The sequence below is a fragment of the Perognathus longimembris genome, chromosome 15 (genome assembly GCF_023159225.1).
Source record: "Perognathus longimembris pacificus isolate PPM17 chromosome 15, ASM2315922v1, whole genome shotgun sequence".
Classification (NCBI taxonomy): Eukaryota; Metazoa; Chordata; class Mammalia; order Rodentia; family Heteromyidae; genus Perognathus; species Perognathus longimembris.
The window spans coordinates 50,418,916-50,707,273 of NC_063175.1; the positions used below are offsets into that span (position 1 = coordinate 50,418,916).

General features: G+C 44.5%; 4 protein-coding genes and 1 long non-coding RNA gene across 8 annotated transcripts; 2 read left to right on the plus strand and 3 right to left on the minus strand.

The window, feature by feature from the left end:
• Nucleotides 1-13,746: 13,746 nt before the first annotated feature.
• Bcl2 (BCL2 apoptosis regulator) lies at nt 13,747-171,700 on the minus strand. Of its 3 annotated transcripts, XR_007213382.1 has the most exons (3): nt 171,061-171,700; nt 155,724-155,783; nt 14,127-14,220 (listed from the first exon to the last, which is right to left on the minus strand). XR_007213382.1 is itself a non-coding variant. In XM_048363245.1 (2 exons), exons 1-2 carry the CDS (start codon nt 171,670-171,672, stop codon nt 14,086-14,088), a joined length of 747 nt encoding a protein of 248 aa, XP_048219202.1. In that variant the 5' UTR covers nt 171,673-171,700; the 3' UTR covers nt 13,747-14,085. The 3 variants fall into 3 exon arrangements, 2 of the variants coding, with proteins under 2 accessions (XP_048219202.1, XP_048219203.1); XM_048363245.1 differs by lacking the exon at nt 155,724-155,783 and having other exon boundaries at nt 13,747-14,220; XM_048363246.1 differs by lacking the exon at nt 14,127-14,220 and having other exon boundaries at nt 155,046-155,783.
• On the plus strand, nt 139,012-150,343 carry LOC125363907. The gene is made up of 3 exons (XR_007213383.1): nt 139,012-139,023; nt 141,236-141,243; nt 149,802-150,343. It is a non-coding gene; the product is annotated as an uncharacterized LOC125363907 (long non-coding RNA).
• A 12,406-nt stretch (nt 171,701-184,106) lies between the features above and the next one.
• On the minus strand, nt 184,107-209,087 carry Kdsr (3-ketodihydrosphingosine reductase). Of its 2 annotated transcripts, XM_048363010.1 has the most exons (10): nt 208,867-209,081; nt 204,813-204,902; nt 202,867-202,923; nt 200,263-200,328; nt 199,030-199,125; nt 197,154-197,345; nt 192,106-192,189; nt 190,305-190,388; nt 186,303-186,404; nt 184,107-184,678 (listed from the first exon to the last, which is right to left on the minus strand). In XM_048363010.1, the coding sequence occupies exons 1-10, from the start codon at nt 208,972-208,974 to the stop codon at nt 184,559-184,561; spliced, it is 999 nt and encodes a 332-aa protein (XP_048218967.1). In that variant the 5' UTR covers nt 208,975-209,081; the 3' UTR covers nt 184,107-184,558. The 2 variants fall into 2 exon arrangements, with proteins under 2 accessions (XP_048218967.1, XP_048218968.1); XM_048363011.1 differs by lacking the exons at nt 184,107-184,678; nt 186,303-186,404 and adding an exon at nt 189,808-189,882 and having other exon boundaries at nt 190,222-190,388; nt 208,867-209,087.
• A 4,565-nt stretch (nt 209,088-213,652) lies between these two features.
• On the minus strand, nt 213,653-241,814 carry Vps4b (vacuolar protein sorting 4 homolog B). Its single transcript, XM_048363009.1, has 11 exons — nt 241,509-241,814; nt 231,755-231,866; nt 230,196-230,352; nt 227,327-227,394; nt 224,282-224,401; nt 221,747-221,903; nt 221,259-221,407; nt 220,463-220,544; nt 218,587-218,806; nt 215,725-215,865; nt 213,653-213,966 (listed from the first exon to the last, which is right to left on the minus strand). Exons 1-11 carry the CDS (start codon nt 241,533-241,535, stop codon nt 213,865-213,867), a joined length of 1,335 nt encoding a protein of 444 aa, XP_048218966.1. The 5' UTR covers nt 241,536-241,814; the 3' UTR covers nt 213,653-213,864.
• A 23,420-nt stretch (nt 241,815-265,234) lies between these two features.
• On the plus strand, nt 265,235-283,952 carry Serpinb5 (serpin family B member 5). The gene is made up of 7 exons (XM_048363576.1): nt 265,235-265,333; nt 271,707-271,881; nt 273,755-273,892; nt 276,279-276,396; nt 276,956-277,098; nt 279,403-279,570; nt 282,810-283,952. The coding sequence occupies exons 2-7, from the start codon at nt 271,714-271,716 to the stop codon at nt 283,200-283,202; spliced, it is 1,128 nt and encodes a 375-aa protein (XP_048219533.1). The 5' UTR covers nt 265,235-265,333; nt 271,707-271,713; the 3' UTR covers nt 283,203-283,952.
• Nucleotides 283,953-288,358: the final 4,406 nt, after the last annotated feature.

Genomic DNA, 288,358 nt, shown 5'->3' on the forward strand with positions numbered 1-288,358 from the left:
AGTACGTGACCTCAGTTGTTATAGAACCGCGAGTCATATATGGATATGTACAATTAAATAAAACGGAGGAGGAAATTCCAACCATCTTTCCCACTCACACTAGCCCCTTTCAAAAGAAAGGCTCAATCAGCACACATGGTGGGTGGCCACTGTATCAGACAATGCAAATTCAGGGCAGCTCTGGGATCACAGAAAGCTCTGCTGGGCGGTGCCGTTTTGGGGAGTCACCAGCAATTCCTTGATTTGATTGGAAGTTTAAGAAACACAGGGGCTCGGGATATAGCCTAGTGGCAAGAGTGCCTGCCTCGGATACACGAGGCCCTAGGTTCGATTCCCCAGCACCACATATACAGAAAACGGCCAGAAGCGGCGCTGTGGCTCAAGTGGCAGAGTGCTAGCCTTGAGCGGGAAGAAGCCAGGGACAGTGCTCAGGCCCTGAGTTCAAGGCCCAGGACTGGCCAAAAAAAAAAAAAAAAAAAAAAAGAAACACAGACCCATACATGTTCCACAATGCTATCCAGGGACTTAGGAGAATACTTTTTTTTTCCCCCCTTGGCCATTTGGGAATCTTTTATTTCAACGTGGTTTTAAAATACTTTTGTCCTGTTATTATAAATGTGATGTGTAGAGGGATTACTGTTTCATTAGACAGGTAATGAGTACATTTCTTTTTGGACCATGATATCTTTTCCTTCTCTCTCCTAGTCAACTTTAGTGTTGTTTTGTTTTTTTTTTAAACAAATTTTTCATATCAAATGTAGACTTGATTTTTACAAGTAGCACAATGTACCATCATAATTATCTTGAAGGATAAAAACACTGGCTCCATTTTGGAGAGGCTCAACAGGGTACATTGTGTTCTATTTAAATTAGTTTCCTATTTCTAGTGACTTGAAAGAAGACTGGATTTGGTTTTGGAGACCAAGACCCATTGCTGGGAGCGTGTGAGGAGCGCACCGTGCTCGAAGGCCGTCTGTGGCACAGGGGTCAGCCATATAAGAAGGGCAGCAGGTCACTGTCTACGGGGGTGGAGGGGGTCAGAGGCCCCAGCGTGACAGCTTGCACGGACAGTGGTTTGACGAGCCAGATTCAGGACAGGATCATGTGCAGACTGTGCACATAATGTGTGTCTCAAACATGCTTCACAAACACGGACTCAGAGCCCGGACGGACAATGTATGCGTCCCTCTCATCGTACCCAGGGTGTGCAGGGCCTCATGGGAGATCTCATCCGGGACCAGAACTCATGACACCTTGCTCACACGCAAAAGTCTAACCCCAGTATTCAGAGAATGGTAGTGATGGGGAATTCACGACTTGGGGGCTCAGAAATCACCTCTGTGAGCCACTTGTCCCCAGGAAAGGAGATGAAAGGGGATTCTGGACGATTGTGTTTAGTTAGGACCTAACTGAAATCCATCTTTGATGACTATAGTAGGTAACAAAACTTTGGTCTAGGGAGACAGGAAAAGGAAGAAGCTGGGGTTGTCGTGGCCTTTATTCATTTCCCAAGCAGAGAAAGCCAAGTAAGTACCTGTTGAACAGATCACATGGGTAGTCCTGCTTGCAGCTAGCTTATCTCCAGCTTTCTCATGCTGTCCACCTCTGATTATGGTGTGCTCAAATCTTCTCCCCTTTTCCCCTTCTGTAAAGCTCTCTTGCCCCTCTACCTGCCTTGGAGTCTCTGTCGAAATGCCAGGGAAGGTGGACGGCCGAGTCCCATGCTGTAACTAGCAAACTGTACATCAGCAACCTTTGTGTGTCTCCTTTGATCACTCTTTCCTTCTTTCTATTCACCACACAAGCATGGTATCTTTGGGAGCTGGGGCTGAGTGTCATGAGATAAATAATAACTATGTTCTATGTAAACTTGAATCTCTATCGCACATCTGGGTGGAACATAAAGGAAATAATTAACGAAGCCAAGTGGGGAAAGTCCAAAATTGGAATTTTGCTTTTACGGAACACTTGGGAGGGAATGATTGAGGAAGAAAGAGAACGTATGTCCCGACTCCCCTGTGCCCAGACCTCATTTGAAAGAAAACAACAAGGAGGTAAGTTTTAAGTAGCATCCTAGGGAATGTTAGACGCGATTGTCACTAATCTAAAAGCTATTAGTGCACTGACATATCCAGGTGGTTACCAGGCAGAGATATTACGGGACCTCTCTGTGGACACCTCCAGTGTGGGTCTTGGAAAATCGGGTCCACTAGCAATGCTCTCAGCAGTGCCATTGTCAAGATTGCAACGGAGTTTATTGCTAGGTAATATCAAGATGCATTCCCGTGATGTGTAGTTGGCTCCAAGGACCAGAGTTGATTATTATCCTGGAGAGTCATCCATCTTTCTCCCCACCCCTTGGTCAATAAAAATGACAAGTCAAGGTTTGATCGTGGTTCTGAGCCCTGTTGACATTGCGGATAATTAGAGGAATTTGCTTCTTGGGTTCACTTCCTTAATTTGAATCCTTATAAAGTCTTCATAGTTATTGCGAGCTTATTGTTTGCTGTAGTTTGTACTTTTAATGGACTGGAATAATAAGTAATGTTCCTTTCCATTTTATGTGACATCCCAATGCCCTCGACATTCACCATTTTGATCTCGAAGTCCACTGTCCCATGAGGCTGGTAGGTAGGACATGGAAGGACAAATATGACACCCCTGTGAACTGATAGGAACATAGAAATTAACAGGGCAAATGCTTTGCCTAACGTCTTACATTTGGCAGGTCAGGATTCAGACCCTGAACCTCTGATCTTCAGAATTCACTGCGGACCAGTGAATTTGACATATTCCAGACCTAGTTTCCCCTTGAACTAACATCAAACGTTTCAAAAGTAAGAACTCAGCTGGGAGCAGGTGACTCACGCCTGTAATCCTAGCTACTTAGGATGCTGAGATCTGAGGATTATGATTCAAAGCCAGCCTGGGCAGGAAAGTCCAGAAGTGGAGCTGTGGCTCAAGTGGTAAAGCACTGGCCTTGATTGAGCACAAAACCCTTAGAAGAGGCCGTGCCAGGCCATGAAGTCAGGTCCCAGGACCAGCCCAACAAGAAAACAAACAAACAAACAAACAAATACTTGGGGGAACTTCTTTAGGGAAGCTTACAAAAGAGCTGTGGAGGGAGTTAAAAAGATGATTTCTTGCCTTAGCAACTTAATTAGCAAGCGCTGGGGCGGGGGGCTTGCAGAGAGGTGCATGTTGGGCCCACATTTGCCCACAAGGGCTGTGAATCTGTAAACCATCTACACCCAGAGCCCGAGCTATGCTCCCTCACAAGTCGGCCACCACGCACTGGAAATGCGGCTCCTGTGAAGTGAGGTGTGCAACCCAGGCCAGTTCCCCGCTAATCCATAGACACGAGAAAAGAATGTCCATGGTTTTCAGTGATTGTTAGATTTGCCCTGTGTTGCCATGATATAGTAGAGAACAAAATATCTCATGAATCATAATATCAGGGGATTTTTCTGAAATGTTGAATGTGGCTGCAAGAAGATTTTCAGAAAAAGGCACGTGTGGCTCATGTTTCATTTCCGCCGGGCGGTGCTGGCCAGCCCAGACCTGCTCCCTTAAGGATGCCACAGGCTCTATCTAGGTAGGTGAGGGGGTCCAGGGGCGACTGGGCTGGAGCAGACTCTTGCGGGAAGAGCTGAGGGAAGCTGGTGGCTCTCCTTCAGTCTGGGAATAGGACCCTTGTTATGCAAGAGCCCTGAAGAACCCCAGAGCGCCATGTGGCAATTTCAATGGAAACATTTCCACTTCTGAAACCTAGTTGCTTTTCTAAACTCCACCCAAGGCAAAATAGATGATTGCTTCCTGGAAATCAAACCCCGGGACTTTAAAGTGTTTCATATTAAAACCAGGGGGGAAAGAAAAGCCCAAGAAGGAGAAAATTATATTTCTAAAAGCTTGGAGAACAAATGCTTACTTGTGAGAAATAATTTTCCTATAAATATTTTATTCCATCGCTCGCCCTTTGTTATCCAGCTGGGAGATTTCACGTGGCTGAATGAGCTGATGGTCTCCTTGGGAGAGAAGATCAAAGGGCACTGTAGGCCCCTTGCTGCTAAACTTGACTCCAAGTCTTTACAGCTTCTACTCTGTTCTAGTCTACTGAGAATCTGGTGGGATTCTGAGACGGATAGGTCTGCCGGAAAGCCTGTGGAAAACAGAGGAAGAAATCAGAAAAAAAAAAAATATCCTTAAGCACATGGAGTTCAAATAATTGTTCTGAACACACATGTTCAAGGCTCAGGGGAAAAGACTACAAGTTACCTGTGCACAAGAGTCCATATCCAACCCATCTTGACAGACGCCATGTAGTGACACAGCTGCCAAGACCTCCCTGAGCTCATGAAATAGCTTGAGCCAAACAGCAAACATAAACAGAAAACCAGCCAAGACGCTCCAATGAAACTTCCTACGCCTAAGGTCTTAGTAATTCTTAATGCGGGCCTACCGGTGGAGTGGTAGAGTGCCTGCCTAGCATGCATGAAGCCCTGGGTTCGATTCCTCAGCACCACATAAACAGAAAAGGCCGGAAGTGGCGCTATGGCTTAAGAGTAGCTAGCCTTAAGCAAAAAGAAGCTCAGGGACAATGCTTAGGCTCTGAGTTCAAGCCCCAGGACTGGAAAAAGAATAATTCTTAATGCCTAGAGGTCAGGCCACTCACACTTGTCTTTACAAAAGGTGAAATGTATTTTTTCAAGCAATGACACCCACGTACCAACCCACACAATGAGCATTGGATGCGGTGTTTAAGCTGGAAAACGTAGGAAAGAATAGAAAAGCCTAACTAAGAAGGGATCATGTCTTGGGAGTGAATCCACAGCTGGTCAGTGAGATGCTACTGAATGCCTGGGTTTCAGCGAGCAGCAGGGGGCTGAACGGAGAAGGCCCAGCGCTGTCTGCGAGTATCAGCTGCTTGGAGGCAGCTCTCGTATGGTTTTCAAAAGAGGAAGCCATATTTGGCTTAAGAGATACCAATCCGTAGTATGTGTCCAAAGAGAGGAGCTAGGCTGAGGCAGAGCTGAGATCGTAGACCGGGCGTTAGGCCTGGGGGCAGCAAAGCCCATGGAGCTGTATTTTGCTGTCTTCACATTTGGGGGCCCCCAAATGCAGCCAACTTGTCACAGCATGGAGACAGGGTGGGCTTGGGTCTCTCACTTTTCTGTTCCTACTGCAAGCAAGGAATTGATTTTCCTCTGTTCCAGACTACTCAAGACTGCTTTTTTTTTTTTTTTTAATAGTGAGCAGCCTTGGAAGACAGGAATCATAACTCTTCACAGAGATTCAAGTTCCCTCAGTTCAGAGTTCCCATTGTGTATTTTAACCCTTCGTGTCTGCCGGTGTCATCTAGGTTTCTTTTTCATACTGCCTGCTGGGAATTGGGAAATGGAGATCTCATTTAAAAAGGCAAGTGGGTCTAGCAATGACAATCCCTATGGGCAATAAGCTGTTGTTTGTCTCTGACTCAGGTGTCTTCTGTTTTCAGCCAGCATCTGTGGATATTGGGCAGAGAGACTTGCCAGCTTTGAAGTAGGGAAAACTTAAGAACTTCAGTTTCTGACAGCCACCCTTAGAAATTCCTTTTCTGGAGTCTGTAGAGCAACCTGCAAGAAGTCTAAAGTCCAGTTAGACTTCTCTTTTAGTAAGTAAGGGAAGATAGAAGAGAAGACTCAGTGCTTTGGGGGTATGTCTTGCATGGTGTAGGGGGATGGGCTTAGCTATTTAAGGCCCATGCGTTAAGGATGGCATAAGTATATTCAGGACACAGAAAGATGATAGTAGGGCGAGATGGGCAATGAGCTGTTGTAGTCTTTTTTTTGTGAATGCCAAGCAACAAAATTTTAAAACATATTTACAACCAGATACAACGAGGCACAGAGTAATACTTAGGGAAGGTACGAAAAGAGAGAAATCTCAACTTTTGGGTTTACATATAGTAAAGGAGCAATCATAGTCTGCTTTCAATGGAGAGGTGTTAAGGAAACAGCAAGAGCTTCAAGTCTGGATGTGATCCGTTTTATCATTTTATCAAAGATGGAGACACCGTTATAGCAGCCTCTCTTACCAAGTCTGTGTGTGACATACACTTGGAGAGCTAGATAAAAGACAGAAATAAGAAGTAAGGCTCAGGATGTAAAGAAGTGTTGAAAAATCAAGTTTATCCAACGAAGTCAAGTAGAGCGCTAAAGGGCTGGTAGGTGGTCAAAAATCTAGCAGGAGGTATGTCCCCATCTTCAAAGCGGAAGGCCTGACACCCCCCGCCCCCAAGGGGAGGCTGTTGCTGCCTTTGGCTGTCAAAAGTCTTGAGTAGCTCCCAGGCCTCTGGCTCTCGGTGGTACCACAGGGAGAGGCCGGGTTTCCTGCTCACTGCTTGGGTGGGAGGTGTCCTCTGCACCTGTCACCAAGTTAGGTAGGCACTTTTGAGTGGCAAATTCCCATATGAACACATCCTCCAAGGGACCTGCATCATCGTCATCATTGTTATTTTAGCTAAGACCTTATGATAAGAAGCAGAGCATGCTCAGATACGTTTCTGTCCATGACTTTAACCTGGAGTGTTCCATGACCTTGAGCCAAAGATGTCGAAAAATGACCCTGCTGATTTCTACCTAGAACAAAATGGAGGCTTTATTTCAGACTTCTGATAAATAAATACAAACCGTGAAAAGAAATGAAGCAATTAAATGTATACAATGGGATCTTACTACTATATCTTAAACCAAAACAAAACAAAACAAAAAAAAAAACACCTGTAAATTGGCATGGCTGGTTTCAACTCCTACAATTTAGCCTTTTTCGGCTCCCATTTTCTGCTCTAAATGGTATTTTGAAAGTTCACATTTAAAGTGGGTTAGCTTCTGAGACTTTTCAGACAATATTTTGGCAATCATTTTTTTTTTTTTTTACTCTAGGCATCTAAGTGAGTTTTAGTGACTCTAAGTCTTTACTTTCTGGGTTTTTTTTTTGTTTTTTTGGCCAGTCCTGGGCCTTGGACTCAGGGCCTGAGCACTGTCCCTGGCTTCCTTTTGCTCAAGGCTAGCACTCTGCCACTTGAGCCACAGCGCCACTTCTGGCCGTTTTCTGTATATGTGGTGCTGGGGAATCGAACCCAGGGCCTCATGTATACGAGGCAAGCTCTCTTGCCACTAGGCCATATCCCCAGCCCCAGTCTTTACTTTCTTATTCCTAGACTGGGCAATGATTACAGCTATTGCTAGCCAATAACCTGTTTCTCCAGTGCAGGCAGAGCCACTTACATACAAAAGCTCAGTGAGGTTTCATCTGCCTCCACCCTGCACGCGTGCCCACGCTTCTAGTTCAGGGAGACTAGACCGAGGGACCTCCAGGGGAGGGGCGTTCCAAGCAGGTGGTCAGTGTGCCCCCTAAAAAGGTTTGAGAGGCAGATACCAGCTCTGCACATTTATGTCCAATTTTAAAAATTTAAATGTGAAGAGCTGCCAAGAAGATAATTCCCAATTCATTGTGAATAGTCCGAGAAAGTAACTGATCCTCACATTGTCTGTGGCAGAACTTTAGTATGATGTAGTATAAACTACACTGCAAGAAGTAAGCAGGAGGGCTGGGGATATGGCCTAGTGGCAAGAGAGCTTGCCTCATATACATGAGGCCCTGGGTTCAATTCCCCAGCACCACATATACAGAAAACGGCCAGAAGTGGCGCTGTGGCTCAAGTGGCAGAGTGCTAGCCTTGAGCAAAAGGAAGCCAGGGACAGTGCTCAGGCCCTGAGTCCAAGGCCCAGGACTGGCCAAAAAAAAAAAAAAAAAAAGAAGTAAGCAGGACTTGTGATAGTGTGTCCTGTCATTTCCATACAGACTTTAAAGGGATTAGGAGTGGCTGGGAAGTTTGGGTTCCTTCATCCTGAATACCTCCCATGGCCAGGGTCCCTTGGAAATGTGACTTTGTAACAGTAGTTGGGAGACCACAACTGGAAGAGCCATGGAATCAGCCAGAGGCAGGGCCCAGATCCTGATTTACAAGGACTGTGAAGTTGAGCATGTTTTCCCTTCCGTGTCTGTTTTCTCTTAGAGGAGAGACTGACACCTACCTACCTTCCAGGTGTGAGAACGAGCGCAGTGTGCCCACGGTAGCTACCTTCCAGGGAGCAGTGTGCATGCGGGTTTCTATCCCGCAAATGATGAGCAAGCAGATGTCACCACCATAGCCCTTTATACTGAATCCAAGGCAATATAGATTTGGAGGAATATGGCTCAGGATATCAAGGCCCAAACCTAAGTGGAAAATCTTGGATTTCCTTGCAACTTAGCATTTGCATGCTGCAAAGCAAGTGGCTGCTTTGGTTGCCTTCTATGGTTAACTTTAAAATGGAGCCTTCAGCTTGTTCCTCCTTCCTTCCCAACCCTGTGTCTTAAGGAACGGAGACGCAAGGACGTCAGGTCCTATGGAGGAATCCATCCTACAGCAGCAGTAGCTGTACCTCAGGGAACAGACTTCAAGCTCAGCCAGTCCATCCTAAACCTAACCTGGGGGGGGGGGGAAGTGATCAGGAACAAAAGGGTCTCCTTCTACTGCCAGCCCACTGCTCAGCCAATCTCTCCGGCGGTCTCTAAGGGCTTCGTTAGAGTGGGGTTCTGGATGGTTCTATCAACCTTTCAGAGGACTCTCCAAAATCTTGTTTAATAATGAAAAATCATGGGAACACATTATAAGCAATTCCAGGGCACAACCAATATCTCACACTGTACTTTATTTTTTCTTCACAAAATTAATTGGACAGACAGGGGAAGTTTAATGGCAATGTGACATTTTCCAACAACACAAACAAAGTGCCATTATGTTTAATGGTTGCTAACTGAAGTCTTACTTTACTTAACTATGTAAAGTATGCTTAGCATATATATGTATATATATGTATATACATATATATTTGTATGTACAGTGTTGTGGCTATCAGCCACTCCTAAAAAAAAAAAAAAGCATCAATCTTAAAAGCAGCCTGTGGAAGGAAAATTTATTAAAATCTCCATGACAAAAGCTTTCAATGCAAAATATTTATTGTATACTTATTTAAAACAAAAACACTTCCAATAACTCCAAACAAAAACAACAGTTGGTTGAAAACTTGATACTACTAGGGAAACAAACAGAAAGAACCTCACAACGACCGTAGGAAAGTCCCCCTTCTCCAAATTTAATCAGCCACCAATCCTTTAAAGGCTACCCTGGAGGGAGAAACTGAATGACAGGAGTGAGCTGGAGGGTCCACTGCAGATTCCCAAAGCGAGACAGGACATGTGCTGTTGTTGCTGGGTAGGGACACTGCTGTTGTGATGGCTAACAGAACCAGCGCTTGATAAGATGGCCTCTCCACCTTCCACAAGTGCTTTTTGTCTTCTGTACTTTTGTTTGGGTACACAAAAGACAATATTAGCTTTGTTATTTTTCTAGGGCAGTCATGATGAATTGGTGTGGTACCATTCAGACTCCGTCTGGTTTTCTTTTTCTTTGTGCCCAGTGAGACACGTATTTCATGGTTGTCCAAAGACGTGGGATGGGATGATTTGTTGGGTAAGGCTAAGGGACTCCTATGCTCATTTACCCAATACCACTTCACAATGCTTAATTTAAAATTTCTTTTGTGTGTGTATAATAAAAATTTAGAAGCAGATGTTCCTACCAACTAGAAGATTGTCATTAAATAGCCTTTTGGTTAAAATGGCAAATTTATTGTTTATACCCATTAAGACATATCCAGCTGAAACACAATATTGCCTGCTCCTACTAAGCTAGACTTTGAACTAGGCCAATAGCTCTGGAATCTCAATGTACCACAGAACTGAAAAATGATTTTCACTTGGTTTAGTGGACTTCCTGAGGATATCATGTTGACCCAATTAAAAGCTCTCATCCCCCAGAGTTCTGGGTTTTCTGAAAACACTACTTGGCCCAATCTTGATTCACTCATTTTCTTCTCCCTCCTACCTTCACAACAAATATCCTTTGTCTCCTAGTAATAATAATTCTAAAAACAATATCCTTGGGAGATCTAAACTGAGTTACAATACAGATCTGATTGGAACATTCATAAGCCTGACAATGCGGAATTGTATTTCTTAAAGTGTGTAACCACATTTGTTTGGGCTGCAACAGATACCACAGAATAAGATCAGAATAGAATTTCCACTGACTCCCTAATTTCCTTAGACTGGTTTGTATTTCAAGCCCTTTCCTATTTTTTTTTGTTTTGTTTTGTTTTCCTGATAGAGTAGGTATACGTTTCTAACTATAAGTGATAAGAAAAAGTATAAAAACAGCTACTGCCTTCAAAGTACAACTGGACTTAGAATTGAAGCTCACATTTATGAATTTAGTTTAATGACAAATATAGATTATTTGCAGTTCTGTCCATTTAATAGGTTCTTATGTGAGAGCTAGAAATGTATTGGGACTGCCCCAATAATGTACATTTAATCCTGATTATTACTATCAGGTTTATAAGGGTTCTTGGATTTCTCAGCACTCCCGGTCCCCGCCGCCCCCACACCAGAGCTAGGTCTTCAGGTGTAAGCAATGGGCATTTACCAGCAAGATAAAAGCCACCTGTGATGGCCATACTTGACCAGGCAAAGACAAGTGACCTGGGCAGACAATGTTAGGTTTTTGAGGCATGTTGTTAATTCTAAATGTTATCTTAATCCAAATATTAAACCTACAAACAAATGTCGGCTCTTGCAAATTCTTTGGGTGTGTGTGTGTTGTGTTGTGTTGTGCAGAACACGCCTCTTTTGGAGTGTCTAGGCAGTGCGGCTTTGGGAGCACAGGGAAGTGCTACAATGCTCTTCTTCTTGAGAGCTCTATTAAGAGCACCGGGTCCCATTTGGGAGGAGCATGTGTATTCTGTTCTCTTCTGACCTTGATCAACACGGAGAAGATTCCAAAGAGGAACTGACAATCAGGTGTGAATTCCTTCTCAACGTGAAATTCTCTGGGATGGTTTGCTGTGGCCTGGTGGCAAAATAATTAAGACAATACCAAAAAGAGAAGGAAAAAAATGGACTCATTGAGACTTATGTGTGTGTGTGTATATATATATATATATATGTATATATATATATACACACACACACATACACACACACATTCATTGCTTCTAACATGTTTAAGAAGAAAAATGCAATGTCTACTCTTAGAGCAAGTGCAGCCACAATACTGTACAGTCATGGGGGTCAGGTGGCTGGGTAGAGTTACCCTTAAAATCAGACAACAAAACTCCAGCCAAAGGAAACCAGCCAGAAGTTAGGCCCCATGACTTTTTTTTTTAATATATATATACATTTTTCAAATACTCTGCAAATCCCAGTTTGAACAATAACAACCAACAACAACAACAACAAAAGACAAAATGAGCTTTATCTTAAAAAAAAAAATAACCCCAAAGTCCGTGTTCTTCATTGTTACTCTAAAAGCAGCTTGGCGGATCTTGCCACTTGCCGTGTACTGCAACCCGACGCCACGAACGTGATCTTTGCAGGATAGCAGCACAAGGTTTGCGATTCTATGCTCATCACGGGGAGCATGTAAACCTTTCAGAAAATAATAATTTGCTTACAAAAATCAGAATCGTTCAAAGGTCTGCTCAACCTGTTCCCTGAGACCTGCCCGAGCTTCTGCTGCTCCACGGTGGGTTTTCGGTTTTCTCAGGGAATCCTTCCAATTCCAGGAAGGCCGCTGGGAATGGCACTATGGAAAGAGGGCTCCAGAGGCATCCAGGCTGACAGTAGCCACGTAAAGCCACTCCTGGCAGGTCCCACCGTGATGGCTGCGGTTTTTTTGTCCTTTGGCTGTTCCCTATCTGGATTTCCAATGGGATGAGCTCCAAGGGTTCAGCCAAACATGCATGTCATCCTAGGAAACACGAGTTCCACGCCGAATTGCCCAGGGACACGTAAACTGTCATGAAACAAGGTCAAAGGAACAACAGATGCATGACAATGAACTCGTGGGCGCAGAAGTGCACACACGGAGGGCAGCCCTGGTTGAAACAGAAGAGCTTCCGTGGGCAGAGACATCGAGGTTGCTCAGGTTGCTGAGACTCAAGGCCTGATCCCACCTTTAACAACATGCTTCTGAAGAATCAACACACAAACATCTCTGATGGAAAATTAACATTTTTTTTCTAACAAATAGGGTAGAGGCTATAACCAAATATACCTAAAAATAAAAAAAAACTGCTGAGATGCATGTATTCTGTGTTTTTTTTTTAAAGCAGCTTTTGAAATATCAACCACAGCCTTAAACATCAAACATAGTACATTCCAAAGTTAATACAGATAAATGGTATATAATGTGATAATGCCACAAAGTTCTTCCACAAATGTCTCCAGGCTGGTTCTAAACTTCAATTTTTTTTTCTAGTTCATTAGCCAGAGATTGCTACTTCTCTAGAACTTTCCACCATTATTATTATTACCTTTTTTTTCCTTAATGCCCCAGGATGAACATCTAACCCCCACGTTCCATACCTGGGGACTTTTGTTTCCCCCCCACCCCTTCCTCTATCAGCTTCTCAAATAAAACCAACTACAACGACAAGACAATGTTTCCCATGTAATTCCATAGACCTAAGTCACTTAATCCATGACACCTCATTTCAACGCTCCCTTTAGGATACCTGACCAACCCCCCCCCCCAAGGTCATCTAAGGCCTTTTCCCAGAAGCCACCGAGAGAGACCAAGGGCCACCAACAGGCATGCGCAGAGGCCTACGGGGCCCTGGCCATTTCCTTCCCTTACGCCTCATGCGGGCAGCAGCTTCTGGGTCTTCACCACGTCCCTCCGCTGGGCAAGGCAAGGTACGGAGCCAGCTTTCCTCCCTCCAGTGACGCGTGTCTTCAGAAGACGTGTGTTCCAGGCAAGCACACTTCCTGTGGGAGCAGGCTCACCTGGGGCGGGGGGGGGGGGGGGCACCGCAGGTGACAGGGCCCCGTGTCCCTATTGCTCTCGCTGGACAGTGGAAGTCTGACCTGGGCTCAGCTTCCAGCCATGTGGAGACCACACTGCTGGGTTTCACCTCTCCCCACAGGCCAGCGAGTACCAGGCTCCCAGCCAGGCCCGGCCCAGCCCTGCCGCCTGGTTCTGCACATGTGAGTCTCCTTCAAAGCAGGCACTTGTGGCCACCCGATGCTCTGGGTGACTCCAGTCTTCCTGATGGCGAAGAAGTCCCCAGAACACCCCACTTCCTCCAACCCAGAGGCTTCTGTTTCCTACTCGGACAGAGCAAGTATTGGAGGGGACAAGGGGACATATACAAAATAGAGGGCTATACACAATCAGGGGTTAAGGTACTGGATGATAGCGTATATAAACTGCTCAAATGCTTCTGGGCACAATTGGTAGCTTAAAAAAATACTTTCCTATGGTTTAAGGGCCTTTTTTTCCCCCCCTTCGCTGCCCTTCGGTTGGGAAGTCTCAGCGGGTACCACGTCCATCCGAAGTCCCCGGGGCGAGTCCGTTCATGGGGTGGGTAAGTACCGTGTGCAGCGTACAGTGCTCATTCTTCAGGGAAGAATGGCCGCCCCTCTGAGAACCCTTCCTGGCCCACCTCAGCGAAGGCCAACCAGGAGAACACCGTCTCCCCCACGGCCTCGCCTCTCCCCATTCTGGAGGAGCCGGGGCTGGGCTTCTTCGCAGTCAAGGCCTCCCCGTCCATGGCTCTGCTCTTGGGATGCGCGTGGGGACGGTGAGCAGGTGCATGGGCGCTCGGGGACGCCGGGCCCGCACCCGGTGGTGGCACCTGGATGGGGCTTCCAAGAGAATGGGAGTTTCAATGGGATTGTTTTAAATAAATAAACCTTTTTTTTTCTTCTTCGTCATGTAAAAAATAAATGTTATTTCCCTTTGGCAGTAAATAGCTGATTCAACGTGTTGCCTGAAAAGCTGTGTGTGTGTGTGTGTGTGTGTGTGTGTGTGTGTGTGTGTTGTTTTCTTTTTAAGGAGACCACAACTTCATTTCACGATACGTCACGGACAGTGCATATTCTTTCTACTGCTTTTGTGTGAACCTTTTGCATATGGGTTTGGGGAAGGCCCGGGAGACTTCACTTGTGCCCCAAGTAGGCACCCAGGGTGATGCAGGCTCCCACCAAGGCCAGGCTGAGCAGCGTCTTCAGAGACAGCCAGGAGAAGTCAAACAGAGGTCGCATGCTGGGGCCGTACAGCTCCACAAAGGCGTCCTGCAGGGGGAGAGAACAAGGAGGAGGGTCACAGAGGAGGTGGAGCTGGACGCGGCCCTGGCCGGCGGCCTGGGCAGGCTCAGCCACGAGACCGAGGGAAGGAAGCAGGCTCTTGGAGACAATGATTCAGGGTTCACTGTTTGCACCCATGTGGGGGCTAGTCACTGGAAAGCCATTTCCAGGCCAGGCACTTTAGAGATAAGGCAGTATATAAAACAGCCTAAAATCTAGTATAGGTGGACAGAGTCCCACGAAAACGAGCACCAGGAGTAGGGGATCGGAGAAGTAAGTGCTCAGAAGCAAAGTGTAAAACCGCAAAGGCAACTGGGGGGGAAAAATGGACATTTTGCAATGTTACCTAGCCTGGTCACTCATTAAAAATAGTAAACCATAGCGAAGACAGCGACGACCCTCCTTCTTTATTGAGCGCTTGCTGCATGCCAGACACAACCCCGAGAGGCCTAACGCACTGTTTTACTTGTCCTGCACAGGACTAATTGTACAAAGTCATTGAACTCGCTGTTGTTTGGAATATATACACGAAGAAGCAAATCTCCTTGCTTGGTGTAAAAGGCCTTGACCATCACAGCAGCTGGGAAGGAGTGAGGAGAGATTAGCCAAAGGCTTCAGGATTGCAAGGCTCCGCTCGGATGAACAGTCAGCTGAGTTCACTGCTAGGAAACATTGCACTTCATGTAGAAACAAGAGCTTGGTCTGGAGCCATGACTCGAGTGGTAGAGAGCCTGCCTACCATATGTAGGCCTCTGAGTTCAAACCCTAGCATTGTCCAAACAAACAAACAAACAGGTACGAATTTCTGCAGAAAGCACGCCTCAGGGCACTGCCTTCGTGCTGCGGGGAGCGGGTTGTTTGCGATGGTCAGTGTTTCTGTCCATCTGGGCTTGTATTAGGGGGAGCAGCCGTGTCTTTATCACTGGCCTGGCGTGGATATACGGTATCAGATTAGCAATGTTTGTTAATGCTTTTTGAATTCAGTCACTGGTTTGAATTGGGTCCAACACTTCACCTGAATGCCTATTAACCGATCTGAAATGGTTCTTTCTACAGCCCTTGGGACTCTAGAAGTGGGCTTAAAGTGAGGTTTAGGCATTGCTGGGGCAACTTCACACATTCAGTAATAACTTTTCATGAGTGTATAGTACATGTATATGTTTATAGATATTTATACTTTAACAAATGTCTTGTTTAGGGTGTTTCAAGCTTAGCAATTATACATGCTACTAGGATACTTCTTTATATATATAAATCGTTGGCTTGTTTGTTGATTTTGGAAATAAACTCCTGGAACTCAGTTGACCGTTAATTGACATCGCATCCCATAATCAGAAAGGGGGCTTGTGCCGAGCCAGTCACTCTCTCGTGGCCTCCCTGGGGCTGACACCAGCTTGTACAACGAGAGCAGGACTCTTCAGCAGCAAGTTTTCACAGAAGGTTATCTTGTTTCCTAGGGATATTTGACAATGTGCAGAAACACTGGTCCTTATGACCTGACCCTGGCGGGGGGGGGGGGTGGATGCTACCTGCATCTATCTAGTAGAGGCCAGAGATGCTGATCAACATCCTACAATGCACAAGGAATCTTCCAGTCCTTCACACTCTGAGGGTCATGGCTGAGCAGTCCTGGGGGTAAAAGAGACCCCAATGTGGACCACAGAAGAACCAATGATTTGCTCTGTGTGTCAGCAGTCTGCTCCTATCAACACTGGGCTGATGTATTGGCCCAGAGGAGCGACTGGTCACCAAGTGGGCGCTGGGTCTAGATAAACTTGTACCAGAAGAGGGCGCAAAGGATTTCCTTCTTCTTCTTCTTCTTCACATAACTTGTCAAAAGCACCTAGTGGCTCACGCCTGTCATCCTAGCTACTCAGGAGGCTGAGATCTGAGGATCAGGGTTCCAAAGCCAGCCGGGGCAGGAAAGTCGGTGAGGTTCCTACCTCCAATGGACCGCCTAAACATGGCAAGAGGAGCTGAGGCTCAAGTGGTGGAGCACTAGCCTTGAGCTTTGCCTAGGATCTGCGTTCAAGCCCAGCACTGGGGGTGGGGGTGGGGGTGGGGAGGGAATGAATGAAAATTCAAACACTGAGTTCTAGAAAACCCAGCCCATGAACATGAATGGAATACGCGCTTAGTGCTCTTCGGGCAGGGCTGAGGTCCATCCTGACTCGGCGTCCATCTGTCTCTACCACGAGGAGGCACCCCGGCAGCTTGGAGGAGAGGCTGCCTCCTGCGTCCGTCACCCAGACACAACTGCAGACATGGGGGGGGGGGTCCTCTGCTTGTGCAGGGAGAGGCGGACACAGGCATCTGCGGGGGGGGGGGGGGGGTCCTCTCCCAAAGGAGCTTACTGGGGCACAAATCTAAAATGAATGAAGTTCCAGACCATCTTGGGCTGACCGTCCTGGTCGTGGAGCCGCTGTGGGAAGTAGAAGGGGGGCAGGGAGAGGCTCCCGCTTCGCCTGACCGAGGGTTACAGCATGGAGGGGGACGAAAGACAATCTCCCCAAACATCCCTGCCGCTGCGGAGCCGGAGAGGTCCCTCTTGCTGCCTCAGTCCCGTACACTGACTACAGCGCTTCTAGCAGCTTCCACGAGCCACTTCCCATGAGCACTATGAAGAAAAATAGCACGAGCCTCTCTTGACCCCCAAAGTGGGCACCAGGTGCTTCTGCACCCCAAGGGGTGAAGAAGGGCACAGAGGGAGTTGATGAGTTTACAGCCGTGAGCAAAGTCCTCAGACCCAGCTACGGGTGCCTTACTTTACTTCTCCCATAAAGTCAGGGGTGGCAAACATCTCAAGCCATCTGTTTCAGCCTGGTCCAGAAGAGGAATGAATGAGGTCCTCACGGCTTGCTGCCCACCCCCCCTCCCGCCTGTCCTGGCCCAGACACACCTGTTCCCCTGCCTTTCCCTTCACAAGGCTCCGCCTGGGCTGTCCACCGGAAAAAGTGACTCCTCAGTCCCCGCAGAGGACAGTGCGGGGGGGGGGGGGGAAGGGACGGTCCCCATGGAAATGAGACTTCCAGGGTACATGTTCCCTGTCCCAGTTGAAGACAGGAAGTGACCGGAAAATGTCCCTGAGGGCTGGATGAATTAGTCAGGTTGTGGGCAGGGGAGGCGCTGAGTCACTGAGCCGCTGGAGATGGATTCTCGTCCCCACGCTCTGCGTTTCTGGGATCCAAAAGTGCAAAGAACGCCCCGTGCATTCAGAACTAGACATCTGAATAACCTCTTCTTCCACAGGGAATCTTCTTGCTTTTTCAAACATCCTGATTAGGGCGATTTCCGAAGTCTGTTTGAACAGCCTGTCACTATTTGTTTAAATTTGAAAGCTGTTTTAAATAAACACTTGCTCATTTTATGTATTAAAAGCAACGACGAGGGAGAAAGCAAACCTGGGCCTTCGTCACATGACCCTGACAAAAACCTCTGGCTGCATATGCAGCCGCTCCTTCGGCGGGGATGCGCCAGGCTCGGGGGTGGGGGGGTCCCCCCACCTCTGCGAGCCCCCACGCCAGCGGGAAGCAGGCTGGGCCCGGCTCTGCTGCACAGCGACACATGCGGAGGCATGGCACATTCTGAGGTCACCGATTGTCTCAGACTGTGGGTGGCCTCACAAAGCAAACTGGCAACCCCGGGTCCTCAGGGTGAAGTTGGAGGAAGTCAGAGAGGCTCTGCCATGAGCACCCAGAGCCAAGACTCTGGCAGCTTGGCAAGGGTCCGCATCTCTCCCGCATTACAGTGATGGAGGGATGGAGCGATCACGGGGCCACGGACACCCTCCCTGGGTCTTCCCCCGCGTCTCTCAGACCTCCCTGGGGGTCTTTTCTCCACTCAGAACCCTTCAAGACAGGCATTGATTCAAACTAATTTGATTCCAAGGGAAACAACACTCTAAAACCCAAACTGATGCAATAGAAAAAAAACCCAAAAAAAACAAAAGAGAGACTCTTAGGTCCTGAGAAGAAGGAGGTAGGTGTTTCAGAATGCTTTCGGGCAGTGTCCCACATAAAGGCAAAAGGAGAGATCTTTTCTGTTTGTTAATGTCTCACCCAAAGCCTTCTAATTATTATTCCTCTCCTTCGTAATTTATTCACGTTGGAAAAAAATAATCGAATGCACGCATTATATACGGTATCAAGAACTTGGAAGCAAGTGTCTGAAAACACGATCAGCCTACCCGTACAATACAATGCTAATACTCTTCGTGAATCCAATGCATAGTAATCACAATGTAAATAAATACTCTCCTCAACTTCATTCCATCCAAAGTGAGCCTCAGCTAGATGTCCGGATTTCACGGGAGAAAATAACTAAGCACTGATACTACTCTAAATTCATGGTTCCCAGACCACGCAGCAATTCCTTGCCCTTTACCAGATCATTTACATCTCTTGATTGTTCTAAACAGTCACTCTTTTTCCTTACACTTCTTTTTTTGGCCAGTCCTGGGCCTTGGACTCAGGGCCTGAGCACTTGTCCCTGGCTTCTTTCCGCTCAAGGCTAGCACTCTGCCACCTGAGCCACAGCGCCCCTTCTGGCCGTTTTCCATATATGTGGTGCTGGGGAATCGAACCGAGAGCTTCATGTGCAGGAGGCAAGCACTCTTGCCACTAGGCCATATTCCCAGCCCTCCTTACACTTCTCTTTTAGCAGCTAATGGCACCCTCTACCCCTCTGAGAAAATTGAGGCCAGTAAGCATGACCATTCAATGATCATCAACTCCCCTATCCTCCTCTGCTCCTCTCCACCCTTCACCCTGATTCCACTATCTTCCATTACTTCTGGAACCTTCTTCCACAAACTGTCCCTACCACCCACTACAATTTTGCGCCATCTTTTCTTCTGTTTCTTTGTCATGACATGTAAATATTCAGATTCCTGTCAAATGTTTGCTCTGATGTGTGGTGATCTACCCTAACCATCTGCTCTCTCTTTGGCAATATTCTTTCCTCACTTTATCTTAAATACTATTCCCATCATGGCTGCTGGAGTCTTTATGGCCTGCCCTACTCTCAATCTAGCCACCAGATTCCTGTTCTAGTTACTAAGATGACTCACAGAAGGCACAATCAACCTGCCTCAACCACCAAGGCCAGAATCACGCCCTCTCCCAAGCCTGCCTCTCTTCCTGACTTCATGGTGTTCTTTCCACTGAGTAAAGCTACACCCTGAGACCATCCTCCATGTTTCTCCTTCCCCTCCCAGACATCCAGTCATCAGTAACTCCCACTGTCCAGGCTGAGCTCCTCTGAAGCATACCTTAAATCGAAGATGAGGTAGAAGTGGTTCATTTGGGAGATCACGTCACAACACTTTCCGGGGGCAGTGGAGGAGAGGCAAGACAGAAAAGGAAGCAGCCATGGTCATTGTGGTACACGGAGACTGGAAGACTGTGCCTTCCCATGCTTGTTTTCCCACCCAGTTATGAGCACTGGGGACGTAAGATCTCTTCAGATTTATCTCTGGGGGCTGGGGATATGGCCTAGTGGCAAGAGTGCTTGCCTTGTATACATGAGGCCCTGGGTTCAATTCCCCAGCACCACATATGCAGAAAACGGCCAGAAGTGGCGCTGTGGCTCAAGTGGCAGAGTGCTAGCCTTGAGCAAAAAAAAAAGAAGCCAGGGACAGTGCTCAGGCCCTGAGTCCAAGCCCCAGGACTGGCCAAAAAAAAAAAAACAAAAAAAAACCAGATTTATCTCTGGATTCCTGGAGCAAGTGTCTGTCATGTGTTACTTTGGTAATTGGTAAATGTGTATGTATGTGTGTACATATATATGTATATATATATATGTTCATATATATACACATATATGATAATCACACATGTAATATATAATACAATCCATGTGTATATGGAGCTGAAATAAACTGATTTTTTTCTGATACAGGATAGGGCTTTCACACATAATCTAATGGATGACAGGTTGTTTTTTTTTTTTAAATAGGGGGAACAGAGAAATACCAAATCAATGGCCAACCTAAACAAAATCCAGCGTCTCTTTTTCGTAGCAGCGTCAAGTGCCCTCATCATTCATTTACGGGCAACGAGTCTCACAGTCAGCCTCTGTGCCTTTCTGGTTCCAAAACACTGTGCAACCTGTCCACAACTGAAAATCCGCACCACAGGGATAGACGGAGTAGCATCACTCAAATGCCCTTGCCTTCCTCCTCCCCACCCACCCCCCCAATTCCTCCATCAGGGAGATGGGCACTGGGTTTAATACACCAGGAAGACAAACCTTGAAGCCTGTTGCTTCGCGGTAAAAGCTCAATCATCGGAAGGGAGAGCACTCTGCCTGTTATACAAGACAGGGGACATGACCAAAGGGAAGGGCTGTTCATGAGCAAGATCCACAGCGGGTCCTGGCCATCCCTACGTACCAAAAAAAAAATGGGGGTGGGGGTGTGTTCTGACATTGTGGGTTCTGCTGAGCGGATATAAGCCTCATTCCTAACATCATCTCCTGCTGACAGGCAGGAGCGAGGATCCTAGGAGAAGGGGAAGGAAAGCAAGGCGGTGGAGGGGAGGGGAGAGCCGGGCACACACCGCAGCACAGCAGCTCCATAGGGACCAGGGAGCGGTAGGGTGGTTCTCTTGGCACAGGTGTGGCTCTGAGCAGAAAGGGAAGTGGAGCACACGCGAGGAAGTGAGGGCTTTTTTTATTTTCTACCTGAATAAAGCAGCTGGTGAGGAAGTGACTCCATTTCCCCCCTGCTCATTGGCTGGGCAGGATTTCCTCTGCTGAATGGGCCTGGAGGGTTCTGCCTGCAGAACCGGCTGCTGTGGCAGACCTAGGCTTGCTTCCCCCCCCCACCCCCGGGACTCTTCCTCCGGTCCCTTCCCTTTGCTCTGAAAATACTGACTCCAGGTTTGAAAGGGAAGGAAGAGAAAGAAAAAAAAAATAGCCCTTGAGCCTCTCACTGAAGGCCACACAGCTGCCTGGCTCAGAGAGACAATGCTGAGGCTGAGAAGCACTGCTCTCTTTCCTCCTACTGAATCCGGGCTGACCCTGGAGGAACTCTGGGCCCAGGGAGACGTTCTTGGAACCAACGGCAGGATATATATACAATGCAATCTCATCTAAGCACGGTTGCGATGTAACTAGAAACCCCGCTAGACAAAAGGCAAGAGGATGAAAAACAGGAACAAAACAAAAACAAACCTTGCCGCCCTGGCCCTGCCCTGCCTACCACACAGTTGGTTGTGGGCAGTGTTGGTATATTTTGTTATGCAAATTGAGCTGAAGATGCAAATAAGGCAGTGGTTGAGCTTGGACAAGTCCAAAAGGCTGCTTTCTTTCTTGAGCAGGGCACAGTTTGAAAACCATGTGCCAAAGTATCTTTGATGCTCTGGAGAATCTTCAGCCACAAGGCTGCTTGGCTGTGCCCGGCCACTAGCGGAGACCTGAGGTTTAGAGTCAGCCAGGACAGGGTCTCATAGGATCCTTTGGCCTATTCACCCTGCAGAGCGATAGAGTGATGCTATCTACCGGAAAGCAGAGACACAAACCCCACCCAACCTATCAGCTATGCAAATACTGCAAGGTGTGTGTGGGTGTGGGGGGAGGGTTAGCCAGCCACCTGCAGGTCCATCGTTCGTCCATTGAAGAGTGATTAGTCCAGCACTTCAAAAGGCAAACAAAGACATGGACAAAAAGAGGCTTTCACTAAGAAAGGTACTCAAATGTGTTGACACTTTTGGGGGGGTAATAAATCATAACAGAAGCGACTGTAGGCCTTTTCTCTAGCAGACTTGGAAGCCTCATCCTCAGTTTGCTTAGCTATTTAGTCACCGAACCTATTTTTGCAAGATGCTGGGGACTCCTCAAGATAAATAGGGTACAGATCTTCTTGTCCTATCCTAATTGCTTTGGAATATAATATTTCACAGTAGGTTTTTCCCATTCATGTTTTTATTTGTGTTTTGATTTACAAAACACTATAGGAATTAGTCATTATATTTTCATACATATAGCTAACAAATTTTTGAGTCATAATTCCCATCACCGATTACTATCCTTTCTTGTTCCTCTTCGTATTTGTGCTGGTTCCTTTCCTTTTCCTAAATAGTTCCCCTCCATACCATTAAAAAAAAACAACCCTAGGTTCTGCATATTAAAGAAAATATGTAGTATTTGCCTGAGCCTGGCTTATTTCAGATGAAAGTGGATCTACAGTTCCATCCATTTTCCTGCAAATGACATAATTTCCTTACCATTGAATAAAACTTCATTGCATGCATATACCACATTTTCTTTATCCTTTACTGTGACAGGATTAATTAACAGATTTAACTGACAGGCAACTGGTGTTATCAGACTGAAGGGTCCTCTAGCTGATCATCACTATCTTTTAGATACAGGATTATATTATCTGCAAATAGGAATGCTTTTTCTTTCATTCCCATCTCGGTCCCTTTTATTTCTTTTTCTTGCCGTATTACTATAGCTAAGAACAAAGGCCCTATTTATAATAAGAATGAAGAGAAACGGACTCCTTGACTCATGGCTGATTTGAAAGGAAAACTATTTTGCTTTTCCCCTAAAATGTTGCATAAAGGTTTGTTATATATATCCTTAATTATGTTGGGGTATGTTTTCTTCTGTTCCTAGTTTCCTTATGGCTTTATCATAAAAGGATGTTGAATTTTGCCAAAGGCCTTTTCTGCATGTATTGAAATGATCAAGGTTATTTTTACCCTTCAATGGATTTATGTGCTGTATAATTCTTACTGACTTACATCTGTTGAGCCTGCTTTGCATGCCTGGAATGAAACCAATTTGATGCTGGTGTATGATCTTTTAAATGTGCTGTTGACTTCAGTTTGCAAGGATCTTATTGAGAATTTTTGTGTCCATGTTCATCAAATAAATATGTCTATAATTTTCTGTTTTGTGTGTGTCCTATTTTGACTTTAGGGTAATACTGAATGAGTTTGGAAACATTTCTCCCTTTTCTATTTTACGAAATAGTCTGAGGAGCATGGGAGTTAGTTGTTTAAAAGTCTGGTAGAGTCAGCAGCAAATTCACCTGGTTCTGGCTTTTCTTTGTTGGAAGGTTCTGTAACTCTTTCAGTCTTGTTGCTCATTACAGGTCTGTGTAGGTTGTTATAGCCTGCTGGTTTATTTTTAGCAGGTCATGTCTAGAAACTTACCCATTTCTTTTAGATTTTTCCATTTCATTAGAATATGTTATAAAAAATATTCCCTAATGATCTCCTGTATTTCTTTGGTATCTGTCATGAACATACTCTTGTTCATCTCTAATTTTGTCTTTTCCCCCCTAGTACTAAGGCTTTAACTCAAGGCCTGGGGACTGTCCCTTCGAATTTTTGCTCAAGGCTACTACTCTACCACCACAGCTCCACTTCCATCTAATTTTATTAATATGGGTTCTCTCTTTTTTTTGTTGTTAATTCAAGGTTTATCTTGCAATTATTTTTTTCAAAGAATCAGATCTTTGCTTCATTTATCTTTATTCTTTTAGTCTCTAGTTCATTAATTTTTGCTCTAATCTATCATTTCTTCATGTCTACTGATTTGGGGTTTGACTTGTTCTTGTTTTTCTAACAGTATGAAGTATATCTTTAGGTCTTTTTGAGACACGTCTGTTTTTTTCTTTTTTTAATATAGTCACTCATAGTTCTAAATTCCTTCTTAGAAATACCTTTGTTGGTAGTTTACCTTTACTGCTATGCTATATTTTCATTTTAATTTGATTCTAGGAATTTTTTTCAGATAATTTTACTCCCTAATTTCTTTAGTGACTTATTGGTAATTCAAAAATGTATCCCCAGGTGTTTGTATATTTTCCCTTGCTACTGAGTTCTAACTTTCCTAACTCCATTACTATCCGATAAGAAATACTGCCACATTTTTGTATTTGTTAAGGTTTGCATTATATCCTAATTTTTAGAGACAGTTTTCTGAGCTGCTGGGAAGAATCTGTTGAGTGGAATATTTTGTGGTTACCAGATAAGCCTGGTTGATCTGTGGTTAGCTTAACTATGAACTTTCTTTTTTCTATTCTTTTTGGTCTGGATGATCTATTGATAAGAATGGAATATTGAAACTGCTCACTATTACTATATCTGGACCTATATACTCCTTATGTCATGTAGTCTCTGTTTAGGAAATTGGGTATACTGATGTTCAGTGCACATAAATTTAAAGTCATTGTATCTTTCTGATGGATTGTTTGCTATTAATATGTAGTGACCTTCTTTATGCTTTCTGAGTCATTCTGGCTTGAATCTACTTTGTCAGATATGAATATGGATATGTTTTCCATCCTTTCATTTTCAGTCCATGTGTGTACTTTTGCTATTGAGATGGAGTTTCTCACAGACAACAAACAGTTGGATCTGGTTTTTAAATCCATTTTTAACCACTCCTCATTTTTCAAGTGGAGACTGAAGACCATTTATATTTAGGGTTATTATTAAGAACATTTGGAGAAGGCATGTAGACTTGCTTTTGCCTATTTCTTGTGTTTATAAATAGAGATTTGGGCATCTCTGCTTATAAAAGGTAGATATCTCTTGTAGTTTTACGGAGGATTTGTTTTAGTAAGTAGCTTTCTCTTCAAGACTCAGTCTCCAGTACCACCGAGAGAGAGGAGAAAAGAATTGATCAGAACAGTAACACCACCAAAAAAATCCTGGGTACACAAATACAACTAAAACCAATTGCTATCCCATGACTAACCATAGAAAAGACAATGACAAAAATAATACAGAACAAAGTATAAAGCTATGAATTAAGATAAAGTAATAGTCATAAATGATTGAAATAAAGGAAGCATGGAAAAAGAAAAGAAAAAAGTAAGTTTAAATAAATAAAAGTAATTAAAATTAGATAAGGCAAAGAAAATGAATTAAAATAGAAGATAGGAAAGAAAAATGAAAGCTGGAAAATACAGTAAGAGGAAAAAAAAACCATGATGACAATGACAAAGCTAGAGATTTTTCTCCCTAGGTCCTTTCATTTGGAACTTGCTGGGAAGGGAGCTGGGGGATTGATTCATCTCTAGGTAGGTTTCTGCTATTCAATCGGGTGCTGTCACAGTGGCTTTAACAGGCAGGAGAGTTTTCCAAGTGTGTTCGATGTATAGGATGTGTCTAAGCACATTTACCCTGTAGAATAATAGAGGCCTGGTCAGGAGAGAAAAGCTCGCTGCTGTGGTCCTTTTCAGCACCTGACTTACAGAGGGCTTTTTTCAGGATCTCACATTCGCGAGCCTCAGTAACCTGCCTTCCAAGGCCTTGGCTTTAGAACAAAGTGTCTCCATTTTTCTTCTTTACGTTCCGCATTCCAAAGCCTTCTTTTTGGCTAGAGCTACATTTTTGGCACCTAGCCCTTTCTTGTTTGGGGCTCAGTGCATCTTATTATTTGTGGGAGAATGTTACTTTGTGATATTTTGTCGGGCATGGAAGTACGTCAAACACACACACACACAAAAACTCCACCTATCATACCCAACAATACAAAGATAACTAACCCAATTCTGAAACAAAAGGATTTAAACGGACATTTCACTAAATGGTACACCAACAGCCATGTTGTATTCGTGAAAGGATGCTGGAGATCACTAACCACAAGAGAAATGCAAATCAAAACCACAATACAATTATTATTTCAGACTATGAGCAAGGCTCTAATTTTACAAAATGGACAATAATAGGTGTTGGTGAGGGTGAAGATAAATTGGATACCTTGCACACTGGTGGGAAATGTTAAAGGTACAGCTAGCTGTGGAACACCGTTCAATGGTTCCTCAAAAAGTTAAGAGCTACCATGTGACCTAGCCACTTAACCCCTGGCATCGGTTCCCAGAGTAACTCCCAATATGTACATGAACATTCATAGCAGCATTATCTTAACAGCTGAAAAGTGGAAATGGCCCAAACAACCATTAACTGATAAAGAGACAACAAAATGTGACATGTCTACCAAAGGAGCGCTAGTATTCAGCCACAGCCATTCAAAGGAATTACACACGGATATGTTCTATGGCATGGGTGAAACTGGGAAATACCATGCTAGAGAAAAGAAACCAGATACAATAGGCCAGTGTATGATTCCACTGACATGACATGTCCCCAATAAGCAAGTCCGCAGAGACAGGAAGCATGTTGGTGGTTTCTGGGTGGGGGGGAGGGGGGAGGGTCCTGGGGAGGAAGAAGAGCAACTGTGAACGGGTTCAGGGTTATTATCGGAGTGATGATTGCATAATCCTGTAGATACGCTTAAAAAATAATGAATTGATCACTTGAAATGGAATTTCATAAAATGGGAACTGTACCTCAATTTACAGCCCTCCTAATTTCTTACACATCTAGGAAGAGGAGAAGAGATCAGTTGAATACTAATGTGGACTCTACAAAAGTATGATCTTGTTGTGTACAGGTATGTGGGACTCCTTTGGTTAAAAACGTAGTGCCACCGTCATCCTCAAAAACAAGCCAAGAACCCAGGTGGTGGCTGGGTGGGATTCAAGGGTTTATCTGGACAGGAAGTTACTTGGGCTAGGCGCCTTTCCTCTCGCACTTTCCCTACGGGTCTTAAGATTTTCTTCATCCCAAAGTGTTCCCACCCCTGGGATTGCACCGATAGTGCTTTTTCTTCTCCAGTCTTTCTTGAGCATCCTCGGGGATGTGATTGGGATGTGTTGGTCCATGTCAGAATCTGTGTTACCACAACCACTTCAGGTGACAATTCCCCTCAGAGTGGCCCATCTCTGCACACTCTGCTTCTACAGCTCCCCTTTCTCCCAAACCCGCACCTGGCCTCAGAACTTCCAGGGCTCGGGCGACTTCCTTGTGTCACGAGTCCCTCCTCTCCCCAGCTGAGTAGCCCTGTGGCCTCTGTGCTTCTCATCTCTTTGCCTATGTACATACAAGCCATGTGCTCTTCCTCAGCCTCCCCACAGTTTCCACACAGAGAGAGGTCTCGCGATGTTATCCTAGACTGGGTTGAATCTCCAGGGCTCACGGCGTAGCCTCTCCGGTAGTTGGGAGCTATGGCAAGGATCACCCTGAAGAGTCCTCACTGCTGATTCTAATGACATCTGGGGAGGCCACAGGCTCGCAACGGGAAGCATGAGGCTCATCCTCTGTCGTAAACAGGACGATCCCAATAGGGGAGTGGGGTTCCGTGCGCAGATGAGCACCAGGTTGGACCCTCCACCTGCCTTTCCTGGGGCCAAGAGCGACACCTGTGGTTATTCTCCTGGCCTCGCCCCAGTGCCCGTGCCTTCACACGAGCACGACTGCAATCGCTGTCGGCCTCACCGGGCACAGTGCGGCAGGTGACCCTGTTCCCCTTGGAGGTCACTGTTTGGACCAGACACGCAATGCCTCACTCTGCCTGCCATGTGGCCTGTGAACTTGGGGTATGGCCCAGGCTGCCGCTGCAAGAGTTAATTCATGAAAATATGCCAGAAATGGGAACTGAAAGCAGATGCTTGTTAAGTTCTGCAGCTTTGCCCTAATTGGTGTCATCAGGATGCACGGCTGGAGGCATGGGGGGCGGGAGGGGGTCTTCATTGATTAAACGCAGAGGACCAGAGTTGGGGGCCGAATATTTGATTCTCACTTGTTTAAATCAGCAAGTGTTGACTGAGGGAGGCGACAGGGGGTGGGTGGAGTAGAAGACCCTGCGCTTCCTAATGGGCACTTGCTGAAAGTGGGTTTAGCTCTGGAGGGGCTACATGCTGTCGTGAAAAGAACAAAGCAGAAGGCATTCCAGGGAGGGGTGCGTGGGATCCCTGTGGCTGGCTGGGCACTGGCAGCTTCCAGCCATGCCTTGTTTGACACCTGCTTTTCAGGAATGGTTAAGAAATAAGCCTGGAAACGTCACACTGCACCGGCTCCAGAGCTTTGGCCCTGATGATCGACCACAGACTCAGCCATCTGCGAGAGAATAGATTTGTCCCCGGTAGTGAGGGCCCCGTTGTTCCTGGTCTGGCGGAAGTAAGTCACATATCTTACTGCAATTGCATAGACTGCTAACATCCCACCCCCCAGAGCACCCCGAGAGAACACGTCCCACCCCAGTTCCAACTCCCCAGTTCTGCAGCTCTGCGTACCTGTTATTCCGTGAAGATCAGAATGACCCAGATGATCTTGGATCATCTTTTCCCACTGGGAAAAGCCTCACAGCCTCACCATGGACCCGCCGGCCATAAGAGAACAGCAATTACGTTCTCCGTGCTCTGAACTCAGTGTGCTCCACGTGGGCGTGCGGAGGGAATCTGCTTTCACTTTGTAGTTTATGATTTAGCTCGGATCACCTGGAAAGACTCAACATGAATAGAACCAGATGCCTTTTAAGACACACTGCCTGGCTCTTTGACAACCCTCTTCCTTCCTCATCAGACGGTCTTCCTGTGCCCAAAAAGGACACTCAACCACTCTATCACAAGGCAAATGTAAAATCTCTGACAATGGCAACAGCTGTGTAACTGGAACAAGGAATGCAGAGCAAGGTCAAGGATGTAGCTCTGGACACAGGCTCATTAACACACGGACAAGAAGATACGCCAGACTGGTCTTCCACCTGAGAGCAGCACATGGAGGGGGAATCTCTGGCAGTGTGTGGAACAATACGATCATATATTCAAAGAAAGAGAAAAGGAGAGTGGGAGGAGGGAGGGAGAGAAAATACTGAGTGAGAGAAAGGGGGAGATTGAGAGAGAAAGTGAAATAAGCAGAGTGGTAGAGAGTAAGAAAGGAGAGAAAGAGAGAGAGGGAGCAAGAAGAGAGAAAGGGAGGGAGAGAGAGGAAAAATCATGGATGAGCTTCAAATCAGACAAAGGGCTGAAAACCTGCCTTGAGCACACCCACCCTCCAGGATGACAATTGAGAGCTGGCTGACCTGACACACCCACACTTCCTCCACAAAGCAGGCCTGCGGTGGACATGAGCGAGGTCAGGAGAGTGGACATGTCTACCTCACAACCCCCTGGCTGTTCTCAGCAATGGGTTCTCTGGACAAGACAAGCCCTGCTCCTGGGAACGGGGCTTCCAAGGCCATGGTTGCTGCGTGTCCCTGGCTCACTGCGTGAGCCGCACACATCGGCAGCTCACGGCATAAAGCCTGTGGGATCCTGTCTCCAGGAGGCACTCATGCGCCCGGCTGGACTGGAAATGGACTTGAATCGTGCCAACGGGCCTTGGGTCTATTGACTGCTCCTCAAGCAAAGGAGGCAGGAATGAAACTTCCCGGGCTTGGGTGGGAAGTGGGCAGTGCCTCATGTCTTTGCCCTTGAAGGACCTGCCTCTGGTGAAACCGAGGTGCTGGGTTGTTCTACGCTGAATTCAATGAAACAACTGGTTACTGAACATCTACTCTGTGCATGGCATGGTGCCAGGTGCATGGCTCTGTATGCCAATGGGCCCTACCAAGATGTCACTCTCATCACCCAAAGCAGTTCCTCCATGGTTCAAAGCTATGGCAGCTGGATGACGCAGCTGCGTACCACGAAGGCCGTAAGAAGCTCCTGTTCTGGAGTGCAAAGGCTTCCTGAGGGACATTAGGTCTAGGAACTTGCTATCTCCACCCAGAGGACCCGTCAGCCAATCATGGATCCCATGTACAATGTGCCTGCCAGCTTCAGCCTGGATCACAGGCCTGGCTCATGTCAGACTTCCCTGGTCACATGATCCTGACACTGCCTCGATTACTCGCATTGGTACCAACTTTGGATGGCTCTTCCTAGCACCGGGCGGGACTTCTGTCACCTGGTATCATTGTTTCTCTCATTTTGGTTTCCAGTGAACACAGTTAGACTCAAACCAGAAGTAGTTCTGGCCATCTGCTAAATCTGAGCTGCAACACGATGGCGCTGACCACTGTGACGAATCCCATCAGGAAGCTCATTCGTGAGATAGTAGAGATTTGCCAGCAGAGAGGTCCTAAAACGTGTCCAAAGTCACACGACTCATGGCAGCAACGCCGCAGATTTGCATCTAAGGCTGTACAACTTCTAGACATGTCCTTTTTCAGTACCCCATGCTTCCAGTGGCGGCGGAGGGAGGTACAAGATACAATTCTTGAGGAGATAAGGCTTAAAAGGGAGACGTTACAGCGGAAGTGCCCATGAGAGACAGGAAAGACTGAACAGATCTGGGAAATGGAAGGTCAGACAGGAGCTGAGCCCTAAGCCACTGCAGTAGAGGAGGAAAGCCGAGGGTGGCATTTCAGGGCATGAAACTAACAGGAGGCTCGGAATTATGGAATTCTCCGAGGGCAGCAGCCAGGGTAAGCTGGTGTGTAGTCAGCGGCGAATCAGTCAACAAGGCTGAATTCCCAGGAAGACCTTGTGGCCATGAGAAACCACAGGTCACAGGACCACCCCAGTCTCCCGCCCGGGGCGGCGCTGTACAACCGGATCCCACGGGAACGTGCATGAACCCTGCCTTCCCTTCAGCCCGTGGTCTGCCCTGTTGGTGGTGGCTTGCTGCGTACCCCACCTCCAAAGTGTTGAAAAATCACGGTGTGAAAAAGCTTGCAGTCCCGAAGGAGAAATTCTTTCCAAGTACTTCAGGGAAAAGCTCATCTGTTTACAAGGATGCATTACGGGGAATTCTGGAATGTGAAGGAGAACACAGCGCCTCTGTGTACGAACAATTCCAACCTAAAGCCTTTTCAGAATGTGAAAATAGATGTCAAGGCGCCCTGGTGGCTCATGCCTGTAATTCTCCTTACTCAGGAGGCCGAGATAGGACGATCCCTGGGCGCGCTTCATCTTTTCACATTAGGTTTGTTTCTGGAAGGCCAGAAAGCGTATCACGGTTACAGTCAGATGTGACGAGTCAGACAGAGGTGCTTGCTCTAAGAATCCCAGCAGGTACCTGCCACAGAGAAAGTGTTCGGCGCAAGCGCACTGGCACATCTGAGGAAGGATGAACCAAGGGAAGCGGCCTTGGCAATCCATCACACACACACACGGAACCAACGACGGCCGGAGCTTGGCCCCTCTCCCCCCCCCCCCACCAGGCGTGGGGCACACAGAAAGGCTGAGCGTGGTTCAAGTCCCCCCAGACCCCTTGATGAATCCGCTTCTCCAGCCTCACCTCACTTCACAGGGCCATTCCATCCCCACCCAACTCCCCCAATACGAATTCCCTATCCTGGTGGTCGCCGTGACCTGTGTCTTTTCGGTTGTATTTTATCATTCTTTCCTGGCCTTGCATTTTTATCAGCTCAAGTTCACTCTCTAGTCTGGATTTTTTTCCCCCCTCCTCTGGTTCTCCAGTTGCCTGTCTTATTCCAGAATATGCCTGCCCTGAGTTTTCTGGGAGACGGAAACTCTCCAACTCCTCTGTCAAGGAAAACAGTGAGCAGGGGCTGAGCCGAACACTTGATCCCTGCTTCCTGGGACCCTCAGTCCCCACCCCCCCGTGGGGAAGAGGACCCTGTGATGATCAGGGATAGAGAATGCGGGCCCCGCCCGAGCCCCCCGGGAAGTGGGGTTCTGTAATGGGAGTAATCGAGGCAGCGTCGGGATCATGTGACCAGGGAAGTCTGACATGAGCCAGGCCTGCGATGCAGGCTGAAGTCAGGCAGACGCTTGTTCTACAAACTTCTTTAACCCTTGCAGGGTTAAAATACTGCTGCTGTCCTTATGGGACACCAAGTGAAGTGGGATTTGGGTTGGATAAAGGAATGTAATGAAAGTGTCTCAATCGCGTGTTTTCTTTAGTGCCAAATTCTTGAAATTCTTAAGTCTTGAGACTTTATGTGCCTTTCATTTCCGTCTGAGCCCCGGACATCATTTAAATGTCATTGGAAGTAATCTTTAATCTACTGAAACACCCTGGAGAACATGGGGGTGGGGGGAGGTTGGGGGTAGGAAAAGGTAGGTCACTCCACACTCAACACCTAGAGACTTTTAAGAGAGGTCTGCCTCCCAGGCATAAGTTAAGGGTTGATGGATTACAGATTCCATCATGAATGTTTTAGGAACTTGGTATATCACTCGGAAAAGGGAACTTTAGTAAGGGCTACTTTAAATATTTAGAACCATTTTTACAACGCTACTGCCATTGCGTCTGCGCTACCATTTGGTGGGAAAGCGAGGATGCCAAGATTGTAAAGTTTGGCAATGGCACACACTCATTTAAAGGCACAAGCGTGAGCGGTGCTGTGTGTCTGTCCAACGCAGCAGCTCATCACATTATCCCCGCCAACAACAGCCTAAGCAGACCTCCGGAGCCCCTTCTATCACGGGCGACACATCGACATGCCCGAGGGCCAACCAGGGCTTTTTCTCCGGTCTTCGACTCACTCTCCCGGGACTCACCGCTCTGGATTTTCAGAGCCTCAGTTTTTAAAGCGAAGACGATGGCTCCTGGCTCAGTCCAGCCCGTGGAGAGCCTGCCGTGCCGTCATGTCTACTCCGGTTCGTGTCTGAGCATCCCAAGCAGGGAGGATGAAAAGGGTTGTGCAAACTGGACACCGCCAAGCCCTTTGAGTCCTCATTAAATACCACAGAGGTGCCATCATGTCTAAGACAGCTGAGAACAGAGGTGTGGGACCTAGAGGTGTTTTTTTTTTTTTTACCAGGCACACCTGGGGTGACCAGCCAGGAAGGTGCTGGGTATCCCAGACAACAACAGAAACATGTGCCCAAACCTCCAAGGCACCAGAAATTTGGATCCCTGCAGGGTTTCTGGAGTCACAGCTATCGATTTCTGCTCAAGAAATAGCCACTGTTCAAGGGGAATGAAAGCTTATTTCTGTATTTCTTGACATGACTGTATGGCCATTAAGGAATGCCTTCATTAGATGTGTCCTACTTACTTGCCATAAGTAATACTCCCTGCCAATAACTTGGAGGATAAATTAATCCGTCAAGCAGAGAAGCTACGTAGCTTTCCTCCCTGATCCTTAGCATTCTTGTGGTATTCCTTCTATTTTATATTTTGTCTATCTAAGAAGTAGCTCTTATATTTCCTAGAGAACTCCACTAAACTAAAACTTTCCATCCTGAAGTCTTTTTTTTCCCCCTCCCCTCAGGATGTCTATTCTTTATGCCTATCTGTCCTGACCTTCAAAATTACAGAGAAAATCCATCAGGTTTTTAGGGAGGTTTTCAGACTGCGGAAGATTTGTTCTGCAAGCTTCAAAAGATTGGTGAGCAGCCTTTTCTTCCCTCCCCCTCCCCCCCAAGAAAACTCAAAACTAGTTTGAATCCACTACCCAACCTCAGCATGTTGGAGAATGATGAAAGGTGGGTTGTTTTTTTTCTTGTTTGGAACCAAGTAAGAGGAATTATCTGCCCCCCTCTCTATTAAGACAGTATTTTTCTTCTTTTCCTTTAGCTGGATGATGTATACTTTTTACATTCCAAGAAAAAAAAAGTGTCCGTGATGTGCAAGTCATAATAAAAGAAAATCAAAAACTGCAATTACCAGGGAGAGGAAATGGTATCATTTTGAGTGTGACATGCCCAGAGGGAAATCTAATTTAAAAAATTACCAGGACCATGGAATGAGTTGAGAATGTAAGAGAAGTTTGTTATTTTAAAAATTAGTTTAATTCTTAATCATCCTGGTTTTCAGATTTTTATCTTCTTTTTGATGATGTTGGGTTTTTTTCTTTTAAGATCAAAACTTGGGGGCTGGGGGTATGGCCTAGTGGCAAGAGTGCCTGCCTCATATACATGAGGCCCTGGGTTCGATTCCCCAGCACCACATATACAGAAAATGGCCAGAAGGGGCGCTGTGGCTCAAGTGGCAGAGTGCTAGCCTTGAGCAAAAAGAAGCCAGGGACAGCGCTCAGGCCCTGAGTCCAAGCCCAGGACTGGCCAAAAAACAAAAAACAAAAAAAAAAACTTGGCATTTGGTGTTAGATAAGGAGTAAACGTCCTAATGACATAGTGCAATGCTTACAATGCTCTAGGACCAAAATAAAAGGAATGCCAATATACCGAGAATGAATATTGATCACTATTAATTACTGATAACAATTATTTTGTGTGTGTGTGTGTGTGTGTGTGTGTGTGTGCGCGCGCCGGTACTGGGGCTTTAACTCAAGACCTGAGCACTGTCCTTTAAATTTTTCTCTCAAGGCTTGCACTCTATCACTTGAGCCACAACTCCACTTCTTGCATTTTTAGTGGTTAACTGGAAATAAGAGTCTCATGGACTTTCCTGCCTGGGCTGGCTTTGAACCTTAATCCTTGGATTTCAGTCTTCTGAGTAGCTAGGATTACAGGTGTGAGCCACTGGCACCCATCTTTTCCCACTATCATAGTGGTGTCCATTAGAATTAAAAAAATAAACCACCAGCAAAGACTCACACGGCGCCTTGCATTTGATAAAGTATTTTCATATATAAATTCACTAGTGTGATTCCATCACAGCCTACGAGCCAGTTATTCCATGTTTCATCTTCATTTTACAGATGACTAAGAATATATAATTTCTCCAAGGATACACGGTTCATGAATAGTGGAACCAAGATTCAAACTCAGGGCCTGACATAAACTCTTCTTACCTGTCTCCTTCCTCACACAGCCTCCCTGAACTCAGCTATGATTCCCAGGGCCATGACGCCATAGATTTATATGCAATGGTGACTTGCTTATTTAGAACAGGTTTCTTTTTATGACAAAGTCTAAATTATGAAGAAGTAAAACAAGCTCGTTTATATCATAACTGTTGGCTGACACTGTAGGGCTTACACGTTTCTGTCACTGTCATTGCTCTAGCCCAGGGAGAACTCATTCTGCCACCTCCAACCTTGGGACAAGATGTAGGAATCACACATATAATTATAGTAGGAGCTAAAATAACAATGCAGAAGCTTTGTCTTCTTTTCAAACCTTTTCTGGACGGAACCTCCAAGTTTCCTTTCAGCATGAGAAATCACAGTTATGATCGTGACCTGGCAGAGGCTGAGCAGTGACGAGAAGAAGAAATGTGACCAAGGGTGACTTCTAGCCTTTTCTCTAGTTTTGTTCAGAATCCAATGCAATGCTTAGCTGCATAGCTCTCCACAGAGAGGGTTCCCTTGACATCAGGATTTTACATTTAGGGAGAGAAGTTCCCTTTGTCCAGGTGCAACTGTTCCCAATTCTGCTTTAGGTCAGCCCGAAAGTGAGAAATGGAGACCTGGTAGAAAGATCACTGCGATTTCTCCCACTTCAAGTATGGTCTCAGGGGAAACACACACACACACACACACACACACACACACACACACACACACACACACACACTTTTTAAAAAGGAAGAAAAGAAATCACTGGGGGCCCTTTGGGCATTGCAATGTTTTTTCCTCTTTCATTTCAATGTAGATCTACTCTTTTTTTTTTCTTCCTACCCTTCTTAGTTAGTCCCCAGTTTTCCTGTGTTTTTCTTTGCTCCCATCAGGCATCTCTCGAGTTACATTCCCCTTACCCCATGAAAACCACCGCTGCGATGCCTTCCCAGTGCCCCTAAGCCTGCCACAAATTCTAGAACTTGACTCCCGCTCAACCTTCTAGTGACTTGCTTTAGTCTGACATATTGGCAGTCTCCATGCAGGGATCATAAAGCAAGCTTAAATATGAATTCCTTAACCCCCCCAAAAAATGATGCTTAGCGAACACATAGTTTAGTTTAGAGAGCCTCTGGCAGTGAAATCTCTAGGAATGTTGGACTGCAACTAAAAATCCGATGCTTCAGAAAGATTTATCCAGGCTGGTGGAAGGGAGGGGTGTGGGCTCACCAAGCCCCACTGGTGACTCCTGTCACATTTTCAGATTGACAGGGCAACGACACTCCGCCAAGATCACTAACCACATTGCCACTGAGAAAGCAAATGGCCTCTTTTCATCCTGACGACACCAAGCTTTTGTTGCAGCTTCAAGGAATGACTTCTTAAGTCGTCTTGGTTTTTGTCTTCGGTAACGCAATCGGGGGCATTCCCTGCTTTTCTTTTCATCTCTCTCATTGACAAGGTAGAATTTTCCCCTTGTACGTTTTTGTTAAATTAGCCATATAGACTAGTCAAATTAGTCTGCCAAGATTTCCCCCAAAACTCCCTTCCTTGTCCACACTGACAGTCACTGGCGAAGTCCTGAGCTACTGCTACTTTTGTCCATGGCCTTTCTACCTCCCCACAGTACCCATCCCCAACTGACTAACATCCATCTCTCTATAGCATTTAGTGGTACCAGATGTGCAAATGGCATGACCTCAACTCTGGGGTGGGCTCAAGGGAAAGATCGGATCATTCCTCTCCCCTGGTCAAGAAGCAATACCAGAAGGAAAGTCATTGTGGCTGCAAGTGTGGGCCAGACACACAAGCCATGAGGGTTCAGAGCAGGGCCGGTTCACTCAGGCAAGGGGCACAGGCTGGAGGGAATGGGGGGGGAATACGTGTGCACATGGAATGCTAACGGCCTGGCCTGACTTTGTGGATTTCAAAACAAAATTTCATGGAAAAGATAATTGAAATAAAAGTCAGAGCTTATTAAATTTCTGTAGGTCCACCCCAATTTCTCATAGTTCCAAGTCATGTGGATACATGCTAATTTCCTTGGCAGCCTGAGATAAAGCTCTTAATGTGATTTGAGTCCTTTGGAGATTAGCACTATTATAAATATAAATGTTCAAACACAAGCAAGTTGAAACCAAATGCCCTTCAAACACTGACTTTCTGGTAGATGAAGGTTTCCCGTGGCACACTGATGCTAGAAAACAGAGTTAAATGGGCCCATTGGCTAACTTCAAGGCCAGGATCCTCCAAAGAAAGGAGCAAACCTAGCTGTTGCTTATATACATGACTATGGTGCTTGGATGGCAGTCAAAAAAAATGCTACTTCAGAACTTCAGGGAGGGGTGTGAGTATGGAGTTTCTGGGCCCAGGATCAAAACAGACTGGCTTTTCCCAAAAGTCAACCTGCAAAACACTTCTTTCATATTCTGACTACTTTGTCCTGCTTACAAGAGACCCATCAGACAATGGTTATAAATAGATACCAACGGGTTTGTTTACCTAACATAAAGCAATGTATGAGGTCTTTTGAGATATACATTTGATACCACACAGTACGTCTGCTGTGCACCTAGCATCATGGGACACAGCACTAGGGTGGGTGTTTTGATGTGGTCATTACTGGCTCAGCCGAGTCACTTGACAACACCTTGTTTGCCCAGGTCTAAGTAAAATTTACAAATAATTCCCTTTGGAAATTCTAAAATAAAAGATTTGCTTATTAATTATAAGAAAAAAAAATCTACCTTGAAGTAAACTTAAAATGCCTGAAATGTTACCGGACCATTTCTAAGTGTAGTGAAGGCACAATAGACATTCCAAATGAGTAACTCTATTCTCTAATTTTCTAACATCTGCTCATAAAACCAACCAACTAATTTCCCTTCAGAGAACTACTCCTATTCTCTGCTCCTTAAACAAAACACAAAGTATTTCCAAGTTATGAATCACATGCCCATCCTCAGCACCTACCAGAGATTGGTTTCTTTCCACAAATGGAATTCCTTGGGTTTGGCAAAAATGGCAGGGTAAGCCATTATAACAGGATGGTAGGGTTAGGTGCATGGTATGGATGTACTATGTCTTCGATTTGAATACATCTTCCTATTTGGTGATAGTGTCTTCATCAGAGAACGCAGGAGACTACGAAACCCACATGGCTACCATTGGTTTGTGTCAGCACCAGTGCCTCCTGGCTCTTTCTCATGTCAGAAATGAGGGAACTTGGCCTTGGATTCTGCATCCCTATCGCCCCCTCTGTGGAGCGCCGAGTTCCCTGCCAGAAGGCAGCAGGATGGAGAGGAGAGAGCACAAATATTGGAATCAGATGGATCTCAGCTTGATCCTGGACTCTGCCCGTGACTGGCTGTGTCAATGAACTGGAGGATGAGTAACTGTCCTCCCTCCTTCCCTGGAATGTGATGCCTCGCTCATGGTTGATGAGTTATTTAGTCTCAATTCATAAAACAGGGCGCGTCTTCCCTGTCATGAGGATGGAGTGAAAGCCACTCCGGGCACAGCAACTGACCGTCAGTGATACTGGCTGACTCCCTCTACTTTGCTCTCCCTCTTTGCATAGAATGGTCTGAGATCACTGTTTCTCTTTCCTAGATACCTCCCAATTCCCAAAGGAAGTCACAGGAATCTGTATAGGAACAAAGTAGGGAGAGACTTTTAACATGAAGAAAGCTCCTCTTGCAGGCTTTGATGTTTTAAATGTCCTACCATCGTGGTCAAGGTAAGTTCTTAAAGAGAACAATTCACACCAGACTGGAAACCTGTGAGCTATTAGCTGTGAGCCTGAAAGGAGAGTTCTAGAAGGGGTGAGGTGACTCTTTGTGAGCCTTGGTGCAGAAGGCCAGGTGATGCTGAGTTTTGCCTTTCCGGAAGGCTTTCCAGCCCATCAGAGACAATGCGAGATCCTTTTGTTTGTACCCTATGAGTGTCTCCTGGAAAGCTCCATGCAGGAGACTTCTCTACAAAGCTGATGGCAGATTGAGAGTGAGACAGACAAGAATATTTAAAAGTTAGGTACGGCAGCTGGGAGCCCATGGCCCATACCTACAATCCTAGTTACTCAGGAGGCTGAGATCTAAGGATTATAGTTCAAAGCCAGACCAGGAAGAAAAGTTCTTGAGACTCTTATCTCCAATTAAGTACCAAAAAAAAAAAAAAGAGGTGGAGCTGTGGTTCAAAGTGGTAGAATTCTACCCTGAGAGAAAGAGCTCGAGGACAGTGCTCAGGCCATGACTTCAAGCCCCATGACCAACCAAAAACCAAGGTATGGCCCTAGAAAGGGGAAGCTCTGTGAGCCTACCAGAGATAGATACACAATGTGACAATATTCATGAAACCCTAAGGGAGACAGAGGATTCAAGTTATTTATTCATCACACACGAGAACCTTCTAATTTGGGGCCGTTTCTATCAACCTGGAGAGGGTGGTTTTAGGAATAAAGATAAAGAAACTGTCCACAGAAGAGTAGTTTTATGAAGGCTGATACCCCCAACAGCAGAGACCTCAAGTCTTTCCTTCACCCAAGCCTACAACCGTGTCATGGGACCTCTATGCTGACTGTTTACAAATCTCCATGAGCCCCAATCCCAAGTTTGCCACCAAACATGTCTGCATAGGTCTCAGGAGCCTCAACCCAAGTCATCCTGAAGGTAAGTCATTGTGCTTCACCCACAGCCACCTCTAAGAGTCCAACCACCCTTCCTTTGCAGATCACACAGCCTATAGAGGAACATGGAAGGAACCTTGAACTCTCTCCCTCTGCCCTCTCATACCCTGGAACTGTCACCCTGATTTCTTGGGGGGGGGCTCCTCTTTCAGTCCCGTTGGTGCCAGCTTCCTTCACCTCCTTACATTGCTTACCTAGTCAACATCAGGGAACTCCTAGCTGATCTTCCCCCATCTTGCTGCCATTCATCTGGTGGCAGAAAGAGGTCTTAGGGCACAGTTGTGTCCTTCTCTCTTATTAACCCCCCTCCCCCAAAGTGGCTCCCACTATCACAGGGACATCTGGCCCTTAGCCACACCTCCAGTTTCACTGTCCCCACGCCACCCACACATCTTCAGCTCCGTGTAGTTACCAACAGAATCCAGTTGGACCACACCCACACTTTCAGCCCTATCCTCCTGAGAGGTGCCATTCTGGCTTTTGTTCCCCCCTCAAGACTCAAATTCACCTCCTCTGGGAAGAAATCCTTTTTTTGAAAAAAAAAAAAAGAGTATTTATTCTATTCTTTTTCAATGATCTTTTTGGAACATGTTTATTATCTTCCATTGGTACAAAGGCGTTGCCATTCAACAAAGCTCTTTATGAATCCGGTGCCTCGTGATCAACGCCACCCCTTTCCACACGCTCACCCACCCCCCTCCCCAGCCCACTTCTCCCCTCACTTCTCTTTTAATGTTTAGGTTTGGGGTTCAGTTTCTTTTGCCATTGAACAAAGCAGCCTACGTCCACGACGCACGCTGATCTGTGTCACCCCTTCGGCATCTTCCGAAGCATCTTCTTCACCAAGCCCCTACTTCTTACCGCACCTTTTTCCTGTTCTGCCACTTGTAGGCACACACTCTGTCTGTCGAGATTTGGGCTGTTTTTCTCCGCCAAGGCACTGACTACAACTGTTTCCAGGTTCTAAGTAGCGTCTGTCACCTAGTAGAAAAGGCCCCCCACAAGCTCTGTGGCTCACACCTTGTCATCCCGTCTACTTGGGAGGCAAAAAAATCAGGAAAAGCAAAGTTCCAGGCCAGCGTGGTCACAGACGGGGTGGTGGCATGCACCCGCCGTCTCAGCCACTCAGGAACTCCATGTGGGATTGCTTGCAGTCATGGAAAGCCCCAGGTATACACATGAGACCCCCGAATAAATAAAGCAAAAAGGGCTGGGAATATGGCTCAAGTGGTAGAGCAACTACTTAGCAAACATGAGGTCTGGAGTCTGAATCCCAATACCCAGAAAAGAAAAGAATAATATTATGCTCGAGGAGATGGATGTGTTCCACATTTTCAAAGAATCTCCTGTCTGTCTGGGACCAGGCTGACATTATAGATAATGAGGCACCTGCAAAGTTGAGTTGGGGGGGGGCGCCCATTTTACCACTGCATAGGTTTCCTTGGGCTAAGATATCTAATGTCTCTGACCCTCGGCCTGTTCTATGAAAAACAAGGCAGTGATACAGACAGCCTCAGCCACCAGAGTGAGAATTACGTGAGCTGATGCACATCAAGTGTCCGGAAGACGCTGGCTGGGTCTGAACTCGAAGCAGGTGGTGGTAGAGTCCTCCACACTTGCCAGGAATTGAACAGAGACTCTGGGAGAGGTACTAGATCTTTCCTACCTCAGGGGACAGAGAGTCCACTTGAATCGGCCACACCGCCCACTTGAAAAGTTGAGAAGCCATGCAGCAGGTCCCTAACATCTCAGTGCATCCGTCTGCTGGTGTTGCCCGGGAGGTGATGGGTAAGCGTTGGTTTAAGTTCATCTCCTGCTCTCTGCTGCCCCCTCTTGGTGTGGAGGAGGGAGAAAGAAGGGTGGAGATGGAGGGATGGGAAGCAGGTAAGAACGAGGTTGACAAGGGAACCAAAAAAAAAAAATGCAGTTGCCGGGAATCGGTGGAAGTGAGGAGAGAGAGGAAGGGCGATTGCTGTCCCGCTGGACCTTTTCCTAAGCCCAGGATAGCCCTGAACCCTCACTTCCTTCCTTTTCCCCAAATGCTTGTCACATACACTCTCTCCTCCTGGCCTCCCCCTTCGGTTTCGGTAGCAGATCGAAGTCCAGCTCCTGTCTCCAAGGCCCCTTCCCAGGCCCGCAAGGACCATTCCTGTAACCTAAGGGAAGTGCGCTTGACTTTCTTGGGACTCTTAGTCTCTTTCCTGGTGGAGACTATTTCTCAAGGAAGGCCAGACGCGCCCGTGGCTGTTGATATCCGTGGTCTGCTGAGATGCAACCAGTGACAACCCGGCGGAGGAGGCACTGATCAGAAGGGACAAAGAGAAAAAGGGAGCGAGAGTCCCCGCCGCCAGCCCTTCGAGTGGAAGAGGGTCAGCAGACTGTCCCTCGGGGGAACAATTGCAAAAGACATTTTCCGTTCATCTCAGCCCAGGGCTGTCAACTTGTAAAATATTACAAGGCTTTAGGACTTAGATCAGTTGGTATTTTGGATCAGATAATCCTTTGCTAGGGAAGAGTGAGAGATGTTCTAAGGATTCACTGTTGGGTGTTTCTACCAAACAGAAACCAACCCTTGTTCAAGCCAAGAAAGCCCAAAAATGCCTTCAGCCTTTGCCAAATGTCCTCTGGAAGGAAAAGTCCCCTCCCACCCCATTGATAACCCCAGCCTTAGATCATTGTTAAGATGTATTCAAAGGCCCAACGCCTTAACGCTCCTTCAATCTCATGCCTACCGAAGGGCTACGAGAATGCTACGCATGCGCGTCTACCTACCCATCCACCGGTGCTCATGAAACAGAAGTCTCTTTCAGAAGCCTAGAATTCTCCTTCCCAGTCGTGGTGTGGGGCCATCTCCTGCTCTGCTCGGTAATCACGATGTAATGGCTTTTATACCCTCCACACCCAAAGCCCCGGCTTCCCGGAACTCCAGAGGCTCAGGCTTGCTAAGAAGGTGACAGGCGGGGGGGGGGGGGGGCGTGTGAACCCATCTTCTTCCTCCATTTTCGTCTCCCTGGAGCTCATGTGTGGTGACTTAAAAGCCCTGGCAACTATTCACGTGAACACGAGTCCCGGGCCACCCTCCTTCATGTTTAGTCACCTCGTCCTCCAGCGACATAAGCCAGCTTTTGCACAAATAAACAATTAAGCTAATTGTGGGTCTGACAAATATTTTTTTTTCCCCCTGAGGAATTAAGTACCGTGTGGGGTTAACTTCCAAGGCTAAGCTTCTATCGGAAAATAAAACAAAACCCAAACCACAGAATATGAGAGATACGGTCAAGGCGCTTCAATTTCAAATCAAAAGACACCTTGTCCGAAGAGGTAGGAGATGCCGGTCAGCACCGAAGCCAGGACCAAGCACCCCTCCTGTCCGGGCCAAGAGGAGGGGTACTTCTGCAGGGGGGAGCACCTCCGAGCATGCGTTCTCTACTCCAGAGATGGTTTTCACAAAAACCCCTTGCCTGCAGGCTGCTTTACGAAACCACGCAGGAGGCCATTCAAAAGATGTCCTCGCGGGGCACCTGGAACTTAGCACTAGCCGTTTACAGCTTGAGCGCCAGCTGGCTCGACCTTCTCTCCTGTGTTCCTACCTGCGTACACACCGTATGCCATGAAGAATGGCAGGAAATGGTATGAAATACCACTCTGTGGTCCCCATCAGGAGATCCAAAGAGATCGGAGAAGAGAGGCAGGCCATCACCCAGGCCTGCCAGCCTTTTCCTCAGCACTGGCCTAGGCCCAGGGCCGCAGCTGCCATTGAACTTGACTCCTAGGCCAAGTACACGCTGCTTATTGACAGAGAAACACATACGGCTCAGCACCTGTCCGGTCTCAGGGTGATTAGGGAGTTTCCAGTCTGGATATGAGAAAACGTTTACACTGTACCCAAACATTTTCTTTTTTTCTTTTTTTTTTTTTTCTTAAGCCAACATTAGAACAAAAACAAACATATACAGAGCTCAACTTAGCAGAAAAAAAAAAACCCCACTCAGAAATAATAAAGATGTTTGCTAAGAAAAGCTCACCTGGCGTGGCACCTTGGGATGCTCGGGCTGGGGAGGGAGACGCGAGTGTCCCAGGGGAGGCCACACCGCGCTTAGGGAAGCCCCCAGGTGGGTTTCCCACGCTCCGCCAAGGGTCCCGCGAGGACGGCGAAGCAGGCAAGTGACAGGGGCAACGCGCGCAGGGGTACTTTTCTCGTCTAACCCGGCGATGCCTCACGGGGCAATTAATAAGTAACTGCCAAGAGCAACTCACAGCGAAGGCATTTAGCACACCATCTCCTGCTGCCAACGCAGAGAGAACCTGATCCTGTTTACCTGGCTGCCCCAGGACCTCAACCAAGCACGGACTTGCTAATTAGCATAGTCCCTCACCGCCCTGGCTCGGGGCTGGCTGTCACATGCCCTTCTACATTCCAGCCATCGAGGGGTGGTGGCTGGGCCCTCAGAGACCACCCCCCCCCCACCCCGGGCAGCCAGCCAGCCAGTGAGCCTCTCCAGAGGCCCTTCCACGGGAGTGGCGGGGGGGGGGGGGGCGCTGGCTGGGCTGGCCTTGTTTACCTGTGAGTACCCCACGAGAACCAAGCCGAGCCCGGTATCAGGAGCGCAGCAGGCCCGTGTTCATCTTCAATAAGCTTCCCCTGGAACTGTATTTAAAAAAAATAAAATCAAACCCCAATAGGATCGGATGACAGCTTCAATGACGCCAAGCTGTTCTCCTGGAACGGACCACGTATATGTGCACCCAAAATATTAACAGAAACGTGCAGAGCTTGCCTGTCTGCCCCTCCACTGAGAACAAGGCGAGTCTTTAAGTGAGGGCAGAGTTATCGGCTCATGGAAGATGCTATACAAATGAGCTAACGGTTAGAAATCAAATGGGCATAGATTAACGTTTAGGTTAAAAATACACACACACACAAAAAGGATCCATGTTGGGCTGTTTTCTTCCAAGCAATTTGCCATCTTCTCCACCCCCCCCCCCCCCGCATAGGCTCATGGTCCCAAAGAGAAGACTACACTTGAGAAAATCAAACCCACTCCGCTGCTCACTCTTGTCATCCTAGCTATGCAGGGAGGTTGAGATCTGAGGAGCGTGGTTCAAAGCCAGCCCAGGCAGGCAAAGTCTGTGAGAGGCTTATCACCAAGTAACCTCCACAAGCCAGATTTGAGGCCATCCACTGTGGCTCAAAAGAACAGCACCTAGGTCTTCAATACTGCCTGCTCCCCGCACCCCCCCACTAAAGAGAGAAAATCAGACCCAAAGAGAGGTGGGGCTGCCACCATTGATAGTCACCAAATCATCAAAACACAACCGAAAGAGAACTATTCTTGAAGGCTCATGTACCATAAAAGGGGAATTCCAGAAGCTTCTGATATTAGCACTTTACCCCTCCATTCCCTTCCCCTCTAGTTTCAAGATGAGATCATGACAAAAATACGGAATTGTCATGGGTGTGTGTGTGGGGGGGGTGTGGTAGAGATACCAGCAAACAAACTGTGGAACCCCAGATCCAAACAACACACAAATGTGCAGATGTGCAAAGGGACAGGAACACTGTAGGAATATTCTCGCTTGTTCTTCTGAATTCTGAAGAGAGAGAGACAGAGAGAGAGAGAGAGAGAGAGAGAGAGAGAGAGAGAGAGAGAGAGAGAGAGAGAGAGAGAGCGGGGTGCCTTTGCCTTGATTTGCTGCCCCCACAGTCGTTAATTCTGTTTCCTTCATTTAAAATAAACACAGCTGCATATTGAGTATATACTTTATTTTCTAGTCAGGTAAAAAAAGTTTTTTCAAAGTAAAAAGTTCTGAAATGGATATTTTTTTTTCTTTTTAAAAGCAGAGATAGATGGGAACTTTCTCAAAACTACTGCCAAGTATGTGTGTTTCTTCTTTTGCTTTCCATTTTTACATATGCATTGAAGGCCAATATACAGTGGCTAGTTGTGATAAAAATTTTTCAGAGAGTGAGGAAGCATTCGATCCCAGTAGGAGAGTGGACGTTTACTGAGCACTTTTGACAAGTTTCAGAAATCAGTTCCTTGGGGGAATTGTATCAAGAAAACAGAAATCAAAATCCAACTGAAGGGCTGGGGATATGGCCTAGTGGCAAGAGTGCGTGCCTCATATACATGAGGCCCTGGGTTCGATTCCCCAGCACCACATATACAGAAAATGGCCAGAAGTGGTGCTGTGGCACAAGTGGCAGAGTGCTAGCCTTGAGCAAAAAGAAGCCAGGGACAGTGCTCAGGCCCTGAGTCCAAAGCCCAGGACTGGCCAAAAAAAAAAAAAAAATCCAACTGAATGGGGGAAAGGAGCCAAGTGAAAGTGGGTGTCCCAAGGTCAAAATCCCTCGGAAGCTACATGATAGATAGCACATCACCAACTGTTGTTTCCATGAGATACCTGAATCCTAGCACCTTGCAAAGATTTCCCACACAGGGAGACTGCCTGCCTTCCCTCCCTCCCTCCCTCCCTCCCTCCCTTCTTCTGTGCTAGTCCTGGGGCTTGAAATCAGGTCCTGGGTGCTGTCCCTGAGCTTTTTTGCTCAAAGCTAGTGCTCTACCACTTGAGCCACAGCTCCACTCTAGTTCCAAGGCTTTGTTGTTGTTGTTGTTAAATGGAGATAAGAGTCTCATAAACTGTCCTACCTAGGCTGCTTTTGAACTACACCCCTTAGCTCTCAGCATCCTGTCTAGATAGGATTATAGGCATGGGTCACTGGTTCTAGGCCATTCTTAATCTCTTGATGCCTCAACATTTCTTAATTTCTGCCTGCTGTTAGGTGTCGAAGTGTTTTTAGTCCAGCCATTTACATGACAGTTGCTTGTCATATTTTCCAAACTCAATCCATTATTATTACCTTAATTTTTTCATTGAGATATCAGATGCATACAGAAAAAAAATGAACCTATTGAATGTGCACAGTCTGATAAATATCAACAAATGCATTTCACCTCTGGAACCCACTCCTCTGTCCAGGCATGGCATGATTCTATCCTCCCAGAAAAGTTCCTCAAAGCCACTACTCTGTTTTAAAATCACCGCATCTCAATGGTGTTGAATGGCAAGTCTAAAAGTAAAATGTGCTAAGAGGGAAGCCCAATCTTTAATCATCTACTACAAACAGAAGTAGACAAATTGTCATGAAGAGGGCAAATCCACAGGGAATGGCCTGAGAAGCTTTCTTTGCTGGTTGAGAATCAGGATTTACAAGTTTAGAATGAGGGAAGTGGAGACTGAATAATCAGATCTGCCATGCTCTCAAAGGAGCCAATGTTTTTGGACTAGCAGAGTTCAACCACAGCCCAGGGTCCTCTTCCAAAATTCTGTTGCAACACTGTGTGAGTTCACATGACCAGGCAAATTACAAATTTTCTCAGCACTTCCTGTTTCCCAGAGAGGAAAACCATGGCCAAATGTGCTTCCTTTAGGGGGCAGGGGTTTGAGGATACCCCTGGCTTCAGTGGGCCAAACCCCTTCCTCCTAGTGCTCCTGCCAGAAGTAAAATTCTCACAGCGTAGAAGCCATGTTACCCCTCAACTAGTATCTCATAAATAGCTGAAATAATTCATGGATATCAGAATGGTATATCTTCAAAGCAAAACCCAAATGAGAACTGTCACCAAATGTTAGGAAGAGGGGTTTCTTTCTTTCTTTCTTGAATCGTCTTTCCCAAAATGGTACCCTGAGGTGATCCTTTAAAAAAAAAAAATCTTCCAGCAATCAAAACAATGTGGTTGAGAAGTTTACAACTTTCAACCCTGAAAAGGTCACCGCCCTGCCCCACCACTCTCTTGAGTTGAGAGCACAACGGATATTTTGAGTCACATGTATTATTCTTTGTTCATTTGCATTTGGTGAAATCCCTCCACTGGACTAATTTAGTAAGCAGTACCTTGGGCTACCTTGGTGATTGTCCTGTTGTAATAAATATGTACTGTTTTCTGTCAAAAATTTAGACCCCCAATAGATCAAATGAAGTCATCCCCTTTTGTCACTGAGGGGTTTTGTTTTTGTGTCTGGCTGGTCCTGAGGCTTGAACTCAGGGCCTGGGCTTTGTCGCTGAGCTCCTTTTGCTCAAGGCAAGTGCTCTACCACCTGAACTTCAGCACCTTTTTCAGCTTTTGCTGTGATTTAATTGGAGATAAGAGTCTCAAACTTTCCTGCCTGGGCTGGGTTAGAACCACAATCCTCAGATCTCAGCCTCCTGAGTAGCCAGGATTACAGATGTGAGCCACAAGCACCCGGGTTACTTAAGCTTCTTTAAATTGTTTATTGTTTGGATGGGTCTTCCCATCTCTCCTGGACTGGAACTCTTTCTCCTTTGCAAAGAACTGAGAGGTCCAGTGCTCAACGGAAGCCCATGTCTTCCGAGATGCTCTGAGAGTTGTCTGCCCTGGGCCTGCCCGCCTCACGGTCCTCCAGCTGAGCGGATGGGCTGTGCATGGCAGAAACAGAAGGTGTGGTCTCTGCCCCATGCACTGTGTGCTCCCAAGTGCTAATCACAAAGTGACACTGTGCGAACAAGACGGGCTAGATGGCAAATTTGTCCTAAGCAAGCACTGCTCTGGTACGGGGGTGCTACTGATGGTCCCCTCCAAACCAGCTGCACAGCCAAGAAGGCCCAGCTCTTAGGGGAACCCTTACCCCCCCCCCACACCCTATCACTGTACTCGCCTCTGTCATTGGAGGCCGGGTGCTTTAGAGAGCTGCTGAGCTCTGCTCACCCCCAGCTCTGAGTGTAAACCAAGCAACGGCGCTGCCTTTCGGAGCCGTGCTTCTTTCTTTCTCTATGAGTAATTTCAAAGTGACTCACACTCAGTTTCGGCAGCCGGTCCATGTGACCCCGCGGGGCAGTGCTGCCTGAGCGAATCTACACACGTGTAAACCACGGCGGTTCTTAGAACACAGATTCCTCCTCCCACGTGGCTCCTCTCCCTTCGCGCCACTGGAGGAGACATGACAGAAATGAGGTGTCTGGGGCTGCCCGCTGCGCGCTCACACGTGGAAGGTGGCCGGGAGAGGAAAGGAGGGACATCACCCGGTGACAGAAAATGAGCACGTCGAATACACTCATTTCCATATGAGCAGGCCACTGAAGGCACGGAGGAAAGCGCTTTAAAAAATCGAATAGAGGGGGCATGAGGGACGAGGTAACAAACAGTACAAGAAATGTATCCAATGCCTAACGTATGGAACGGTAACCTCTCTGTACATCAGTTTGATAATAAAAATTTGAAAAAAAATTTTAAAAAAATCGAATAGAGTAAGAATTGGGAGAACTTAAAAAAAAAAAAAAACCCAGCAAAATTCGGTGTTCTGCCTCCCTTCATCTTAGGAGAACATTTAGACCAAAGAAGAGCTGACTCCCAAACCCAAACCACCAGCATCCCTGCCGTGGTTCTTTGCTGTCAACTCAGAAGCCACTCCCGGGATGGTTTGACTTGGTGGTGCAAACATCTTCAAACGTTTCTATTTCTTCCATCTTGTTCTTATTTCTCTACCCCGGAGACGGGCGTCAGGCCCTGCCTGGAGAGACCCAGGCTGTGGGAAGGAAGACACGCAGGGACGCAGCTGCCCACCCTAGAGAGTGTTTCCTACCTCTTTCTCACTTCCTATTTTCTATTAAACCAGAGCTAGCCTCATTTGCCTTTCTTTCTTTTTTTTTTTGCGAGACCATCACAATGAGGCCGCTCTTATACTATTTTCTAACCCTGCTACAAATTGATCCCTGCCTACAACCAGGGCCTCATCTTCTTCACGGCCTCTCTAATAAGGGTATCAGAGCTCCCATTCCCACCCATTCTGTCCAAACTCACCTGCCCCCAACTCTTTGCTGTTCTTCATTGCTGCCTCGCCCTGGAGTCCTTAAACTTCAGTACCCAAATCTTCACCTTACTCCCTGAATGTAGTTCATCTCACCCGGAATCCTCCCATGAGGCCTTCCTTCGTGATCATTTAAGCTATCTGTAAGTCTCTTGTCAACACCTCAAACACCTCATGATCTCCCATCTCTAATTTTGGTGTTGCTGCTTGATGGGTGACAGTCATGTTGGATTACAAGTTTTGTTTTTTTCATGATGGGGATATCACATATATTTGCTCTAGTATAGACCTATTGCCTCTAGTTCCACAGAGATGAGCAAATTACACCCCAGATTAAAACAAATAATGTTTTTGTCAGCTGTCGGTGGCTCATACCTGTAATCTTGGCGATTCAGAAGAGATTTGAAGGATTAAAGTCTGGGGCCAGTCCTGTCAGAGAATTTTACTACATGTTCAAAATAACTAGCAAAAGACAGGGCTTCTGACATAACCCAAGCAGCAGAGAGCCAGCCCAGTAAGCACAAGATCCTGAGTTCAAAGACCAGTACCACTAAAAGCAATAATATTCTCCTTTTGCTGGGAAAATAGAAGGTGCAAAGTCTTGCCAGCAGATACTCTACCACTTGGGCCAAGCCTCCAGTCCCTTTCTGTTTGGGTTATTGTCAAAGTAGAGTCCTGCTTTGTGCCTGGGCTGTCCTGGGCTGGGATCCTTCTACTTGTGTTTCCCTGTGTTGCTGGGGATGACAGATGGTAATGTGTCATGCTTCTCCTGCAGGTGGGGTGACAGGTATGCACCAATACACTCAGCCATGGCTATGATGGAGTCCTGAGAACTTTATGGCCAAGCTGGCTTTGAACCTCAATCCCTGATCTCTACTATCCAAGCAGCTAGGGCTATAGGATTGTGCCATCGCACCTAGACTAAACCTTTTTTACCCATAGTAGGAAGTCCTAGGAAGAAGAATAAATCCACTGAAAACAGTCAACAAAATGACAAAATGGACATTTTAAGAGTCACTTAGGTAACACTGATCTATGCATTTAACAACTATCTATTCATCTAACCTTTATCCTGACCCAACGAAGTATTATTATTATGATTCTTCCTTCACACTGAGGAGAGTGAAGTACAGTAGGTTACTTGTCCGAAGTCACAAAGCAGAAAGTGACTGAGCTGAGTAAAATGCAAGTGCTCTGGTCCTGGCATCTGTGCTTCTAATGGGCGTGCTAGATTCCTGTTTGCAGGTGTGACTCAGAGGGCTTCATCCACGGTAGCAAATCTTGTACCTCATCTGAGTTATGAATGCCCAAACCTATCACCACACAAATCCAGAGCAAAGAACACTGGTGGTAAGGTATCATCTTGCAGGAATGCTACAGAACAAAGTATGGATGCCTGCGAGCTAAATGAACAGTTTACCTTGACACGTTTACCTGTGAAATATTAAAAAAAAAAAAAGAAAAAGAAAAAGAAATCTGCCAGTTCACCCCGGCAACCCTGCAAAATAGCACGACCCATCTACGCTCTACAGAAATCTCAGATTCTGGGCAATCTTTACTAATTCACTCCAGACAAACATGACTACACATTCAATAGAATCTTTCCAAATTCTGAATTTCTCAACACAGGGAAACTGAATGCAACCCACATTATAGCGGCTGTTAAGATTTGTTTACTATATTTTAAATCTGATCCCATAGAGCCAACCCATAGCATGCTCCGAGGGCTTCAGCTTCTGCACAAGAAGAAAAGCCTCACCCTGGTGGTCAAATCACAGCAGGAAATGATGCCACCAACAGTTTATTCATGTATTAGCAGTTGCTTAAGTTAACCATAAGGCTTTTAGGGGGAACGACTGGGAGGCAGTGGTTGGAAATGAAGCCCCATTATTAATGGAGTCAAACTATTCAGCTGGATTCAATAAAATAAAAAGCCCTGCCCAGAGCAGTGTCTGTAGCAGAAGATGCTAAGAGCTGTTTTTTTCCTTCTTTTTTTTTTTTTTCTAATCTGGTTTTATTAAATCCAGGCTTTATACACAGCATTCCTTCTTCCTGCGTAGCCCGAAAGTCATCCCATGCATTTGAAACTATTTGAGGAGAGGCAGACTTCAGCTATGTCAAGAAACAGTCGGGCTTAAGGGAGAGAAGTCTATAATGTCCAAGGTGACTGAACCTTTGCTAGGCCTTTAGATGGACTATCAAGAAAGACTGGTGGGGAATCTGTTACTGCTAATTGAGTTAGGATGAGAAACCATTATCAGGAGTCTACCCCAAGGCCAGTCCCCATGTGGTCCAACCCTGCAGGCCCTTGAGAACACAAGACGGACAAACCACAAGTCCCGCTCTGGAGGAATTTACAACCCGGGGCAAGGTTGACTACATCCGGAGAAGTGTTTCGGTCTGGCTGACCATCACTGGATGGCACGCTGTGTGTGTGTCGCTGGGTGTCTGTCCCTCTCTCTGGGCTTGCAGCTGACCCTTCTCAAGTCTCCGACTGTGCCTTCATTGTCCTCATTCTGCTGGGTCCCCATCTCCTGAGCCCCTCCCCCAGGCCTCCCGGCCCTGTAGGCATCTTCTGTGTTCATTCCTGCAGCCACATCCTCACACCCCCCCGCCCCCCATCTTCAGCAGTGCCTGCTCCCGTCTCCACCTTACACTCGGCACTCAATCCGCACACGTCAGTGATATTGGAGAGCCGGCGCTGATTCCGGATTCCTGATATCTGTCTCTCATGCTAGTTAGCAGCCCAGTCTGAGTAGGAGCCAGTGGGGGAAACTTACTCCTTTGGGCTAAGGCAACACACATGTACCGAATGCCAAGGGCTCAGATAGGGAGAGGGTGGGCAAAAAGCATTAAGCAAGACTGTCCTCAAGGATGTAAAGAAAGGACCAAAAAAAAAAAAAATCCTAATCCCAAGGGAACATCTAAGTAGCAAATAAGCTTTATGGCGATCTTAAAAAGAGACAACTCCTAGGGAGGGTCCAACGGAGACAGATCATTACTGCCAAAATCAATGCCTCAAACAGGGAGAGGTCTTGGGACCCTATGGATGAGCAATGCTGGAGCTGGGTGTGAGGAGCTCCTGTGCGTTATCCTCCTAGGAAGGGGGGTCGTGGGCAATGTCAGGTACTGCCCAGGACGAGGACCTAGAGAGAGATGGCGAATAGGGAAAATAAGGACACCAAGAGGTGCTAAGGAGAAAGAGGAGACAGCACCCAGGGAAGGAAAGGGAAAGGATGTGCTGTAGCTTTCAAAGAAGGGGGGATCTGAAACTGGGAACCCTTCAAGGTGAGATGAGCCACCAGGAGCTCTGGAGAGGCAGGAACAAATGCATGGTCTAACTGGCAAATGAGTGTTGGCTTAAGATACCTTATTGTCAATGGTTGAATAGGCATGCTGCTGTCTACCAGATTAGAGCCGTAATGTAGCACTCAGATCGCGGAAACGACATACATATTAATAATGAGCCTTAATGAAAGAAATTTTGGGGATTTTATCGGAAACCAATAGTGTTATAATGAATCGGTGTTACTTAGAATGGTGTCTAATGGGAGAATTCACAAATTTAGCTGATAGTATTGTATTGACTTTAAGTAGGACAGCCGACCCAGGGAAACAGCATATGTGAGTAGATTAGATGTGGTAGGAAATTATTAATGATTGCAGAATTACGAATGGCACTTATTATCCTCCTGTATGAATTTAGGGTACTGGCTGAGTCACCTCCTTCTTTCTTTCTTCAATTTTTCCTTCGTTTGATTTTCCCCTCCACAGAGTACGAACGTACCGGGGTGCTGGGTACTGGGTTAGGTGCTAATCCTTGCCTTTGGGACTCACACTCCTGCCAATAGCTACCAGATTCTCATGTTGGCAACATGATAAGGTGCTAGAGTAGAGGAATGTGGAAAATGCAAGGGGAGTCTGCGACAGTGTGGGTTGTAGAGGTTCCTCTGATCTATGATCCTATAATAAACATGTCTCACTGTGAGTTTAGCTGTTTTCGTAGTCCCCAGTTCTCTGCTTCCCTCTCTCCTCCATCTATTCTCTCTCTCTCTCTCTTTCTCTCTCCCCCCAACCATCTACCCCACCAACTGAAACATTTTAAAGATATCTTTTCTTTCTAAGACAGATTTCTCTTTTTGCTATAGGGGAAACCTAGCTACCAAGGGCCATTTTGCCAAGGTAAAAGTTAGCAAAGGGGGTTGGAGTTTCTTCCTTGTGGGTCCTTAAACACAGGATGTTTCTCTTGTTGCTGGGATGGCTGGGTGGTCCTGTCAGAAGACAAGAGGGGCCTAGCAGAAGACTTTTCAAGAGTTCCCACAATCCACTTTTGCTCTGAGAAAGAAGCCTAAAGTCCTCTGGGACCATGGGCAGGTGCTACCCTTCACACTGGGCCCGACTGTGGATGCCACAAGCTGAGAGGAGGAATGGAGGCCCTGGAGGGCACATTTCTGTGGTCACAGCAGGCCACTGTTGCCATCGACGACAGCTCTACTAAGGACTGCCAGTTCTGCAGGAAACCCATGCCTGGCTTATGATCTCTGCTTACCGACAAAAACCCACTGGATGCTTGAACTCAGACTTTTTAAAAATACACCTCACATTTTCTACTGCCCTCATGCTTCTGATCCATTTCCAATGGGAGGAAAATGTTGACTGCTCCACTGATTGGTAAAATTAATCCTTGTAGCATGAATTTCCAAAGGATTCCTTCCCAGTCTTCAATAACTGTTAAACTCTCATGAAAGGCCAGGGCTTTTCAGATAGGCTGTATGTCGGTGGGGGAAGAGGGTGCATGGAGAACATGACTGACTGATGGTTATTGTACTTTCTGTACTGGAATCCAAGCCACGGCCATTACTCACCCACAACAGCTGAGCTGAGCAGTAATCACCCAAGTCCAACATAGTTTAAGTTAGTCTCTTAACCATCTTGGGTGAAAGTTGTTTATTGGCCTAACAACACTGAATAAATAGGCCCAGCTCTGAAGCTCTTAATTCTCTCCTGGTGATTCTCCAACTTTTGATTCTTCCTCTAACAAGGTGGCTAGCTCCCAGGCCAACAGGCAAGGAGGCACCCGAAAATATCTAGTGACATCCAGTCTCTAACTGATTCATCCATGAAAGCTTCCTTTGGACAGTCAGAGCAGCTAGCTTTTCTTTCCTAAATTATCAACACAGATAACGTACTATTTTTTTTCCCCTTTCCATTTTCCTGAAGGGGCAGATACCAATGTCTACCATACAATCAATGTCCACCATTGAAATTTCTGTCTTTGGGGGAGAACAGAGATGGTCCACTTAGGTTCTTTTACATTTGTCAGTGTTTCATCTGAAACCCTAGCAACCGATGTCACATAATGTGCAAAGCGCATGATGGGTGCTCAAGAAAGAAGCCCAACAAAGGGAAGTAGAAGTGGAGACATGGGTTCAATCCTGGCTTGGCCATTACAACTGCATAATCTTGGGAAAGTTTCTCATTATGTCTGTGCCTTCATTTCCTAATATGGACAGCATATGCCTCATTGGGTCCTTGTGAGGATGAAATGAACTGCTGTAGTATCATGCTTAAAAAAGTGACTGGCACAAGGTAAGTGCTCTTTTGTCAATGAATGAAGAAATCATTATGCTAATCAACACCACGTAGATAAAGCAGCATCTAGAAACTTGGGTTATAAATGGGTTATAATAATATAGCAAAGACCTTGCGGCAGTTTCTGGTGTGTAACCGTATTTGATTTTAGCAGCTAGTTACTTGGGCACCTGGGCTCCATTATGACAATGAACTTTTTTATGTGACCTTGACTTCATCCTTTCAAAGCTCTGCAGGATTACATTATATTTTTATTTCTTTTTTTTAATCATCTCTGGTGTTCAAGGAGAAAAGACCCAGGGCAAATCCCAGGTCAGAGGGAGTCCCTCTCCCTCCCCCCCCCACCCCCCCACTGACACTGAGATGGTAAATGTTTCTGATAGATGGCCAGTACATTGAAATCCAATTTGGTGTTCTTATTCCAGTGAACAATCATTCTACAAGTCTTCCCCAGAATTTGATAATCAAGTCTTCAAACTGCAGGCCATTATTCAACCTTTAAAAACTTACATTCACTAGGACAGGTAAAGCATTCCTACTCTAAAAATCCAAAATATGAAATGAAATGCTCCAATATCCAAAACTTTCTGAGCACCCCCATGGCACCCTTTCCTTCCCGTGGTGGCTTGCTCAAAGCCCACGTGGTGCACTGAAAAGACTGCCTCTCTCTCGACTGCCTTCAGGCAGTGTATAACAACTGTGCATGAAACAGAACGGATTTCATGTGTAGACTAGGTCCTGCCCTGAAGATAATTTAATTATGAATACGCACTTATTCTAAAAATCTTTTTTTAAAAATATGAAATCTAAAACACTTTTGGTCCCAAGCATTTCAATAAGATAGTCTCCACACTGTACGTCTATTTTTCACACAAGGAGATGTGGGTATAAATAATAATGTGAATGTGGGTATGTTATTAATCAGACTATAGTCTGATTAATGGCCCCTGAGTTCACAAAGATGCCTGTTTTACACGTGTGCTATAGACAGTTGACTAAAAAAAATACAATATTGGAGCTGGGAATATGGCCTAGTGGCAAGAGTGCTTGCCTCATAGACAGTTGACTAGGCATTGGCACAAGATAATTATAACACTGGAGGGTTTTCTTCCAAACACTAGGAATCAAAGACAACACAATCTTTTCATTAAATATTCTTTATAAATTGACTTTTAATAAGATTGGAAGGAGATTCATTTGTTTCTGAAATAATTAATAGAGCATTATAAGTTGATTTTCAGTGGGAATTTCTCATGGCTGTAAATAACATTTCATTTATACTGAATGTAAAGTGAATGTTCTGGTATAAGCCTCAAATGTATGTTTTGCCTAACTATGTGTAAGTCATATGTGATGTGTATTTATCATCTCACAGTGGCCAGACTGCATTGTACACTTTTCAGGTTTCAGTCCCTGTGCCAACTTAATGGATTTAAAACCAACAAACCAAACCTTGACTTATACGATCTGGCCTTTTCACCTTCTAGGAAATGAAGGGTTTAAATAGCCTGCTGATATATTTCTCAGTGTCTCCCCTGCAATTCTCTTAACACTGTGTGAATGAGCCTAATTCACTTCTGGAGGTAGAGAGGTTAGGAGATCCTGATAAATACAGATAAAGTGTCATGAAAATGCTTAGCAGCTGAAGGCATGGGGGGGTTCAGAAAGCTTACAAGTGCAAAGCACTTATAAGCATAAGATGAGAAGGGAGGTTCATGACAATGACCAATGGACTGATAGCATTTATTCTTGTAAGAGTCTGGCTAAGTGCACTCACAAAATAGCTACCCAACACAATGGGTAAGATGACACTGGAAAAATCTTTTGAAAGTTAGCTAGCAAATTCTGCATGAGAGGCATATTTCGTGTCACAGGAACTAAATATAGTTAATATATTTGATAGGAGAGAAATTTCTATTCTGCTATACAGTTGGGTTAGACATGAATTATTCTAGCTGACTCCCATAATGCATAGAGTGTTAGGCTTGTTAATATTATGTTCTCAATGAAGAATTCCTAAATATGGATGAACCTCCCCACTAGTGAATTGCTTCACCTTTCCTTTACTCAGTCACTGAATATTATCTCCTCATTCCTGGGTATTATTCTTCAGTTACTGTCTATTGCACAAGAAAAATGCATACACTATAGATCCTAGGACTACTTGAGCCTGAAGAATTGGCGAGATAGAATTCACTTTTTAATCAAAATATAATTATTTTCCCATCACAGATATTTGGGAAGGCAAGGACTCACAATGAGAAGCAATGGGTTTTCAACTAGTTCTATTAGGAAAACTTTAATGTATCCTATGAGGTAATGAATATAGAAAAATAGAATATAGACATGTCTGTTTATGATACACTGAAGGAGCTCAACTTACCCTTCAATTCTTTTCTAGATTATCTTTTTCTTCCCATACACTACTATTCTCTGCATTTCCATTGATTCTATACAGGATGTCCATAAATAGTGATTAAAAACTGAAAAGAGGCATCATATTGCCTAGCAGGAAATAATCTCTCAAAACAAAAAGGTTAGTTCTAATATAAAAGTGTGATAAGCTAACCTCTTGGTTTTATTCCACATGGAAATTGGCAAATCTGAGATGGAGAAAAATTCTGTTTTCCAGTTATATTTTATTAGGCCAGCTATTAAAATACAGACATGCCAAAGACACCAACTCTACCTGAACATTTTGGATGTTTTTTGTTTAAACATGTTTGTTTTCTTAGTTGATCTAAAATGTTTTTTCCCCTGGTGTCTTTTGCAGGGACATTTAAAGTGAAATAAAAATAAATGACATGTTTAAAAAGTTCTAGCCGTCAAACCTAGAGCAGAGTCTATAGTAGGGACAAAGGAAGCTAATTTGGGGGCCTGTGCAGTAGTTTTCCTATTTTGGTTGGTCTAAATAGATGTGGAAAAACAAATCAAAAGAAAAAAGTATGTTTCTATCCCATGCAAGTAAGAACTGAAAAATTATGCCTAGCATTGAGTTATGTTTAGAAACAAGTTAATGTACAACCATAAGTCATTTTTCTTGTTATTATTAACCAAATTCTGTGAACATGAGCTACTATAATTGTATAAAACCTCTTACTTGCACACATTTTTTTTCTCATTTGGTATGTTTTTGACATAAATGAGCTAAGAAATCTTAGGGGATGGCGATCATAAAGAAATATTTACTGTAGAATATTGACTATAATTAAATTTGACTTGCAGTTTCCTTTCAAGTGAGAAAAACAAGAATTTTAGCAGCAGAATGGTTCCCTCCTTTGGATAAAAGAACCCTTTATTAAGCAGCCTATGGCTCTGGGTAATTCCTAAACTCCCTGAAATTTTAGACTAAGGTTCTTGTGGTTGTGCATTTTTCTGGAAGACAGTACATTGCTTTAACTTATTTTTCAAAAGATACATATACCTATCTTAAACACCACACATATATGAATATACATACATATGCACATTTACACATATACATATTTATATGGAACCATGTAGTTCTTTTTAAAACATTGTGAAATGAGTATCATTTTGACCTCCATCTCACAGATAATAAACTGAGACCTTGAAAAGGCAAATGAATCAAATGTCAATATATATGTAACACAGTCCATTTGAGAGCTCGGTTGATTTATTTCTGAGGTCACCATTGTTTTGCTTGGATTTAGCCAAGACCATAAACCTAAACCATTACTCACTGAGAAACAAGATTAGAACTTAGGAATTTCTGGTAGGAAATTTCTGGAACTTAGGAAATTCTGGATCAGAATGCATGGATAAGAATTTGCCCTGATGTTAGGAATGCCTTTTGTTTTATTTTTTATTGACTTGTTATTCTGATAAATGAATAGGTTTCTTAGCAATTTGTACTTTTGCCTAAAGCTGAACACCAAGTCCCGTGTCTTTTCTGAGGCTTCACTTTCCATCACACGCAGCCTAAAGAGTCCCATGGCTTCCCTTCCCTCAATACTACTGAATCTGTGTCATCTCCCCCTGGAACAAGGAACTACATGGAATTCCACTAAGAACCATAGCAGGCCCTTTCTAAAAAATGGTCTTCCATTTATGCCTACAATGCCACACTGAAACCACAAGGTTGAAGGTTGAAAGGTATGTATGTCGCTACAATAGGCATCTACCATATTTTGTGACAAATCGTCTTCTTTAAATATACTCTTCCATCATAAAATCATGCGATTCGTTCTTCAGTCATTTTCCAAGGCTCAGCCTTGCTTTATTCTCATGAAAAACAAGCACACAAAAAAAACAACTGGAAAAAAAGGAAAATTGAAGCCCAACTGTTGCTGACCTCAAAAGATAGAGGAAAAACTCAAGGACTTAATTTGTCAGCTGATAAAAAAAAAAAACAACAAACCATATAGGAAATACGAGTTTGAGCTGAAAGTGGCTGCTAACCAAATACCACGGCGAAAGGAGTAAACACTGTGCTGTTTTGCCTACCAATGCTCATCCATCTATTCTTTCTAAGAGAGTCATATTCCAAATACTGCACAAGCATCAACGTGTGCTCCAAGCCAGTCAGGCTCCACTTCAGCTGGCTGCAAAGAGCTGGCACCACTGGGATGGGGCATCTCAGGTGAATTCCAGCCCTGGTTAGTCCGTGTAGGGTCCTGATTAGTGCTAACCCTATTTACCCACGAGCATAAGAGTAAGTCCAGAAGATGGATGCCAGTGGCTCACACTTGTAATCCTAGTTACTCAGGAAGTGGAGATTTGAAGACTGTGGCTTGAAGCCAGCCCGAGCAGGAAAGTCAGTGAGACTCTTCTCTCCAAGTAACCACAAAAAGTAAAACACAGAAATGGAGCTGTCACTCAAGTGACTAGCAGAGCTCAGGGACATGGCTCAGGTGTTGACTTCAAGCCCCAGAACGGACACACACACACACCACCACCACCACCACCACCACCACCACCAGGAATTCAAAGGTTTGGACTCCCTGGGTCAGGGACTTTATGAGGTACACTGGACTAATAATAATTGGCTGGTAAAGGACAAATCTAGGAGACTCAATTTCAAATTCTATGGTCTCTGCTTCTCCATTCCACTAAAGTGATGTCCAGGGGCTGGGAATATGGCCTAGTGGTAAAGTGCTTGCCTCGTATACATGAAGCCCTGGGTTCGATTCCTCAGCACCACATATATAGAAAAAGCCAGAAGTGGTGCTGTGGCTCAAGAGGTAGAGTGCTAACCTTGAGCAAAAAAGAAGCCAGGGTCAGTGCTCAGGCCCTGAGTCCACGCCGCAGGACTGACAAAAACAAAACAAATAAACAAAAATAAAAGTGATGTCCAAAATGTTTTCAAGGAGTCTCTGAACCTCTAGCACATCAAGCAGCCAAGACAACAGGGCTATGCAGGAGACGATCTATTTCGAGTACCAGTCGCCCACAGGACTTGACTTCTCCTCCCTAGCTTTCCAGGGCACTCACACCTCTCAGAACGACTTCATTCCAGTGGCAGCTTGTGACACCGGAGGAATTCACACTAGAGATCTGGCTTCTGATGGTGGAATAAGATTTGACTGGAGATGACGGGAAGAATGCGAAAATTATGGATGGCATTTCCAAGCAGAGGTGAATCAAGAAATGACTTCAGCTAACGCTCCTGGCCAGTGCTATTTAGTTGTGTATTTTCCCAGAGGAGTCATTGACTATGCCCTGGTCAGCCTACTGCAGGGTCCAATGACAGGTTAGGATTTTATTAGTTTGGGGAGCAGTGCTAGGAAGGATCTGTGAACCCAGGAGACAAAATCATATACAAATTATTCAGAAATTGTATATTGAAGAGAACTGGCCTGAGAAATAGATATGGATTGAGTATTCCGCGCCCCCCCCCCACTTTTCTGACAGTAGAGTTGCACTGGGCAAGAGATTATAAAGTTCTAAAAGCGCAGTGTGTTCTATGCATCGTCGATGTTTGTTCAGAAAATGTTGATTGTTATTTGTTCTCACCGTTTTTGAGGTGGAAAGTCTAAAATGAGGTACTCTCTACAGCAAGGTCTCTGGTGACAGTCACAGAACAGATAACAATATCATGGTTGGGGACATATGCCAAAAGGTGAGATCAAGTGGTAAGAGAGGAAGCCGGAGACCAGAGAGAGGCCTTGGTCTTTTCATCACAACCAACTCTTATGAGAATTAATTCACTCCTTCAAGCCTTTCCAAGTACTGAGCCCCCAATGACTTAATTACCTTGCCCCTTACCTTCATTGCCAGGCCCCACCTTGTGAAGGTTCTTCCACCTTCTCAATGTCACTCTAGGACCAGGCTTTCTTCAGCACACGAACCCTTAAGAGACACACAGAAGCGACAGCACCTTCCCCTGGCATTTGCTGTGTGGTGCCTTAGACTATAGTCTGTTCACACTGAAAACAGAGTTTTTAAGCCAGGGCTTAGTGGCTTTTGCCTATACTCCTAGCTACTCAGGAGGCCGAGACAGGAAGGTTCATTGTTCAAAGTCAGCCCAGGCAAAAAGTCCTCACAACTCCATCTCTAAAATAATTAACAAAGAGGTGTTTCTCAAGTGGTAGAGTGGTAAGCAAATTAAGTCTTGAGCTTCAGCTCTGGTGTGCACACACACACACACACACACACACACACACACACACACACAGCAGTTGATTGCTACATTTCCAGTATATAGAAACCTCTCATAAGGCTTAACAGATTGATACTTGTTGGTGCATGACAAAAACATTTCGAAAATTAGAATTTTCCCTTCAAATATTCTCTGTGTGTGTATGTGTGTGTTCTTTAGGTAGTTGTACAAAGGACTCACCATTCAACAAATCAGTTTAGAAATACAATGTGTACTGATGTCATGTCTTTCATTATTCTCCCCTCTCTCTCCCCAAACTAACCCCTTCCCTCCATTTTCTTAATCTCACAGGATACACATTGATTATTATGATGGCATCCTCCATCCCTGTTGCTCTTTGCAGACTTTTATATTTTTAGTGAAAACCAGGAAACACAAATCTCGAGGTCTGGGGTAAGAAATAATGGACTGGGGACTTTTACAGGGGGTAGAGAGGTGGGACAATGTTCCAGATCTTCCTGATGCTTGTAAGCCATCTCTGTTTAAAGGTTGGTTCATTAACTAGGGAAGGGGTAGGTGTGTGCTCTGTGTAGTACAATGTCCCCATCTCCAGGGGGAAAGAGGGGTGGAGAATGAACTCATCCCTTCTTCTCTTATGAAGGTAGCACCACTAAGTTAGGCTTCATGAGCATGCAGTCCATGCCTATCTATGAAGAACAGTTGGTCACCAACTGTTTGCTTCAGCAAACACACCATCCTGTAGGGGCTTAGCAAGCAGAATCAGAGTGGGTGATCCCAAGAACAACAGCCCCGTGATAGATCAATCCGAGATCAGGGGCCACACAGCACTGGTCCTGGAGGAAACTCGTTACGATTCTCCTTTGCTTGAAAATGGCACTGAGTGTGGGATTCTTTCCTTCCTTGTTTCATCCTCAGATGATTACCCACCACCGGGGCGGGGGGGGGGGGGGGGGGTGGCCGGCTACCTAACAGGAAAACACTTCGAGATGCCAAGAGACTAAAAGGCCCATAACTGTTGTTTAGAAATGAAAATGGCCCTATACTATAACCAGATGGAAATGTGTCTGGGGCGGAGGCGGGGCTAGCTGGGGAGGGTAGAATGTTCTGCACTGAAGTCTCGGATGTACAAAAGGTTTGCAGAAGTGGGTGCGGGCTCTCACGGTGGACCATGGCCACTGCCATCAGATGAAAGCACAGTTTGGGAACACAATTACCTGCCTGAGATCCTGGGAAAGTAAAGCTTCCTGGTTTCTTTGCCAGGAAGAGCAACCGTAAAACAAGGACGGAGGATCTCCCAAACAAGATTTTTGGAGTTTTCTCCTCACAGCTGCAGTTCACCTTTGAGGGCCCCAGACTTTCTGGGTCTGATGGATGTTGCAATACCAAGTTCGAGGTCTCCCCAGCCTGGTGCCAAGAGTTGGCCCCAGGGGACAAAGAAAGAACAGTTGCTCTCTTAATCAGAGCAGAAAACAAAACTCCCTCTCCCCCCACGCCACCTCCCTGCTTTGTTGTGAAATTGTCACCGTGCCTTTGAGGAGCGATTAAAATCCCAGCCATGTCAAATTTAAAGGGCAGGTTCCCAGGCGGGGCAGGGAAAGGGGTTCAAGAGGAAGAAAAAAAGCCAATTGCAGAGAATTTATGGAGGATTTGGGGATCACAAAAGTCATGGGACTTGACTCAATTAAAATTAAAAGCACCAATACACAATTTAACATAATCATAAAGCGGCAAGGGTGTTCTTTCTGGCTTGTTCTCTGTTTGCATTTTTGAGCCTGCTTGGGAATCTGCAGAGACTTCCTGAAGCTCAGCATGGGTGCCAGGAGCTAATTTTGCCTATTTTCCTGCCCTTCACACACAAAGGTTCTGCTATGGAGAACGGGCGTGAATGGGGCCCCAGCGTTGAGCAATTCCTCAGCGTCAACCAGGGCCCAGCAAAGCTACATCGGCACAAAGACTTCATCTAGCCTACAAGAAGGCTGCAGAAGGTTCCCAGGCCCACAGAACACCCACGTACCCAGTGTAATTAGGTACAGTGGTCTTTGAGTGGGTTCTCGCACCCAAGAAATAGTTCTTACGTCAAGCAATTCTCATCAAGTCAGCGCCTTCTCATTTCTAAGGTGGCGACGATCCTAGCTCTTTATGAAGAGGAATAGCTTAGAATGCAACATGGCGCTTGGTGCTCAGTAGATAGGAGATCTCATGACTGTCGTGTCCTTAGTGCTCAGATTGGTCAATTCCTATGGCTTACTGCTTTCTCATTTGATGAGTGTTCTCTACTTTTTTCCATTTGGCAAATGACATAAGGTTCCCACTAAATAAACAAATGGCGATCTATGCTATCCTGTAAGCACAGGGCTTGACATCTCCCCTCCCCCCTTTTCACCCTTACTTGTTTGCAAAGTTCCCCCTTTTTTCTTTTCTCTTTTCTTGCTTCCAAATCCACTGACAAACACTAATAGGTAGATCCTTGAGTGAGTTAGGAAATTTGAGTTTTAGTAGGGTGAAGATAAATGTCATTCAGGAAAGTTGCTTTGTGAATCAAATACCACCCTGGTCAAATAGTGGAAAGCAGACAAGAGAGAGACTGAAATCCCATGATCAAATGAGGCCCTTGGTGTTGCTAGGAATTCTCCTTCTTAAGCAAAACTTGCAGCAGGAACACCCCTCTCCTTTTGTGAGGCAGAAAAGAAAGGGCTCAGCCCCCTAGCTCGACAGGGGCTTCTGGGGTAGACCCCCCCCCTGGAGAGGGGAGGGGGGGAGGGCTGTCTGCCCAGGGTACCCTGGGCTTAGTCTCCATGGTGTTTTCCACTTTCCCAGGCCCACCAGGGCAATAGAAATGATTCACTGCCAGCCAGAGGAGTGACTTCTCTTGGTGAGAACTCTGCTTGGAACAGTAGGGACCAAGGTCGTGGTGCAGGGCAGGGGGGCTCCCAGCGACACTTCTACATCTTTGCCAGGGATGGGATTCCATGACTCTCAGCTCCCAGGCCTTCAGAATACGCCCCTCCAGAGGTGGGCAGAGGCAGCCGATTTCCTACTATAGTTATCACACAAACAACAGGCAGTACAAAAACACCCGGGGGGCCTGTGCGCTCTTGTAGACCAACCTTCTCACCACGCCTGGTGGAAACATGTCTTTGGGGAGACCCTTTAACTCACTGCCATCCAGGGGACTTCTTAATGCCTTAAAAAAATCAATACGAAGGTGCTCACAAGGGCTAATGCTTTCGCCTTCCTGGGTGAGGTTACTCATTCGGAAGATGCCCGTTTTAGAGCTCATCTCCGTTTTGACTTGTAAATGAAAGGTGGAGCCTCACTAAAATTGCCCTGTTGGGTGGCTCCGGCCTTAGCCACCAACCACATAGACACCTTTTTGGCCATCCTCAGATGGGACGGGAGAGATGACCAAAGTCATTAGGAAGAGAAGTTAGGCGAAAAGCAACCTTTGGAAGGTGGTATCACAGGACTGCCCGCTTGGCTCTGTGGTCCCATGGTCCCAATGAGTTTCAGAGGTGAGGAGACTCCTAGAGTTACCTTGAGAGATTGAGAAAAGAACAGGAACTGAGCACTTTGAGATCCTAGGTGCCTCTTTGTTGTTTTTTGTAGCTGTTCTAAGTCAACATTTCAGAACCCCTGTCTTTCAGAACACGGAAGAGAAATGCCTGGTGAGAAGAATCAGTCAAATTTTTATTGAAATAGAAATGGAAATTTCTTGTAATTCTTCTTCTTCTCCTCAAGTTTCTAGTTGCAGAAAGCTTGGCATATGCTCACCTGCACTGAACTTCGGCCAAGTCCGAGTGACAACCCCGTTTCATTGATGAGGAAGGAGAAGCTCAGAAAGGCTCAAGAACTCTAGGTTCAGGAGCCTCTAGGTGGAAAATAGTTCATGAGGAAGACCAGATTCCACAATAGGAATCCATCTTTCCCTCCTAGCCTGAATGCCTCATGTTTAGGTCCAGGAAGAAGGGCTGGGCAAGCTAGGATATTTTCTGGAGAGCGCTGGGTGCTGGCTGGTGGCAATGACACATTCCTTTCTCCCTATGTGTCCCTCACTTTCTTCTTTCCGGCTGCTTTTCCCATTCCTTCCTTCCCACCTTGCTTTTCCTTGCCCCTATTCTCCTTCGGGTATAACAGTTAACATAGTGCAATCACTTGGGGAATTTTGCATCACATCATTGAAAAGAGTGGTTTGTGCTGTGGGTGGAGAATCATGGTCTTTCAGAACTCCAAGATGAATCCAGTGCATAGCCAAGGTCAGGAGCCACAAGTCACTGAGCTCTGCCAGCCCCAGCCCACAGAAGTAGGAGATTCATCTGAACATGATTAGGTAGACCAGATGACTGACCACCAACACAATGGTATAACTAGGATGTCACAAAGAAGCCCAGCATCAGCCCCTCCATGTAGCTACATGTGGAGAAAGAAAACACAGACACACACACACCTGGTTGACTGCAAGGAGCTGGGGCTCCTAAGTCCTGATGGCGATGTATGTTACCACAGAAGTCCCTCACACTGAACAGCCTCAAACAAGGAGCGACTGTGTGAATGCTGTTCTCCCAGTGAGATCCATGCTATAAACTAGACCATAAAACAGGCTTCATTGGCTCATTCTGCACCAGCAACCCAGTTTTATTGCACACATAACACTCATAGACTGACAAGGACAGCGAATTTTGCATAGGGCTCTGCTTCACACAATCTCCTTAAGGAAATATTGCAGCATGTAATAAAACCTCATGTCCTACCTGGGGCATTTGCCTGATGACAAGAACACCTTGTGGCAAAGAGATTCTTTGTGTAATACAGATCCTTGCTTAGTGGGAGAAGCAGGCTGACAAGAGTCTTACTAGGATATCTGAGGGCCTCTACAAATGGCTGAAGCGGTAAAATTGCCTAGAGTGCTCCACACAGCACCTGATGTGAACGGGTCACCTGTGAATTTCTGTTGCTACTCAAATGAGTTAACGCATGTCACGCTGTAGGTGAGGCTTGGACTCACTACTCACCCAGGGACAGAAATATTGAAGACGAAGCTGGGCACTGGTGGCTCACCCCTGTAATCCTAGTTACTCAAGAGGCTGGGATCTGAGGATCTCATGATTCAAAGCCAACCTGGGCACTCTTATCTTCAATTAATCATCAGAAAACCAGAAGTAGAGCTGTGTCTTAAAGTGGTAGGGTACTATCCTTGAGCAAAAGAAGCTCAGGGACAGTGCCCAGGCCCAAAGTTCAAGCCCCAGAACCACCACCGAGGGGGGAGGGGGGGAACGGAGATCGAGCAAGAGACAGACAGAGAACTTGGGGGCTGGGGAAATATAACAAACCTGAAGCTTCCCACAGGGAGTACAGTTGGCGGGCAGGTGAATGTGCAGAAGAGTAGGTGCCCCATTGGAGAAACCACCAGGGAGGTTAGGAAAAGACACCTCTGGACGGCCCTGTTGTCTGGGGGCCAGGATAAAGAAGAGACGAAAGGCAGCGGTGGTGTGTCTGTCTGTCCACTGTGCCCAGTGAGGAAAATCAGTTTCCGGTGGGAACTCTGAGTCCTGGGGCGTGACCTGACCCACACGGGACTTCCTGTTTGCTGGGTTCTTCCCTACAGGAGGGTGACAGGAACATGGAGCCGAGAAGGGACAAAGGCCTCGCTCTGTCACCGAGACGGAGACAGTAGCTCCTCCTGAGATGGAGTCCCACACTGGGCCACCAGCTTATGGCTGTGTCCGTGGGTCCCTCGAAGGGCCCAAGTGAGAGACGTCTCAAAGACACCAAAGAGCAAACCGCTCGTCTGGAAGAGGCGACCTAAGGCAAGTTGCAGGAGGATCCTTGTGCGTGTGTCTGGAGTTGGGAAGAAAGGGAAATGGGGACACAGCCCTCTGCGTGGTAGAGGGGCCTTCAAGAAACGTGTGTGTGAGAGATCTGCACGCGCACGTCTGCAATCACACAGCTTCAGCCGTAAACACTTTGCTGGAGGGAATACCGCCGCTCTTTGCGTGTTCCTATCTCTTGTGTACATGAAGCAGCGTCATTTATTTTAGCAAGAATAACTCTGCTGCTCTCTTACTGCCGTACTTTGAAGACAGCTTACTGCCGCACCCCAACACTCCATTCCAAGGTGTAAGAAGCCTACGATGGGCCCTGTCCCCCCCAAACGTCGGCCGTCTCCCAGACCACACACAGGCACACAGGACGAGGTGGTCGGAGCCAAAAAGCAAAAGGCACTTTCGAGAAACAGAGTGGATCCCGGCCCTGCCGTTTCTGAGGGTGCACAGGGTGCATTGAAGGGGCGGCGATGCCAGGCAGAGCAGACACTTGCCAGCTGTTTGTTGCCTGGAGCTGCTGGGACAACAGCACTGGCCGGGGCTGTGGACAGAGCACATTCGCCACCTGAGGAAATCTCTGAGGGGTGCATGTGACATCCTGTTGACATCCACCCGGTCTCCTGCTCTCCTTGGTTCTGTGCCCCCCAAGTACATTCGTTCGCTTGCAGTGGCTGAGACTGAATGAAATACCTGGCATAAACCAGGGATGTATTGTGGTTCTCTATTTCAGGATCCACAGTGGCTAGGTCGCAGGTGTTTGGACAGTGCGCCACGGTGGAGGGAGGGTGTGGTGAAGGAGTTTCTTCACTTCCCTGCAGACGGAAAGGGGCGAGGGACAAATTTCCCCCGGACCTGCTTCCACTGACTGGCTTCCTAAAGTTTCAGAACCTCCTAATACAGTGCTATCTGCTGAGACAAAGCATTAATACATGAGGCTGTGGAGGGCTGGTTGTGTTCACCATACCAACAAGCTACCTTCAAAAGCCTAATCAGCTGCCCCCCAAAAAACTGCCCACTCCCAGAACATGGCTGTGCAGGTGAGCACACAGAGCCCTGGATGAGTCTTGATCACCACAGCACACAGGTGTGCCACCTGTACAGTGGATGTTTCGTGGGAGTCAGCCCCCAGGAGGTTCTGCTGTCCCCGGTGGGGTCGACAAGTGAGGTTTTCAAGCCTGTCAGAAGGATAGGCAGCCCCCCCCAGACTGTGGTAAATGGTGATTTCAGCAAATAATTCCACCTCTGGGGGATGTTTTAGTTGCTGAAGTCTTCCACGGCAACTTCTTTAATTCCCTTCCCACTTCTTGAAGGAAGACTGTGGAATTTTTCAGGGTGCAGATGCCCGTGTACCTCCTCAGTGAACCCCAACAACAGGTGTCGACTCCTTTAGTCTGGTGAATGGACTGCCAGCCACTCCAAATGATGACCCAGAAGGAGTTATGGGAGATACCTGCTCCCCAAGAACACAGACTTTGGGCAGACAATGTCTACATAATATGGACAAACACATTTAATGTCGCAACGAAAATCCAGTGCGCACTGATAAAGGACCAAACAAGCGTTAGGGAGGTTAATCTCAAAAGGCTTTCAAAAAGTAATCCTAAGGAAATAAACTTAAGGATGAGACTTGAAGTCAAAACAGACTCGGGCTGAAGTTTCTTGTTGTATGGGACTTCAGAAGACCTGGGAAAGCCTAAGTAGTGTCTGACACTTCTTGATTGTCCTTAGGAAATGGTCATTAAACAAAAACAACATCCGTGCAGAAGAGGAAGTATAAGGAAAGACGTGAAGAAGCAAAGCATCTCCAATGCCTTCTTAGAGTTAACTGCTTTCAATATGGCATCTGATTTGGTGCTCAGTCACCCTGTGAGGTGTCTATTTTTGTTGGCATTTTGCAAAGAAGAAACAAAAGACCAAGAGGAACTTGTCTAAAGTCTCTTTGCTGGTTAGTGGCAAAGTCTAGGTAGTTAAGGCTATCCTAAATACTTGGTTATAGTCATTCATTTCAGCTTCATGACAAGGTAAACAGACACTGTCTACCCCATTTACCAATAAAAAACAACAACAACAAAGCACAGAATGGCTAACTCACTTTCTCAAGATTAACCCAACTAGTAAGGCTAAGCTAGAACCTGAACCCAGGCAATCTGGGCCTTGAGTCTGGACTATAAACCACTTTACTGCCTTTTTCCATTACATATGCCGCATTGCTCCTCTTTGAACCATACAATTAATAGACAAAATTGTCAAAACAGCTTGGATTTTTTAGGAGGAATACTTTAAATATTATAAATCCCTTTCTCGTGGGGGAGTGGTTGCTCAATGCAGTTTCTGCTGATTACTCAAGTAATCTATCCAAGACTGTGATGTGCACAGACTATTTTTGTCTCTGTTAATATACAGCACCATATAAACACTGACTCAACTGGAGAGGGTGAACAATAAATTATCACTAGCCCAAGTGCTAAAATAGCACTTGATTTTTCTCTGTGCCTGAGCATGCTATCTATTTATACTTTGCTTACTTCTGTGGAGTTCAAAGTGCTTTATACACATTTCATCATCGCCATACTTATGTAGATTTATCGTCCTTATTACATACATGTGACTAATGTACTGTACCCTCTGCTGCCTAATATTTACTAGGGGATTCCGTTTCAACTAGCTTCTAGTACCTATGGGAGTTAGTGATTGCCTTTAATTTACAATTAGTGTAAGAACTGTCTGTAAAACAGCTACATTTTACTAGTATTTTTTAAGCTAAATTGATTATATAATGCCACTATTGTTATTCTCATGTATTATTTTTCATTCTTTCTTTACAATTCTGTTTACAGCTGATCTTGAACCAGAAGAGATCTTAAACCAGAGTAGTCTGATACATTTTTTTTCTTTTTTCAGGCTGACATGTGCTTTGGCCCAAGTGAATTTACAAATTTGGTCCTTATCATTTGAGGTTTCATAGGCCAAAAATAAATTAACATAGTGAAGTAGTCAGACCTCAAAGTCAAAACCTCAAAGAAAGAAATTCTGGTGTATATAAAGTGGAAAACTAAGTTTACCTTGTCAGAAGCTAATAGAAGTTAAGATTTAGTAGAATGCCTCAGGATATGTAAAGAGGAATGAAGGAAGAATTGTCACTTGAGGTCTTCTCAGTGACAAATTAAAACAGCCAACTGTTTAGCCCATGGCAGGGGCACTCTGCCTTCCTTAGTGTTCTCAACTGAATATCCCCCTTCATTACTGAAAACAGAAATTCAAGCCTGGAACATTTCCTTGCTTCTCTCCTCCCCCGCCCAGGGCCATTATACCAATAGTCCTTCATAAAAAGTTACTTATCATTTCATTCTACCAGAGTCTCTAAAGTTTTTTTTAATCGTGTCTAGATGTGTCATTTGGGAAGATGAAACACGTTAAGATGAGATATGGGAGATAAAAAAGAAGTCATGTCATTAACGGTGTCACTAATGATGTTATGGGCTTATTTAGAAACAAAGCCATTTAATCTAGGAATGCTTTTGTTCCTAGTATTAACGATAGGATGAGCCATCCATAAGGCTAAGAAATTAGTCCACAGTCAATATCCTTATGTAAAAGAGAAGGCTAGCCAGGTAGCATGAGTCTCTTAACTGTGCAGATATGTCAGGTCCTCATTTACTTCTGGCCTCTGTTCTCTTTTCTTAGATAACTGGGCACTTCTATCATTTCTCTGTCAGGGCTCAGTTTAGTTATTTTTCCACACACACACACAAATCCCCTCTCCTCACAATGACTTGGGTGTCTCCCCTGTACCCAATCTCAATGAGCCTACTTGGTGGAGAATATCAGGTCAATTTAGGATAGAGACATATCTCCATGAACAGCTCAATGAAAGCGTGTCAACAGAGCAGAAAGGAGCTGGTCGTGGAAGGGTCTTTCTTTTTACTATGGTTATTAAACAGACATCTCTTAGAGCAAAATCAGGCCAAGACTAGAATTAGTTCAGCTAATAAAAATTACATTACTTGAATGTTTTCAACAGCAGGTTTTGTTCTTTTGTTTTTCTTTGTTCTTTATCGTATGAAAATAAACAGTGGCATGGCAGGTCTCATCTGGATCGCATTCATCCCTTGAAGCTGGGGCCGTTTTCAGAGGCATGGTCCACCTGGCCCCTGAATAGAAAGCTGGTGCTCACACGACAGAAACCTATTCAGAATCAAATGTGCGTGCTAAGTTTCCATACAGGTTGCAAGTATATGATCAAAGTTGGGGCAAATGTGAAGCTCAAAACAGTTAATAAAAATGGTGAATGGAAAATGCCAGAAAGTACAAACTCTAGGCCATGAAACAATCCAAAGAGTGTTTTCTGTTATATCTTCTTTTTGGAAAGGATCTGTTTTAACCACAGAACAGACACTCTGAGTTAGCAGTGCCACATCTCAGGCAGAAGGACATATGGAAGTTCTCTGGCTTGTGGAGTTAGAGATCAGTTACAGCAGCAGCTCTACCACCACCCTCCTGGCTACACAACACTCGCAAGTTCCTGAAGATGGTAGAGCACTGATCTCATCATCATCTTTCAGGAGTTTGTGAGATTTAGAGAAAGTTTAAGCACAAGTGTTTTGGTGCATTGCAGCTCAATAAGTAATCGCCCTTATCATCAACACAACTGGAGGAACAGTACAAACATCAATTTGAAAATTTTCAACAGCCTGGACTGAAGGCTATTTGTACAGGTGACTGGTGTGGTGGAAAAAGCAAACTGAATGTCAAGTAGAAAAAAATTAACATCTATGAAAGTGCAAACTTCAGCAATTCAGTGATGTATGTTTTACCATAAACAATGCACTTATAATCTTAACTCTATTCATTTTATCAATAAAGTGAAGCACTAATTATTGATTATTAGTTTATTTATAATGCTCATAATTTACATTACTTAAGCAGTATCTTATTTATCTTTTCAGAAAATGCTAAGTATACATATGTTTGTATTTGTGTGTATATGTGTTTCTTTCTAGTTGTTGAGATCATATGTCGACAACTTTGCCAATACATCCTTCTATATGAGTTTACATGTTCTATGTAATTATGTGTGTTTATACACCACATCTCCTAATAGTTGTATTTTATTTTATAATATCAATTTAGCCAGTCTCCAACACAGGTATTTCTTTTTTTTCCAGTTTGTTTTTGTCTTTGTTGCAAAAACAAGATAAACAATGCTGTGATGAACATCCTTACACACATGCAGAAAAGTTGTTAGGTGTGAAATTACTGAGTCAAAGATATATGAACTTAGCACTTGCAAAATTAAAGTTCAAACTATCTTCTAAAAATTTACAAGAATTTGCCCTTTCTTTAATAACGCATGGAAAATTAAACGAACAAACTAAACTTTAACTTGCTTTACCCAACCCACTTTTTCTATACTTGTCCCAGAGGAAAAGCTATTAGCTGGGGCCATAATAACAACTGATTTATAAGTTATGTTTTTTTTTTTTGGCCAGTCCTGGGCCTTGGACTCAGGGCCTGAGCACTGTCCCTGGCTTCTTCCCGCTCAAGGCTAGCACTCCGCCACTTGAGCCACAGCGCCGCTTCTGGCCGTTTTCTGTATATGTGGTGCTGGGGAATCGAACCTAGGGCCTCGTGTATCCGAGGCAGGCACTCTTGCCACTAGGCTATATCCCCAGCCCTATAAGTTATGTTTTTAACACTCACCCTTCATTAATAATATAGCTCCTTGGAGTTAGTCTCGGTAGATGCTCAGTTTAAAATTGTAAGCAGTGCTGAAGATAGCAAAGTTTCTACTTTTTCTGAATTAGCGGAATCAAGTTCCTGCAGCTAAAGAGCAGAGGACTACTAGCAAGCCCCAACCCAATTGTATTCAACACATTTTTCTCCACATAAAAGCGTCAGCCCTAGGTGGCCTACAAACATCTAATGTTAGTACTTGCATTTCTGAATAGCTCCAGATAGTCTCATGATAGCTGAGGGGGAGAATAGGACTTGGTATTCATCTCTACTGATCAGACCTAGTAAAGTGCTGTCTTCACTTAGCAGCAATGAATAGCCTGGCCTACAAACAGCCCCCAGTTCATACCAATGGCCATATTCTAGATCAATGATAAACCAGTGGCTTGGTGACATGGTTAAAGATCTGCTCGCCTGCTGTTGAGTACAGTGTGGAGTCGAGCACATTCTGTTGTACTCAAGTTCTATTTTTAAAAGATGATCATAGGGCTGGGGATATAGCCTAGTGGCAAGAGTGCCTGCCTCGGATACACGAGGCCCTAGGTTCGATTCCCCAGCACCACATATACAGAAAACGGCCAGAAGCAGCGCTGTGGCTCAAGTGGCAGAAGCCAGGGACAGTGCTCAGGCCCTGAGTCCAAGGCCCAGGACTGGCCAAAAACAAACAAACAAACAAAAAGATGATCATAGTATAGTGGTGTGTTGTATCATCTGGAGATTAAATGGACTGTGGAGGTAACGAGGACTCACTCTTCTAGATAACTGAGGATTATTGTGCTAAACTGGGGTTTAGTAATTATGCTGAAACAAACTGGGGTGGACCATACTACCCGGTCATGATCATACCACCACAACTATGGAACTGTGGGCAAAGGAACATTATCCCCTCCCAGAACAAAGACTTCAAGAAAAAAAAAAAAAAGACCATTCTTCCCAAAAGAATCCACAATTGCTGGGTGCTGGTGGCTCACATCTGTAATTCTAGCTACTCATAAAACTGCTGAGGATCAAGTTCAAAGCCAGCCTAGGCAGAAAAGTCCATGAGACTCCTTATGTCCAATTAACAACTAGAAAAAGTCAGAAGTAGAACAGTGGCTTAAGTGGTAAAGCACCAGCCTTGAGCAAAAAAAGCTAAGGTCCAGTGCCCAAACCCTGAATTCAAGCTCTAGTACTGGTGTGCATATGTCCACAAGTGTGCACACAGACACACACACACACACACACATTCAGAATCGTTATGACAAGGTTACATTCCAAATCCATCCTTCATAATAATCTCCAAATTAACAGTTACATCACTGAGATCAGAGCAAGTAAGTAATTGGTTTGGAATGCAAAGACTGACTCAACAACTTTGTTGCAATATAGTCCTTGTGATTTTTAATATAAAGGCAGCCCCTCATTTATTTATAGAAAACCTTTTAAAAGCTTTTGGGATTCAGGGTTTTGAAATTCAATCTGCATCCTCCCCTCCCAAATTAATTAGGATGGATCTTCAACTATGAAGTCCATTAAACTATGAGAAGTTGGACACTAACAGGATTGTGGAACCGAAGTCAGCAATCATCAGAGCCTATATCCCAGACAGCAAGAATACACTTATTACCTACCCTCTGCTCCCCGACAGGAGGGAAAGAATCTTCACTCTTCCTTTCTTAAGTCCAAAGTCCACAGGAAACAGTTCCTGAGCCCTTGTGCCTAAAGGAGCTGCCCAAGTAAGGGAAACCATTTTGGGAGTCTTTGTTTTAGTAACTCTAAATCTCTTGGTCTGTCTACAAGAGATATATCTTACATTAAATTCTACTTTCTAGCCAGAAAAAAAATTTGCAAAATTCCAGTATATTCAAGAACAGATCACTTATATCTGGTAGTGTCAGTAACCTAACCAAATGAAAAATGCTTCGTGTGTGTGTGTGTGTGTATGTTGGATTAGTGCTATTATAAGTACCCAAAATGTGTTTTCTGATGAAAGCACTGTAAGAGTTATATGTGAGCAGCTGCGTGCTGAAGTAAAGCCAGCCTTAGAGTTCAAGAGTAAGCCCTGAAGATTTCTGTGTATTACGTGGAGATGCTAAAATTGGTGCTGGAGAGTAAGACGGTAGAGACTAGTGCATTCACAAAGCACTTCTGAAATGAGCAGCGCATCGGGCTTTGCTTAGGGGTACATAGTGAACTGATCTCTGACCAATCAGAATGAGCTAAATGTACTGAGGTAAAATATGGAATTTAAAACACAAAGTGGCCTAGTTCCCATTTGTTTTGTCTTATGAAGAGAATCCTACAAATGTATTTGTGCCATGTCAATCACCTGTGATTCAAGTGTTTTCTCTCCCCATTTCATAGCTACTTATTGAACGACTATGTGCTTGGGCCTCATCTAGGTGTTAGGGTGCCATGGAAAGGAAGACAAATGTGGCCCCTGCTTTCCGGGAAGGGGGAGGAGGAATCTTTCCTCTGCCTTTTGGATAGGTTTTTTTTTTTTTTTTGCCATTCCTGGGTCTTGGACTCAGGGCCTGAGCACTGTCTCTGGCTTCCTTTTGCTCAAGGCTAGCACTCTGCCACTTGAGCCACAGTGCCACTTCTGGACGTTTTCAATATATGTGGTACTGGGGAACTGAACCTAGGGCTTCATGTATACGAGGCAAGCTCTCTTGCTACTAGGCCATATTCCCAGCCCCACTGGATAGTTATAAACATCATTTGCAGGCCATGCAAAATTATCTACTTATAACAGTTAGAAACCTGTGGCATTTGGCCCAAGGGGCCCAAAAGCAACAGGCAAGTGAGCAAGAATAGACTGATAAGAAGCAAAGCCAGGCGCTGATGTCTAATGCCTGTAATACTAGATACTCAGGAGGCTGAGTTCTGAGGATCTTGGTTCCAAGCCAGCCCAGGCAGGAAAGTTTGTGTGCTTCTTATCTCTGATTAACCACTTGAAAACTGGAAGTGGTACTATGGCTCAAAGTGGTAGAGCACTAGCCTTGAGCGAAAGAGCTCAGTGACATCACCCTGACCCTGAGTTCAAGCCCTACCAAGCATGGTGGATCAAGCCACTAGGCAAGCTATTTCTTTGGAAACCAGACTAAGTTTAGATATCATTCTAAGGCCAATGGCAAATATTTGGGTTAATAAAGCACACTGAAGAGCTTTCTTCAGACAACCCTTCTGCAAAGATGCCAAACTCAAAAGCTGACTAAACAGAGAGAACCGGAGGGGTGGTAGAGATGTACATATATCTCACCCAGGGAGCGAGGCTGTAGGGAGCACTGGTGGCCATATTAGTGTTTTCACTCTGGGCCTTGTGATTGCTAGGCAAACATTCTACCACTTGAGTCATGCCCCGTTCCCCACTGCTAAAATTCCTGATGCATTTCAAAGAAATAGAGGTAGTCAATTCTGCAACCATACTCATTTCATGATATGAAAGGAAAAGCTCCCAAGTATCAGAGCCTTGTAATGAATGTCATATTCAACCACTACCCACCTAGTTTCATTAAACTCAACCATCAAATTCTAAGCCAAATTAAAGTTCATATGCAAACTAAGAAACACATGGCTTTTGTAGTCACCATATAGCTCATCTGGGGTGAGGTATTTTACAGAACTGCTTTTAATGAAACCATAACATACTATAATCATTGCTGTAATGTGGAAATGGAGATAAGAACCTACATAACTGGTAAGAAAACTCAGACTTAATAACTAGATTTCAAATGATATTTCAAGGCAATCCAATGAAATGACATCTTACATGTGTGCAGTAGCAAACTGAGATTACTTTCTTCAAGTTTTAAAATGAACAGACACAAAGGTTAACTATAGGCATAATGGTGCTCTATAGAGTTCTAGAACATATGCATACAATGAATCTATATCTTTAACAGGTTGAATATCAAGTTCTACTTCCCTCTCCCTTAGTCTCAGGAGCTTTTCTTTCCTTCCATACTTCCAAGAGTTTTGACTATTAGGGATAGGCCATATGAATGGATTCCTGAATTATCTGTCCTATGACTGGCTTATTTGTTAGCACAACGTCCTCAAGGTTCATCCATGTTTTGGCATATGTCAGGATTTCCTTCTTTTTCCACACTGAATAATGCTCTGTTGTGTGTTTGTCACATATTTCTCATGTATTCTCTCACAAAATGCTATTTCTTCATGTATAGTGCTAACTTTGGCAAAAAAGTGTGTCAATTCCTCCCACTTACTCTTCATGATAGTAGCAGGCCACACATCCAATATAGTTCTAAAGCAATAAAATCACCTCTAACCTGGTATTTAAAGACCCACATAGACTTAGCTCCTTACTGGTATGATCTTAACCAAGATATATTACATCTTTAAACCTTATTCCCTCATTTAAAGAACACGGAGATAATCACATTCTTCTTTTAATGAGTCAATGAAAGAAATTCAACCCAACACATGATAAAGTCAAAGACATTCGATATATATATATATGAGTTCTCTTTTTTCTTTGGCTATCTGTTCTCATGGTAATCTCAATGTTTCCAGCCTAGTTTCCTTTTGAGGGGAAGGGGGACATTGTTTATTATTTATTTTTTATTTTCAGTAGTTTTACATAGGAGTTTCAACGAGTCAGATTACAAATTCAATGTTGTAGGCCAATGTCCCCCCTCTCATCATTCTCTCCTGTCTTTCCCCATCCCATCCATACCCGCAAGTTTTGTAGTTCAACTTTTCCATAATATACATTGAATATAATGACTGCATTTGCCTGCCCTTCCCCTCTCCATTTGTTTACCCAAGCCTTGTAAAGGTATGTTTTTGTAACACTCTCCAATGTCATATAAGCCACAATAGGGCTGCAACTTTTGTCATCTGTCTACTGCATTATTTTTACACTCTGAGAAGTGCCTATCACACAGCAGCTATTTAATACACTGTTGTACAATGAATAAACAAATGAATGGGAAATGGGCATTCAAAAAATGAACAAATGAGTGGGAAGTAATGGTGATGTGCATTTGAATGTGAAGGGCACTTGGGTGAAGTATCTTGTATGTTTTGAGGAAGGAAATAAAATTCTGAAGGTGTACTAAGATAAACAAGTTACAAATGTAAGCATCTTACGAAGCAAATATCAAAATCATCTCTTTAGGAAAGCACTGTGTCAACTATATTTTGTGATAGCTGAACCTCAGATAAAGCACTAATAGAAGAGGTCAGGTCCCAAAGGTTCCTATATTTGTAGGAAGTCTGTGACACCCCCCCCCCCCGACACCCCAAGACAGAAGGAACTACAGCACGTGAGTTATCTTGAACTCAACTTCAGGGCAGCTGAAAGTCAGCCTGGGAAAGTTCTGGTTGCCTTTGAGTTCAGATAGGGGCAGACATCACCTCTCTAGGATTTTCCATGACAGTAGTTGGTCCACACATCAAATAGGTGATTCCAGAATGATACAGTCATATTGAGTGTCTGCCCTTAACATCAGAGTGGTTGAAAACTGCTCAGGATGCCTCTGGAACAGAGGAACATAGGGAACAGAAATGTATTCCAGTTAGAAAACTTGAGGTGAGAAGCTGGGTCCTCATAAAGAGGTTGTGTGGCTTTGGGTAAGTCATTCAATCTTTGGTCAAGCAGGCCTTGGTTCCAGCATCTGTAAGTTATCAACATGGACCAACTTTATCCTAAGGGTCCCTTTAGTTCTGGATCCCCTGCCTAGACGATGCAGCCCTGGCCAGTATCCATCTCTTTGACCTTAATGGTCTGAAAAATTACATGTGCACACAGAGAAATGCAGAGAGGATGGTAGGAGAGAACACAGAAAGAAAAAGTCATTCCTTCCCCCTCTTTTCAAGAACGACTGCTCTCAATTGCTCACATCTGGCACGCCTCAATGGTAATCATTTGCAAGGTTCAAAAACCTTGAACCTTGAAAGTGAAATAAGGAGCTTTATCTTCAAAAGGAAAATTAAAGGCCTGGAGTAGACCACATGGGACCTTTCTATTCCACCTGGATAATGGTGGGTATTATTACTCTACGCAGCAGTATGTTTTTATGAATAGATTAACACATACCCTTAGGCTGTAAAAGGGTGCTTTAGGATATAACATGTTGATTCAGATACAAAATAAAATACTGTTTGCATTATAGGCTCTTAATGAAAAGTCTAAAAAGCACACCTATTTAACGAATCCCTATTTTTATAAGGCCTGCCTGAAAAGGCTTGCTTTAGAAAAATCTAACTATGGGTGGTCTCACACCTACAAGTGGCACAAGAATCCTTTGTCGAGCCATGAGTCTTAATTTTTGGTATGGAAAATGTGGTCACCATAATTATAACTCAGAGAAAGTAAAGGGCTTTAAAAATTCTGTGTGGGAGGGGAGTTAAGAGTTTGTTAGCATTCAATAAAAACTATAATTTAACCAGGTTTTAGGTATATAAGAATCAGCATTAACATTACAGCACTGGACAATTTTCTGTTTCTGTTTATAGATTTTTGTTTGAAGTGTCTTTTTTATTTGCTCTACTAGCATTGAAATCCTTGAGAACAAATACCATCAGTACCTATACCCTGATAACCTCTCCCAAATCTGGGAAATGGTTTGTTTTTTGTCCAAGAATCTTTCAAGAAAATCACTCAAGAAATATGCCAGAGTCAGAGGAAATCAATGCATAACTTGTTTGAAAACTATTTTCTTAGTCTTAAAGGTATTTCAAATACATACCTTTAAAAGGTTCATTTGTGGGGGGGGGAGCTCATTTGTACAGATTCTGAAAGAGATCTAGCCAACCATAGTCAATACTAATTAAATATTGATAAAGAAGAATGGGGAAAGTACAGATGTATCATGTAGTCACTCACTTACTCAAATCTGCTTCCTGATTGAAAGGGCTCAACTATTCAGAGTGAGGGAGACACACACTGATTCTCTCTCTCTCTCTCTCTCTCTCTCTCTCTCTCTCTCTCTCTCATCTTTTTGGCTTTGAAATTAGAACATCAAAGCCAAGAGAGCCTATGGAAAATTAATGAGAACTACACACTGCATGAAGTTAAGATGCTTAGTGAACTCAGGCAGCAAGAAAGAACAACACGCCCTTTATCACTCAGGATGAAACACCAGTCTTTATATACAATTTTTATTTGCTAATTAAACTAAATAAAATTTTTAAATATATATTTAAATTTTAAAAAGAAGCCTCCCAGGAGAGCCCAGGGCAGAGAGGGCCCTAAAGGCCTCCGTGCTTGTTATGATCTGAACTGTGGATACTCTAGCTTGGATTTTCTGAGTTGCTTAGATTTTTTGACTCTGCCTTGCAAATTTCCTTCCATTCTAACCATAAATATGTACCAGGAATGCCAGCCTAGGTTTAGTAGTACACACTTGAAAATTCAGCACCTCAGGATACATTAGAGGCTGGAAAATTATGAATTCAAAACCTGCCTGGCAAAAGTTATTAAGGCTCTGTCTCAAGAATAAAATTTAAAAAAAAAAATGGGCTGGGGCTGTTGTAGCTCAGTAGTAGAGCACTTGTCTATAAAGTCCAAGGAGGCCCTGGGTGTATTCTCCAATATAAACAAACAAACAAAATACCAACTAGTATTAGCACCAAGACTCAAGTTCTATGTCTTCAACTACGTTCTGCCACCAGAAATGGTTTTAAAAATTCTTGAAATCAATCCTGTCTGCACATTTTGATTTCTTGAAAAAGAACTCTGGATAATCTAGCTATGCGTGAGAGAAAATGGTTTCCTCAACTAGATAATAATGCTGTGGCATTTGGTACATGGTTACCCTGAGTTACAGATGAGTTGAAACGGATGTTAACGTGCATGTGGATGGAGTCCTTGAAAGGGTGCTGAAGTGGTAGGAGCCTGGCCTCCAGACTGTCCCTTGCTGAAGCCAGCCCTAGTCTCTGTTTAGCTTGGCTTTTCTTTCTCTGAGCTTCTGTTTTCTGGTCTGGAAACGGGAAAATGCTTAAACTCCCAGAAGAGGTTTTAGGACTCCCAAAGTTCAAGTCCAGATCTCAGCCTGTGCCTATTATGTGGGGATAACCTCATGGTATGTCTCTAACCTACTTCTACTGCTTTGTCCTGCATGTGTTCACATTTAGTAAATTAGGAAAAACATCACAAACAGAAACTGGGGGGGGTGGGGGGGGTCGCAGGAGAGCATGAGAAGGGAAGGAGAAAAGTAAAACCTTTCATTAGACAATGTGATATTCAATTTCTCATTCTCATCCTTACACAATCACCAACAAATACTTTCACTTCAAATTGAAAACCATTATCAATCAGATGTGGAGAGTTGAAGAGTTGAAGTGTACTGGAGAAAGCATTCATCTGTTGGCAAATGGGGTGGAGGGTAGAAAAGACATACAAAATCAGCAAAAGACTTAAGTGAAACTGAACCATTTTCCTCTGTCTGCTGTTGGATTTTCTCCGTGAAAAAAATGTCTATGGATTTTAATACTGTGTGATAAAGTAGGCTACTTCTGAGCTTTTCAAGTTATTTGATCTTTACTTTCTAAGAAAGCAGTTGTGTCACTGTGTCACAGACACACTGACACACACACATACAGAACTCACACACAGAGTGCATGCACTTGTGCAAATTCTGGCTTGGCTGTTCTGCCTCTGACATAAGTAGCAGAATCTCTGATCTCTTCTCTTCTTTTCATTTTTGTCACAAAATCTTAACATTTCCAACCACATAGGGTAAATAAGGAAGTACTAAAAGCCTAAAACAAAACAAAAAGAAGCAACACACACACACACACACACACACACACACACACACACACACACACACCTTTCAATCAAGTAGAACTCTACTTAACTTTTCAAAGATCACCATCACCTTTATATCTATACTACTCCTGGAATGCTTATCTTACCTGGTTTCAGACATGTTCCCATTTTGTTTGTTTGGGTTTGTTTTTGCCTTCTTTCTGTAGAAAGCCTCACAGATACGAAGGGTGATTTTGTTCTGCATAAACTTCACCTCCCCTAAATTCTTAGAATGTAGACAGATACCAAGACAGATACCACTACCGGTATTCTTAGAGTCGCATAGCTTCTCACACCAGACAGAGCAAAGCAAAACCCACAGCTCATTTCAATCCTTGCTTCAGTTATTTGCAGGTTTCTCTTTATGACACAGGAAACCAAATGCAAAGGGCCATTGCAGATACTGATAAATGGGCTTCTAAGATGTTTTCGGTGGCCAGCTGAATAATAACTAATTTATACCCCCAAAGGAGCAATAATATCTGACCCTGAACATCTTGTAGAGGAGAGTAAGATTCTAAGCATACCTTTGTCTCCTGTCAAAATGGACTCAAGGCAATAGTTTGTTAAACGCATCTACAAAGGGATTCACAAAGTTTCTCCCCATCATCCCAGGTAGTCTGACAGTTGAGCCCAAGATGGCAGAGAATCGATGGAGGATTGCGTAATGGAGTTCACACAAGGCTGGGAGCAACCACAGCGTGCGCCTGATCAAGCTGGCACCGCATGGGAAATGGCGCGGAGTAGAGGTCAAGGAAGAAGTGAGGGCCCTCCTTTTCCATGAGTGCTGCCCCCACTGCTGCTACGCCGCTAACATGAGCCCACTCTCGTAAACACCACCCAGAGCCCACTCTCGGCCTCAAGCAGAATTTTCCCTAGCAGGCTACTTCTAAGTGAGCAGTCTAACAAACCATTCTAAGAAAAGCCCACTGTTTCCTTCCCACTCTGACATTTAAAGATTTTCTGTAAGATGGCCAAGATAGCTCGCAACCAAGATTCTTGAAAGTCTTTCAAAGACACGAGACAATTTGTCTTCACAAGCCTCGTTTTTCCCAACAACTCCAAGATATGTAGGCACCTGGGGTGACTGCCTATGGCTAACATATAAATGAGTGAAGGAGGTGATTCAAAGTAGTAGATTAGACGCGATTTCACTTAATGAGTGGTTCTGAAAGAAGTTCCTGTAAAAAGGAAATTGATTCATTCTATGTTAGCTTTCTCTCACTGTGACAAATTACTGAGATAAATCAACTTATAAGGAGGAAAGGTTTATTTTTCCCTTCGGGCCTCACAGTTTCGTCTTGGCCCCATCGAACCTGTAATCGTGCATCATGATGGAAAAAAAAAAAAGATCTGTTCACCTCATGGTGATTAGGAAGTTAAAAGAGAGAAAGGAAGTGCTTGGAGTCTCAAACCCCCCTACAGGGCTTATTCCCCCAAGGACCTAACTTCCTCCCACAAGGCCTCTCTTCCTCAAGGTTCCACTCCTTCCCCATAGTGTGCCAAGCTGGTAACCATGCTTTGAACACAGGGACCCTATGGGCAGTTCTAAACGACAGCATATTCCTTTGCTTAACATTTGTTACACCATTGACACTGCTTTTCCTTTTTGTGTGCCAGTCCTAGGGCTTGGACTCTGGGCTTACGTGCTGTCCCTGAGCTCCTTTTGCTCAAGGCTAGCATTCTACCACTTGAGCCACAGCACCGCTTCCAGCTTTTTCTGTGATTCATTGGAGATGAAGAGTCTCATGGGCTTTTTCTTTCCCTGCCCAGGATGGCTTCAAACTGCAATCCTCAGATCCCAGCCTCCTGAGTAGCCAGGATTACAGGTGTGAGCTACCAGCGCCTGGCTCAATGCCACCGTTTTACGACAACCAACGTTCCTAAAATTTGCAAGAACCTAACTCTGTCTCAGGAAAACCACCGGAGGCCATAAACATCATCTGCGTGTACCTCAGTTTACTTATCTATAACATGCTGGGGCCCAGGCAAGATGGTCTCCAAGGTTACTTTCAGCCCTATCACTTTTATGACTAAATATTTATGTTGATTCTGTTCTGCAAATGACACTGCTAGATGCCACAAAGCAGCCAAACATGCAAAGACATGACCCGTACCCCATCCTGTTTATGGTGTCATTGCTTGGCTGGATTTCCAAACTTCAATCATAGGCTACTTTGATTAGGTATCAAATTTCTCTCTTGAAATTTATGCCTCCCTTTGATGTCTAGAGATTCCCCGTCAAATGGGGCTCACGCCTGTTTGCACGAGTGTTGCCCACACGTCCCCTATGCATTTCTCCTGCAGCCAAGCTCCCTGGCACCTAGCACAAGCCCACGCAACAAGAACAGTGTTGGGCCTGAGTTGCCACGGTTCAAAAGCCCCAGAATGTGAGGTGAACCCTGATCTGTATAGCTTCCCCTGCTCCCCAAAGTGGATCCTTTCTTCCTTCTTCTCCCTCAAGAACAAGCATCTTGGCCCACAGCCTGCAGCCTGGACTGGCGACCTGTTTGAAAATCTGTGCATGTTGGACCTGTCAGCATCCAGGCTCAGAAAAACAGGCTGCCCTTGAGCAGAACAGCTTTGCTAATCAATCATGCTCCAGGGAAGTGGGTAGTTTGTATGAGGGGCCCACTTTGCCGGATCCAAATCCCTATGAAAATGCCTGCATGTGAATCAGAAAAGAGAAAACAGCCTACTTTCTATGTCCAGAGTAAGAGGGCCAAGACAAAGTTTTATTTAAAAACAACACCTCCTTCCTGAAGACCATTAGCATATGGGCTCAAAGAGAATTCTTTTCTCAAGATTTACTGCTAAGATCAGGAGATTAAAGTTCTCAATTTGGACGATGGGGTTGAGGGCAAAACGGGGCTATTCTTCAGTATTTATGCACTAGAAACAAGTATTCATAATTAGATTAAAAGAGCTCCCTGCGGAGTTACCATGGGTGATGGTAATGCATTAATGTGACAATAGGACCTTGATAAAGTGTATGTTTTGAAGCTAAGCCAGATGAAAGACGCACGTCCTCACTAAGGAGATTCAGTTAATGTCTCAGGTACACATCCTGACTGTAACTGACTACCGGGGGCAAGTTCTGTAAGTGCCCTAATGGCTTCAAATGTGTGCACTCCCCCAAAATGGCGCCAATTCCACCTTCAATTTAGTGAGTTATTCTAAGAATTAAGTGAGACAGTATAAGCAGAATCAGTGTCTCCTTGGCACAAACACAGATGTAAAGCATCATTACAATGTACATATTTGTTCAAATACTACGTACATGTGACTGTTTCAAAAATTATTTGACTTCTGGCTTTCATTCTTATTATTTTACAAATGAGTTTCTGATGTACTTTTAAGCATTTCTCATCTAAACTGTCTTTCTGCTTTTAAATCTCTTTAAAAAGTGAGAGAAAAGAAGTTCAAAATAACTAGAGAAACAGCACCACGGACATAGAATGCGCAGATAATGTAGAAAGACTCTTCCCTTTAATCCAGCGACCCAACTCTAGCAATTGATCTTCTTTACACAGAAAGTGAGTTACAGTGTTGCCTATTAGAACACTGCTTTCCAATGCCAAAGTTGAGAAACAAGCAGGTATCCATCAATAGAAGTTTGGTTAATGACAGCATAGAGAGTAGAGAGTGATGTAATGACTTCTAGTGAACCGCTTCCTGTATTCCTTTCCACCTTGACTCTGGGTGGGTCTACAACCTCGTTTCCCCAATGCAACCATCAGTGAAGGCTTAACATGCTAACCATACTCAGTACTTCCAAGCTGGGGCATAAGTAACTCCTCTCCATTTCTGGCCTTGTGTGCAGTAGTCTAAGGCAGCCTGCAGAGCAGATGGGCACTGAGGGTCAGTCCACCACCAACCCTGAAGTGAGTCTGCATGGGAGCATCTAGCCCCAAATGAGCATTCTCCCCTAAATCCAGAGTAGACCAACAGAAAAACTACCCAGCTGGACCCACTCCAAGTAGCTGACCCATAAAATGATGAGCTCATAAAATAGCTGTTGTTTCAAGCTACTATGTTATGGAGTAGTTTGCTAGGCAACAAGAGATAACTGATAGACTGTGATATCTCCAAAACACCGTAATACTATCAAGGTGGTATGTTACCCATGAAGAAAGAAAAAAGATGCCTTCCATATTCAGACACAGAAAGATCTCAAGATATGGTCTTAAATTAGCAAGCCAAGTGAAGAACAGGACAAAGGAAGAAGAAAAACAAACACTCAATAAGTCTAATGGAAGACAAAAATATAGCAGCTTGGCAAAGTTGAACTGATGGTTCTAACTCTGCCATGAAGCTATCCTTCATAACAAATGGCCTTCCTTCAAACCAGAATCATCCCTTCTTTCTGGAACACAATTTGTCTTCTTTACTAGTATGTAAGTGCCTTGGAAGCAGGAACCAGTCCCATGTACTTTTGTCTCTTGGGTAACTGTCAAGCCCCATACAGGGCACAGACACACAACTGGCAGAGAACACACTATGAAGTCCTTAGCCACCCAACTTCTGTGGGTAGACAGAGCACCCATTACCTTCCAGGAAAAGAGTGAACAAGTGTCACAATCTGGGATTTGCTTCTCCTATAAATGTACTCCGAATTACAAGGGAGGAGTAAGTTTACAAAAGCTAAATTTGAATACTATAAAAGGAAAAAATGCCATACAAGCCTTTTCTATTTAAAAAGAAACCCCAGCATTTGACAAAAGGGAGACTAGGAAAACAAAAGAAGGTCTTTTGTTATTTCTTAAAGAAACACATTTCACTCTTGTGGGTTGGAATAAAGAGACCCCCATGCAAACCAAACTAAGCAGATACAGATAAACAGACTATCAGAGGCTCCACAGAAGCCAACACTCTGCCACTGTGGAGAGTTTGTCTCGTGTGTCTCGCATTTCTAGGAAAGGAGAGACCACAAGCTTTCTCTGTGACCCATTTCAAGGGTTGGACAACTCTCACTGGGAGCCTGCACTTCCTTTGAAGATAGATCTTTCCTACTGGGCCCTAGAGTTCTTCTAGTATGGTTCACTAGCTCCATGACTGCCCTCCGTTCATATATTAATGCTTTGAGGAGGAAATGTGGGACACCGGCACGCTTGAGATTGTTCTCAGAGACATCTCAAACCAACATTGCCCAAACCATGTCTGATTCGTGCAAACCAAGATAACATCTTGGGCCGTAAAGACAGTAAAGTTCTGGGTATCAGAGCACAGGCCGACGGTATGCGTAAGGAAGAGTGAAATGCAATTATCTCAAGAGATGGGGTGCTTGAGTCTTCCCGACAAGCTTCATAAGCATTTGCTCGAGGAGACGGAACTGTGTAAGGGCAAGAAAACCAGAGCCACGGCATCGAAGTTGAAGGAGGAGAAATGAAAGACGGTCAAGAACGGACATGGGGTAGAGACTCATCATGCTTCCTGAGGGTCGGACGCGGCACGGAGCCCTCCAGACAGCCTGGTTTGCTGGGTTAGGAGCTGTGAATCCCTTTACAGGGAAGCCCAGCCTCATCGCTGCCAAGTCTTCATAGACCACCAGGGCTGAGGCTGTTTTATTTGGTATGGGGGAAAAAAATTCATAATATTTTCAAGTTAATTTTCTGTGCTGTTTTTATTTTGACTATGAGATTTGGAAACTTCAAATAAAAGTTGGAAAGGTAACGTGGACTATTTCGGCGAGTATGGGACTCCTTGAGTACCATATGGTTATTTTACCCTTGACTTTGGAAAAAGGAAAAAAAAAGCAACACACAGAAATATTTTTTTTTAAATGTCTATTCAAAGACACCTGAAGTTTATGTAACATCTGAGGGAAAGTACTTGATTAGGGGGACTCTTAAATGGCAAAAAATAAAAAAAAAAACACACACCAAAAAAACCCTCTAAGTAAATATTCCCATCTGCTCCCCGTCCTACCACCTGGCCATTATTCCTCCTTCTTCTGTGATAAGTTTCAGCCAACCAATTCTGTTTTATTTGTGCAAGTTGAGAGGCCACCTGTCATGAAATAGCCTCACACATTAAACAAAGTGAACATTTTGCATGTCTGTGTTTCTCATATGATTTTCTTAAACACAAGGCACTCATTTCACCTTGAGCAGATTTAAGAAATGCTGACGCCGATGAACAGGTATAAACAAAGCAATCTTTTGTTTATGAAGATTGTTAATGACCCGTCCACTGAAGGACACCCCTTGTGTGTGCGTGTGCGTGTGCACGTACATCCGTGTGCAGGCACACACGCCCTTCCTCCGTACTGGTGAATGAATCCATCCATCTGTCTTTTGCTCATGCGCTTGTGAGACGCAAAAGTGCAGGAAAAGTGTTTTTACAAGGGAATGTGGGATATGTGTGCTAAAACCGAGCAGCACCGCACAAAACCAGGAAAAGGAGCCAAGAAGAAATACCAGGCTCAGGGAATGTATGAGTAAAAGCAAAATTGAGAAGAGAAAGACTATGGCACTCTGGGGGATGATATTTCTTGGGGGGAGGAAGAAAGAGTATTGGGTTAAGGATTTATGGCCAAGAAAGCTTGAAAGAGAGGAGCACAATTTGAGGAGGGCCTCAAGTGTTAGGCTAAGGAAGGCTGGCATGTTCTCAGAAAAGGGGCAGCTGCGGAGGTTTTGTGCAGGGAATATAAGCATGGCCTTGGTGCTTTGGACAGAAGAGCATGTAGGAAGCCAACTGCAGCTGTGCTGGCCTGCCCTGAAACTATGGAATGCAATCAATATGGAGCTAAAATTCTCCTAAGTTGTTGACATCTCCCGCGCCCCTGTAGCCCTTGCTCTGACTGGTAGGCCACAGTGATATTTTGGGTCTCCTGGAATGAAGGTCAACTCAAGACCTGTGTCTAGAAATCCCTGAACGGGGCTGGGAATATGGCCTAGTGGCAAGAGTGCTTGCCTCGTATACATGAAGCCCTGGGTTCGATTCCTCAGCACCACATATATAGAAAAGGCCAGAAGTGGTGCTGTGGGTCAAGTGGCAGAGTGCTAGCCTTGAGCAAAAAGAAGCCAGGGACAGTGCTCAGGCCCTGAGTTCAAGCCCCAGGACTGGAAAGAAAGAAAGAAAGAAAGAAAGAAAGAAAGAAAGAAAGAAAGAAAGAAAGAAAGAAAGAAAGAAAGAGAAAATCCCTGAATGTTGCTGTTATTATTTCCTTTGTCCCAGTGCATAATCCCCATGGAGAGAAGTCACAGGTCACTTTGGGTGGTGCTGTGAGAAAGACGAATAAGTATAAGTTGGGGGGAGAACACTGGCCCCTTCCCTTTGCTTCACTCAGGTTTCTTCCCATCATACAAAGGTCCTGACTCTAAACTGGCTGGGGGTTGAGGATTCGTGACGGCACCACGACTCTTGTGTCCTTGAGCTAAAAATATTCTGCTCGTAGGACAAGTGAGAGTTCAAAAGACTGCCCATCTATCTTACCTCGTGGAAATGGGGGAAATGCAATGTGAGTGTTTGTATATATAAGAAAGAAACCAAAGATGACTGAAATGCAGGGGGTCATGATGGGGACCTCTGTGACTAGGTGGTCTCCATTACTGGCAAAACTAGGGTGGAGGGAGCTAGTCGGTTTGGAGACAGAGCGTGGTTGGATGGCATTGGGTTACCAAGTTGGTGCATCCAGCAGAATACTGGAAATATGGGGTAGGGACAGGAAAAAATGCCTTGTCTAGAGATGGGGGTTTTGGAACCTCATTCACAAAAATTGATAGGAGATCAAAAACCAGTAGATCACACTTACAATTCTAGCTACTCAGGAAGCAGAGACCTGGAGTATGGAAGTTCAAAGCCAGCCTAGGCATAAAAGTCCACAAGACTACATCTCCAATTAACCAGCAAAAAGACAGTTGGTTCAAGTGTGGTTCAAGTGATTAGAGTACCAGCCATAAGCAAACAAGCTGACAAGTATGAGTTCAAGTGTCAGCACCTCTCTGTCTGTCTGTCTGTCTGTCTGTCTGTCTGTCTCTCTCTCTCTCTGCAAGGCCTGGACTAGAGAAAATGTGGAAGAAGAAAGAAAAGCTTACTGGACAGACATCGAGTGGTCAGCTGGGATGGAGGAAAAATTAGGCCTCATGGTAGAAACAAGAAGCTCTAGCACCTGAGGAACCATTTCCCGGAACCCCAACTACTGCAGAGAGGTAAAGCAGCAAGGACCAGCGCCTGATTTCTCAGGTCAGCTGGATTGCTTGGAACTCTGGAGCTGGAAGCCCAAGGAACAGTGAGCAGAGGGGGCAAACAGGGCCAAGGAGTCGAGCCCTGAACACAGAAATGAATAGTGAGGCTTGAAAAAAAAATTCTTTAAAACATAAGAAAGAGAAGCGATGCCAGACAAATGATAAACAAGGGGTGAAGCTAGGCCCCCACCATGTGCTGCGAGCCCCAAATCCTAGGCAGTAGTGGGGAGGGGCTAAGTAGATGACTAAGCAAACAAGCTTTGGAGGGTGGACCTGTGCGTTTAGCCCTGTGGCTGGTGAATCTTAATGAAACGGCCCAAGGAGGAACAATCACTCTGCAACATCGTGAAGGTGAGATTAGTATTGAATCTTTATTATCTAAATCCTTGGTGCACAATTCCATACTTGTGTTATGCCTTCCAAATACGTTTTGTTTTGAAACTTCCTTGACTAGAAGGATTCTAGCCAACCACGAGTCTCTCTCCACGATCCCATGAAAAATATATTAATTTTTATCTGTACTCTTTTTATGAATGAAGTTAGGAGAAACAGAAATTCTAGCTAATGCAAGACCCTGGATTCAAAGATATTCTTTTATCTACATTCAGTTCAGTCATATGTCTAAGAATGAGCTTATCTAGCCTGGAAGCCTTCTGCTTTCCTTCCCGTTGTGTGTGTGTGTGTGTGTGTGTGTGTGTGTATGTGTGTGTGTGTGTGTGTGATCTAGGTTTTTCATTTCCGTTTCCGTCTCTTCTGCAGGACTTCACTCCGCTCGTCTAGCAGCTTCGTGCTGTGAGCTCCGGCTCCTCTTTGCAGTCTTGTAACCCACACTCTCCATCTCCCTCGTGACCTGATTGTTCTCAGACCCACTTCTGACTTCTCCAGCCTTTCTTCTCATTTCAATTCCACCTGACCCAAGTATCAGGTCTCACATTCAAACCCCACCCTGTTCTCATTCGCTACCCTCAGTCCATCTATCCAATCAGCTTTTCGGCACATTTTTCCAAAGCGCTCTGAAAGCTACTACTTGTTTTCTCTTGACTCCCGTCTCTTGTCTTCAGAATCTCTGGGTAGCATCATTCATTGGCAGTGTTGACCCATGAAGCTCTATTTTCAGTCTTCACCTTTCTACCTTGACTTGATTTTCTTTTGGGGGAGCAATGTCATTTTGATAGTATCCTTATTTCTATATTTTATTTTGGAGTGGTGTGGGGGATTGCCTTCAGCAGAGTTTTTCTAAACTATACAGTGAAATGGGCACTAGATAATAATACATGTAAGCTCTTCTTCTCCTGGATGCCCAATCGCATGGCAACTGGCTCTGTTCTAACCTGGCTGCAATCTGTCTCTCCGCAGCTAATGATGCATTTGTTGGCACCTTGGAGCGAAGACACGCAAACTCTCCTGGACAGGCTCACTGGGAGTGAAGCTATTCAACAGTGTGTGACTTTCCTGAGCCTGGCTTAGGTGTTTTTGTTGATTTTTTTTTTATCAGATCGCAATCTGGTTTTATCAGAATTGCAATCATGTGACTCCTTTTTTGCTCTCTGAAAGTGGCACTGAAGAATCTGGCAGTAGACTACGGAGCAACTTCCAAGTGGCCCTACAGATAAGGCCATGAATCATTTTGAAAATTCTGCGTTTCTCCAAAATAAAGGAGGAAAGGAAAGAAATGATGTTTCTAACAGCCACCTGAAATAGGACCTCAGTTTAGAAATAAGAAAATGAAAGCTCTGTGACATCATGACTCTCTAACTCTCCTGGTAGTAAGTGGCCACAAGCCACAACGAGGTCGCAGGACCTGTGTGTCTTTGGTCAGAAATCTAAACTCCTTCAAATAAGCTTGGTGACCTTAATCCAAGACAACCAACAGAGGAGGGATGGCCAGAAAGAGAGGTGGGAGAGAACACGGAGAGAACTCAACTTTGCTGAAAGCCTGGAATGCGCAGCTTGTTCTTGGTCAGAATTAAGAGCGGATGCAGAATACAACGGAGCAGAGAAAATGGAAAGCAGGTAATCCGAGTCATGGTGTCGGTGGATGCTTCCCTCCCTCCCTACATCAGAAAGGCTCTTTCAGATCACCAGAATCAACGCAACCGTGGCTGGGGGCGTGGCTCAAATGGGAGAATGCCTGCCCAGCAAGGTGCAAGTGCAGTATCCTGAGTTCAAACACAAGTACTGCCAAAACAGTAAGAATGGGGAAGGGAAAGGAAGGGATAGGAAGAGAGGGGCAGACAACAAAACAGCACAATCTCTGAGGCTTGTAGCCAGTAGTCACCATCGACGCACTCCCGTGTACTTAATACAATTTTAGTCAATATGATTTGGCTTCCGATCGCTACCATTGGGTGACTGTTGGATCTTATTATATCTAGCAGGTTTCTCCCCCCGCCCCACACACCACCACACACGTACCCCTCACTGCTGATGAACTCACAAGAAAGACTTTAGTTTAGGAAACTCGCATTTTCTTAGAAAAGGAAGAAGCAAAGACAGTTCTCAGTAGAAGACAAACCACAAGAGCTATGGTGTTCAGACAGTTGTACACATTTAACCACACACACACACTACCAAAACAATATGGAAGCATTGCCAAATCCACACAGGGGAGTAAATGAACGTATTAGGACCAGTATCTCAGTCAGGACTTTTGGTCATGCTGAGAACATACTGAAGAGTCAGGAGATGGCATACAGCTGAGCTGCCTTCCCTGCTATCCTCCTGGCTCTCTGGATCCCTGTAATTCAGAAGTTTGAATTTGCCAGGCCAACAGCTGCCAGTATTCAATCAGGGAACAGGCTCATTGGACTCTCCTTGGCGACAGAATCCTCATGGATTATTAGGGTCCCTCAGGCTCTTAGTGACGCAAGGTCCCCAAATGGTGTCAGATAAAACACTAAAAGGGGACAGGCAGACGCATTTCTGCTGAGAAGAAAGCCTATCAACAAATAGAGGAAACTAGCCAAGAGAAGCCCATGGACTTAAGGTTGCACCCAAGTAAGGTGGGCAAGCTGGCAACACTAAATAACATTTTTGGAAAACCAATCGTAATGGGGGCACTGCTGCATAGCCAAGGCTCTATGAGGGGGAAGTTGATAAATATGAGAGAAATGGAGAGGACAGAGGGACCAAGAAGAAGGAAAGTGAGACGGACAGTGGAAGTGGGATGTGGAGTCCATCAGACCGCCCAGGCCCTGGAGGGAAACACACAGTGGGTAGGGGGAGGGCCTGCGAGGCAGAGCTCCTCTACTTGCTTCTGGACTTCCAATGCAAACACACAGTGATTTCACGACTTCAAGAACATGAACGCAGCTGGGCGCTGGTGGTTCACACCTGTCACCCTAGCTACTCACGAGGCTGAGATCTGAGGATCACAGTTCAAAGTCAGCTTGGACAAAAAAGTCTGTGAGACGAGTATCTCCAGTTAACCGTTGAAAAGTCAGAAGGGGACGTGTCGTCCAAGTGGTAGTGTGCTGCTAGCCTTGAGGAACAGCACCCAGGGCATGAATTCAAGCTTCAACCCCAAGTCCCAACACACATGTGCGCGCGCGCGCACACACACACACACACACACGACCACCACCACCTTAACATCTTTCCATCTTGGCATTTTGTATTTTCAAGGTGGAGTCCAATGTTCCCAAGTCACTGGTGATGTGTTATAGGCAAAATGTTGGGCAAAAACTGTAAAGAAGCAAACTTAATTTCAAGGGAAACGTCTAGCTTCCTGCTAACCAAATAATGTCAGGTTATTAAAAAAAAAATAAGAACCCACGAATCCTAAAAATAAAATTACATTTCAGGCCCTAAGGCCCATTTCTATAAATAACACTTCCCCAGAACTCAACACTAGTGAACCATGATCACCTCTCGATGGGTTCTTTCCTATCTGACAGTATGGCCCCCCATTTGTCTTGATGTTTTTGGTTTTCAACGAGACATGAGATCCCATCCTCTTCCACAGTTGAAAGGTTCTGCTCTTTGGTAAGATGTGGAAAGAGAAATCTTCTTATGTAAACTGGCATATCATTTAGAACACTTGGGAATATCTCTAACAATTAAGATACACATTCTGTCCTTGATCAAGCCATCCTATGCCCATAGGAGCACAGCACTGTGAACTGAATTCAGGTCTTGTGTTTGCTGCACAAGCTCTCTACCACTTGAGCCATGACCCCAGTCCCTTTGCTTTTAGCTTAGTTTTCAGGTAAGATGTCATACTAACTTTGCCCCAACTGGCCTCCTACTGGTATCCTGCCTCTACCTCCAGGTAGCAGAAGTTGTAAGGATACTCCTCAAGTCTGGTCTAAAAGTTTTTTGGTTTTTTGGGTTTTTTTTTTGCAAGTCCTGGGCCTTGAGCTCAGGGCCTGAGCACTGTCCGAGGCTTCTTTTTATGCTCAAGGCTAGCACTCTGCCACTTGAGCCACAGCGCCACTTCTGGCTGTTTTCTATATAAGTGGTGCTGAGGAATCGAACCCAGGGCTTCATGTATACGAGGCGAGCACTCTTGCCACTAGGCCATATCCCCAGCCCCCTAAAAGGATTTTCTAATAGACAATTCATACTTTTTTTTGCTTCATCTGCATTTCTTTGATGATTATCAAATGAAGTTTGCTTATACATCCACATTTATGGGTTATTTTTCATAGAATCTGGCCAGCTAATCAGAGCATACTGTTTTCTTAGTCATCTGTATGATGCAATTACATCAACCTTTTAATACATCTTTCGAGTTTTTCTGTTTTGAATTTTATTTGTAATAATTTGCAAGGAAATTTAAATTTTTAGTGCACTCAAAACTTTCCTAATTACAAATGCCACTAAACTTATAAACACCCCCTCCAATGTGTTTTAATCTTACAAAGTTCTTTCCAAATCAAATAGCAAATATATATATTGATATTTCAAAAAGGTGACAATCCAGGAATAGTAGGCACTCATGTAAAACAAAGACGAGAGATTTCAACATATGCATTAAGTCAGAAAAAAGAAAGGGATAACAATCTGATTTTTTAATGGTAAAAAAAAATCACAATGCATGTGTGATACAAGCATGTTTATACTTCTAATAATGTCTATATCACCCTCCAGAAATGAGGCAAAGTAAAGCACTGATAGAAATGTAGATGTTGCTAACGCTGGCCATGTGGGCAGAGGGATGAGGGTGGAGGAAAGAACTGAATACGTGGGAAACGAAAGAAGGTGCCTACTGTAAAAACCACATGGTGTTTCTATCTCACTTATAAGAAATAGTGTGTGTTTGTGTGTGCTTTTGCAGACATGCAAACGGATGAGGATAGGATGGATAGAACCCAGTATCAGTGGTTTCCCTGTCAGGGTAGTGAGAGTGTTTAAAAAAAGTAATTTTGCTGTACCCTAACATCTATGTCTTGAAATGTTTATAAGCAGAAAGGAGCCAACAAATCACAGGTGGGGGAACAGAAAAAAGTCCCACACAGGACAATCCAGGTGTCCGGAGGAGGCAGCCGGATGGAGTTGTAATGTCCAATTAGAACAAGGCTGACTTAAGGTTCCAAGGGCAAAGACAAAAAGAAAACAGCTTGTAGGAAGTGAAGCATACAGTGGATTGTCAACAGGGGTGATATGTTGTTTGGTGGATGGTGAACCATGAATGATGTGTTCTCTCTTCTGGCTTCCCTCTGTTCTCCAAGTTTTCAACAAAAAAACCCTATCTTGCTCTGTGACCAGAACAAATAATAAAATATAATGTAGTGAACACTTTTCAGTGGGAGAGGGTAAACATGAAAGTGTTTTAAGATATCCATCTACAGTGGTCCCAGCGAAAGACACCAAAATCCACTTAATAAAGCAGGGGTGTTAGCCTAAGTCCATGAGGGCCCCCCAAAAACAGAAGAAGCAGTGGGAATGGGAAGGGGCTGAGGGCTTCTAAATGCTTCCTAAGGAAAAGAGTGAATGAGTGACACATTGCTACAGAGGAACTGCCAAGTCTCAGTGATATTGGTAAAGTGGAAATGAATGCCTGGGAAAACAAAGCCAGGTAAGGTCAATGTCGGTTGATTGGATTCAAAAACTGCACAGAGAGGATTGCAGTGGCCTTGGAGCCTGGCCCATTTTTAATATCGAATCTCCAAACACAACTACATCTTGCAATCTTCAATGAGGAAAGATGCAGTACTCAAAGGGAAAGAGAGAACAAGAGGAAGAAGATGGAGGAAAAACTCTGTGCCAAGCTTTTCAAGATGTGCACCATTGGCAAGCATTGCTCTGGGGAAGAAAATGAGATCTGTGAAGCAAATGCTATGATTCCCAGCTAACTTCTGGCTTGACTCAGACAATAGTCAACATATCACCAGGGTTAGAAGAAATTAATGTAAATGTTTCCATTCCATTGTGGCTGGGTATTTTTTTTCCCCCCCAACAGAGTGCCTATTCTGAGAACTCCCTTCCTCTTCCTTACAAGTATCCAGAGAAGGGATTGTGGGATTGTGTTGATGATGGAAGCAACAGGACATGGCTGTCAAAGAGTGTCCCCACTGCAGGATTCCAACTTGAGATGGGACACCTTGCTAGCCAGATCTCTCTCTGTCTCTCTCAATCTCTCCCTCCCTCAGATGCTTCACCCAAACAGAGCTTACTAAATAAACTCTGTTTATGTTTTCTGGCATTCCTAAAGCTGATGTCATAAAACTCAAAGGCAAGCAATTTTAGTAATACAATTCAAGCCCTGCCATCTAAACACCAACTAATCACAACACTAAAATGTTTACCAAATAATCAAAGACTCAGACAAAGAAACCAAAAGGCCTGTGGTGAGGCTAGACACCGGGCAAGGCTTCCTGTAAGGGAATAGAGTGTGAGTGGCTTTCTCTCCTCAGAGGAGAGAAAAATAAAATAAAACGCTTCAATGTGACTTGGTTTCTCGACACCGTTTGGATTGCTCTGCTACTATTCTCAAAGGTCAGGGGGGAAATTGGGAGACACGGAGCCCGTTTTCATCGATACGCAGGATTCTGCTGATAGCCTGGTGGAGAAGGTAAGCTCAGTCCTCCCAAAGGTGGCCACCAGACTCCACGCACGGCGTTCCTCCACACACTGCAGCGCCCGCCACGGCCCGTGGTCGCTTCTCTTGGTCTCTGGGGAGACGGTCCATTTCTGCCTTGTCCCGTGGACTCAGCGTGCCTCCCTGCCAATCCTGTTCTCTTTCCCTTCCAGTTTGGCTTGTTCACCTCTCCTGATCTTCCATTCTTCCCACGTCCTCTTCTCTTGGTTCGCACACTCTGTTAACATGAACTGACCCGTACTCCCAACCATCTTCTGAACCCTGATTACGTCCTTCCCGCTGTCTTCTAGGGTGGAGAGGGGAAAGCGCTATCTCTCTTGCTTACTCTTTCTTTCTTTTCTTCTTCCATTCTACTAACTGTTCACCGAGCACCTACTGAATGCAAAGCACTGGGCAGGTTTCTTTGAAATACGCCTCCCTAGAAATCAAGTGTCATGGCTCATTCAGTTTCGCGCTTCAGTGTTGTCTTTCACAGCCCTGTCCACTCAGTGCCAGGGCATCCCGTGTGATCTGACTTTCACAGAACTTCCTTCATGCCATGTCCGCTGTGTGGGAGAGACTTTCTCCTATCTACGTCCTAGGCAAAAATATTTCTCCACACACCTCGCTCAAATGCCATCTAACTCCCTCAAGTCAAGACTGACCACTCTGTTCCGTGAATTTCCTAAGCTTTTGTTGTTCGCAGCTCTGAAGATGCCTTCAGATCATAAAGTCCTACAAGGTCCGGCTGGGTCTCCATTTCCCCATGCTCCAACTGTGGCCGGACTCTGTGAGTATGAGCTGAAAGGAAGCTGCTGGCCACCATCATCTTCCAGATGTGCCTGGGAATTTCAAGTGAGCCAGCATTCACGAGCAAGTGGGAAGGCTTACCATGTCCAAAGCACTCAGGTAGATGAAGGATCTGGGAAGCAGCATGGTTTTTGAGGTGCCTTTTAAAAGGTCTACCCCACCTTACTTCCCATGTTGTGCCACCAAAAACCCCGTTACTATAAAGACAGAGTCCAGCCCGGGGTCATCAACCACCCACAGGCCTTCCATTCTTACTCAACATACTAACAAGTGAGGTCCTGAGGCCTCACAAACACCCAAGGAAAGAAGGCTCTAAGTCCTGGGAATCAGGGCTTACATTTCCCTCTGGGGCAGAGAGAGGGCCAGTACAGACAGTGAAGACCTGTGTCCTATTCTTCACATTTATGATCGACTTTTAACTTCAGTGATAACCAGCATTCAAAGCTGTGGAAGTGGCTGAGAAAAACATGAGTGTCTATAAAAACTAAATGCATTTTATTACTTGTGCAGTTGCGCTAGTGAACGACAACTTTCATTAAGCTATGACAATTTTTGTTTTGGATTGTTAAAAAAAGCCGGATGTCTTGAGAGCAGCTGTTCACATTCTTCTGAAGTGCTCCAGGTGATCTCTATGATCTGGTGACTAGATGGAGCAGGTCAGAGAAAGTCGTAGTTTATACCTGTAATCCTAGCAAAGTTATTAATGGCGTCTCCCTTTGTACCCTCAGAAGAGTCGCAGTTTGAGTGGTAAAGGGCATGAACACTCTATTGATGGGTGCTTTTGTCAGGCATCAGTGGCCTCTCCGGATAAGGCGTGATGGTTTCTTCTGGTACCCAGGCAGCAGAGGAGAGGACCAGAATACCCAGGGCTCCCAACACAAGGACAGGCTACATCTCAAAGGACTTAGTTCCCCTAGGCTTTTGTTCATCAACTAAATAAAGGGAAAAGCAATGGGAGAAAATAAGAATATATGAACCATGATTTCCATAAGCCAACACTTATATTCTTGTTGGGGAGAAAAATACTCACGCACATATACAAAACTCGAAGGGAACTTGGTAATAGGGTGGTTTGAGCTAGGGCTCAAAGGACCATTTCCAAAGGAGTTGAAGACAGAGAAGAAACCTACATGGGCTTCTGCCTTCAGGGCAGGTTTCTGAGAGGTGACGAACCTGATTGGTTCTTAAGAGAGGGAAAGGGCAAAAAAAAATGAGAGGAAAGGATATTTTTATTTGAAAAAAAAAAGTAGAAAACAAAACTGGGACAGGAATAAACCACTTAGATGATTCGACAAGTATTATCACCTCATAGGACGGACGATAAAAATAAAACAACACAGACACAAATAGTCTTTGTGGCTTTCCCAAAATGTCGCAATGATTCCAGGCTGAACAAACCATCAGATCTAAGTGTCTAGACAAGCAGACAGATCTGCGTCTAGAGAGCCAGACAAGGGCGAGATGATGGTGCTCTTCGTTGTGACACAGGGAGGGAAAGGCGGCCTCCTGGGGTTCAATCCCTGCCTTTCTCACTAACCAACCATGGGGCGGGGGATTGAGGTTGCATTTAGCAGGGCCTCATCCGAGTTAGGCTAGCATTCTACTACTTGAGCCACTTCTCCAGCCATGATTTTGCTGGGATGGCAGGGGAGGGATTTATGTTTGCTTGCTTGTTTGTTTCTGAGATCTACTATGCCCGAAGCGGGTCTCAAACTTCAATCCTTCTGTTCTCAGCCACCAGCACCTGCTTCCTCACCCGTACGGAACCTCAATTTCCTTCAACAAAATGCTCTGTCTGGGTGAAGTGATTTCTAATAGGTTGTTTCATTTCTGGAAATCCATGACCATTTACAATCTGAGTTTTGTTTCGTATGTTCTAGATGTAGCCCAAAAGTAGACTTGAGCGTTCATTCATCTTCATCAAAATAAAGACTGGGTTGATTCCATGGGTCCCTTCCCACTACAAAGAAGTGAAATGGACAACAAATGATCACAAAACTGAATTTAGAGAAAAAGAAGGGGGGACAGAGGGACAGAGGAGAGAAAGAAGGGAGAGAAGGAAGGAAACAGGTAAGGGGAAGATGGAGGGAACGCTGCAGAGGTCCCAGAAATGAAGGTAAAAATAAAGTTCAGAGCTTTACAAGGTTAATGCTATGGCTGCCAAAGGAGACTGAACCCCCCATAAATGCTCCTGGAGGGCCGGAGGCGGTGGCTAGATTCCAGTGTCCATGCGCGGGCATGACCTTATTCTTGCATTCGCTAAGCCGACCGGAAGTGAGCCCCTTTCATAACTCTCAAAGCCTCAGAAAGAAGTCAAGGAATAGTGCTTACTGATCCAGAGAAGAAGAGGAAATTCCCTCCATCCATAGCTCAGGACACCGTTGGGAAATCAAAGCCCCAAGTCTGTCATTAAGACACTGTAGCATGGGTTCACATGGAGATGGCTAGAGCAAAGCCACGGAGAGTCCCACGGTGCACATGCGTGCAGTGGGCTGGGCAGCATCGCGAAGGAGTGATGGAAGAAGCCTGAACTATTGAACAGGTAGTTCTGGGATGGTTCGGAGGGAAAGAGAAGCAGATATCACACCCTGTCCAGAAATAAACCTAACAGCATCACAGCCCATTTGAAAACACTTAGTGGGGAAAAGTGTTTTAGACACCTTTAAAAACAATCTTAGGCTAGGGAATGCACAAACACGAGAACCATAAAAAAAAAACAACCAACAAAATAATTTTGATATAGTTGATACTAAACCTTTTGTGTGGAAAAAAAAAAGATGCCCAGCATAAATGTTGAAAGGCAAGAAATAGACAAAGTGGGAAGTCGTGTGTGTGTGTGTGTGTGTGCACGCGTGTGCGTGCGCACCAGTGTCAGGGCTTGAACTCAGGGCTTGGGCGCGCTCCCTGAGCTTTTGGGCTTAAGGCTAGCAATCTATGACTTGAGCCACAGCTCCACTTGTGGCTTTTTTTTTTTTTTTTGGTAGCTTATTGGAGATAAGAGTCTCACAGACTTTCCTGCCTGGGCTGGCTTTGAACCTCCTTCATCCTCTGATCTCAGCCTTCTGAGTAGGCAGGACTACAGGTATGAATCGCAGGCACCTGGCTTGCATGGTGATGTTTCCAGCAACAAATACCAGGTGGTCCCATAAGATCGTATAGCCTAGTGATGCGGTGCCGGTCTTTGTGTGCGTCTACCTTGTGATACTGGAACAGGAAGAAGACTCCTAACCACACACCTCTCCTCCCAGGGACACATGGCCACTGGGATTTGCAGGGAGCCTCCTAGCTAAGGAGGGATGAGTGCGCTTCTCCAATGGCAGGTGAGGAAGCCGAGCAGCAGGGAGGCAGGACAACCTGCGTTGGTTTATTGTTTCAGAGCTCAGAGCCCCAGTCATTACATTACGACATTCACTCTACTCATCCAGTCATTTATTTAGCACCAGGAAATGGAACTTGAGACAACTTAGGGCAGGCAGGGGAACAAGGAGACAACTTCTTCCTTTCTGGAACAAACCACAGCCTGAGGAAGCAATGACATAATTGGATTGAAAAAAAAAAAAAAAGGAAGAAGCTGAGTGCTTGGGTCATCTGACAGTTTTTCAATGGATCTGCAATTTTCACTGTGTGCATCTGCTGATGGTGGCGGGGGGGGGGTGGGAGTGGGGGGGGCGGGGGGGGGAGGCGGTAAGAAACCCACCATGACCCCAGCATCCTACAGAGGTCAGAACAGGGATGTTCATCAGAAGACATTTCACCAGAGATCCTGTCTGGGACTGGTCCCTTACCCTCTCTGCCTTTCCTCTTCAGACTTAAAGCTAAGAGGACACCGTCTATTTCCTTCCTTCCTTCCTTCCTTCCTTCCTTCCTTCCTTCCTTCCTTCCTTCCTTCCTTCCCTCCATCCCTTCGTTCATTTCCCTCCTGTAGTAGGGCTTGAACTCTGGGCACAGTCCCTTAGTGTTTCGGCTCGAAGCTGGCACTCTACCACCTGAGCCACAACTCCATTTCTGGCCTTCTGGTGGTTAACTGGAGTTAAGATTCTCACAGACTCTCCTGCTCAGGCTGGCTTCAAAGTGAAAGGCACAGATCTCAGCCTCCTGTGTTAGCTAGGGTTACAGGCAGGCACCCCCAGGGCCCAGCTAGAATTCTCTTGTAAAATCTGAAGCAGGAGCTTCTACGTTGAACCCGCGCACATGGTTCGAGGCTCACTTCAGGCAGCAGCTATGTGTTCTCTTCCACGAAATTACGTGTTTGATCTCCACAAACGCCAGTCCTCCCCTGCCCCATCCTACTCTGCTCCCGGGGCGGGGGGGGGGGGGGCTGACATGCAGCCCACAGTCCCTTCTGCAAGCCGGGGGCCAAGCGTGCGCCATCCCAGGAGTAAACAGGCGGTGGGAGGTGGGCGTGGCCTGGGCCGGCGACTGGTCCCATCCAGTGGCACCACATGCACATTTTAGGCTGCAAATAGGGAAGAATTTCCTGGCTGCAGGAACTGCTAAATAGCAGGGTGGGGGAACCAAGGGAGGTTCCGGAATCTCCTCTGGAGATCTCTGAAACTATGATACACATCTCCCGTGTCTCAGATGACTTTCTTTTTTTTTTTTTTGCAGTTCTGGCTAGACACCAATGGAGAGGTGCCCGCTGGCTGACACGCCACCCTTGGCTTTCTCTTACCTGCTTCCCCGGGAGTGAGGTACACGGTTCCTACAATCCCCCAGGCTTCGGCTTCACCAGTCCCCCTCTCTCAGGTCACCCCTCTCCCTGTTGTTGCATAGAAAGCTGGTGAAAGGTCAAGGTTGCCCAACGGCCCACACATAGTTTGGTGTTAGCATCAGATAGATGCCTGGGCAAAACAGAGGGCTGATTTCCATGCCAGCACCGCAGCCATGCTAAACCCCACACGGCAGAGAAAGCAGAGCAAACGAGCCGCTGCTAACAATCCCGTTGTAAATGAAAATAGGATCCCAGGAATTGATTTTAAATAGATTTGAAGAAGGAAGAAAAAAAGAAAAAAAAAAAGGAATCCTTGGCTTCATTTCATCGAGAATACAGAGTTTCAAAAGCTTTCATTCCAGGGTTGGTTTTTTCCCCCCCTCTTTCTTCTGGCTTAAACCCCAAATGGCCAAGATCCCAGTCTGAATAAACAGTGTGGGTGGTGGCTGTTCTGTGGGGCCCAGTACAGGATACAATCACTTTCTTACTCGGTTCAGCATTAAATCATGTGAAACTCCTGGTGGTTCCACAGAACTCTACTGGGGAAAGGAGGGCTGTGTAACGCGTATTCTTTCTCTACTTCTCAGGGAGGGAAAAAAAAAATTTTTCCCCTCCTGTGAGTGTTTAATTATGTATAAAGTTCATTGACCTCACAGGCGGCTGTCAGATGATCTTGCTAAGGCCTGTGAATGGCATCCCAGGAATGCAGTGATGTGGGCAGAAACCAAGGGAGTTCATGCCACCAAGGCTGGAAATGGGACGGAATCAGCAACCTTCCAGAAAGACTCCAGTGAGAACACACATGGAGGAGAATCAGTCATTCCGTCTCACCTAAGCATTTCTAGGTCTTCAGATGTGATTGTGCTAACTCAGAAACTCGGGGGGGGGGGGGGAACTCCCATGGGGCCTGGCCACATGGTTGGGGGGGGTAATGGAAGTCTGTTTACTGGTTACTGCTGCAGAGGACCTGGAAGGGAGGCGTATGCAATGTTCTTTCCTCACTGTGGAGGTAATGCGTTCTGAACGCTGCTGCTGCTACTGACATGAAAAGAGAAGGATGAAGCAATCTCATTCATAAATACATGGTGGGGCTTGAAGGAGTCGGCAGAGCCTGCTGTTTATTTAGACAGTTGTGATATAATGCAGACTTCACATGTGCATGCAGTAATTATACCTGCTTGTCAGTAAGTGCCCTGTAATGTGCTCTTCACACGTAGAGGGCTAGATTCTCCCCTTCCAGCTCAGGGATTGAGAGGGACCATTTGGGCTAGCTTCTAGATGAATCTTGGCTCTCCTGAAAAAACTAGGTTACAGAGAAAATATTGGGAAGCTTTGGAGTCAAGCTGAGCTGTGCTTAGTGGAAAGGAAGACACCTAAGATGGCTAACTAGAGGTGCTAGAGGAAGAAACATGGAATATCAATCAGGCCTTTCCTTTACCAGACTAAAGGTCTAATATTTCTCTCAGAAGCTTTCTCACCAAAAGGCACTGACCTTATCAATCAAAATATTATGTTCATTGTATTATGGTATGACTCTGTGTTCGAAACTATGCTGCATTAGCTCTGGTACCTTGGTTAATGTTATGACCATAAAGAAGGAGTGGTTAAAATTCAGGCAACAGTTTGACATTCAGAAGCAGAATGAAAGGAATTCCACTTTTTTGTTGTTGTTATCGTGGGGCTTGGACTCAGGGCCTGGGCACTGTCCCTGAGCTTTTTCACTCACAGCTAGAGCTCCACCACTTTGAGCCACGGCTCTACTTCCATTTTTCTGGGAGTTAATTGGAGATAAAGAGTCTCATGGACTTTTCTGCCCAGGCTGGTTTTGAACCTCAATCCTCAGACCTCAGCCTCCTGAGTCGCTAGGATTGCAGGCATGAGTTACCAGCACAGGGCTTCTTTTCATTAACCAAGAATTCTGGATATTCTTTACCCCCTCATCCTATCTACATTTTGAATGCAGGGTGTCTACGCGTACCCTAGTTAATTCAATAGCTGGTTGAAAAGCACGAAATAAACGGGGCACTATTGGTAATGCAAAAATAAAAAAAGACATCAACTTCCAAGAAGGGCAGACATGAAGTGGTAGATACCAATCCCAGCAGGGAGGGTTGCAGGGAATCTGAAGCCTTTACGGCTTCAACAGGCCAACGGGAATTTGCCACACTGTGATACCACAGAGAAGAAAGAGATGTAACTGTCATTAACTGGTGGAGCTAATATGTAGCTTTGGTTCCATAATTTTATCTTCGTTTTATAATCTCTTTGATATTTGAAAGGTTCCTCCTCCACAGCCACAAGGCATTTATTTTTTACTTTGTTGCATGAATGGCCAATTAAGAAAAAGAAAAGGAATTCCCTCTGTCTTCACATCCTTCCTTCGAATCTTCAAACATTTTCTGTAAACACACTTATCCCCATAGTTACAGGGAAATGGGCATTGCGATAAAGATATCTGCTCTGTGCACACCAAGTAATATCTGAAATCATTTCCACCCTTTCGCGTACTATAATTTGTGAAATTCCATGAAGGAAATGGCTCTGATTTCTCCTGAAGTTCCCACAGGGAAATCATTGGGAGCTGCAGTTACGGAAGCACTATCTGTGTTCATACACCGATCATCAAGGCCCTGGCTGTCTCTGAACCCACCCAGCAATTTGGTCCTTTCTTGTGTACAGACTGCACTGCACTCTGACTCGTCAGATGGCTGTTCACTTATCTGTGTTACATCATAATCCTTGGCCATTAGGGACTGCTTAGCTTATCTTTACATTCCTCTATATAAGAAGAGCTGGCATCCACTGAATGTATGAATAAATGAATGGTGTGTGTGTGTGTGTGTGTGTGTGTGTGTGTGTGTGTGTGTGTGTGTGTGTGTGTGTGTGTGTTGGGCCTAGGCATTGTCCCTAAGCTTTTCTGTTCTAGGCTAGAGCTCTATCACGGCAGCCTCAGCTCTACTTCCTTTTTTTTTTTTTGGCGGTTAACTGGAGATAAAGAGTCTCATGGACTTTCCTGCCCAGGCTGGCTTTGAACCATGCTCCTCAGATCTCAGCCTCCTGAATAGCTAAGATTACAGGCGTGAACCACCAGCACTTCGCTTGAATGAGTGATTAAATATCAGGGAAATGTATATAGCACAGATTGGAAATTTTCTTTCTGTAATGGAGTAGACAGTTAATGTTTGAAATCCATATGGGTGTTGTGGTAATTAGCTGTATCAACACTAATCATGACGTATGTATGTCATGATTAATTTGGTTAAGAAGCAAATTTCATAGAAATAAGCGTAGCAGTTTTGTCTGTATGCTATCTAGTGATCTAATGAGATAACCAGGTGTGGTAAAATCTCAGAGTTATTGGATGTAGTGCTGGGTCACACAGAACTTGACACCTTCTTGGAACTGAAGAATAAAAATTTGCCCATTCTGCTTCTTTCTAGATGCTCTGGTCTGGGATTTTACTGCTAAAACCCTTTCCAAGGTCATTAAAAAAGAAGATTCTTTGCTCTGGAAAACACCTAGCCGCAAAGTACACAATAGAATCTCATTGCTTGGTCAACAGAGAGAAGTAAAGACTAGCCATGAGACTTGAAGAAAACAAGATGACCCAGCCTGCCACCCTGGCCTTTACTTTCACATCATCTTTTGTATAAGTATTTTTATTTTTGAAAATCAGTTGCATGTGAATTGTGCCAGGCACGTAAGTGATATAAAGTCAACTACCTGGTTTACAAAAACCCAAGTGGTCCCTTTGTAGTACAAGGGACCATGGCCAATGAGACCTCAGATGACATGTTTTTGCCACCTATCACGCTGACGTGAGGAAATCAGACTGTGCCAGCCAGGCCCAGTTTGCAGTGAAAGTGTTCTAGAGATTTCTTCCAAGGAAGGAAAATAAAATTTGAGCATTTCCTTTATACCAAACTTCTTTTCAATATTAGATCAGATTTTTTTAAAAAATAGGATTCTATGCTCTAAGGAAGTGGAAGTGGATGGCCTATGATGAATGCTTGTAATTCCAGCGCTCACAAGGTAGAAGAGGGAAGATCATGAGTTCGAGAGCAGCCTGGGTTACACAGTGAGACTCTGTTGAAAGAAAAAGAGAAGAGGAGGAGGAGGAAGAAGAGGAGGAGGAGGAGGAGGCGGTGGAAGATGAGGAAGAAGAAAAGAAGTAGAGCTTGGTGCTAGTGGCTCATGCCTGTAATCCTAGCTGCTCGGGAGGCTGAGATCTGAGGATAATGGTTTGAAGGGCAGGAAAGTCAGTGAGAATCTTATCTCCAACTAACACCCCCCCCAAAAAAAAATGCCAGAGTTGGAGTTGTGGGGTGCTAGTCTTGGGCAAAAATAGCTTAAGAGACAATGGACAGAGCCTGAGTTTGAGCTCCGAACTTACACAGTGACAACAACAACAAAAAGGAAAACTGGAACCTACATACATGACTTAGGAAGCCCAAAGCCCCGAGTTCACATGCAATTGCATTCAGCCTTGAGGTGGATGGCATGACTTTCAGCTGGTGCTTTGATTCTACCACAGGTCTAGGACCTACATCGTACTTCCTGTGAATAAATCAGGAAAGAAGGTGTATGACTTACAGCCTAACTGATTTCAGCAAATGCTGAGTGCCTATCCAGTGCCAGTGAGGTTAAGTAGAAAAGGCTCTGAGTCCTTAATTAGCAAATCATTGCATGCTTTTTTGTGTGGTTTTGTTTTGTATTGTTTTTGTCTTATCTTGCTTACAACACTCCAGTGCTTAACAATCTTTCATTTCCCTCTTCTGTTGACTGAAATTCCCACCCTTCTAGTCTCACCTTGATGCCTTATTACTTTTGATTCCCATTGAAATCTCCCCTCCTCCTCCTTTACCATTGCCTCAAAACTAAAGGTATTCAACCAACAATGCCATGAACCTAAAATGCTATTATACAAGCTTAGTTCCTATGAGATAAAGTTTCAAGTTGCTTTAAACCTGGGACAATGACCCATGGGAATCTTATTGCAATCTTGGTTTGGGGTAAGGTCTGTCAAAATGGAGACAAGAGTTAAAAAGAGGGGTTCCGTAGAGAGGTTGATGAAAGAGAACCATGAGGTTATGGAGTATAATGAAATTTCCCAAAAGGTTTTTTCCCAGTAATCTAAAGCAAGTTCTCATACCTCAGTTATGGTAGTCTTCAAGTATCATGGATTATTAGGTCACTCAAATTCTTCAAGGGAACCAAACCACTGAAGATGAAATACACATAGTGGTAGCCCATTATGGAGACTATTTAGAGGAAGATGGTGTTAGAGGATGAAGGAGAACCTCTACCCATCATCCTTTTCTATTATCACTCAGACAGAGAGTTAATATATCTGTCACAAACACTCTATCTGATTCTTTAAATTAGGCTCTTAGCTTGTGTCTATAGGCTACGAACAAAATTACTGCGGCATGAGGTGGGTGTTATTAATCTGCTCTCTGGCTCCATGTACATATTCTTTACTCTATTTTTCTTTTGGCTTCCAACTTGTTTTGCCTGAACTCAGGGTCTGGGCACTGTTTCTCAAATTTTTTGCTCAAGGCTGGTATTCTACCACTTGAGCCATATCACCACTTCCAGCCTTTTGCTGGTTAATTGGAGATCAGCGCCTCAGAGACTTTCCTGCCCAGGCTGGCTTTGAACCATGACTCTCATATCTCAGCCCTCGGAGATGCCAGGAATACAAGTGTGAGCCACTGGTGCCTGGTTGTTTCTGACGGAAAACTTCTTTTTGAAACATGAAATACCAGAAGGACTCATCTTTAGAGTTCCAGAAGTTTCATTTGGCAAAGTCATTAGTCCCTCTGATTAATGTGTCTGGAACAATGCAGGTAAAACATCTCTTCAATCCATCCTTGTAATGCTAACTTCTAAGGAATGCTACTTCCAGCTTCAAGAAATAGGACCATATGAGTTCATTTCTTCAGTCCCTGGCAGTATTCTGGGCAGAGTAAACAGAAAATCTCGAGGAACAAAAAAAATAGAAACTTCCAGAGCCTGTGTTGGGGCCCTTCACATTCCTTTTTTAAGCATTGCAAGACTGATCCTAGGCCACAGATGCAGCTTTTGGATGTCAGACCCAACAGACAGATGTTTTCCCTTAAATCTGTTGTCTCTCCCTCAATCTGTTTATAGCCTGTTTCCATTTCAGCCTGCACCTTCAGTTCTCGCTGCTAACTGCACGTCCTGAAGGTTTCTTGCCTGCATACACAAAGGGATGTTTTTCTATTATTTGTTCTGTTTTCTGTACAGAATGTACCCACTCTTCAGGTAAACTGTTAACCCCTTCGTGTTTGCTTTCTCAGTCATCTTCAAGACATGCTACAACAGTCCCAACAGAAATTAGGAAACCCTCAAGTTATGGCTTGGTTTTTAGAAGTAATACTGAGGCCACATGGCTGGTCCCCCATGAGCTTCACCCAGGCCTCTGAAACTGTGTTGGGTAGCAACCTAAAGGCTCCCATGAGTGGGCAAGGCTACTGAGGCATCCCTCCAGGGCTTAGTTGTTGTTGTTGTTCTGGGCTCATAGCTGGTCTTCATGGAAGTTAGACCAAGCAATTGATTTGTAGGTCCATTTAAGCCACCTCCATCTTGACCAAACCAAGCAACAGAGTTCAGAGATTTCTCTTGTCTCTGTCACTATGGATCCATTCAGAACTAAAAGCAAGGTAGCATCTACTATTTAAAAAAAAATCCTTGAGAGGCTGGGTAGTATCTATTATTTAGAAAAAAAAAAACAACAAAAATCCTTGAGAAGCCAAGCACCAGTGGCTCATACTCCTAACCCTAGCGATTCATTCGGGAGGCTGAGATCTGAGAATTGCAGTTTGAAGCCAGCCCAGGTAGGACAGTCTATAGGACTCTTATCTCTAATAAACGACTCAGAGAAAGCTGGAAGTGGTAGCTCCAGTGGTGGAGCGCTAGCCTTGAGCACAAAGAATCTCAGGGACAATGTCCAGGCCCTAAGTTCAAGCCCCAAGACTGGTAATAAAAACAAAACAAAAGTCCTTGAAACAAGCTAGTTTCTTGGCAGTAAGGGAATAGCCCTGTTTTACACGGCAGGAGTGACTACAGAAACCCAGATATAGAGTAACACACACACACACACACACACACACACACACACTACACATGCATGTAACACTTTGTGAAATGTAAATAAAGTCTGGAGATTAATACTAATGTCAGTTTGCTGGTATGGATAATGTACATGATATATCTTTATGATCCTGTATAGTTTAGTTATTGTTACCCCAGGTGAAGCTAGATGAAGGGCACATAGAACCTTTCTAATTCTTTTTGCAGCTTCCTGTGAGTCTATGATTATTTCAAAATAAAAGATTTTAAGAAATACTTTGGAAAGCTCCATGAAAATCCGAATGCCTGTCTGGCAGTAGTTTGACCAACTGGGACTGGTTGTATTTGAGGCTGCACAATACCTCTTTGGTCTCTTCACTTTATATTTAAAAGTTTCCTAGGACCTTCCTCTAAGAGATGAAGTCTATTTCCCTTCTGATCTATAAAATATAGGCTCTCTAAAGATGGGACCTGTGGAAATGGGATGGGAAAAGATAACTAAGTTTCTAAAAGTTCTGTCTGGGCTGGCCAGTGACCAGTGTCTTATATTACAAACAACATTCTAACCACCCTGTATCTCTCTGATTTGTGGATGTTCTCAATGAACTAGACTTATAAGGAGTAAATCAGGCACAGCCTCAGATACATGAAGTCATTAAGTAAAGAATGGGGAAGAGAGAGGCAGTCGTGGCCCGTGGCTTTGTTCTTCCTTTTGTCTCCAGAAGGGTTTCCCCCAGGACACCTTATGATTGACTCTTTACCTTGTAAATCCTAGGCCTCAGCAAGTTCAGACTTTAGATTCTGATCGACATACGTCTTCTCTTGGTCATCCACCACAACCTCACATATTGTCTGTAGCTCTGCATTCTCATATGGAACCACAAGCAATGTGTCGTTCTGACTGAACAATGCACCCCCAGCACTGAAAACGCTGGTGTTCAATGATTGAATGACTGAAGAAATGAGCGAAAGAACTCCAAAGTCAGAGCCCACATCATTAGACTTTGGTAGCTTTCCAACACACAGACCATTTTCTGAAATCATCCACAGCCTTAACTAATCATCATCCATGCTGGCTAAAAGCATGAGCATGACAAATTGGAATGGTGTCCTCAAGTCCTGTGAAAATTACAACAGCCACATGTGACTCCTGGTGCATTTTTCTGCCTGAGCTAGGAAGAAATCCATAGGTAAGGAGGTAGATGGGGAAACGTATATCTAAACACACACACACACACACACACACACACACACACACACACACACACATTTTCAAAGATATAATCCCATATTGATACTTCCTTTGCTTTTCTAAGTCACTCTGCAGTGAAGGGGCTCCTTCATCAAGGAGAAAGGAAGAAAAGCACCAGGGAGACAAGTTTTCTGGACACAGCCTAGCAGACAATAGGACAGAAAGAGGCTCTGTGATGCTGTGGTGGTCTGTGGACACTGTCTTGCATGGTGTTAGCATCCATACAAGGCCTTAGAGGTTAAGAGGGAAAGGTTTCCTGTCACTAGGTCACTGAGCTCTCCGGGACCAAGGCATCCTACCCCTGGAAGCCAAATGAGGCCACAGATAAGCCACCACGCTCGAGACACCATAACACAACAACTTGAAGAGGATGTTTTACCGGTAGTTTTGTTTGTTTGTTTTCAGGTGGGGAAGCAGGACTGAGGATTGAATTCGGGGCTTGCTAGGTAAGCACTCTACCAATTAAGCCATCATTTGTTTAAAGAGTCTCACACACTGGCCCAAAGCAACCTTGGACATTGGTCCTCTTGGCTCTGTCTCTCAGGGAGCTGAGATTGTGGGTATGTACCACCATGACTGGCTCAAGGCCTGCCTTTGAATGGGTGGTGAATTGTTTTAAATAACATGCAAACTTTACGTGCATCTTCTTCAGCGGAGAGTGAAAAAAGAAAATTCCCGTAGAAGACTTCTTTAAAAACATGGGAATAAGAAACAAAGAGGTCGGCGACCCTTCAGACTTTAAAAGAATACATGGAGCCAAGCAATCCCAAAGTTAGTCTTCTGATAGCAAAGTCAGCATGTGCTGACTGACTCCCCTTCATTTCATGCTTCTCCTAAAAAGAAAACAGGCTGGACTATTTCAGTAAATAACAAAAGGTCAGAGAAATGCTACTCACAACATGAGCAAAATAACTGTTCAACCTGCCAGAATGTTTCCAAAGGCCTAACAGGCAGAGAAAGCCAGTGGTTATTAAAAAAAGAAAAGAAAAGTTCATGGATCTGCCACCAGATCTGTCACTAAGAAGTCACTGATGAGGAATAAAAATGGAGATTAGTTTCCGTCACCACTGAGTTTCCACAACCCTCACTGAAAAAGGAGGTTACCTACATGTGTAGCTTGGGTTTGCAGACTCTGTTCTTTACGTTATATTTTGGCCTTTTAGGCTGAGTGTGAAAGTAATGGTTGAAGGACCATGTATTACAAGGAAACTTCCATGTATGTAACCACTACAGTGCCAAGTATCTCACCTGCTAATTCTATGTGTGTGGCTTTGTCACTGTGTTGTCAAACTTGCTGCAAGGATGGGCCCTTGTTCATCTCTAGGGACCATTTCAGGTACCACCAACTGACAAGAGGCTCAGCATAGCCATTGGGTTGAGTCAACAACATCCATGTTCTACCAGATTCCTGGTTTAAAACAGCACGTTAGCATTCTGCAGAATACTTCCTACACAATACTAGTCCTGTAGGAAGCTACTTGGGTACAAAACAAGTCGGACTGGTGATGCAATAAATTTTGGAAATGTTTCATAGTGTTGCTCAGTTTCAGAAACACAAGGTACAGGAGTCCATTAAGGAGTCTGAGAAATCCTGTGGGAAGGAAATCCGTTTCCTTGGCATTTCCCAAGCGGTTTTCAGAAACCATTTTCAATAAACGTCTCTGACAGTCCTTACAAACTAATGTTTTGCTGGGGACATGTTGGGGAATGCTGCCTTAGAACAATTTCTACTTTGTCTTACTCATGTTTCACACTGTCTAACAGGCCAAGTCCAGAAGATTCTTCCGTCATGACATACTCCTGTGGTCAGCGCTGCCCACCTAGCATTAGTGTTGGTTGTCTACTCTTTACCTAACAGCTTCACAAAATCATAGATTCACAGAAGATCAGATATCAAAATGTTCTTAGAAATAATCCTAACGTAAAGGCCAGCCCCAAAACTTAACACAGATAACCAAGGTCCCCGGGATGAAGGGCTTAGTCTGTGGTACCATGGTGGGATATGTTTGGCTGACTATGGACAAGCATCACCTCAAGCATGTCTTCTCTGCTGTGGATGGGGGTTACAGTAGGACCCTCCCCAACCCCGGGCAAGGGAAAGGGTACTGATGCTAAGAGTCCTCACTGTCTGCCTGACCATTCTCCACATGCACACACACACACACTTAGCTCTCTGCAGGGTAGAGATCTTACAGACCTGGAAGGCCAAGACCACAGAATTAAGCCAGTAACTAGGCCAGGATTTGAGTGATAAACACGGTCCTGCTAGGGAATTGTACACAGGGAGGCTCTCCATCAAAGCACACACAGTCACGTATTAATGGAGAAATTTGGGTATCTGAAGTTGGTGGCAGTGCACAATCACTGCTGAGAGAGAGATCAAAATGGCCTATCCTCTTGAATATGAGGAAAACAATGAAGTTTGATTGTTAATGACAAATTAAATCATTTGAACAAAGTAATGAGAACTAAGGTATGGTACTGCTGAACATGACAAACTATATCTGCACAGTTATGAAGCTGTTGATTCTTTTCCATGAACTCTAAAAGGAGAAGAAGCCCATTTAATAGGATGATAATGGTGGTAATGTTAGTGATGGTGGTATATTTTCACTTCATATGAAAAAAATACACTATAACTGCTGTACCCCTAATAGGAAAAGAAACGTTGTCCAGGAATTATCAGTTAATACCCTATAAATATTCTCCTGCCTATCTACCATTTCATAATTCAAACTTAATTTTCTTTTATTTCTTAGGTACTTTGAACTAAACTAAGTAGAATTTGACCTTCGGAGAATTTCTGAAGTAAATACCATCCATAGTTCCAAATAAAATGTTGAAAATGACAATATAAAAAATAGCAAATCATACTGGTCAAAGACCTATAAACAATCAAATTAAGTGAGAGGTTGGTATGGGCAATTTTATATTGTTCACCACAATCTTTGCAATAAAACTAAGCTGTAGACACCATGAAGTTTCAATACCGGGAGCGGTGGGGGTGGTGAGGATTTTTAATTTTATGTTTAGAAGTCAATTGCAACTGTATATTTAATTAGAAAAGAGAGAGTAACCCTAAGAAAGATATTTTACATTTGATTGCTGAGACAATTAGAGTCGTGCGTGTGTGTGTGTGTGCGCGCGTGCTGGTCCTGTGGCTTGAATTTAGGGCCTGAGTGTTGTCCCTAAGCATTTTTGCTCAAGGCTGGTGCTCTACCCTTTGAGGAACAGTGCCACTTCTGGCTTTTCTGCTGGTTAATTGGAGATAAGTATCCTATCGATTTTTCCTTCCTGGGCTGGCTTCATTCGAACTGCAATCCCCAGAGTTTGTCCTCCTGGGAAGCTAGGATCGTAGGCACAAGCCACTGGCACTCAGCTTATGGTCAGTCTTAATAGTAAAAGTCTTTAATAGGAAGCAAGTCACATGAGTGACCTTGCCTCTACTAATCATCTGTTCCACAGATATGAAGTAAGAATTTCCCCAGCACTTCAAAAAGATATCACAAAGATTGGTATTCACTGAGATGATTAGAGATCATAGAAAAGTGATTATCTACAAGGAAACAGAACTTGTTAGAACAAATTGTAAGCCAGCACTTACTAGACTTCTCATGTGCTAACATTCCAAAATCTCCCTTTATTTACTCTCTTTCTGCATATGCTGTAGTGGGAGCTCTTATTTTAAAATAGTATTTTACTTCTCCCGTAGACACATCATTGTAATAGGGCCAAGTTCTACACTGGTTCTGCCTAGGAGAAACTGTGCATAGGTACAGGCATCTGACCTAATCTAGGATAGAAGAGGCCACCGGCAGAAGGTAAGGAAGAAGAGGCAATCGGTAGAAGTCCACAGCTTCCTGCCATCTGCCGAGTTGTTAAGTGAATGCGCAAACAGCAGACAGCAACTCTATAAACAAAACATGTTGGAATGATAACTAGAATGACTCCTGGGATGTGCACAGTTTGGGTTTGTTTTCTCCATAGGCAGCCTCCACAAACACTGCAGTGGTTACATACCAGGTGCTGTTTATTCTAAGCACCTGACTGTGTGGATTCAGCCAAAACTCACAATAACTATATGAAGAAGAGACTACTTGACACTTTGCAAATGAGGAAAAGGGGCTACCGCAAAACCTCAAATAGAAGAAGGGTAGAGCTGGAGTTTGAATGTAGGCAGCTGGCTCAAGTCCATACCAATGCCTGACATTAAACTGACCAATTATGATGTGGGCTGAGTTTACTATAATGACCTTTTTGGATAAGAAGCATATTTAAGGCAATTGGTCATCAAAGTCTTAGATCTCTATCTGATTGATTGATTGGTCAATCAATATATCAGTGAATATACTGTAACATTCAGAAAAGGGTTAAAATGTTCTGTGGTTTCCCCAAAAACACAACATATTGTCCAGGGCAACTTAAGCATGAGAGAGCTCTCTGAATCCTATTTCCAAACATCAGTGACCAGGACCCCAGCCATCAATGATATAAACTTGGAGGAAACTTAACTGAGGTGGATACTAGAGACATCTATTACAGCAATTTGATTACTTTGTTTTGTAATCTACACATACATAATTTAGTCACTACCCTGAAAAGATGTATCTGATTTGAGAGAAGTGATATTTCTCTTAAAAGTTTTTTTTGGGGATTCCCCAGTGTATTAGAAAGATGAGTCTCAGTAAATTGTGGGCAAGAAGGAAATAATATACATGTTTGTGGCTATGCGCAATTAACCAGAAAGAAAAAAAAAAAAAAGAAAGTAACCTCTTCAGGCTTACATCGTTCCAAAAACTGCTGAAAGTTTCCCCCCCATTTCCACCCGACCAAGCATTTCTCTCTTATCGAGATGGATCCATTTCCCACCTGCATCTTCATGTTGGTGAAATACATCTAAAGTTTGTGCTGATCTTCCACCCACTGGAAGCCTGCTGGAGTTATCTGAGTTCCCTTCTTTTGAGTTTTACTTTTAGGAGTCACAGTTTGTTTGGAAAGCTACAGCAGAGAAAGCTTCCTTTTATGTACAACATCTCCCAGTTCAGCTACAGAGAATGTTTGCTTGGGAGAGAAAGGGAAGCTTGCCTGGTGGGTTTTTCTGCTTTGTAACAATAGCCACGGATAACATGACTGAACAAAAACTCACGCGTGCTTAGACAGAAGCCCATCTTCCTTTGATGAAGTTCTCCTCTTAATTGGGGTCACGATCACCAATGCCAAGCTGCTGATAGCCCAGTGTTATTTGAAACTTCCAAATGTCTGTGTTAGAAACTCATCTATGTATTCAAAATATGGGTTGTGGAGAAGACACCGCAGGGAGCGCTCCTGCCCTGGTTCGTCAGGTTAAGTATTAGATTTCAGCTCAGATAAAGACCACATCTCCACGGGGGTATCTGCCATGCTGGCAGTAAAGGGCTAGTGTGCTCCCCAGATCTCTGCAACGTCAGTCTGAGAAGATAAAGACAGAAGAACGTGGTCTTCCAAAGGTCACGGGCAAAGCAAGGCAGAGAAGAAATGTAGAGATAGACACGGACTACAAAACACGGGCCCTGCATGAACCGGGATCTGTCTGGCTCCAGACTGTGGAGCCCAATGGTTGGCTATACCCACCTAAAGAACACGTGACTGAAAGCAACGGGAAGGGCCCAGCAAGCACATCATTATCACGGATAGATTGAGGGCCATACAGAGGTCAGAACGAACTAAGGGACCGTGGCAAGAGCCAGCGGAGGAGCAGCTCTTCCTCCAGCTCCTTCCACTACTCAATGTGGGCTCCACTGAGACCATACTTCCCAACAACAGCCTTGCTGACTGCTGTCCCAACTGTCCTCTCCTCCTCTACCGGGTTTTTCCTCTGGAAATCACATGGGAAAACAATGTCTACCTCTTAGGGATGTTGTGAAGATGAAGTGATGCGTAAACTCCACAGTCCTAAGAAAGCGCCATCGCGTACCACCATTGTGATTGTCTATAATCAACTGCAGGCACAAATACTTCTGCCCCCACAAAAAAGGTAAAAAAAAAAATTAATTTTGTTCTACTTTGGGTGCATTTCCAAAACAAGTTACAATTAAAAACATTCACATGCTAAAAACTAAATTCACTTGGATGTGGCAAGGAAACGTCTACAAGTCGGTCACAAATCTATAAGTTAAGGAAAGAATTTAACCTCATGGTCTGCTAATCAGCTATGGTTGATGGTATAAATGTAGCCAGGAGTCTCACTGTGTAGTGGTGGAACACTTGTGTTTTGTCAGTTATGTTAATTCAGGTTACAAAATCATTCGGTAAACTATGCCTGGATGTAAGAGTTCATGGAAAAGAATTGATTAACCAATAGTTAGACTGTGATTCCTTCAAGGACTACCCATATAAAGTTGACAGTGTATATAGCTACTTAGGTTCATCACCAACAACTCAATTTGTGAGATAGCCCAGTTGACCTGCATTAGGGGTATACAATTAGAGGCAAACAGGTCTGCAAATACTTTGGCAGGAATCCCAAAACAAGGTGAACTCATCTAGACAAACGGGTTCTGGTCCTGAGCATCTTCTCTACCAGGTCCTAAAGGATCTTAGCTTAACTATCCACCGAGTACATGGAGCAATTAACCAGGATGTTCTGCATCTACTGATAAACACACATGCAGTTCACAAGGCCGGTCCAGGACAATCTCCTATCAGATTGTTTTCATCCGTTTACAGCAAACAGGGAAACTAAAGGAAGATATTTTTGAAAGTTCAGTTCATTCAGTTTTAACTTGTGCAATGTATTCTAGGATAAAGTCATTTCTTTTTAATGTCAAATATTCTTTATTTTTAACCAGTGCAGGTAAATAATACCTGAGTCAATAATATCCCAATTTGGAAAGTAAGACGTTGGCATCTTCGTATCAGTCTTTGCTAGTTTTCTTTTTTTAAATTTTAAATAGGGGTTAAAATAAAAGGCATTTTCAAGTCCAAGCTTGGCTAGCACTACCTCAGTCACCTGATACTAAAATCTCGTAAAGCGCAGTGGCCCACGTGGCTCCTGTTTCATGTGATCAGCTGTTTTGTAATAAGACATAAAAGCTTCTTTCAATTTGTAGCGCAAAAGGATTTCAAGATACACTAATGAATAGCTTCCAAATTTAGAGCTAGAAAAATGTGCTACCACCTGAAATCAAATGAACTGCAAATTCTGAAGTGCTCTACCGAATACACTGTCGTCCTTCACATAGTATAGAGTATTTTGATTAAAACCCAGAGCGCATACAAAAGCGGTATAATCCAGTTTTCCGTCATGATAATAAGGAATGAGAATAACTTATTCATTGGTTTCCAACTTTAAGACACAAGCTGTACAAACTATAGACCCGTGTCTATTCTGCACGTGAGGCTAAGTGACGGAGAATGGGACCCTTCCAGGCTGACCGAGGCTGGAAGGAGAGAGAAAGGGGAGGAGGGACGGAAGAGCTCATGCATTTACCGGGGAATAGAGTGATGCGCCCCACGGTCCACAGGTTTGTAAGGATTGCATTTGAGAAGGGAGCAGTGTCCTGTAGGTGGAAGGACAAACCACAGAGAAGAGGCGGGGGGGGGGGGGTGGAGCGCGTGAAGGAGAAAACCTCCCTGTACCTGAAGAGGAAGACAGCAGTCAAAGGTTTGAAACTGAGAAACGGTGGTTAAATTAGCTTTGCTTGTGTCCCCTTGAAAAAGCAGCTCCTAGGGGAGCTCCTGGGGAGATGGCTGTGTTCTCACAGGAAGGAATCGCCCTGTGGAAACCAGAGACAGAAAGGGAAGCAACCAGATCATTTATTAAGAAAAGGATGGGGCTGGGGACATAGCCTAGTGGCAAGAGTGCCTGCCTCAGATACAGGAGGCCCTAGGTTCGATTCCCCAGCACCACATATACAGAAAACGGCCAGAAGCGGCGCTGTGGCTCAAGTGGCAGAGTGCTAGCCTTGAGCGGGAAGAAGCCAGGGACAGTGCTCAGGCCCTGAGTCCAAGGCCCAGGACTGGCCAAAAAAAAAAGAAAGAAAGAAAAGAAAAGGATGGGTGGGTTAGCTGGGTAAGGTGGAAAGGCTACTTTTCATTTAAAAGCTTCTGTGAAGCGATTTGGGTTTTTCTTCGGTTTTGTTTTGCTTTGGGGCCCTATGGAACCCAGGTTGACCTTGAACTTGTGATCCTCTTGCCTCAACATTCTACGTACTGGAATTAAAGGCGCGCGTACCGTGCCGGGCTTCCTATGTGCCTGTTTTAAACCACGCCTGGGTTTACGTTGATCTTTACAAAATATAGACATGAGAGACAGAGGAAGGGAAGGGGTGACACTGTTCAAAAAGAGATGTGTTCATTACCTGGAGCCCTTCTGTAGATCACCTTTACAATAATTGTGTGTGTGTGTGTGTATGTGTGTGTGTGTGTGTGTGTGTGTGTGTAAAATACCATGGGGTACTATCAGAACAAAAACTCTCTGTAGTCTCTTTGTAGCTAAGGCTGTACCCTGAGATTCGCAGCCACCCCCTCCCCCGGTCTGGCTGCCTCCCCCCCCCCACCCCCGCCCCATCTATTCAGTCCCCAGCACCGCTGCTGCCGTCTTCAGGGAGAGTGGCCGCAGCTGGGAGGACCTCAGGCAGCACGGACGTCGGCTGGGGGCTGGGCACACATCTGCTCACAATCCTGCTGGCGCCAGCTCACACATCCTACACACCTTCTTTCAGGACTTTCTGTGTGGGTTTGCAGCCACGTTCCCTATTGACTCGGATGACTAAGAATCGACTAGAAGGACACACTGAGAAGGGTAGAGAGTTCATCACTCATTGCCTTTGTAGACTGGAAAAAAAAAAAAGATGCAAAACAATGCCCAGCCAAGATGCCGGCAATTTGGCTATGGATTAGCAGGAAACCTCACCCCAGCGCTTCACCACAAACATTCGCTCGGCGCACGTACCGAACCCGCAGAAGGGCATCTGCAGAGCTTCCGAAGGATGCCCACCCGAACCCCGCATCTCCTAATGCTGGGGACACAATGGTGTTGGTCCCTCAGCAAGATGGCAGGACCTAGCACAAGGGCCGCACACCCCATCACGGGAGAGCAGGTAGTGCTTGGGGTTGCTAGTATCGCCTAGAGAGAGACTGACAGGAGGCCCGGAACGGCTGTGCTGGAGTGTGTTTGCACCCAGCCCCCGCAGCAGCTGGCATGTACCTTGCTGTTTGTTGGTCCTGACGCGGTGCCAGGTGGGTGACACCTGAATGAAATGCCTCCCAGCTCTCATGTGGATGAACACACAGGAAGTGGAACAAAGGCGCAGCATTTTATCAGCTCAGATCCTCACTGCAGTCAGAGCCTAAAGGGAAACTCTTTGAAACCCTGCGCTTTTGTTTTTCATCCTGACCTTCACTTTGCGCGGGGAATGACTGACTTCCAGCCGCCCAGGTGTCGACGTTCTACCTCACCTGCCCGCCTGGTGATCGGATGTCTAGACTCGGCCTGTGTTTTCCCATTCCGTGTTGCACGGGGGCAAGGTTATCCTAACATGCGCTCGGACGCCAGGTAGCAACGAGAAACGAGAAATTTCCTAATTCGAAAAGCCGTTGCAGTCAGACTGTCTACTGAGCAGGAAGAATAAAAGGACTCCATTTTTATTATGTGACCTTTCGCAGAACCCTCCCTCCTGGCGCCTCCGACGGAGCAGAGCGTGGACCCATTGGAAGCTGGCTGTGGCTCACGGCACACATCTGCTTGTTGACTGTCTCCGTTACTGCTCTCCGCAGCTGGCCTCCTCCTTTCTTGCTTTTAAAACATCACCTCTCAGCATACTGTGATGAAGACCAAACCCCGAGACTTAGATGTTCCAGAAATCTGATATATTAGTTGTACTTTACACATTCCTGGCTACTTCTACTTGTGTGTGTGCGTGCGCGCGCGTGTGCGTGCGTACTTCTGCATGTTTTCTGTGCCACATGAACACTGCCGTAAACAAATTCTGTCTTTCAGGCTAAGGTATCCATTGTGTAAGTCTACCCAGCCTTTCACATACTTCATAATTATAAAAGATCTCACTCTCCTCATTAAAGGCACACAGCAATGTGAACACGTGTCCTCTCAAAGCAACGTATCGTTTGAAGTCAGAGGCCAGGGTTCCCTAGCAACATAACCCAAAACATGCCAATACCCTTTGGATCTCCAAGTTCTAGATTTATTATGTAAATTGTTTAAGAGGCACGTCATTTAAGGCTTGAAGATTTCCCTTTGCCAAAGGAGGTTGCCGTATAAGCTATTCATCCATAGAACTTGCTTCAGAGCGGAGCCCCTGTGTCGGGGGCTGCCAGTCTGGAGTCTGGAGTTGGGGTCACCTTGGTCGGCAGTGTTGGACCAGGGGCACAGCCTACAAACAACAGCCAGGCCAGATGGCTCCTTAATCCTGAGGAATATGCATAGCTCCTTGATTTACAGTGAGTGATGATATTCATCGTATAATAACAGTAATAAGACAAAACGCAACAACCTCATTAGAAAAAGGTGATTATGGAGGTGTCCGGCTAATTGTTCTTTTCTGAAAAAAATGTATCTAGAATCTTCTTAGCAGAGGATCACAAGGGCTCAATAGCGGCGTGGATATGACCCTAAAAAATGGTGCTTATCAAAATGAACTCCAAGAAAGGAAAGCAAGAGGTTTTTTTTAATTTTCTTTTTTTTAATTGTGCTGTTTGCAGTTCTTTGGTTTGGTTTTTTTTTTTTTTTTTTTTTTTTGCCCCCTTGTATTATTCCTGGTTGTCACTTTTGGTTTTTTTAAATTTCTGTACCCTTTGTCTTTGTATATATATGTTTATCTGATTTAGGGAAGGGAAGGTGAATCACAGATATAGTAGGACAAAGAATGAACCAATGCAACAGTGATATTCCCTAGACACACTATGCTGGAAATCAACTTTACAACTGGGGGCGGGGGGAGTCGGGGGGGATGGAAAGTGGGAGAAAATGAGGGAGGGGTAACAATGTTCAAAAAGAAATGTACTCATTGCCTGACTGAGGTAACTATAACCCCTTTACCATAAAAAGTTGGGTGTTGTTTTTTTTTTAAACAAATAAAACATGAAAAAGTGCTTACATCTCCTCCCATTCTCCTGGATAAAGAAAGGAAAAAAAGAGGGACAGTAAATGTCTACACAGGGAGAAATCATTGCTTAAACAAGGAGAAATCAAACGAAAAAGAAAAACAAACACTAACTGGATCAGAAAGAAACATGGCAAACCCAAGCAGAAACAATCTTTTGATAAGAATGATGTTACATAATGCAATGACCATAACATGGAAAGACATTTCATTCTATTAATCTTTTTTCCTTACAAAAAAAAAGAAAAAAATCAGAAAAAGCGTAACAAACACAAGAATCAATTTAGATCCAAAGAAGAGCAATCTTGCTTTTTATAGAACAACACGACAGTTGTCAAATGAAAAAAGAAAAAGGGATAGCTTTAAAAATGTACAAAAACATTCTTAGGGGATAAATTACATTTTTAGTATACTACCTGTGCCGTTTAAGGAATGTGGTGATAAATTTTCCAAAATATGGAAAAAGCCTTCTTAAGATTTTTTTTTTTAGCTTTGCCTAGAGATGAGAACATATTCACTTATTTTCTCTGGGATGAAAATACAAATATGAAGCCAGCCATTGGGGCCTGTATCCCTACTACTCAGGGGACGCTGAGGATTGTGGTTCAAAGCCAGCCCAAGCAGGAAAGTCTGAGAGACTCTTGTCTCCAATTAACCATCACAAAACCTTAAGTAGAACTGTAGCTCAGGTGGTAGAGCGCTTGCCTTGAGCTCAAATGGTAAATAACAGCATCCAGGGCCTGAGTTCAAGTCCTAGTACCAACACACACACACACACACACACACACACACACACACGGGGATGGGGGAGAGAGTATGAGTACAAAACAAAGGAAAACCATCATAAGTGCTTCCATGGATAAGAGTATCTGTTAACTAACTAGTTGTTGGTATAGCTAACGACCTCTCCATCCTGGGTAAATGTGGCTGGGGAAATCTTTTTTTGTTAAAGATTAGTAGTGTGGAACTCATTCCAGGGTCAAGACTCAACCTCCCGTTGGGAGTAAACACTTAAGTTTCTGACCAAATTAGGTCTTTTGGGACCTCCAGAGCAGCCCTTTGGCATTTCCAGAAAGGAGGTGGGTAAGTGGCTATTTTGGTCTGTCTGCCCATCTGAGCTCTTTGTGGCGGGCTTGGTTCAGTCACCAGGCTCATGGGTAGGCCACTGGCTTAGGCACTGTCACTCTGGCCAGCTGGCCAACCCACTCAGATACAAGCCATTCACTGTAGCCTGAGAGACCCAACAAGAAAGTCCCAGCGGGGTAGCCAACACTCACCACCACTACCTAAGGGCAGTCCCAGGCCTGTGGCTCACTGGTACTTCGTCATCAAAGAAAGAGAAAGTACATCTGAGTTTAACAGAGGAACAAGCCCTCAACTGTTGTCCCCCAAATAAGAAGACTCCTATCAACAGGGAATAGAAAAATGTTATTTAGGACGTCTGTTCTCAGACGTTTAATACAAAGGGGAGATTGTTGCACCAGAGAACCAAGTGATCTAATGCCCACAAAGCCAGAATTCTCCCACTGCACGTGTTGTTTTCAAAACACGAAAGCTACAGCAAGGTTTCAAGTCTGAGTAACGAAGCTACTTGGGGAAAACAAGAGAGAGATAACTGAAATCTGTCACTGAGGGAGCTGAAATCCATCCTCACCCCCATCCCCCCTCCCCCCCAAAAAAGTCCATCTTCCTGAGTGTCACCATTTGGAGGCAGCCAGCATGGATGCTGGGCCGAGCCATTCCTAAGTGCGGGGAAGAAAAGAGGTCTGGGAGCTTTCAATTCTGCAGAACACTGATAACATGCCATGAGAATGTAGAAGTTTAAGTACTTAAAAAAAAAATTAACCTGTTGGGCCCAGGCTTCCAAGAGTCCTGTGCCGCAGCCCTAGTCCCACTGGGATTGCTGCCAGAGAGGAACAGGCCGTACCCCTTTACTACATATTTTGAAAACCTGTTTTGTAACCTGCAGGTGCATCAGGGCCTAAGGAGACACCTTTAATCAATGTGGAGGCGGGGGGGGGGGCGCGGTGGGCAGGAAAGGGGGGCAGATAGGGAGACGATGAGTGACTGTGCTCTTTCTTCTCTTTTGAGGTATTCTGTTTTGGTATGGAGGTTTTTAACTTGAGGCCTCAAACCTGCTAGGCTGGCACTCTATCGTTAATCCATACCTCTATTCCTGTCTTTCCAGTGGTTCCTTTTGAGATAGGGTCTCACTTCCTGTCCAGCCATGCATACACCTAGACTGCCATCCGCCTATTTGAGGCCTCCTGTAGTTGCTGGGATTACAGTACATGCCGCCTCCCTCAGCTTCCCTTGATGGAGTGGGGGTTCAATGGGCTTTCTTCTGCCTAGGCTAATCTGGAACGATGGTTTTACCAATCTCGGCCTCCCAAGGAGCTTGGGATGACTAGGTATGTGCTGCTAGGCCCAGCTCTCGGTTAAGGTGGTGTCATGAATTTTTCTGCCCAGGCAGGCCTCTAGGACAATCCTCCCAACCTCAGCCTCCAAGTTAGGATAACAGGTGTGAGCCACCAGTGCCCGGCTCATGAGATCTTTCCTGAATGTCACCCATTTATCAAACTGTGATACAGAATGCAGAACCAGAAAGAAAAGACAAGGCTATCGATGTCTTCTTTTTATTTCTTATAGTTTTTACTCGTCCATTGGTAATAGCCGTATCACTTCCTTTTCCCTTCCCTTTTAATAGATTTCGAAGTTTCTAGAAGAAAATACAATATGGCTAGAGATCCCAGGCTTTGAAATAAGATTCACTTCATCGAATCCCAGTTCCACAACATGGTGGGATCAATGTCCAGTTCCTTAACTTGTCTTCAACTTGTTCTCTCTTGCAGAATAATGGAGCAAAGGTGTTCACCCATGATTCCTTGCAAATCCTAAGCATAACCAACTAAGTAAAATTCTCAGGTACCGCCAGTCCAGCCTTTGCACCCAGGAACGATGCCTTACACCTCCTTGCCCTTTCCAGGGAGCGTGCCCATACTAGGGGCTCACATTACATTTAATAAAATAGTAAATGTTTGATTTTTCTCTAGTTTTTTCTTTCTGGCTACATACCCCCTAGATTCTCCCAGGCCATGTTAGCATGTTTCAGATTCATCATGATTAACTTTATACATGCCTCTTTGTAAACTTGACACTCATGCCCCAAGTATTATTTTAATTAGTGGCGAGGACAGAGATAAAATTAAAAAATGAGATGACTTGATGCTCTCCTCCTCCCCCATCTCCTCCCCCTGGAATTTCAAGGGGCCTTTGTTAAGATAAAGCACACAAAGAAAATACTCACGGAGTCCACGGAGACTAGGAAGGAGCAACCGAGATAAAAGTCGAGCAAATTAAGGCCCAAATCTCAGCTCTGTCTGTAAATGACTATGGATTATGAACAATGGGCTTAACAGTCCACATTTTTAAGGAGTTAAAATTTTGGCTATTAAAGGTTTACTAAGTATGAACACAGATAGATAGATATATTTTGCCGGTCCTGGGGCTTGAACTCAGGGCCTGAGCACTGTCCCTGGCTTCTTTTTGCTCAAGGCTAGCACTCTACCTCTTGAGCCACAGTGGCACTTCCAGGCTTTTCTGTTTATGTGGTGCTGAGAAATCGAACCTAGGGCTTCGTGCATGCTAGGAAAGCACTCTACCACTAAGCCACATTCCCAACCCTAACAAGGGCGGGAAAGCCAAGGTGGAAGACGAACGCAAAAGCAGTAAAAGAAAGGGCTCCGTTTTCATGAAACTTACAGAATTGAGAGAGAACTAATAACAATCGAATACCAGACACTTTCCTATTTCATCACATTTGATCTTCATACTAACCTGTAAACTTAGAGTACAGTTATTACTACCCCACTTTGAAACATCATCCAAGAGTACAGAGCTTGCTAGAGATGAAGACAGGTCAGCTGGGTCAGTGTGACTCTGCCATCCGTTTTCTCAGAGCAGTTCGCTGCCTCTCTATCTGAAACAACTAAAGGCAGACAGCCATGCGACATAGAGAAGGGTTTTATAGTGTAGGCGTGGGGAAGTTCAGTCTAACTATGACTCAAATCCCAGAGGCCATAAAAGAAAAAGAAACTGATAAATCTGATTACACGAAAATAAAAAATTTTCTGCTTGGAGAAAAACACCATAAACAAAGACAAATGACAAACTGAAGAACTATTTAGAACATAAATCACAGACAAAAGGCTAATTATTTTATAAGAAATGCCTACAAATCAGTAGGAAAGGAGAGGTGGTTAATACATTCAGGATACTGAAATGTCCATATATGAAAATGGGATTAGGAAATTTGAGGAAATGGAGAAGAATGATATCAAGTTACATTATCCATGTGAGTTGACATGTTGAATTGAAATCCCTTGGTACAACTTTTTAAAGAGCACAAACAAATAAAACTGAAAAGACCCACCCAACAAAACCAAACAGTCAATGAACAGGGAGACATCAAAACAGCTCAAAAACATTAAATCACTTCACTCAAATTAAGTAAATTATAAATTAAACATCCAATCATTTTAATATCTGCGGTGGTAAGGCTCAGAGGAAAGAGGTAGTTCTAGATTATTCACAGAGGAATAAATGTATACATCCATGTATGATGCTATGAAGAATAGTCTAGCACTATCTAGCCAAGTGTACTTACGCTTTCATGCAAATTTCCAGTACTTCAATTTTATTCTGCAGATAAACTCAAAAGTGTGCAAATGAAGAATAATCGATTCTATGACGAACAGTCTAGCACTATCAAAATAATATATGTACTCATGCTTTCATGCAAAATTCCAGTACTACAGTTTTATCCTGCAGAGAAACCCAAAAGCGTGTAAAATTATGTCTGTTGGGAGCTCACCTTTGTCCTATTTATCGGGACAAAATGTTTTAGAACATCTTGAATATTCAACAGAAGGGCACTAATAAATAAATTATGGTATATCCCTATAATGGCCTATTATTTAGGCACAAAAAAACAAGAGGAAGCTCTTAATAGATTGATATGGAACAAGCCCCAAGGTACAGTGCTAAGGAAACAAAGCAAATTGAAAATGTCAAGCAGAATAGTGTAAGTGGAAAAGTGAAATGCTGTCACGTCTAGGTAGATATTTGTGTGCTTTCTTAGAAAGAGATACAAAAGCCTAGTAGGTAACAAACCAGTTGTTGCTCTAGGGAGAAGCAAGTGGCTGAGATTCAAGGATAAAAAGCATTTCTTGTCACTGTATTATACATACACTTTGCATTCTTTTGCATTTTGTAACACGTGTTTCTATTACTATTAAAAAAAAAATACAGGCCGGGAATGATGGTGAATTGCCTATAATCCCAGCCGGGTAGCAAAAGTAGAAGGACTGTGGTATAACATCAGGCCAGGCAAAAAAAAACGCAAGACCCTCTCTGAAAAACAGGCTAAAGGCAAAAGGAATGAGGACACAGCTCACGTGGTAAAGCCTAGTACGTGTGAGGTTCTGAATACTGACAAAAATTCTATGTGATATATACACACATGTACATTTTGTATGAATATGTGCATACACACACCTATTTTTAAAAGTCTCAAACCTGCACTGGCTGCTCAAACCTGTCATCCTAGCTACTCAGGAGGTTGAGATCTGAGGATCATGGTTCCAAGCCAGCCTAGGCAGGAAAGTCCATGAGTAGCTTATGCTCAATTAACCACCAAGGAGTGGGAAGTAGAGGTCTGTGGCTCAAGTGGTCGGAGACTAGCCGTGAGTACAAAAGTTCAGGGACAGTTTCCTTATCAGTAGACTAGGAGAAATAATCCTTCCTTCCAAGGTTTTTGTTTTCTTTTCTTTTATTTTACTTTTTGTCAATTGTGAGTCTTAATCTCAGGGACTGAGTGCTGTCCCTGAGTTCTTTTTGGTCAACACTAGTGTTTTACAACTTTGAGCCACAGCTCCATTCCTGGATTTCTGGTGGTTACCTGGAGATTGAAGTCTCATGGACTCTCCTGTCTGCGTTGGCTTTGAGCCGCAATCCTCAGATCTCAGCCTCCTGAGTAGCTGGGATTACAGGCGTGAGCCACCAGTGCTTGGCCCTTCCAAGGTTTTGAGGAATAAGTAAATGATTATATGCAAAGCCCTTAAATTAGTGCTGGACACAGGGAAGGGATGGGAGTGTTTGCTAATAAGTAAGTGTACTCAGTTGGCCAAGGATGATGTCTCTAAGAAGAGCTATTTAAGGTGAGGTCAGAAAGCTAAACAGAGGGAAGCAGAAATGATACACAGCAGTAGCACATCTGGTAAGGATGGGGACAGCCTGAAATAGCTACCGCAGAGCTCTGAAGGCAGGGGGAAGATAGGAGCCCCTGCTAAGGAAGTGAGCAAGGACCAAGCAAGGCAGCTGTCCTGACATAAACAATGGAGCATTTTAGTCAGGAGGGCTCCCCGACTGGGTAGGCTGTTTTAGAAAGACTTAGTGGATACAATCTGAAGGCCAATTTGGAGAAAAGGAAAAGCTAGGTGACAAAGGCCAGCTGGAGATCACAGCAAGCACTCAAAGGAAGAAATGATGAGGTATGAATCAAGACGGGGTCAGCTAGCAAGTACAAAAGGACAGATAATGCGAGCCTCCAAGGAGAAGTCAACCAGGCTTGTGAACTGGGATAGAGGTTGGAGATGGGACACCCGTGGAATGAAGGGTGCTGGCTGAGTTACTTTGGGGACTGTGATGTGACTCACTAAAAGGAATTTAGGAAAAGGAAAGAGCGGAAGTAAAGATTAAGATGAGGGGCTAAGTACTGGATTTGTTGAGGCCTAAATGCCCCCTAAGTAATCTCTAGTGCGCTGTAGGTATCTAAATTTCATATGAAGGACCCAAGCTAGAAATATAGCATGGGAGGGAGTGAATGTCACGCAAGTCTTTGTTTTTTTCTCCCTGTGCTGGTACTAGGGTTTGAACTCAGGGCCTCTTGTCCTTGGCTGGCTTCTTCGCTCAAGGCTGGTGCTCTGCCACTTGAGACTTTTTGGTGGCTAACTAGAGATAAGAGTCTCACCAACTTTTCTGTCTGGGCTGGCTTTGAACCAGGAGTCTCAGATCTTGACCTCCCACGTAGCAAGGATTACAGAGGTGAGCCACCGGTGGCTAGCAAGTCTTTCACATTTAATGAAGTTGGTCCAAGCAAGACACTGGAGAGGGTATTTATTACTTGCGATACTTATGCTTCCTGCTCCTTCCTCATGAGCTTCTCTGCTTTCCTCGGTCCTATCTTCTCTTCTTCCCTCTCTCTCCTACCCCCTGCCTTCTGAAGCTCTAATGCGAGTCCACACAAGAGGTTTCGGTAAAGACTTCATAGGAAGCAATCCATTTTTTACAGTCCCAACTAATCATTGACAAATCTTCTATTCTTCCAGAGGAAAAAAATCATGTTTAAGCAAGATTTCTGGAACAATTTAGGCAAGTGAGGTTTGGAGCCAGGACTGAAGGCCAGCTCTCATACACTGCCATGACCCTAACCTCCTCTCTGCTTCAGTTTCCTCACCTATAAAATGGGGATTAACTGCTGGGCCATCTCCAAGTATCTTTCTGGCTCTACAATTTTGTAAGTCTACTTTCGGGAAAGGATTTTAATTGGTTTCATGACAACGTGGGATATTTCAACAAGTCAAAACTATTATGAAGAAATACAAGAGAATTTCATTTTGGAAATTGGTTGATTTCGGAACTGGACCATGAGAAATAGTGTCATTCTATGAGTCACAGAGTTGTTGCAAGGCTAGTATTTTTACCACAAAGGGAAACCTCTACTATCACGCACAGATGTTCAGTGTCCAAATGTCCTGATTCTGGTCACAGGAGGGGACTACCCGAAGAAAGAAAAAGGCAATCAAACCACGAAGTTGTTACTCTACCTTATGTAGAAGTACAATGCTTAGAGTGTAAGAATGCAAGGTAGAAAATGTAATGTATTGTCTTGTACGACTTCTCTCAGAGCAAGCAAGGACTCTGAACAAACATTCCATACAAATATGAAACCCTCTGACTTTCTTTATGAAAAGGCCCATGGAATCTTCCAGATAAATGCAAGCATTACTATAAAGCTGGCCATTTTAGAAAAATAGCTGTAAGGGATTCTCATCCAAAGCTCAACTCAGGACAATATCCAGAGGGAACGTGGTCATTTTGAGCCAAGAGCATATTTTTTCCTGTCATGTTAATCAAATTGTGATTTCTCTAGAAACTGTGTATTTTCAGGTAAAGGCAACAAATATGAGGGTTTAATGGAGTTATTGTATCTCAGAAGATATCGTGTAATGGACCCTTACAAATGAAAATCTGATTAGATTAATTTGAAATGCCATATTCGGAAAAACAATTTAGGTTAAAATCAGATTTCAGCAATATGTTTTAGGTAATCATCTGAGGGAGAATATCAGGTATCTTCCAGTGTCTACAGCATATTTATTGCTAGTAAAACAGCAATGTGGAAATTAGCTACCTAATTTACTAGAAGCCAGATATAATTTGCCATGTTCTGAAAGCATAGAGCATAAAATACATAAATACGCTTCCATCATTGAAATATGTATATAAATTCTATACAGTTTATGTATACATTTTATATAAAACTTCTTTATATAAAATGTACATGCAAATCTCTCTATATAATGACAAGAAATTGTCTATTTTTATTAAACATGTGCATTATATTCAGCATCACTCAAAATAAGAGAAAGGACCAATTAAGACCCATACTAAAATAAGTACATTCCACCTATCATTTCCACAAACGTAAAACAGGCTGTGGGCGGAACTATGAACTGTTATCTTCTATCCAGGGCAATTTGACAGAATCAGTCAAAATGATGAACAGACCCACTTTTGGCTGTGGTGATTCTGTGTCTAGGGTCTTTTTCCTTCAGCTATATGAAATAATATAATACAAAGCTGCATACTGAACCACTTGTTCCTCTTAGCCCAAACTGAGCACAGCCGAATGTCCATTAATAAGGGACTAGTAGTAAGTCATAGAACATTATTACTACGTAGCCTTACCAAGACAGTAAGCAGCTCTTATGGACAGCCACCGAATTAAATGCATTAAAAAGACATATGCATATCATATATGTTTCCACACGTTGCGGGGGGGGGGGAGTATATACGCACATCCATATGCAAAAACCCATCTACATACACATTATATGCCAAGTAAATATCCACAAACAGGATCCTGATGACAGAGATTCTGGGAGAGTAAAACAGGTGTCTGGAGACAGTGGTAAGAAAACAAAAATACTTTTGGGGACTTTTGAAAACTGTTTTTGTTTGTTTGTTTTTGTTTCTTGAGAAAGGGTTCTCCATAGAGCTCAGCTTGGACTTCAAACTCAAGACCTTCCTACCGTAGTAGCCTGGGTTTGGGGAAGTATGGGCACAGGTCAACATGCGCAGCCCCAGACCTCTAGAGTTTTAACTCTATAAACTTGACACTTAAAAAAAAGAAACCATGAACAACTGTCACAAAATTTTCATGGATAAATAATAAACTTGTGTGCATTACCTTTTAATTAGAAATTGGAAGATCATGTTTTTTCAACACTCAGTATTTAGGCCAAGATTATTTTAAGACATGATTAAAGCTATGAAAAAATAAAGTTGAGTTACTCCTCCTCTTTCCTTGTCTCTTGGAGTTCTTAAAAATTAATAAATTAAGCATAACAGCTTGGAGGAAAACCAATTAAAGGGACATAAATCATCATTAACCCCTTCGCCAGATGAATAACAAAGGGAGATGTGTTCTAATTAACACTGAGTCATGTTGTATAAGGAACAGTTAGCACTGGACATGAACAGATGGCAAACAAGAAGAGGAGGTATTGGGAAGCAAGCAAGAAAACTGGATTGAACCTTAAAAATGTACAGTAGCAGATCGAAAATTGTACCTGTCTAACAGCCAGGGCGGCCTTCCCCATACAACTTCCTCTAGTGTTTAGGTGTGTTGGGATTTGCTGTATTTTGTATCCGGTCCCCACAAAGCAACCGCCCCACTTTTCACAGATGTAGACACTCCCACACACAAACCACCCAGCACAAAGTTTTCCTATCCCCAGGCAAGGAGTAGGCTTGGCTTTCTCAAACCAATCTAGCATTTCAGTCCAACAAAAGATGCTGTGGACATTATAGTCTGATGTAGCAAGAGCTGAGACCTGCGGGTTTATGACTTAACCAGTAGCCCTTTTCTTCCCTCCGACACAGAGATGTTTGACAAGAGGCAGAGAAAGAGGCTATAATCGCAGGGTTGATGAAACCCTCCTTTGGTCCAATGAGTGGGGACCAGGGACGGGTCCCTCGGGCTCCTCCTTACTCATGGCAAACTAGAGCCACACACCTCCTCCGCCTCTTGTTTTCAGGCCCATCTCATGCTTAGGCTTTTCTCTGGAAACCAAGGATACCACAGGAAGTGGTGATTTCCTTTGCTGATCCCTGGGCAAGGAACTAGTTGGTTAATTCCACATGTGAAAGCCTCAACACAGCTGGCAGATGTTTCTCTCTCTCTCTCTCCCTCTCCCTCTCTCTCTCTCTCTCTCCCTCTCTTTCTCTCTCCCTCCATTGCTCTTTCCTTCTCTCTGTCCCCACAGGTCCAGGCTGAGCAGACAGCACAAGTCAGACAAGATACCCTCCCTCCCAAGGGTGGTGATGCAACTCTGAAAACAATAACCATGCAGAACCAGGACCTGGTTTGTGCGCGTTCGGAAGGACAGGATTAAGAGCTAAGGAGGCCCTGGTGACGAGAGAGGGCAGGGTGGATTCGCTTTTGTTTTTTTTTATCTACAAAGCATTTAAAATAAAAAACCTAGAATGAAAACCAGATACAGTTTTTGCTTCCCATGCAAGGTTTTTTTTAAAAAAATTTATTTGTGATTTAAACTAAAATTAAACAACAACAACAAAAATTCTGACTCAAAGAAAAGAAAGCAGGGGACCGATCAAATTATCTTTAAGCTGTATCAGCTCTATTTCAGGCCAAGAAGTCTAAGTAGAGATTATTGGTTCAGTTTGAAAATTTTCATTTAATCTAGCCCTTCAATTCATGTGTTTAGAGAGTAATATATGTATATGTATGTGCCATGCATATGTATGGTTTATATATGTTCACACCGAGAAAAGATTTATGTATACGTCTATACAATGCTAGCATTTTTCACTACTTTATTCCAGGTATTGAGATTCAAACTTAATTCCATTCTCTGCTGGAGACAGCAGACTCCTCTAGGATGGAGGATATTTTTAAATATAAAAACCAATTACCTCCTATCTCACTGCTTATAAATTCAATTTCTATTTCTGAGGCTGCTTCTGTTATATATCTCTTGGTAGTCTCCTTGCATTACGGCTTGTTTACAGCCTAGTCTAAAAGCAGAAAGGCAGGAACCAAATAAGAATAAGCTTGCAAACATTCTAGAGGAGTTTGGTAAAGCAGTACCTAGAAAAACCAAGACCACTATGTGTGGGAGACCAGCTCCTAAGCTGCAAATTTTGTAAACAAAATGCAGGCAGTACACAGAAGCAAATTCCAGAGACAGATTGCTTTCTCTTGGTTAGACTTTCCAGTAAAACCTATCAACCAATGCAGTGGAAATTACATTATACGAATGTTCACATCAAAGCCTGGGCCTTGCCTGGTGTCCACACACTAAGAACTCCTGAGGGCCAGCTGGGTTGGCTCTGGGGAGTGCTACACACAATGGGGAAGAAAAGCTCGGCCCTTCTAAACCCCAATGACTCTAACTTGAAAGGAGAAGCCTTCACAACCATGTCAAGAAAAGCAAATTATCGTCTATAATTTATACTTACCAGCTAGGGTTGGTGCAGGTCAGAGGCAAAGCAAGGTGAATTGGCAATAACAGATATTTGCAAACACACTTCAGATAAGGGAGAATAGCAGAAATACATAAAAGATCCACACAGCTAAAAGCAATAAAGCAACTAAGTCAATTAAAAAGTGAGAAGAGCACTTGAACAGGCATTTCTCAAAAGAAAATTCAATGGCCCCATTATCAGGGAAATGCAAATTAAAACCAAAGTATATATCACCTTACATGTCTTAGCATGACAATGATAAAGACTGATGGTAGCAAGCAAGTACTGTACTGGTAGAGAAAAAGGAAGCACTATATAGATGGTAGGAATATAAATTAGTATCGTCATTTTGGAAAGTAATATAAACATTCTTCAAAAACCTGAAAATGGCATTGCTATATGATCCTCCAATCTCACTCAGAGCATATTTCCAAAGGAACTGCAACCCACCTGTGATTTCAGCTCAGTTCAGCTTTACTGTCTTAATAGCTAAGTGAACACAGATAAATGGATACTAAAACCACATACTGTACAGTGTATAAAAAGGAGGATATTTTATCACGATAGCATAATTGGAGCTGTAAGGAATTATAGGACATAAAATAAAGAACAGAAAAACCTTATATAATAGTCTCACTTATATTCTAAAAATGTTACTCTCAAAACAGTAGCAGAGAATATGCTGAACAATGAATACAATGTCTTTGACCAGGAGAAGGAGTTCTAGAGATCTACTGCACTTATGGTGACCACAGTTACAGAGATGTATTATAGTTCAATATTTCCAAAAGAATAGATTTCTTTAGCATTCTTCTGTTCCCCCACCACACGTAAAACAAATTGGTGAGGTGATGGATATGTTTACTTAGCCTGATTGAATATTTCTATAATATATAGGTAGATCAAAACATCACATGGTACCTCATTCATATAATGATAATTACTTATCAATTAAAAACAAGCCAGGTGCCAGTGGCTCACATCCATGGTCCTATCTACTTGGGAAGCTGAGATTGTTGGGTTTTCAGTTCAAGGCTAGCCAGGACAGATAACAGTTCAAGAGGCTCCACTTCCCTGCTCAATGAAGAGCGAGTGTCATATGCCTGGAATCCTAGCTATCAGGAAGCCTTGTATAGGGGTCACATACAGACTGAGGAACTAACTGAAAACAGGACTGCATGTGTAGCTCAAGCCCTGTTTCCAGTTAGTTTATCAACAGGGTCTTGCAATTTTGCCTAGGCCAGCCTGGACCCAGTGCCTCCTATTTAGCTTCCCATGTATCTAGGATGACAAGAACATAGCACCACATCCAGTTTTTATTGGTTGAGACGATGGGAATCTCATAACCTTTTTGTTGGCCTGGATCTGTGATCAAGTAGCTAGGATTACAGGCATGCCACTCTACCCAGCTGAGAAATAATTCTTTTTAATCACCCGAAGAAGGCTAGATTTCATTAAAATCTAGTAACGGTACACCAGCAGGAATAATGCTTTTAAAAACCTGCGCTGACAACCTTCCATGACACCCTCATTTGAGTCCTGAACACCTTAAACCTTCGGAAAGTTGGAAGGTGTATTTCCTGCCGAGTCCTCAGCACTTCACCACCCTCACCTTGAAGCGTATTTGGGTTGTTGTCAAGAAACAAAGGGCTTGCCTAAGTCGTTTCACACGTAAACTGCCCCACCACCTCGGAGGGCCTTATGCAGTACATTACGTGCAGTTTACCTTCTTCCTGTTGGCAGTTTCCAGGTTAGGATTGATCCCATTATCTGTTGATTGTCTGGAAGGCCTGGCAAGGGGGATTCCGGTTACAGGAAATGCTTTTGCCATACAGGCCCGGCAGGCAGGCAGGAAAGAGCAAAGCCTGGAGCCAAGGACGGCAAATCCAAGCAGGAGGCTGCGGTGCTCGAAGGGGGGTTCAGTTCCATTCCGAGGAGGAGGCCGCCTTGCAAAAGAACCTGAGCGTGAAGCTGACCTTCCAGCTGCCAACCACTCCGCATGGATCTGAGAACCAGTGCGGGAAGTGGGGGGAGCATGTGGGGGGGGGAGCATGTGGGGGGGGGGAGCATGTAGCGGGGGGGGGGGGGGGGGTTGCTCGAGGTGACAGTCAGTCTCTGGACTCCTAAAGGGTACAGGGCACAGGCAAAGGACATTACGGGGATCTCCTTGCCACCTAAATCCCTGCGATGGGCCACTCAGCTTGCTCTGGGGAGAGACAGATTAGGGTTCAGGAAAGTCTAAGGTAGAGGCCAGCCGAACCCTGCCAAGCTCACACGCGGGGACGGGGACGTCCTGTGGTGTCACTGAAAGCCACACTGATTGCCAGGGAGACAGACGATCGGAGCAGAGGGCAGGGAACGCCGGGGAGGGATATGTATTTCAAATAGCGGCATTTTTCATCACAAGCTGTGTGACACCCTGGTCCTGGAACCCCCGCCCATCGGCCCTGCGATCTGTGCAGACCTCACTACGGAAGCAGAGCGCTGACCATGGAAGGTACAGTCTTCCACCAACGCCACCAAAAATAAAGTTTTGATTAAAAAAAAAAAAAGATCTCAAATACGTGGCGATCACTAAATATTGACTGCCGCTGGCTAGTGACTCTTCTCTCATTTGGATCACATTACAGCCCCCAATGCTTCTGAGATATAAATTTTATTCACCCACCATGAGGAAGAAATGCTGTTAATTGAAATCCCAATCAATAGGTATTGGTGTGGATCTTGCCAAACCGACTCTATGGAAGCCCAAAGGCTAAGTGCAGCCAAGACATACTTGATAAGACAAGAAGGCAAGGACTTAATTCCAGGGGACATTGACAAAGATGATCTCCCTGGGCCAAACTTAAACAAGTGGTTCTGAGTCTTCTCTCTGACTTTGGATGGCTCCTGTATTCCTGTAAAAATCCACTTGGAGCAAGCGTTCCACTAAGCCAATCTAGCAAAAAAAATCTCTCACTCTTATTACGACCTGTCATCATCCCCCATCATCAATATCTTATCAGACTGATCTACCTTTTGCAAGAATTTGGTTGAGTCAGTGTAACAAGATGTTTCTTAGCAATCCTATCCACTGGCCTGCACCCCACTTCTTGGCTAAGAAGCCCCATTTGTCTTTGTTGAACTCAAAATCAAACTCGATCTTTCTTCCCCGCTGCAAGAATTCATGGCAGCAGGTCCTGTGTCATCAGTGTCCTCCCGTTTAACAAAATCTTCCCTACCATTTTTCATATCTGTCATGATTAACTTTCTCTGACACCACTGATTGCCTATAAAACTGTAGGACAGAGAAGCAATCATACACATATAGGCAAAGGGACCAACAGGGTAGAATAAAAAGCTGACGAAAGATCAACAGAGACACTTAATCCCCACCCCCCCACCCCCGCCGCCAATCTAACACTATAGAAAACTAGAAAAGGATGTTGCCCCCACGTAACATGACAGGCGCTCCAGGTGCAAAAGAGGAAAATCTGGTTCCCTTCCCTGAGTTCGAAGCAGGTCACAGTCACATAACTTAACTCCAGGTGCCTTATATGCACATAAACATGAAGGCCAATGTAGAATTTTCAGATGCTGATATAACCAGAAATGTTCATGACCTTAGGGGAGGAAACATTTCCAAACAAGAGGCAACCAGCACTAACGAAAAGAGTGATAAATCAGACTACATTAAAATTAAATCTAAAAACCTTTAGGAAACATCAAAGATACAGAAAACATCAAAAGATCCTTCTGAAGAGAGTAAAAAGGCAAGTCAATAGAAGGGAAATAAGTAATAACTTGCAACATATATAACTCCTGAAGAGTTTACAGCCAGAAACTAAGGAACTCCAACTCCATGCAGAAAAAGACAACACAACTTAAAAATGTGCAGGAACCACGAACAGGCATGTCATATGAAATGTCAACCAATAAATACGTGAAAAGGTTATTGGCATCCGTAATTAGTAGTCAAAGAAATGCAAATTAAATTCACAATGTGATATTACTATGAACACACTAGAGTGGCTACCATGAAAAGAGAATGACAATGCTAATTCTGGAGGCTACGCAAAGAACAAAGACATTGCACACTGGTGGTAAGAGTGTAAACTGAGTCAAGTTGTGTGTGGGGGGGGGGAACCGTTAGGCATTACATATACAATAAACTGCACTCCTCTGTATGGACCCAACTGAGATGTATGCATTAAGCACCAAAGGACAGGTATAATCAAGTTCCCAGGAGCATTTTATGTGGTAACTGAAACAACAGGGTAAATCAATAACTTAGAGTGGTTAGTTTATGTAACAGAATTCATCAAGGAAAATGAAAAAAAAATTGCTTCACTAAATCGCATAAACTTAGGAGTAAAAGCAACTTAAACATATAAGATACATAGTCTCATTTCATCGACACAGATAAATCGTAACAGAACTAGTTTAGAGAATTTAGGGATGCATCTGAGAGGCAGAAGGATACATGGAAAAGTGAGAAACTGACTAACCATAAAGGTTACTGTAATTTTCTGTCTGATGAGAGCCGTGTGGATGGCTTTGAGAAGCTCGCAATACTCTGTGTGACTTGGAGGCCAGCAAGGGAAGCTGACTTCCAAGTGATCTTCATGGGTGATTACTTATGACTTATAATTTTATCTTGTTTATGGGCCACTGTAGCTGTATTATGGTTGGAAGTTGGCTCCAGGCTTGCTAGGTGGGTACTGTACCGCTTGAGACACACCCTGAGCCCATTTTGGTGCTGGCTAGTTTTTGAGATAAGGTCTCCTTTCCAGCTCTGGCACAAGCCTGGAAAAGCCAAAAGAAATTCTTTTAAAAAAATGGATGAAACTGTCAGATCAGGTCATTACAACAAGTTCAGGACACGGGAAAGATAATATACCACTACAAGGTAATAATGTATTCGGATGCTGGTAGGTTTATTATTATGATTTGCATGCTATTAACAGTTTCCTTTAAGTTATTGTAATATCAACATGGATTTCATGGTGAAGACTAAACTTATTCCAGTAATAACCAACAGTATCCACTTTACTAAGAATTTTGTTTATGGTTTGTCTGTAGCCCACAGCCCTTGATACAGACCTAATATAAGCTTATTGCTCATTAGGTAAATTAAAGATTACAGTTGATTCAAAAGGTAATAATATTACCTGACTCAATCCTTCATTTTAGTCAGGGCTGTTACCTCAAATTATTGACATATATAATTAAGAAAGTGAGGGTCACCTTTGAAGCCTATTCAAGCTGGAATTCTTATTATCTTTGAACTGCCATTCTAATCAATGAGTTACAGCTAATTATTTCTCTCTTTTGTCTAATCAGGGGTTAGAATTTACCCAGTGGTTTATCAAAATTGCTTTCCAAATTCAAAAACTCTTGTTTGCATGTCATAATAGCCTACAGTACTTGAAAATGGTCTGCCTGGGGTACCCAGGTTCGCCTACGGCTTAGGTAATGAAGAAAGTTGGTTTTCTTTCTTTATTTTTCTCCTCCTCCCAAGTAAAGGTCCAAATTGTAAAGCAGCATGCCAATGGAATGGAAATCTTATTTTCAAGATTAGCTTTTGAATACATATAAATATTTCCAGTGCCATTACAGACTTTAGTAACTTGAAACACCAGTCAGCAGTATGATCCTTCTGCAATCTACTAATGACTTCTGTGAAGGAACAGAATCTTTGTATTCATCCAAAGTGAGATCCGGAATGTCAAAACACAGGCCCTGGCTTGCGGAAAATGCTTAATAAATGGTACTAACAAATAACAATAATGGCATGAATTGCTGTGTGTAATCCACACAAGTTAAATTTGCTCCTTCCTCCATGTCGGCTGAACAGATTTCAGAATACTACTCAGTGGTTCCATCCCATTTTGTAAATTACTGAGCAAGACCAATTCAAAAATTCTTCTGAAACTCAATTCCCAGGCATTTGGCTTTTGTTCCCGGGATTTCCACTGCTTTAGAAAACCCAGCTTTAATGGCTCCTTTCTGAGAAATCCTCTGTTGGTTCTGAGAAGTACTTTTATTGAATGGCCCACTTAACATAATTTTGCAATTAATGAAACGTTCAAGACGTATTTCCTCTCCTGTTTTTTTTTTAAATTCAAGTTATTTTTTTTCTTGCCTTGTGGGTAATTAGGAGCAGAAAACTACCCCCACTAGAAGGAGGAGACTATAAATACAGCAACCAAAGTATCAAATGTCTAAACAAATATACGTAGAGCATTGAGAAACCCATCTCTCAGGGTCATTCTGTGTCACTTCTAAGGTGTTATGACCACTAGTTACCAAAAGGGTCACTTTCTTCTTTTATAATTTTTTAAGCAGTTATACAGAGGGGGTTTCATTTCAACATGCCAGTTTATAAGTACAATGCCTTTTGAAAAAAATCACCCTATCTCTCCTAAACCCACCCATCCCCTCAAATTTCCCATTTCAAATGGGTTACTTTCTGATTTCAAGAAAACTCAACAAACAGCAAAGTTTTTTAATGTTTTTAACTCATCCGAGACAAAAATCACCTTTTCAGTCCGGGAGACATGTTCCTCCTGGTCTGCAAACTGGTATGGTGATAAAACAAACTAACAATTTAGTTGCTTGGTTTTTTTTAACCTAAAAATATTTGTGTGCTTAACTAAGTACAAAGGCACTATGCCTATTCTTCATTAACAGCCAGAAAAGAATCCTCTGTCCCTGAGTTTGAAATTTTACCATACAAATAAGGTAGCTTACAGAAATCTGCCCTCTCTAGAAATTAGTTTTCACTATGTGGCTAAAAATAAAAAAAAGTTAGATTACTTTTCCACTATAATTGAACTTCAGTTCAATTATATTCCTCCTAAATCGCAGGGTGTTTTTGGTATTGGGCAACATTGTAAAGTTGGGTTCAGAGAAGCAAAGTTATTCAAATGAGAGTGGGGAAGAAATAAAGGACGCCCAAGAATGCTTTATACTTCCTAATTCTAGGTAAAGAAAGAGGATTTGCTTCCTCTTCCCACGGAAAATCTGATTAGCGACTCTACACGGACAGCAGAGAAGCCTTTTCTGGGCAGCCAGAATCCAGCTTTGGTGTGTTCCAACTACCTGGGGTAAACACTGGGTACCAAGGTGTCACTGAACACAGATCAATATCATAGCCCAGAGGAGCTTTTAAAAAGATTGATTTCTGAGTCTCTCTTTCACCCAATATCCTGATCAAACTGGTCTGGGTGCTGGGATTTGTACGTGAGTAAATCGAAGGGAGCTCCTCTGAACTAGAAGAATGAAGACAGGATGGACCTGGAACTCATCTTTTCCTGGGAGGCCCTCAGATGGCTTCCAGAAGCCCATACTCCCAAGATCTGGGTTGCCCCCATAGAGCAAACTTCCCACAGGTCACAAGGTGGTGGGCTTCGGTGGAACGTGAGCTGGGCACCCCAATTCAATGTGAAGGGCCTGGGAATGTGGGTCCCCCTACAGCTTTGGAAATACTTATGTGCCCATTCTGAAGCATTCTCAGGGCTCCAAGTTCATTACTTCTTCATGGCTAAGGCGCACACAATTTCAGGGCAGGGGGGTGCGTTTCCTGGCCCTTGCCGGAGCCTCTAGTTGGGGGAATGGCAGGTGGATGGACACCTTGGATACGCGTTTGCTTGTCACATATTGGGGCAGAGCCGTCGGTTCTTACACAAACATGTACCCAAGCCTTGCCCAAGCTTCGGCAGCTCCGGCTCCAGATGATGCGAGTCTTGGAAGGCCACTGGGGCTGGAATGCACCCAGCTCCCTTCCAGCAAGCAGAGATGCCAGGAAAATAAAAGAAGGCAAAGGGAAAGTTCCTCACACATGGAGAGCAATCTGGGGAAGAGGCTCACACACTGGGGCTCACCTCCAGGGGCTGGGGGACCGAGAGGACTGACAGGAAGCAGTGGGAGGGAAGGGAACCGGAACACTGATGAGTTTGCCTTACTGGGGGAATGTCTCACTCATCCAGTAGGTGCTGGAACCCCTGGTAAAGAAGAAAGGGTGGTGGCCCCCAGGTGGGAGGGGTAGGAAGAGGGCTGCCAGTGCAGCTTCTTTCCCTGGCTGACTGGAGGCACTGAGCCTGCAAAGGGGCGGAAGGGGGCCCTGGGGTGGACAGCTGTCCTTGGAGTCGCTCCTGGTCCCCACCATCTTGGGAAAGGGGAACATATGCAAATACAAGATGGGTAAAATGCTGGCGAGCTACTGGATGGGAGATGTGTTCTAGAGGCTTGTACGGAGGCCACAGACTGAACATATGTCAGCCATGTGGCAGGGCTCTTGCACAAAGACGGAACGCTGAGCTCGGATTCACAAACAGGCCCATCTGCTCTCGTCTCCGCACATGTACAGGAAGAGAAGAGTTGTGCGAAGGTGGCACGAGTTGGCATGTGGGGCATATGTGTGGGGCGGAGAGGAGCTCTCCATCTCCACATGGGTGTGGAAGTTACTGGAAGTGCATTTCCTTCATCAACTTGCTTAGCAAGCATGCCTTTGGGGCCCAGCCTTCTGGAACCTGGCAACCTAAATGTGACAGCATGAAAACCAATGGTACAGATGGGAATGGAGGACCAGGTAGACAGGGCAGGGCCCTCTAACGAGGTCTTTTCCCTTCACCGTTCTTACATTTGCTGTGGTTGTATCACCTCACCAGATAGGAACACCTTTGGCACTGTTCAGGAAAACGACAGAAACACACATGAGTACTTAGGACTCAAAACCTATTGTGCTTTGGATAAGTACAAAAGGACAAAGAACAAGTTCATTTTGATTAGATGGGGCTTGGCTGTAGAGAGAATAAGAGATCGAGGTGGGGGATGGGCGCACGAAGTAGAGAGGGCAGCACGGGCGTGGGAGAGAAGACAGAAAGTGGAGAGTGAGTTGCCAGCTTGGAAAGTCATTCCAGAAGGACCTTCTACCCCAAGCTCAAGAGTGAGAACTTGAGGAGAACCTCAGAAAGAAGATGGAGGTGAGACAAGATGAAGAGAAATGAAGCAATTAGCTCCACACCGGCCCAGCTCTTCCAAGCGTGATCCCAGCTTGCCCACGTGCCATCTCAATAGCCGAAGGAGGAGATGTTACTTCCCCCACTACCGGTCTGCTTCCCGGACTCCCTTCTCAATATGAAGACCATTCAAAAGACATAGGTCTCTACCGCAGGTTTACCCAGGAACCCATCACTTCCAGACATATGCTCTCTCTCTCTCTCTCTCTCTCTCTCTCTCTCTCTCTCTCTCTCTCTCTCTCTCTCTCTCTCTCGGTCTCTCTCGGTCTGTCTCTGTTCTCTCCTGCCCCATTCCTTGGAACCGTCTTCTTCTGAGTAGCTCCAGTGACCATTTCTTAACTGAGAGGGACTGACTGCCTTTCTGGTCTCTCCATCAGTCACCCCAATTAGCAAAATACAGGGTCTGCCTGCCTCTGGAACCCACATTTAGAAAGCATCTGAATTCCTTTAGACTCATTTTCTATTCTTTTTGGGTTGATCACATACCAAGATGGAAACTGAAGCTCAGGGAAATTACAAAACAGAGACGTGTTTTAGGATCCTACTACAGCACTGACAAACAATGGATAGGCAGGGGAACAGGCTCCAAGAGAGAGGATAATTTATGACATATTGGAAAATGCGAAACTCCATGGATGGGAGGAGAGAGCAGCCATTGCCAGAGGCTAATGTTGGGCCAGGATTTGAGCATGAAGGAACTACAGGAGAGATTTCCTGATGGAGAGGTATGTGGCCTGTATTTTTACTATAGTGGTGGTTATTTCTCAAGGTAGCTATCAAATTTCACAAAGCAGTACACAAGAGAAGTGAATTTTACTGGATGTAATTTTTTTTTTTTTTGGTTGGCCATGAGGCTTGAACTCAGGGCCTGGGTGCTGTCCCTGAGCTTTTCTTCTCGAAACTGTGCTCAGCCACGTTGAGCCACAACTCTACTTCTGGTTTTCTGGTGGTCAACTGTAAATAAGAGTTTCATGGACTTTCTTGCCCAGGCTGCCTTCTAACAGCAATCCTCAGTTCTCAGCCTCCTGGTGGCTAGGATTACAGGTGTGAGCCACCAGTGCCCAGCTGGATGTAAACTTGAAAATGATGTTTAAAAGAAGACCAGGAGACACTAGTTTGTTGGGGATGTGGGAGACACAGAGAAGTCAAGAAGTAATTAGAGTTTGAATTAGAGAAGTAGCAAAGCAAAAACAACAACAAAAAAAAAATCCTAAAAGTCAGCAAGCCAGGGGAGGGAGATTCAGAAGGGTCAAGAACCAGAGCCACAGATTCTCAGGGTCAGATGAAACTTTACATATCAAGTGTGACAGCTCTATCTCACAGAAAACGGAGTTGGAATGGAGTTCAGGGTTCCTGCTTTGTCTGGGTGGATGGTGATGTCATTAGCCAGACAGAAGAGACACAGAAAAGCAGGCGGAAGGGGGAAGTTGATGAGTTCACTTTTGGATATTTTGAATTTGGAACATTCATGTCACCAAGATTTCTTTTTTTAGTGTTCAGGAAAATGAAAACAAAATTGTTGGGTTTTGGCATTGCGAGCAGTATCTTTCCACAAACATAGTTTTGCTGCAGCTACAATGAAAAAGAACTCCTGACTATCAATTCGTACGGGAAGATGGCACATTGGCTTATTCTGAGGGTTTGTTTTTTGGCTTTGGGACTGGAAGTATTCAAAAAAATCAGAAGGGATGACACGGTTCCAATCCAGATTTCAGGCATCTTCTCCATTAATGTGATTGCCATCCATTCTTCTGTATTCTAGTGTGTCTACACAACAAAGCCTTTTCTTCTTTACTACTCAAACTATAAACCAAACTGAAAAAATGGTTGTTTTCATTCTCGCGGACGCCAGTTGTCATCCACTGCTGGCTTGTTTTGGTTTTGTAATGTGGAGCAAATAACCAAGAGAAGATGGATAATGACTTGCTGTTAAATTTCCAATGTTGCCTACTGGGCTGAAATCAAAGGAGACTTTGTCAATATTTCAGAGAAATTTGGAAAATAATTTTATTTAGAAGTTACGGATGGAAAAGGAGTAGTTCTCATCATCCTTGGCCAGTAGTGTATGTAAACAGTTTTATGAACCAGAACTTCAAAGTCGCAAACTACCAAGAAGTTATAATGTCCTTGGCAGCAAAGTAAGTTTAATCACAGAATAAAAAATATATAAGCCTAATAAAATTTAAATAGTTGCATATCACTCCTCCCAGAGCTGAGGGAAGTGAATGGAAGGTTCTGAAGAATACATACCTTTAAGACCAAGGATGTTGGCTTAGACTTGTAATTCCAGCTACCAGGGAGGATTGAGGCCAGCCCACGCAAAAATGTTTATGAGGCATCATTTCAATAAACAATCTGGGTGTATTATATAACTGTAACCCCTCTGTAAACCACCTTTACAATAAAAAAAAATAAGCTGGATGTGATGTTGCACACTGGCACTGCTAGCTATATCAGAGGCGGGGGTAGGAAAACCGCAGTTCAAGGCCAGCATGAGCAAAAAGCACAAGATCTTAACTGGAAAAATAAGTAAAAGGAAAAAGGGCTGGAAGTGTGGCTCAAGTGTGCTTGCCAAGCAAGAACAGGACCCTGAGTTCAAATCTTATTACTACTAGAAGTAACAACTAAAAAAAAAAACATGTATGTAGCTTTAGTCAGGATCCTGCTTCACAAGCTGATGGATTAACATGTCTGGTATATGTAGAGTTCCTATATATAATTACTGAATAATGAACGAAGGCAGCAGAGAAGAGACAAGAGAACTTAAAGAGATGGCCAAGCTGCTCTACTTCATTCATGCAGCCAATTCTAAGCAACTATTCATATGAAATCTGCTTTTATTAGGTATCATGGTAGTCAGTCCCGGGCCTCAGCACTTTTCTATCTATAACAGGAAGCAAGGCAAGTGCAGCAGGCATTTGTTATCCAAGCAGTATCAGAGGGCACAGGATCGAGTTGGGCCGGGTCGCATAAAAAGGACGCAGGTCAGTGGGGCTACTCTCGTCCTATCATCCAGGGGATGAAATCATGGAGGGAAGGAGAATTTCCCCCAAGATTTAGGTGGGAGCACATCTCAGGGAATAGAAAACGAGCAGGCAAATGCCCCTCAGAGCCGAGAAGACACAGGGGGCCCAAGGAAAAGCGCTGCAGGGACAACGCTGGGTGCCTCTCGTACACGCAGAGATGAAAGCATGGGAGGGAGCGGGGAATGGCAGGGTGGCAGGGAATGAAGACATCTCCCTGTAGGAAAGGAGTCTTGTTTGCGATCAGAGAAGAATTTTAAATGAACCTGTTAAGAGCATCCGGGGAACTAGAATAAGGAGCAAATGGAGCCAGTGAACAAAGGTCGTGAGGCCCGCATGAAGAAGGATGGTGGCAGCTGGCCAGTGAGGACCAGCGGTAGAGCAGGGCTAAGGGGTCAAGCGAGACCCTCAGGCTTCACAGCGTAGGAAGCTGGACAAGCACATCCCGGGCTTTGAACCTGGATGACGAGGGGAACTGCAGTAATAGGAAGAGAAAATGGCAGGTCCAAGAAAGGCTCCAGAGGGCTGGTGATGAGTGCTGTCCTGAACTAAATATGTTGAGTACGTGTTTAATCTGAGCTGCCAACAAGAACCCCAATGAAAGCGAGTTGCTGAGAAACAGCATAGAAGCAGAACTGGACATCTATGGAGCTGCCCAGAGGGGAAGCTACGAGAATGGGGATCATCTGGAAGAGTAAGAAAAAAAAAAAGGGAGAAGTGTACATCTACAGAATTCCAGAACCTGCCAAATCACACACTCAAATCTTACGAAAAGGGAAATGATGATGTGTTATTATTATTTTTGTCAGTCATGGGACTTGAACTCAGGATCTAGACGCTCAAGGATAGCATACTACCACTACACTACCACTTTAAGCCACAGCGCCACTTCCGGTTTTCTGATGGTTAATTGGAAATAAGAGTCTCACGGACTTTCCTGCCCAGGCTGGCTTCGAACCACAATCCTCAGATCTCAGCTAGGATTAGCTGTGTAGCTAGGATTGTAGGCATGAGCCATGATACCTTGGCAGTCCTGTGCTTTAGTACCATGCAAGTTCCTCAACCTGGAAAGCCCCTTAGCAGCCCATTCACAAGGGCAGTGTCGTGACGCTTTCTAAACAAGCATCCCTGTGGGAATGTCATTGAGAGGTAAGGCATGATGGAAGGACAGACAGGAAGCCAGGCTTGGTCCAGCTCTCCTCACCTAAGCAGAGTTCATGCTTCCCACAACAGGAACACACACCCTGGGCTGAGAGAAAGCCTTCCATTCGGTGCAAGGCAATGGAAAAGAACAATCGAATTCATTTCACCTGCAGTGGCCACAGACACAAACACAAGAAAGAGGCTTGATGTGTAGGAGGAATGTTTCCTCATCCTACCAGCTCGTTCCCAGGTTATTATCAACACATTTCAAAGCCTGGAGATGTAGATAATGCCCCCTCAACATCTGCCAACTCCTTCCTCCACAGCACAGCTAGCGTCTCAACACCAAACCTTCCCACCTTTGCATGGAACAAAAAGGCTTGTCTTCTACACGCTGTACCCACAGCTGTTTTCCACGAATAGAAAGAACACAGCCCGGCCCCACTGGTTCTTTGAAGGTACACCATCCTTTTCCTGTGGCCTAATTTAGCTGCCGATTGAAAAGTGCACAAAAAGCGAAAATGGATAAGGGGTGTCACAGAGTTAACAAGAGGAAGTTGATTTTTCTCCCTATGTCATATTCTTGAGGTACGCATGCTTGGTGTTCATTCTTCTATATGGGTTGAAAAGAATCTCTAAACTGGCTCCCTAAGTGGATTATTCTTTTGACTAGGGTGGCTAAAGTTCATAGTTTAAAGGAAAACACTGTGTGTGTGTGTGTGTGTGTGTGTGTGTGTGTGTGTGTGTGTTTTCCTTACCAAATACTCCCAAGATTGTATGTGAGGGGAAAATCACCTACTTGGATTATATACCCTCACAAAAATAGCCCTTTGTTCATCAATGCAGCATCTAGCACTGAAAACCAAGACTGAAGAAGTAGCAACTTGTCCACAGCTATGTCTGGGGATCCTTCAAAGTTACCCCCACACTGCTGCTTTTCCTTTGGCAGTTTGCAACTGAAACCAGGCAGCATGAAGGTAACGTGTAAACACATACCCAATAACACACTGAAGAGTGAAGATGTAAAAGCAAACTTCCTTGAATCCCTTGGTCTAGTTGTAACCATTTCTGTCACACTATCAAAACAAAAGGTTCAGGAATACTCATGGCTATTCTTTTTTATTCCTCAATAATATGGGATTTTTTTTCCTGCTGAATGTTTTAGATTGTCTCATTTCTTGTGTACAAAAGGTAGAGGGCAATCCTTCCTGCACCAGAGGTGCTGCTTAGCTGTACCTCTTCTTCCTAGTCTTAGAATCCAAAACAAAGAAATGCACACCTGAGTGCCAGTTGTGCTGGTACACACCTACAGCCCCAGCTTCTCAAGAAGATGAGCAAAAGGATCATAGTCTAAAGCCAGGCTGGGCAAAAGTGCAAGACCCTAACTGAAGAACAAAAGCAAAAAGGACCGGTTGTGGGGGGGGGGGGGCCTGGTCCAAGACCCTGCTCCAGCAAATTTGAGGCCTTGAGTTCAATTCCCCAGTACCACAGGGAAAAGAAAAGAACAATGATTGGCTATAAAAATGGTGTAGGGGGGCTGGGAGTGTGGCGTAGGAGTAGAATGCATGCCTAACATGCATGAAGCCCTAGCACCACATAAACAGAAAAGGCCGGAAGTGGCGCTGTGGCTCAAGTGGTAGAGTGCTAGCCTTGAGCAAAAAGAAGCCAGGGACAGTGCTCAGGCCCTGAGTCCAAGACCCAGGATTGGCAAAAATATCTAAAAAATTAAAAATGAATTCTGTGAGAGTCCAAGATGACTAGAAAGCATTTTCACCAGTGGTGAGCTCACAGGGAAGATTAGTGACAGGGTAAGGGGCCCTTTCCCAATGACACACATCAGTGGTGGGGACGGCAAGGAGTCATGCGTACATACATAGTTAACCACTTAACAGGTCAACTAGAGGGCTTCTAGTGGGTGCGTTTATGATGCGTGGGGAATTTACTTAATTCTTCATTAGCTTTCAGACAAATCCAGAAAGGACTCGGCACAATCCCCAGCCCCTACACCACTACCAATGAAGACTGATGTGTTCAAGCTTAGAACGACAGGTGCCAGTTTTGCTGGGACCATCCTGATTGACCCTGACATGGCAGCGTAGTGACACACACCCCTTCTTCCTCTTGGAAGTATTCCAGCTGGGACGCTAACTTCATGGTCATCCTCGATATGAAAGATGAGCAGTCTAATAGATGAAGCTGAGAAACCAAAACAAAATACTTATTAGAAAAGCTTTCCCATATGTTCACGACTATTGGAGACTGAACGGACACAAACACTTTCAGCTCGGAAGCTCCATTCTAATCCTAACGCGGGAGGCTTGCACGCAGACAGAGAAGGTTGAGTGTGTGACACCAACCAGGTGTCACACTAACCAGGAAATGGATAGCCAATGAGGTGGATCTTGGACAAAGAGCAACGGAAGAGCCATTTTTGCCCATGTGTTGCACTAATAAGTTTTCCAGTCATTATAGCTTGAGTTTGTGGGTGCATAGACTGTGGCTAACAATGCTGGACAAGGCATCTACTACAGAAGATCCACTGAGCAAAAGGACCTCTCCTGCCCAGGATGGGGAAAGGAGCTTAGCGGCTCTCTGCTGGATGCAGTAGACAAACAGGCCCAAAGACTGAAGGGTGCTGGGGATCCAGACACTCTTCCTCCCACTGCTGGAGACAAGTCATCTTAGCCGAGGCTGTCACAGCCTAGCCTGATGGCTCTGCCCCTCACTCTGTTGGAGGGTGTTCTCTCCAATGGAGCCAGTTCAGAAGCACCAGCTGGGCTAAACCCTCCCAAAACCTGCGAGAGGAGAACCAAGACCACCTCACCACAGCTTAGACTCGGGCTCTGTACCCTACAGAGGAGAGCAGGCAGGAGAAATGGAGTCCCGTCGCGTGAAGATCCAACTCCAGCTCCCGCCCCACGACAATGCCCAGAATGAAATTCCTTCTGCTCCAAATACACATTTTAAACCGAAACCTACTCAAACCCTGAACATGAGCAGCAGGCGTACTTCTCTTTTTTGGGGGGTTGTGAAGAGAGGGTGGGGTACTGAACAGAACAACAATGTTTAGCATACGAAAATTCCCCCAAACACAGCCTGACACCTGCTCTATCTATTCTCCCAACCAAGTCAAAGAATCACAAACAGCTCTTTGCGAAATAATCTCCACAGGTGCACAGAGATTAGAGATGGGATCAGTGAGCATGTGTGTGGGTGTCTTCGGGGGGGTGCGTGGTAAAGGGGTACATTTCTGGAAGGAGGAACGGCAAGCTCCAAGGAAAAGCAGCAGGAAGACCCTGGAAGACCTTGGACATGTAGAAAGTCCACCAGGGTTTACCCAGGGTCCAAGGGAAGAAAAGAGCATCCAGATGTTCTCAATTTTCTTTACATACCTACCTGAAAGAAACAGGGGGTCTACTCGTAGCCGGCAAGTGGTCAAGTCCCATAGCCGGCAAGTGGTCAAGTCCCATTTCGGAAGCAGGTAATGTGAACCGATGGATAGGGTTCCATTGTTCAATCAAGATGCACTGGACCCATCAGTTGGTACTGGGGTTGAATTGAGATCTCTTTGTACAACTACTTTAAAGATAATAAAAATTTAAAGTTCTGAAGAAAATCCCATTGCAAAGTTTGAAATAAGATCTCAAGAGTATGATGTGCTGAACTAGATAACGCAAATGTATGTAAACTCTTCCTTGATCTTTCCCTGATCATTTACAAGTATCAATCATGACATGGAATACCTGTGCATTTTTGTTAGGGGTATCTGACCACCAATCCACCTCATTTTTATGCTTTTATTGGTTGTTTTTTTTTTAAATTTTTGGTCCTCAAATCTAGCTTCTCCTTTGCATGTGATACACTATGCTTTGAGTCTGAAGTGTAAAAGCCTGTCATTCTTAAAACATGAAGAGAATAATTCAGCGCCTTTTTTTTTTTTTGTGATCACAGAGAATGCAATTAATACTTTGGCTGCCTTGGTATGTAGACCAAACCTTCTGCCACAGTGTTTTGCGGTGCTGTTGTCTAGGCAGGCTCTGCCAAGCTTTTCATTCCAAAAGAAACCATGCCAGGCTTCTCAGTGCTAAGCAAAGTATAATGAGGCGGAAGAGGTGGCTGGAACCCGGAGTGAGGGAATGTGATCCCGAGAAGATCCGCTGCAAAATACAAAGCTGCTCCAACATCCCAGGGCTTCTGTCTCCCTACGCGTAGGAAAAGTAATTAAAACATAGTCCTCTCAGAAGAAAAGAGTAGTGAGGTCCTTCTGTCATTCATCTCCCACCTGGAAGCTTTTTAACTCATACCGAGGTATAAAGACGAGGAAGTAGTTCAAGACAAAAAACAGATTTGTTAAAACTTGTGATCCGTGTGAGAGAATGACTGACTACCTGCTTAATACCAAACTCTGAAGACATATGGTAAGAAATAATTAGAATTCAGAAAGCACTGCGATAAAAGAGAATAGAAGGAGCCCAGAAAGACAAGTAGAAATAAGCACTCTTCGACCTTATTCCACAAAGCTACGTCTAGATGCAGGTGGGTGGGTGGGTATTTATGTGGGTATCTATGTTGGTATTTGACCACAGTTATAAGGTAATTAGAATTCAGGACCAGGTGAAGGGTACAGCCAGGGACCACACTTCCAGACCCTGGTGCCCTTGAGTGCATTAGACAGCAGAAGGAATGGCAATAGAAATGAAGGCCTCGTGATACAATCCTTGCCAATTGCTATGTCTTCAAAATGATAGTGGGATTCTCCTTACTCAATTCCTGTATTTGAAGATGAAGAAACACATATTCAGGAAAGTACGTGACATGCCTAGACAGCAAGTACCTAGCAGGGCCAGGGAGTCACACCCAAGGCCTGCCCCCCCCCCCCCCCCCCCCGCACCTTGACGCTCTCACGGGCCACCCCTGCTTCCTAGCCTTGGCCTTAACAGCCTCTTCTTCCCAGGAATGTGCACCTTTTGTATTTTGTTTTTGCCAGTCCTGGGGCTTGAACTCAGGGCCTGAGCACTGTCCCTGGCTTCTTTTTGCTCAAGGCTAGCGCTCTACCACTTGAGCCACAGGGTCACTTCCGGCTTTTTCTATATATGTGGTGCTGAGGAATCGAACCCAGGGCTTCAGGTATACGAGGTGAGCACTACCACAAGGCCATCTTCCCAGCCAAATGTGCACCTTTCTGTCCCCAGTCCTAATCCTTCTCTTATGTCAGATGTATCCCTCATTCTCATCGGCCCAGGGTACCTGCCTTGTCTTTCTATATCACTGATGACTAATAATCGCAAGACTTCCCAACCTTGCTTCTTCACATTGCCAGGAGCTCAACAAGACTTTCTGACTTCCAACCGAAGAAAACAGGCCTGGTCTAGACCACATGCCTGCCACCCTGGCCCGACCCTTCCCTTGAGGGGTTGAAAATCCCAACAGGACTTACAGGTTGACAAGGAATATCACTCGTAACCTTGGGTTACGTCATTTTAGCTGGCTATGGGAAATGTACACAAACATATCTGCCTTACACATGTACTCATAAATATTTCTAAATAGACTAGGTTCTATTACTTTTGGAGTCGTAACAAAAGAAAATATTTCCACGGGCAACTTTTAGTCTATTTCTAATGGGCACTGGGGCTGCAAGTCAAAGGCTGAAATTCTATTCCCATCCTGGCTCTAGCTCTGCAGGCTGGACGGCCCCCCTTTTTTGTCTTGTGCAAAGGCTTGTAGAGCCTGCCCTTCTATCTCAGCAGTCAGTGGGACTAACCACAGCCTGGAAATGAACACACTAAACAGGGCAATACAGGATCCTACGAAATGATCTCCACTGTTCCCCAATTTTAGAAAAAGAAAAGGCTTTCCATCGTCCAGTATAATAACATCCAAACATGGAAATAAACAAAAATGGGATTCTAGGCCCAGACCCCATATAATAACAGCCAAGTGTGGGAAGAAATGGTATCTACCTCTTGCAATGAATAGTTAGTATCCTGAATGAATACTGTCCAATTGAAACAAATTTTGAATTTCCTATGTGACCACATTTAATATTTATTTAAATCGATGTATCCAAAAGTATTGCCTTAACATGTAATTAATAGAGAACGTACTGTTGAAATTGTATCGCATTCATTCTGGCAACCTAAGTGTGGAACACATTTGGATACAGGGTGACAGTTCCACACTTTGGTGGCATAGTAGCCTTTTCTCAGTGTCTAGGCAAAGTGACTGCAGCAGGTCAATACACAATCATCATGTATGGGATATCATCTATGCCATAATAATAGAAACACGGGAGCTAAGAGACATACAGGACTCTGAAAATGCACTGGTTGTGTGGACAATTCTCCTGGTCCCCAGACACATCAGTCTTGGCCTGTTACTGCAAAGCTGCAGCTCCGTGGACCGTGGGTGCAATTCCAGGCATTGGTATCTGCGGCTGGAGACGGCCATTCTTGCCTAAGCCATCTGTAACCTGCCCTGCTGTAGCCTCGTCCTGCTTCAAAAATGGCTGGATCTAAAAGCCTGAGACACTACTGAAAGCAGCTGAGCCCATGTCCTTGGGCCTTGAATTACTGAGAAATCATTTGCATTCTGTTAAGCAAATTTGCATACAATTGGAGCCAAGAGAGTTTGGCTAGGTTTCCTCCTCTCTCTCCATACTGTGGTGGCTACTACTATTTATCATCATCATTTATTAGAGTGGCCCAGCAAAACACACCCTCCCCGCCAATCAGAATCAGCATAAAATGGCATCTTTTCCCCACAGGACCTGGATATCAGTGTCTTTTGGGTATGCAGGGGAGGACCTCTGAGATGTAATCCGGCAGCCTCAAGCTTTGTTATGACAAGAGTTTATTTTGCAAGACCCTGACCTGTAGCTTGAAAACACAGCTTCACTGGAGGTTGTAATGACCCATGATGGCGGGTGCATACACCTAAACCAGGGTAGCTTAGATTCTGATCCGTGGGCCAGATGAGAGACCAAACTTAGCATTCTTCCTTCTAGAAAGCCCTGGGCTTCCATTCTTAAAGCCGTGTTTACCCTGAAAGAACTCTCCGTCCCGCTGGATATGTTGAGGGCAAATCTAAAGACAGGCACTACTTACTCCATATACCCAGCTCTTCCACTGATTGGGGATCTGACAACCAAATGGTCAGTGGCATCCAGCCTAGATAGATAGAGATGAACAAAGCAAGTCACACAAGGCCTCAAGGGTGGATGGGAAAACACAGAAAACAATCAGACACTATTTTATATTTTTGTTATTTTTATCTCAACTGCTGATTTCTTTCTAGGGCTCTTCCCCAGAGAAATTCCATTTTCCTTACATAACTAGTTTCTTATGCCAGGGGAAAAAAAGGCTGTGTGGCTGTTATCGCTGCCATTGTTGTTTCTGCTAAGGTCATCGCAGATGCTATGTCTACTCAAGATAAACGGTTTCCTAAACAGGCTTCTCCGCATCCTGCCTGTTGCTGGGTAGGTTTGCCCCGAGTCATCACTTCTGGGGCCTTGGTAGGAAGAAGTTTCCTGAAAACTCCAAAGATGCATTGTCATTAACAACCATCCACATGTTATGTACGTTTTCATACACACAAATACCACCACCACCATTATCACCATCATCGCCAGCTCTAACACCATCATCACCACCATCACTGCTGAAGAAGGCGGACTGGCAATGATGGCCTTAGCTCTCTCATGAGCTGGGCGTGAACTTGGCACCAGAAAACGTCCTGACCTTCCTCTGCACACAGGGTTGAAATGACTTCCTGCTCTACTTGTGTTGAGGGCCATTATCCTCCGAAAAGCTGAATACGCTTTGCAGTCATAAAGATTTTTCAAGTCGCCAGTTCCAGAACTGGAAACAAACAGGCAACTCCTATTTCTCCGAGGTCATTTTAAAAGAATCCCAACCATCTCCTTTTCACACTGGAAACTCTGCAGAAGGCTAGGCCCAGAATCCAAACCCACGCTTTCCTTTTCCTGATAGCATAAGCCCGTCACGAAGAGGTCGCACACAACCTGTTAAAAGAACAACAAACACACACACACACACACACACACACACCATGCAGCCTTTATACTGTTGGCTTACAGTTTATAAGTTAAACATTATAGATTATATTGGGTCAAATGTTTAAAACAGCAATGTGTTCATAAAAAAGAGAGACGCGGAGAGACATAGCTGGTAACTAGTTTCGTTCAGCTAATGAGCTTGGGTTTGGGGAGGTTCCTGCTGAACTCCTCTGTGAAAGGTTACTATTGTCCCTCTGTCTATATAATAATTTCCCTTCCTTTTTTGCTTCCTTGTGAAATACCACCTAGTTCTACTTTAAAAAGTCATAACACGTGGGGAGGGGGTGGGCATCTAAGTTTTAAAACATGTATCTATCCTTTATTAACCAAATCTTAAAACTTGAGACCTTTTCTTTTCTTCTGAGTTGTGCATTCTGCATGTGAGCTTCAAGTTATTTAAATTTAGTCGATCTGTATCTGCTTCACAACGGGGAGAGCCATCGTTAATGAGCAAGTGGGAGTGGATAGGAGCTAGGCTTCACAAGAACCAGGCAGGAAGAGTTTCCTATCTTGTCAGAATTCAGCTTTTAAGTCCAAGAAAGGAGTTTCCTGGCCCAAACTGGAAGTCCTTGACTTCTACAAGTCAATACACTGCATCCTGTTCAAGGGTTATTCTGGAAACACTTTGTTGTTCTAGGCCAAAGTAGCCAAATGAGGATGTAGGGGATGGAAACAACCCTAAGTTGGATTGGCCACTGGGGCTCCACAGGTGGGTTTGTTTACAAGCAGAACAAAATTTACAGCCTAGTCTAAAAACAGATATATCATCATCTTGTAGACTTGAGTCCCATGTCATTCTACCTCTGGAAAAAAAACAAAACACTAAGGTTAGGCCTAAAATAAGACCAGCCAAGGGAGGAGGCTCACACCAGCGGAAAACCGCAGACTTGGCCTGGCTTTTTATTAAGACGTGAAGCAGGTTATGGTGGGCAGTTAGGTGGACAGCAGTTAGGTCCCAGTCTGTTCCTTTCACCCGTACTGTCCCTGAAGGCCTTGGAACCAGGGACCTGGTCTTCAGAACAAGGCAGCTACTTTTTTTTTTTTGGTCCAAGACCCAGGATTCAAACCCAGTTCCTGCCACGTTGGCTCACTGGCTAAGCAACTCTACCAGCTGAGCCACACCTGTGGCCGCTACTATTTTTAAAAACAGGTATTTATACAGACTCACCCAACCCAAGGGGAGCAAGCAAAGTTTCATCTAAATTTTCTTTTTTTTTTTTTTTGTCTTAAGGAAGAATTCATGTTGTGAGAATTTTTTTCACCTCTTTGTTACTGAAAGAACAAGGGCTTTTTAATTAAGAAACCAAAGCTTCACTTGCAACATCTGTCCTTTTCTGTTCTTTTGATGACAGGTTTCTCTTTTAAATGTTTAAACTGTTCTTTAAGTTCCAGAGGACTTTATCAGCTGGACTGTCCACAGTATCCTGGCTTCGCCTCTTACTCCAAGACACTGGTGTTTGTTTCCTGGTCTCCTATTGCACTTCCTTCTGTCTGGCGGAGGTTACTGAGGTTAAAACATCTCCTACCCATAAAAGGGTCAAACTTGCCATCCCGGCACTCGAGGGGGCTCCATAAATGCTTCGCTTCCTTCCCTCCTGACTTCTGCTGCCGGGTGGACGCCCAGGGCTGTGATAAATGGAAATGTGAAGGATGATTGACTAGCAAGGGAAAAAGTGCTTCCAACATTTCCACTCCAACTCGCAGCTGTAGCTTCACTTCTATGTTGTGAACAGGAACTCCTTTAAAACTGATGTGAAGAGCTAGATTCCACCACTAGATTAATCTTAAAGCAGAACACCATCTTCTCCTGCTAACGAAGAAAAGCTATTACGTCCTCTGTGCCCTGGGCATTGCGATGGAATGGGATGGTATGTGGTATAGACCAAACCTGCCTCCCTCCCATTCCGCCTCGCCTCTTCATTGCCACGTTAGGCTTTCGACTGGGTTGTTAATTAGTTACTATTTTTCTAACTTTATTTTTATCTTAATTTGAATTTTTTATTACCTTGAAGAAACGGAATGGAAACCAAAGGGTTTCAATTCAATATATCAAGTTATGAGGACAGTGGGCTGGGAATATGGCCTAGTGGCAAGAGTGCTTGCCTCCTACACAGGAAGCTCTCGGTTCAATTCCCCAGCACCACATATATGGAAAACGGCCAGAAGGGGCGCTGTGGCTCAGGTGGCAGAGTGCTAGCCTTGAGCGGGAAGAAGCCAGGGACAGTGCTCAGGCCCTGAGTCCAAGGCCCAGGACTGGCCAAAAAAAACAAAAACAAGTTATGAGTACAATGCATCCAGATTACTGTCCCCCCTTCTATCATTCTCCCTCATAGCGCCCAACCCCACTCTGCCCAAGTTCCATTTGTACAAATAGACGTTGACTATGAAGACTCAATACACCCACTGTCCTCTCTTCATTCATCTGTAACTATTTGCCGTCTAATGTGTCCGTTCACAGGACTGCATTCCAGAGACACATAAAAGACACTTCTTGACCTTCGTGTTTTCTGTGCGAGCGTCAGCACCTTAGATTAGTGCTTGGCACAAAGTAAACTCTTCAAAAACAGCTGCCGAATGAGCGGAATGGAAATGAATATGTCCTTTAGCACATGGCTAAACTCTCACATGAGGGCCTGCCCTATCATAAGTTCAATTAGTGGATTTTCTTTTTTACTGTACACACGACGAGAGGAGCCCAATTTTAAAAGTAAATAAAAACACCCTTTCTAGAGAGTGACAATCAAATCTCACTTCTGCCCCATTGGAAGAGACACTCGTGGGGCATGGAGAAGTCTCACTATATCTTCTACTCTCCTTTCACAAGGCTTGCCAGTTCATCTGTGGTGGTTTGCAACTCAATGCCCATCTCCTGCAAAAATACACTTTGGAATTTTTTTATGACAGTATTGGGGCTTGAACTCAGGGTCTGGGTGCTGTGCCTGAGTCTTTTCACTCAAGGCTGGCACTCTGCCACTTGAGCCACAGCTCCACCTCCAGCTTTTTGGGGTGGTTAATTAGAGATAAGGAGTCTCACAGGCTTCCTTTGAACCTCAATCCTCAGAGCTCAGCCCCTGAGTAACTAGGATTTCAGGTAAAAAAAAAAAAAAACAGCAACACACACAACACTTCAGAAGTAGAACCCAAGGAAGGAAAACACCAGAAATAAAAAGAATTAATCTTAATCTTGCTGACCATTTTTGAGACAGAAAGCAGTAGAGGCTACTCTGATTCCGAATAAAACCTATTTGATTAAGCTCCCTGTTGAGCAATCTAGGGTCCTCCAACACACCCGGAGAAGCGGGGAGAAGGCAGGATGTCTGCTTGAATCTGCCCTGGGAATAAGCAGGTAACAATGAGGGAGTCCCCGACAGGGCGAAGCGGGAATGTAACCCTTCCCTTACTTAGGCCTGTTGGAAAGGACCAAATGGACCAACGGTTACGGAATGCCATGGGAAACTTTAAAATCCTACCTACCACTGTTGTGCTTTGTTTTTGTTCTGTTTCTTCAACTTGGAGGACAATTCTACGCAAACTGCCTTCCATGAGTGAATGGGTTCCTCAAACACACTTGCATTAACGGATCCTAAATGAAGTGTCATTGCCATGTGAATTCTAGCAAAATCCTAGCAAGTTTTCAAGCGGGCTAATGTTAATTTAAGAGAATATAAAACTAGGCTGTGGGGGGAGGGGAGGTGTGCCTACACAACCAGAACAATGACCACACTGTTTTTGAAAAACGGTTATGGAACATGACTACTGTCGTTGAAAAGAAACGAGCAATGTTCTGAAATATTCAGACCATCACTGACAGCATCCTCAAAAAAAATAAATAAATAGAAGTCTCCGTATTCTGGCCGGCTGGTTACCAGGCTCTCCATGGCTGGCTGGCTCTGACCCTCACACCACCATCTTGGCCATCCCCGCTCCTGCCATCTCCGCAATCCGTGTGGTGGGAGCGTTTTCGGTGGGTCCATTTTGCCCTCTCCCATGCTCCATCCGCGAGGCTATCCGCCCCCGCTCTCCCTGCAGGTTTTGCTGCCCTTCCTGGGAAGACCTCCTTGATCTAACAAATGCCCCGACAACGGCGGAAAGTCCTTCCCCAGCTTCACAACACCCCACGGCACGGGATTTTTACGATCCGTGGCCACCCCACCCGACTGGGAGCCAAGGCCTGACCCGACCCCCCTCCCCATCCTGTAGGAGAAGGGGAGAAATGTGTTGGATAAATGAATAACTGATCTTTTGTCCTGGGAGTTTGAATCCTACGACCAATTTTAAAACTAACAACAACAATTTTTTTTAAAAAGTTTTTCACTCGTTTTTGAGTAACTTAGCAACGACAGGACATTCCTTTTCTCGTGCCAGACCAAACAGGTAAGAAGCCTTAAAGTGACTCCCCGCTCCTATTCACCCCACCCCCACCCCAGAATTAAACCCCCCCCCACTTATTCATTGGTCATGCCTTCGAACTAGTCCTCACAAAAGGTATTTTTAAATTCCAATGACATGTACTTTTCATCAGTTAATTTTTAATCGGGCCAAATATTAAATGTTCACATTAACCAGACAAAGCTTGTTTAAGCTACTGATTTGCAGTGACAGCTTGTGTTATTCCCACACACAGGCCAACCATGAAATAGAAAACTAATAACCCCTTCACTGTATTCTCCAAGTATCATTTATGGGAAAGAAAACTACATTCAAAGAAAACTTGGGCAATGGCTGTCATTTCTCCCCCTGTGCTACAAGCTGTTACAAAGCAGAGGGGCTCATTTTCTCACGGATACGGACAAGCTCAAGAATCCCACTGTCAACTGGATGTATTCATTAGAAGGATCTGGCAGCGGCACAGGGGGACAGATAGTTTGGAGACCAGGCCAATTATCTGTGTGTCCTTTATAATTTGAAGTTTCTGAATTCACTTGAAGATAAGCCACTTGAAGAGGGGCTGGCAGTGGGGGAGGCAATGCACAGATGGTCTCAGAAGCGAGGGAGGAAGGGGAGGGGGAGGGGAGGGAAAGAGAGAATTGGCTGGTGGTTTCATTCACGGGGACAGATCTGCAAGTGGACACATCCTTCCCTTTTAAAAGCCCTTGGAGACGCATGACGAGGCTTCCTTACAAGTAAACAAACCATAGAATCTTTTCCTCTCAAACAGATGACAAACGATGAGCAACGAGATTTGGAGTGTCCTTCATGCCAAGCTGAGAAGATTCTCAAAATACAAATTCCACCAGTTCTCAAAAACCACAGATTGGCTGGGAGGCTTGCCTGAACCAGAGCAGACAACACAGACGGAGTGACCAGGGCGATAGTTTGATCTGCGGCAGCATTGGTGGCCTACACTGGATGCCTTGAGAAACGCAATCTTAGGTTCACTCACCTCTGGGAATGTTCAGCTACAGGGACTTCAGTTGGCTGCTCATTTATGGGAGGACTGGGGGATCACTGATCTTGGTAACTTCCAAGCTGTTCTTTTTATATCTGAGCTACAACACTGACTAGAGTTAACATTCACCTTGCTCCCGACCATGAGAAGCTTATATAAGCTCTGGGGGAGGGGGGGAGGGAGGGGGGAGGGAGGAGGGGAGGGTGCGTGCCCATTATGGGGCTTGAACTCAGAACTAAGGGCATTGTCCCTTAGCTTTTTTTTTGCTCATGGCTGGTGCTCTACCACTGGAACCACAGATCCAGTGCTGGCTTTTTGTGGTGAGTTGGAGATCAGTCTCCCAGATTTTCCTACTGAGGCTGGCTTTCAACCACAGTCCTTAAATCAGAGTCTCCTGAGTAGCTAGCTAGGCATGAGCCACTGGTGCCTGGCAAGCTTTCCATTCTTTAATGATAAGGTGATGGCCAATCAATCTCAAGCATCAAGACCTTCATAGTTTACATTAGATATGAAACTCAAGGAAAGGGGAGAGGGAAGCCGGTATGTATAATCTCCGTGTGTGTTCAACTTTATTTAATCAAAAATAGGTGAGGGTGAGTCTGATCAAAGTATATTGTATGCATATATGGACATGTCAAAGGGAAAACCCCCCTGAACAATGAATGGATGCTAACTAAACAGATAGGTGACAACCAGCAGGCTGGTGTTTAATGTTAATATTTAAGGAATCATTATTCTCAAATGTTTATTATGAAGTGAAATCCAGATATATCTTTAGGTAGGAATGATGTACCTTTGCAATTCAATTAAAAAGATGAAAATAAAGTAGTGGGTCTGTTTTGGTTTTGTGTCTGTTAAAATGAATACAACAGTAGGAGGTGATTTTTGGCAAGCACACTGTGTAGAAAGAGAAATAGAGAGCATTCACTAGTTACCATGACTTGGACACCCAAAGTGTCTCTAAATAATGTTTTTTCCTTAATCCCATGCATGTGCAGTGATGGTTATCCAACCATTACCCACAATGCTAGGTGCAACTTTGAATTTAATATGAGAAGTATTTCATAAGGAAGTCCCAATGGTGAAGGGTACCTTGATTTTGTCAGTCCTAGAGCCACAGATGGAAGACACTAATTAGAACAATGCTAATTTGTCTCGAACCGAGTTTTTGTTTCAGTTGGAAAATCAGTAAGAGGAAGCTCAACGTGGAACACAGAGCTTCACATCAATGTCCTTACACCCAGTCCACAGAGGCCTAGAGAGGACTTCTGGGGAAGAGTGGTATGCCAACAGCAGTAATCAAAGATGGCAGAATGGACAGCCACAGCGCGGACCTACTGGAAGTAAAGGGGGGAAGGGAACCCTACACTTTGATCCGGGGACAAAGACTTAGGTCCTAGACTCCGTTTGCTCTTGAATTCCAAATCCTTACATCCACCTTCTTGCTAAGCATTGGACTTGGGCATCTTCACAAAAGACCAAGTTAAAAGTGGTCGAAATAAAATTCTTCACATTTAAATCACCATTCTTGTCTCTTTCATTCCTCTCGGGAAGATGGGGTTGGGTTTTAAGCTAGCCGGGACACATCCTGAATCCTCTGATGCTTTTCTCCTCTCACTCCTCACATTTCGTCCTTTGGTTCGACTTCTGCATCACCTCCACAACTACCCTGCCATTTCCATTCTCCAACCAACTCCCGCGGTTCGGCGTTTTTCTTTCGTGGCCTCCCCCATCCAGCCTGGGTCCCATCTCCTCCACACCCACTTGTTGTCTTGTTTTGGAACCCTTTCAACATCTGTCAAGTGAGGACCCAAGGATACCTTCACAAACGAGGACCTCACCAAGGGCTCTTGATGCTCTGGTCCCATCAGACTCCACAACTCCATAAATAGACCTCATACTTCCCTACCTCTCTCCACTGCTCTGGGATCCTCTGCCCACACCACGATCCGTTCTCCACAGTTTACCTCTACGTCATTGCCCACATGAAGCTCTTCCAAGCTGCCTCTCTGCCCAGTAAAGACTGTCAAGGATTACATGCTACACAGCTTTCACGGCGTGGCAAGCTCTCCCAAGGTAATCACGGTCTTACACAGTTTTACTCAACTAAAGTAGCACAAAACTTTGTATACAAGAGGTGCCCAGTCATTTTTTTTCCTATTTTTTTTAAAAACCAATACAACAGGGTGCATGCTTTTCTCAATAACCAGATCTTTCTACATCCACCATTGCCCTACTCAGGGTTAAGTTCTGTGGACAACTATTCATTATCCTTAATCAACACTTTCTCACATCACACCTGGGGTTCAACACCAGCCCAGGTAGGAAAGTTCATGAGACTACAACTAACCACCAAAAAACAGTGAGTAGACATGCAGTTCAAGAGGGCAAACACAGGGGCTGGGGATATAGCCTAGTGGCAAGAGTGCCTGCCTCGGATACACGAGGCCCTAGGTTCGATTCCCCAGCACCACATATACAGAAAACGGCCAGAAGCGGCGCTGTGGCTCAAGTGGCAGAGTGCTAGCCTTGAGCGGGAAGAAGCCAGGGACAGTGCTCAGGCCTTGAGTCCAAGGCCCAGGACTGGCAAAAAAAAAAAAAAAAAAAAAAAAGAGGGCAAACACCAGCTTTAAGAGACGAAGCTGAGGGACAGCACCCAGTTCCTGGGTTCAAGACCCAGCATTGAAATCCACATGCACGTGTATACGCACACACACACACACACACACACACACACACACACACACACACACAGAAAATCTTCCTCAGATCACTTTCTTCTCATACGATTGCTTTAATATTTACCAAGTGGCTCTACCTCTCTACACTTAAAATTATGCTCCAGAATACTTTAAAACTCTTCTGTAGGTTCTCAGTGATGTGTGTGTGTGTGTGTGTGTGTGTGTGTGTGTGTATATAAAGCTGTTAGGAACTCATAAAAGAAATGGCTAGGAGACAGCCCCAAATTTTCAAACATAGAGGTGCTTTAATGGACCAACATTCTTTTCCAAAGGCACAAATCAATATCTAGAGCTGATGATATAATTTTAAACAGTTTTATTCCTACCCTAATTGTAGTGAGGATAAATATTATAGACAAGATAGGCATTAAACTTGGAGGACTGAGTCTGTGCCGCAAATACTCGTAGATAATCTGAATGCCATTGAGAGGGAAAGTTGGCTGCATTTCAGTTTCAGAGTCAATAACCTAGACTGGAGTCATAAAGAAGAAGTCTTCGTTATCTGCTTAAGAGAACTGGAAAAAGTCAAGACAAGTCAAGCTGCAACATTGATTCCTTGTCTGGGGCTCCAAGCATTAAAAAGAGTATATACTGCATCACTCTTTTGCAACTTAACTGTCTACTCGACAGTTTGAAATAGAGAAATAAGAGTCATTGCAACGGTCACAAGAGATGTACTGGTCTCAATGGGAAACAGAAAATCTCCTTTGAAGAATGAAGGCTTCGCTTGACACAGTGGGTTCCAGGGTTGTTTTGGGGAGACATAATAAAGAACAGAGGAGAGTCAGTCATAAGCTTCTGACTCATGACACTGAAGCCCCAGAGAGCTGATTACTAGCTTAAAGGGGAATATGGTCCCATTTCCGAAGTTCTGAAGGCAAAGTGTTGGCAGAATGGACATGTGAATTTTCCCAACAAGGAGTTTCCCACAGAGCCACACACTCCATGAGCGTGTACACAGAGGTGTGCTTCATCCTTGATCTCTTCGTGGCATATGATGCACTACCCACAGAAATCTCCCGGGGAGCCAAACCCAAGTGGCCAGGCCAGCATGAGGGACACTCTCTTTGTAATGTGCCTGGGAGACTGTTTGGGGAAGTGGTCCTCGCGACAAGTGATTGTAGTTTAGTCAAAATGTATGGAAGACTCAAGCGATGATGCCTCACACACTGTAATTCTGAACCACAGAGACGGCAAGGAGTCCCAACGTTACCAGTGGGCGTTGCTTTGATCTGCTCTGCACTGGGATAGAACCTCTGGAGAGCATCCGTTGGCAGCATTTTCACCTGTGTTGTTGCTTCGTGACATGATTAGCATGGAGGTCGCAGCTATGGGTGCACCGCCACTTCTGCCTTCTCCTGCTACCATCTAGACACATGGCTATTCTCTCCAGGCAAATTCTACCTGTTGAATGGTAGCAAGGTGCGGCACCCAATATCAGCGTGGGCTCAATGACCAGACAGTTGGTGACTGCAAGCGTAGGCCCTATGAGAAAACCCAACTGGTTTTGGAGAAACAGAAGTCCTATCCTCAATTCTCATGGGAGGACAGGTGGGTGACACACAGAGAAAACTCTGGTGCTACAAAAATCTGGCACATATTGGGGGGGAAAAAAAAAACACCAAACCCACAGGAATACCGCAAAAAGGGGATGGGGGGAAGCTATTTAAGTTTCAAAAAGAGGACTGTAAGCGCTATAAGCTACAAGGCCACCTGGTCCTTAGGAATGTGGTGTCACAGTAGACCAAGAATTTCTGAAAACGATAAATCACATTTCAGAAGAGAAGCATTGGAGAGTAGAGTGATGTAGGGTCAACAGAGCAGCTTTTTTTTTTTTTCTCTCCCAAAGGAAGAAGCTCTATTCTGGTTCAAAACCTTACATACACAAGAATGAGTTATTTAAGAAAGCTCTTCAAATTACCTAGCTCTAATCATCCCAATCAGAGCCTTCATTGTTTTTTACTTAAAAAGCATTAATGAAATTCTTTGCAAACTGTCGACTGGTGTTTATTAAGTCTTCCTAATGTGCATAAATAATGTTTAGTGGGTTACTATCTAAAAAGGGAACTCCCCCCCTGCCTTTCAGTTCTGTTAAAGTCTCCTTACACTAGGACAGTAGTTTTCAAATTATCTGAGTTTTTGCCCCTTATTTAAATCAGGCCTAATGCACACATGAGCACCTTTAAGGTTAGAAATAACCTTTTCTAGATTAAAAACAGAAGTAAAATAGCATGTGTTCAGTTATTTTCTTTTTCTTTCTAAATCCTGTAGTCCAGGAATCAGGCTGTGTGGCTGTGTAGTACCGATCAGTTTATGGAGACGCCGAAATTCTGGCCTGGAAGTCCATCAAGGCCAGGAACAAACTCTCCTTCAGCCTTCTCCCATCCTTCAGCCTAACCCCGGATTCAACCCACCCATAGGACTTGTCTGTGAGTAACTGTCTCAAGTCTTGAGTGATTTTCAACATGAATTCTATGCAGACATCAAATCATGAGGATAGAAGGAGGCACTTCCCATGGAAGCAAATAGACTGGGTGATCTCTACATGCAGTGGTAGGGACAAGGTGAGCAGATAGGGCGACCACTGTCAGACCTGAAGCAAGGTGGTATCGCATTACCTTCCAGAGGTTTAAGAGAACCTCTGATCTTCCAGTACAATATAGCGCTAGAGGAAAAGAAAACTTTCTCCTGGTCTGTTACAAAGGGAGTGTTGTTTTCTAGCACAAATGCCCTCCTGCTGAAATAGCACTTGGCTAAGGGCTGCTAAGACTTGCAGAGTGGAGCGGGTAGGGACCCCATCAACAAGCAAAACACTCCGGTGCTGCTTCAGGAGTGGGCTTCTCATCACTCCCCAAAATGTAGAGTAGGATAAGGTGCAGAGATAAGGAAGAAAATGGTGAGAAACAGGCTCTTATTTATTTTTAATCTGTGGCTTTGTTACCTGGTATGGTCTGTGGGGCCTACTGACATTTAAGCAATATGACATGTACCAATTCCATCAAGGTTCACTAGAAAGAACAGTCTGTTCTCACTAGACAGCACAATTCAAAGTAACAAGATGCATGAGAGAATGTTCTCAGTGCACATTAAACAGCAATCAAAAGCCCTAACACAGAAGAGAACTCAGCGAACTAAAAAAAATGAAGGTCCAGAAATATAATCACTCAAGAGCACATGACTGAAAACTCCAAGAGCAATAATGCATTCTTTTCCTACAAAATAAATTATTAAAAGGGACCATGTGATTCTTAGCCAGCAGAAAGATGCACTTTCCCAAGGAAAAGTTCATCATTAAATGGATTATTTAAGACTGTATCATTGTAATGTTATTTTTAATCCCAGCACTTCACTGCCAAGACCAGGCCTTACGCAGCTGATCCTCAACCACTGGAAAAATGAGGCTTCTTCACGTACACCGAACATTGATATGAGAATGGTACTAATTCCCAGTTAATAATGTTTAGATGGACAGACCGATGGACAGACGGACAGACGGATGGACGGACGGATGGGTGGATAGATGTGCACTATATTCAGAAAAGAGAAACAAAAATCTGACTACTCTTTCATCAATAGAATGAGGTCAATCTCCTGCATTTTCTTGTTTAAAACATACAATTCTTTTACTAGCCTACATTTCGCTTCCTCCTACTTCCCCATTTGTAGAGTAGACGGTGTTCACAATTTTCCTTCACCATCAGCTTACCCTTCACCTCTCAGCCCTTTACTGGCCAAAGTCCTCTGTCTCAAAACAACTTCAAGGTCAGCACAAACTCTTAACAGAACTTAAACTGTATTGGAAGGTGATAAAACACTAACTGAACTGGGTGCTGATGGCTCACACCTGTAACTCTAGCTACTCAGGAGGCTGAGATCTGAGGATCGAGGTTCAAAGCCAGTCCAGGCAGGAAAGTCCATCAAGACTCTTATCTCCAATTAACTACCAGAATACTGGAAGTGGCACTGCGGCTCAAGTGGTAGAGCACTAGTCTTCAGTGAAAGAGCTCAGGAAAAGCACTCAGGCCCTGAGTTCGAGCCCCATGACTAACAACAACAACAAAATACTGATACATCCATTAAAAGAGCAAATCGCTCACCTTCAATTGCAGTACGAAAACCATCTTACTTTAATGGGACCAGTGATCATCAGTAACAGTTCTAATACTACCATGGAAAACACTCTTGAAGTTTCCCTTTTAAGAAACCAGATTCGGGGCTGGGGATATGGCCTAGTGGCAAGAGTGCTTGCCTTGTACACATGAGGCCCTGGGTTCGATTCCCCAGCACCACATATACAGAAAACAGCCAGAAGTGGCGCTGTGGCTCAAGTGGCAGAGTGCTAGCCTTGAGCAAAAAGAAGCCAGGGACAGTGCTCAGGCCCTGAGTTCAAGGCCCAGGACTGGCCAAAAAAAAGAAAAAAAAAGAATCCAGATTCTTTTTTCCTTCCCTTGATAATGTAGGCTACTTCATATAACAAATGCAAACATACTCATAGTAAAAAAAATACTGTTAAGAAACAAAAGGTATAAATCAAAATGACATCCTTCAGAATCCTGCACAGCTATCTCTCCCTCTCTTCATTCTACTTCATAGGGTCCCATTGGTCTAGAGGCCGTCTGGGAAAGTCAGTATTTCAGGAAAGACTCTTTCTTGAGCTGGAGCTTCCTGGAAAAAGACCCAACAGAATTCATCTCAGAATGCAACTCTTCCTAAAAGATGTCCCTCGGAAGCAAGACACTGGTAGCTTAAGCTGTGATTCTAGCTTCTCAAGAGGCTGAGATCTAGAGGATTGAAGTTCAAAGACCAGCCCGGACAGAAAAGTTCCTGAGATTCCGTCTCCAAAAATCACTGACAAAAAGTTAGGCCACAGGCATGGTTTAGGTGGTTGGGCACCATCTAAGCAAGCAAAGCAAGAGCGAGTGAGTTCAAACCCTGGTACCACCAAAAATGAGGCTCCTAGGAGTCAGCACAGTGGTAGCACGCGTAAGTGAAACACTCACACAAACCATAGGAGCACTGGGGTGGAGCCTGAGATTCTGCATCCCTGAGAAGCAAGCTCTCAAGATCACTCAGGCTGCTGGTCAGGGAGCTACACTTCAGTGCCAAGGTCTTAGGCATTTTTAGAACGAGTGCTCTCTTTTTCCTCTTTCTCAGCATGCCACACAAAGCCTTATTCAGACTTAGGAATGAAGCCACGCCCCATTCTACACCCAATTACTTCTCTAGTCTTTTATTAATTTGAAGGCTTCAGGGACCATTTATCAGAAGCTGATCATTACAAGGAATGTTTTCTCCGTGTTGTAAAGCATGGGATCTGAAGAGCTCCCCTCAGCCCAGGACGGGTCTGAACTTTGCAAAAGTTTAAAAGCAAAGAACAGAAAAGGTGACAAGCAAGAATGCTGTAGGGAGTCTTAGAGTTCGAGGTGATCTATGGAACCCTGGAAATGGCAAGCATTGTGGTTTCATGGCATGAAACTATGTTTGCTCTCTCCTGAACCTATCTAACCGTTATCAACTCGATGTGGTAAGATGCAATTTGGTATTACAGATGCAACCCTTAACTGGTGCAAATCTGGAGGAAAAGCCGCCCGCATGGCCAGATGCCTTTAAAAAAAAAAATCCTTAGATGAAAAACACACATCTGAATTGATGGTCAAATCATATATAACTTGCAGATACTCCAAGTTATATTCTAAAGTGTTCACATAGGAATGTATTTCCTGATACATACTTTTTTTTGTATGTGCCAAATTCCTTTGTTTTGCTATAGAGCCATCCATCTACATGTTGTTCTGAAAACTATTACACATTTTTATCCTGAGTCATTTGTGGTTCTATATGATTTATTTTGACTATAGGAGTCTTTGTCAAAAAAAGTATTTTTTATCATGTTCTACAGTTTGTCGTTGTGGTTTGGCATCATTAAAATGTAGTCTGTACATTTATCAATCCCAGACACCTGTTGACCACAAAGATAGGCTCGACAATGAAAACCTGATTGGAAACAGAAAAAAAAAGTGATGCTTCATTTGAAAAGAAATTCAGTTGTATAAGATCTTAACATTCTGCAATTCAACTCCAGGCCGAGGGCATATCTAAATTTCTATATTAAACATATGGCCCAGTTTCCCACCTTTCATTAACTTGATAGATGGCAGTTATTACCTTGGATTTCTTTCAACTAGAAGGCAAAATGTTTTAAAATTTCATAAAAATATAAATAGTAAAAGTATTAAATTAGTTTTTCTTTGATTTTAAAAAGATCCTTCTGGAGTCTGGATACAATGGCTAAAAATCAAACCACCTACTTAATGAAACTCTTAACAAAAACGTTTTTCATCCTTTAGCAAATTCTTCTAGAATTACTACAGATTCTGATAATGTGGGATCCCAACAAACAGGCAATTCATACAGAGCATTTGAAGTTTAGAGGCTTAAATTTGGATAGCTTAGTTAATTTTACCTTTAATGATGGAATAACATCAATATTTTGTCACCTTTGATCAAATAACATCAAGATGTTCACTCAAGCATCTACTTTGCATAGCTTTTTTTTTCTCTCTCTCTCTCTTTTGGGCCCCTGAATATCAGCTCATTTGGGGAGTTGTAGTAAAAACAAGTAACATGCTTTTGAACACCACCTGCAGTCTTCTAGACTCTTGGCTCCTGTTAGGTTCTATAAAATATTAATCATTCTCCCCCCAAACTAGACAAGGCAAGCACTGAATTGCCTCGTTTCGAAGATAACTCTTGAAACACAAAGCTTTTTTTTTTTTTAAGAAACTTTAGATAGGAATAACTATTTTCACAATTTTGATTGTGGCCTAGATCTTAATGATACACCTGAACTCTTAGGGACTGCTCTCCACCCCTTTTCATGGAAAAGTATTGCTGAGTGGTAGAGTAACAGTAGCTAGCTCTAGGTAGCACCATCCCAGGAAACAGCCACCGCACAGTCTTCAAAGATAAGAGAGATCAGCTTCTTCAACTGGAGTCAGGGCTTAAGAAAATCCGAAGCCACGACCCACCACCTCTCCTCACATTGATAACCGGGAAGCAAGTTTTCAGCAGGGATCACCAAATGATGTGACAGGTCGAGGTGGGGGATAGTAAAAGACACCAAGATGCCAGCAAACATTTAAGTCTTGCATGCAATATAGGATGCAAGCAAAAGCAAATCCCTTCACTGAGGACTCCCCAGCCAAGTGCCCAGGGCGGAAAGGCCTGGGGCCACGCCCGCTGGGAATAGGGCCAGCAACTTGGGACCCTCAGCCAGGGTCCACCTTGCCTCCTCTTCACAAACACAGCCAAGTTTTCCAGGGAAAGGTGCAAGGCTGCCCTTCCTCTGTGGGAAACACGAGTGAGTCAGGAGAGAGGCCTGATGGCTTGGCCCACACTGGTGGAGTCAGCCCATCCCACTGGAGGATTCCTAAACGGAGTCCACAGCCAGGGGAACCCTAAGGCTGCAAGGGCCAGGCCGGGCCTGGGGGGGGGGGGCGCGGGCGGGCGCACCCGTGGTCCCTGACACCTCCAACGTCAACAGCTAACTCCACACACGTCCGAAGGGACGGACGCCAAGCGCTCACGAAATCCCACCCAATCCACCGTGCGAGATCCCTGGGTTCTCCCGTCCAACAAGTTCAACCCTTTGGGGGCAAGAAAGGAGTTACCAACTGTGGGGTTGGCAGGGCGAGCTTGGGTCAGAGGAAAGGGGGTGGGGAGGGGTGGGGGGGAGGCCGAAAAAGCATCCAAACCCCTGGACCCCAGGGGAGAGAACCCAGGACCCAAGTCACCCCTGCCCTCCCCCACCCCACCCCCCCTTCCCAGCACCCTCTCCAAGCACACACAGCCTCTCTCTCACACGCCCGCGATGATCTCGAACCCAGACCCCCGCCCCCCCCCGACGTGCGCGCACACCCACCCACCCGCGCGCCTCGGTGCACCTTACCCAGCCTCCGTTCTCCTGGATCCAGGTGTGCAGGTGGCGGTTCAGGTACTCGGTCATCCACAGGGCGATGTTGTCCACGAGGGGGGACATCTCCCGGTTGACGCTCTCCACGCACATGACCCCACCGAACTCGAAGAAGGCCACGATGCGGCCCCAGTTCACCCCGTCCCTGAAGAGCTCCTCCACCACCGTGGCGAAGCGTCCCCTCGCGGTGAAGGGCGTCAGGTGCAGCTGGCTGGACATCTCGGCGAAGTCGCGGCGGTAGCGGCGGGAGAAGTCGTCGCCGGCCTGGCGCAGCGTCAGGTGGACCACAGGTGGCACCGGGCTGAGCGCCGGCCCGACGGCGGCGGCGGCGGGGTGGGCGGCGGGCGGGGACGGGGAGGTCCTGGCGGCGGCGGCGGCTGCGGGATCCCCGGGCGGCGGCGTTGTTGGTGGCGGTGGCGGCTGCGTGGCGGGCGGAGGGTGACTCCCAGGCTGGGAGAAGATGCCGGGGGGCGCGTGGTCCCCCGGGTCGGCCGCGTCCCACGCGTAGCCCCTCTGGGACAGTTTGTAGTGGATGTACTTCATCACGATCTCCCGGTGGTCATACCCGGTCCTCCCCGCGTGCGCCATCCTGCTTCCTCCTCCTCTCCCCGCCACCACCCCCACACACCCCCACACACCCCCACCCCCGGGACCGTGCGAGCGAGTGGGGAGCTTGCGGGGGGGGGGCGAACGAGGGGGAGAGGAACCACGCAGCACCTCCTACCCCCACCCCCTCTGGGCTCCCCGCTTCCACCTCCTCCACCCCCTCCTAGGGGCTCCCCCCCCCCCCCACCTCCTCCTGGAGAGGAAAAGAAGAGTTAGAGTGGATATCTGGAGCGGCCGGGGCCCGGCATGCTTGGATGAGATGGGAGGGGTGGGGGGGGTGGGCGGGGAGGGGGTGTCTTCGGTCACGCGGTGCTGCCGCTGCGCCCCCCCTGTCCCCCACCCCACCCTGGGCACGGGCCGCAGGCAAACGTCTCTTCGGATCCCTCTCGGAGCTTTCCTTTTATTATTGATTATTAGTATCCCACGAGGCACGTGGCTGTGGAAAGTGGGGTTCGTGGTCAGCCTGCTCCCCTCCGCGAGGCCGGCGAGGTGAGGAGGGAGGCGGGCTGGGGCGGGGGGTGGGAGTGGGGGGGGAGGAGGGAGCCCTAGGAAGTTAGGGTCAGGTGCATTCTCCACGCGCCCGGTGCAAGGCGGCCACCGCGGCTGGATTCCAAACCAAAAAGGAAAGAAAAAGGAAAATGGAAAAGGTCTTTGAACTGCCTGGCAGGGCGATGTCAGTGCGTCCCGGGTGCACTCCGGTCACAGGGTCTCCAAGGCGTCCGTGGAAAGTTAGGCGGAGGGCGCGAGTTCCTGGGCCCGGGGGACTTACTTGTGCCACCTTCCACACCCCCTCCCACCCCGGTGAGGACGGACGGACGGGCGGACGGACGGACGGGCGGGCGCGATCCTCTCTGGGGTTCAAAGTTCCCTTGGCCTTTTTTTTTTCTTCTTTTCCCTTTTGGCAAAACCACCACAGACGCCGGAGGCGAACGATCCCATGGACCTCCGGTCCGGCACGCTCGGGGCGGGCGGAGAAGCGGCTCGCAAACTTCCCAATGAATCAGAAGAGGAACCCGAGGCCGATCCCCCTCCGACGGACCGGACCCCCCCCCCTCCACCCCCACCACCTCTCCACCCCAGCGATGTCAGTCAGCGCGCAGGCATCCCGGCCGGAGGAGGCGGCGGGCGAGGCGGCGAGGAGGCGGCAGATGAATCGCGATTTCCAGTCCCGCTCTCGGTGCAACTCCTGTGATTTCTTTTTTTTTTCCTCTCTCTCTTTTCCTCCTCCCTTCTTGGCAGCTGACACCCCGCACACACACTCACACACACGCGCGCACACGCGCGCGCGCGCGGACCCGGGCCCGGGGAGGGGAGCGGAGCGGAGCCCCGGCGGGCGGGCGGGCGGGCGGGCGGAAGCGCCGCGGACGGGCCCCGCGATCCTCCGCCGACTCTCCCCGGAGCGCGCGCGCGCGTCGCGGCGGCGGCGGCCGAGGGGGACGCGGGTTGCCGGGCGCGGAGCCCGCGCGCCGTGTGTGGTGCGGTGGGGCGGTGCGGAGGGAGGGATTTGCTCTCTCCCCCCCCTCCCCTTCTTTTCCTAAAAAGGATGACTACGAAGTTCTCTCCCCCCCACCCCCTCCACACCCCCCCGCCCTCACCCCCCCTCCCACCCCCGCCGCCGCCTCCGCGCGAGCCTCGAACCCCCCCCTCTCTTCCGCTGCACCCCACCGGCGCACCCCGCCTCCGGGCTGCGCACCCTTTCTCCTCCCGCGGCTCCAGCGGGGGCGGCCGGGCACCTTGGCGAGCGGGGCGGGTGGAGGCTGGGCCTCCGGGGACCCCCGGGGCGCGGCGGGCGCGGCGGGCGGGCGGGCGGGTGGAGGGAGGGAGGGAGGAAGGGGGCGGGGGCGCGGGCGGGAGCGGGGTCTGCGCTCTTACTTCATTCTCCGCACAAACCGCCTGGTTTCCTGTGCGTACGTCACTGTTCATTCAAAAAAAAAAAAAGAAGAAAGAAAGAGCCCTCCCTCCCCTCCCCTCCCCTCCCCGGCCCGCCCGCCCTCCGCCTCGGTGCCTCCCTCCCTCTCTCCCCCCCCCCCCCGTCCCCCGGTTAAAGGCGCCGCGCGCGGCCAGGCGCGCACGCAGGGCGCAGGCCCGCGGCGCGGGGAGGGCGCTCGGGGCTCCGGCCGGCGGCTCGGCTCGGCTCCGCTCCCGCCCGCGGGGCCCCGCCGGTGGGTGGCGCGGACGGCGCAGGCCTCCCGCGCGGCCGCGGCGCGGTGGGGGTGCGAGGGGCCTGCTCGGGCCTGCGGAGGGCCTGGAGCGCGCGCGGGGGGGTGGGGTGGGGTGGGGGTGTGTTCCCCGGGCCTGCGGGGCGGGCGGGGGGTGGGTGGGGTGGGGTGAAGGAGAAATAGCGAGACCCCGGGGGGGGGGGGGTCCGCACGTGGTCGGCCGCGCAGGGGTGAGGGGTGCTGTGGCTGCTGGGGGGGTGGGGGAGGCCTGCAGACAAGGGCTGGACTCGCCGCCCAGAAGCCTAGACCCGCTGCGTCCCTGGCCGTGCCTGCGTGCATTTGCGCGTGATGTGTGTGCACACGCACTCGGTGTGTTAGCACGGAGAGGACCCCTCCCCCCCCAGCGCTGGCCACTCTCATTCCTCGGGGACCGAACGCGCCCCCCCACACACACACCCGGGAAGCGCCCACTCCCGTGTGCTTTCAGGTTGCTCCGTGGGTGTGTGCACGCACGCACACGCGTGCCCCCTCTCCCCCGGGTGGTTGCAAGCTGCACATCCACCCTGGTGACCCAGCCGCCTTCACTGGGCGGGCGGGGTGCCCCCGTGACGCATGGTGAGGGTGCCTTCCCCGTTTGGGGGGCACGGGGGTCAAGGCTGGGCCCCGGGGAGCTGTGTGGCCCGGACGTTAGAGCCTGGGGTCTTAGCCAGGCGGTGGCAGGTGTCCCCGCGTCCCCACCGTTCCTGGATGGGCTCACCTTCCCCCACGCAGTGCCTGCGCACACGCAGATCAGTGCGGGCACCAGCAGGCGGGCTTCCAGTCCCCCGTACAAATGGCCCCTGCGAGGAGAGGACACGGGGACGACAAACAAGTCGCACGTGTTGAGCAGTTGCTATCTTTGACAAATAAAGCGTCAAAGAAAAAAAGTGTTTACTGAAAACACAGCAGCGTTACTTCCTAAGCCGCGATTACCAATACCCAACACTGGACTGTTGCAGAAACTAGAGCGGATTAGAACACCACGCACAGAAGGAGTCGGACTCCATCTTCATGTTTCTCAGCCAAAGCTTTCCCGTTCTGCCTTCCCTCCCTCTCTTCCTTTTCTCTTTCTTTCTGTTCTGAGGATTGGACTCAAGGCTCTGGCCACCTGCGCGACCGCTCGAGCCATGCCTCCAGCCCCTTCTTGTGCTGATCATCTTCACCCTGCGGTCTTCCTGTGCCCAGGCTAGCCCGGGATGCCGTCCTCCGCTTTGTGCTTCCCACCTGGCCAGGAAAGGCCGGGCACTGTCAACTGTGCCCAGCCACCCACAGAGATGGAGTCTGCTATATTCCACGGCTGGCCTGGAATCATGGTCCTGGATCTCCACTTCCCGAGTAGCTGGGATTACAGGCTTGAAGCATCACACCTGGCTAAATGCGTTTACTTATTCTTAAGGGGTGGGACACACATTTTTACTTCATTTACCATGTTAAGGCCACTACCACGGCCAGCCAAGCTCACAGAGGAATGGTTGCCTGGCAACCAGCCAAAGGGGAAGAAGGGAGGGAGAGAGATTCCTTCCCACTCTTCTGATGGCTGGGACAGATGCACCCTTTACCCCTGGGCAGTAGTGGGGCGATGCAGTTTTGCCTAGAGGGAGAGGGGAGGGTGGGCTGGTATAGACTGACCTGGGAAAATGTGTTCTCATGAAATGGTACTGGTTTCATAACATCATGGCTTAAGTATTTTCTTGGAACCTTGTCTTAAATCCCTGAGGTTACTTAGGAGGCATTGAGAGTTTTCCCAGGTTAGTTCTTTATATGGTGGCATCCTGACTTTAACCAACAGCCTCATGTCTGTTACACCACTTGGCTACATCTATATCTGAGACCTTCCAGACAAAGCACATAGACTGTACTTTCCAAGAAGGCATCTATGTACTCGGAGCAGAGACCCCTGGATGCCAGTGACTTAGGGTCGTAATCCCAGCTACATGGGAGGCTGAAATTGGTAGGACTGTGCTTCCAGGCCAGCCCTGGCCCCTTCCCTCCACCCTCACCTCAAATATATGTCAGTGGGACTCCATATCAATAAAAGAAGCTGGGTGTAGTGGGTTATACCTAGCATCCATGCAACGACTGTGGGAAAGAATTAGGCAGATCTTGGGCCAGGTGTGTGTACACGAAACTTAACCTCAACAAATCATGACTGAGCAGTAGAAACCATCTAGGGATCAGAGTTCAAACCACAGTACTGCCCCCAAACAAAAGAAGCAGCTCTTGGCAGCTCAGGTTGGTTGGATTGTACCTATAGGATGGTAGCAGGAAGGGATGCGGAGAATGGAGACGGTGTTGAGTCTTTGAGGCCTATGTTTTGCTGCGTCTCCAGTCGGTTAAAACTTAAGATTTTTATTGCCAGGTTGCACCACCAGCTGGTTGCTTCGGTAATTGCATCATTGCGAACATTTCATCCGTCGTGACTGTAGAGTCCTCCTAAATTTATAATATTTTTTAAAGAGAACATTATTCTAACAGGAACATCCTAACGTTTAATAGATGTGTGAATTCAATCTCCCCATCTCTTAACCTCTTATTTTACAGGAAGGAAGAGGCCATTTACTGAGATGGAATTGCTAACAGTAAGATGAAAGTTAAACATACAACTATTTAGGTTATTTTAAATGAAATAAATTATGACCCCTAAAATAAATCCACAAACAAAATGGACTTACAAGAAAGAGGATAAAAACTTTCCAAATAGCCTGCCTAAATGAATGTTGAATTGCTTGAAATAGTATCTCACACACTTGGTAAGCGATCCAAAAGTATAGTTTGAATTTTCAGACCTCTCACACTTTATAATCCTTACTCAGAATATCTTTCTAATAGCTTGAATTCTTGGTTGGCAGGCCCTGAATATCTCAATTTATCCAGGCTGCCTTTCTTCTGCACACACCCTGTACTCTCAAATCACTAACAATCAGGTTAACACTTTAGTTAAATCTAAACCAACAAACTTTAATTTCACTCAGAAACTCACCTTGATGATTTATGATAGGTCCTGGACTTCAAAAGCTGTTAGAATAATTAGGCAACAACTTTTAAAACTAGATAACGGACTATAAACAAATCACACTGTTGTGCAACTTTTAACAGACTAAAACAAAAGGTTCCTTTGGCATGGGAAATTTGGCTGGGGCCAGCTTAGTGATTTGTCACTTAAGGTGAAATAAACATGGTGAGAAGTTGTCTACCTTGCTTTTCTTTTGCCATTACTGGGGTGTGAACTCTTCATGCTTAGCTTTTTAGCTTAAGGCTGGAGTTCAACCACTTCAGCCACACCTCCAGTTTCTGGCTATTTTTGCTGGTTACGTGGAGATAAGTCTCTCAGATTGATCCACTCAGGCTGGCTTCAAACAGTCATCCTCAGATCTCAGCTTCCTAGCTAGTTAGGATTACAGGAGCCAGCCACAGGCTGTTGGCTCCAGTCTCCCATTTTTCAAATGCTGACTGCTCTCACTGGATTGAAACTGCAGTCTTAGAATCAAACAACACGTGACACCATCCTATTCCAAAGATCTTCTTTATTATGTGCAATAACTTCATGCTAGTTGGCACAGAGCCATGGCTCTCCCTGATTTTAATTGCAACTGAACATGATTACAAAGAAAAATCAAGTTGAATGTGTGTCCTAGGACTTCTATGACCAAGTAACTACAGTGGATGGCTTGCAACAACTGAAATCTATATTCTCTCATGGATCTGGAGGTTAGAAGTCCCAAATCAAGAAGGCCAGCAATCCCGTGTTCCCTCTGAGACTTTGGGTGGCATATTTCTGTCGCTTCCTAACTCTGGTGGAGACCAGCGGTCCTTGTTTGTTGGCTGGAAGATCCAATCCTCAGTCTCTGCCTAGGCCATGAGAGGACATCTGTTTTTGTGATAAAATCATCTGCCATACTGGATTAGGACTCATCCCTATAACATTATTACCCTGATTACACTGTGAAGACTCTTTCCAAATCTGTGGGAGTGACAATTGAGCCTATACTATGAGTCCAATGGAGTGTCTTTCAAACTAGTAAGGGCTGTTGACTGCAGTTCCCAAGGACTAAGCATCATCAAAATGGAAGCTCAAGAGGTATTTATGGGGCTGGGATGTAGCTTAGTGGCAAAGTGCTTGCCTAGCAAGTGCAACGTCCTGGATTCGATGCCTAGTACAAAAAAAAAAAAATGAGGGAGGGGGAGAGAGAGAGAGAGAGGGAGGGATAGAGGGAGAGGGGTACTAATGGTCTTTCTAAAACTAAGATCTAGCTACTTCCTATTTTTGCTCAAAAATTCTTCCAAGGCTGGAATCCTACTCCTTTGCATGAAGTAGCCTAGTGCACTCACCTTCCTTCTTGCAGCTGGGGGTCTTTGAAATATGCCCTAACCTCTCTTTTTGCCTTTGAAAATGCATCCAACTACTTCACCCGGCAAATGCAAACACAGACCTTAAGTTTCAGCTCAAGAATTTCTTCCTCTGCAAAAGCAATGCTAACATTTCCCTGATTGTTGCTTGATGTGGTTTGATACAGAGGCTAGAAATTGAAAAACTAGGAATCTGGATTGGAATTCTAGCTCCTCTGCTTTGGCAGCTATGGCCTTGGGTCAGTCATGATGAAATCTCGGTTTCTGCTCCCACATCAGAAGGTAGCGATGTAAATGAGACAGTAGGTAGGGCTCATGTGTGGGTTCAAGAAGTTTAAAGTTGTCGAGGATTCAATATTGACTTGTACCTATATTAATCTCAGTTCTAGTTATGATATCTTAACCTTATCTATTGCCAATCACAGTGCAATTTCTGGTGTATTCTCCACAGTAGATTATTGACTATTTGAGGGTAGTGACCACATTTTTCCTCAGTTTATCCAGCCTAGAAGAGTGCTTGCGTTCAAATCTTCATGGCATTAAATGGAAAGCCTTGAAGCCAAAGGAATGGGACTGGGAAGTTGGTTCCTGTTTTTCCAGGAGGAGCTGTGAGACTGTAGAAGAACCACAGAAGGATGGCAGAAAGAACAAGAAATGTAATCATCACAAGGGACGAATGGTTTATACAGAATTGTATCCCCAGTGTCTGGATAGATTTCACCATTGGTTCTCCGCAAATATACATAGATTGAGGAAAAATGGAAGCTGTAAAGTTAGCAGTGGAAGAGAAATCAAGAAATAACTGTTTCTTTTTAACATCCAAACCTAAGAATTATAGAAATGAGATTATATGCTACTTATGAATAGAAAGTGTGCAAATCTATATGAAGGCTTCAGCTTACAAACCAAAAGGTTGGAAAAGTCTCTTCTCAAGGTGACCAATTTTTTTTCTATTTATAAGCTAGTGGTGGAGGCTCATGCCTGAAATCCTAACGACTCCAGAGGCTGGGATCTGAGACAGACAAATTCCAGAGACTAATCTCCAATTAACCAACCAGAGGCAGAAGTGTGGCTCAGGTGATAGAACCAAGCCTTGATTAAAAAACAAAAAGCAAGCAACAGGCACTGAGTTCAAGCCCCAGTATACACACATACACACACACAACCAATGGCCATCAAAGCATGTTCTTTTACCTAGCCCTCTTGTATAATTTGTTTCCCTTCACAGTCAGGAAATAGTTAGTTGAGAAAACATTTACATATGAACCATGAGAAATCTTTCATTCACTTGTATATGAAATATAATTAAGCATTTTTTATTGAGTTCAATATTTCTTAAACTTCTGCTCAGCTATCACGTGAGAGTCTCACAAACAGAACATGTTTGAAATAAGAGATATGTATACTGAAGATATGCTCTGAAAATATTACTTCTTTAAAAATGACAAAAGTCAGGCCCAGTAAAATATTTAGAATGCTAAATCAAGTAAACTTTATAGGAAACACTGTATTTTGTTCAAATAGCCAGGTAAATCACACAAGTTTGTAGAAAGAAAAGTTCTCAGATCTGGAAGGCTTATTATTCCTATTTTATTTTTGTAACTCAGAAATACAAGATATGAAAATTGGATACAATTCTCCCACAAAACTTCTAGAAAGTTCTAAAATGTATCAAAATAGCCATTTGTCCTTTTATTTTTTTTCTATTTAAAAATGGATTTGACTTGCCACATCAAACGTCAAATATACTAGCAAATATTTCCTCTGTGAAATATCATATCCACAGTCAGCACACGCAGACTGCAGTCTCACAGGAAGATCCGGTCACGAGTGGAGGGTAAGGAAGGGGCGCCATGCTATGTCAAAGCTGAGTTACTAAGACACGGGGAACGAGAAAGATACAAAGCATCTTACATCAGAAGTGTGAATATGTGAATGTGGCCTCAAATGAGTTCTAGATGTTGAAATGAGAACATGATGTCCTATAAAACTGATGTGATGACATAATTCAGAACAAAATTATGGTACTGCTTTCTTCTAGAAAAATATACAATGCATCTATTACCCGAATGTCTTCTAAATCTCAGGATCTAAATGTCTCTCCAAGTTTCATCTGCAAGAATCTATGGTATATGGTATCACAAACCCAGATATTTGTAATTAAATATAGACAAGTATTTAGTGTAAAAGACTACCACAACCGTGTTGTGTACATTGTTTTTCTGTTTCTTTCAGGATTCATTGCTTTATTTTATTTGACCTTGAGTTCAAACCCAGAGCTTCTGGCTTGAGCCACACACCCAGCCTTTACGCTTTAGTTTATTTTTTACATTGGTCCCACACCCTTGCCTGGGCTAACCTTGAACTATGATCTTCCTCTATTTCCTGAGTAGTTGGGCGTACAGGTATGTACTACTATACTTGTTTTATTAAATCGATTTTTTTTCCCCCTAGATTGGTCTCAAACAGCCATCTTCCCATTTCTAGCCCCAAGCAGATTACAGGCATAAACCACCATGCCTAGCCCTAATTTTTTTCTTTTCAATTAAAAAAAAATGCAGAGAACACCCTCACAATTCCTTTTTTTTTTTTCTTCCTGTTTTGGGGATCCCAGGGCCTCTTCTACGCTATGCAAGCACTCTGCCACAGAGCCATATTCCCAGCCCATGATTACTGTTTTTGAAAAAATGAAATGAAAATCATTTTCTAATCCGTTTTCAATTATGGAAGGCCTTTGTACATACCTTAGAATTTGTACAGCTGAGAGATGTTAGTTTTTAAATAAACATAAGCCAAGCTCAAAAGACAAGAATTATCTGTATTCCCTGGTATGTGCAAGCTAGACCTACAAGACAGTCATGGTCATGCACACACACACACACACACACACACACACACACACACACACACACACACAACTATACATATGGATAAACATAAAACAAGCATCTAAGGGACTAAGGAAGGAAAAAAGGGGTAGGGAAAATGGAGGGTAAACCATTTTGTAACGTATTTGAAGTATATATGAAAATAGCATAAAGATCTTCAATGAAGCTGTTGATCAATGGGGCACTGAGAGGGAAGAGTAGGCTGGGCAGGGAATAAACAGGTATTAGTGGGGTTAGGCTAACAAAGAAGGATGAAGGAGGTTTAAACTGGTCAAAATAGATGATTTGCAACTATGGAAACAGGGCAATGAAACCTGTTGAAATTGTTTTAGGAAAGAGAATAGGGAAGGGAGGCAGTTGTGGAGCTGAGATTGATTGGGATACATTTTGAACACGTGTGGACATGTTCTAATGAAAATCATCCTCTGTAGGCTAACAAATTTAAAAAAAATTGAAATAGCAAAAGGTTTTTTTTTTTTTTTAAGAAAAATGCTCACAAATACATAAGAAAACAGTACAACAAAAATCAGAAAACCGACACTTCAGAAGTGAAAGTTATTCTTGGTGGTCTCACATAGAGAGCTGATGTTTTGAAAGAATTCAATTTCCAGGGCTGGATGTATAACTTGGTGGTAGAATTCTGGCTTAGCACATGCACCAAAGGAAAGAAAGGAAAACGTCTGACCTAAATGTAAGATATATCCACTTTGGGGCATAAGTAAATGTTGAATTAATTTGATCTTTAAAAAGTTTGTAGTTTCCCTAAAAATTGGGACTGGAGTTCCTCTGCCCCCCTACCCTTCTCTCCTTGAACAGAAGGAAAACAAGTTGTACACGACTGAAGAAAGAACGTTCCTTGAACATTAATCAAGATGCATTGTCGTTATAAACAGACCTGTGGAATAACACCTTTGTATAACGACTTAAAATATTAATGGAAGAACATCCCTGGTAACATTTTAATTTCAGATTTCTGGATGTAGACAGAGCACTAAATGAATACAATCCCATATCTAGGCCACATCTATTTCGGAATTCATCATTTGTTGGACTTTAAAAAAGGTAATATAGTAAGAACTGCAAAACATGTCTATCAAATTTGAGCAAGACCTATAATCAAATCCATTGTTATTTCTTCAGGCAAAATTAATTAAGTAGACCCTGATGTGGCATAAACAGAAAGTATAGCACTTCACATTCAAGTTTTGCTAACAACTGAAGTAGGGTATCATTATAAAAACAAAATTCCTCTTGGCTACAGGACCATTTTGGTACAACCTATCCCTGTAAATGATCAGAAAGCCATTTATCTTCAATAATGTTTTCTGAAACAATGATTAACATATGCCATTCTTAGATCTTGATAAAGATACTGTGGAGTCATTACACATTTTACTAGTTAAAATGTAAGCCACTTTCAAAGACAAAAACTTCAAAACCTCAAGAGCAAAACACAAGCCTGTCTATAACTTCTAGGTCTTTCATCCTTTTTTTATTTTATTTATTTTCCCATAGACAACTTTCTTCTCTAAGAGTAGAGGTCTTTTCCCACCAAAGTGAACTAGAAAGCACTGTGAATGCAAGGAGAGGAGGTAATAAAGAAGTGAAGGTACAGTCTCCTGTGTTGGAGGACACTGGAGAAGGAAGGGGGTAGAAGAGGCGAGGCACTTGCTGTAGAAATCCACTACGGACGGGAACAACAGTCCTGTATAGCAGGAAGCACATCCCTGCATGCAGGATCGATGGATCCCTTGACACACATCTAACACCACACGGACGGCGTGGCCATGCTGCTCTCAAGGTCAGTGGAGAGTCACTAAGAGGAAGGTCAGTCATCCGGTTAAAAGCCAGGATTAGCCAGGCACCGGTGGCTCACACCTGTAGTCCTAGCTATTTAGGAGGCCGAGGTCTCAGAATCACAGTTTGAAGCCAGCCCAAGCAGGAAAGTCTATGAAACTTTTATTTCCAGTTATCCAGCAAAAAACAAAAAAGCGGTGTGGAGCTCAAATGATAGAGTGCCAGCCTTGAGCGATGAAGCTAAGGGACAGCTCCTAGAGCTTGAGTTCAAGCCCCAGTAGTGGCACACACGCGTGTGCACACACACACACACACACAGAGCAAAGATTTTCAGAATGAGCCATGATTTTTTTCCTAATGAACTCTAAGCTGTATATATGCTACAAAGAACTGCACACTTTCCCATTGTTTTTTTGTTTGTTTTAATGACTGCAGGAATTAATTTTAAAAGTCAAGTAAGAAAAAAAATCTTGGCTGGTTTCTTTTTGTTTTACAAAAATATTTCAGCAGTATAAGCAAAATGGGAAAGAGGGAGAGGACGGATACATAGGTACTACCCCAGGAATGGAATGGAACCGAAGTGGGCTTCAGGTTATCATGGCTATTGAAGAAACTGTAAACTTTTAAGATTCTAAGATTTTATTTCTCTTCAGAAAATATTTAAGGTTGGTCCCGTTTCCCCTTGACTTTAAAAAAAAAGAAGTTCCTATTCAGGTCTGAAGAAGAGAAGGGAAGCCCGGCCTTACTTTCTTCCGTACCACCCTCTCCCATCCCCCAGCGGCTCGATGGGATCAAAGAGAGAAGGAAACTGGTTTCCATCCGCAGCCGCGCACGCGTGTCCGAAACGCGACCCAGATGTCGGTCACTTTCCGCCTCCCTGGCAAGGCACAAAACTCATCCCAGTTCAAGCCGGGCGCCAATGCCTCTGGTGTGGAATCCTAGCTACTCACGAGGCTGAGATCCGAGGATCCCAGTTTGAAGCCAGCCTGGGCACAAACGTTCATGAGACTCTCATCTCCAAGCCACCACCAAAAAGCCAGAAATGGAGCTGTGGCTCAAGTGGTAAGGCGAATTCGTCTCGAGCAAAAAAACAAGCTTAGCGAGAGCCCCCAGGCTGAGTTTAAACTCCAGAACTGGCACACTGGCGCAAGCACGCACACGTGTACACACACACACACACACACACACACACACAATCAAGTTCAAAGACAAAGGAAAAGCTTAACAACTACCACAACAAAACCTTCAGACCTTCTAGTGGGCAGTCAAGGATGGCTAGACTTGATCTCTATGGAACTTAAAAACAAAACAAACAAAACAAAAAGAATAAATAGGAAAAATCTGAATTACCTTTCTATTCTTTACCCTGTGCACCTGCTATGGTTCTCACACTACAATGGGCCCCCTCAGAGCCCAGAAAACCCACGTCTCCCAGCCCGCATTTGCATAGTGTCAGTCAAAAGTGTCTGGACTTAAATTCCTATCCCTTTGCTTGTCACCGGCTTTCTGAAGAGCACCGGTTCAGTTTCACATAGTCAAAAACAAGACAGAGGAGTCTGTTGGCCAAAAAGTTGAGTCTCATGTAGCAGCAAGCTGTTCAAATTATTTGCAAAGTCTTTTGTCGGAGGGGGTAAGGAATCAGGCAGTTTTGTCTGCAATTTCCAACTTTGCTTTCTGAACCATGCACCGACGGACTATATTGTCGAAACTTCCGAGGTAAAACAAAGCAATCGTGCGGAAAAGGCCCATGGTGACCACCTGCAAAGATAAAGACAGACCTGTTAGCTCACCCGACAAAAACAGTACAATGGTTCATTTCAAGGTCTCTTGTCCATAGTTTCTAGGCCATGCTTCTAATCTGCTCCATGGAGGAGTAGCAGGAAAACTGTGTGTGGTGAGAACACAACACTTCTCCTGTGTGTAAGTGCATAACCCGGAGCTGCCAGAGACAGAATAAAAGGCAAGAATAGCTGGGCACCAGTGGCTCATGCCTGTAATCCCAGCTACGCGGGAGGCTGAGATCGGTGTGGCCGAGTGCCAGCCTTGGGTGAAAAAACTAAGAGATAGCGCAGAGCTCAGGCCTTACGTCCAAGTCCTAGTATTGACACCTCCCCCCCGACAAATACCAAAGAACAAAACAACAAAAAATAGGTGTTCTTAGCAGTGACAGTATGTTGTACTATTCAAAACAGGCAATTTTATAATAGCAAGGGAATGTCCATCCCAGCACCTCAAACAGCCATACTGCAGCTAAGGCTTGTTTGGCTAAGCTTTATGTTCTGAGCAGAAGGGTAAGCCTCTAGGCTAAGCACAAAGAATACTGGGATGAGAAAAGCCCATCGCCATCATCTCTCAAGTCTATTGACTGAGACAAGGTCTCACTACATTGCCCAGGCTAGTCTCAAACTCCTGGACTGAAGGAATCCTTCAGCCTCAGTCTCCTGAGTAGCTAGGGTGAGAGTTGGCTTGAGCTTATTTGTTAACTGGCAAGACAATCAAATAGATAGAAAGGTAATTACTATTTCAAGGCATAGGCAGCCATGAGCCATATCCCATTTACCTTTCCATTAGTGCACACTCACTAAAACAATTCTGCATGGGAATTGGGAAAAGGTTACGCAGAGAAGGACACACACGTCCAAGTAAGTGAGGACTCCCCCAACTTCCCTCCCCCCATCTTGTTTCCAGAAAGCTAGTAGAAGTGGTAATTGCGGGAAGGGATCACAGAAAGACACGGGCACGGGCTACAGAAAGCATGGAAGCCCGGGCAGAAGAGAAGCAGAGTCCGGGTGCTCAGGACCAGCAGGAAGCGGAAGGAAGCGGGCAGCCAGGCATCTGTGATGCACCGCCTCCCAGGCTCCTCCCCGCAGGGATTCCTCCTTGAGGACGACACTGACCTAAGATCTGGTCTCTCTAAGTGTCCCTGGAGGAGATCTGACAAATGTCAGTGGGGAACTGAAGACCTAATAACACCCAGAAGTCATAAAGAGAACACAGCCAAGGATATCTTCAGGTGCGCAGGCTAGCGGGTGGGAGGGCTTATACCACGCGCTGGAACTGAAGCTTAATCCAGTGGCACTGGAAACCCTGCGGGTTTCATGCAAGGCAGGCTTACAATTTAGAAACAGAGCTCCAATGTATGGGAGTGGGGCGGGGGGGGGGGGGGGGAGGTGATTACAGACGAAGGGCTTGAGGGGAGGAGCTGCGCTCTGGTCTGCGGGAGCAGCTGACGCTCATCCCCACTGATTATTGCCTGCTGACAATGCAGCCACTGTACGGGCTAGACTTCCTGCTTTTCCAAGAGAAGGCTGAAAGCTAAACTTCAGCTTGTTTGTCTGTCCATCCATCTATCCATCCATCTGCTGGTGCAGACTGAGCTCACCTGCTGGAGTCCTTCAGTGATAGACGTTACTGGAGCCATCCCACAGGTTAGGGAGGAGAGCATGTACCCATCTGAGCCAATGGAGCTATTAAAATTTCCTTGCTAGAAGAGAAAGAGAAGAGACCGATGGGTAGTTAAGTTTTAAGCCATGGGTTTAACATGGAGAACGACGGATGTGTTCATTTACATCAGATGGGGCAGGCTGGTAACAAAGCACCGAACGAGGGCAGTTCTCTAGATCTCCAGGGGCCTCCCAATGACGTCCTAATCCGGTGACATCATTTCTGCGTGCTAGTGATACGCACTGGTGGGCAGCACTGCGGAGCACAGCACAACTCAGTTGTCTCCAAAGGGAGGGGGAGCCACTGCCACAGCGCTAGCAGAATCAACACACAAATACCACCTATAAAGAGCTTTTCACAGGCTGCTGGCTGCAGTGATCCACCTCTGTAACCCCAGCTACTCAGGAGAATCTCAGTCAGAGGCCAGCCCAGGCAAAAACGTTACTGAGACTCCATCTCAACCAATAAAAAAGCAGGGGACATGGTAAAAGACTCCATCTCAAGCAATAAAAGGCGGGGCATGACGGTAGGTACCTGTCATCCCGGCGGAGAAGTACGTGTAAATAGGAGGATCAAGGTCCAGGCTAGCCCAGTATGAAACAAGAGACCCTCAGATCTCAGCCTCCTGAGATCTTTGGATTGTGGAATGGGGAGCCTGTTCTCATGGGGCCAGTGAGAAATTCGCACTGCTTCTGCCTTACTTCTGAGTACCAGAGGAGGCTAGCTGCCTCAAAGACGGGCCCTTTTACAGCTGTTCCAGAGTCAAGTCTCCCAACAGACACCGTTTCCTATGGGGAGAAAAACGTATCGCCGCAGACAACCCAGAGACATTCAGACCTGGGTCCACGGTTGGAAAAGGATGAATGAAGGGAGCCTGTTGCTTTGAGGAAAACAACCTGCGCTGTTTGTGGGCAGTGTTGGATCTGAGAGCTTTGAAGGGGGGAAGAAAAAAGATGGTTGAACAGTTGCATCTGTCACAGTGGGAGTACTGGCTTTCCAATGCATGCTTTCGGGATAAGATCAGCAGTGATGCTAATGAATGTGATTTTTTTTTTTTTTTTTGGTTTGGGGAACTCATATTTTCCAAATGACTAATGCATGTTACAAAATCATGAATGGTGTTAAAAGCACAAAGCAGACTGATGGATTTTAATGCCACAAAGAACAAAAAGTTCACTGATGCGGTTTTTTCCATTTTCACACTGGACCTAGCCTTTGAGAAACTACCACTTGTCAAGTTTGAATTTATAAAAGCTCAAAAAAAAAAAGAAAAAGAAAATTATGCCCCTCATTATCTGAAAAACCTAGTAAAATGCTTCTTCCTTTTCAAGCAATATACCTGTGTCAGGTCAGATTTTCTTCAAAGGCTGCAATAAAAATGATATGTAACTGCATATTACAACAGCTTAAGCCCAGAAGCAGCCTTGAGACCCAGAAATCTTCTGTTAATAAGACTACGGAGAAACCAGTAAAAAGACAAAATGGTGCCCCTCTATTCACTGCATTTTCGTTTGGAAGAGAACTTTTGTAAAATATTTCACATTAAAATTTGAAAGAGCTGAATGCTAGTAGCTCACACCCATAATTCTAACTACTCAGGAGGCTGAGATCTAAGAATTGTGGTTTGAAACTAGCAGAAAAATCCATGAAAAAATTTCTATGAGACGCTAGAAAAATCTATGAGACTCTATCTCCAATTTACCAGCAAAAAGCCAGGAATGGAGCTGTGGTTCAAGTGGTAGAGTGCTAGCCTTAAGCAAGGCCCTGAGTTCAAAGCCCCAGTACTGGCGACATACATACAAAAAAAATCAAATTGATTCGTTCTCATTAAAAACAAAAACAAGGGGCTGGGGATATAGCCTAGCGGCAAGAGTGCCTGCCTCGGATACACGAGGCCCTAGGTTCGATTCCCCAGCACCACATATACAGAAAACGGCCAGAAGCGGCGCTGTGGCTCAAGTGGCGGAGTGCTAGCCTTGAGCGGGAAGAAGCCAGGGACAGTGCTCAGGCCCTGAGTCCAAGGCCCAGGACTGGCCAAAAAACAAAACAAAACAAAACAAAACAAAAACAAAATTAAATCATGATTTCAATTTCTAATACAGCAGACATGGATAAATATAAGCTATGTAAGCAAAAGTTTCCTCGGGTTGTCAATAATTTACAAGAGGGGGCTGGGGATATAGCCTAGTGGCAAGAGTGCCTGCCTCTGATACACGAGGCCCTAGGTTCGATTCCCCAGCACCACATATACAGAAAACGGCCAGAAGCGGCGCTGTGGCTCAAGTGGCAGAGTGCTAGCCTTGAGCGGGAAGAAGCCAGGGACAGTGCTCAGGCCCTGAGTTCAAGGCCCAGGACTGGCCAAAAAAAAAAAAAAGAGTAAAAAAATAATAATAATTTACAAGAGGGTAGGTCAACAGAAGGAAACTTTTTAAGCCCCGGAATCTGAAATGAATCTTGGCAAAATCAGAAGAGCTATTTAAGATAGAAAATCCTGAGTGTGTTTGCTTTGACTAAAACGATGCAGGAAAAACCACTTGGGCCTTGGGCCTGTGTTTATAAAGTCCATCGGGCAAAGTTGAACAACCGCTGTATGTATTTTATAGAGGGTGCTATTTCTCGTATTCTGTCAGCCCAGCCTATTACTCAACAGTCCTTCCGCTACCCTCGTGCGTGGACGCCTCGTGTAACAGTGGTCCTGGGGGGGTGGGGGTGGGGGTGGGGTTCAGTCGGGGTGGGAGGGGCTCAGAAATGCACATTTTTCTTCATGCGGGTTAATAAGAATGCCGTGGCACATATACGTGGCTTTTCAAAACAGCACACAGTTTCTAAGGATACCATTTCTCATTCCCAGCAAACTCAGTAGCTGAAAAAGAGCATGATGGAATGATGGGCTTGGCAGGCTGGCTCTGCTCGTGAGTTAACTTTAGGGGGAAATAAGAACAGAAAGCAGGGAGAGGAAAGAAAATAAAGACTTTCCTCAGGGAGCCTGGCCAAAGGAAAACAGTCTAAAACTGTGGAGAGGAAGAAAAGGAACGCATGAGCCATAAGTAATATGTATTGTTTGCCCCACATCTCTAGGTCTTATTTTCTTTTTTCTCTTTGTGCCAGTCCTGAGGCTTGAACTCGGGGCCTGAGCGCTGCGGCCGAGACGCTTTTTCTCTCGGCTAGCACTCTACTGCTTGAGATACAACACCACTTCTGGCTTTAAGTAGTTTATTAGAGATAGGAATCTCATGAACTTTCCTCCCAGGGCTAGCTTCAAATACAATCCTTAGCCTCCTGAGTAGCTAGGATTATAGGCGTTATGAACCACTGGCCCCGGCTTATTTCTCTTCTTTAATAGCTGAAGGTGCAGACATCCTTGCTGGTAAATTCTGTTCCTGATAGTAAAGCATACATTTAGCTTGCAGGAGCTGAGTACTAAGATGGAACCTATAAAAGAGTTGAAGGGAAGAAAACTACCGTCTGAGAGTAGCTCTGATGAATCCGACCAAAATATTGCAATAATTTTTGCTCTGGGGGCTGGGAATATGGCCTAGTGGCAAGAGTGCTTGCCTCATGTACCTGAAGCCCTGGGTTCGATTCCCCAGCACCACATATACAGAAAATGGCCAGAGGGGCTGGGGATATAGCCTAGTGGCAAGAGCGCTTGCCTCATGTACCTGAAGCCCTGGGTTCGATTCCCCAGCACCACATATACAGAAAATGGCCAGAAGTGGCGCTGTGACTCAAGTGGCAGAGTGCTAGCCTTGAGCAAAAAGAAGCCAGGGACAGTGCTCAGGCCCTGAGTCCAAGGCCCAGGACTGGCAACAAGAAATAAAAAATAAAAATAAATAAATAAAATAATTTTTGTTCTGAAATAAGCCCTCGGGTAAGTCTCTTTTCAGAAATACACTCTATAGAGACACAGTACAGGAAACAAAACGAGGCTGTAACTTACGATAGCATCTTTGACAATTTGTTTGGCCACTTGCTCTGGTTTGCAAACACCTGTGGTCTCTGAAATCAGACGAGTCTCCAAAGGCTGAAAAGTGGAAAAAAAATGTACACATACATCAATGCCATTTTGCCCATTATGTTAAAAACAAGCAAGTCTTAGCTTCCCCTGCCCTAATTAATACTTTATTCTGATTTTCTACCTTTCAACAGATTCCTATTTTTAGAACAAGGCCCATCTGGATTCCGAGCCAGTTTCTAGCCAATTACCACAGAACATTAGGCCAGTTGCTGAAGCAAGAAGCCCGAGGTGTTCTTGATGGGCCCGCTGTGGCCTCGGACCCAAGCAGGGCCACCGCAGCTGGAGAACACAGCACTGCACACAAGGGCTGAAAGGGCCCTCTGGGACCCCTCCCTGCTGGCCAGACACTTGAGAGACGGCGCGGATGTCCAGGCTGGACCCTGTGTCGAGAGCAGATGTCCTCCCAGGCCAACACCTACATTCGGATCCAGCTCTCTGAACACAGACTCTGTTCAAGCATTATACTGTTTCTTCACAGAGTTGTAGAGGCAACCAAAAGTATCATTTCTCAGGAAAACTACGAAAGCTCCATCAAAAATGGTACATGACAAAAGTGGAGACGCTTTCACCGAGAAGAGGAAATGGGAAAAGAAACCTAGAGTTTGATAGAAGAGAAATGTCTAAACCATTGGCGAGCAGTTAAGTCTAGGATACAGCAGGAGAAATTCTGGTGAAATTCTTCCAGTGAAAAGAAAATGAAAATAACATTAAGCCCCGTGTGTTCAAATGAGTCAGAAGGAAATTTTTGCTTCTGTCTGGCCTGGGGTTGAGTACGTTACAGATACATACAAAGTTAAATGCATGGAAAGGCAAAAAAAAGAAATGTCACTGTAGAAAAATGCAAGCGTAAGTAATATAGAAACAGAGTTTATATGGGGAGAACACAGGGAATGGACAATTGGAGTCTTAAAATTTTTCTCTTCAACTGCATGAATCAATAAATATTTCCTAAATCTAAAATTTTAAAGAATACAGAAACATGGGTATGTATGTTTTTAATAAAGGCTGCGTTTGCTGGGCTGTTGGCTTACATTTAAAATTCTAGCTACTCAGAAGGCCTCCCTGCCAAAAAAAAAAAAAGGTCAGAAGTGGCACTCTGTAAAATGCAAGCCTTGAGTAAAATAAGTTCAGGGACAGTGCCCCAAGCCCTGAGTTCAAGTCCTAAGATCAGTATTAAAAAAAAACACAAAAAACAGGCTGGGAATGTGGCTTAGTGGTAGAGTGGTTGCCTAGCATGCAGGAAGTCCTGGGTTCGATTCCTCAGCACCACCTACGCAGAAAAAGCCGGAAGCGGTGCTGTGACTCAAGTGGTAGAGTGCTAGCCTTGAGCAAAAAGAAGCCAGGGACAGTGCCCAGGCCCTGAGTTCAAGCCCCAGGACTGGCCAAAAATGAATAAATAAATGTTGCTTCTGCAGAGCAAGAATCAAGAGTGGAAGAAATGATACCACAGAGTGATGTTGGACATCTGATGATCTATCACCTTGATGAAAGTTTAACAAAAAGAATGACATCAAATGTCAAGAGAAGGGGATTAAGGAGGAGAGGAAAGAAGAGGGGAGGGAGGACACTGTTCCTGAAGAACGGCAGAGCCCTCGGGGCCTGGCTGGGTGCTGTGTACTGGGCACTTGGTCCTCCCCGTTGACTGGTAGTGAGTGACAGCGGGTGGAAGCGGACAGAGAAAATCAGAAAGGGGTTCACAACATCCGTGATCTTAAATCCTGACCTTTGTTTTGTTCTCTTCGGCCAAGCCGGGCGTGTCGGTGTCTGGGGGGTAGGCCACGGTCACATACACATTATACGGCTTCACCTGCAGCACAGAAGCAAGGTTTACCCCCGTCGTACAGATGACGCAACGCCACGTCCAACCTCACCCTCACGGACCTACCTGCACATGGTCGGGGGGAGTCTGGAAAACGAGCAACGTGGAAATGATTTATGTGAGACAGCAAAAGCGATCCGTTCCCTCATCTCCCAACCAGAAAACAGCTGACACGGAAGCATGATGCTGACAGGAAAGAGGCCCCATGACCTACGCAATGATCATGGCTGCCAGTGTTTCCTTGCTCCCAGACTCTGTTACAGTGTAAGTGTGGGATCATTCAAATCCCTTCCCTTCTTTTTTTTGGCCAGTCCTGGGCCTTGGACTCAGGGCCTGAGCACTGTCCCTGGCTTCTTCCCGCTCAAGGCTAGCACTCCGCCACTTGAGCCACAGCGCCGCTTCTGGCCGTTTTCTGTATATGTGGTGCTGGGGAATCGAACCTAGGGCCTCGTGTATCCGAGGCAGGCACTCTTGCCACTAGGCTATATCCCCAGCCCCAAATCCCTTCCCTTCTACCCATCTGAGGTCTCCAAACCCAAGGCAAGAACTCTACCCACTCCCAGAGAAGTTCCCGCATTACCAGCCCCTGCCCCTCCTGTGGGAGCGCAGGAAAAATGCATCCTCACCCTTGATCTAGCCCAGCAAAGCCCCCTGAACACAACCTCACCCGATATTTACACCAAGCAGCTCCCTCCCCTACCTTCTGTCAAAGCTCCTCTGCCTGAGCCCACGGGAAGCACTTTGCCACGATCTGCACTTGCCATTTGCTTACTTTCCAGCCCTTGTGAAGCCGTGTAGGAGGGGATTTAGTCAGAAGAGGCAGCTGACAGCAAGACTGGCCCCTAGAAATTCTGAGGAGAGCCAAGTTGCCAACAGGCTAAAAACTGCTATGTAACAGATTTTAGGGGTGTCCCCAAGGCCCTAACTTTTCCTGTAGTCCTTTTTTTTTTTTTTCCCCTCTCCTAGGTTTTCTGGGAAGAGCACAACTCCAAAATTCAACTGGGAAAGAGCAAGGTTGAGAAGTGAGGGGAGAGTCCTGGTCAGACCATCCTGGGAAGTGAACAGGGAATGGGAGGTTGCCTCTGTTGGTTCTGTTCCAGCACAGACAGGCAGGGTTATGAGCACACAGCTTGATTCTGCCTAGGTGTGTAATCTCCCAGCCAACGTATCCTAATAAATAGATCTGGGTGAGGTATGGCAGAGAGAGAGAGAGAGAAAGGAGCCTTTCCTCCCTTGTTTGTTTTTCAGACAGTGACTTAATGAAACGGACTGAGAGAAAAAACAACCACCACAGAATAAAAAATTGGTAAATGTCGGGCGTTGATGACTCACGCCTATAAATCCTAGCTACTCAGGAGGCTGAGGACTGAGGATTACAGTTTGAAGCCAGCCCAGGCAGGAAAAAGTCCTTGAGACTCTTATCTCCAATTAACCACCCAGAAAACTGGAAGTGGAGCTGTGGCTCACAGTAGAAAAAGCTCAGGGACAGCATCCAGGCCCTGAGTTCAAGCCTCATGACCAACGGCAAAAAGAAAAATGAATTAAGTGGTCACTCATGGTCTACTTAAAGATAGAGGCCATTTAACCATCCAATATGCTACTTTTGTGGATAGCAGGTATATTCAATGTTAGATATTGTGTTTCCTTAACATTTGTATGATTTAAAACAAACAAAACACAAACCAACAACAACCCTGTTAAATTATCTGTATCAGGAACACTCACTCTAGTTTTAAAGGATTGCTCTCACTAATTTCTCTTGTAGTTAAAAGAATAGCTTGACAAAAAACAACTCCAAGAGAAGGACACAGGATTCTATTGTTGGCATGACATTTGAAGTTCTAGGTGAATTTCCTTTGGTGTACCCTACGTGATTACTGTATATTGAATATGATTTTGGTACACTGGATACTGTATATATGCCTACTTGATCTAGGGAAGGGAAAGAAAAATGAGGGTGTAAGATACAAGAAATGTACTCACTGCCTTATTATGTAACTGTGCCCACTTTGCACAACACCTTGTCAATAAACTTTAATTTAAAAAAATAGCTTGAAGTCTTCTGGTCCAGATTATCTTCTGGTCTTGATCACAACATCCTACCAATCAAATTTCTTACCAACTAAATTTCCCATGTCATCTCATAAGTGAAACAGGAAAATGACTTTATGGTTCCCCCTTTTTTTTTTTTGTTCCCTTTTTCTAAGCACGGCCAAAAGTCCACTTTCAGCAGCTACTGAATGGACTATTCACCCTCTAACCTGTTTTTATGATTAAAAGGAACCAAAGTCATCTAGGGAGGAATTATGGGAGGGTAGATAGAGAAAAGGGAAACTATATCTTATAAAGGGCATCAAAAGGTCCTGGCGCAGAAGTTAAAAGCAATAGAGCATTCCTTCAAACTTACCCCCTGTATCTATAGTTTTAGGGTTCCACTTTAGTTTGGGAACACGGAGGCGTTGACAAAAAAACAACAACAAAAAACCTAGAAGTTAATTACGCCAAACAGATTAGTGAAAGCAATTCCTTCACAGAAACTGCCTAAACTAACCAAGTTTCCAAAGTACACTATTACCACCTTGTTAGGAAAATAATAGGTTTGATCCAAGTTCTACTAGGTTTGGAAAGACCAAATTAAATTTCTACCCACAACCCTCCTATCCCCCCCAAACAGCACACCTTTTTTTTTTTTTCTTTTTAACCAGTCCTTGAACTCAGGGCCTGAGCACTGTCCCTGGCTTCTTTTTGCTCAAGGCTAGCACTCTACCACTTACGCCACAGCGCCACTTCTGGCTTTTGCTATATATGTGGTGCTGAGCAATCGAACCCAGGGCTTCATGTATATGAAGCAAGCACTCTACCACTAGGCCATATTCCCAGCAATGCGCCCCCCCCCCCAAACCAGCACACTCTTTCACAGTACATATTTATTTTGGCTTTTGGTTTAAGTGATGACATTACTAATGGACAGAAGTCCAAGTCTAGGGCAGCAATGCACAGTGTGCAAATCACACTGTCTTCCAGAGGCTGAGAGAACCTGGTTCTGGGTCACTGCCGGGCTCTTTTCTTTTGAATTGGATCCCAGTTCTACCTGGAGTGAAACCAGGCCACCCAGATTATATACTTTGCCCTAAATAACTGAATCCTGATGTCATTCTGCGAGACAGGGCTGAGGACAAACAGCCCTAGTGAGTACATTTTTTTTTTTTTCATCAAAACACATTCACCAGCATGGATTCTAAGATGGACGTAAAGGAATGAAGCAACAGCCAGATGAACAGGGCAACTTCAACCTAAATTACAGACGCCCCGTCTGCAAGAAAGACCAATCTATTGCCAAACGCTTGAGTCTCATTGTTTCTGTCACCAAGGAGTTGTCTGGCTTTGAGCAACGCGTGAATTCACTGGAAACTCAAGTTTGCTTTCCATCTGGTGGTGGAAGAACTTTGGCTTCACATACCTCCCCAAACCATCATACAAATAAAAGGGCAATTCACAAAGGAAATTTGCACACAATGCAAAAGACAGACCAGAGTTTTGTTCGAAATTTCATACACGTCCTATAGGCTGAGCATATTTTAGTGACCTATTATTACAATAGTAAAATCTTTGGCTACATCATTTGATAAGAGACCAGCACAGTCTATTGTTCTCTAAGTGATTGGACTCAGTCTCTAGCCAGACAACTTGTCCAATATCTGGGCAATGTAGACTTTTGTCACACACTATCAAGGTCTCTTCTGGAGAGCTTGCAAACACAGGTCAGCAGATCATAGCTTGTGAGCTAAATCCAGTCCTCTGCCTGCTTGTATAAATAAAGTTTTATTGCAATGCAGCCACACACATTCATTTACATACTGTCTACCACAGCTGCTTTCTTGTTGCAGCAGCAGACTTCAGTCACTGTGACAAAACACCGTCTGGTATTCAGAGACCTAAAATATTTGCTATCTGGCCCTTTACAGAAAAAGATTTTGCTTACCCCGGATCTAAACTCTTAACTAGGATTCCCAAAGTCATAACTATTGTAAGAGGGCTAGCTATGACAAATTCCCTTTCCAGGCTTAACACGAATGGGATTAGATTTCAGTATACGCTACCACAGAAACTTTCACCTTGCCGTTCTCAGAATGCGATTCTAGGTAGACATACACGTAACGCACCCTGAGCAATACCACGTGGCAATCACACAGAGGTCCACCTCACAGAAAGGCTCACGTACTGACCAACATTTATTTTAAAGCGAAGCCCTACGGCCTTTAAAATGTTCTAGTAACTGACAAAGGGCACTCACTTCCTTCACCATTTAAGACATGAAAATACAAACAGTAGGAGAGATGATTAAAAAAACAAACCTCTCTCATTTTTATGGAAACCAATTCCAAGTTTGGTGACTTCTCTAACAGTTAAGAATGAATTAATTCTTGATTCAAGTTCTTCCCTACAGGGTCTCACTATAGAGCTCAAGCCAGCCCTGAATTCATAATGTAGCACTTAGGCCAGCTTTGAACTCCTGATGCTAACGTCTCAGCCTCCGGAGGGCTGCCATTACATAGGTGTGTGTCACTTCAACCAGGTTACCATTTACTCATTCTATTATTCAATCATCAGGACAGACCTTTTTGTGAAACACCCTGTAGAACAATAATATATGTATATAGAGAATATAGAATAAAAATATTGAACCAACTTAAACATACTCAGGCAGATTAGAACAAAAGTACTATGAAGATATCACCAGCATTTGGCATACGCAATAGACTAAAACTTCATAATTATTTTCCCTTTGTCATAAATATCATCGTCATGCAGTAAAAAAAAAAAAAAAAGTTAACTACAAACTCAGGACTGAGCTAATGGTCCCATTAACATCAACTGTATAAATCTCTAATGTGACACCATACAGTTATCCATATGCCGAGAGGAGGTAATGAGACACAAGTACAACTCACCTCCATCTGCAGGGCCTCAGCCAATCCCCTGATAGCAAACTTGGAGGACGAGTAGGCCGTGAAACCAAACAGCCCCAACTGTCCTGCCTGAGAAGACACGAACACGATCCTGCCCACCCGGCGCTCCTTCATGGTGGTGATCACCGCCCGGCTGGGATACACGCTGCCCAGGTAATTGATGCTCATTAATTTCTGCGGAGAATACAGGGGACACAGGAGGCGAGAAAGGTCAGAAGCCTCTAGTCCTGTTGAATTCTGTCTCTTCTCCATGCGCTGAGTGAAAGAATGAATGACTGAATGATTGCGCAAATAAGAAGCAATGCTCAGGACCTACTGTCTGGAGGCTACTTCCACAATGAGACCTGTACTAGACTTGGTAAAAAACTAGTTTTCTCCTGCATATTCTCACTCTGTGCCATCTTACACATATGTAAACCTACACACACAAACTCAATACCACACACACACACACACACACACACACACACACACACACACACACTCTCATTCTGTCTCTGTCAAACCTTATCTCCTCTCTTTCCCTCTCCTCCCTCCTCCGAACTCCTCTTTCTGTTGATTAACTGGAGATCAGACAGAGACTCATGGAACTTTCCCACCCAGTTCCTGCTTTGAACTGAGATCCTTGGATCTCAGCCTCCTAAGGCAGGAAAGTAATTAGCTCCCGAGTCAAGCAACCAAAACGCATTACCACAATGAAAGCTCAATAAAACATGAAGAAAGAGGGGCTGGGAATATGGCCTAGTGGCAAGAGTGCTTGCCTCGTATAAATGAAGCCCTGAGTTCGATTCCCTAGCACCACATATATAGAAAATGGCCAGAAGTGGCGCTGTGGCTCAAGTGGCAGAGTGCTGGCCTTGAGCAAAAAGAAGCCAGGGACAGTGCTCAGGCCCTGAGTCCAAAGCCCAGGACTGGCAAAAACAGACAAACAAAAAACATGAAGAAAGAAATGGCTAGGCCATTGCTAACTACAAAACGTTTTGCCCTTAATTTTTTTTTCTTTTTTTAGACTTAACACTCACTTTTTTGGTGCTGAAATATATTGCTAATGGCGGTTCCTTGGCAAACCCATCTTAAAATATAAATAAGAGGATGCGTTATCTTGATTTGAGACCTCTAGCATGACTGTTGTACAACTTTTTTTTTTTTTTTTTTTGCCAGTCCTGGGGTTTGGACTCAGGGCCTGAGCACTGTGCCTGGCTTCTTTTTGCTCAAGGCCAGCACTCTGCCACTTGAGCCACAGCGCCACTTCTGGCCATTTTTCTATATATGTGGTGCTGGGGAATTGAACCCAGGGCCTCATGTATATGAGGCAAGCACTCTTGCCACGAGGCCATATCCCCAGCCCTTGTACAACTTTTTTGAAGACCAAACAGTTGTTAATGATTTTTAATAGCACTGATATCTGACACACCAGTGTCAGCTGACTTACAAAGATTCTGTTTTACTGAATCCCTGCAATAATCTGTCACATCTGGTATTTCATTTTCATTGTCCAACTGAGAAAATCAAGATTTAAAGATTTGCCTAAGCTCTAAAGGTTGAATAGTTTGGGCTTAGAAACCAAAACCTTGTTTTGTCTTCTTCTAGTGTTCGTAAGCCTCTAGAAACACCCAAATATATTTATCTGTATCATTCTTTTTAGTTTTGAGTTGGTGCTGGGGCTTGAACTCAGGGCCTGGGCCCTGTCCCTTCCAGATTAGCTTCTAATTCCCATCCTCAGATGGCAGTCATCTGAGCAGCTAGGATTACTGGCCTGAGCCACCAGCTCTGGGCAACTTCATTCTTGAAGCCTTTACCCAAGGCTTGTTCTACTTTTCATACGCGATTACCCCAGTAAGAAAATACTTCCACTTACTTCAAAGATGCTAACTTCAAGTTCTTCAAATTTTCCTGACAGCGACATTCCTGCACAGTTCACAAGCATGTCGACCGGTCCCAGCTTCTCCTGTGCCTGGAAAGCATTTATCAGAGCAGACATAAAAGAAGAGCCCAGCGCTGGTGGCTCATACCTGCAATCCTAGCTATTTAGGAGGCTGAGATCTGAGGATCCTGGTTCAAAGCCAGTCTGGGCAGGAAAGTCAGTGAAATGCTTCTCTCTAACTACTCAGAAAAAGCCAGAAGCGGCAATGATAGGGCACTAGCCTGAGCATAAAAGCTCAAGGATTGTTCCCAGGCCCTGAGTTAAAGCCCCAGGACTGGCAAATAAAGATAAATAAATAAATAAGAAAAGAATCACCCAGTAGCAAATCAAGACTAATAAATGATGAACCTATTGAATCTGTTAGGAAGAGTTACTAATTCCAAGGCATGTAACAAAATGTTAAGAATCAATTTTAAAAGTTGAGCAATGTGCACAATTCACAAAAGCCAAAAATATGGAAACAACCCAGATGCCCCACTACAGATGAATGAATCAAAAAAATGTGGTACATGTACACAATGTAATACTACATAGAGATTAGAAATGATAAAATAATGGCATTTGCAGGGAAATGGTCAGATGTTGAACAAATAATGTTGAGCGAGACAAGCCTAGAACACAGAGAACAAAGGCGCATAGTCTCTCTGATACGTGGTTGTGGGGGGGGAGAACAGTAGAGATCATGTCTGTAAAATGACAAACTTCTTTTCACATGGTAGTTCCATGTTTTGGTCAGTGACTTTACAGTATGTCTCTAAAACCAAACAATTACTAAATAAACATAAAAAGGCCTAGGATAGACCTATCAGAGGATCACAAGAGTTCAACAGCTGTGTACATATGATTATATAAGATGAGGCTAAGCAAAATAAACTCCAAGAGAAGTAAACAAGAGAATGTTATTGTTGTCGTTATGTTTAATGTACTAGGTGAATTTCCTTTGGCGTACCCCTTGTGGTCACTGTGTATGATTTTGGTACATTGGATATTGTATATATGCTTATCTGAACTAGGGAAGGGAAAGAAAAATGAGGGAGGGTGTAACAAGTAAGACAAGAAATGTACTCACTACCTTATTATGCAACTATAACCCCTCTGTACATCACCTTGTCAATAAAATTTAATTAAAAAATTGAGGAATGAAGTGCAATCAGCTCAGTCTCTTACCTGTTTTATGACATTCTCTACTTGGTTATAGTTTTGAGACACATCAACGGAGATACACAGAACCACCTGTTAAAAGACAATTACATAATCAGAGACACGCAGGTGTTGAAATAATTTGAAGGTTGCTTTAATTTTTTTAAAAATTAAAATCAATTCATTCCTATGCAAAGGCAAAGACGGGTTTCTAGATGTAGAGATTGCAGTGCTTCCAATCTGCTGACTACAGGATTACTGGGCAGGACCACTCATGACAGTATGTACCTGTTTGGGCGGGGAGTATGAGATTGGTACTGGAGATAGCAGACAAGCATCTGGGAATCTGGTGCTATAGTGAGGCTAAGCGTTACACCAAGGATGGAAGGCTTGGCCACCAGCCTCTGGCGTAACTGGGAGGTGGTGACACTTATACAGAGGATTTAGGTCACTGAGAATATGCTCTTGAAGGAGACACTGGGATCCTGGCTCCTTTCTGTATCTTGTTGCTTCCTGACCACCGTGGGGAAAGCAGGTTTGTTCTTCTAAGCACTCCCCATCTTTCCACAGGCCCCAAAGCCACAAGGCCAAGTGAATAGGGACTGACACCACAGCCAAAAATAAGGGTAACCAGAAGCCAGCGATGACCAACGTTCTTCCCAGCTCCCAAACACCATACTGAAGGGCTGACTCAATGGGATGGATGTCTGCAGTCCCAGTTACTTGGGAGCCTGAGGCAGGAGGATAGGATTTCCTAAGCCTAGGAGATCGGGACCAGGCTGAGTATCAAAGTGAGACCATGTCAGGGAAGAAAAGACAAGAAGGGAGAGTAGGGGAGGGAAAAGAGGAGCAGAAAGAGAGAGAGAGAGAGAGAGACAGAGACAGAGACAGGATAGGGGAAGGAAGAGGGAAAGAGGAAGAGGGAAGGGAGAGAGGGAAGGGAGAGAGGGAGGGAATATACTGCCTTAGGATTTAATGTAACATGTAGAAACTGTCACTTAAAAGGAACCCCAAGCTGCGTATTGTATTGGTGGTCCACACGAGTCATCTTAGCTGCTCAGGAGACTGACATCTGAGGACTGCAGTTCGAAGCCAGCGCAAGCAGTAAGTCTGTGAGACTCTTATCTCCATTTAACCACTGGAAAGCTGGTAGTGAAGCTGTGGCTCAAGTGGCAGAGTGCAAGCCTTGAGCAAGAAAGCACAATAGCTCAGGGACAGTGCCCAGGCCCTGAGCTCAAGTCCCAGGACTGGCACACAGACACACAAAAAGGAACCCGATCAAATTCCTTAAATACTCAGAAAACAAAACAGCCCCCTTTCACAAACAAGACACAGAACATTCTGGATTAGAGGGCTTACCTTCTGCTGTAATATAACCCAAAGTGGATTTTAGTGACACCTTATTACTCAAAAAAAAAAAAACAAAAAACCCACTTTTTCAAAGGGGGTACAAATCACAGGATTAACTTTAAAATAGGCCTTTTTATGCATTTCCTGAGAGTATGACATCATTTGCTGTCAATCTCTACCACACAGACCCGAGTGCCATTTGTTAGAAAATTACCAGGATAAAAATCACCCAAGATACTGCCTTGTCTTAGTAGGTCGCCACAAGTCTGTGCAGGCCGAAGGGTCGGGCTCACCGTAGCCCACCTAGCCCAGGTTCCCTCCCCTCCCCTGGTAGGGAAGACACGCATCTCCCACGTGACCTTAACGCCAGACAACATAGGCCTTTGGTGGCAAGCACTGAGCCCGGGCTCTACCCCCCTCTCCCCTCCACCACTATGGGGGAAGTGGGCAAGTTTGTACAGCTAGCACCCTTCGCTGTCACGGGCTTCAGAGACACAGTCCTAAACTCCCAAAGCTTTCCCACCCAAGGCAACGTGCACAGGAATCGTGTCTGCAGTACTCCCGGCCAAGGCAGGAAAAGAATGCCACCCCCCGACAACAGAGAAACGCCGGGGAAGCCCGCGGTGCCCCACCGTCTGAAGATGGGGCGTACATTTATCCTGACGGACACGCAACCATCTCTAAATCTATTTTGGAGCGGGGGAAGGGGGCTTGATTCAAAAAACGACAGGGAAATCCTGTTGAAAACTTGTCATACACACACACACACACACACACACACACACACACACACACACACAGTGTACTTATTCATTTGGCATTATGTTTTCCACCGAAATATACATTAAGCTTATCCATTTTCTTCACTAAAAGTTCCACGACCCAGGAAAATTAAATACCCTTAATTCTTAAGCGTTTATGTCAAGGCTATTAAGTAAGTAACTGAGATGACATCATTTTCACATAAAACACTCAGTTATCCAAGCATCTGTGGATGTGTGTGAAGCTTTTAGACAATTAAAAAAAAATTCCTTTTTACAAAGTTCAATGTGTATTTTATTGATTTGTTTTTGGCAGTGCTGGGGTTTGAACTCGGGGCTTCCTGCTTGCTAGGCTGGCACTGTACTGCTGAGTCAGGCCTCCCAGTCTTTCAAGATGTTATTTTAATGAGGAAAATAATAGCTGCTTTCCATGATCTACTCTTAGTGAGGCAGAACTTTTGTTCCTTTCTGCAACTGTATGGACAGGTATAGAAAATGTGACAGAAAACAGTGCTTCTACCTGTTTATCATTAATGGAGTACTTCTCAATTTCTTTCTTCGCCTGCAGCAGCTTGTCCTGGAAGCAAAACAGAACCATTAGAGCTATGACCGTCCACAGGGCTGTGTGCGTGCCGGTAGAAACATAACAATCACTTGTTCTGTGATGCACACAGAACAGCACTTCCACCGAATAACTATGGGTCACGGACTATGCAAGAACAAAATAAAATGTGTTATGAATAAGTAATCACAATGGATTTTAAATTGGCCACAAAGAAAGTAACAGAAAAACAAATGATCCTCCAAATCCTCCTAAACAGTCACATGCTGATGGTCACCTGATCCATGCTTTTGTCTTTTGTAGGGACTGAGTCGGAACTCTAGGCTTCCCGCTCATGTTCTACCACTTGGACCACTCCCACAGCCCTTTTTGGTTTAGCTTCTTTCTCCGATAGGATCTCATGCTTTTGCCTACAGAGTGGTTCTCCTACCTATGACTCTCATGTAACTGAGACGGACAAACCCATGCCTGGCAACTTCCAAAAAACACTGATAAGATCAGCAAAGCAACCCACCTAATTACACAACTTTTCCAGTCTCAGGTTTGTTTTGCTTATTTTTAAGGTATCAGTTTACAGACTATTAATGCCTTAGAAGTAAATTAAATATATTAGAGAATTGCAAAGAACAAAGGAGACTTCTCCAGACACAAATGTGTCTTTAACAAAAGGATATTGTTCTATTTAATAAAGATACACTCCCGTGACTGCCAAATATGGAACGAAAAGAGTCACATTTGAAAGTAGAACTTCTCCATTCCCGAAGGCTCTTGTGCACATTCTCCTGTAGCAATGAGCCGGCCTGCCTGGGCTTCCCGCTCTCAGCTCATGCCATTCACTGGTCTTATTTCCAATATCAGCCTTGTTAAAAACTCATAAAGTGATGCCAAGAGCCAGTGGCCCACACCTAAAATCCTAGCTACTTAGGAGGCTGAGATCTGGAAGACAGAGGCTCAAAGCCGGCCTAGGCAGAAAAAAGTCCTCAAAACTCCATTTCCAATAAACCAGCAAAAAAGCTAGGCTGAACCAAAAATACAGACCCTGAATGCAAAGTACTGGTGTCTCAGCCCTGTGATCCTAGACACAAAGGAGGCTGAGATTGCAGGAAAACCTGTGAGACTCTTATCTCCAATTAGCCACTAAAAGGCTAGAAGCAGAGCTAGGGCTCCAGTACAGTGTTGGCTTTGAACAACAACAACAAAAGGGACAATGCCGAGACCCTGAGCTCAAGTCCCAGTAACTGACACAAAGAAAAAGAAAGGGGGAAAGGGAGAAAGGGAGAAAGGAAGGAAGGGAGGGAGGGAGGGAGGGAGGGAGGGAGGGAGGGGAAGGAAGAAGGAATGAGAAAGAAAAGGAGAGGAAAGAAGGAAAGAAGGAAGGAAAGAAAGGAATGAGGGGGGAAAGGGGAATATAGATCTTAAGAAAAACTGACCCTTCATCAAGGTGATGTGGAAAAATCCATTGGGAGGAACAAGACTGCCCTGTGATATTCTGATTCCACTGGGGACGTACATTTCATTAGCAAAGCCTGCAGAAATGTTATAAACACCTACACACCGGGGGGTATCAGCGCCAGGAGCAGGAACACCTACACACTCTCAGGTTTGTGGAGCTGCCAGCACATGTGAGTTCCTGTGGCTAGGAAAGCAGCTCTTTCCCTCCTGTCTCCAGACCTGTGCTATCTATGGCGATAGTACCTGATGAGTGAAGAACACTAAAGCAACAGCTGCAGAGCTGCTCTGCCTTCAACAGAGAAGTCCTTGGCCGCAATACAAAAAAAGAACCAGTAATTCAGGAATCACCCCTCCCATGAGGGAAGCGTGGAGCCCTTTGCAGCCCAGGTCTGAATGCTGAGACACTTAGCACAGCCTCTTCTACGCACACTGGGTAAGTCAGAAGGGCTTACCTCATTTCGCGCCACCAGAGTTATAAATGCTCCTTGCTTATAGCACTCGATAGCTATACACTTCCCAATGCCACTGGAACCACCTGTAACCTAGGAATGAAAGCGATTGGATGTTAGCACTTACAATTTCTCCTCTACAGGAAGCTGATTTAAACAGTGAGGGGATGGGAGGTCCAACTCAGTGGTGAGCCTTTACCTGGCATGGCGCAGTACCAGAAAGCAACATAACGTAATGACATCATGCTCTAAAAACACACCCGAGATACTGGTACTTGAACTCAGGGCCTTGTGCTTGCTCGACTTGCTTGCTCATCTAAGCAATGCCTCTAGCCCTAATAGCTTCTTTTACATCAAACTCAATGTTTGGAGTAAGGACAGCTCTGAAAAGATCATGCTGTCAGCAGGGTTTGATGATAAACCAATGCTGAATGTTTGATGATAAACCACAGGCCTAAAATAATTTTTTGAGTTCACTAGAGGAGCAGAGCTTCATAACTGTAGCTCAGAAGTATTCCTTCCCACTCTAAATGCAAGCACATCCTATTTTCTTAGTGCACATCTACGCAAGATCGATCTTGAAAAGTTAAGTTACGGGGGCTGGGAATATGGCCTAGTGGCAAGAGTGCTTGCCTCATATACATGAGGCCCTGGGTTCGATTCCTCAGCACCACATATATAGAAAATGTCCAGAAGGGGCGCTGTGGCTCAAGTGGCAGAGTGCTAGCCTTGAGCAAAAAAGAAGCCAGGGACAGTGCTCAGGCCCTGAGTCCAAGCCCCAGGACTGGCCAACAACAAAAACAAAACAGAAAAGTTAAGTTACAGGGCTAGCGATGTAGGTCAGTGGGAAAGATTCCGCCTAGCACTCACAAGAGCCAGGGTTGATCTCCAGATGTGTGTGTGTGTGTGTGTGTGTGTGTGAGAGAGAGAGAGAGAGAGAGAGAGAGAGAGACAGATTTTATGTGGAAGAACGATAAGGCCTCACAACATTGCATTAAAGAACGGTATCAAAACTTGTTACTTCCCGCTAGGCAGATGTTTGGACTACTTCAAATACGTTCTTATTACACATAAATCATGCTGTAAGAAACACCTCCCATCCTACAATTTGAACAATATGTCATAAAGCCCCTTCTACACAAAGGTATATAGGACTACTTGCAGGCATCTCGCCTTTCTTTTTAACGTCAACCTGCTATGCCCTAAAGCTTACTACAGGAATTATCGCTGTTGCCTGGACTAAACGTTGTCCCTAAGGTCTTAGCTATCTGAATATTTCATGGGTTTGTCTTGGTTTATTAGATTTCGCCAGATATTACAATTCCATCGCACCCAGCAGGGTTCCCAGAAATGATCCTGCATGGTTTCTGACTTGCGGCCCTGGTGTCTTAGCTGTCACTCCGCCCCACATCGCCCCACATCGCCTCACATCGCCTCACGCCCAGACTCACACCGCAGAGCCTGCTCTGCAACCCTTTCCCCGAATCTGTTGCTGTCCCGAATTCACCTGTCATCATCCGACTGTAATTTATAGACATATGGTGGCTCCCTGGCCAGACTACCCATTATTTAAAGATAAACATCAAGTCCAACGAACCTCCTTCATTCCTAGCACAGTCCTCTGCATAAGCAGTTGCTAAATAAATTGCAGAATTGTATATGAGCTCGCGCATTTCCCTGAAAAAAAAAATCTGATGCCCCAAACTAAAATTTCTATATTGATTATGCCATAAATCAATGAAAGTGGAAGTTACGGGATGACTGAGAAGATTGATCTGATGTATTATGTGGATAATAGGCATTACTGCTGTCCTTTCTCTTAAAGGGTATGTAGGTAAACTGGCTGTGAAGACTTCCTGCGAAACAGAAAACAAGGCTTTCAGCCTTGTTTAACATTTCTCCAACTCAGGAGTTAACTTGAGCTTCTGGATCAAGGATCATATGAAACTTCTTTCTAATCAAGCCACCAAAGACTTAGGAGGAAGCTAAGAATTAGACTAGTTCTGGGCTATGTCCTTCTGGATTTTGTTTAAGAAGCATCGGAGGTGATCTGATCCTGATGGCTGAAAAAACATTGTACTTGCATGACAATGTCTCTGACAATAAGCTGAAACCAGGTGGGTTTAACTTTAACTCCTTTTTTTTTCTTTTCTAAGTCACTCCTCACTATTCCCTGCAGATACAGCTTAGAAGTCCCTGCCTCTTTAACTATACTATCTAGCTCTTATTAAGGGCACCTGGGATGGCTTCCTGCCAGGATTGCTGGTCCCAGTCAATCCAAAAGAGGGAGGACTGAAATCGGCATCCAGCGTGTGGTTTGTGCCACAAAGCTTGGCACTCGTGCTAGCGGGCAGGCAGTAGGAGCACAGAACCGTCCTACAAACCAAGCAGGAGACAGCCCCAAGCGGTTCTAGCTGCCACTGGGTTTAAGGAAGGAAACCGCTTTCTCTCCTGACACTACACAACTCCTGACAAGTCTCCAGTGTATTACACCTCACACTCCTTGAGGGCGCTCAAAGAGATGGTCACACTGTGTGAGCTATTTGTGCCATGCCCCCATCCGCTCAGAGGTATGGACGGTATATGTCGTTGTGATCGGATGCACGGTTTACAGCTGTCCCGTTTGATGCTGCTCACACTTCCTCACCTGTGACCTGGAGCTCTATGGAGACAGGTGGGCCGGTGTGAAGGTCAACCAGCACCATCCTAAAGGCGGAGTCAAAAAGTTCATTCCGCCTTTGCTTTTAACTTGTCTATTTTCCATGGTATTACCTGCATGCACAAGTTCTGAAAGAATCCAGTGTGTGTGTGTGTGTGTGTACACTGGGGCTTGCACTCGGGGCCTGGGCACTGCCCCTGAGCTTCCTCAGCGCCCCCTCCCCCCCCAGGCTAGCATTCTGCCACTTGAGCACCATCTCAGCATCCAGCGGGGCAAGCGGAGGTGAGAGGCTGTCAGACGTGTCTGCCGGGGCTGGCTCCAATCCCCGTCCTCTGATCTCTGCCTCCTCCTGGGTGGCTGGGATTCCAGGCAGGGGCCACCTGCTCCTGGCTCTGAGGATTCCACCTCGGACAGCCCCGCTGGGCTGGCTGGCTGGGAGGGCACACAGGCCAGGAGGCCTGTCAAGGGGCTCCTGGCCTTGCCTCCCCCTCTGGAGCGGATGCACCTGGCGCCTCACCTTCCTTCCACGTCTGGAGTGGGGAAGACACCAGTGGGTTCACGAGAGAGAAACGCAGGGGACTGCGTCCTCCTTCGCCAGACCTTGTCCAGGTGCGCGCGGAACCCACGGGCCGGCCTGGTCCTGGTCCTGTCGGCGCCCGGTGGTGGCTCGGGGCCCGGCACAGGTGCACCGCCCCCCGCCCCGGTCCACAGGTCGGTCCCCCACCCCACCCCCGGCGCGGCCAGGCGAGCCCGGGATGGAGACGGCCGCCCCGGACCGGAGCGGCCGACCTGGCACCGCGGGCGAGCGAGGGCTTTCCCCGGGCGGAGTGGCTTCCCGGTGGGTGTCCGGTCACTCCCCCCTCCATCCTCCGGGTCCCCGGGCTGCCCCGGCCCCGCCCGGACGCCGGGACCCCGCCCCCCCGGGCCGGGACCCCGCCCCCCCTCCACCCCCCCCCTTTTCCTGCCGTGCCTCCCGGGTTAACACCTGCTTCCCTTGCAAACCGACACCCCCGCGGTGTCTCCCCAAAGTTCCTCTCAGCTCGTCCGCGGGCGCATCGGGTAAACCGAGGACCCCGATTTCCCCAACCCGGGGGTGCCCCGGGGGTTAAGGGGCACCTTCCCCCTTCCCCTTCCCCCACGGACTCGGCCCACCAGGTGCCATTTGGGAAGCGCACCGGGAGGAGCGAGCAGGGCCGAGGGCCAGACCCCGAGGTCGGACGCCCGGCCCGGAGGGGCAGCGCCAGGGTGGCCGGCGGCCGCGACCTCCCCCCCTTCCCCGTCCCCACTTCCTCCCCCCCCCCTTCCTCCACCCGCGATCGGGCCCGGACCCCGGAGGTCCCGGTGACCCTGTCCCTCGGGCCCGGCCCGGCCCGGCCGCAGCAACAGGAGGCCGCTTACCACGACGTGCGCGCCGGGCAGGGCGAGGGGCTTGGGGCTGATGAGCGGAGACACCATGTAGAGCAGCAGCACGAAGGCCACGAGGCAGGCGGCGGCCAGGAGCAGCATCGCGGGGCCGGGGCGGGAGGCGGGGGACGCGGGGGACGCGGGGTCCGGGCGGCTGGAGCCGAGGAGAAGGCGGCGGCGGCGGCGAGCGCGGGGAGGAGGAGGCAGCCGGGCGATCACGCGCGGCCGCAGCCCGAGGGAGCCCGGGGTGTTTGGGTTCCAGGCGAGGGGAAGAGGAGGAGCCGGGCGGGGCGGCGCGGCGCGGGGCGGGGCGGGGAGAGGCGGGGCCCGGCCGGCCCCGGACGCTCGCTCTCCCCCGGGGAACCGCAACGGGTTCCCCCCGCGCCCACCGCGCTCGGGGCCGGGCCCCGGCAGGACGCGGGGTAAGGATGGCGGCTGCTCCGGCGGCGTCGGGGTTCGGATCAGGACCCCCCCCCCCTCCCACCCACCGCAGAGCCGGCTGCCGGCGCCCCGAGCCCGGGGCCGGCTGGGAGTCCCGATCCGCGCCCGCCCCGGAGCTCCGCCCTCGCCGTGCGCCCCGCCCGCCCGCCCGCCGGCCGTGGAGCAGGCCGGATGGGAACCCTGGCGTCCGGATCTCCGGATCTCATCCCGATCGCGTCCCCCGGAGTCGGGGATTCAAACCTCCCCCTCCTCGCCCGCCCCGGGAAAGGGGAGGTGTTCCACTTCGGATTTTCCCGGAGACCCTAGAAGAAAACAAGTCCCAGCCTCCTTAATTGCCGAGGACCCGGAAAGCCTCCGAGGACTTCCGAAAAACCCGGGGGCTCGGGCGGTCTCGTGGATTCCCGAGCCGGCTGGCGTCTCCACCGAGCCGGCTTCCCCGCGCGGCTCGCCGGGCGCGCCGGGGAGCCCAGCCGGCGCCCCCCGCGGAGGGTGCCTACGGGGCGGGGCCCGCCGAGGATTGACTGCCCGGGGCGGGGTGTGGGGTGGGGTCGAACCAAGTTCATGGGGTCGGTCACGCTGGCACCCCGGTCACACCTCCCCTCTCCGGAGCCAAAGGCCCAGACCGGATCGAAGGCCAAGGCTTTCCTTCACCAGCCATCATCACCTGGCCTCGGGGTAGAGCCAAGGCCGGGGGGGGGGGGGGGGGCTGTGAACTCGGCCTTCCCAACACCCTTGCTGTCAGGGGGGTTCGTGTCACCTTGCCAGCAATGCAATGCCAGTGTGCGAGCCCGACCCCCTCCCCCCCGCCCCTCCCCCAGCGAGAGCCAGAGTTCCAGCCGTCCACTGGGGTACAGAGGTTCACCACGTCCTATCCTATCAGGTGACCAGAACGACGACACTACTACGACGACAAGATCTCAACTTGACACATGGTTGGAGGGCAGGGGATGGTAACCATAAAAATGAGGTATTTGGGGGGGGGGGGGCTGGTAAGCAGCTGACCTCAGGTAATTCTTGAATTGATTTTACCCACTTAGAAACAAACAGGAATCACTGCCATTATTCCAGTATCTGCATTCAGACCAGCCAGCAAAGAGAAAGCAGCTATCTCCTTCCACAAGGCACCATCTCCAGCCCCAGTACCATCACCTACCTCAGGAAAGAAGGCAGAACATGTAAGCCACACCAGGACTGAGCTCCAGGACAAGAGGAGGTCTGTCCCCTGGGCTCCGTGACCCGCACACATCTGTTACACGGGGGAGGTACACTTCTGCTCACGCATACAAGGCCTTCCCATCCATCTCACGCCCCCCTCTGGCTTTTCCCTTCCTGAAACAACTGCAAGTTTCCTTGTGTAAGGCATCTTCTGTGTTGACCCTATGTCCACCCCCTTCACCTTCCTTGTGAGCTCAATCCCTTCCCACTAATACTCGCCCCAACAGTTTTTACAAGCTTTGTTCATTCTTCCCAGGAAATCATTTGAAATGCCTCAAAATTGTCTACACTCCCCTAAATAGCTTTTCTGTACAAAACCAAGTGTATAAGCCTCTTAAGAGGTTGCTGAGCTAGAGGGCAGCCTGTGATTAACGGCCACGCTGTGGTTCCTAGTCTATATGCCCTTGCTCCTCCCAGTGAAACTTCAGATGACCGACGGGAGATGTCCCTTGTCCCCACAACCCTACCTACTAGTTTCCAAACTAGGAACTGCCTTGACCGTTTCAGTACCTGGCACACGTTAGTACATGGCATGTTAGTACATTTTCACGTCCTATGTAGTTTTAAGCTTTATTTTGTGAATTACAAAGTATAAGGTCTTAAGCCTTGAAGAATGCACTGACAAGCTGGGAATGGTAGTGGCACACATTTGTAATTCCCCATTTTGGAGGTAGAGCAGGGTTAGTTCTAGGCCACCCATCCTGGAACTATGACACACACACACACACACACACACACATTCTACATACAAATGCTTTGGCATACAGCCTAGAATAGTGGTGTCCAGTTGTAATGGACACACTTTCATGATATTCAAGGATTATTCAGAGGTTTGTGTTAAATATGTGGGAAATGTCAAGATGTCAGTTATGAACCTACAAGTACTTATTGTTTTGGTGTTGGGACAGGGGCCTAAACTCGAAACCAGGAGCCATCCGTTAGCTTTTTCCCTCAAGAAAGGCAGGCCTTCCTTGGTTGGAGAACAGTCTTATGTACTTTGCTGTCAAGGCTGCCTTCCAACTGTGATCCTAACATCTCAGCCTCTAGGGCAGCAAGGATTAGTCGAGAGCCACCCCTGGCTGACTACAACTACATGCTTTGTAAAAAGACTGACTCCACACTTCACCTCTTCCAGACACTGTACTTCATCCCATCATCTTGTGAACCACATTTACTTTTCATGTAGGTGTGTGAGTACATGAGATACTTTTTCGTCGAAGCAAACTAAGAACACCATAGTAATTTTCCTCTCATCCTTATGACATTGCATGATCTGAAGTACAATCACAGGCAGAATTGAACATATACATACATAACCCCAGTGAATGCCATTACCATGTCTAAGACAATTCAGAACCATTTCATAATCTTAGTCCATAGTCGTATGTCTATTTATTCATAAACTGTCTTATAATTTTTTCAAACCAGGATTAAGGTTCAAATGTTCTATGTGTCTTCAATTTCATTTAATGGAGAAGAATCCTCTGTTATTTTTAAAACAACATTGACTTGGGGCTGGGGATATGGCCTAGTGGCAAGAGTGTTTGCCTCGTATACATGAGGCCCTGGGTTCAATTCCCCAGCACCACATATAAAGAAAATGGCCAGAAGTGGCGCTGTGGCTCAAGTGGCAGAGTACTAGCCTTGAGCAAAAAGAAGCCAGGGACAGTGCTCAGGCCCTGAGTCCAAGGCCCAGGACTGGCAAAAATTAAAAAAAAAAATTTTTGACTTTTGAGGAAACTAGGTCAGTTGTCTTGTAGAATATTTTACATTCTCTTTTGACTGATTCCTTGTGTTATTATTTCTCTCTCCACTGAGTTGCCTGTAACCAAGCAATTAGGCTCACTGATCAGAGTTTCAGATTATACCACACTTTTAGCCTTCTCATGTATACATCCAAAAATTTAACTTTCTTTCTTTATACCTAATCCATTTAGATAATATTTTCTGTAACACACAAAAGACTCCAAATAAAAAAGCATACAAAGAATACAGCCAATAGTAGGTTATTATCAATTTACTTCACGTAAGAACATGTTTTAGGCCTATGATTTCCATTGAATATCAACAATCTGTACAGAAAACCCAAAGGCAACCATATAGCATAATATGTAAAATGTGCAAACATAGTTTAAAATGCAAGTTACTGTATAGAATTTGTAAGGTAGAACTTTATGGTAATTAAGGAATCTACCTTATTCTAACTAATTTAGTCTTTGCATGTATAGTCAATGCAAATGTACAAGGCACAACTTAGTGTCAATGCTAACGTGTGTAACACATCCTCAGATCATTTATTTTAAAGACATTAAAATAACATGTTTATGTTTTATTATCCAATGAGATAAGTTCATTTTTAAAGCCTCATGAAGTATCACACTGATAACATGTGTGTGGAAGGACTATTCCCTGAACTTAAAAGGTGGAAGGCAAGACCCTTGCTATATTCTATCTTAAAAAATGATATATACATATATATATGTACAATACACACACCCATTTCACACACTGGAAAACATCCCATTATCCAAAGGGAGGCCATTTTCTTATTAGCAAAGGTTCCCATTACAGTATCCCATGACAGTTATTAAAAAAATTCATACTTATTTTCCACCTGTTTTGGTCAATCTTGCTACAAAAGACACTGAAATAGACAATTGTCATCTTCAAGGTAAATTCAACACCTAATTTAGAAAGTCTTTCTCTTGAGATTGCACAGTGAAAGGTAATTATAAAAGCTTGCTACCTTTAAAAGAATTAAATCTCCACAGGAAAACAAAAGAAGACAACAACCTGTTAAAAAGTTAGTAAGAGCACTGGCTGTAACACAATTCAAAATCTCCCCAATACCAACCACAGTGCTCTGTACTGTTTTATTGCCTATCCCTGAGTAAAAATTCTATCTTTTTTCATTTTTAATAAAGTAAATAAACTTCATGTTGATAAGAGTGTTTAAGAAGTTTTTTTTCAAAATATAAAGCCCTATTTCATCTTAGTAAAAAAAAATGATAAATGCTCTTGGCAGAGATCATCACTCATAAGAATGGTAAATATTTGTCAACGTTTAATACTCTTTTTGCTGGGTAATTCTATTTTTTACGCCATTCACATATTGCTTATTTCCTTGTAACCCACTATTGTACCATCTTTGTCTATGGAAGCATTTAACAGGTAATGGATGAAAGTACAAAGGAACTCTGAAGTGAGATGTCTGTATCCTGTGCTAAGTGTTTCACTGGAAATAAAGTCAATGCCAGCCCAGAAAGGCAAAAAGAAAAAAAAAATCCATGAAAGAAAGAAAGACATAGGGTAAACATCTTCTCTGCTATCTTTGGTTCAACCTTCCTGGCCAAAATCTTCTGTAAACTTCTTTAATTTCAACAAGTCGTGTTCATTGACGGTGGGTTTTGTGTTTGACAGTGACCGCAACATATCCCACTATTGGAAGAGAAGGGGAGGGATGTTAATAAATAAAATACAAGCTAATAAATAGATGAAATAAAATACAAGCCATAGCATTATGACTAACATGAGCACTACAATAAATTCCTGTTTGCTTTCTTTATTCTTTTTCTTTCCTGTTTGCTTTCTAAAGGGTATCTTTGCCCATGTCATTCCTTTGTGTACTGCCCTTGTGCTCATCAAAACCTTCCAGTGGGCTTTTCATTACCACCACAAATACCTACCTCTACAATAAGGTTACAAGCTAATTTCTGGTCTCAAGTGTTTTTATTAAGTATGCGATCAGTTTTCCTAGTCAATTCAAAAGTAACAAAGTAATAGTAGTACAAAAGTCTTCAAACATTTATGAAGCAGAATATTTTTTTTTTTTTTGGTCAACCCTGGGGCTTGAACCCCTGCAGAGCTTGAGTGCTGTCCCTGAACTTTAGTGCTCAACGCTAGTGTTCTACTACTTGAGCCACAGTGCCACTTGTTTTTGTTTTTTTTTGTAACTTCACTGGACTTGAGTAAGTCTCACGAACTTTCCTGCCTGGGCTGGCTTCAAACCACAATCCTCAGATCTCAGTCTCCTGAGTAGCTAGGATTACAGGTGTGAGCCCCTGGTGTCTGGCTCTAGCCCAGGTTTTTCAGGGCTGTTTTTGAGAAAGGGTCTTGCTCCTTGCCTATGCCAGTGCCTGAGCTGTGACTCACCTACTTTAGGCTTCTTGTTGTTTCTGGGAGGACAAGTGTGCACCACTATGTCCTGTGCTTCCCTCCTGGGCTGCCTGGATCCAAAAACCTCCTCCCGCCCAAGTCCAACCTCTGTCATGTAGCTTGGGATGACAGGTGCATAAGACTGTGCCCAGCTTTGGGTTGAGAATGGGGTATCACTTTGCTGCCTGGGTTAGTCTCAAACGATGATCCTCCCATTATCAGCCTCCCCCAAAACTAAAATTAAAGTTGTAAGCAATCCATGTTAGAAATACATTTTATAGCAAAAATGCTATTTAAATTCAGTTACCCTTTTTTGGGGGGAAAAAAAAAGGTAACTGATTTTTCAAGTAAAAAATGTAAAATCTGAACTACTGAGCCTCTCTGTGAAGCCTGAAGAAGAAAAGCAGGAAACTACCACTGTGAAGCCTATGACACCAGAATCACTGTTTCTGTTGGTTTTGAAAACTGAGAATTCAGAGGAAGAACCCATACCAACCCTACTTTTCAGTTAAGTCTTGGCAATAATTCATGAATGTCACGCAGGCACTTGGAGTATGATATTCGAGCTTTCGAACCTATAGTCAGAACACTGTGTGCTTTAAAAGAAAAATACTCTTTTTCTTAATAGTCTTCTACCTAAGCCAAGTACCAGGGGGTCACAACTATAATCCTAGCTACTCAAGAGGCTAAGATCTGAAGATTTAGGTTCAAAGCCAGCTCCAAGTAGGAAAGTCTGTAAGACTCATATCCAATTCACCACCAAAAAGCTGGAAGTGGAGCTGTGGCTCAAGTAGAGCACTAGCCTTGAGTAAGAGAACTCAGGGACATGGCCCAGTTCAAGCGTACATACACACAAAAAAAAGTCTTGCAGCCTAATGAAACATTTTAAAGACAATAATTTTCGGATTTTAAGATCAATTAATATTTACTACTTTAAGAATGAGTCAACAGAAGTAAATAAATTAACATGTCACAGCAATTCTTAAAAAAAAACAACTAAGATTTTATCTGTTTGGCAAACTACAAAGTATAGTGACTTACCATGGAAACAACTGGCTCTAGAAGCTTATCTCCGGGGACATCCATCCACGTCATTTCAATGGCTCCGGGGTCCCCTGGAGAACAGGGTGTCAGCAAATCATCTACGGTGATGTTAGGGTCAGCTTGGGAAGGTCCTCGAACCTGTGGTCAACATGAACTTCAGTAAACATAAAAATAACGTCCTAAGGATGTAGGCCATTATTAAAGAAGGTTGAGAAATATGTTAACTGTGACACTATATTAAAACGTTTACTTCTGAAAAATAATAAAATATGCAACAAAAATAAGTACTGCTGGGCGAGTGGTTGATCTGAATTTTTTTCTTGATGCTCTTCTGTATTTTGAGTTCCTTACACTAAACTATACAATCATGAGTTTGAGTAAAATAAAAAAAAGAGAAAATACTTATCTGGCTACATGTTCCCTTTTAATCCTCTTGTAACAATCTTGGGGACCAAACGGGAATATATTCAAATATCCTAAGTTGCACTGTTTTCTTTGGCTGAAAAACTTGTGATATGTGTACACTCTGGTATGAAATGACTGAATCTTTATGTCTCTTTTAAATTTAAGTATACAACAAAATGCTGGTTAATCTCTATACCATCTTATGATGGATAACTTATTTAAAATAAAAAAGTTCTAACATTAACTAGAAAAGAACCTCTGAGATATAAAGTTATGTACAAGTATTTAGATAATAAATTTGTATCGTTAGGACTGTTGTCATATATTTCATAATGATCAACTTTACTTCAGGGTTGGAATAGGGAGGGAGAAATACATATACTGTTACTTTATTGTGTCAACACCTATCTGTCCTCAAAATTTCAGCTATACAGGGCCAGGAATTTTTATCATTCTTAGCTGTTTACTTCCTGGCTTAACTCTGGCTTAAACCTGGATTAGGACTTTAAATATTTTATTAAAAAACAAAATTAACGGGCAAATGTGCTAATTGAAATAATTAGCCATGTAAACAAAGAAAAGGATAGAGTTGCAGAATGGTTAGTAAAGTTGGTTATGTAAGTCCTAGTGTTGAAACCGCTCTAATCACAAACCATATGTATGTATGGGAATGTCACAGTGAAGCGTAGTAGTATGCACAATTTATGTATTAAAATTGTCATTTTAAAAATTGGTCTGGTTGTATTACCTTTAAGTTACTAACTAGGACTTGGCTTCACAGTCATTTAAGGCAATCCTAGTAATAATATCCAGAACTGAGTAATTAATTCTGTATAGGGCAAGACTCAATTCCTAAGAATTTGTAGTGAACAATTAAGAAAATATAAGAAAAAATGTAATGACTTGGGAATTAAAGGTAATTTGAGACCATTCTGCTCTCAGAAATAAAATGGTTTAAAAACAGTAAAGGCAAATTATGGTACTATGACTATTATGATTATTTACACCACCACTTGAAAGCAGTGTTATCTTCATTAGAGAAAAAAATGAGCCTTAAATGGGTAATTTAATCTGCATAAAGATACCTAATTATGATTCATTCAGGTTTTAATTAAATCTCATAACTTAAATTTTAATAAATGTTAACAGTCAAATCTTTATTTTTAGGATACTGTGGGTCTAGGTTTCTAAGAGTTTCCTCACAATTTTCACATGTATTACCCTTAAGGAATGGTAGACACTGCTGCCCACAAGCAAGAGGGTGATCCCAAGTAGCAAGTCCATTGTTACTTAAATTACAATCAGTACCATGGCAAAGCTTCAGTATTTGAGAGGCTGAGGCAGGAAGATTATAAGTTTGAGGCAGTTTGGGCTACAGAGTGAGACTTTTTAAATTTTTTTTACAAAAATGTATCTCAAATACTCAAAACTCATTCATGCAGGTAAAACCACTGACAAGGAAGGCATGGCAGAATAATGACTTGAATTCAGATTCTGCAGTACGAATCACATTTCTGCCACATTCTCATTGTAATACGCTGGGGGAAATGGTTAGCATCTAAGTCCCAGAATAAGTACCAGCAGTAACCACATGCACTTCTCGTGAATTTCTTTAAACTCAGATGAAATAACAAGATAGGACAGAGCACAGTGGCAGACCATGTGCATACCTGAAAGACACTAAAGACACTAGCTTGTATTACTTGGACTTTGTTCCTGGGGTATAAACGTACTAGATTCTGTTCGGGGTAAGTTCTAGCTACATCGAAAGCAGTTTTACAGGGGCTGGGGATATGGCCTAGTGGCAAGAGAGCTTGCCTCGTATACATGAGGCCCTGGGTTCGATTCCCCAGCACCATACATACAGAAAACGGCCAGAAGTGACTCTGTGGCTCAAGTGGCAGAGTGCTAGCCTTGAGCAAAAGGAAGCCAGGGACAGTGCTCAGGCCCTGAGTCCAAGGCCCAGGATTGGCCAAAAAAAAAAAAAAAAGAAAGCAGTTTTATAGCTATGTAATTTCCATTTCTATGCTTACACCAAAACAATGCAGGAATACTTAAAAAAAAATCATCCAGAGAAAAAAGTAAAACACATTAGACTACTAACAAAGACTACTTTCAGTGAAAACAGAAATGTCCATGTACAGTAAACCTACTTCTTACATTATCATAAACTATATCATCCCAATTCCTTTGAAGACAAACCAGTCATGGTCTTAAACTGGAACTTAAAAATATCTGAGGCCGAGGTTTAAAGCCAGCCCAGGCAGGAAAGTCGGTGAAGCTCTCATCTCCAATTAACCACCAGAAAACTGAAAGTGGCACTGTGGCTCAAAGTGGTAGAGTGCTAGCCTTGAGCAGAAGAGCTCGAGGACAGCACCCAGGCCCTGCGTTCAATCCTCAAGACTGACCAAAAGGGAAAAAAAGTATCTGAAAGGATAGACTGAAGTTGCTTACCTTTTTGAAATGAGTGGCCGACTGAACTTTCCTAACAGGCTGCATAAGTGCATCTCGCACAATGACGCTTATATCTGCTCCGGAATAGCCATCCGTTTTCTTCCCAAGTTCTTGGAAGTCGGCTTCCTTTAGACTATTCTGAGTGCTGCCCAAGTGCAGTTTAAACATTGCTGCTCGGGCATGGGCTTCAGGCAAAGGAATATAAATTCGCTTCTCAAATCTTAAAATAAAATAACATAAGGTCAGGAATAGTAAGATATATACTTAGGACCTTTTCAGGTTAGGCATAGGGAGCACAACTGTAAGCTCAGCACTTCGCAGACTGAGGCAGAACAACTCTGAGTTCTAGGCCAGCTAGAGATATGTGTGGAGAGCTCTTACCTCATAAGGCCAATGAGGATATTTTTCAAGAAGAAACGGCATTTAGACATTCTCAATGATACCAAATTAAGCTGAAAATGTGTCAAGTATGTATATTTAAATTATATAAAGGGAGAATATCCAGGGAAACATTGAAAACAACAACAAAAATGCCAGCAAAATAGCCAGGGAACTAGTTTGTAATGGTTTGTCTTTCTTACACAAGTTCAGTTATTCTGGCTTATTTTGGGTTTATTTTATGTTTAATAAATGACATAAAAGACAAGTCCTACAGGGTTACAGTTTGCCACAGTTTGTACTCTGCACCCTGGATGAATGGGTTAATGATTAATAATATAAAACAAATGACAATAATTCTATTAAATTCAAAGTAGTAAAATTACCCAAAATGTAATGGAATGAACCTACAAAATAAAGCCCTGAGTTTTATTCAGAACAGAAAGTCATATACTGTAAATAGCAAAGTACTATGTTTTATTAATTATTTTACTTGCCTTCTTTGAATTTCAGTGTTTGGAGGTAGGGTGAAAGCAATGAAGGACAACTTAAGTGGTCTTTGTAGACTTTTCTCCTTCAGGTAATTTTTGGGGGTTCGGAGATTTTAAGAAATTAGTTTCTATTACCTCTAGAAGATGGGTTTGAAACTAACACATTTCCTTTGTTAGTACTGGATAGAAATCCAGCATACTGGCAAACCAACAAGTGAATTTAATAAGAATGGCTCAAAGGAAGTGCTTACAAGTTTTACCTCTCAAGACTGAACACATGCCAAAGGGTGAGAAGTGAAATCTGCACACCCTTCTTACAACTGAGGTTTGGGAAAAAAAAGTTGCAGACACAATTTTCTTTTCTTTGTGTGTTGGTACTGGAGTCTACGTATCCCTTGCCTAATTTTTAGCTCGAGGCTGGTGCTCTATGCTTGAGCCACAGACCTACTTCTGGCTTTTTGGTGGTTAACTGGAGATAAAAATTTCATAGACTCTCTTGCCCAAGATGCCTTCGAACCGCAATCCTCAGATCTCAGTCTCCTGAGGAGCTAGGACTAAAGGCATGAGCCACAGGCACCCAGACGCAATTTTCTTTTGTTTACTAAAAATCTATCATCCTTATCCTATTTGACTTGTAAAAGAATTATGCCAAAATTATAAATAAAGTGTTTTCACTGAAATACAGAACTATGTAAATTTTGGAAGCACCAATGCTCACTAAGCTTAATCAAAACTAAAAAGTAAGCTCATAGCAATATATTTTCCAATGTGGAGACTGCAATTGTAGAAATCTTTTTTTCCCCATTTCTTTATTGTCAAAGTGATGTACAGAGGGGTTACAGTTGTAGAAATCTTGTACTGTGTCTGCAACACAGCAGGCAAACAAACACACCAAAAGCCATCCCTCTTCCCCCAAGGCAGAGGGTCTCCTCACTAGGCAAAAGAGGAGTTATCATTCACTTGTGACATGCATAGTTAAAAATGAGGTATTTACTAAAGTGTTTTACCTTCGTCTAATGGCAGAATCCAGAACCCAGGGTATATTTGTGGCTCCCAGAACCAAAATTCCATCGTTGTCCACACCAACCCCTGTATTAAAATAGGCAATACTTTAAAATAATTTGCCCTTTTAGTGTTTTGAAACCTCATCTGTGTTATGTGAAAAAACACAAATCTTTACTTAACACTAAAGAGCCTCATTTTTTTTTTTTTTTTTTTTTTTTGGCCAGTCCTGGGCCTTGGACTCAGGGCCTGAGCACTGTCCCTGGCTTCTTCCTGCTCAAGGCTAGCACTCTGCCACTTGAGCCACAGCGCCGCTTCTGGCCGTTTTCTGTATATGTGGTGCTGGGGAATCGAACCTAGGGCCTCGTGTATCCGAGGCAGGCACTCTTGCCACTAGGCTATATCCCCAGCCCCAAGAGCCTCATTTTTAAGTCAGAGAAACTACATTTTGAACTTTTCAATTAAATCTATTTGTTACTGTAAGATCAGATAAATATTCCCAAGAATCAAATCTCCTGCATTGTGGACAATACTACTGATACTCTTTTGAAAATATTTCTTTGATTGATATTGCTCCTGGCATTGTATAGATGGTCATATTAAAGTCTTTACTGTTTGTTTTTTTTAATCAGTGAGCCCTATAAGATAGTAACTGCAAGTAGATACAAATCACATCTTCACATGAAAAAGTGAATATGGTATAAATGAGACAGTTAAAATGGACAAATGGGGTTTACTTTTTCTATTTCGTTAAACATTACTACTAATAAAACTGTATTAAAATAAGAACAGCAATGCCACCTTGCATCTGGACGAGGAACTCAGTCTTAATTCTCCGTGCAGCCTCACTTTCATTTTCACTCCGGGAGCCACACAGAGAATCAATTTCATCAATGAAGATGATGGAAGGCTTGTTCTCTCTTGCAAGCTGGAATAAGTTCTTAACCAACCTAAAAGTAAATAAAACCTGTAGTTGCTAGAAAAATAGTAAGATTGAAACAAGGCAAAAGAACTGAACTGATCAAAAGCCCAAGATATTTCAGGAGCTGGGATTAAGAATGCTACAACTAGGCAATTCATTTTACAATTCACTAAATTACACAAGACACATGTCTGCTATTATTTTGTCCTACAAATTAGGGATTGAGGATAATGATTCCATATAGTAGTGTCTCTTCTCTGAGTATTACCAATGATGTAAAATGCATATTACTTTACAGACTGATTGATACAGTGACTACTACACAAACAAGAAACTAAACAAAAATAATGATCAATTTACTACTTACTTTTCACTTTCCCCCAACCACTTAGAAACAAGGTCAGAAGAAGATATTGAAAAGAATGTTGAATTATTTGCTTCTGTCGCTACAGCTTTGGCTAAATAGGATTTTCCTGTCCCAGGTGGCCCAAACAATAGGATTCCTCTCCAAGGTGTCCTCTTGCCTACAGGAGAATGTGAAGACTGCTGTCAGTCCCTGTACACATGAATCATCCACACTGAATGCTGGGGAAAGGGTTTCTCTTTGGGGCTCTCGCCATAGTTAAGATTTTTAAAATAAGTTCAAGGTAAGTACTAATTACATATACTTTATTTGTTCTTTCTAGAGGCTACTCTGTCAAAAATGTAGGTCACTTTGTAGACAGACATCAACACAGGAAATTCATTTACTTGCTTGTTCATTCATTCAAACATTATAAATGGAGACCATAATGTGCAGGGTAGACAAACAAAAGGATCTCTGCCCTCCAGGGTTTACAGTCTGTTAGTGAAAGAGACAGAGCCCAAATGAAAGGACACTTTTGGATGGCCTGTTCTTTATACTTCTCAACCAGAGCACTGCAGATAAACTGTACATGAAGAGAGACCAACTGGAAAGACTGTCTTTGGAGGAATGCACCTAACACTTGGGATGATCTGTCCAGTTCTGGTGAATTCTTGATTCACAGAAGTACAAGTCTCAAATGCTTATCTCAGTACCTAAATTTTGCCAGTAAAGAATTATAATGACGGGGGCTGGGGATATGGCCTAGTGGCAAGAGGCCTAGTGCCTCGTATACATGAGGCCCTGGGTTCGATTCCCCAGCACCACATATACAGAAAACGGCCAGAAGTGGCGCTGTGGCTCAAGTGGTAGAGTGCTAGCCTTGAGCAAAAGGAAGCCAGGGACAGAGCTCAGGCCCTGAGTCCAAGGCCTAGGACTGGCCAAAAAAAAAAAAAAAAAGAATTATAATGAGGAATAAAACAGGTTGTGTTACAGTTGGCAATAAAATATCAAATACAGATTTTAAAACCTGCTGGGTGGTACAGTATCTTCAACAAAGTGATAAGCAGACCATTGGTGGCAAAAGTAAGTACTGCTTGCTGTCATTACTGGTACAAAAGCTCAGCTTTTACTTGAATTCGGTTTCCCTTCTTTAAATGTATATGCCTGCTGGGAGAGTGGGACATACTTTTAATTCCAGCCCTTGGGAGGCAGAGGCAAAGGGGATTAGGAGTCTGAGAGCAGCCTAGGCTATGCAGAGTTTCTATCTCCAAAACAAAGCAGAACAACAACAAAAGATGTTAAGTGTATCCAACTGAAGTCAATGTCACTGAGAGTGTGGTACAGAAAACACTGGCATTATCATCATAGGAAGTACTCTGAGGTAGCATTCAAACACATTTTATTTAAATAATTGTCTTTTCAGTGTGTACTGGAAGGAACCAGGAGGAGTGCAAATGCCAGGCTCAGGCAGTCAGGCATTCCTTAGCTAGCTAGCTAGAGGAGGATTATACAAACACACCAACTTTGTGGAAATTGAGGAAGCCGCACATTTGCAGATTCCAAAATGCCTCTCTGTATCTATGCTTTCCTTATGTAAAGAAAAAAAATTTCAAGAATGGTACACATGGGAAAACATGTTTGGGAAATATTGACACATAAGTGGCTGAGCTATATTTTTTCTTTATTGAATTATGTCAACTTTTATACTGTTACTTTCATATTTCTGAAGTTAGGAATAAATCTACCTGAAGCTCAGTGGAAAAGGCACGGCCCACAAGTTCTTTACTCTCCATCACTTTCTGGATCTGTTCAGTTTGAGGCCAATGTCACAGATCTCAATATAGACCAATTTGCTTTCGAAAGGCTAACCTGTTTGTTAGTACAGTCCCATCTCAGGCACAAGCTGTCAGTCACAAAAGGACTATGGGAAGGAACGATTCTGCACTGACAGGTCACTTACTGCTGGAATCAAATCAGAACGTGAGGTACCTCTCTCTAGATGGTGTGTCAGCAACACTGTCTTCACAGGGATGCTAGCTGTTGTCCCTAGAGGATACGTGCCCTTCATGCCATTAACTCATTCTGACTCCTCTTTTAAGAAATGGGGAAACTTAGTACAAGAAATTCACATGAAAGTCCAAAGTTAAAAATCATCTGAAGTCTTACATTATGGACACATGTTAGTATTTTTAAGTCATTCCACCTTCTACTTACTTCTTAATAGACCCTTTTATTTAATATACATTATCTGTACCCATTATTTGATTTTTGATATTTACAAAAGATTTTTTACATTAATATATAATTTTAAATTACATCCTACTGAATGTCAGTTGGATACCTTATGTAGGTTTTGTTTTTTTTTTTACTATATACTGCAAATATAGATGCACATATAGGGAAGAAAACATCTTTTTGTAAAGATATATTACCACCTACAACTGTCAAAATTTAAGACAATTCATAATATGATGACAGGAACTCACAATGCTTTATCTTAGTCATTTATGCAATTTACAAAAGTCATCATTTAAAACTAGTTCAAAATCATCTCACCCGTAAAAAGATGAGGAAACTTAATAGGCAGAATCACAGCCTCTTTGAGTGCTTCTTTGGCTCCTTCAAGTCCAGCCACATCACTCCACTTCACGTTTGGTTTCTCTATAACAATGGCACCTAGAGGGGGAAAAAAAATGTCAGCAAAGCGCTGGTGGCTCACACCTGAAATTCTGGCTATTCAATCAGGAGGCAGAGATCTGAGGATCATGGCTCAAAGCCATCCTGGGCATAAAAGTCCATGAGACTCTTATCTCCCATAAACTACTCCGAAAAAGCCGGAAGTGGTGCTGTGTCTTAACGTGGCAGAGTGCTAGTCTTGTGCAAAAGCAGCTCAGGGACAGTGCGCAGGCCCTGAGTTCAAGCCCTAGGACCTGCAAACACAAACAAAAAATCATGTCATCTTTAAACTAACTTTCATCAAAGTTATAAAAATGTTATGTGAAATGCATTATAAAACTGTCTGGAAAGTGTCCCTGTCCTAGAAATCTTTTTTAAATAGTAGGAGGAAGCAGCTGTGTGAACTAGTCTCAAGAGTAAGGAACCTGGCTGAGTGGCAGACAAAACTCCAAGTTTGCATTTATGCCTCCTCATCTGTGAAACAAAAGTGTTATCACCTGGCCAAACTACTTAGGCTAGCTTCACATGGCATGATGAATATCATGTGTGCCTAGGCAAACACCCAACACTCTGTAAAGTGGCTACCATATTTGAATACACTGAATCGGGATCAGCAAGTCTGCTTGTTCAGGAGGGCAGATTTATTATTCTTCCTGCCAACCACCAGGAAAGGTGACCTAATGCTTTCCTCAACCAGAAAGAAGATGCCAGACAACTTTAGCCATGGGCAGAGGGTAGAGAAGCAGGAGGAGAAGGGGATGGAAACAGAAGCAGAAGCAGGTGTCAGGAAAAAGGAAGTGCATCTCTATGCACTTGTGACAATTTTGGCCAAATTTTCTAGTAGGCTACTACACAGACCCATTTATAAATGTTTGCAAATTTTAAGATTAATTAGATTAGCAATTAAGTTTCTAGATGCCATAGAGTCAAGCCATACAACTGCTGCATTAGCAGTCTGAGAAAAAGTTGCTTTAATAAAAAAAAATGTTACTTCATAAAAAGCTTTTCATGGAAATGTTCTGGTTATATTTCATGAAACTACTCAGCAGCCTTTTCTAAGATGACATATTTCAGGTGTAACAGAAACACATAACTTACTGGTTATTAAATTAGTTTTATAGATCATTTCTTCTTGTTAGGAATTATCACCTATGAAACTAGGACTAATTAGACTTTGAGCAATTTAAGTTATTATAGCCTAAGTTATGAAAACCTTTGTTCTTAAAATTAAATAGAAACATAAATATTTTGCACGTTAAAAGGTTAGTCTAATATGAACAAAAAGTCAGTTTGTATTTTCTTGTGTGTGTTTGCGTGTATGTGTGTGTGGTACCGGGGAAGAGCCTTATACTCTTCTTGGCTTGCTGGCTCACAAGCTGGTGCTCTACCCCTTGAGCCACACTTCTAGCCCTGCTTTCTACTAGTTCGTTGGAGATGGGATGTAACAAACTTTTCTGCCCACACTGGCTTCCTTGATCCTTCGGGATCTCAGAATCCTGAGTAACTAGGATTACAGGTGTGAGCTACTGGTGCCCAGCTCATTTTCTGATGTTTAATGTTCCATTAATATTATATATTAATATAATGTAATCAATATTAATATATTCATGAGTATTCTCATAAGGGAATACACACATGTTACGATAGGATGTCTACTTCTGGCTTTTTCTATTTATGTGCTACTGAGGAATTGAACCCAGGAATTCATGCACGCTAGGCAAGTACTCTACCACTAAGCTACATTCCTAGCCCTGAATAATAAGACTTTAATGCAATTAAAATATGCATAATTTATTTCTCATTTAACTGAGACTTTTCTCCTTGAAGTTTAAAGGTGACTTTGGAATGTCTAGTAGCTAAAGAGTTAGAATTAAGAACTAGACATCATTTAATGATAAACAATCTCAGTAGTTAAGGTTACGAAGAGATGGCTTTTCCACACAGAGAGCTGCAATTTACCAACTCTAGATTTGTCAGATTCAATACTAAGACATTTTTACACTGTCATTAGTCTTCCATTCACCCAAAGAAGATACCACAATTTTACATTTTAAAGACAGGAACACTTAACTGAGAGGCTAGGAAACTTGCCTAGGACTAAAAAGTTTTTAAGCCACAGATTTCTGAGTGGAATCCAAAGCTGGATCTATGCCCTGTCTATTATGCCAGTGCACTGTGTAGCAGAGTTGAATCAAAAGGCTTTTAGTGGGTGAAACAGACAGCTAAGAGAAAAGAAAACGTAAACAAAGAAATCTACGTGGGAACATTAGAAAGCAGATGAGGAAGAAGATGCAGGACACGAGTGGGCTGGGGATATGGCCTAGTGGCAAGACAGCTTGCCTTGTATACATGAGGCCCTGGGTTCAATTCCCCAGCACCACATATACAGAAAACGACCAGAAGTGGCGCTGTAGCTCAAGTGGCAGAGTGCTAGCCTTGAGCAAACAGGAAGCCAGGGACAGTGCTCAGGCCCTGAGGTCAAGGCCCAGGACTGGCCAAAAAAAAAGAAGGCAGGACACGAATCAAGGAACCAGCTACAGTAATGGCAGTAAAAGCAAACTGTAAACTCTTGACCTATTCTGCTATGACAGTACTGTCAATTGTAAAACCATCAGATATTAAAGTGTTAAAATAGTATAAAAGCTACCCTCTCTATCTACATAAGACGAAACAAATAAAATGAAAGATGGGAGCTATAAAAATAAAACATTATTTTTACTTCATGAAAAACACCGAACTATAAAAACCCTGGAGCAAAACTCCATGAAATTTTCCAAAGCCAACATGTGACCAAAAGGAACCAAAGCTAGTTTTGACCTTCTTTGAAATACAGAGGATAGGAAAAAGGCAATTAATTCAAAGAAACAATTCACCCTAAGTCTTTTCAATAAAGATAGTAAATTTTAAAATGAAATGTAAAGCCACCTTGAAGTTGATTCTGTAGTTTCTTTTTTTCAGGATCATCAGATTCTCCTTCCCCATCACTGTCATTCCTAATAAAAAGAGTTGAATATATTCAAACAATCACTTACTGGTACCATGTAAAAACAAAAGATAAACCTGAAACATTTGTGATTTAGGTACCAAAATAAGACATTTGTATGAACACTTATGTTTATTTCGTTACTTTTAAATAGGAAGCAGGCACATTATCAATCAATAGAGAATCATTTCTAGAAAAGGACAAAAGAAACCAGGTAAGTCAGGAACTAATTCCAAATTCCCATGACATACTTATGCATATATGATTTCACAAAGGAATGCCCCACACATTGTTCCATGAATGACTTAAGACAATTTACAGTAGAGTTTTAAACAACAATAAATCATCAGGACCAGGCAAAATATAACTCAGAACAAGACTTCACACCAGAAGAAGAAATGCCACACACTGTCACCTAAGTACAAAGGTCACTATCTAAGGTACACCACCCTAGCCGGAAGGTTCTGAACTTCCTAACAAAGTGACGAACGTAAAGGACAACGGTCACCCTAGCATTTTTTACCTAGGAATTATTCTGAGGAATTTAAAGTGAATTTAAGATTTTGACTTCCAGGATAATCATACTCACACTGGACAAGGGCAAAAATCAGAAATACTCTACATGCCATTAAAAACATTAGGTTATGATACAATGCACTGCAAACTTTAAAAATTATCTTGTAAGCCATGTGTGGTGTGGTTCACACCTGTAATCCTGGTTACTTGGGAAGCTGAAAGCAGGAGGATTTTGGCTGGAGGCTGGTCTGGGCAAAACTTTTAACCTCCTGAAATCCCTCTCCCACCTCAACCAATAAAAAGCCAGGCTCAGTGGTGTGTGTCTATCATTCTCAGCTATGAGGGAAACAAAAATAGGAGGACCGAGGTCCAGTCCAGCCTCACCATATTCAAAAAAATAGAATTAACAAAATGGGCTGGGGCACAATTCAAGTGGTAGAGCCTGCCTAGTATAAGGCTCTCAGCTCAAACCTCAGTATCGTCAAAAGCAAAATAAACGATGTTAGAGAAATACAGATGTAAAAAAATAAAAAGGAAGATGTTTCTGATGGAATACTGAAAGACTGATAATGTTTTAAAAAGTGACATTGTATCATCTAATATATAATATATATTTGGTATATATTATATATAAAATATAAAGAATATAAAACATTAAACAGATTTTGGTTATCTCAGGATGCTAGCTTAGGGGTCAGGTGGACACTGAGAACAGCTTCCAAAATCACGTTTTCTTCATCTGGAAAAGTGCCCTTTGTAGGGTCCCGGCAGCTAGCTTCCACAGGAGATAGGTTCTGCAGAGAAGGGAGGGGCTGCCTGAGCTGTGACAGAGGACTCGCTAGGAGTGCTTGGTGGAGTTGGCAAGGGGACCCCTACTTGGATATGACATACTAGATATTTCTCTTAGTGATATGGAATACAGTGTGACTCTAGGCCACCAAAATTCTGTAGGGTAGGTAACCTGATGTAAGAGAGCCCTATTTTACTTAACCAGAGTCAGTGTTTGTGACTAGGACTGCTCATCAGTAGAGTGGGAAAAGTGGCACCCCCTTGGCATTCCGTTGTTAAGCAACACAGGAAATTATGGGGCACCATGCAAAGACTGCAGTCTCTACTGACGGAGAAAGATGCAAGTTTCTCAATGAGGCCTGGGCCAGGAAGAAGTAGGAGGAAGTGCCCTAGGCACTTGAGGTCAACTGACTTCTTTCCAAAGCTTCAGTTCACATTGATAGTTTGTGTCTCACATTAAATACACTTTAATAATACACTCTAAGCTGAAATTCTTACATTTCCCTAAGATCAGACTGTGGTGTGGGTTATGTTAGTTACATCAGAGGTATAGGTGAAGATAAAATATTCTTGGGTTTCCCAGAAACTCCTTGACTCCCTAAGTATGTCTTGAACAGAGAATATATAGCTTTAGTATGTACTTTTCTTCAAACTCTGCCAGGTAGTCTGAGGCAGCCAGTGAACTAGTTCTTACATTCCTTATGTCCTTCAAAATACATCACTTCTAGAAAGGCATTCCAAACCTGGTTTCAGTGTTTACAAATTTTACTGTCTTTTTTTTTTTGTATAGTGACAATATAATGAAAAGATATATTGAAAAATTTTGCATAAACTAATTGAACAAATCATTTGCACTACTGTCATTACTTTTTACTTTGTTCACATTGTCAATAGTTTACTTCCCATTTTACTTGTACAACTTCAACCCTTGGTATTACACAGTAGTCAGACAGCAACTCAGGCCCCCTACATATGCTTCCCCATTACAGGCAAGCAGGCAGGGAGTGTTACCTGAGGTATTTCACACCTGCGTGATTGGCAAATTCTTTTTTTTTTTTTTTTTTTTGGCCAGTCCTGGGCCTTGGACTCAGGGCCTGAGCACTGTCCCTGGCTTCTTTTTTGCTCAAGGCTAGCACTCTGCCACTTGAGCCACAACGCCACTTCTGGCCATTTTCTATATATGTGGTGCTGGGGAATCGAACCCAGGGCTTCATGTATATGAGGCAAGCACTCTTGCCACTAGGCCATATTCCCAGCCCTGATTGGCAAATTCTGGTCTGTGAGTATTTCAGGTTAGGATTGTGGCCATATAGTTTTTACAGCACCCCCTAACTTTTCTGATACAGCATGAGAGCTACCTTGCCTGACAATAAACAAATGGCTGAGGTTCTGCTCCAACAAAATTCCTGACCAAAACCAGGCAGCACATTCACTCTGGCCCAAGACTGATAGTTTGCTAACAGTGTAAACAAACGAAAAGTTAAAATCAACATTTTACACGCATACCCTTTCTCATCAGCTGGACTTGGATGTCCCTCTTTCACTGGCTTCTGTGGCTTTTTCTCCTTTTTCTTCAGGTACTCTTTCAGTTTTTCTGCCCTATCAAGATACTCCGTACACTTGGCCCTGATACTCTGTTTGGCTTTATCACCTTGTGCTTCATCTGTTGACAAGAATGGGAGAGACTTTTTCCATTAGTTTTCTATACAGGTTAAAACTCTTAAATACAGTCTTTTAAACAAGGGGTTATAGGAGGAAGGAAATATTGCCTCTAACTCCTTGAAACCAGTGATACTAACTTTTTTTTTTTTTTTTTTTTGGTGGTGGCCCTAGGGTTTAAAAGTAGGGCCTCATGCAATTCTTTACCATTTCACCAGCCCCTTCTCATGATGGTGATTTTTGAGATAGGGTCTTGTTTTATGCCAGGACTGCTCCTCCTATTGGTGCTTCCCTTTGTAACTAGGATAACAGGTGAATGCCATCATTCCTAGTTGAGATGAACTCTTAAAAACATTTATGGTTGGCCTCACCCCAAGTCACTGTCCTTCAAATCTCTGCCTCTGAAACAACTAGGATTACAGGCTTGAGTCATTGTGCCCATCCTCAACTCTTTTGGATTTCTTTCCAAACAGTAATGGAAACCACAGGTGGGTTAGAGCACAAAAGACCTGAGCAAGGCAGTAGGAACTTCAATGTTAAACAATAATATGCTATAGTTTCATACTCTTCTTTCCCATTTTGCAGATAGTTGATAGCTGACTATTGCACATGAAACCAATTACATGAAAAACAACCTGAATGTAGAATTGGATTTCTATAGCTGGGAAAGGTCAAATAAAGGGAAGATCAGGCAATGCACGCTGTATGCATGTGTCAAACATTACACTGAATCCAACAGGAAAATTAAAGTATAAGAAGGGCAACAGAAACAAAGTAATATTAACCACTCCTATTAATGTCTCCATAGGCTTTCTTTCAAATACATGTTAGATTCTCAGATATTCTGCATACCACTAATAATCTTACTACCTAAATGCCTCCATCAGTTGCTAAGTAGACTCAGCAACATATGCAATGCATGGGATTAGTGCATGAATCTTATGTGTTAGAACTTATTCTTAGTTTCCCTTTCATTTGGGATGAACCTTCCCTTTTCTCCTTAAATGGGGAAGCTCAAAAGTAAACCTTGAAGTACCAACTATTCCAACTGTAAGATCTACTCTTTTCACTTTATCTCAGAACAGTGCCTGACACAGCAAATAGCCAATACACATTTGTAGAAGATACCAATTTCTAAGCACATGTCATACATGTGCTTAGAATATGGGTAGGCTCAGATCACACAATTTGGGCATATCACTCATAAAACCAAGTTCTTCTTGACTTAAATATTTTAGGATCCTAAGTATACAGAATAATAACTCTAATAGCTATCAGCTTTATTAGTTAGAGTACTTGAATTTTGTGTGTGCATGTCCAATTCAATGGATTAGAATTTCCTTGGCTTTGTACCTTTATGAGTGAAATGGCAGAAACTACTACTTTTAAATAAACTACAACCTTACATTTAATAACATGGAGAAAATACTGCACAGCATGCTGATATAGTTGCAGGGCCTCCTCATAGTTGCCAGCTTTGTCTTCCTGTGCCGCTTTGTTAGCAAGATCTATGGCTTTCTGTTAAAGGGAGGCAAAATAATAATATTAAGACCAAAGCATAACTACACTTTGAAGTAGGTCATTAAACAGAAATTATTTATTTTAAAAAGCTTAAAATAAATCTTATTTTCTTTTCAGGTGCCAAGGTTTGAACTTAGGGCATAGTGCTTGCTCAGCTTGCTCGGTTGGTTTGATTGGTACTCTACCATTTGAATCACAACTCATGTTTTGTTTTTTCTAGGGGTGTGTGTGTGTGTGTGTGTGTGTGTGTGTGTATGTGTGTGTGTAGTGGGGCTTGAACTCAAGATCTTAAGCTCTCACTTGGCTTTTTTGCTCAAAGCTGGCACTCAACTATTTAAGCGACATCTCTACTTCCCCATTTTTGTTGGTTCACTGGAGATAAGAATCTGATGTACTTTTCTGCAGAGGCTGGCTTCAAACTATAATTCTCACATCTCAGCCTCCTCAACAGGTAGGATTATAGGTGTCAGCCATTAACCCCCCATCTCTTAGCCTCCAGAGTAGCTAGTGTCACCTAGCCCCATCATTTTAAGAGATCCCTGCATCTTATTGTAAGCCATCATCGTATAAAATGCAAGTGACATTGTTTTATGCATGTTATCAGAATATTACTTTATTTAGTACTAATAACTAAAACTTTCACATAATTTCTCTCAACTAAACTCTGTACTAATAGATAAATGGAACAATATTAAAACTAAAATTTAAAAAGCAGTTAGGAAAGTTCTCAAAAATTAGGTGCTGTGTTGGGAGCTGGTGGCTCATACCTGTAATTCTAAGCTATGCAGGAAGCTGAGATCTGAGGATTGCAGTTCAAAGCCAGTTTGGGCAAGAAAGTCCATGAGACTCTTATCTCCAATAACCACCACCAAAGAAATCCAGAAGTGGAGTTGTGATAGGGAACTAGCCTTGAGCAAAAAAAGCTCAGTGATAGTGCTCAGCCCTGAGTTCAAGCCTCGGGACTGGAGCAGACAAACACACAAGGTGCTGCTATATCTAAAGCACATAAGAATAGAAATACGAATGGGATGAAACTGCTTCAGAAACAATAGGCCATAACATATCAAGAATCCAGAAAATACACAGAACTTTTAACCAAGTAACTAATTTGGGTTTACTGAACTAAGCAGATCTTAACCAGAAGGGTCTGTTAAGTAATAAAAACCTTGGAAACGTAAACACAGAATACTATAGAATCATTAAAAATAATATTGAGAAATCTTTGTAATCACATGGAATGTGTGTCTGGTGATGTGTTGACAAAGAGTACAGCTTTTTTTTAGCACAAGTTCAAATTCAGAGAAAACCAAATCAACAAAAACAGTACAGGAAAAAAGATATGAAGGAAATTGACAAGGGAGACTCCACTGACTTTCATTTTTAGCCTTTTAAATCTCCTACAACATGTACAATGGATATAAACTAATTTGTAATTAAAATATTTCCCAGAAATAGATCTATGTAAATACATATCCTAGGATGTTATAGAATAATGCAAAACAAGTCAAAGATGCTGTTATCAAGTGGCCATCCATTTTTTTAAAGTAACCTTAACCAAAACCTCAAATTTATGTGAAGATTAACTCAAAGTGGAATAAAGACTTAAATATGAAACTTATAGAAAAAGCAGGGAAAATCTTCAAGATCCCGGGTTAGGGAAAATTCTTAGAGTTGACATCAAAAGTGCAAAAGTATAAAAGGAAAAACCAAATAAACTGGACCTTACCAAACTAAAAACTTTTGGTCTCAAAATGGTCCTGTTTTTAAAAAGGATGAAAAGAAGCCAGATGCTGGTGGCTCATGCCTGCAATCCTAGCTACTCAGGAGAATTGCAGTTGGAAGCCAGCCCAGGCAGGAAAAGTCAGTGACTCTTATCTACAATTAACCACAAAGAGCTGCAAGTGGAGCTATGGCTCAAGTGGTAGAAGGCTAGCCTTGAGCAAAACAGCTGAGGGACAGTGCCCAGACACGGAGTTCAAGCCTCATAACTGGCACATACACAAAGAAATGGACTAAAAGACAAGCTACAGACGGGGAAAAAAGTATTTTCAAAACATATTAGAAAAAAAGACCAAAAATAATTAAATGCAATCCAATTAGAAAAGAAGCAAAAGGCAAAAATGGCGATGTACCTCAAGAGACAAGGCTCTAGCCTTGAGAAAAAAATAAATAAACAAGAACATGAGGTCCTCAGTTCAAGCTCCAGTACTGGCAGAGCAAAAGACAGGAACAGACATTTCACCAAAAAAAGCTGTGGATGGCAAACAGGCACATGAGAAGATACTTAACTTCATTAGCTACTAAACAAATGCTAACTAAAACCATAATGAGATATAATTACACAACTATGAGACTAACTGGAATAAAAGTGGTAACATCAGGCATGAAGATACAGAGAACTAGATCTCTCTCTACTGCTGGTGGGATGGGAAACAGGTCTGCCACTCTGGAAAGCTGGTTGGTTTGGTTTTATTTACAAAACTAAATATGAAGCTACCATATGAACAAGCAATTAAACTCCTAGACATTTATCCTAGAGAAAGAAAGATTTATGTTCACATAAAAACCTGTATGGGATATCCCAAGATAGCCTTCAATGATTCTGCCGGAACAAATGCTAGTATATTAGTACTATGGAGTACTGCTACTAAAAAAAAAAAAGCAACGGACTAATCTGGCTCTATTGTGAGATAATTATGCTGACTGAAAAAAGCCAGTCCTCAAAGGTTACATACTACAATAAAAGTTTCATTACATAGTGCTCTCAAAAGGCAAAATCAGAGAGGAAAAGATTTGCATTTCCCAGGGGACAGGACGAAGGTGACCGTGGTCATGAAGGACAATGTGAGGGGGGGTCCTTGTGGAGGAAACTGTTCTCTGATGGTGGATATACAAAGTATGCGATGCAACTATCCAGAAGCATGCGCACACCACACTGACAAGCGCAAGCCAAGTGAGGAAGTATGGTAAGGCTGTAGAGTGTCTCAATGTCAACATCCTGGTAATGATAGTGTGTTAGGTTTACAAGTACAAATGGGTGAAAGGTACAACAGATCTTTCTAAATTCTTACTGCACAAGAATCCAGTGATCTCAAAATTTTTACTAAGCCGGGCACTGGTAGCTCACACCTAAGGCTGAGATTTGAGGATGGCAGTTCAAAGCCAGCTCAGGTAGGAGAGTCCTCGAGACTCTTATCTCCAATTAACCACCAGAAAACCAGAAGTGGGGCTGTGTTTCAAAATGTTAGAGAGTTAGCCTTGAACAAAAGAGCTCAGGGACAGTGCCCAGGCCCTGAGTTCAAGCCCATGACTGACTAAAATAATTAATTTTCATTAATAACAATGATTTAAATATATATACACAATATACAAATAAAGAACAACATGACTTATTAGAATGGTCCAACTTGGTTGTAGTGAAATATTTAACAAAAAAGAATAGACAATCAACAAAAGTAAACAATCATGGTTAGGCCATAATAAAAAATAAGCACATAATAAAGATTAAAAAAAATCAGTCCAACAATCCTCAAATCAATCACATGAAGGAATCACATTATACTTGGGAGCAGCTGCTCATGACAGGATCTAGATGGGAGGAAATCTTAAGTGGGAAGAATGGGTCCCACTGGAGTCGGAGATTGGAAGGAAGACAAATGGTGTTGTTTTAGAACTGATAGAGTGCTACCTTCATGTTTCACAGATCAAACAAACAGCCTGATGGCAGAGACTAATCTTCAAGTTGTGCAGGCTAGACAGGAAGTGAAAAGTGGTCACAGCATGAGGCCCGGTAATGCTTAGCTGAGCCTGGCCATATGAAAATGCATCCTGCAGGCTCAGTGGCTAAATTACACAGCACACGCTTTCCTTACTCTGCACTTCACTTCACAGCTTATCTGGAAATGCTGTACTTTAACAGCTCCTTCCTCTCATTCACAGTCAGCCCTGATTGTGATGTCACACTTAGACACGGTTGTTACTCTTTTTGTGGTGCTGGTCCTTGCACAAGCTAGGTGGTTATAAACCTCCACTACTAAGATAGATCCCTCGCTTTGTGTTAGTTACACTAAAATCTTTTTTTTTTTTAAATCAGGTCTGAATTTGTCACTCTTTCATGCACTCATGCAATCAATCTTCCAGCCTCGGCCTCTTGAGAGCTGGGACTATTAGGTATGCACCACCAAGCAGTGTTCAAAGTAAAACTCTTAGTCTGAATTGAGGCATCTGGTGGCAAACACTGTACCAATTAAGTGGATTGAACCCGCCTCTCTCCCCGTGGCTGCGTCTGCTCTGTCCAAAAGCAAAGCCCCCACATGGCTTTGGAGCACTTGATAGGTGGTTAGCGTCTGGACAAGAGTTTTTATTTAATTTAAATTTAAATAGCCAAACACAGCACTGGGACACACATTAAATCTCTCACAATCTAATTCTCCTCCAACAAATGCTACTTCATCCTTGTAGCATACTTCACCAGAAATGAAACAAAACATGTTGGTTCTCAAGAGCAGATTCTTCCTTCCCAATACAAAGCCTACCACCTCCACCCCAGTTGAGTCCACTACCAATTCCCCAAACTACTTCCTAGTCTGGTGGGCAGACCCAGGGCACACACCTTGGATGGCTTCCTAGGCAAAGGATAAAATCCAACTGTCAGAGCATGGTCTACACAGACCTTAAAAGACCTGTACCTGTGCGTGGCTACGTTTGGATCTCACCTGAAACCATCTAGCCCTTGTTCACTCAGGCTGTGGGGCACCGTGGACAGCTCTCCCTAGAGTACTCTAGACCTGGTCTAGCTGGCAAGTTCCCAGATAAATCCTCCTTCGTCTGAAGTTATCCCTGGTTTAGCTCTCATCATTATCATTCAAGTTACCTGTATCTGCACTCACTGGCCATCTCCTTGTCTACAGTAAGCTCTGGGGACAGTGCCTGCCCTGACAGTCCTGCCGAGAAGGGTGCTAGCAGATGATGGGTACTCAAGACAACCTGCTGAAGGAGTGAAAACATCCCCTACGGCATCCCAGTGGTTGGTTATTCCACTTCTGTCTTCTCTGGCAATTTCTCTCCACTGGCCATTTCTGCAAGCATACAAACAACCTTCCTCCACAAAGCCTCCCTTCACATAAAAAAAAAAAAAAAAATTCCTCCACTGCTTTTTCAGAGCCCAAGATCACACTCAGTCTTGTCAAGGCTCTAGATGCTGCTGGACCTGAAGACCCAGGCCTGCCTTCATCTTGATCTTCTGACACCTTCTACAAAATCCATCTTTTCCTTTTTGAAGCTGTCCTCTGCTGAGCCCCAAATGCCACTTCCCTTACTAGCTCATCTCTCAGGCAGCTCCTTCCCTGTGGGTTTTGCTCATGTCCCCCGTGGGATGTCCTGCTGAAATATGTTCCCCAAGGTTTGAGCTGGGATTCACTTCACTGTTTATTCCTTCCCCACATGTGATGTCTTCAGTGATTTAAAACTATCTTTAGACCGCTGACTCTAAAGCAGATTCCATTTTAAAACACAGTTGTTCACATTACTCTTGTGTGTAAAATGCTTCTCGGGGCCTGGCATGGAAATGCAGGCCTAAAATCCCAGCCACTCAGGAGGCAGAGGTAAGAGAATCATGGTTGGAGGCCAGCCTGGGCTGTTGGCACAAAAGCCCATCTGAAAAGCAAATGGACTCGAGTGTGGCTCAAGTGCAAGAGCCTTGCCTAACAAGCTCAAGGTACTGTGTTTCATCCCCATTACCACATGTGTGCATACACATACCCTTCCAGATCGTGAATGCATGTGTTGAGTTCGGGTGGGGTTTGGCTTTGGCTTTTTGCCTGTTTCTCCCATTAGACTGTAAACTCCCTAAGGACGAGGGTTGATCCTGTGTCTTTACATTGGCCAAGTCAGTACCCCAGCTGGCACAAGACCCTAGGGGCTTCTTTACCACAGGCTAAGCAGGAACTAGTCGTCAATGTGGAAGTACAAAGTCTGGGAATACCCTGAGTGCCTTTACAGATTGGGAGAGCATGCTGTGACCACCCTAGAAAGCCCCCCGGGGATGGTAAATTCTACCATTTCCTGTGTCAGGTGAAAAGCCACCCCAGTGCTGTCTGCCACTTCTGGGTTTCTCTCTCTAGCTCCAAACTTCCCTCTTTATCACCATAGCAAAATCAAGAGCCCACAAACTTGTCTTGTTTTCTGGGTCTCCTACTCCTCCCACCGCTATGCTTTCTGCCTCAAAATTACCGGATCTCCTATTAATCTAACTCTCTCTCCGCAGCCCTTAACCAATACCCTAACCTTTCATTATATCATGTGCTCCTGGTTTTACTTTCAACTATCCACTACTTCTTTCCCAGTGTATCTTTCCTTAAATGTTGAATATTCCATAGGATCCAGAGTCCTGTTTCTTCCATTGTGCAAACTCTCTCAGATGGGCCCATAACGTCTATACTACTGTCACACCAGTAACTCCGAAATCCTTATTTCTACCCTGGCCCACTCACCCTCATTTTGCACGTGCATTTCCACTTGATGGTGCCAAAAAGCATTTCAAACTCAAGGGCAGAAATGAACTTACTTTGTTCCTCCTCAAATATACATTTTTTTTTGTATCCCTAGAATCAATACCTACCTGCTCAGACATCCAACTTAAAAAAACTTGGTAGAAAACTCAAAACTCAAACTCCTCCACTATGAAACACAGATACGAACCTGACTACTCTTCAAGACTTTTATTCTTTATTCAAATAGTTACTACACTAATTTGGACAGTTACCGTCTCCCATCACACAAACCTCTGCTTCCCAACTGGTATTCCTAGACCATGTTTCTCCCTATACAGACAAATGAGAGTCTAGGTCTAAAACAAATGTGTGAACATGTTACTCCATTTTAAAAACTCTCCAACTCCTCACTACAGCAGAATGAGGACTCATCATTTGTGTGTGACACACAGGATCTTAGCAATATGACCTAACTCTTCTGGCTCTTACTCTCACCGTGTACACACAGTTCTTGTCATACCAAACTCTAGGCACACTCCAGACCAGCTCAGGCAGCTTTGAGTATGCACACAGAAGGCTCTCTATGTGTATGCATAGAAAAGGCTCTGTGCCCTTGTCTCCTCATAAAACTCCAGCTTCTCCAGGACCCAGAACTCAGTGTAGTCACAGTTCTCTGGCAACAAGACCTCCTCAACACCACTAGAGCAGCCCAGCTTGTGCTTCTATCTCCAGATTTCTATTGTATCCTGTACATTCTGTATCATATCAGTCACTTTATATATCTGTTTTCATATAAGAACCTAAGCCATCTGAGGTCCTAGGTAACAAAGATATATATAGATACACACACACACACACACACACACGTTTTATTCCCTAGGACTTAGTATAATGCATGTCATGTTTAACAATAAATACTGAGAACTGAGTAAACTTTAAGTTCTGCTTCATACTGCATTCCTTGCTGTTTTCCACATTCTTCACAAGGTTAATTATACTTCTGGACTGAAGCATAAGTTTTTTTTTTCTTCCTTGGAAAACATACACCTTTCTTATTCAAGGAGGAAAAAATTTGCAGTAAAGGAAATCACAGATTTGTAAACAGAGAGATCTGGATTCAACACTAACTGCATGTCTTTGGGTACGCCATGTCCATAACCTTAATAAGCTTAGGTTTCTAAAACTGTGACATGGGAATAATATTCATCTTGAAGAATTGTTTCGATGACCGAGCAATTAAGAATTAGTGCTCACCTTTATCTGAGATCAGATCACTTCCTTTGTGACACATTTTCCATCTGTCCTTGGTAGGGGAAGATTCACCCTTGCTCACATTAACCTCTAATTACACTACAGCACTTACAAAATTATTCTGAAATTCTTTTTTATCTGTACACTTCAACAGATTAGTAGCATTTGGCAACAGGGATTTCTGCTTTGTTCACTGGGACAGACATCCATTATCTGACTATTCTTCATCCAAATTTCCTAAAGGACAGCAGGCTGAAAAGGCTGAATGGGAAAGCTCACTTGAACCAACTGGTACCAATAAGCATTACTCTTGCTTATCATATGTGACTATGACTTTTAATATTGATCAATTTCTAGCCATTACACTGAAGAATACATAGAACAATCCAATTCAGTCATTGCGCATTTTGGTTATAGAATATCACAAGTCTAGAAGAAGAAAGATAGCAGGAAGTGGACAGAAACTATGTTGGAGAATGACCAAGTCCCATCCAAAGTCTCTGTCTGACAAATCAAGTAATAAAACATAATCAGTTAACTTGACAAACCAATGAGGATAAGATGGTATGTCAAATGAAATCACCTGTAGTGTTCACAGCAACAACACCTTTACCAACTAACAAATACCTTCAAGATATGTTTACCAAGACATAAAACAAGAAAAAATACTTTCCAAATAGTATTACAAAAAAAAAAAAACTATGAGGTTAAATGAAAAGTGTTCTTGGTTTAATACCACCTTAGTAGAAATGGTATACATACAAGTCAACATGTAACACTTTTAAGAAATGTGTCATAGTTGCAATTCTAACATTTTGTTAAAAGATATAAAAGACTTATTTTTATAACCTTAAGGTTGATTTTTGAGATGAGACCCATAAACAAGCCTATCATCTTATTCTGTGGGGTGAAGGAGAACGAAAACCTGATCTCCGTTTAAACAGGTTTATAGTGAGTGGCTTTTCTTCAGGATCAATTACCCTAAGGAGGCAATCTGTCACTATCTTTGATACATGTACCAGGCACTCAACAAGTATCTTTGACAAGCTCCTGGAGGTCCAAAATAAGAATTCTCTTTGGTCCCAAACTGACTTGATGGGCTAGGAATTCTGGAGACCAACTCACACTGATCTCCATCGAAGCTCCAGATATTGAGGAGGGGAAACACTGTTACACCCACATTTCTTTGTACTCAATGAAGGAATACAAGGTCTTTTCCCAAGCCTAAAACCATAGGATTCCACGATTTGTGTACCAAAATGCAGGAGGTGCTCACTGCGATGGGAGTGGAGTCACAAAAGTCTAAGTCTCAGATTTTATATAATCTGGGAGAATATCCCTAAGCACATAAATTCAATAATGAATTCTGGCAGACTGTATGTATGTAGTCTGGCTGTCTAACCATAGATTTCAAGGCTGACCTCTTAATTTCTATTTACCTGACAGCAGGGAAGGAAGAACTTCGCACAGGAGTGAACTAAGACCACCCGGCTTTTAACTGGTCTGAAATAGTGCCTGGCAAAATTTTTATGTTTTCTCCCTTCTTGTTGGCACTGACCGGCGGGGCTGCCCCATCTGGTTGCAGCTTGGCTATTTTTCCTCTGAAAACTCTACCCTAGTCGGGTCTCACGGATTCACCGGCTCAGGAGGGGGGGCGGGGGGCGCCAGGGGCCGGGCCCGAGACCGTCTCCAGGATAGGGGGACGCCAAGGGCCAGGCAAAGGCTGAGCCCGAAGACCCTCCCCAGGCTCGGGGGGGGGGGGGGGGACCGGTCGGACCCCTCCCTCCCGCGGCCCCGCCCGTCCGGGGCGCGGCCCCTCCTCCTCGCTCCTCCTCGCCCCCACCCGCCCCCGGCTCCGGTCTTGGGGGGGGGGGGGGGGGAAGCCGAGCGGCCATACCTGGAGGTTGGGACCGGAGGAAGCCATGGTGGAGCTGAGGCGGTTCCTCGGGGACGAGCCAGGGACGGAGGGAGCCAAAGGCTGCGGCGCCCAATCGCACCCAGGGTGACGGCCTCACCCCTCAGGAGACGGACTCGTGGCGCTCGGGCTCGAGCCGCGCGACCTCCGTTCCGGGAGGTGCGGCGGGGGGGGGGGAACTTGTTAATCCCCGACCACTCCGCCGGCCCCTGCGACCCTCCGAGCGAACTTCCGCAATCCCGAGACCCGCGGGATCCGCCACCGCCTCTCGCCGGAACGCTTCCGCCGCGTCATCCGCGCGCGCCCGACTGAGTCACCACGGCGCGCCACGCCAACAGCCGGGGCCTTCGCCGAGATGGACCCAAGGAAGTCCTGTGAAGCCAACCGTAGCCGGGCGGAAGTTATCTTTCACGCACGCGCAGTGGGCGGGGCGGAGCGGAGCGCGAGCTAAAGCGGGGCGCATGCGCAGAAGGGAGAAGACCCCTTTGGGGGTTGTTTTGTGTCCCCCTGGTCTGGTCTTGTGCCTTGAAAGGACTCAGGTTTAAGCCGGGGTACCTAGCGCCTGATACTTCTCGCGCCTTCCACTTGGATCAGCAGCCGCGTTGGGAATGTTTTTGGCCTGGGAATGTTTATTATGCCCATAAAGGTGTTTGCCATACAGAAGGTATGTATGGCCCCCTGCCCTATGGCTGCTGCGGGGCCCCCGAACTTCTCTTGCAGAATGAGGAGATGTTCTCCACATCACTTCTATTGACAGGGAAAGTTTGTGATTGGGGGAGGTAGCCAGAAAAGACCATGACCCTGATAACCCATTGGCCCTGATAACCATTCTGGTGGAAATGATGAGGACCTTTACCAACCAAACTGCCAAGCAAATACTTCTTGGATGGTACCAGGCCAAATGGCGAATCAGGGACCCCTGACTACTTCGCCCCTTTACAGCAGGAAGTAGCTCCAGAAGAAACGACCTCTGCCCATACACCCAGCCTGGTACCCCTCCTCTGTTATTAATAAATAACAAATGGGGGAATGTTAGCATTTCCCTAGCCTCAGGTCCTCAGCTCCTCCCACTAGCCCCCAGATCCACCCCTACCTAATAAGCCACTCCTACTCACTACCTAACTTTACCCCCTTTAACCCCGGAGAGAGAGGCTGCCACCTGCATAAGGTGCAGATGCCATGTAGCTCCCTCTCCTGTGGTAACTACGGCCCCACTAATAAACCTCCTTATGAACCTTCTTCCCCTCTCAGTGATTATCTCCGCATGGTCCTCTGGGATGGCCAAGACCTGTCCTTTCGCTTTGTGCGAGGTGGCCTGTGTCTGGGATTATAGATGCAGAACTGAACACTCTCAGCCATTAACCCAGTCTTTTCTGTTAGGCCTCTCACTGGAAAAGTGAGAGGCACGCCTTCCCCACCATCTGGCATCTTCTGAATTATTAACCACTCCCTTCTCCCTCTTACTTAAGGCCAACTAACCAGTTCTTGGAACGGTCTTTGTAGAGCTTCCTAATGTTTTAACTCTATGCCTTCCACCGTCTCCCCCTTCTAACAGACCTCTGAGTGCAGAGTTTCCTCCTGTCTGCCATCTCTCTCACCGTGACACCTCTTGTGTTCATCTGCTGCCATTCTGTAGCTTCAGCTGTTGTCAGTAGATTAGAAATGCCTTCCAGTCTAGATCTCAAGGCTCACCTCTCCTCTGCCTGGCTTTCATGACTGCTTCCCAGACACCTTCACGGGGTTTATTTTGTGAGGCAAATCCAGAGTACCCAAACCCAAGTTAACTGTCTTCTAACCCAAATTTTCTTGCCCAGGTGTTCTTTTTTTTACAATGCGATCACCAAATCTGTACCAACAGGCTCAAAACGAAATAAACACACACAGCTGTCTGACTGGCATCTTAGCCCTTCCCATCTCTCTTTCCTCAAATGCCATAGGGACCTCACCCAAGCGTGGTGATACCTGCCTGCAATTCTAGCTATGAGGGAGGCATAGGTCAGGGAATCACCTTGGACAAACACACACACACACACACACACACACACACACACACACACACACACACACACACAAAAAAAAAAAACATTCTAAGATTCTCCCTGAAAATTAACTAAAGCAAAGAAGGGCTGACAGCACTATGAAGGGGGGAAAAGGCAATTTAATGATTACTAATTTAATCATTACAACTGAATGTTTAAAATCAGTCACCGGTCCCCTAATTATATTGAATAAAATACAGCTAAACTCCAGTTTACCTTTCGGTTCAATCACTAAATCATTCTACCACTGAGCTCTACCCACTACTGAACTATCTTCTACCATTCAACCAATTGAACTGCAACCCCTCATTCCCTATCTACTTCCTGTAAATCAATACCAGTGCTAACTAAGCCACAAGTAATACTCTGCAAGAGACAGAATAATTCAGTTTCATTGAGATTCATTGAGCATCACATGGGTCAATCTATTGCAAATGCCAGGTATGAACCAGGCAAAAGCACTGTCTGAGCAGGCATTACAGAAGCCTGATCACTATCATGCCATACTTGAAATCCCAGTAACTAGTGTGGAAGAGACAGAAGGACCCTGAGTTCAAGGCCAATGTGAGCAGTTAGTGAGACTCTATCCCAGGAACAATACCAGAATGAAAAGAGCGGGGACATGGCTCCAGTAGTGAGGCTCTTGCTTAGCATGCATGAGGCCCTGGATTTAATCTCTACTACTGCAAAACAACAACAAAATCCCTTTCTTGCCCCCAGTAGTAAGGCATGTTGATGTGATGTACCACCGTGTGTAGTAAAAAGGATGTGCCTTATCTCTGCCCCATTTGCTGCCAAATCTATAACCTCGGTTAACAAGAAAATAGCACAAAAAGGACATGAGGGGCCTTTCTACTTCTACAATTTACCGAAACTGTTCTTCAAAAACAACAAGATCCTGAGAGACAAGGAACAAGTGAGAAACTTCCAAAGTGCAGAATGAAAGGCATGGCAATTAAATACTGGCTGCGATTGTCGATTGGATCCAGGGACAGAAAAGGAAATAATGATTAAAAAAAAATAAGAATAGCATCTGTAGGTTAGCTAATGTATTGTCCTAAGCTAATTTGTTACTTTTAGTCAATGTGGCATGGTTTATTAGGGTGTTGGCAGTGAGAGATGTTGGGTAAAGAGTTCTTGAGAATTCTCTGTAAACCTTTGTAACTAATGTAATTATTTTAAGTAAATTTGTTAACATTCCTGTTCTGTGTGGATTCTTGCATACCAGGGGAAGAGAAACCTTACACTTTATATGTTTAACGTGGAAATGGTGTCATGTGTAACGGCTTACGAAGTAGTTGCATACCAAATTCTGTTAGGTACATTTGGAAACCTCCGTTTTTACAAATGAGGAAGCTGAGAGTCTGGGAGGATCAAGAGTTCCTCAGTCCTTACAGCACTTGCTCAGCAGCAGGGTTAGATTGGACCAGGTCATCAGACTCCAGGTCCTCTCCCAGATGACCATGGCTGGGATAGAGGAAGGGGTACATCATGGCCTTGCAGTGAGCACTTCATTCTGCACACGATTAGAGATGCCTTAGTGAAGGTGCCATTTAAATGGAATCTCAAAATCGACACTGATTTTTCTACAGAGACCTGGCCATTTCGGGCAGTAGGAACAGTAGAAATAAAGGCACAGACTAATAAAGTCCACAGTATGTTTAGGTGAGCCTCATGTGCAGGGAGCACTCTGGGGGCAGAGTAGCTTGAGCTGAAACTAGTAATGAACCAGCTGGCACTGCCAGGTGCTCAACACGATGCATAATAAGGAGTGAGTTGGGATTTGTTGCGTGAGCAATGACATTTACTGACCCCATTTCCCCACCACCTAGCCTTATTGATCCCCATCTCGGCCCACGGGACTTCCTTCCTTGGTGTCATTCTCATTTGGTGGGATATGTGTGTTTTAAACATGGATCTACCCATGGGTTGCAGAATGGACCAGGAAGTGAGAGGAAGCAGGCAGCAAAGTCAAGAATCAGGAGAACACAACACCTTGCAATTTGGGAAAAGGCATGTCGAGTCCAGTGAGTTATTCCTCATTCAGGAAGCATGCCCCCCGATTTTCTTGCCTCTTTGGCTTTGATTAATGCATCCACTCTCTCAAAGCCCTTCATAAATTATGATTTTTGACTTTAGATGATGTGGGGCTGAGTAGCTAAGATGGTACCTGGTGCACAACAGATATTCCCAAGTGGTGGTATCGCTTGCAGAATGTTCTACCGTTCTAGGCCATAAAATGTCAAAGGTAAAGAGTTCACCTGTTCATATTTGTAACTCCCTCTGCCCTTCTGTCTTCCCCGCTACACCCACAGAACAAATGTTTAAGCAGTAAAGGATAATTTGACACAGGGAAGCTCCTTCCTGGCTTGAGGTCAGGGGCTCTGGAAATGTGAGGGTTCAGAGACACTCACAGGTTGTGTTTGGGGATTCAGCCTTGCGGGGGAAGGTGGTCATGCAACCCACCCAGGACTCAATCCACCTGCTTCACAGACCCTTTTGAAGGCGTGTGCTATGTGTGGCCCCCACCATGACCTATGCATCTTATCTGCATGCACCCAAAGCCAGGTTTCTGCTTGTTGAGTCACCATTTCCTTGGTGACCTGGAGTACAGTCATCATCACCAGGCAGGCCAAGTGCGGACAGGTCTGATCCTGTGGAAGAGGCGAGTCACAGGGAGTTAGGCTGCAAGCCCGCTGGGCCGTGGGAGGGGGGTTGGCATACCTGTGTGAATGTGCACAGGCGCCCTGCAGGCTCAGCCCATTCCCCATGAGCTGTGATTGCATTCCTGGGTAGCCACAGAGAGTTTCTGAGCTGAGAAGTCGCCTTGGTCATCAAGCCGTCAGCGTCAGCCACGTGAGGGAGGCCATGACTGGCCTTCATGTGCCCTATTGCTGAGTCCCCAGAGCAGGTGTGATGGAACAATTATTTATACATGTAAATTTATATACATGCATATGATATACATGTGTATACATGCAGTTGTGCTTTTTTTTTTTTTTTTGCCAGTCCCGGGGCTTGGACACTGTCCCTGGCTTCTTTTTGCTCAAGGCTAGCACTCTACCTCTTGAGCCACAGCGCCACTTCTGGCTTCTTCTGTTTATGTGGTGCTGAGGAATCGAACCCAAGGCTTCATGCATGCAAGGCAAGCACTCTACTGCTAAGGCACATTCCCAGCCCCACACACGCAGTTGTTGCAGGCAAACCCACCACAAGTTTCTTTGTGCTTTTGTGTAGAACACAGTGAAGCTCACGGTTGAGTGACTAGCTGTGTCGTAACTAGTCCATTGGTAAATTTCTGCATGAGGACAATGCTTTCCATCGAAGGAGACACAGGGACACCCTCAGGGGACTCCTGAGGAAAAGTCAACCTAACTGAAACCTTGCTACCAACTTCCGGCTTTGTGATTTGAAAGGTCTTCGGCTTAGTATTTAAAATTGCATTTGGAAATAATAGAGTTCAATGGCAAGGTGAAGAGCCAGAACTTGCCAAACCTTAATGCTGCCTTATTGGGAGATGCTGTTAGCGATCACTTAAAAGTCAGTACTTGAACTGGGTTTGATGTCCATTACTCCTGTTCCTACTCTAGCTATAACAGTGTTGGATTTGGAATCAAAGCTTGTGGAGTGAAATTACTACTCGTATATGAAAATAGGTACAATCTTTGGGTCTCAATGGACGATGAAATCGTAGCTCACCAATGATCATGCATTTCTACCACTTGACTGTATTTATTGAGACGCTACCAGATATGCAGCTGTTTGCATGTGTGATGTGCAAGAAAGAATATGCAAGAGAATTCAAACATGATTTCTTCTTTATGAAAATCTGTAACCGTTGGAAAATAAGGCAGAAAAAAAACACCAGAAAAACAAGGTTTATGTGTCAGAATAAATGACAAATACAACAAATGCTTTAGGATTAAAAAGAAAAAAATCAATAGCAAGAATTTGTTGGCCTTAGCGATCATAGAAAAGTTTGACCCTGAACGCCCTATGCGGTATGGAAATTAGATACAAGAAAGAATTCACTTGTTTGAACAAAGGCATTCAGTGCTGCCGAGGATAGTTGTCTTTCCATATTATTCTAATCATAATTACAAAATGGATGTTTTGAAAATCCAAACGATGATTCCTAATGTTGGCCAAAGTCCACCTTGGAAGACCTAAGGATACATTTAAAAAAAAATCACAGCCAATTCAATTATTTAATTTTACTGTACTAGAGCTCAAAGGTTTGCCAAATGATCTCATTACCAAATTATATCCTAAGTTCTTCTTGGGAAAATAAGCTATTGTATGCCTGGGAAACGACTCCCAAGGGCAATTCCTGGCCAATGATATTTTAAAGTGGCAAAATGGCTGTGTTTTTCAGTGGAAAATTCCATCATCTGCCCCCCACCCCCACCCCTCTTCGCCATATCATTGGAGATGTCTGTGTCTTAAGCTGAAGAAACACAGCATAGGATCAAACAGTAGCATGTAAAAGAGTCAGGAACATGTGAATAGCAACCAGTAATGGTTTCTGTAATAGGTTTTGTGAAGCGGGATCTGAATCTATAAAAATCCTATGAGGCTGTCGCCAGTTCTAGCGTTAATCACAAATGCCATCTCTGTATTCCTCTGGTCACATCTAAAATGCTACTGTAATGAGATTCATGCACGGGCACATTACAAATCAAGTCATGAATACAGAAGTGTTTAGCTTTTACTCTTCATGGTAGAACGAAGGCCTATTTTCCCCCCAGTGGTGGGACTTGGTCATAGCAAAAGGTTCAAATTCCCTCTTAAAAGAGAAAGTACACTATTTCTATTAAGGCAAAAAAATACTCCCACACAAAGTAGTTCCTTTGTGCTTGGGACAAGTGAGAAACTCCAGCAAATGGATATTTATAAGAGCCCTTAAGGGGTAGATGTAGGTCAGTGGAAACCTATACCTTGGAGGGAGATGGAGACATTGCCTTATTTAGAAGCTGGAGCTCTTCAAAGACCCCAGAGTGTAAAGTATCATGTAATTGATCCAAGTGGCCAATATGTCAATCAACAAATCTAAATTGAGTTGAGTATTGTGTGAGAGGCATCTAACACTCTAAGGTCTTTCTACATTTCTCCAATGAAAAAGAGTAGCATTGTGCATTGATTGGCTAACTTTTGGGTCTTGTAACACAAATATACCTTGGTGATGTGTGTGTGTGTGCTCGCGCACTTGCGTTCGTAATATATGTACACTGTGATGTGGTGGAAATCGAGACTCTTCCATTCAACAGCTCCAGTGCCTTTCTGAGAGAATTAGAACCTGGGGTGGAATCGATCAGAAGACCCTAATTCTGTACTCGGCTGCAACACTATCTTGCTTCCTTTATCTTTTTGTTTTTGCCATGTTGCTCAGCATGGCTTTGAACTCCTAGGCTCAAATGATCCTCCTGCCTCGGCCTCCAGAGTAGCTGGACCTAAGGATGTGTCCCACGATTCTCTGCTATTGCCTTGCCTTTTGGCTTTGGGAAGGTCCAAAGGCTTCTCTTGTCTTCTAGTGACTAGGGTGAGTCACACGTCTCTCAAATTGCTTCCCCTTTAAACCGGGTCCCCGAAGCAAAGGGGGATTACACTTGAAATTACTGTCAATGCTTTATTTATTTATTTTTTGATGCTTTATTTTTACGCCTGATTTGGGGGCACTGAAATTTAGAAGCAAGCCTTAGAGATTTTGAAGTGAAACTCAAAGACAGGCACTTGGGAACCCGGCAACTTAGTTTTCTTATCTTTAAAACCTCTTTTACAACGTTGCTGTAGAGGTGAGAGCTCATGAACTGTGATGTCTGGTTCTTCGTGCACGCTGAGGAAATGGCAATGCCTTTCATTTTTCCTCAAAGAACTTGGTGTTAAGGTTCAGCATTATTGTTGAAGGAAACTAAGAGAGACTTTGTGGCTATCATTTTTTAGGGCATCGTTTTTAGGACATCGTTATGGAAGACATGGCAGGAAACACGTAATGGGAGCCGTTGGGTATTAAATTTTAGGCAACGGTAATGGAGTCACAGTACTTTCCCTGGCATTAGAGGTTGCCTGTTGTCTGTCATTCAGAGCTTACAGTCATCTCTGAGAGGCAAGAGCCAAGGTCGAGGCCAACTCCAACAGGCTGAGTTGTGGAGGCTGGGATTCCAGTGTCAGAATGTGGGCAGGGCCATACTCCCTTGAAGTTTCGGAAGGGCCCTTCCTGGTTCCCAGCTCTTTTGTAATCTCCGGCGTACACCCCCATCTCCGTCTCCATCATTGCCATTCTCCCTATGTGTCTGAGTCTCTCTATTTCCCTCGTCTTGTAATAGCAGAGCAATGGCAATATTAACGTGACTCACTAGCCAAATATTTCAAGAAGGTGTCAAGGAAATGCAGAACTTGGGGAAAATTTGTTTCAGAAGTGTAGCTGCCATTAAGAACATTAATTATGACAGGACATTAAATACTCACTGCCCAGCCACCCTTTAGTTGTTAATATTTTATACAAAATGACAGAATGAAGAGTCTTCATAAACACAGTAGCTACATCAAAAAACTCTATATTTTTACTCATCACTGTCTAGGGATCTGAAAGGAGAGTTCAAATAATTATTTATTTTTAAAGTTATAGCAATATTATACATATGCGCATATGTATTATTATACATTATTATACATATGCGCATATGTATAATATATGTACATAATGTTACACATATATACACACATATCTATCTAGGGACAAGCTAGATAGAGGGTGATTTCATTGTTCCATTTCCACATGTTTGCAATATATTCCAATCAATCTCACACCCTTGATCATTCTCCCTTCTCCTTTTCTCCCTTCTCAAAATAAGTTCAGTGTATTTCCTTATTCAGTTTTCATAGTTGGAAACAATCTATTTTGAGTTGTTTCTAATTATTCTAAAAATTGTGGTTTGGAGGATTCTAGGAAAAATTAAAATATGAGCTCATTCCATTTAATCATATTTTTAGCTATGGAAACAGTTCCTTAATATTGGATCCATCTGTCTCCCCGGTATGCTGGAGAGGGAACAAAGTAAACAGGTCTCAAGATACCAAAATACAGTAACAAAGAAAGGAGCACACAGAATGAGTGGAAAGTGTGTGAGAATAGTAATAATAATAATAGTAACAACAACAACAATAATAATATAGCAGAAGGGACCATCGCTACATTGGACACTGATGAAAGTGTACTAAGCAATTCCTGGGTGGGAATGGGAAGGAAGGAATAAGTTAAGGAGGGAACAGATATTACTAAAGAAAAGGAAAGTAATGTACATATCATCCGAAATAGAGGAAATGATTTTATGGTTAAAGTTCATAGACTTCGTAAGCTATGTAGAGTAGAATGATAATTTTCATCATTGTGAAAGTTAAAATGAGTACTGTGAAATACATGTAGGAACTTAAACGCAATTTAAAAAATGGATCCATCTGAAATTTTTTGAGGAAATGATGCCCCTCAATATGAATTAACTTAGTTTTGATTAACAGTCTTGAGCTGGTTAGCGAAGAAATTATACTCCAAACGTTAAAAGGGAATCCCAATCGATTCGTGCTCTAGATTTTCTAATTTAAACGCAACGAGCGTACCCTCTACTGGCGAAGACCAGAAACTGCAGATGTGACACAGGGATTCAAAAGTAAGTAGTTTGCTGTGGTCCCTTGGATAATGTCAGAGCTGATAGCACCGGGGATGGAGCTCTGAATGGTGTAGGTTAGGAAACAGCTTTAAAGTAAATCTAGTCCCACAGCTTTCCGGGCTGAGTTGGAAAAATAAAAGATTGCTCCTCTTCAGAACCATGCTCTCCAGTAGGAAAAGTGTGAGCTTCCTACTGGTCCCATTTTACATAAAAATATCCAAGTATGATGCGCCATTCCGATCATCCTAGACCAGGAGAGGGTGTAGCTCAGGGTCAGAGAACACGCCTCACACAAGGGTGGCCTTGGGCTCCATCGCCAGTACTGTGAAAACAAGAAAGAAAAGTGAAATGAATTATCATCGTATAGTTTGTAGTTTCATTTATCGTTTGATTTAACTTAGTACATCCAAACTAGGGTCATTTCAGCATGCAATCAGTACAAAAACCACCACCCGGAGATAGCTAGAGCCACTGTGGATGGAGATGGAAGGCTCCATTGTGGTCAGAGGTTTGACCCGGAGTGTTGGGATGGAAGGAACCAGAACTGAGGGGAGCTGGATCAAGACCAGCATTAAGCTGGGGATTCAGACTAAGTAGGATTTAACCTCTGCTCCATGAAAAATTTGATGTAAAAAGTTGATTTTTTTCCCCTTCTTCTTTTCAATGGATCAGTTAAGAGTTTGCCATTTTGAACCTACTACTTCTTTGATTTCTTGGGTAGTGAACTCTTTTTTAACTTTGAGTAAATGCCTAGACATTTGACACACATCGAAATAAAAGCATGTGGTAGCTTACAGGAATGCGTCTCTGTTTCTGGTTCTGTCTCTGCCTCTGTGTCTCTCTCCTTCCTTCCTCTCTCTGCCTGATAGGTCCACCCCAGTGTGTCTTCCAAGTGCAGTCAGAACGGGGCAGCGATTATGTCACTCATTGACAATAAACACTTGGGGAGCCATTATCAACAGGAAGTTAGAAAGAGTCCCTAAGAAAGCATGTTGCTCTGCCTGTAGCTCCGTAAGATGTAAATATGTCTCTGGAAATGCATGCAACAGACTTAGTTACTTACTACCACATAAAAATGGATCCCGCAGGTCTGTGTGTGTCATGATGATAGATTTGAGTGTTCAGCATTAATTCCTCAAAGGTACAATTCAGTAACGTTACTCCTGCGATGACCAAAGACTTAAAATGTGAGCCTTTCTTTAACTGCCAAAACGAAGCATTCCTTCCCTACCCTTTATAAAGTGAGAGTTCATTCTCATGAGCCAAGCTTCAGTGATGACAGGGCGTGGGGCATTATCATGTAACAGAGAAGCATTCATTCCTAGAAACTGGAGTCTGGCAATCCACTTGTAGGGGCCTGTTTGTGTGAGTCTCTGTTGGGACAAACCCCACTTGGAACTGTGCCCAGACCCTGGGCCGAGAACCTGCCCCATCCCATTTATATCCTAAAGCCAAATATCTTGTCTCATGAGGAAATGAATGAGCTCTTTAAACATTTTATGAGAGGAACTTATGGGGTAGGTTTGATTGAGTTTGAGAAGGAAGCCCTGGAGAAAGAGAAAAGCAACCTTGGCTTAGGATTTGGGGTTGGGGGAGCTGACTTTAGATAAAGGAAAATTCTAGGCTGTGGAAGTTTTCAAAATAAATTGTTACTGTTATTATTTGCGTGTGCGCGCACGCGTGTGCACACGCATTCCTGCTGATTATGAGGCTTGAACTCAGGCCCTGGGCACTGTCCTTAAGCTGTTTTGCTCAAGGCTAGTGCTCTACCACTTGAGCCACAGCTCTACTTCTGGCTTTCTTTTGGTGGTTAATTGGAGATAGGAGCCTCACAGACTTTCCTGCCAGGGCTGGCTTTGAGCTGCAGTCTTTAGATAGCAGCTTCCTGAGTAGCTACGATTACAGGTGTGAGCCACAGTATGCGGCAAGATTATATACTCTGAAATCTTGGCTACTTGACAGGCGGAGACAGGAGGATCATCGTTTGAGCATGAAATCCTATCTGAAAAAAGAAAACAGCAACAAAAAAATCTGAGTGTAAAAGAAATACAGGTGTCACTCAAGTGATTTGCCTTCCAAATGTGAGGTACTGAATTTAATCCCTGAAGATTAAGAACCTTTAGTGTTACCTTCAAAGATACCCGAGAATGTGCGTAACCCGTGCCTTCCACGCCTGCACTAAACAAGGTGGACGTGGCACTTCTCAGAGACGTTCCACTGGGTCTCTTTTTTTAAACTACTGAACTGGAATAATTACAGATTATAGGAAGCTGCCAAGATAGCACAGAGCAGTACTGCTCGTCCAATTTCTTCTGTTGGTTCTGTCTTAAGAAACCACAGTACTTTGTCATCAACCTTGGTGCAATGCGTGTCGCATTCTGAGCCATTTATCACCTGTGCAGATCCAGGAGCCAGCGTGACTGCGAAGAGACAGAATTGACCCTTCTACTCCCTTCCACGGACTTGCAGCCGTGTCGCCTATGTCCTGATACCTACCAACTGAGTTTTCATCTCTGTAATTGTGCCATTCTGTGAATATTATCCAATTGAGCCCATACAGGATGGGACATTTCACGATTAGTTCTTCTTTTCACTCCATGTATTTCCCTGCAGATTCATGCAAGGTTTTAGGGGTGTCAAGAGTTTCATCCTTTTGTATTGCGGAGAACTACTCCCTGTATGGGCACACCACAGTTGGTTTAACCATTCACCTATGGAAGGATATTTTGGCTGGTTCCAATTCAGAAGGATTTTGAATAGTCTTGCCAGGAACATTTACTCATCTACAGTTTGTCTATGAGGATATATATATATATATGTATATATATATATTTGTTTCCAGTGAAAGCCAAGGAGTTGAGTCATTACATCTCATGCTGAATGTACATTTATTGTCTTGAAAAGTCTGGCAGATTATTGTCCCGAGTGATTGTGCCGTTCTACATCTCCAGCAGCAATGGATGAAGGCCTAGGTTTTCTACAGCCTTACTGGCTTTTGGGCCACCAAATACATCATCCTTCTGAAAATAAGGCAGTTATCACAAAATCCTATTGTAGAGAATGGGGAAATGTAGCAAATTCAGGAAAAGAGTCCACAACATAAATATGGCCTCTGTGTAAAGTGTCATGTAGTTATTTCAACCAAATACTACATTTCCAATGGTAGCTCTTCCCTGAGGTTTTAGTCTTTCCTCAAAGTATATGGATACGCCTCTCAAGGTATTCTCTTTTTTATTTTTCAGTGAGAACATACCTTTCAAAATTTGTCTTTTTTTCTCCTCAAAGCTTGGGAGACGTTCAAAATTGGAGAGGAAAAGTAGAGAACTCAACATGTGGTATTTACATTCCTGCCCAACTGAACACACCACTGAGTTCAACATTGCTTATCGTGGCAAGCTTAAACCCTGCAGCTAAAATACACAATGAAGGCTCAAGCAGTTGGGCCCCAACCTTGCCATGGGATAAAAGTGTTGATCTGTGAGGAAGGTTGGTTACACTTAAAGGCAGTGAGATTGTTTCTCCCAATCATGCCAGTGACTTCCATTTGCTGTGGCTAGACTCCTTTATGAAAGCCAGTCTGTTCCTACCCACCAGGGGACACTGGAACAATTACCTCTTGTCTCTCCAAGTTCAGTCATGGTCTCAGCGATCATAAGTCAATATTGAAAGGGGAAGTGTTTGATCGCAACTCCCCAGTCCTCTCCCACGCAGCGCTTCACATCTCAGGTAACTTCTATAGAGGGGTACGCCATGAGTTCATCCTCTTCCTTCCCTTGCCTGTGACTCCTCTGACTTGGGTGAGGCCATGACGTTGGCAGACTCATGCTTACTCACCGGTGACACCCAATAGTGCAGGCTGATTGGACGCTGTAATTAACTGCCCCGCCCATTGCTCTATTAAACCACAGATCAAGGAAAGGCTCCTTTCAGTTAAATATAGGAACCTTCTAAACTTGCTGCAGTCATAAGAGGTTTGGGTGGGTATGTACCTCTTAGTCACAACACACAAACTTTGATTTTGAAGGTAGCATTTGAGTTTGCCAGAAGGACTCATGCCGAGTTTTAGATTTTTCAGTGGTATCCCAGAGTGATAAATAGAATGCTATGGGGAAGCTTACTTTATCTTGGTGTTTGATGGGAAACAAGTTTAAGCACCCCCCCCCCCCGAGTTCCTTCACCATGGTCTACAGCTTCAGCTTCATCGTGGGCAATGGGTGTTCATTCTGCTGTGAAACCATTCATAGTTCTTATTTTCTCCCCAGTACCTCTAAATAGCCTGCATTTCTGCACAGCAAAGTTTGGTTTTCCTCCAACCTGCAGCTGGGTCACTACTAGTCTTTGTGTGGCTTTTTCGGTAGTTTTCTCCTCTTATTGAGATATAATTTATGTAATCATGAAACTCACCCTTTAAAAGCATAAAGTCCATTTCCCCCCCACATAGGTATGTTCACAAATAGGCATGGTGGTGCCTACCTGTAACCTTGGCATTTGGGTGGCTGAGGTAGGAGATCATGCATTGGAAGATAGCCTGCTTACAGAGTGAGACACTGTGTTTCAAAATAATTCCCCCCAGAGGGAGCAGGTAACAAACAGTACAAGAAATGTATCCAATGCCTAACCTATGAAACAGTAACCTCTCTGTACATCAGTTTGACAATAACAATTTTTTTTTTTTTTGGCCAGTCCTGGGCCTTGGACTCAGGGCCTGAGCACTGTCCCTGGCTTCTTCCCGCTCAAGGCTAGCACTCTGCCACCTGAGCCACAGCGCCCCTTCTGGCCGTTTTCCATATATGTGGTGCTGGGAATCGAACCCAGAGCTTCCTGTGTAGGAGGCAAGCACTCTTGCCACTAGGCCATATTCCCAGCCCCCCAATAGCAATTTTTTTTTTTTTTTGGCCAGTCCTGGGCCTTGGACTCAGGGCCTGAGCACTGTCCCTGGCTTCCTTTTGCTCAAGGCTAGCACTCTGCCACTTGAGCCACAGCGCCACTTCTGGCCGTTTTCTGTATATGTGGTGCTGGGGAATCGAACCCAGGGCCTCATGTATACGAGGCAGGCTCTCTTGCCACTAGGCCATATCCCCAGCCCCCAATAGCAATTTTTTAAAAAACCAAAATAAATCCCCCCAAATATATTCACAGAGTGTGCAGGCAGCACGCTGTCTAGGTTCAGACATTCCCAAATCCGTGAAAAGAAACCCCATACCCATTAACAGTCACACACATACCCCATTCTGTTCCAACTCGCCCTCTCCTCCAACTTGGGAAACCACTAACCTGCTTTCTCTCTCTACTAATTTGCCCCTTCTGGCACCTTATAGAAGCGGAGTCAAACTCTACGTGGTCTTCACTTACTTTGTGTATCTAATAGGAGATAGAAGTCCAAACGTCAGGATTCAACAGGTTGGTCTTAGCCCCAAGTATCTGAGCTGTTGAAACCGGGACAATGTTTCTGATCATCATCGAATCACTTTTGGGATCATTTCCCCCTCTTTTTGAAGAATAGCACACTTTCTGAGATGAATAGCTTCCTGTCTTGTTTAATCAGATCTAAGAGACCCATAGACTTCTTCTTAATTTGTATTTATATTGTTTTATTATATTTATGTCATATTTATGTCATAAAGATGATGTACAGAGGGGCTACAGTTACATAAGTCAGGTAAAGAGTACATTTCTTTTCTTCTTTTTTTTTTTTTGCCAGTCCTGGGGCTTGAACTCAGGGGCTGAGCACTGTCCCTGGCTTTGCTGAAGGCTAGCACTCTGCCACTTGAGCCACAGCGCCACTTCTGGCCGTTTTCTGTATATATGGTGCTGGGGAATTGAACCCATGGCTTCATGTATATGAGGCAAGCATTCTTGCCACTAGGCCATATTCCCAGCCCCAAGAGTACATTTCTTGTTGGACAATGTCACCCCATTCCTCATGCTTTCCCAGTTTACCCTCCCGTCTCCACCCTCAATAGCCTTCTGTCATTTCATCCCTTTCAATTCAAACTAGTAGCATGTTTACCACTATTGGTTCACAGGCTTTTGGTTGAATGACTGTTTTGTTGTACCTTTGGTATCCTTTTCAGAAGATGCCCTTAATTTTCACATTATGAATCAACTGACAATTTTCAAGATCACCAAGTTCTGTTTTTTAATTTGTTTAGTTGTTGTTGGTTTTTTCCCCCTTAACAGTTCCTTACTTTGTTCATCGTCTCTCTTTTCTTGAAATTTATTTTAAGAAGTTAAGAGGAATCAAACTGCTTGTTTAACACATCGCTTAGAAATCTCCTTAGCTAATGTTTGATTTCATCACTTACTAGTTCTACTTTTCACAAAACACAAGAACACAAATGCATTTCAGCCAAGATTTTTGACACTGTAATGAAGTTCACTTTTCTTCCAGTTTCTAACAACGTTTCTCATTTCCACCATAATGGCTTTTAATTCTATGTTTCTAACATAAACATCAAGTCTCTTCCAGCCTTCAACCATTGCTCATAGTTTTGTGCAAATGAAATGATGCAGTATGTTCTCTTTTGTGCCCAGCTCCTTCAGATTAGCATGTTTTGAAATTCATGTTTTTATTATTCACATTTTAAACTTCAGAGCTTTCCTCCTACTTTATGAACATACTAAAATTTATCTGTTGATAAACATTTAGCCTGTTTCCCTTTTCTCTTTTGCATACATACATACATAAAACTGTTACACATATTTTTGTAGCTAGGACATATGTTTTCATTTCTCTCGGGCAGAATTGTTGGAACATATGCTAAGTGTTTGTTTTCCTTTATAAGAAACTGCCAGAATGCTTTCCGAAGCAATTAAACATTTTAAAAATTATTTCAATCGTCAGTGAATGAGAGTTCCAGTTCCTCTATTTCCTCTCCGAGAGTTGATGTGCCCATTTGCTTTAAGTCTGCCAATCCAAGGAGTAAGTGGTAATAGCGCGTCGTGGTTTGATGTATAATCCCCTGATAATCATTGCTGTCGGGTATCAGCTGATGAGATTTTAAAGCCTACAGATTATAATAGTGCTTATCACACATCGTCATTAGGACAAGATATGCTTAGCATATCCTGTATTAATTTCATTCTCATGGAACCCTGGGAGGCAGGTATGTTTCTGTTTTACAAAAGGAAGAAGAGGCACAGAGTGGTAGGCAAGTGGCCAAAGTTTATAAATTAAGAAAGCCAGAAGTTAAAGTGGAATCTGGAGCCTAGGTTCATAACTGCAACCCCCAATTCTATCTAGGAGAAGTGTCTGCTTAACATATGATAATTGTTATCAATGTGTGTTTCCTTCCTCCACCTCTCTTTCTGCCCCCACCGACGCCACTCATCCTTGCTTGATTGACAAAGAAGTCTGTCTTCAGAAATAACCCATGAGTCTAGTAGTCTGTCCCATTTCTTATGTTAAAAACTGTATCTATCTATTTTTAGTCATGCTCTGTTTTAAAAAACTTACACTATGGAATATATATTTTTTTAAATTCAGAAGAACTAGGAGCTCGTGGCTCTGTTTTCTGTTCGTTAGCTACTCAAGAGACTAAGATCTGAGGTTAAGGTTCAAAGCTAGCCTGGGCAGGAAGGTCCCTGACACTCTTATCTCCAGTTAATCACTAAAAAGTTGGAAATGGAGGTATGGCTTAAATGGTAGAGCTCCAGCCTTGAGCACAAAAGTTAAGACTTTGAGATAAAGCCCCAGTACCAGTACAAAGAAAATCCAAAAGCACAGTAAATACTACAGCAAACCCTAATTTTGTCTGTAAAAAAAAAATATACTTCTCTGTCTTGCTCTTTTTCTATGGTTCTGGATACTGAACTTAAGGTCTTTTTTCATGCTAAGCCAGTCCTCTACCACTGAGTTACATCCTCAGACCTAATACGTATTCTATTTGTGGAGGGATGTAAGCAATTATAATCTTATTATTATATCAGTATCTTAATATCATCAATATCCAGTGAGTGTTCAGATTTCCTTGGCTTTCTTATTAATCTTATTCTTATAGTTTGGATGATGTAAGATGAAAACATTTATAATCATGTGGTAAGTCTAATAAATCCACTTGAATTTGTAGGATTCCTTTGAACTTATTTTACCCTTGAAGTGTAATTGTTGAAGAAGGCAGATTGTAGGAGTTTCCTACGGTCTGTTTATATAGAGAGAAATGTTCTGTTGTCTGGATTTTGTTCATATTTCTTTGTTTTCTTTATTTTCTGAAGTTTATGATAGATTCAGAGGTTTGAGTATACTCTGGTTTGATTTGCTTTGGTAAGACCACTTCAAAGTATGTGGTTGATGTCCACTAAGAAATGTACCAGAAATTGGGAGACAGGAAGAGAGATCACAAGCTCAAAGATAGTTGGGGCTACATAGTGAGATAATGGTTCAAAAGAACAAAAATAAATAAAAATGTTAAAGAAGAAAAATTAGCCAGGCACTGGTGGCTCACACTTGTAATCCTAGCTATTCAGGAGGCTGAGATCTGAGCATAATGGTTTGAAGGCAGCCTGCGCAGAAATGTCAATTAGATCTTTATCCCCCCGCCCCACAAATTCAGCAAAAATCCTAAGTTGAGCTGTGGTCAAAGTGGTAGAGTGTTAGCTTGGAACAAAAATGCTCAGCACCTGGGCCCTGACAAAAAGATTATTAAAGAGAAATGTGTCTCTTAATGATATCAGCCTTTGATAATCATAGCCTAGGATGCATTAAATTAGTTAGAGGTTTTATTTTTACCACCTGTTCTACATTAGTTGGAATATACCTGTAAGAGAAAACTTCTCTTTATCAGGGCTTGTTATTATTATTATTATTGGAAGTAAGGGGGATTGAACCCAGGGCATTTGTACAGGAGCTCTACCACTTGAGCCATGCCTCTACCCCATTTTTGCATTGATTATTTTCTAGGTAGAGTCTTGCTTTCTGCAGGGCGTGGCCTAGACTAGTTAGGCCTCCCCCATAGCTGTACCCAGCTACTGTGCTTCCCCAATAGCTGATATAACAGTCACGTGCTGCCCCACTCAACCGTGACGTGGGCATGTGGTGAACATCTTTTTTTTTTTAAATAAAGGCTGGCCTCTAATTACAACCCTTTATCTCCACTTCACAAATACCTGATCAATTATTTAGTTATCTAAGATTTGTCTGGGCAAAACAGAAATGTTAGGTTCTCTCTCATTGAATCAATTTTCAGAGCAGTGAGTTAATTAGGAGACTGTGGGGTTTTTTCTTTTTAAAGACAGCAGAATACAGATATAAATGATTCTTGCCCATTTGCCAAAAATTAACCATATATACTCTGCTGGCATAGTCTCACCTTTGATTTCCAGAAGAACACACAGATGCAAATGGGAAGTTCTGCACCCCATGCTAGAAAAAGGACCACAAGAGCAATGTGGCACTTTTCTTCTTCAAAGCATTTCATGTCTAATTATTTCTCCCCTTTCTCTAAAGAAGTGGGTGTTATTAAGTACATTTTAAAGATAAGAAAATGGAGATTTGAAGGCAGCCAGAGAGCAAGCTGCCCCAAGCTACATGGGCGTCACCGTGCGAGATGAGATTGCACGGTATGTACGGCTTCATTTTATTTGATTTTATTTTTCTAATTTATTTATTTATTTTGCCAGTCCTGGGGCTTGGACTCAGAGCCTGAGCACTGTCCATGGCTTCTTTTTGCTCAAGGCTAGCACTCTGCCACTTGAGCCACAGTGCCACTTCTGGCCATTTTCTGTATATGTGGTGCTGGGGAATCGAACCCAGGGCTTCATGTATAGGAGGTAAGCACTCTGCCACTAGGCCATATCCCCAGCCCTGGCTTCATTTTAATTTCACAGGAGGGGGCTCCTACTGAGAGAGCTGGAGAATGCTGAGTTTAATACAACTGTGCAGTGCAGGTGCTTGCAAGTATACCGTGGCCTGTCTATAATGAAAAATTTGGTACCTGACACATTGCAGGTGCTGATAAAAGGTTTGTCAGATGACTATAAGCAAACAGTATGCCACTTTTGCCACTATGGGTTTTTCTATAGTACAATAAGGGCAGAAAACTCATTTATCTATGTTCAGACCTTTCAGGTATTGTAACAGCCAGAAGTTAGGAGATAGTAGTCATGTTTTTCTCAGAGTCACACTTGTAAATGCTTCTTACTTTTTTTTGTCTAAAAGAATGTTTATATTGTTATTTGGGAACTTGGGCATAGTTAGTTCAAGTTGAATGATTACATGCTAATTGTGATCCTGGAACAAACAAAAAGTGCTGTAACTCTTGCTGTTTGGGTTTCTCAATGTAGAGATGTTGGAGTTAAAACACTTGCATTTATCTTGGAGCTGGAACCTGTGTTCTCCACCCAGACTAATTGCCTCAACACCCTATAATTGCCACAACCTTGGCTAAGCTTGCCTCATCAGCACAAACTCGGGGTTAGCGGTAGGAGAGCGAGGGGCAAGCAAACCCACGTGACACATCTCAAAGGCAAGACACCCAGGAGTCTCTTTCTAGCAATACATTTTTACAAGTCATTTAACAATACCTCCTCCATAAACCCATTCAGCCAGCTTTCAGGTGACTCGGCCAGGAAAAGATTGCCATACTTTCCACGTCCTGCAGACTTAGCTCATGAGGGAAATGCTCTGTCTTTGCCTCAGACAGAAACTAAGACACCAATTCTCAAAATGGAGTAGTCTGTTGCACCATGCAACAAGGTAGAGATCATGACATGCAACGGATAATAAATGTGTGGATCTTAAATTGGAGGTTTTGTGGGTAACTTTTTCCCTTGTATCGGTCAGAAACTTCCAAACAGAAATATCTTCCTCATCTTGCCTGACTCGGTTTCTTCACACTCAAAAATATGTAGGAGTTTTTGGTGACTAAGATGGATTCTTCCTTGTGAACTTCCTGTGAATTGGGAAATGTACAAGGTCGACATTTGTTCTGCGATGTGAGGGAGATAGCTAGCTCACGAGTCCGTGGAGATCTTATTCCACTGGGGGGAAAGCACTTCATGGCTTGGAGGTATCTAGGGAGAATGTGGAGGAATTTGTGCCTGAGACTTCCCTTCTTAGGAAAAAGGAGACATCTAGAGAGAAAGGGAGCAAGAGAGCAAGAGTGACTGAGGGCATGTCAAAGCAAAGCTCCTTTGAGTTATTCCTGGGAGTGGCTGGGCGTGTCTAGTCATCCCTCTGGCAGAATGAATGCTGGGCAATCCAGTTATAATGTTTGCAAATGTTTCAACCCATAGCGAGGAACAGCACCAGCAAAACAGTCTCCTAGGTTATTAAACATTGGGGCCGATGATTACTTTTGTGCCACTAGAGGAAATTGTTTGATAAAATTGTGTCATGAATGTGTGGGTGATTCATTCTTTAAACTCTATTTCTCTCCTCCAACGAAAAACCCTACTCTTTTAAAATACATGATGAATAAAATGAATTTTGTGATAAATAAGAGACAAACATTCTAGATTACTTGTGGAATTATAGAGAAAATGCATTTTCCTACAGACAGTGACATCATTTCCTACTAAGATTCGTGTGTGTGTGTGTATGTGTGTGTGTATGATATATGCACACGTGTACCAATACCCACCATGAACTCAAGGTCTTGGTGCTGTCCCTGAGCTTTTTGCTTAAGGATAGCGCTCTGACATTTGAGACACAGCTCCACTTCTGTCTTTTTCCTGGCTAGTTGGAGATCAGAGTGTCACAGACTTTCCTTCCTGGCCTCGCTTCAAACCATGACACTCAGATCTCAGTTGTTTGAGTAGCTAGGATTACAGATGTGAACCACTGGCACCCAGCTCCTACTAAGTATTTCTTTAAGAAATCTGTACTCTACAGATGTGAATGTGAAGTGTTTGGGGCAAATCTGATGCAGTGGTCTTGAGTGTCTATGTACAGAAGGGAAGGCAAGTAGCTGGCATTTAAGGCAATGTCAAAGTAAATTCAGATTTATGCCTTGACTCCATCTCGGTTTGCATTGCCAACATTGCATGCAGTCTATCTGTGTTAGGTTATTTCCGTGTCCATCCTGTACCTACTGTATGCCAGTGTCTTTTATTTCCTGTTTATCCTGTACCTACTGTGTGCATGTGTCATTTATTTCCTATTTATCTTGTACCTACTGTGTGCTTGTGCTAGGTTATTTCCTGTCTGTTCATCATGTACTTACTATGTGCCAGATGTTGTCCCATGTCTTAGGAATAAAAAAACAACAACAAAAAACCTCTGCTTATATTTTACCAGAGAGGGAAATCAATAGTGAATGGGTAGTGAGTGAATAATATAGAAAACTGTAAAGTCTGATTTTGTACTTGCTCTATATTATAGTATTATCTCCATGGATACTTCAACAAATGAATGGTTTTTGCTGGGCACTATGCCTCACACCTATAATCCCAGATACATAGGAGGCAGAGATGAGAGGATCATGGTTCAAGGTCAGCCTCAGCAAAAAGTTAGGTATGGCAGTACAAGGCTGTGATTTCAGCTATGCAGGAGGGCCATGGTCTTAGGCCACCCGGGCAAAAATGTATGACCGTGTGTCTGTGGTGTAGTACTCATTTATCTTTCTATTGTATTTTTTAAGATCTTTGAGAAGAGGAAGCTTGTTTCATCATTCCCATTGACTGGTGCCTCCGGCTTTCAAACAGTCAGGATCATCCACAGGTACTATGTGTATGCCTCGTGGAGGTGTGTGTGTGTGTGTGTGTGTGTGTGTGTGTGTGTGTGTGTGTGTGATGAGTTTGTGTCATTGGAAATGTTTCTGCTCAAGGTGGGCAAGTGCCAAACAAGAGTGTTGCGGAAGGAATGAAAACATCAAAAAGGAAACTAGACCTTGGTCAATAGTCTATGCTTTAAGGGCAAGTCCCTAAAAGTCTGCGCATCACAGACGCAAGAATGAAGCGAGTGTTCAATAAATCACTGAAGTGAATCTGTTGTGAATATTGCACCCTACCTTCTGGCCATAGGGTGATCTCCTCTATATTGTATCTGAGTGGTAAGAACTTTTAGTCACTAGCGACCATGTGCCACAGGCCACACACTCTAGATGCATTATCTCCTCTTGGGTGTGTACATGGATATCCCATTGTGCAGATCTCTCTGAAGCCAGAGAGATGAAGCAAGCACCTTGCTGAGGATTGCTCCAGCAGTGAGTGGTAGAGTTTGCAAATGTATGACTTGGTCCCCACACCCAACTTTTCCCCCACCCAAGCTGGAGCATGGGAGTTTAATTTCCTGCCCCTATCCCTGCTTAAGCTGAGCGAGATGAATTTTAGGATGGAAGGGTCCCTTCGGTGAACTAGGGATGTAGACTCAGTTTCAGGTACTTTCCTGGCCCAGACGGTGGGTGGGTGGGAGGGGAGGAAGTCCCACCGAGGAAACTCTTGGAAGAAGGCTAGAAACTTGGAATGTGTCAGAAGCCGTCTTTACGAAGAGATTTCAGAGCACAGCAGTGTCACTTTTCCCTATTATAGTTTTGCCTGAACTATGATGCCAGAAACGTCCTGTCTGGCAGGCATCACGGTGAGGGACTGCGATTTGCGTGGGGCGGATGGAGAGTGGGGTACCCTTGGTGCCCCTGAAGTGCTTAAGAACCTTGTGGTGTATTGCTGCCACAGAATGCTCTTTTTTAAAAAAAAACTTCCTAAATCTCACCTCCTGGTGGAGTAGGGTGGTGGTTATGGATGTCTGCATGCTTGCAACTTAGCCCCAGGCAGGCTCCAAGGTGGGCCCCCCTCCTGCCCCGGCTTGTCCAAGGCCCTCAGGAGCCCTGCAGGACAGACACCAGCGGGATTCAGTCTGAATCATCTCTTTCAGTCATGGTCAGGCTGCCAATCTGCATGAGTAAGAAGCCCGGGCCGCCGGGTGAGGGGTGGGCGTGGCCGGGTGAGGGGTGGGCGTGGCCGGGGAGGGAGGAGGCGTGGCCGGGGCGGGAGGGGGCGTGTCCTGGGCGTCGGGGGGCGTGGCCAGCGCGGGAGGGGCTCAGGTGAGCAGCAGCAGCTGGCTCCTCGGGTCCCAGCACAGCTTTGCTTCCACCACCACCCGCCGGGCCTCGGAGCGCCTCGCCTTCTTCCCCTGGCTGCCCGTTTCCCAGGATAACTGCAACTCCCGGTAAGCGAAGGAGGAACGGGTGGCGGGGCGGGTGGTGCTAGTTGCTGGAGCTGGTATAAAGGATAGCCTGTTCTCAACCCCACCACCCCACCTATCCCCTCGTCCCCCACCCCCCATTCTATGTCAGAGCCCAGGCCTCTGGGTAGCAGCAATGCCATGTGTGTGTAGGGGGGGGTCAGGTCCCCATAACTGTTTGCAAGTGGGACTACGAGGAGGAACTGACAGCCACCCGTCCTCCTGGGGAGCTCAGGGTGGATTCCCCCCCACGCGGGTCTCCGAAAGGGCGTGGCGCTCAGAGCCCTGGGCATGGCCGGCCGGCCCGCCGGGCAGGTGGGAAGCTGGGCCTCGGGCTCTGCTCATCTTCCCCGGTGGGCGCTGTAGGGTTGAAGGGTCCATGGGCTGCTTTCCTTTTTGGCGTTTGAACGCACCGAATCGGGGACCCTCTGCTTCTGGCTACTGCATTTGAGATAGGGAGTGTTCTGTCTCTTGATTCCAGCCTGCTTTCTAAACAGGTTGAACATGTCACAGGTGGATTCTTGGACTTTTAAGGTGGGCTGGCTCATAGTTGCTCCTCACGGGCTCTACTTTTTCTTAGTTTTCCCCTTCCCTTTCCCCTTCCCCTTCCCTTTCCCCTTCCCCTTCCCCTTCCCCTTTCCCTTCCCCTTCCCCTTCCCCTTCCCCTTTTCCTTTCCCTTCCCCTTTTCCTTCCCTTCCCTTCCCTTCTTCCTTCCTTCCTTCCCTTCCCTTCCCTTCCCTTCCCTTCCCTTCCCTTCCCTTCCCTTCCCTTCCCTTCCCCCCTCCCCCCTCCCCTCCCTTTTCTTTCTTTTTCCTTTCCTTTTTTTTTTTATGACTTCATTGAACTGTGTCATACTAAAACTCCACATAACATGCTAGGCTGTTCCATAGTCCTGTGGTGGATTCGCAGAACTAGGGGCCTCTTGCTTGCTCTTGCTCAACCCTGTCATTCTGTGGATGAGACTCACAGAGATGAAGCGACACCACTTAAGTGGCCTTGTCGCTGAAAAGGAATCTGGTCTTCAAACGTACACTTTGCAAATGTTTCCACGACAGCATGGATTCTCTTCATATCTTTGCCATCCCCAGTTTCTTCCAGGGAATGTTCAATAGACTCCGGCGCGTTGGAAGTGTCTGATGTTCTTTGGACACGCCAGTCAGTGTTTGATGGGTTCTTTGATGGGTGGAGGGATGGAAGCCTGCCTGAGCCCAGGTCTCTCCACAGAAATGAGTCAGCAGCTTTCTCTCTTTGCTTCCTAATGCCTGGGATGGTGCCACTCCAGTCCCTCTGTGTGTCAGACTGATTCTGGGGCTGCTGCCTCAGCACCTTGGCTCCTTGTGGCACTGGTTAGGCAGCAGTGGGTCGGGTCCCTGGCCAAGGTTAGGCTTCTCAGGAGCCAGAAGCAGTATATAATGCTTTAGAATCCCTGAGCAAAGCAGAAGCTCCTTCGCCATCAGAAATTAAAGCAATTAACCTGATTATTAGTGGCTTCATTGTACTTTCCTGACATCAAAGCACTTTCCATATATATTTATCCAATCACCTCATCTAATTCTCTTATTTCTTTCATACCACAGCAGCTAGACAATCTCATATTCCTTATCTGATACTGACTTTTCTTCTCTGAATGTTGGGAAGTGAACCTCAGAGGCCGTGCGTTTGGGCACTCCATTAGAAGTATTACAATAGACAAAGTTTCTCAAGGCATTTTCACGAAAGACCTGAATCTCCTCATCCGTGAAACGAGGCATGGTAGGGACACAGGGAAGAGTCAGTTTTTCACTAATGAAGAAATGATGCACACAGACTCGTGACAGCAACAAGTTGTGGGCCAAGAGAAGAGAGCTCTCCTCGCCCATCCTAATACAGATACATGGTTCCTCTGTTCATCAGGGGCCAATGCAGTTCTCGAATCATATCGGTTCGCTCTGGCCCACATTTGTTTTGCACATCCTTTAGGACTCATGTTAGTGTCTCAGAGAGGATGTTACTGAGAGTTCCAGTATGGCTTAGATGCTCTTAAGCGTTCCCTAGGTAACATTATCAAAACAGTCACCATCCTGATTACACCATCTACTGATAGCTCAATAGAGGGAGGGGCCGTTCTTTGCTCACTTTTGATTTCTTCATGCTTACTTACCTCAGTGCTTGGCTTGAGTAAGGACTCTGAAAGTATGGAGAGCACACAACTTGAGAATCAGAGCTCCTACAGTAGGACAATTATAGGGTAGCATTTCAGTACTGATAAAAACAAAAGCAACCCAACACATTAAACAACAACAACAACAAACCACACACAGAATATCTTTGGGGATTTGGGGAACTTGAGACACTTTGGCAAGAACAGATGCTGGTGATGATACAATGACTGCCCAAGAAGGCCGTGAGGGAAGATGGGAAGTGCCAGGTTAGGAGCTGGAAGAAAGATTCTGGGTCTGGTTTTGCCACTCTTACTCCCTGTGTGGGTGGCCTGGGAGAATCTCTTCACAAAATGAAGAGGTGGGGCTGGACTAGATCCCAAGGCAAGATCTTGTCCAACTTCAAAGCTGTGTCATTCTACAACACTTTTGCAAAAGCAATTTGCAAGTCATTTAATCTGATTTTGTATAATTTATAACCTTTTACGTATTCTTAAAAATGACTTTTTTTGTATTATTACTTCACCTTGCATCTCACCTTTCCCTGGTTTGAAGGAAAATTAAAGCCTTTCAGTGACTTGGAATGCTGTAGTGGTTCCTGTGTCAGAGTTAAAAGCAAAATTATCTTGTTAAAAATGATTACCAAGATGTTCATGAAAATTGAAAGGAGAAATCTCTGTACCAAGGTGATAATAAATTGGAAAACTTTACAGGGAGTTTAGTCATTCCATTTCGATGAATATAGGCCATTAGATATGTAGACTGACTGCATAAGAATTGCTATTTCTCATTTTTTGTAGCACTTGCTCATGCAAAATGGCCTACGGAGGCACCTATTGCTGACAGTGCTGAGGTTTCTTAAATGCTTGGATTATCTTGCAACCCAGGGAGGTGGCACTTGGATGGGGCCAAAGTAATCTTTTTAGATACCTCAGGTCAGATCCGCATTTCAGTGTGTTTATTTCTCTTAAGATGAATCACAGAGCGCCTGGTGAGATTTGCCATGAATATTTGATTTGTAAAATCAGTGATTGTTTTGTACTCCAATGTTCTCTCTATGTTGCCCTTCTCTGTTACTTTTAGTTTAGCATCAAACATTGGGTTGCAAACATTGTGTGTCCTGTGGCTATTAAGGGGTACATGCTGTTCCGCGTTGCCAAGGAGAATTCCTGAGACAAGAGCCACTGCAAACTTAGAGGGGCAGGTAGATGAGTTTGGACTCCTTGCGAGGGTGGGGTGGGGGTGGGGGACTGTCTGGAAGGGAGGGGCTTGCTGGTGGGAAAACCTCCCAGGTGTCAGGTGTGCACTGGTTTACCTTCTCCAGCAGACATCTGGATCTATGCCTTATATTGCAACACAGTATTCATGTGTGGTGTAATTAGGCGCATTAAACCACTCATTGAGCCTGCATTCACAGAGTCCTTTGGGCTAAGTGTATCCCAAAATACTGAAATGAATGAATGAATGGTAAAACGAGCTTTTCCTTAGCCTTTGGTCCTCTGTCTGCACTCATTTTTAGGTGTTGGCAGTCAAATAGCCTCAGCAGATGAATCCACGAACTGAAACACACTTCTTTCTAAACACAAGGAACCACTCTGTCATTGGCTGCCAATTCTGCAACAATGGTTGGAAGTGTCTTTTTTTTTTTTTTCCTGAGGAAGTAAATATACACTGAGGAGTATTAGTTGTACTTGTTAAAGAGCTCTGAATGTATTTGCATCTTATTCTTAGCCTGACTAGGCCTCCTGCTGGAGAAGTACTGAGAAGTTTGAAGGCTTTCTGGTTTGGGTTTAATGATTTGCTGGAGGAACAGCTCATGACTTCAGGTTTATGTTGTGTTTTCGTTGTCAAGAAAACAGTTAAGTTTGCTGCTAGTGAGTTTGTGAGCCAGACTTCTTTTACTGCAAGTCTTGTATACACATTCCTCCAACCTGTCATGTGGAGTTTTTTTTTTTATTATTACCATATATTAATTGGACAAAGGAGTTTCCTTGTGACACTTCCATACATTCATAGAATGGACTTTGATCAAAATCAGCCCTCTGTTGCTCTTTCTTGTCCCTTTCCCCTTATTAAACCAACTTTAATGGGTTCCTCCCCTCCCTTCCTTTCCTTTCCCCTCCCTTGTCCTCCCCTTCTTCCTTCTCCCTTCCCCTCTACTCTCCTCCCTTCTTGGATCCTTCCCTCCCTTTTCTCCCTGCTCCTGCTCTCTCCTCCCCTCCCTTCTCCTTCTTCCCCTCTCAGCTCCCCATTTCTCCTCCTCCTCTCCCTTCTCCCCTTTCTTCCTTTTTTTTTCTTCTTTCTTCTTCAGTAATACGGGAGTTTATAAACTCAGGGCCTTACGTTTGCTAGGCAAACTCTACCACCTGAACCACACCAGCCCTTTTCAGATAAGACGGTGCTTTCCTGAAAGGGCCAGCTTTGGAACCTCATCCTGCGACCTGTTTCCTGTGCAGCTGGACTCACAGACAAGGACCATCCTAGGCTTCTCCGTGGGGATGGAGTCTCAATAACTTTTTGCCTAGGCTGGCATGGATCTTGAGCCTCCTGATTCCACTTCCAGAGTATCTGGAATTACAGGCGTGAGCTACCATGCCCAGCTCACTATTCTATTTTCCTACAAGCATATAAAACATGAAAAGTCTCTTTGAACTTCCCCAGAGGTAGGCACTCTTCAGTTTCTTCTGTTCTTTTCTATGTTTGTTTCAGCACATTCTACTGCATTGGGTATGTACCCAACATGATCCACAGAGTGTGACGTTATCCCTGGCCACAAACCTAGGGAAGAATAAGGCTGTGGGATTTAAAGAAAAGTTTGATGTCCACCATGACTTTAGGCTTGTTGGCTACCTGCTTACCACAAGGACAAGGCACCTGTGGCACTTATTGGGGACAGAGGAAGTCAGTGGGGATGGCCACTGAGCATGTATAGGGTCTAATGTAGTTCATTTTTGGGTAGTGAACTTATTTATCTAGACACTGAGATGCATTATAATCATTCTGGGCCCATCTTCCACACAAGCCTTACATTCCACAAGGAGAGAATTCCAAAGGAGTATCGAAGGACCCAGCTCCTTGCTCTTCCTCTGCTATCTCAGCGTTTAGAATTTCTGACTAGTCCTCAGGTGCAGATCCTCAAGTCCGGCCCTGTTCATGCACTTGATGCAAACACCTCTCTGAACCCTGGCCAAAGATGGAAGCATTCCTTCGGGCTCCAGCAGTGCAGCTGCCTGACATGATGGTACATGTCCTGCTCAGAGACGTTTAAGGTCATGCTGGCTATCTCTGTCCATGTCACAAACATCACCTCCTTCCCTGTGTGTGTCTCTGTATCTTTCCTCTAGCCATGTTGGATCCCGGCCTAACTAACTCCAGTATGACCTCATCTCAACTAATTAAAGCTGCAGAGACTCTAGTTCCAAATAAGGTCCCATTCACAGGTACTGAGGGTTAGGATGTCAGCTTGTCTTTTTGTCCCAGGGATTTTTATTTATTTAGTTTTTGGTGGTGGCGCTAGTCGGGTTTGAACTCAGGCCTTTGAGCTAGCTAAGCAGGCACTCTACTTACTGCTTGCACTACACCTCTGTTATGCTCTGGTTATGTTTGAGATGGGGTATCCCATTTTGACTGGATCATGATCCTCCCATTTATGTTTCCCATCAGCTGGGATGACAGGAGCCCTGGGTTGTTGCCACACTCAGCTTTTCCAGTTGAGATGGAGGTCTTGTGAACTTGTTGGTTGAACTGGACTGGATGGAACCTTGATCCTCCCAGTCTCAGTCTCCCACCTGGCTGGGCAGACAGGGATATGCCATCATGGTTGCAGACTTTTTTTGCCTAGGCTGATGTTGAACTGCAAGCCTCCCGATCTCTGCCTCTTGAGTAGCTAGCATGATAGGTATGAGCCACTGGTGACCAACCAACCAAACAAATGTGGATTAGTACATTCTGCCACTCTGACTACTTGTTAAGGAAGGGCTCCAGGCCATGGACATTGTGGTGGTGATTCTAGGTAGGGCAGCCCACACAGAAGATCTCCCTAATGCCTTAGGATGTTTCCCCAGAGGTTTCTGTTTGAATTTACCCAAGCTTCCTTCCTTTCTTGAACCCAAGGTCACTACTTTTGCCGAGAAAGAATTCTGAGTGTGTTGGCAGAGCACAGCTAATAGCACTTGGACTATGCATTACAAATGGACCTTTCTCTTATCTATGGTTCTAGGCCGGCCATGGACGCCCTGAGACTGGCGAATTCGGCTTTTGCTGTTGACCTGTTCAAACAACTGTGTGAAAAGGAGCCACAGGGCAATGTCCTCTTCTCCCCGATCTGTCTGTCCACCTCTCTGTCGCTTGCTCAAGTAGGCGCCAAAGGTGACACAGCCAATGAAATCGGACAGGTAAGCACTTATGCTTTGCTGGGGATGCATTTATTAGAACCCATAGGCCCTGCCTATGGGAAAATGGAGACACCGTGGTTAAAATTGCTCAGGATTCAGCAGCCATTTTTAGGACTCTTCATCTGTGTTCAAGTGTGGAAAGTTCATTTATTTGTCCTGCGACCCATGTTGAGAGCAGGCACCGAATCATGATGGAGAGCCTGGAGTCACAGTTGTCCCATTGCCAGTGGCCTCTGGCAAGTCACCTGACATCTTTCACCTGTTACATTGAGAGATCAGTAAAGAGGGTGCCTCGTCACCCCTCCACTGCAGGCAGATACCCTGAGCAGAGCTGTGGAAACTCTCTCCCCTCTCCTGTGCTCCCAGAACAAAGGAGTCTATCTCAGCGCAAGTTTTACTTACAGCATCGTGTTTGATTTTAAGGCATAAGTTGAATTGCACAGAGATGCGCTTATTTCAGTAGATAAGTAACACTTAAGGTTATCCACCTTCAAGTAGTGTGGATATAGTAGACGAATTTTATTTACTGGAGGGTTGAGTATTCCATTTGATAAGCATCTCTCTCTCTCTCTCTCATACATATATTCATGGATATTTTCGACTTCCTTTTTGGCTATGGTTAATTATCTAGTTTGGTAAAGTGCTTAGACTTTCAAATGAGATGATTTCCTAATTGCTGTGTTTTAAGCCCTCATGAACCTCTCATAGGAGGTGCGTGTCTTCATTCCAGCCCATTCTTATGACTAATGACTGTCTTGATGTCAACAGACTATCTCCATGATCTTTAAAGGAACACGCTAACACCATCTTAGTCTTAAACATCCATAGACACTCAGAAATTCAGACATACAAAATGCTGCGTAGGTCAGGATGGCGAATTTACACTTGGAATTGAGTAGGGTTTTAAGAAAGTTCGCACCTAGAAGGGGAGCCATGTTTTCCCATCACATCTCATCTCTAACCTCCCTACTCCATAGTTTCAATTTCATTTCCAGTCCTCATCTCTTACCTCCTATCAGAGAAGGTCTGAGGTGAGAACTTCTAGCTAGTGGATCTACTCCACATGAATAATAAAGAGAGACCCTTTCTATAGATGCAAATGGTTGCCCAGTAGTTGTCTTGCATCTAAATGGTCTCCTGTCCCCACCATTGGCATGTGTTAAATTCTGCCTGGGACCCGCCAGTTTGACCCTGCAGAGCTGAGGCTGTGTGACTCACCAGTGCGACTCGACCCTCTGGTAGTGTGACCTGAGGTGTGGTGTCAGGGTATGGCCATCATGGATTATGAATTGAGCAGAGAATCACCCTAGGCTGATATCACACGTTGCAGTTCCACCAAGCAGAGGGATGCTAGATGATCGTTAAAGCATGGGAGGAAATTAGCCTCTGGCTCTATGCTTAAAGAATGTGCTCCCCACTTTGTGATAGAAATGATCATTGGGCTTCCCCTTCCCCCAGTTCTGAACCCCTTCTGCATCACTCTGAAGGAAAGGCGGATTTTTTTCCTTACAGTTAATGAGGAAGAGTATCTTTATGGTAGCCTTTCTCCGCCGAGGACAGTTTAGTTCTTCTTTACCCTGGAACCATTTTTGGTTGTCCCAAATAGTGGGGAGACTGCGACTGGCATCTAGTAAGTAGGCCATAGGTACTGCTAACCCTTCTGCGGTACACAGGACATCTGTGTCCTGTGAAACATGTGAAAGCTGTCAGTTCACAGGACAGTCCCCACAGCAAGGAATTATCCCAGAGGGAACACCCCGTGTTGTGGGAACGCCTGAGCAGGGGGGGTTGGTAGGGGTTTGCATTCCCAGGCGCTCACCTCCGCCCCGAGAGGCAAGGTGTTATCATAGGCACTTCATTTTTCTCCTCACAGGTCCTTCATTTTGAAGAGGTCAAAGATGTGCCCTTTGGATTTCAAACAGTCACCTCAGATGTAAACAAACTGAGTTCCTTCTACTCTTTGAAACTAATCAAGCGGCTCTACGTGGACAAATCGCTCAATCCTTCTACAGTAAGTTATATAAAGCAATCAGCAGGATTTATCTTTTCTACCACGTGTGGCATTGCATACTGCTAGACCTACAAGTTTTTCAGGGGAATTCATTCCTGAGATATTCATGTATGGTTTGGGTCTCGAAATAATGAGTCTGAGTGAGAGGGGAACGCAATGGGACTCAACAGCTGTTTACATCATCTAGCTCAAAGTAAAGAGAATTTGTGGGCTTCCATTTTCCCTCTTAAAGACTCAGAAATCCCACTTTCTCCTGAAGAGTGGAGTGGTCAGCAATCTAATAAAGGTATTTCTGTAGACAAGGGTTGTAAAAGGCTCAGGATATACTTCCTCCTCTTTAAATAGCCGGACTAAAGCCTGATAGTGTTTTAAGCTCTTGGTCTCATTTGGTTATGAACACAGTATACTCCCGGTAGTTCTTAAAATCAATGAGAAAAATAAGGTACGATGAATTCACAATTTGCCTTCATTATAAATCAATTTTGTTTTTCTAGGCTGGTCAGATTGGCATCATCAGATTGACAAAGCAGTGCATCCATTTCTTAAGTTTATTTTAGTTCATTTATGTTCATCCATTTCTTGTTTTTTTTGGCCAGTCCTGGGCCTTGGACTCAGGGCCTGAGCACTGTCCCTGGCTTCTTCCCGCTCAAGGCTAGCACTCTGCCACTTGAGCCACAGCGCCGCTTCTGGCCGTTTTCTGTATATGTGGTGCTGGGGAATCGAACCTAGGGCCTCGTGTATCCGAGGCAGGCACTCTTGCCACTAGGCTATATCCCCAGCCCTCATCCATTTCTTAGTCATCTAAAAAAATTGTAGTTCCCTTACATTGGGCCCCCAAGTATAATTTAAATATTTATATTTAGACACATAGCTGTATTCAGGAGCTTGCCATCTGAGTTTCGTGAAGCAAGCCTTGGCAGACAAATCTGAGAGACTTATCTCCAATTGACCAGCAAAGAGTCAGAAGTAGGGGTGATAGAGCTACAGCTTTGAATGAAAGAGCCAAGCAAGAGTTTAAGTCCCAGAACGGTCACAAAAATAAAAGTAAAACACATAATGGTTAGATTACAGGGTAATTACCTCTCTAGTAATACAGAATGGTTTTGTTCCTGATTGAATGGTTAGAATTTCCAGTTTCCCAAATCTAAAAGCTAGACTACTCAGCCAAATATTTTTTCCACATTATCACAACGTTAGGCTTTTATTTTTCAGTTGAGACTTTTTGAGAGCCTAAGTTAACAAATAATGTTGAGGTGTTTTTTTTTTTCTTCTGATGACTTGAAGACACACAAACAGAACACTGTTTTTGTTCCAGCCATCATCTGGGAAATTAAACAAAATTGAGATGTGAGTTGAGACTGGGAATGGAGAAATGGTAAAGACTCCCAGGTGCCATTTGAGGAGACGCCTAATAATTTAGCAGTGGTTGAAGTGAGGAATAGAAGTTCTTCCTCTCGCTGAGGCACTCTGATATTTTTAGTGCTTGCCTCAACCAGTGGCAACAGTCAGCCCCAAAGTTGGGACGCAATTAACTGAAGCCCAGTTAATTGGCTAAGACCTCAGCGTCTGTGTTTAGGAGTGAAGTGACATATTTAGCTTCAGTGAACTTTCCATTCAGCGTTTGGAATTATTTCAACCCAATGAGACCATCTTGGTCCACTGCTTCCCCTTGCTTTTATTGATATAGAACACCTGCAGATTTCCTTGTTACTAGTACAAACAAGTGTGGGTTGAGAAGGGCCACCTACATTGAAGCTACTTGGGTTTTTGTCTAAAGGGCAAATAGTGTCAGATCTCTTAAGTCAGGATCGGTGGGTTAGGGTGTGGGTTTTTGCATTTTAAGCAGGCATGGCAGTGTTTTCCAGGTCACTGTACTTCAGACTTGAATGTGCCGTCAGAACACGTGGGCGGTGTGACTCACTAGGTCTAGGGTGGTACCCGAGATTCTTCCTGCCTAACAAGGTTCCAGGTGAACCTGAGGCTCCTGACGCTTGGACTGTTCTTTGAGTATCAAAGGTCTATCGAATATTTGTTTATTTTAGTGAGAAGAACTGTTTTCTTGTCGTAGTTCTCTTTTTGTGTACGTTTCTGCTTTTCTATGACATGTATTTTGAATGCTTTGAAATTAAAATTCATGTTATAATTGTATCTTTTTGTGTTCGCAAAACAAAGCCTATCGTATTAAATGAAGGGTGTGTTTATTCATTGATTCTGTCGTATAGTTGGGTAAATGAAACATCTAGTGTAAAGAAAATGTAGTGATTGTGAAATGAGGTTTGCCACTCATACATTTGTATGCTTGGTAATGGATGTTTAAAGAATCTTTTTGTTGGCATCGCTAAACAAAGTTAGTGCTTTGTGACTCAATGAATTGGATGTCTTTCAGGAGTTTATCAGCTCTACAAAAAGGCCGTATGCAAAAGAATTGGAAACTGTGGACTTCAAAGATAAACTGGATGAAACAAAAAGTCAGATCAACAGCTCCATTAAGGAACTCACGGATGGCAAGTACCTTTATTTGTTCTGCTAGTAAGTGGCCAAGCCAACAGGTTCGCTCTTCCCATGAATCCTTCCTCTAAACTCAAACATCCAGAGAATTCCTGGGAATATTGTTAGCACACAACTAAAAGTCTAGCCTATCAAGGACTGCCAACATTCCATTTCTGGGCACTTGTGGTATTATCTCATTCCCAGGCAGAAATCTCAGGTGCTCCTCCAGTTTTAGTGAACTTTGCCACGTTCTCCCACAAGCGGCCACACGTCCATGTCGGGGCCCAGATCCACAAGGATTTTCTTCTGTGCCAATTGCGAAGCCAGTTTTCTAGTATGGAAAAGGAAGGGTTGATACTACTTGATGGCTTTTGAAGCTGCTTCCAGTTCAAAAGTTATAGCAAAAACTGACAAAAACTCTTAGGCAGAGAGAGAGAGAGAAAAACAAACTCCTGAAATTTGAGGGCCTCCGCTATCAGGCCTGACATGCATGGGTAAGGCGAACTTCTACGCGTTCACTTGGTGTAACGTGGAAGACCTCTGCTGTGTGTGATTTCTAAAACTCTTTTGCAGGTCGCTTTGAAAACATTTTGTCTGACAACAGTGTAAATGACCAGACAAAAATCCTCGTGGTTAATGCTGCCTACTTTGTTGGAAAGTGGATGAAGAAATTTCCAGAATCAGAAACCAAAGAATGCCCTTTCAGAGTCAGCAAGGTATGTGGCCACAAAGTAGTAAGTAGAGCGTGTGTGTGTGTGTGTGTGTGTGTGTGTGTGTGTGTGTGTGTTTAGGAATTCACACCAGTGAGCGAAAGGAGGACACAGGACACTCTAGCAAGGAAGGAAAAGAAACAACAACAAGCCAGCAGACCTTACTCTCAGAGACCTTTGCCTTCTTAGGAAATCCTGAATATTTAGGAATCTCTTCCCGACTCACACCATTCTCTGTGATCTCATTTTCTCACATGTTGATGAGATCACCCGTTGGGTGAACTACCAGGTTCCAATTTCTTTTAATTTACTTATTTCTTTACCTATTTACTGAGTTATGCTCACAGTCTCTCTTGGTTATTTTAATATTTAAAACTGTCACTTTTAAGGTGCTTATCGGTGAAGAAAAACTGTACGCTTCCTCATCTGCATCAAGAAATTCCTCACAGGAAGCATTGGAAGCTTGTCTTTCGGGGCAGTCTCATGAATACTGTTGAGGGGGATATGCCAAAGCGAGCTAATAGACATAAAACATCTGTCTTCCAGATGAAACCATAGAACCGAGACTGGGCAATTATTATTATTATCATTATTATTATATTTTTTAGAGAACCGATGAAAATGCAGGGAACTTTATGATGTCGTTTGGACTCCTTTGGTGGGATGTGACTCGTGTTAATATCTATAGCAATAAATACTTTGGTTATGATACTTGAATGTGGCTTATTTTACCTCATAGCTCTGTGTATCAATCCTAGCTTCCAGGCTACCTGTCATCAATTAGGTTTTGTTTTTTTGGCAAATGTAATGGTACCTTCTTAATGCTAGAACCTAGGAGAAAGGCTTTACCAGGTACATTCTATGTCTGGGTCAGGTGAACGGTCTTCTATCACTCCCTTCTCTATCCATGTTCACTCATCCCCCAGGTGTCCTTTTCCAGTAAGATCTATTGCCTGATCTGGAGCCTCCACGAGTGCATAGGTTTTGTAAGGCCAGGGAGCAGGCGTTTTTCATCTCCACATGCGCAGATCCTCGCCACATCCCCAGCACAGGGGCAGGTGCTCTGTGAAAGCACTGGCTGGATGAACGATCAGTCCTCAACGGTTGGATCCTCAGTGTGACCGGACCCTGTGAGCTCAGACCTGACGGGCCTTCAGAGTGCCTTTGCAAAGGGAGAAACCAGAGCCCCGGCGGCTGCTCCTTACCCACTCCCAATGTCCGAGGGTTCTAGAGGGAGCCGGGAGGCTGTCCCTACTTCCTGTGCTTCGCACGTGGCAGCTTCGGTCTCCTCAAAGTCGCCAGAAGCGTATCTGACGCGTACAGACTCCACATGCTGGGTGGGGCTTCCACCTGCGTTCTTAGCGTGCTTAAGCCATACCTCCAGCCGTTTGTGTTTTGCTTATTCGCCCCATTTTCGTTTAGCAGCATACTAACGACTGTAATCAATTCTGAAGTGTATTTGATGGAAGGGTGCTCTGGTTAATTTTGAAATAAGGTCTCACTTTTTGCCCAGGCCGGCCTGTACCTCAATCCTCCTATTCACGTTTCCGGCTGTAGCTAGGACCACGAGTGTGTACCGCCATGCTCCTCTTGGTTGTGGTTGAGATGTTGTCCTGTGAACTTTTTTTTTTTTGCCTGAGGCTGATCCAGAACTGCAATCCTCCAAAACCCAGCTCCACCTTCCCACATTCCAGCACTAGAATGACAGGCTCATACCGCTACACCCGGCTGTCGACGGAGATGGGGTCTTTTGAACGTTGCACTTTGACTCGCCTTGAAGCTTATTCTAAGGCCTGCCTCACTAGTAGCAAGGACGTTGAGCATGAGCCACCATGCTTGTCCCTATGCTGAAAATATTTTTTTGTCTTAGGTCTACATTCAGGAAGCACTATGGGAATGGGTTGGTACTTTCAAGTCCGTTGCACCAGGAGAAAGGATCTTGGGATACTAGGCATCTATAAAGAGTAATTGAGACTTGGCCTATGTTTCATACTATCATATTTTAATGTTTTGTATGTGCAAATAAAAGTCATATACACTTCCTACCATATGTGGCATGTGGAATGATAAAGTACACAAATACGTTTTCAAAGGAAGCTGCGGGACTTCCCAGGACAGGCTCTGATGGTTTGGTTTCAGTAAGATGTGGGTCCCAGGGAATGGTCATAAGGCACACGGACCTGAAATCGTAAGAGCATTTGTGTGTGCGTGTGTGTGTGTGTGCACACACATACACATGTGTGTATCTGTATTTGTTCATGTGTGCATTGATTGAAAAATGAAACCATCCAAACGTTTCTCCGTTAACAGACAGACACGAAACCGGTGCAGATGATGAATATGGAGGCCACGTTCTGCATGGGCCACATCGATGACATTGGCTGCAAGATCATCGAGCTTCCTTTCCAGAACAAGCATCTCAGCATGCTTATCCTGCTGCCCAAGGACGTGGAGGACGAGTCCACAGGCCTGGAGAAGGTGAGGAGGCAGGCAGGAGCCCCTGCGGCACACAGTGTGTGGACGACGTTGGGTGGGACTATGAGAGGTAGGCGCTGGTACCACAAGGCACCAGGAGTGGGGCTGAATTCTCCACATCCTCATCCCGTGTACTTCTTACCACAGCGTTGGAAACCATTGCCAGTGTTTGTTTACAGGTGAGGAAAAGGAGATGCAGAGGGGAGGATCATGGATTCTCTGTCACAGGAACAGTCATGTTCTCAACTGTGGGTGAGGGCTCGCCCTCGTTGCAGCCTTGGCCACTCTGGAGAACACATGTTCTTTATGCTTTAAGTTAGTAGATCTTTTTACTTCAGTGACTTTAGGTTGATAGAAAAGTGAGCCATGAATACTGAGTTCATGTGCTCTTCTTCCTCCTCCAATCCTATAGTTTCTTCTGTTACTAGCAGGTTGTCTATTAGTGGCTCATGGTTTGTAATTGATAGGTCAGTCTTGATGCATTATTATGAATCAAGTTTACAGCTCACCATAGAGTTTACTCCATGTTGCACATTTTCGGGCACATGAGATTTTTTTTATCATGTTTCTAATTTTGGCATTGTGCAAGTTACTTTTGTATAACATGAAGTGTGTATTCATTATGCTGCACGTAAAAATACACATATATACACATAAATATACATCTATATTTACATGAGGCATGCACACACATATATAAAGTACATACATATATATACCACATGGGTTTAAGCCATGCATTGGTGGCTCATGCTTGTAATCCTAGCTCTTCAGGGGGCTGAGATCTGAGGACTGCGGTTCAAAGTCAGCCAGGCCAGTAAAGTCTATGAGACCATGAAACTCTTATCTCCAATTAATTACCACAAAGCCAGAAATCTCCCAGACCCTGAGTTCAAGCCCAAAGACCAGCACAGAAAAGGGAAGGGGGAGGGGGAGGGCTATGCTATTATACACACTATTATAGGTTGCAGGATTTAAATAAAAGTCGTGGTTCAATCTGCCTGTGAGTCAGTTTTAGCCTACCTTCAGTGCTGTCAGCCTCTGCATAGCTGCCTGACCCTCCTCCTCTCTGCACGGGGTTTCTAGTCAGGCATTCATTACCCCTGCATTTCCACACGTAGTCTAACTTGATCTCAGTCTTCCTGTCTCTTTAATTATCATTATGTTGCATTCATCACTTTTGTAGCGGAATAATAAACCCTGTCCTCCTTCTTGGATTGATTGTATTGTTCTTACTTATTCCATTTCCGTTCAGCTTTCTGAGATTTCCCCACCCCCCTTCCTTCCTTCCTTAAAATGCCCTTATAAAAATGTTTGTTTTTCTTCTGAAAATATTGACCTACAGAAAATGATTTTTGGACTCTCAGGAAGGAAGACTTAAGAACACATATTTTATCATCTTGTTATGGCTGCCATAACAAAATACCATAAACTGGGGCACTGAAGGGAGGTTATTTATTTCCTCGTGGGTTCCCAGCATCACGTACGGCAGGTTTGCTTCTTTCTGAGACCTGGGAGGGCGAGTCCGCCCAGGCCGCTCCTGCCTGCTGCTGGTTTGCTGGCAGAGTTCTTCGGCTGAAAGACCCTCTGCCCTGACTTCTGCCTGCATTTCCACGTGCTTTTTTTTTTTTTTTTTTCCTGTCTCTGTGTTTTCTGCCTGTGTCCCCGATCCTCCCTTTTTATAAGGACACCAGTTCCTATTAGATTAGGGCTCAGTGACCTCATTTTTAAGTAATTACACCTGTCATGGACCCTCTAATCCAAATAATGTCCCATTCTGAGGCGTTTCTACTGGGACTTCAATGCATAAGCTGAGAGACACAGTCAGTTCTCCGCAGGGAGGCCGGTCCGCCTCACTCTGCATCCGGCGCGGTCTTGGCACGCTGCTGCTCTGACAGCGGCCGTCAGGACGCCTCCATCCTCGGGGGCACTTGGCATCCTCCTTGGACCAGTGGTGCAGTTGGAAGAGAGCAAAGAGCAATTTCAGATTTGCTCCCTGCAGGATTGTAGGGCCACGCCCCTCTACTTGATTGATTTCTGCTGGTACTGGGGGTGGAACTCAGGGCCTCTCCTGCTTAAACTGTGCCTCCGCTCCTGACTAAGCCATTTTATGCTTCTTTGCATAGCTTTCAATGGAAATGACTGGATTCACCCATGATCTTAATGAATGACTCAGAAATAGTCCCCATTAAAAAAAACAAAAACAACAACCAAACAACAATAGCAAAAAACCCAATAAAAAAACTCAGGAAGAGTGAGGTGCTAGTGGCTCACACCTGTAAACCTAGCTTCTCAGGAGGCTGAGATCTGAGGATTGTGGTTCAAAGCCAGACTGGGCAGGAAAGTCTGTGCAACTCTTATCTCCAGTGAACCACCTAAAAACTGGAAGTGGCGCTGTGGCTCAAAGGGGCAGGGTGCTAGCCTTGAGCAAAAAAAGCTCAGGGATAGCACCCAGGACCTGAGTTCAAGCCCCATGACCAACAAAAATAAAAATGAAAAAAAAAAAGAGAAAAATAACTTTACCTTTAGTTGGACATATTGAACTTGTTGCACGAGTGTTCTGGATTTCTCTGTAGACAAATTATAATGAACATTCAGAAAATAAGTACAAAAGCCTTCATAATTTTATATTTATTTTATTATTGCATGTACATCATTAGAATCCATGCATTAGCTTCTGTTAAGGAAACTGTTTAATTTAACCTCCTCCCCGCCCCCCCCCCCCAAAAAAAAGAAAAACAAACACATGACCTCAAGTTCAGTGCAAGAATTAGTCAGGTATTGGTAGATCACACCTGTAATCCTAGCTACTCAGGGGGCTGAGATCTGAGGATTGCAGTTCAAAGCCAGCCCAAGCAGAAATGTTCATAAGACTCTTATCTCTAATTAACCAGCAAAAAGCTGGAAGTGGAGGTATGGATCAAATGGTAGAACTTCAGCCAAATGAGAGTCCAAGGCCCTGAGTGGAAGCCCCAATAACAGAGCAACAACAACAACAAACAAAAAACTTGCTTTGACCAATTACAGAGCCAGCAAAGCTCTGTTGTTGTGCGGGAAGGAGGAGAGCGAAGCAAAGTGACTTGTGGTTCTTAGGAGAAAAACTTAGGCATGTGCCAACTTTGATGGTCCATCCCGATGGCTCCCAAACTCACAATCCTCAATGTTTTTTTTTTTTTAATCTAACAAGATATTTTACAGATTGGTAGTACATAAACATTTCTTCTTTCCTTTTTGCCCTTCAGATTGAAAAACAACTCAACTCAGAGACCCTGCTGAAGTGGACCAACCCTAGCACCATGGCCAATGCCAAAGTGAAACTTTCCCTTCCAAAGTTTAAGGTGGAAAAGATGATCGACCCCAAGGCTAGTTTGGAAAATCTAGGGCTGAAAACGACCTTTAATGAAAATACCTCGGATTTCTCTGGAATGTCAGAGGCCAAGGGGGTGGCCCTCTCCAACGTGATTCACACGGTGTGCCTAGAAATAACGGAGGACGGGGGCGAGTCCATCGAGGTGCCAGGATCCCGGATCCTGCAACACAAGGATGAGTTCAATGCCAACCACCCATTTATTTACCTCATCCGGCACAACAAAACTCGGAACATCGTTTTCTTTGGCAAGTTCTGTTCTCCCTAAGTGGCAGAACCTAAGCGAAGTCCCACTGGATGGAGACAGCTTTTCTGTATGTAGATGCTGCAGCCCAGGGGTCGCTTTCTAAATACGCTACTGTTGCTGGGTTGGGAGATGGCTGACATCACACACAGACTCCCTGCTCTCACACCTTCTTTTTCTATCCCCCCCCCCCCACACACACTTTGGTTTCTTTTCTTTATTTTTTTTTAATATCTTGTTAAAGAATATGACATGCTTTTAATGTAAAGGGATCACCTTAGTGGAAAAAATAAAAGGATATTCCTTATTTGTCAAACTGCCCTGTTACTGGCAGAAACACAGTTTTCCTCAGACAAGAATTCCTATAAGGAAGATCCAGAAGATCTTATTCTCAGAACTTTGCCTTTCTTCAACGAGATATAGAATGGTGTAGGCCTTTTCGCTTCCCCAAAGTCTAAAGAGACTACAGCAGAACACTAGATCCACAAAGCTACCCTTGTCCCAGGAAACTTGGGTTCCTGTTTACTTTTCTTTTTTTTCTCTTAAACTCCCTTCCCTAATTCCATAGCTTTTAGAAAGATACTATGTTGCATATACCATATGTTCTGGAACTCCAATGGAAGGGTCTGGCATAAGATGGTGGCCTGCAGATCAGAACCTTAAGATTCACTTGTCCAAAATGGACAAATAACTGGTTGAACTTTGCTAACAGAGTAGTACGTGCGCCAGTAGGAAAAATACATTGCAGAACTTAATTAAACCTGGGGATGTTGGGGGAAGTGTGAGATTCCCTTGAAGCTCAGCTTGGTCAAAATGGACTTTTGCTTTTGATAGATGGCCCACTTGGCCATTTGCCAGGCGCCCAGCTGGTGGCAGGGGCTTCTGGGTAACTCTCAAGGAGTTTGGATATGGACAATCAGGGTTCCCACCATAGCCAATAGAAGCAAGGATTTGGCTGATGTGACGGGGAAAGGGGAGGGACCCGAAACCTATGGGCGCCATGAGAGAAGCGCTAAGGGTGCTCACGGCCTCCGCGTGTGTTTTAGTCTATAGGTTTCCCTCCCTGGATGGTGAGTGTGTAACTTACAGGAGCAGTGATTTGTAAGGTAGTTCTGTAGAGGCGGCCACACTGCAGGCTTGCTTCCCAGGAGGAGGTGTCGACTGCGAATCCCGTGACATCCTTCCCTCATCCCTTCCTCGCCATTCATTGTAAATAGGGGCCCCTTGCTCCCAAGGCTCACTGTTGAATTCCTTCTACGCGGTTAACAATAAAATATTGTTGGATTATGTGTCTTGTTCTTGTTTTCCTTTATATTACCGTTTTGTAGTAGAACCAAGCACACGCATCCGTTTGTCACAACGATCTTCAGAGTCTTTGGAGAGCTTTCCATCTGATTTCACCTACACTTCATAGTTAAAAATTCCTTGGTTTTTCTAGGCATGTGCGTTTTTAGTATTTTCCAAGTTGTTCCCCTCTTACCTGATTAAGGTTAGGATACACTTCCTGCTGTACTAGGCAGGGAGTGGAAATGATAGCCAAGACCTGTGGGTTAGGTGTTGGTAAGGATAGATTGCTGAGATTGTTAAGCAGATGGCACGTAGCTAGGTGCCCATGGCTCACGCCTGGAATCCTAGCTACTCACGAGGCTGAGATCTGAGGATCATGGTTTGAAGCCAGCCCAGGCAGGAATGTCCATGAGTCTCTTATATCCAATGAATCACAAAAACCAGAAGTGGAGCTGTGGCTTAAGTGGTAGAGCTCTAGCTTTGAGTTGAAAAAGCTCAAGGACAGCAGCCAGGCCCTGAGTTCAAGCCCTAGGACCAGCACACAGACACAGACACACAGACATACACACAGACACAGACAGAGACACCCCGCCCCCCCGAATACTGTAGGACATAACAGTGGGGTCTCCCTGACTCCCAGCCCCTGGAGCCCAAGAAAATGACATACCCCTTCCCCAAACGGTAGTGGAAGATGATTTCATGTAGCCCAGTCTCTGCGAGTTAACCTAGCTTTCTAGGACTGACTATCCCTACCTGTACAGACCACATCTGGAGACCACCAGTGCAGACTGGGGCTTGAACTCAAGGCTTGGAATTTTTTCTGCTCGCAGCTGGTGTTCTAGCACTTGAGCCATTTGGGCTGATTTACTGGTGATAAGTCTCTTGGATTTGGCTGCCCAGGCTAGCTCTGGAAGTGTGATCCTCAGATCGCAGCTTCCTGAGTAGCTAGGATTGTGGGTGTGAGTCACTGGCCCTGGCCTGCGGTGTTCTTTCTTGTGTTTGCCCCTCTGCTACAGGTGCACCTTTGCTTTGCCCTCACTTGGGTTTACATGGACAAATCTTCCCCAGTGCTCGTATCAGCATAGCAACAACACATCTGGCTGCTCAGCTGCCCACGCCTCCCCTTTGCAGTGTCCTGATGAGCTTCCTGCCTCTTCTTGCTTGTCTTGGTAAATTCTTGTGCCAGCCCATGCCCCCCAACCTCCTAGCCCTTCCCATCTCACGGCTCTGGGGAACACTGGAGTGGGTCTTTGCCATAAGGGATCCCTGCCCTCCCCTTTGTTGCTTCTGAGCTTTATCAGGTTGAAGTTAGACTTTACTTTGCTGGAACTGTGTGTAAAATAAAGGTGAAGTGGCCAAGGAATTAAGAAAGAGAATTTCCTGGGGTGTAAGGGGCTTCAGGTTTAATACAAGGAATTTTCAGTTGACATCAGCTTTGGTAGCTCGGAGTCTTTCACGCTTTCCTTTGGGTACTCAGCCAGATTATGAAAATATGAGTCCACAAGGAACAGAGTTTTGGATGGCTAAATCGTGATTTGCGTGCTTTACAAGGTCGAGTTTTTATCATTTCAAGGCTACAGTCGAATAATTTTCCTCACATGCTCGAAATTCTTCATTTTAGTGAGTTCTTGAATGGGCCACTTTGTGTGGTTTGAGTTGTCTGCCAGGTACATCATTCTGGGAGAAAGGATAGGAGGGCTTAGCGAGGAATAACACTTGATTTCCCCCTTCAAGGAATTTATAATTTGACTGGGAAAGGAAGTTCCCTCAAAGATGACATTTAATCACATGCCAACCCCCAGTGTTCACAGCAATCAAAGATCAGAAAGTTCCCAGTGCAAGTGTAAGCTCCATCATCCCCCACAGGCCCACAGGCGACGGAGACTTCCACATACTTCCTTGTGCTCAGTCCCCCAAGATCCGGCTACACATTGTTGGGTGGGAAACTCCAGTCCAGGCTCCCAGAGCTCCTACTGACCAGGCCCTGACTTGGCTTCATTTTGTGAAATAACATTTCCCTCTAGGATTTGCCTGTTCCTCCGTTTTCAAAGTACAATGGTCGCAGGGAATATACACCAGAGTGCACAGATGTCTGTGAGGTTTTGACGGTGGAGACAGACGTGACCAGCACCCCAGCCCCCAATTTCTGCCTTGATTGCCACTAATGCCTGACTCTACTCATTGTGCTTGTTGGCCCTGGTCACTCCCCACCTCTGCCCTGGATACCATCCAGCCATTCCCCATTCGAGGTGAACTGATAGCTTCTAACACCACAGAAAACAATCTCTCAGCTGTTCATGGACTTGGATGACAGCACACCGGTGTCCTATTCTGTTTGGCTGTGCAAATTTCCACCTGCAACACAGGTGTCAATATACTGCAGCCCATTCTGTGACCAGTTTGGGTATTTCCAGCTTTTGTGTATTACGAAGGGCAGGGTCATGAGCATCCTGTGTGTGTTATTTGGTGAAATATGTGTAAAGTCCTGACATGTGTGTTTGTGTGTGTGTGTGTGTGTGTGTGTGTGTGTGGCCACAATTATGTGTACAGATGATAACACATGTATGGGTGGATAATACACATATTCCTCTTTGGTTAGGTATGACAGATAGTTTCCCAAAGTGGTTCTTATCAGTACCTTTTAATGTTCTATTATTGTTACTATTAAATTAGTAGTTATTAATGATTATTTCTCCTATCATGAACACTCATTGGAGTGGTACTGAGCTGGGCTGTTTGCTAAGATGATACATATTATATTTATACTTCCATCATAGTTGTATAAGAACTTGCTTGTGAAGGGCATGGTGATTGAGAAGCACAGGGTAAGGACTTGCTGGAACAAAGGGCCAGGAAGTTCCATGTTAGGTTCAAGTCTCCACAGCAGATACAGCCACTGTGGCGTGATGGCATTCAAAGCTTTTCTTGCTGAATTGAACTGTTTACCTTGAAAGACAGATCTTTAAAACCTTTTTGTTTATATAAAAATGAAATCTTTTGTTAAATAAAAGACAGATGGATGAAGAAAAACATAACACTTAAATGTTTAGACAAGGAGAAAAATCTTCCAGGGATGTTTACCTTTCAGATATGTCTAGTTCAATGTCATACACTTTCTCAAAAAAAAAAAAAATCTCATTTTCCCCCAAGCAGTGCTATTCAGGTCACCGTGTGTTGTTTGCCACTGACATCAGAATAATGCGTCTTCCCTCTTAGCTCTTGAACTTGAAACCAATGTTCTCACGTTTTTACTCGGAGCCCTTCCCCACTGCCACAAAGGGATTTGAGATGGGCGTTTGCTTGTTGGGCGGCTTTTGTCTCCGTCATCATCTCAGCCGTGGCCATGCTAGCTGCTTGGGTTTGTGAGAACTTTGCCGACGAAGAGGGCAAAGGTTCACTTCCTGCCTCAAGACTGGAATCAGGAGTGGCAAATGGTGTGATTCTGCTGCACGCAGGACAAGTTCTGGGGCTGTTGCTCTGCCATCCGCCTGTGCCAGTGTTTCTCAGCGAGGAGACGACCCTTCCTGCCGGAGAGCTAAAGCTTGGGCCCCGGGAGCAACGCAAGCCTGTGTGCAATGCCCCCAGCACACAGGCCTCGCTTTCGTCACGAGCCTGGTGATGAGGTGGTGATTGACACGGTTTGCCAGTGGCTGTGGGCAGGTTGTGGGAAGTTGGAAGGAGTGATTTCCCCCTGCCCTCAGTTCTTGTTCTTTGCTGACTTAGGGGAAAGCAAGAACTCAAAGGGCAGGGCAACTAGCTCAGTGGCGTTCCCTATAGAGAACAGGTTTTCCCATCTTTGGGGAGGCAGCTTTGCAAAGTTCCTGGAAGGGGAGTCAGCGGCCTGAGCTGGTGCACCAGAAAGCACTGGAATGTCCTTTTATTTGTCACCAAAA

What these genes read in the sequence shown, in the direction of transcription:
- Serpinb5 (XM_048363576.1), top strand. Translation starts at nt 271,714, where the DNA reads ATGGACGCCCTGAGACTGGCGAATTCGGCTTTTGCTGTTGACCTGTTC. An exon ending in CATTAAGGAACTCACGGATG is followed by an intron (nt 276,397 to 276,955) that starts GCAAGTACCTTT and finishes ACTCTTTTGCAG; the next exon opens with GTCGCTTTGAAAACATTTTG. An exon ending in AGTCCACAGGCCTGGAGAAG is followed by an intron (nt 279,571 to 282,809) that starts GTGAGGAGGCAG and finishes TTTGCCCTTCAG; the next exon opens with ATTGAAAAACAACTCAACTC.
- Bcl2 (XM_048363245.1), bottom strand. Translation starts at nt 171,672, where the DNA reads ATGGCGCACGCGGGGAGGACCGGGTATGACCACCGGGAGATCGTGATG. An exon ending in TCCAGGAGAACGGAGGCTGG is followed by an intron (nt 14,221 to 171,060) that starts GTAAGGTGCACC and finishes CTCCCCCTGCAG; the next exon opens with GACGCCTTTGTGGAGCTGTA.
- Kdsr (XM_048363010.1), bottom strand. Translation starts at nt 208,974, where the DNA reads ATGCTGCTCCTGGCCGCCGCCTGCCTCGTGGCCTTCGTGCTGCTGCTC. An exon ending in CTCTGGTGGCGCGAAATGAG is followed by an intron (nt 202,924 to 204,812) that starts GTAAGCCCTTCT and finishes TTTTGCTTCCAG; the next exon opens with GACAAGCTGCTGCAGGCGAA. An exon ending in TCACTGAAGGACTCCAGCAG is followed by an intron (nt 184,679 to 186,302) that starts GTGAGCTCAGTC and finishes TTATCTTTGCAG; the next exon opens with GTGGTCACCATGGGCCTTTT.
- Vps4b (XM_048363009.1), bottom strand. Translation starts at nt 241,535, where the DNA reads ATGGCTTCCTCCGGTCCCAACCTCCAG. An exon ending in AGTCCAGCTGATGAGAAAGG is followed by an intron (nt 227,395 to 230,195) that starts GTATGCGTGTAA and finishes TCTTTTTATTAG; the next exon opens with GAATGACAGTGATGGGGAAG. An exon ending in GTTTCCTCATCTTTTTACGG is followed by an intron (nt 221,904 to 224,281) that starts GTGAGATGATTT and finishes ATTCTCCTGTAG; the next exon opens with GCAAGAGGACACCTTGGAGA.